General features: G+C 38.6%; 7 protein-coding genes across 16 annotated transcripts; 5 read left to right on the top strand and 2 right to left on the bottom strand.

Moving 5' to 3' along the window:
• Positions 1–6,393: 6,393 nt before the first annotated feature.
• On the top strand, positions 6,394–9,910 carry LOC129722166 (transcriptional repressor CTCFL-like). Of its 2 annotated transcripts, none has more exons than XM_055675436.1 (3): positions 6,394–6,461; positions 8,045–8,168; positions 8,231–9,910. In XM_055675436.1, the coding sequence occupies exons 2-3, from the start codon at positions 8,100–8,102 to the stop codon at positions 9,248–9,250; spliced, it is 1,089 nt and encodes a 362-aa protein (XP_055531411.1). In that variant the 5' UTR covers positions 6,394–6,461; positions 8,045–8,099; the 3' UTR covers positions 9,251–9,910. The 2 variants fall into 2 exon arrangements, with proteins under 2 accessions (XP_055531411.1, XP_055531410.1); XM_055675435.1 differs by having other exon boundaries at positions 6,415–6,565; positions 8,231–9,839.
• Positions 9,911–9,993: 83 nt separating this feature from the next.
• Positions 9,994–14,305, top strand: LOC129722165 (uncharacterized). Of its 2 annotated transcripts, XM_055675434.1 has the most exons (4): positions 9,994–10,417; positions 10,578–11,382; positions 11,441–11,746; positions 12,689–14,305. In XM_055675434.1, exons 2-4 carry the CDS (start codon positions 10,785–10,787, stop codon positions 13,576–13,578), a joined length of 1,794 nt encoding a protein of 597 aa, XP_055531409.1. In that variant the 5' UTR covers positions 9,994–10,417; positions 10,578–10,784; the 3' UTR covers positions 13,579–14,305. The 2 variants fall into 2 exon arrangements, with proteins under 2 accessions (XP_055531409.1, XP_055531407.1); XM_055675432.1 differs by lacking the exon at positions 9,994–10,417 and having other exon boundaries at positions 10,469–11,382.
• A 3,592-nt stretch (positions 14,306–17,897) lies between these two features.
• Positions 17,898–97,235, top strand: LOC129722164 (growth factor receptor-bound protein 2). Of its 3 annotated transcripts, none has more exons than XM_055675430.1 (5): positions 17,898–17,995; positions 23,396–23,998; positions 93,906–94,003; positions 94,139–94,424; positions 95,231–97,235. In XM_055675430.1, exons 2-5 carry the CDS (start codon positions 23,921–23,923, stop codon positions 95,402–95,404), a joined length of 636 nt encoding a protein of 211 aa, XP_055531405.1. In that variant the 5' UTR covers positions 17,898–17,995; positions 23,396–23,920; the 3' UTR covers positions 95,405–97,235. The 3 variants fall into 3 exon arrangements, with proteins under 3 accessions (XP_055531405.1, XP_055531404.1, XP_055531406.1); XM_055675429.1 differs by having other exon boundaries at positions 17,928–18,086; XM_055675431.1 differs by lacking the exon at positions 17,898–17,995 and adding an exon at positions 18,280–18,461.
• A 5,962-nt stretch (positions 97,236–103,197) lies between these two features.
• On the bottom strand, positions 103,198–105,144 carry LOC129725395 (protein farnesyltransferase/geranylgeranyltransferase type-1 subunit alpha). Its single transcript, XM_055681182.1, has 5 exons — positions 105,029–105,144; positions 104,803–104,970; positions 104,390–104,744; positions 103,457–104,304; positions 103,198–103,393 (listed from the first exon to the last, which is right to left on the bottom strand). Exons 2-4 carry the CDS (start codon positions 104,942–104,944, stop codon positions 103,803–103,805), a joined length of 999 nt encoding a protein of 332 aa, XP_055537157.1. The 5' UTR covers positions 104,945–104,970; positions 105,029–105,144; the 3' UTR covers positions 103,198–103,393; positions 103,457–103,802.
• Positions 105,145–106,790: 1,646 nt separating this feature from the next.
• Positions 106,791–133,851, top strand: LOC129725394 (choline/ethanolaminephosphotransferase 1). 6 transcript variants are annotated; one of them, XM_055681176.1, is made up of 7 exons: positions 106,791–107,523; positions 118,425–118,824; positions 121,407–121,538; positions 129,739–129,897; positions 129,962–130,126; positions 130,189–130,312; positions 133,289–133,851. In XM_055681176.1, the coding sequence occupies exons 1-7, from the start codon at positions 107,312–107,314 to the stop codon at positions 133,483–133,485; spliced, it is 1,389 nt and encodes a 462-aa protein (XP_055537151.1). In that variant the 5' UTR covers positions 106,791–107,311; the 3' UTR covers positions 133,486–133,851. The 6 variants fall into 6 exon arrangements, with proteins under 6 accessions (XP_055537151.1, XP_055537152.1, XP_055537150.1 ...); XM_055681177.1 differs by lacking the exon at positions 121,407–121,538 and adding an exon at positions 120,332–120,460 and having other exon boundaries at positions 106,792–107,523; XM_055681175.1 differs by lacking the exon at positions 121,407–121,538 and adding an exon at positions 121,967–122,101 and having other exon boundaries at positions 106,793–107,523.
• Positions 133,852–145,291: 11,440 nt separating this feature from the next.
• Positions 145,292–147,511, bottom strand: LOC129725393 (SET and MYND domain-containing protein DDB_G0273589-like). The gene is made up of 3 exons (XM_055681174.1): positions 147,377–147,511; positions 146,959–147,319; positions 145,292–146,898 (listed from the first exon to the last, which is right to left on the bottom strand). Exons 2-3 carry the CDS (start codon positions 147,312–147,314, stop codon positions 145,509–145,511), a joined length of 1,746 nt encoding a protein of 581 aa, XP_055537149.1. The 5' UTR covers positions 147,315–147,319; positions 147,377–147,511; the 3' UTR covers positions 145,292–145,508.
• Positions 147,512–161,850: 14,339 nt separating this feature from the next.
• On the top strand, positions 161,851–210,009 carry LOC129725397 (autophagy protein 5). The gene is made up of 7 exons (XM_055681184.1): positions 161,851–162,276; positions 162,336–162,435; positions 162,503–162,608; positions 162,668–162,792; positions 162,864–162,961; positions 163,395–163,500; positions 209,395–210,009. The coding sequence occupies exons 1-7, from the start codon at positions 162,127–162,129 to the stop codon at positions 209,505–209,507; spliced, it is 798 nt and encodes a 265-aa protein (XP_055537159.1). The 5' UTR covers positions 161,851–162,126; the 3' UTR covers positions 209,508–210,009.
• The last annotated feature ends 16,688 nt before the right edge of the window (positions 210,010–226,697 follow it).

The raw sequence follows: 226,697 nt of genomic DNA, 5'->3' as shown, positions 1-226,697 counted from the left end.
TAAAACCTACTCTGCTCATGCAAGCCTGAAATTAATAAAATGGGTAGAAGTTACCCAGTTTGAGTAAAATGATAAAATTTTGTAAACCTGACCCAATAAATAAAACAATTTTAAAACAATCAAAAACTTATATTTATTTTACACTGAACCCTCATAAATGTTTTAAAATCACCCGTGTCTTCAGTCTTAATGCACACTTAAAATTTTTTGCCGGGTCTCGGTAACTTATTGCCGAGAACGGCACCACTGAGTGCTTGGTTAAAAAAAATAATTACAGCTGTCACATTTTATCGTAAATCTCGGTTTAACCTAACTGAAATTTCGGCACAAAATATTACTGCCGAGATTTCGGATATTTTGTGCCGAAATTTCAGTTGGGTGAACCGAGATTTACGAACAAAATGTGACAGCTGTCATTATTTTTTTCAACCGAGCACTCAGTGGTGCCGTTCTCGGCAATAAGTTACCGAGACCCGGCAAAAAATTTTAAATGTGTGGCTTCATTGAATGGAGCACATGGGGATTGCGACGAATTCTTCGCAAATAATACCACCAATAAGAGCTGATTCATACATTTCCAAACCCTCTGCGATTCTGACGTTTGGCTGAAATTATTGTGGAATATTGATATCTGTTGTTTGTAATATAATTTAATAAGAAATTGTTGTTTCGATGACAGATCAAATACTTACTGCTAGCCAATGAATAGGAGCGATGCCAACTGTTCTTCGGATGATTACTCAAAACTGAGTTAACATGGTCATTACTAAAATCTGAGTAAATGTTACCCATCTTGATTACTCACTTTTTGACATTTTGCATAAGATTATCAAACTGAGTAGATCTTAATCAGATCAGAGTAAAAACAATGGAGTATGTGAACCAGAGTCTATGTGTATATATAGTCGCGCAAAAAGAAAATCTATCGTTTCGGCAACACAGTTTTTGTGCCGTTTGTTATATACAGTTCTGTTTTTCAAGCATAAGCGAATATCATTTTTTGAAATTCTTCACAAGGTACACAGTTTTGAAAGATTATACCGGGCAAGCCTTGGTTAATTTACCTGAACCAGTGTTCAGTAGGGTGGGACAAAAATAAATGTTAGCTCCCATGCACTTCTCGTGTTCCTAATTTTCAGATCGATTGGTGAAACGTCCGATTTGCGCCCGGTTTTTAAAGTTTCCATACTATTTTTTTTAAATATAACAATACAAATTTGTAGGAAATTTTTCTGGGAAAAACTCTCCTGAATACCGTAAGACGCTACGATGCTTGTAGAAAAAGTTATTCACCCCAAACTGATTGAATGTCTGACGAACGGCTCACCAATGAAATTTTCCAGCAACACTGCTACAGCATGCTGCTAATGCAAACTTACTTAAGTATGAGAAATAATTTCGCGTGGAATTAATTTTCAAAGTGTGATTTTTGCTCATAGTATCTTCGGGGAAGCCTCCAAGATGAATTTAAGCGATATCATTTCTCATCACATGGTTGAATTTGCAACAGCAGCATGCTGTAGCAGTATTGCTAGTAAAATTCAATGGTGAGCCGTTCGTCAGATATTCAATCAGTCTGGGGTGAATCTCTTTTTTTCACAAGCAAGGTAGCACCTTGCGGTCTTCAGAAGAATTTTTCCTAGGAAAATTTCCTATAAATATCATGTATTGATAATATATTTTTAGGAGCCAACTGGACATCGTAGAAAAAGTTTTGAAAAAGTGGTTTTTCCCTTATAAAATCGTATGAAAGCTTTGAAAATCGGGCGCAAATCGGGCGTTTCACCGATCGATCTGAAAAGTTACACAGTTGTTATAGGACCCATAAGAAACACGAAAAGTGCCTGTGAGCGAAAAAATAGCACCATTGCTTTTTTCCCATATAACCGTGTCCCAGTCTAGTGTACAGGTTCACTGTTGGATTGAAATGTGTAGTTAAAACTTCGGAAAAACACATATTCTTTATCATGCTTAATTAGAACACTTTTCATCCACTCCTAACATTATCACCTTGTTTATTTACATTGCTCGATTGGTACCCTCGTTTAACACTGATTTGGTTCCTTTGGTTTCATCTTTGCGCGACTCTATATTATGAACATAGACTCTGATTCGCCGTACTATGCCAATGAGGTATACCAGAGTCTATGTTTATAATAAGAGTCCCGCAAAGATGAAACCAAAGGAACCAAATCAGTGTCAAACCAGGGTACCAATCGAGCAATGTAAAGAAACAAGGTGATAATGTTAGGAGTCGATGAAAAGTGTTGTAATTGAGCGCAATAAAGAATATGTGTTTTTCCGAAGTTTTACTTACACATTTTAATCCAACATTAAACCTGTACACTGGTTCACTTAAATTTAACAAAACATCACCGGTGTAATCTTACAAAAAATGATATTCGCTTATGCATGGTGAAAAACTGAACTGTACACGCTCATTATTTGTTACTCTAAAGTGAGTTAGATATGACCCATTTTTGAAAAAAGTGGAGGTACCCTAATTTGAGTACTTTTACGGTTACTCACTTCTGAGTAAGGGCGTCATACGTCGAAAACTGAGTAGAATCTACTCTGTTTATGCAAACTAGGAATTAACGAAAATGAGTACAAGTTACCCAGTTTGCCTAAATTTGGAAATTTGATGATTTCTGGTTTTTGTAAATCTGACTCAATAAATAAAATAAATTCAGAGCAATCAAAATCATAGATTTATTTTTCATCGAATCATTATAAAAGTTTTAAATCATTCACGTGCCTTTATATAATGCGGCAACCAACCGGTTCACAGTTGCCCGTGAACTGTGGCTCATGTTTTTGTACAGTACGCACACCAGAAAATCCGTCATCATCCGTCACCAAACACTGCGAAGGATTTAAATTGTATCGATTGCATGTATTGGGCACTGTACATCGATACAAATGTTTCCGTTCATTATCACGAATAAAAGCCCGACTTAAAACGGCATCGCAGGACACACAACATGCGGTTGTTCATTTTGAAGAGATGTTTTTTATGATTTCAAATCCTCTGCAATAATGATGTTGGGCTGAAATTGTTATGGAATATTGTTACATGTTGTTTGTAATGTAATTGATTAGGAAATTATTGATTTGCTGAAAGATCAAATACTTACTGCTAGCAAACGAATAAAAAGCGACACCAATTGTTCTTCGGAAACAGATAATATCGCTGTTGAAAACTTTTGACATATACATATATTCAGGGGTGAGTAAAGATCATGGATAATAACTCAAAACTGAGTAAACATGGTAATTATGAAAATTTGGGTAAATGTTACTCAATTATCCAGTACCCGATAACTCACTTCTTGACATTTTGCATAAGAATACCAAACTGAGTAGATCCTAATCAGATTAGAGTTAAAATAAAGCAGCGTGTATAGTTCTTGGCAACAAACGGCACAAAAACTGTGTTGCCGAAACGATAGATTTTCTCTTCGCGCGACTCTATACACACATAGACTCTGAGGTATACAAAGGTGAGGAAGCAGAAGACATTTGTCTGTATTAGTAACGAAAAAAGGTAAAAACAAACAGAAGCACGTGTTGGGGTTGTGATGTAGATCTCCAAAAACATGAAAATGCCCTTGGGAATTGTGTTCCGCATCGTTTAACGATGCAGGTAAGCATTTTCAGCCGTAAACTGTCATAACTTGTGAAAATTTCTTGAAAAAAATGTACCCAACATTGATTTTTGGGCATTGTTTTTTGACTTCTACGTCATTACTGTTAACAAAAAAGAAGCCCTTTAAACCCGAGACTCAAACCATCTCCGTACCTTTCTATATTCCATTGATGCTATGCTCCACGCTCATTTTTTGTTACTCTAAAGTGAGTTAGATATCACCCACTTTTTAAAAAAGTGGAGGTACCCTAATTAGGGTACTTTTACGGTTACTCACTTCTGAGTAAGGGCGTCATACGTCAAAAACTGAGTAGAATCTACTCTGTTCATGCAAACCAGAAATTAATTGCGGCACCCAACCGGTTGACAGTTGCCCGTGAACTGTGACTTACTTTTTTGTGCCAGGTAACCCGTCATCATTCGTCACCTAATACTGCGAAGGATTTAAATTGCATCGATTGTTGAGCACTGTACATCAATACAAATGTTTCCGTTTGTTATCACGAATAAAAGTCCGGCTTTAAACGGCATCGTAGAACATACAACATGCGGTTGTTCATTTTGAAGAGATCTTTTAGGTGTTTTCAAATCCTCTGCAATACTGATGTTGGGCTGAAATTATTAATTGATTAAGAAATTATTTATTTGATGACAGATCAGATACTTACTGCTAGCCAACGAATAAAAAGCGACACCAATTGTTCTTCGGAAACCGATAATATTGCTGTTGAAAACTTTTGACATATACATATACTCAGGGGTGAGTAAACATCATGGATAATAGCTCAAAACTGAGTAAACATGGTAGTTATGAAAATTTGGGTTAATGTTTCTCAATTGTCCAGTACTCGATTACTCACTTTTTGACATTTTGCATAAGAATACCAAACTGAGTAGATCCTAATCAGATTAGAGTTAAAATAAAGCAGCGTGTCCGCAACTCTAAAACCAAATGCCTTTCTTGGTTGCCGAATCGATTTTGTTTTCTTCGGGACACTGTAAGCAACAGTCATGACTAAATCTTCTTGTTTTGGCAACCCTTTCCAAAATAAAAATAAAAATTCAATTCTGGCAGCACACAGAAGGCAATGAGAATAAAAGAGAGGTGAGAAGGAGAGTGAAATTTTCTAGTATTAGTAAATGCTTCAAATGTAAACAACTAGATGAACTCAATGGGAAACCCAAATAACTACGTCACTATTTGGCATCAACTATGGGCAGAGGAGGATGAGCAGAGGGGCGCGTGCAAGTGTTAGTAAGTTTCCTCCTCACCTCTCTTTTATACTCATTGCACAGAAGGCAGCGTCAGGGGTTACAGATTAATCTAATAGCGAATTTCTTTATTCCACTGTGTGCGGGCAAAACTGCCGAGGAATAATGAAACGTCATCGCCATTTAAGGCGCAAGTAAGAAAGAGATGCCAGATAATTGTTTACGAACTTAGCACGTGCGGTGGTGGGTTGAAGCTGACAAATTTTACAGTGCGCTTCGGGCAGCACGCCAGGTCAAAACTGGGTCAAAAGCGAGCGAATAAAGAAGGGTTTTGACAGCAGTTAGTGCGCTTCCAGGTCATAACGAGGTGAGCTGGTGGAATAAAGAAATTCGCTATAATATAGATGGATATCATAATGCTCAAAACAAATACCACAAAGTGAGTATCCCGCATAATCAATAACCACAAAACGTGCCTAACAACTAGTTCGGGATATAGTCCCGACTGTATGGGGTATCGTTAAACCATATGAATTATCATCCGTTTATAGTTATTGATTATGCGGGATATGATCCGAGAGATTTTTATGTTCCTTTAGTGCTTAGTAATCCTTTTTAGCGTCCACCGTTGCCAGTAGAGATTTCTTCAAGGATATTTCCAATTTTCGTTAAATGAAGGTTGATGCAGATAAAAACAGCAGAGTCTATGTGTATATAGAGTCGCGCGAAGAGAAAATCTATCGTTTCGGCAACACAGTTTTTGTGCCGTTTGTTGCCAAGAACTATACAGTTCTGTTTTTCACCATGCATAAGCGAATATCATTTTTTGAAATTCTTCACAAGGTACACAGTTTTGTAAGATTACACCGGTGATGTTTTGTTAAATTTAAGTGAACCAGTGTACAGGTTTAATGTTGGATTAAAATGTGTAAGTAAAACTTCGGAAAAACACATATTCTTTATTGCGCTCAATTACAACACTTTTCATCGACTCCTAACATTATCACCTTGTTTCTTTACATTGCTCGATTGGTACCCTGGTTTGACACTGATTTGGTTCCTTTGGTTTCATCTTTGCGGGACTCTAATTATAAACATAGACTCTGAAAAACAGCATACATCTGGCAACTTAACGCGGCCTTTGATTCAAGCGCGGTGTTTGGATTAGACCGTGTTCAGTTTTGGGCAAATCTCTGAACAGCAATATGTATTAACTTCTGGCAGCTCTGCATATAAGGTATCAGGGAAACCAGATGGGTAGATTTGTCTGCAAAACGCAGATTTTTATGTCGTTTTCGTTTTCGCGGTGTATTGATTCGCAGATATTTGCAGACTTTCAAAAGTTTCCGCAGATTTTTGTCAGAATCTCAAAATATGAATTTACGCAGATTTTCTCAAAATGTGTGCAGACTGCGTGAGCCTGCGTGAGTGAAATTTTTTCGAATCACAAATAGTTATTTTTCAGATTTCAAGCAGATTTTTCCGGTTTTTCGAGCAGTTGCAGAAATTTTTCAAAAACATCTGGCATCTCTGGAAGCTACAAACAATGCAAAACTAAAAGCGTTGGTTTTTGGTAAATTAGGCACCGCATTTTCCAAAAGTGAGTTTTATACATTGTTTCAATAAATGTAGATCATTTCTCGCCAAAAAAATAGCAATTGTAGTTTCCAATACAATGAATTACGAGTACTACAGCGAACCTTTGTAAGTATTACGTTGCAATCGAGAGTCGAATCGTGGTTTGATCCGAGCTCCCGTGCATTTTTGAAAAATGTTCCCCATGATCCAGCCGTTCCCTCAGCTAATCTCGAGTTACGATGTTGGTCTAACAAGCCAGGCGTCTTATGTTCGAACCCCAGCTTGACTTGCCTAGCTCCGCAATTGTCCTGTACACTAACTAACAGTTGGCTGCAAAGTCCGTGTCAAATAAACAACAGCACGAGCCACTTTAGGTCTAATTCTGGATAAGAAGAAGATAACACTGGTCAACACAGGTGTAAAGCTCAAACTAGAAAAAAAAGAAAGATTATAGGTTTTCAACCATTCCTGTGAATTCTGGTGCCTCAGCCACCAATATTTTTTTATAGTTATAGGTGAGCAGTTACTATGTGACTGGCTCACGGAAGTTGGCTAGTGGCATCAAATGAGCCGTTGCGAACCAGAGTGGTCAATGTGCCATCGAGCAAATTGTTCAGGAGAAGCAATTTTCGAAAAATCTCTGAATAAAATTCTGTTCAACGGATTCTTTCAAACGAAATGTTCTAATATAAAGGTTATGAAGTGGTTTAACATTGGGATACATAAAATTAACAGTTTCTTTGCGAAATCGGTGATTTTATCTCACCAATGTACATAGACCACTCTGACTTCATATATATATTCACTGGAATCCTCGAATCGTTTCGGAACAGAGTGGTCTATGTACACGAACCCGGTAAATGACAAAGAAAATGACGGTAAATCGTATAAAATGGCTAGTGTCACATGTTATATGATACATATAGCATGTCACGTGTTATATTACGTGTAACATGTTACATATCACGTGTAACATGTACAAAACAAGTGGCATGTTCCTTATCACATGTAATATACTACATGTTACGTGTTACATGATAGTATTACATCGATTTATGTACATAGACCACTCTGTTCCGAAACAAAACGGCCATTCTGTTTCGGACGAATTTTCAACACGGAATAAATCAGCTTTCAAATTGGATTTTCCGAAATTTTCTTAATCTCCCAACTTCAGCTTCTTGAGTAGATGCGGTTTATGCAAAAAACTCATTTTCGAAAAAAATGATCTTTAGACCACTCTGTTCCGCAACGGCTCAAATGTCTCAGGAATGGTTAAGGTGAAACGGGATTGTGGTCTTTTCCTATACAATTTCGAGGTTAGAGTTTTTTTTTACTTTTGTAGTTTGAGCGTAAAAAAATCGGCTTCCACTAAATAAACAGCACTTACATTGCTACTTCAGGCATGCAACAGTTGTGAAAACAATTAATAAAAGTTTCATGTACGTAGTCTTCATAAATCAAGAGAAAATTAGATTGCAAAATTCGAGTTGATCGCGACCACGTCCCGTTTAACCTTAAAAGGTATAATCTTTTTAGGGCAGCATATTTTTCGCTTTTGTCTACCAGTGTAGACCATCAGTTTAATATTATTCAGTTTTTCAGGGATCTCTCCAGCTGCTCTACAGTTTGTCGATTATGTTTGCGCTCGAACATTCCTATGGAAAATCTGTTTGATAACGATGATAACCAGTTAATTAAAAAAATCGCTGAGTGCACAGCTGTTAGGGTAAACTTTTTTTTCACTAACTTATGGAGCAAGAAACATTCAAAACATGATTCCTTTTCCAGATAGCTCAAGCAAATGGTGTAGTTTCTTCTATTTGTCACCCATGTAAGACCAATCTATTGTCCTTTTATAAATTTCGAAAGAAGTGCATTCAAAGTGAAGTTGTTTTTCTAAATGAATTAAAAAACATACGGAAGCTGCCAGCTAAACAATGCAACAACACAAATAAGGCAGACATGAAAAATCAGAAAGACTTCTTGAATCCGTTCGCAACAATTGGACCAACAAGGCTAGATAAAGCTTGTTCAAGAAACAGTTCCGAAAACAAAGCTGACAGAGTGACAGCAAGATATGCCTTAGCTCCTGTCTCCATCTTTTTAAAACCCTTGATCGTCAAAGTGAAAAATAAAAAATATTGGAACTGTCCCAGTTGTGACAAAAAATTCAAAGAGTTACGCACCTTCAAAAATCATATTAACACTCATAAAGGAAATCGGAGTTTCATCTGCAACTTCTGCGAGCGTTCATTTTCGAAACAAGAGGAGCTAAATTTGCACATGAGAAAACTACACGATAACAAAATGTTCTTCACATCGAAAGATATAGAGGTTGCCCACCTAAAATATAAGTGTCGTCAAATTCCTGCCACTATACCTCTGAAGCCTTTATTGATCAACGTCAACAAGAAACAATTGTGGAAATGTCCTAAATGCGAAAAGCGTTTTCAAGATCTACACTGCTTATCCTCTCATATCAGCACTCACACCATGCCATACACTAACAATCGGCTAATTTCTCCGAATGACCAGAAAATAAATACCAACTTTGATTGGAATAAGTGCCTTCAGAGCTCCCCAACTCCTGTTTGCGTTATGCTAAACCCTTTGACCGTTAATATAGATAACAAAGAACTCTGGAAATGTCCTAAATGTGAGAAATGTTTCCAACATCTCGGAGACATGGAGGAACACGTCAACATCCATAGACTCCTCACAAGTGACTTCGGCAGGCGCCCTTGGACCAAGAAATGTCATGTAAAAGAGGAACCTAAAATGTGGCATTATCTGAATGTTCTACGCTAGTTTTAACGCTTTTTTTATTTGATGCCGTTACATAAATGCTTTTACATACTGTTTAACTCATCCGTTACTAGTGCTAGCAAAACCTTGAAACAAATTCATGCTACAGTAACAACCTTTAGATTATATTGTTAAAATTGAAAAAAAAAGATTTTTATATAATTTTCCTAAACATAAAACTCATTGTTCAGGATTTCCAGAAGTTCTAGCGAAAAGTTTGTTCTGATCCATTATACTTGTACAAGATGATTAAAAACAGAGAGAAGCGTAGAATCACATTTCAGTGGCAGTGTTCATAAGTTGAATTTATTTTTTAAAATGTAATTTCACAATAACAAAATAAAGTTTCAAATAATTACTCGATGTTAAAGCAACGCGTTGGATCACAAGCGAATTTTATTACATTTTCAAATTCCAGTTGTCGTAGGTGTCAGTGAAAGTGAAGAGAAGATTCGTGGTTGGAGCAGAGCAATAATGACATTAGCAGTCAGATATTCGAGCAAATATTGGGACGCTTAAAAACCACCTGCTTCGAAAACTCATATTTAGCTTAGCTTAGGTAGACTACCTGTATTTACTTCGAAAACTCATACTCAATTTCAAAAGTAATTTCGATCCAAATATAATAAAGTAGAAAAAAATAAAAAATTGAAACCCCCGCTCTAAAATCCTGCCCACAGCTATGCCTTTGCTTATGTCAGTCTGTAAAGCTCAATAAAAATATTGTGCATCCACACACAACAGTCTATCATTCTCCCTTGCAGCTGGTTTTCTGCGTGTGGGCTGCAAAACAAGAGAATTTTTGTTTTTTATGTGAAGTATTTCACAGGCAGGCCCTTCCCATTATACCGAGCATTGCATTGTTTTCCATTAGTGATAAGGATAATAATTACGCATTTGAAGCTGGTGTGGAATAATCGTCTTTGTTTCTCGGTGTTACAAGCGGATTTTCAGTTTGCTATGATACAGTATAAGCGGGATTAATTGCTGGATTATCAGTGTTACGTGCTAAACCCGGGCATTGCATGTCCCCCTGTGCTTTACATAACATACTTTTGTGCTATTTGCTTGGAGAACAGTAATTTTTCTACTATGTTGGAGCCTATTCAATTTTATTCTTTGTTCTTGAAAGCTTACAACTAGCAGTACGAATAGTGCCAAGGTCATGATGTAAGATTTCTCCAACATTGATTGTTTTTTATCGATTTTTTTCTCCGTTGAATAAAGTTTAGAACGGTGTGACAGCAGAACAAAAAAACTACTTTTCTTCTTGCCAAATACAGAATATGTTGACAAAAAATCGTTACATGTTAATAATTTGTGTTACTAGTTACAGCTTTTCTGTCGAACACGGACATGACTTCCACTATCGTTGGCGCTCCTAATTCACCCACCTCCGCCCACTGTTCCAACACTCCACAACAAGTTACCTATTACGCGTGGCAATTTGAATGAGTAAACACCATTCGTTATCAGCTATTGATTTCACCGAGAAGAGAGAGCAATCATAAATATCTTTGTCTTGCAAAGTTAAAACATGGAAGTTTCACGCGAAGAATGGATAGACCGGGCCCAGGAAAACATGAAGAAATTCCTGAACCGCGGTGGTGCTTGTCGAGGCGATGAGCCCCAGTTACTGCAGGGAATCAGTTTGCAGAATACGCTCGGGTATGCGCTCAGTCTCACCATGAAGGATCCGAACCAGTGGACCGACGAGGAACTGCAGCTCGAGTACATGGAACAGCTGTGCTTCTATGATGATGAATCATGTAAAACGATCAACCGAATAACGCAGCAAATGTACACCGGGATCCACCCGAATGTGACCTGCCGGCTGACGATTCTTCCGATCGAACTGTTTATGGAGGGAAAATTGTACGAAGTTCCACTGTTTCGGTACCACTTCCAGCAGGCCACCGACACGGAGCCGAAGTATATTGACTCCATCGGTAGAGTGTATCAAGATTTTGATGATTTTTTGAAAAATAACAAGTATCCCTCGGCGGAAATGATGTATCCGAAGGAGGGTAAACTGGTGCCCACCAATTTGAAGAATGTTGTGTACGACATCGGGAAGACCCCGGCGTGGAAGAATTATTATTTTAAAGCTTTGGATATTGCCACTGGGATTATAGGTTAGCTATTGGTTTGAACTTTGGCATAAGAGAGTGGAAATAATTAATTCTTTTGTAGGTATTGCCGGTGCCACTGGAGCGATTTTTCTTTCGGGTGGCATGGCTATCCCCTTTATAGCGGCTAGTGTAGGTTCCGGTATTTACGCGACTGGTCGATCGATCGATGTGCTACGGGATAAAAGTGCCCACCAAGAATCGTTAAATCCGCTAAGCGACTCAGAAGCCCGTACCGCTTGGCTTAGCCTGACGGCGCACGTGCTTACGTTCGGCACTATGCCCCACATCTCCGCCCTGTCAGGGGTGGCTTCTACCAGTCACAGCATTGCCACCGGTTTTAAGGTGTGCAATTTTATCAACGAAACAGGTGAGTAGTGAATTAGATGTTAGTCAAACAGGTGATGGTGGTTATAATCGATTGGCAGTGAAAGATATTCGTAGATATTACGATGACATTACTTCTATTCTGTCTGTCAGGTCACATAAAACGCAAAACTAATCCTATTGAATTTGGCTTTTACGTCTGTGTATACAACATCGTCCTGTTTTCCATTTTCACTATGAGAGAAGCAATCCTAAATCGCAAAATTCTTTCTTCCATTGTTAGTAGACACTGCTACAGAACAGTCTCAGGTTGGAGAACGAGATTTCCGGAAACATATATGGCAACGCACATGGCGAAGACTTCTTTTGAATGGCATTCTTAGGACAAATTGTTCAATAGAAACGATTCGCGCTCAACTGGCCATCGTATAGAAATCGAGCTCTTCGAGGAGGATGGGCATTCAGCCGTTGTGGTGGCACCAAATCGTGTGAACGAAGAACGGGAATGTGTCGATCCCCGCCTTGCTCAACGACGTGGAAGAGATCCTGATTACGAAGCTGTTGAAAGGAATAGGGGTGTAATGGAATATGGTGGAGAAGCTGTGGGTCCGCCCACTAAGGATACAGTTGAAAAACATTTAAAATTTCTGTCCGTATCCCGTTTAATAAGTTGAGCTGGGATGATCCCCAACGCGCCGAATGTTCTTTGATGCGTTCAGAGAAGTCAAGCTACGTTGCGCTTGCGAGTGATACCGCCATTGACGGTTTCACAGCAGGTTGATAACGATCTGTCGTCACAAAAGTATAGTAAAGCCTCGGAGTGTTTGCTTCTTACTTTTCGTTAACTACAAGTACTATCAGACAATGTGAAGTCAGCGAAATCGAAGCAATAAATTCGTCAATATTTTAAGCATGAATCTAATTATGTTTTACACCTATCCCCACTTTGTAATTGATGATTATATTTTTGCATTTTTTCCCACAGGAAACATCATCAGCGATTTGGTAATCTGCGACACACTGTCGGCAATGCATTCGAATTACTACAACGCCAGCATCGAAACGCGGCTCGCCCATGCGGCCTCAATTTGCTTCTGGACCAAAACGAACATCAGCATCCGGCAGGCTGAGCTGATGATGAAGAACAACGCGATCGTGGCGCTGAAATTGTTCGGCTTCGAGGACCACTTTTGTGAGTACTTCAACAACGATTCTCGGGCGCTCGATATCGGCTTGCGGCTCGTGAAGCACTCACTGCAGAGCAATGTGATTATTGCTTCGGACAGAAAGGACACGAAAGCTGTCACCATCGATCGGATGCGTTTCTGCATCGAGACGCTCTTGAAGCTGGAACCGGAAGAGGTGGAAAAGTTGTTCGAAATTTTACAGGCTGTATCGACCGACGAAAATCGAGAATTATTCAACGGGATCCGATTGCTCTGCAATAGTGATGTGGATCTGGTCCGGTTGATCGCAGCCGCAGCCGAACGGGAACAACTTCCCGGTACTGAAATTGCCGATATGTTGCTTCGTGTTTACGCTGCACTGAAAGATCGAGATCAATTTAAAATGAGCCTCAACCTGGAGGACGGTATTTGCATTGGCAATGGTTTCCGGCTTGGCATCAAACAGGCTTACATCTTGTTTGCTTCGAAAGAGGACGGACACCACCAAAGCGCCATTGCGGCGTTGATTGATGCCGTACTAGAGCTTCCCCGGGAGCAGTGCGAAGCACTGACCAAAATAATCAAAACTGAAATCATCGATTACATATCAATTTTTAAGCTGAAAGCTAGTGATGATAGTAGCAGTAAGGAGGACATCAGTAACCGAATTAGAGATGAAATTTCAAAGGCCTTATCAGAAGAGCATTAAATTTTCCGCTGAGACATAACTTATCCTAGTAGCAAGCAAGCCACAATGAGTGAAATCTAGCCAAATTTTTAGGGAAGCGTAGTGTAGCCGTAGAAAGCTACAACAAACTGCACCGCAAAAAACTCTTTAGAATGGAAGTCCGACTTCCAGGAAAGAAATCACGCACATACAAACTTTAAGTCAGTCAAATACGGTAGTGAAAGAGAAATTTAAATGAAAAGACGCTTTAAGATTTTTTATCACAGAATTTTTAGAACTAACATTAAGAGACTAACTTGCACCTGTTTAGATGAACTATTAGACTTATGAAGATGATCATAGTAATATGGAATATGACACCAAAAAAAAAGCGTATGCTATATAGAAACATAACTTAGCTTGTAGTGAAAACGCTCATCAGTGTAAATGTTAGTGGAATGTTGTGCAGGTGGACTGAGAACAGGCGTTAAAATTGTTCTCAGTTAGAAAGCTTTTCATTCTGTGTAAAAGTAGTTAAAACAAAGAGAAAAAAATACAGACAGAGAAAATGTGCAAACTTGTTACAAATTTATTTTACATATTGATAAGGACAACCAAAAAATCTTATTATGAATGATTTATTTTCGACAAATATATATATTATATCAGATGCTGGTGGCGATGACAACGGGGATGATAATCTGTACCGTTTAAAGTAGCACCAAGTTGTCGTGTGAATAAATAGAACAAATCTTGAAAGTAACAGAAACGATGTAGAAACTGTTCAATGAAAAGAAAATTTTTTCTTCCCTTCAATGCAGTCGAGTGTATTCCAATGGAAAGTGTCCCTGATAGGCCCTATCTTAGTTTTTTTTTTCCTGTCACCTATTTCGGTTCTATATTTGAGATTGGAGAGAATGCTATTCACATTGGCAACCTTAGATCTGCAGTGCTCCTTATTTAAAGAATATAGTAAAAATATCCCGTTTCTACTACCTAGAAAGGCTTTGAAACTAGTTAGAAAATATCAAAAATAATCAAATAATACAGCGGTTCTCAACCTTTTTTTGTTCGCGTACCCCTTGGCGATGTTTTTCATATCGATTGTACCCCCTGGCCAGTAATGTTTTCGCAGAGTGGGAGAGAGTAGTGGTAGATCATGTTGTGGTAGCCTTGTTTAGGTTTAAAATTGAACTATGGTTTGTTTGATTGCTACAGTAATGTTTTAAGAGCAAGATTGAAAAACAAATGAAGTATTTTAAGGGAAAATTGCTTTGTCCGCCATTACTGATTTCTCTTTTGCGTACCCCCTGAAGGCTTTCGAGTACCTCCACGGGTACGCGTACCCCAGGTTGAGAACCGCTGAAATAATATTTGGAATAACATTATTTTGGAATATCATTAAACATTTGCAGTAAACGTTCGAATTCCGCTTTTATCAGAAACATCAGAAATACTTTTGTATCTCACTTTGTTTGATTGTGTTTTAAAATGAAAGCGTGTTGAAGCCATAAATGGCCGACTTAAAGCCACCACGTGGTCGACTTCGAATTTTCAAATGCTTACCACTCGGTAATAGTTAATGCACAGAGTAACAGACATAACACTTCGTACAAATTTCCAATAAAATCATCGTTTGGATGATTCCAGTACTTTACGTTAGTAACACTAGCACCATCTGCTGCCATGTTCGCGCTGCGTCATGTATTTGGACATCAGCGCCAACGTTACTGCATGTGTCAAATGGGGAACCACAAAATATGTTTGAGACTGCATGACAGCGCCCCAGACGGCGTTATCGCGTGATGACTGTTATTCGATTGGAAATTTGAAATGATCGTTTTTTGTGGCGATGGAGCTAGGTTCCAGTGTTACGTCTGTTAGTCTGTGGTGTTTTCATAGATAACGCATTAACTATTCCCGAGTCTTGTGGCGCTAAAAATTCGTAGTCGATCACGTAGTGGCTTCTACACACTACCACCTTAAAATTTGTAAAAAATCGAGGACTTGAAGATTTATTACATAAACTAAAAAATGACTTCATTTCCTAGAAATTTATTGTTGTAATGAAATTTGCAGCTCATAAGTTATATCTTCAACAAAAAGTTTCTATTACCAACAAAAAAAAAATCAATGTTTCACAACAAAATGACCACTAAAGTCACTTTTTCAGTTTCAAATGAGGGAAAATAACTATTTCTGCATAGAAAATACATCGGAAAGAGTTTCTCATTTACCGAAATCTGGACAGTTCGGTTATTTCACAACAATGACCACTAAAGTCACTATTTAAGTTTTAAATGAGCAAAAATAACTATTTTTGTATAAAAATTACATCGGAAAGAGTGCTTCTCATTTACCGAATATTTGGACAGTTCGGTTGGATACTGAACAAGTAAACATTTAAGTTCTAACAATAAATAGGTTCTATGCACTTCATAATCCGTATATAATTACAACCATTTCAACGTGAAATAATGGTATATATGTATTACTCCGATTCATTTCTACCAGATCAATTCGTATTCTAAGTTCTAAACACATGTTTCAGAAGAAATATGATTCATTTACGGTTGGATAGTAAATTTTAAAACCCTATATTATTCACTTTTTGGTCACTATTTAAATGAAAAAAAAAAGTCACTTAAGTAACTTTTATTTCACTCGATGTCCGCTATTAGCCCTGACACGGTTAAGGTGAAACGCCGTGCTCGAGTTTAGTAAGATAATTTTCACTAAAAACAGTAAAGTTAAACGTGTATAACACTTAGATCAATTGTTTGCAACGCTGACGTCTTCATAGAGTAGCAATTCGAGCGCTATTTCTTAGGTGAAAGCTAAGATTTTTACGCACAAAATCGCCAAGTGAAAAACAACTTAACCTCAAAATTGCATGGAAAAAAGCGTCCATCCATTTTCCCTTTAATGAAAAATGCAACCTTCTAGTACTCTGTGAAACGTAGTCAAATCTCTTGTTGGTAAGATACTTTGGTTATTGTATTCCATAAAGTTTTATGAAAGTTTACCTTTCAAAATCTGCCTCTTTCAACATAACCTGAGAAACATGAACAAGGACGTTGTTTTACGTAAAAATACTACAAGGTATACAGCCCTAGGGTTGTATGAAATGGTGACGTGGGACTAAACACTGTAATTAGGGGATTTTTTGTTACAAAATATACAGAGTCTGCAGACAGAATTAATGTGTTTGCTCAGCGACTGTACGTATTTTTATTTTCAGCCTCCCCCTTGCAGTTTTTCCTCGATTGCACACGAATAGAAATGTACGAACAAAAGTGTAATACTGCAATACGAATAGTACCGCTGCAGTACGAATAGAAGTGTACCGCTGCAATCATAGACGACGAGAGATCTGCGGCTCTCTCCTCCACTGGTACTGTTGCTTCTACCGGCATGTTTTCTTCCAAGACATCAGTTTATATTAGGTTCTGAAAGCAGGTTTAGAAATTGTTCAAGGATGGGGATTGTTTCAAACTTTTAAGAAAACTTTTACCTTCGAGACATCATATTGGTCTAAGCTCATGGAAGCAAAAATAAATTGACCTATTGGGACGGGGAGAATTTTTATTTCGATATTGATACGGAGAATATCACAGGGAACGGATGGTGTCCATTCACGTCGTCTCTGCTAGGAATGCTCGCATTGGTTCATTATTCGCGTAAATTTGTCATTGAAACTTTTTATCAATTTTACCGCTTAACAATGAAATTAGAGTGATAACTATCATATTACAAAACTGTTACACATTTTATCTATCCAACAACATATTGGTTATTGTTATCCATCATGTGGTTAAAGTGTTATTAACGTTTGAAACCTGACGCAACATTTGCCAGTTCCATTTCCAATTTTACAGAATGCATCACAGTATAGTAAACAAAGACGTAGTCCCACGTCAAAAACGTTCAAGATTTTGCTATCGATTCTGAGTAAAAATTAGGACCTTAATCATTTTCACGGCGGCGTCACAATGAAATTTAACCTTTTATTTTCCCTCGACTTGTACTCAAATTTAAAACAGCGCATGTTAAAATTATTGTTCGTTTATTCAGTGCAAAATGTAGCACCGCATCGCGACGACCGAAAACGACGTTGGTATGCAAAGGGTCAAACAACAGACCGTTTTGTTGGAGCAGTAAATTTTCTCTCGCACACGCACACACCCATTGATAACAGCCAAAACGAGAGTACAGTACAGTCCCTCTCATGGGCGCTTTCCCTCCGGCTTTGCACTACGGCGACTTCACTCAAAATCCCGTTCTGAACTCTGTCTGTATATTTTTTTTTTTGTTCATCTATAACTCTGTCTGTATATAGTTAAATATACGCTTCACTTCGGTCAAGTTGCTCTGCTCGCAGTTCGTTCGTGTCTCACGCCGCGCTGCTGAGAAATTTCAGTCCGTGTCGGTGTGCATTCCAAGTACGACGTGTGATTAGGTTTGTTCCGCGTTCGTTGTGTGTCCTCTCGGTCGGTCGTTTCTGTACGCAGTGGTCCTTCCTATTGCTACTGTTCCGGTTCTTGATCTGCGTAAGCTAACTACCAACCAGCTCCAACGATTGATTAAAAGTCCCATCAAGCCGAGTTAAAAGTTTCGTTATGACAAAACCGGTGTTTTGTGTGCGCAAAAAGACCCCTTCAAACCGAACGGATTATCCAAAAACTAAAGTTCCAGCAAATTCGTCGGCCATTCGCTAGCACGCACACAGCCACAAACGCACACATTCGTACTCGGGTTTCTTCTCGGTGGTGATAATTGTGTTTTGTCTCTATCTCTCCCTCCCGTCTGCCAGTAGTGTAGTGTCCGATGCTGCGCCGATGATTAATCGGAACCGTTTAGAAGAAAATCGTGAATTTTTCTTTCGTTTTTTCTTATTTGTAAAACATTCTCCGTCGCCGTTTGGGGTACCCTTCTTCTTCTAGCCTAGCCTTGCAACAAATTAAAACTGTTTATTTATCGTGTGGTGGAATATGACGGGCGATTGTCGCGTGGGTGGTTGCCACGAAATGAAGGAAGTGGAAAGTTGAATTCGTGAAAATTTTGTGATAGGTTCTGCGGTTTTTTTTTTCGTGAGACGACGCAAACACAAGGGACGGGTAGAACGAAACAAGTTTCTATTGATGGATGCGATGCGAGGTTTTCCTTCTTTTATTATCGCTTGATGTGGGACAGTGTTGGTGCGCGCATCTTTTCATGTGTAGTGGTACCGCAATGAAATTGCGGGTGTACAGGATGTACGCGAAAATATGAACGGTGATTTCTGTGACTGGTCAGCAGACTTGGGTGTGGAGTTTATACGATTGTGGAATTTATACGATTGAAAAGTGTTTTATAATGGTTCGCTTAACAGCAATTAGCAAAAAGCAATTCGGATTTGTCCAATTTTTGTAGAGTCGTTTACCTTTGTAATTTTTCTCTTTTAGCGTGGGACTACGTCTTTGTTTTCTATATCTAGGATGTATTCTGTAAAATTGGAAATGAAACTGGTAAATGCTCCGTCAGATTTCAAACGATAATAACAGCATAACCACAAGATGGATAACAATAACCAATATGTTGTTTGATAAATTAAATGTTGGACAATTTTACTATACGCTAGTTATCATTATTATATTGCTAAGTTGTAAAAATTTATGAAGAGTTTCAAGGAAAAATTACCGCGAACAATGAACTCATCACATGCGAGCATTCCTAGCACAGATGACAGATAGACACCAGCCATTCCCTGCCATATTCTCTGTACCAATATATAAAATATGACAGGATATCTCCGAAACAAATTCATGCTTGCTTCCATGAACTTAGACAAATTTTATGTCTCGAAGGTAAAGGTTTTTCGAAAAGTTTGAAACAGCTCTCTTGAACAATTTTATAACCTGTCGTTAGAACCTAATAAAAACTGATGTCTTGAAAGAAAATGCTGGTTAAAGCAACAGTACCATACAGTACAGGTGAAGCAGAACGCCGCTGGTGTATTATTGCAGCGGTACACGATTGCTATTCATGTGCAATCAAGGAAAACCTGCAATGCTGCTGCTTATGGTGATTAACATTTTATCTGATGAATCACCATAAAAATCATGAATTACTCAACATGAATTGAGCAATTTTGCAATGACTATAAGTTATTTTTATTTCATTTTATCTTCGATGTTTACTAAATAATCGTGACCGACATAATTTCAAAAGAGTAAATTACTAGAAATACAAATTTTCGAAAGGATAGAGCTGGCGAATGCTTTCGAATTTTTTGTTGATTTACTAAGATTAATTCAGAATCTTTTTGGAATTTCAACATTGTTGAATGTTTTTTTTTTATTTTAACAAATAATATATACGTATATTAGCTATCTTCGTAATACAGTGGCAAATGAAAAAAAAACTTGTCAAGCAAAAAACAAAAATGAATATTTTTAAACTTTAACTTCGTTTTAATTGTTTATTGCTACGTTTTATTTTGCTGGAACTTGTTGATAGTTTTGTTTGACATATCTTCTAATGTTTCTCTAGTCTAGCAATTGCATAAGAAGAGGTTGATTTTAAAACTGGAAATCCGACTTGTAGCAAGCTCCTCATATCAGTAGACATTAGGGTTAGGGCAAAAGAACTCATTTGTTGATTGGTCGATAACAACAAAAGCTGATTCAAGCTGCGTAACTCATTTTTTATTAGTCAGCCTTGAAGCTACGAAAAAAATTACATGTTTTCAATCAAAATTCGTTGTTAGATCCACCAAATTCCATCATCGCCATCATTTGCATCTCTACAATATATGATTCTCTTTTGTTCCCCTTGAAATCCACCAGAACAGCTTGAATTCAAAACGACATAATATCAACCAAGGTGATTTATTGGTTTCATCGAAACAAGAAAAACCATCATCGTTCCGAAAACCCCAAACCGCCACTGGGGGTCGCGAATTCATAGAATCGCAAAAAGATTACAACAACAACAAAAACAAAAAACTTCTCCGCCTAGCTGGAGTCAGGTTCATTATAGAATAATTTTGGCCGATTTCCCTCAAACTGCAACTTCATGCCAGCAGAAAGGTGGTGGCCAAACCAAACCGGTCCGGTTTCTGCCGACGTAGAGGTACAGCACACGGCCAATCTGGTTTGGTGAAGCTCATTACTGGTGGTGCTATTATTACTGTACGTTTTCCTTCATATTTTGCACACATTTAATGGGGTGTTTCCCGAGGTGCACTTCGCTCCCTACATGTACAGTCATCCCGGCTGAGGTTGAATGTGAACGATGTGGGACTATCACCTTTTGAAACTTTTATTTATTATATCTTGTGCTGGATTTCGCATTTTCATGCATGTCCACTGGAGTGGTGGCGGCGGTAGTGTCGCAGGGTGGCGTTTTCTTTTCGCCGCACTCGTTTCGATATGTAGATTCGTTCTTCGTCCCATCGTCGTTCGGTATTTAGTCATAGTGGCTGGCAGCAGCAGGCCGCCTATACCAGAACCCGTAGGGTGGCTAAGCTCCGTGCAGTTCCGTATGTTGCTGCTGCCTGCCGTGGGGCGAGGGCAATCAGACTCGACCGAGAGTATGTGCTAGTGTGCTCCAGTGTTTCGGTTTGGTTGAGTTCGGGACTAAAACTCCCACACATACATTCTCTCTATTTTGGAGGTGTGTTGACGACGAGAAAGCGGTATTCTTATTAGAGGATTTCTAGCAAATTTTATGCTACGCGTAATGTTAATGTTGTCTATCAAAGTGATTTTTATAATTAGCTTGCGATTCGATGTGCTTTGAGTATGAGAAAAAGCTAAGTACATTTACTCTTTTGTAATTTGTTTTGATCGATTTATTATCAGTCGTAGGTGAGTTGCAAAAAGTAATTACCCGTACAAAGAAAGTATCGCTATAACAAGAGGTGTTATGATGCGCAATCACCGAAACTGCAAAACGAAAATTACACAACAGCACTTTGATCCACTTAACTTGTGACTAATCTTCAGTGTAACCCATGTTTTCAGTGAAAATCATGTCATTTGAGTTGATCCATTGCACGAAGTCGATGAAGTAGATAAGCATCTACATCCTTACCGCATTAACATCGCTAAAGCAACACAGCGTGTGCGAAATCACAGTAATATTGCCAGTCAACATTATCACTAAAGACTGATTGGAGCTGAGAGTAGTTGATTTTTAGCTCGTTCGTAAAATGAAAAAAACCCATTGCCAATAATGAAAATTGACTGCTCTGGTCACACTAAGGAATCAAGATGAATTGAAAAACCCATCGAACACAGTGGTCTGAAGAAACGATCCCATGCAGCAGCTGCATCATTTAGAGCCAATTCTAAGCAATGAGAAAAGCTAGGCACCACGCGAGTATATTCTTGCTGAGTTTCTGATGTCACAAAATTGATTAAAGTTCTCCACATGTGCAGATATTTGAGATTTCCATTTAAGATTAGACTAAAAAATAATACCAAGATTAAGTTGTTTGTCTACTTAGTTTATCCTTTTCTTATTTGTAAATAGATTGTGTGGGTTTGTCGTCTTGAAAATTATGGTAAATCGTTCAGAAACAGCGAAAGTTGAAATGGTCCCAAAACAGATCCTTGGGGTACTCCAGAAATGATATTTAGTGAACTAGACAGGTTTTACAATGACTCCCACGACCTGCGTTCGAAAATTCAAGTGAGACTTTATAGAAACAATACGTTTATAATACTTTTAGACGAGAGACTTCATCCAATATGTTAAAGAAATCAATTATAAACTGGAAATAACACCTTTTTGTTTGATTTGATGCAATTCATCGTGAACCTTGACTAGTAACCAGAGTAGTACCGTGCTCATATCTGAAACCGGACAGATAAGAACTGAAGAATAATGGTCGTAACCTTGCAGACACTATTTTCATTCCGAAGAATGGATTTTATTGTTAGCAAGCCTCCCATTGGAAGCACCGAAAACATTCCGCGAACGTCCCGATCGTTTATGACCGAGCGCTGACTGAATGAACACATTCGCCACCAAGAAGAAACAACACCCGGCCCGGCTCTCGCTCTCGGTTCGAATCGGCCGGTCTCTAGCTTTCATCACGCAGTGGCTTGCGGCTCTGGCTGTGCGGGAGTGTGTGAGACGACGCGACACACATGCGGCCGCTCGGTTCGAGAGCGAGCGAGAGGTATGTCAGGGACACACTACCATGCTCTCGCTGTCGTCGTCGTCGCCAGAGCCTATAGAAAAGTCGAATACGGTGATAATACAAAGCAGGTCCCAAAGAGGAGATAGTCTATAGACTAACGACTGACGAAGACGACGACGACGACTGCTAAACAGAGGTGAGGGTTTTCAGTGTGCAATCGCTTTAAAGGTGCGTTTTTTGAACCCTAGTCGCAACCGCAGCTAGGCAGCAAGCAACACGACGACGTCTGGTGATTTTTCGGGGGGAAGTTTGGAATGTCTACTGACTGTGAAACGTTGGGTCCTCTGTGCTCTGTCGTCGCCACCATTCAGGAGGATTCTTTCATCTCTTGCACTGCCTAGCAACGTTTCTCGAGGACGACTACATCAGCGGATGATGGAAGCTTGAAGGTGCAAGTTGTCAAAATTCGATGTGCGTTTGTGGCCGAGTGCGGCTATTTTTAAAATCTGATTAGAAATTACGACGGTCTAGCCTCAGTGTAATACCGTCTGTCTATTCGGATTGTGAAACCACCAGCGAGGCAAGAGTGCACGAAAAAAACAAAAAAAACAAGCGAAAGCAAGCTTAGCGGTGAGCAGAAAGGAAGAAATAGAAGTTAATATTATTCTTTTTTGTCGTTTTTTTTCCTTTCTACATTTGTGTGCATTGGTGTACGTGTGTACTTCCCAGTCTATGTGTACGAAAAAAGTGAATTGAACTGTGGAAAAAATAAATACCTACATACAAATAAGCGAAATCACATCGGATTTGTGCGATTATTAATAAGCTCCAGCAAACAGTGAATGTGATAAGAAGAGCAAAACCACGTGGGGAAAGAAAACTGGCAAAACGAGAAAAAAAGTGCATACATAAGAAGGAGAGAGCAAGCAGTACCCGTGCAGTCGTAGCAGAAATCCGATAAATTATCTGCGTGATTTAGGGAAGCTGCGGGAAAGCGAGTTGAAGTGTGTGTTGTTTTTTTTTCTGCTTACTCGTACCAACTAGTGTTCCAGTCGGAATACAGTTGCGGGTTTTAGGGCCCCCCTCTTGGTACAGGTTATTGTTGGTTTTGTTGTTAGTGTTGTTTGTTGCTGCACCGGTTAGTGGTCTGTGGTGGAATTCTTGACAAAAGGATTTCTGCCTGCCGGAGCCGCCGACGACGCTTGGTTTGGTAGCGGAAAGGAGGGTGCTGTCTGGAGAACAACATTCGACAACATGGAAGCAGTAGCCAAGCACGACTTTAATGCCACAGCCGACGATGAGCTGAGTTTCCGGAAGAACCAGGTTTTAAAGGTGAGTGTTTTCCTACTTTTATCGCTTTTCGTTCGAGTTGGTGACAATACAATAACAACGAAGGTCCTTCAAATTATAAATACCTACAGTGTTGTTGCAATTTTGTAAACCATTAAGCACGAGTTTCACTAATTTTAGATTTAGGAAGAGTGGAAGTTGAAAGGCTTTAATACAACTGTACTAGAGCGTCCTTCCCGGGATGGAGTTTCTCGAGAATTTTAAAAATCCCAGGATTTCCAGATCACAAAAAACAATTAGGTATTAAAATTCCGAGAATTATTTTCTGTAATGAAAATTATTGGAAAATCGATTTAAATGGACATACTATACGAATCAACGAGATATCGATGATTTGTTGAAAGGTCTTGGTCTCACTAAACTAAAGGCCGAGCTTTTAATTTAGCGACTCGAACAATTGAAGCTGCTCTTGCTAACACGTAGAGAACCCTAAGTAAAAATTTCCAGGATACCTTTAACTCGGTGAAAGGAATCGCAAACACGATCCGGAGGATTCCCACTCAGGATTCTTATTCAAGAATTCCTTTGCATTCCTGAGGATTCTTTTTTCAGGAATCCTTTTCAAGGACGCTCACGAATCCAATGTGAGGAATCTTGGAAAATCTATGCGAATCGTATGTGTTCGTCCGGGTGGTAAGGGATGAAGTTAAAATTTGCAATCAGAGAACGCGATATGTTGAGTTTTCCGCCAATCACACATATGAAAACGATATAATGAACGTGGGGTGTTCGAGGAGTTTTTTTTGCGAATTTTAGAAATTAATAGAAACTACACTGGAAGTGTGAATTCACTAAACGGTAGCTGGTCGCCGGATCGCTAGGCGTCAAATTCTTGTTCTGCAAAAATTGCATCAAGAATACCAACTCCTTGTTTCGTCGCGTGATGGTGAAAATTAAAATATATAGAGTCTGGTACGTTCCATTCCTCAAACAATGCGCAAATCGTATTATTATTACATCGGTTACTAGATTACGAATAAAAAATACGGTTATATTTTAGAACGGTTATTTTAGAAAAAATACGGTTATATTTTAGAACGGTTATTTCAGAAGGGTCTATATTTTTACCTGTGCTTTTTTCATCGGTATTTTTCGTGAACCTTTGACCGCTTTGAGGTACGCGTTACCGTACTGCGATTGTCCTGAAATTTTACATGGATACTCTTTCCGAGAAACCGACACTTCTGAGCCCTACTTCAAAGCGTAATTTGAAGATCAATTTTTTCATATATACCATTAGCGCCAAGCTCGGAAATTTTCAAAGTCTCTTTTTTTCGAGATAGCACCATATTTCAAAGTTTCCAATTTTCTAAGGAAAATTCGAAAATTCGATTTTCATTGCCACCCTATCACATATGTATAGCTTCGATTGAAAAAATCCTCTAAAGAGATGAGGAACCTTTTGATTCAAACAGTTGTCGATTAAATGCTTCCAGACGTTAGTAGTTTTAATAAATTGGGTGCATTTTCCATGTTTTTTTTTCATAAACATTGTTCTATTAGCTTGAGAAAAATGTTGACAGAACGATGATCAAAACAGCATTTCCAAACGATAATTTGCTGTAGAAAGGTCAAACTATTTCCATACTCAATAAATACTATTTGGAATTCTGGTTTTCAAGATTGTTTTATTGATTTTTTTTAATTTTTCGAAAAATTATATTTACATGCATACTAGGGTGGGGAATCGTTATATGGAAAAAACGAAACTTGATAGCGGAAAGCCAGAACCAAGTTTTTTTTGTTCTATTTGGGGCCCCAAACAGTCCTAAGTTTATTGGAAGTAGATTGGTTTTGTCTCCGCTTGGCGCATTGCATTTTAAATTTATATGGAGATTTGTATGGAAAAACCAACTTTTTCGCAGTTTCCATTCTAAAGAGCTCAAAATGACTCAAATCATAGGTTTCATGACTTCTAATGGTAGGTTTTTTGATGCCTAACAACTTGGCCGAAGACACTAAAGAGCTAGGGTGTGCCAAAAAAATACTAGAGCTGTTCAAAGTTGAATATGTCGAAATTTATGTTGCAAATAATTTTTTCTGCCAACACTGCCAGTGTACCGGCGTCAGTCAGATTTTCATCAAAAGTAACCTCTGAAACACGTTAGGTTACTTCTGATGGGAATCCTACTGACGCCGGTACAAACAAGATTTTCTGCATTTAAATCGACATACTCAACTTTGAACAACTATAACTCTTCATAGGGACATTATAGCTCCTCAGTGTCTTCTGCAAAGTTGTTAGGCATTGTGCACTATTAGAGCATTATTGAGCTCTCTAGAAAGGTAAATGCAAAAAAGTAGGTTTTCCCATATAAATTTTCATACAAATTTGAAATGCAATTCACCAAGCGGAGACAAAACCAATCGACTTCAGATAAGTTTGGGGTTGTTTGGGACCCCAAAAGGAACCAAAAAAACTTGGTTCTGGAAAATCGATCATTTTTCCCCACCCTAATGCATACATGCATAGCATCAATTTGAAACATGCATAGCATCAATTTAAAAATTAAGCTTCGATTCAAAATTAAAAATATTTTCCTCTGACAACAAACAAAAACCGTTTGATGCTATTAAATGTCGAATAAATGCTTCCATACCCAGTTTGCTTAAGTTTTAATAAGTTTTAATTTTTTTTTTAAATAATTTAAAAATATTGTTAGTTCAATGCTCATTGAATGCTCTCAAAAAAACTGGTTTTCATTATATTCTACTAGCTGACCCGGCAAACTTCGTCCCGCCTATTTAAGTGTTTGATTTGATATTTTTAAACATTTTAAATTCATTGATTCCTTGCGATTCGATTATATCGTTTAAAAATGATCGGTTTCATCGGAATGACAACATCCTCGACTTTTGGCTTTTGTACATGACCTCTATTCCGGATATATATTTGGGTGCATTTCAGTTATTTTCGTTGTTTTCCAGAAACTGAAAGTGGTCATCTTCTAATTCAATATGGTGTCCAGGGTCAATGCTTGGCTTCTCTACATCATTTCGATTACGGTCATAATCATATGTAGTAGTATTCGGTTATTTTCGGCTGTTTCCCAGAAGTTACCATTTTTTAATTCAAACTGTTGTCTAAAATCAATTTATAGCTCCTTGCATCATTATGGATCCGGTGATACTCATATTGGGTGGTATTTGGTCACTTTAGGCTGTTTTCCGGACACCGGAAGTCGCCATTTTACAATTCAAAATGTTGTCTGAGGTCGAATTGTGGCTTCAGTGCATCATAGCAATTCCGGAAATACCCATATTGGGTGGTATTTGGTCATTTGCCGCTGTTTTTCAGAAACCGGAAGTCGCCATCTTGGATTTCAAAATGGCATTTGTAAACAATTTCTGGCCTCTGAGCGTCAATCTGGTTAAAGAAACACCCATATTGGGTGGTATTTGGTCATTTTCGGGTGTTTTCCATACACCGGGAGTCGCCATCTTACAATTCAAATGTTGTCTGAGGTCGATTTGTGGCTTCAGCGCATCATAACAATTCCGGAAATACCCATATTAGGTGGTACACTAAAGTCGCATTTGACGCGGGGGATACGTGCCGCGTAAAAAAAACCGTCTAAATTCCGGAATCCGCGTAAAAAAACCGCGTAAATTCCGGAATCTGCGTAAAAAAACCGCGTAAATTCCGGAATCCGTGTGAAAAAAAACCAGCGTTAATTCTGCATTCCGAGTGAAGGGGGACCGAAATCCGGGCAAAAAAATACCGCGTAAATTCCGGAATCCGCGTAAAATAAACCGCGTAAAATCCGGAATCCGCGTAAATTCCAGAATCCGCGAAAAAAAGCCGCGTAAAAAAAACCGCGTTAAAAGCGAAGTCATGTACCGCTGTTTTTCGGAAACCGGAAGTCGCCATCTTGGATTTCAAAATGGCATTTGGGAACAATTTCTGGCCTCCGTGCGTCAATCTGATTAAAGAAACGCTTATATTGAGTGGTATTTGATCATTTTCGTCTGTTTTCCAGACACCGGAAGTGGCCATCTTACAATTCAAAATGCTGCCTGAAGTCAATTTGTGGCTACAGTGCGTCATAACAATTCCGAAAATACCCATATTAGGTGGTATTTGGTCATTTGCCGCTATTTTTCGGAAACCGGATGTCGCCATCTTACAATTCGAAATGTTGTCTGAGGTCGACTTGTGGCTTCAGTGCATCTTAACAATTCCGGAAATACCCATGTTGGGTGGTATTTGGTCATTTGCCGCTATTTTTTAGAAACGGGAAGTCGCCATCTTGGATTTCGAAATGGTATTTGGAGACATGCAAGAAGAAGGAAGGGTGTCGAAACATTATGGACATGTTTGTTACACCTAAAAACATTCGCCTGCTAAATTTGGTTCCATTTGGCTGGTTAGTTCTCCAGAAAAGCATAAATTTGTGTTTCATTTGTTATGAACCCCTCCCTCACAGAAGAGGGAGGAGAGTCGAACCACTATGGACATACTTGTTACCTCTAAAAACATTCACATACCAAATTTGGTTGTATTCGGTTGATTGGTTCTCGAGCTGTGCGAAATTCGTGTTTCATTTGTATGGGACCCCTCCCTTGCAGAAGAGGGAAGGGTCTCAAACTATCTTAGTCACCTTTCCCGGCCTTAGGCCTTAACCCCTATATACGAAATTTCACGCCGATCGGTTCGGTAGTTTCCAAGCCTATATGAATCAGACAGACAGACAGACAGACAGAGCTGCATTTTTATATGTTGAGATTGATTATTATACATTTTTCGAAAATATGATTATGCGTGTTGTTTTTGATCATTAACTTGTCAATTTTTTAAGCTAGCAGAACAATATTAAAAAAAAATAATTTTTGAAAAATGCACCTAGTATATTAAATTTTTTTATGCCAAATGTCTAAAAAGTGCATGAAACGTCGAAATTTATTGCTATTCATAGGAAAAAATTCGAATGAAATCGACTTCCTGGAATTTAGGAATTTTTGAGATAAAGAAGTTTTCCAGCTCAAAAAATCACAGGAAGGTTGTATGCAAAGCCACGACCGCAAGGTTGAAGTAGAATACTTTTACAAGAAAGATAACCCGGCTGCTTGCGTGTGTCATTTTTTCTAGTAAATAAACGTTTACCGTTCATTGGCAGTATTGTAATTTCTTTTTGTTTGATATTTTGAAGTTCATTGAATATTTTTCAATTTTGTGCAAATGAGAAGTTGAAGTGCTGCCGAATTGTAATATGCACATTTAATACGACATCATTGAACGGAAACGGAACAAAGGCTACGGTTATGCAGAACGCGAATACCGGCGCGATGCGATTCGCCTTACCGTGGTGAAATGTACAGCTCTTTTTAAGGCGAAGTAGAGCTATACATTTCAACACATTTCGTCTTGCCGAATCGCATCGCGCCGTTATTTTCGTTCTGCATGACCGTAGCCAAACACTAAGCGACGCAAACAAGTAATAATAGTCAGAGTATGTATGTAGAAGAAGATAATTAACTTTGGATTATAGCGCAAAACGAGAAAATATTAACTCTTCAAATATCCATTTGTGTTCTTCAAATTTCAGTTGTTCAATTTAATATCCGATGAAATGTCTGTTTATTATCTGATAAAGCTCTTATATAGGCCAAATGATGCATTCCCAATTTACTAGGTTCATAACTCTGCCGACCGTGCTTGGGAAAGCGCGGTATAACGACCAATCAGAGGTCTAATTTTGTGTTTTGACAAGGCTTAAGTATTTTCAATAGTACAATAGTTCGAATGATAAAATTGCAATTTCATGCATTTGGTAGGAATCTTAGAAGATTTTCTAATCGATTGCTGCAAAAACGAAGGAAATCCATCGAAAACTAACCGATTAATTAGCATTTGAAATTGGACATATTTCTCACTTTTTCCAGTTTTAGATTTTCATTTCACATCCCTATGTAGCCGAACTTCCTGAGAGAAGTATTCTACTTCAAAATATCTAAGCCCCAGAAAGTCGATAATACCGATCGAGATAATACCAGATCTCGACGTTTCATGCATTTCTGAGACAACAATTTTTTTTCCGATATCGACAATTTCAACCTGTGCTCACGGTGCCTCGCTGGACCGTTATTATAAAAAAAAATAGTCCTTTAAATCCGAGTATAGGGATCGATTCCTGAGATCATTCTACACCTCTGGGTGAATTTTTGAAAAAATCTACTGATCTCGATTTAAGGTTTTAGGTCATGATTCAAAATAATCTATATTCAATTCGCGCAATATCGCCGTAAAACGTCCAAAAATTTATCCAAGTCATTCTCAACCTGACTGTACTTGTTGGCGTTATTACAATCATGATTATTTACCACTGATTCAACTTTTAAAATTGACTTGAGTATGTTATTCGTATGGCTTAGTGGCTTAAGTTTAGTTTTAATGTTGCCTTCTTTGAAAGAAATGAATTAAAAAATTAAATGAATTTCAACTACTTGTGTTTTATTATAAACCTACGCACAAACATGCACTCACATACACACACAAATTACACAGCCATATACATATATACACACACGCGTTTGAATTTTGTAAATTATGTATTATATTTTCTCTTATAAGAAGAGCGATTGTAATAAGATTTACATTCCTTTCCAATGATGAAGATTTATATTTTTTTCCAATGATGATTTCATTGCACAGTGGTCCAGATCGTCGATTTAGCGGTATTTAATTTTTTGAGCATGAGCATGAGCATGATTGACCGCCCGCGGTTGCTACTCCGTTATTGCCAGATCAGCTGTAATTACACAGAGAACCAATGGATGATGCTTGGGATTAACATTCATCCTCAATGTGTAAAAACTGGTGACCTTAATCTTTATATTAGGCAATACCAGCGCCGGCCGCATCCGAATGCAGGTCAAAGAAGGAGTGTGTATAGGAATATGTTGACGTGATACTCGCTTTATTGGAAGCCGAGAACACCTCTGCACTTCCACGAGAAATCACTGGGATGTTGGAGAAAAGGGTAAGGGTTGCAGCAGATTTCGTTTTGGTAAACGATGCGCTGAGTTCTGATACCGGGTTCATAATACCAAATATCGCGCGTACGAGTTCATTATATCTTTTACGGAAATCATAACGCGATCCGAACTCATTCCGGTTGATGATGTAACACCGCAAAATATAACCTAATCAAGACAGACTCAAATATTCGAAAATCTGTTTATGAAGTCATTATGCAACTACCGAAACGTATCTCTCATTGATTTATCACAGCTGACTACACAATGTTACGAAGCAACCAGATATGCATTAAGCAAAAACAAGAAAAAGGTAAATATATAGGCCCTCAACATATACTGCAAGCGGTCAGCAAGAGAACTTCAAAAACGGCCTATTTGCTTGGCCATTGCCGTTTGAAACGAACGAAAAATAAAAGAAAAAGAAAAAAAGGATGTGTGCGTTGGCAGACGAGTCGCGTATAATCCTGATATTAATTGCAAATAATTGCGATATTTGGTGGCGATTAATTACGATGTTTTGTCGCGATTAATTATTTACGATATTTATCGAACGAACGGAACCTACTCCGAATCACTGCGTGCTGGAATAGAACCTACGGGTGAACAGTCTGCGAATAAATGGTTTGGTACACCTCGGAAGTCACAAAACACCGAAAATCCATACTTGAGCAAAGCTCACCTGGGCCGAAAACACGTTTACCCCGGAAAGTTATGCGCGACCGCTCTATTCCCTCTTACCGACGCATACGCGGAGACACGGTATTTCGCGTTGATTACCACTTACTTCTTGAATAACGAAGCGAAGATACCTACTGAGTATGAAAAACTGGCAAAGTTTCATGCATTCATAGCTAGAAATTTTTACAAAATGCAAATATGCATATCTAACAAGACCGAGTACTATTTAGATTCAACAAAATGCCAAAACAATCGCAATCAAAATTTATTTGCCCTGCTAATCGACAAGATTTCTGATTATTTAAATTAAAAACTGTCATCAAATCATAAAACTGTCATCAAAATCATAAAACAAGGGCATAAAACTGCTCAAAATGAAAACAGAGAAAAAAAAAACAAAAAAAAACATTGGTTCCCTTTTGCCATGCAAATCAAACAAAAAACACAGGCAAAACGTCACCAACACTAATACTTATCCTTTAATTCCCGCGTCCTCTCTGAACTATCATGCTAGTGCGAGAACGTGCCGCACGCAAGAGCAACGGTCATCCTGCACTCACACTTCTCTCGCTTTTCCTTGTTCACATTGCACTTACTCACACTCACTTATGACAAGGCAAGGGCTAGCGGGAAACGTGCTCCGCTACCGAAAACGAAATGCAGCTCTCACAAATTAGCCACAAAATTGCACGAATCTCTCACGGATTTCAACATTGACGTCACTCTCACCGATAATACGAAACCGCCACATTTCGTATTACCTTTTACTCCACCCTTTGCACTTAAAATATAACGATTACGCGACGGGAAGGCTAAATAAAATACGTCGACATTATTGCACTATCTCCAACCGTACTCGACAACCCTCGGAACACTTCATCGCGATTCAAATCAAACACTCGGAATTCACACCGAAACAACAGCGGCCTTCATTCAATAAACGTAGACACATCACTTTTCCAGATAGAAAATATATAACTTATAAAAACTTGAAAAAACGATGAAAAATTCCGACGAGAAACATTTTCAAGTCCGTTCTTCATTTAGCGGTATTTAATTTTTTGTGCAAAAACAGCTGTTGTTAGGTTAACAGTATATCTGAAAGATATTTTGTGTTTAAAAAAGCGCTTCTTTATAGAAAATAAAAATAAGGGTGGCTCCATTTTTATCAAAAATAGCAAAACTAACTTTTTTGCTGATAAAGATACGGTTCTTTTTAGTTCAGAGGAGTTGTAGATCCATTTATTCTAAACAACTTTGCCCAAGAAAGCTAGTCTCTATCTTGCATAGTTTTCACGGTATGATGAATTTAATATAGCAAGTTAGGGTGTCGCTGAAAAATCTAGTTTTTTCGATGTAACTTTTTTATTTTTGATTCTGTTAAAACTTGGTCTTCTAACAGTTTTTAGGTCTTTTTGAGTTGCATTTTTTCTCTGAATACTGGATAAGTATTTGGACGTTCTTCGGTGACATTACCCGAATCGAATATGGATTATTTAAAATCGAGATTGCTCGAGATATAATAGGGTGCCGAAAACCAGGAGAAACCAGGAAAATCAGAGAATTTTAGGGAATTCGTTTTTCGATCAGAGAAATCAGGGAAATCTAGAAAATATTCAGGGAAAATTTTTTAACCGATACGTGATTCTTTTTTCAATGGCTCTTTAGCGCAAAAACTGATTTTTTTCGCAACAAAAGCTAATTCGAGACCGCTACTGTTCGGTTTCATATTTGATCAAATACTATTTTCATTGGGATTTCAGAATTGCGTTTATCTACGTTGCTCTCTTTTGTGCCAAATGCTGAAAAATATCAGGGAAATTGAAGTTATTTTTCAGGGAAAATCAGAGAATTTGGTTTTGAAAACTTTTCTGCCACCTTGTTTTTTTTACAAATATTTATCCAGAGGTGCAGAATAACCTCAGGAATCGACGCCCAACATTTTTTTTATAATAACGGTCCAGCAGGGCACCGTGTGCTCTTCTTCATTAGTCGAAAAAGTGAATCTTTGATCGCTTTGAGGCACGTGTTACCGAAGTTCGATTGAGCAGAAATTTTTGAAGGGTACTCGTTTCGGGAAGACAGAACTTTTGAGCCCTACTTCTAAGTGAAATTCGGAGGTTAAATTTTTCTCATATATTGGCCATGACGCCAAGCTCGAAATTTTCAAGGTCTCAGGAAGTAGAATTTTTTGAAAAAAATTCTTGAGATAACACCAGATTTCGATGTTGCATGTATTTTTAAGCCATGTGGTATAAAAAAAATTTTTTTTAACCCTCCCAGCTGGTCTCGAGGTACGATACTGGCCTAACAAGCCAGCTGTCGTAGGTTCGAGTCTCGGCTCGGGAGAGACTGTTAGTGTCAGTAGGATCGTAGCGCTAGCCCCACAATTGTCCTGTACACTTAACAGTCGGCTGCGAAGTCTGTGTATAATAAACAGAAGGTCGAGTTCCGAATCGGAATGTAGCACCAAGGCTTTGTTTTTTTTTTTTGAATCAAAAAAAAATCAACATCGACAATTTTATGAACTACCTGTGGACCTGCGCTTTTTTTCATCGATATTTTCCGTGAAACTTTGACCGAAGGTCAAATTTCTTTCATTTAAGGGGTTATATACCTTTTTAGTCGAGAAAAATGAGGGAAGTTTGAATTTATTTTTAAGTGCATAGCACCATTTTCATTGCATCAGAGTGGTATTTTTCTGAAAGTACAGTTTACCAACAACAAAAAAATACGTTTGATTTTAAGATATATCAATTATTACTGGAGTAGTGGCCGTTTCCCCGAACCGCTATTTTTTCGCAGAGGCTTGCGGTGATCCTGATAGAGACTCAGCGGGTCAACCGAAATAAAAAAACTCATATTATTTCATTAGATTAGAAGTGTGCCGGGTCCTTGGACTATCGCTTTTATGAGTATTTTGTTTTCAGTGCAAACGGGAACGTTTTTCCCAAAAAATGCACGTTTTGAGCGCTAAAAATTGCATTAAATTTTTTTTTTGCGGCAAAATGTAACTGTATGTTTCAAAAAGCGATCGTTCAAGGACCGGCGAATTTTATAACGAAAATTAAAAAAAAAGATGAAGGAAATCGGTTCAGTACTTTTCCCGCAATCAGAATCACGGCAAAGTCATTTTTCGGAAAACACTATTTCGAGATAATCGTGTGTAAAGTTTCAAGTTTAGCTTATGCGGCTGTGGCGAGGCGCGCTGCAAATCGCTCTAACTTTCTGCCTTTTGCTCAGATCTATATAAAAATTTGTGAAAATGTTCTCAAGATATTGTATTTGAAGATAATGCAATAAAATTTTTTTCGGTTTTTTGAAAACTAAAAAGGTATATAACCCCTTAACTCATTGCTGCCCTAATGTGTAAGGGTCGTTCCATACAAAGTGTCCATCCAGAGTAACAAAACTAGTTTTATCAAAGTTTTATAGCGCTTTGTTTTGCTGTATTAAGCACTATAAAACTTTGATAAAACCAATATTGTTGCTAGGGATGGCACTTGGACATGATCATCACGGATTTGGATCAGAGTTGTGAGATTATTTATCTTGATCCACTTCGACGAAAAAAAAACATTTTTAATGTCGATTGGAATTCCCCTCGCTCGGTGTAACCTTCCTGTTCGTTGCCAAATAAGGTATTCAACATCTCTTTATTATTTTTCTTACAATTTAAAGACGTGAGATCTTTAAAAAATACTGATAGATGCTTTTTGAAGAAAATAAACCAAGAAATCCAGAAAAAAAATTTTTTTTGACCGGAAGTGTTGCCAGATAGATTATTTTTGCAATAAGAACAAAATTAACGTTTTTCGGCAAGTGCAGCAATTTTTATTTTGAATTTGATTACTTTATCGTATTCCTTGGAAAATTTCACGAAACGATTATCACCTCGAGATAGTATTAGTCAATCTCGATACACCATTTTTATGAAACCAGTTTTGATCCATATCTTATTCAATCATATTTATTGAAAAATGTCTCAACAATAAAACAAATGATTTCTAAGATTTTTCTAGTTATCAAGGAATCCAAAAATATATTTTTTGCAGCAGTGTGACCAGATTTTTTCCCACTTTTAAAAATTTCAACTAATGATTTTTAAGCCTTACTTAAATTTATAAACACGCGAAATTAAATAAAAAGTGAGCAAAGCAATTGATATTACGTTTTTTCATGTTATTTTTTTTAAATAAAATTGGAAAGCATTTGTTGAATTGTTCTTTGGGTCAGAAAGTTAACATACATTTTCCAAAAAATATAAATGTTTGATATAAAACCGAGAAATTTGTAGCTGGTTTCGTAAACAGTATCTTTCGGGGTGATAGTTGTTGCTTACGTAAAATTTTCCAAGGAACACGAAGAAATGATCAGATTTAAAATAAAGTTGGCTGCATTTGCCGAAAAATGTAAATTTAGTTTAAAATTACAAAAATAATATATCTAACCACACATCCGGTTTAAAAAAAAAGAGCGGGAGGTAATGCAATCGACACCAAAATTGGGATTTTTTCGAAGTGAACCTAGATTTCCCCAACTTTGAGCCAAATCCGTGAAGGTCGATGTCTAGTTTCTGCTTTTTCGTGGTTATTTCGTATGGAATGAGCGGTGTACGAAGTTGCTCAATGACATGTTGTCCTTTCACTTACAACGTTACGTTACATTTTGAGAGAGCTACCTATATTAATCGAGTTGGGGCGAGATCCACTTATAGCTGAGGCTCATGGTAACAAGGTACCCATTCCATACACGTGTTTTTGTGGAAACAAATTGAATAATGGGATAAATAAGCAACGTGCGATGGTTTGTTATTCAAAAACCAATAAAAATAATTGTCTTAGTATAAATCACCATTCGATTGCTAGGAGATTTATCAGAAGGCTTGGGTTTTTTTGCTAACATAAGCATGATAGCATTCTGGAAAACATTGCTGTATTCATGTTTAGCACAATGAAACTACTGTGTTTACTCAGCAAAGAGGCTCGCCTGTTTCTGACTGTGATGCACTCGTTTCCAGCAGAATACCTCCACCAGGCAAAGTAAACGAAAGTGCAAATGTAATCAGCCAAACAAGGCATCCGGAGCCCACTCGAGCACAGACGTTGAGATTTTAAAAGTAAAAGTTCAAGAAGCACCTACCTACTAACGTTCCACTGGCGCACATATTTCTGAAAGCACCCAGCCTAGAACGGAAAAGCGGAACCGAGAAGTCGAGTCGAGAGTCGAGTGCCGATGGTGTTAGTCTAGCTCTGGAACAAGCGACTCTCGTTAACAGCTCGGTTCTGCTAGCTAGGGGCATGCTTGACCCAGTTGAACCAAGCGAGGTTTGGCTGGTTTCTTATCGAAGCCATCGATGGTCTGAATGGTGAACAAACTGCTCGACTAACGAGTTCAGTCACGAGATAAGGGTTATGGCTTCCGGTTTCGGATTTCTGTGATCGCCCACTCGGTGCATGCGAACGTATTTGGGGTTTGCAGAATGAGATGGGATCAATGTGTGCTTTCTTAAACTGATAAAAATCCAATAAGTCAATTTATTTGTACAATGATAGTTTACTCGAAATGGAAGAACAAATCCTCTACAGCATGTTTTTGTAGCAACACGTGTACTCCTTCGAAATACATCTGGCACGGGATGAGCCGCGAGCGAAACTTGAATGAAAATAAAATAAGCACAAAATATGTTTTCGGAGTTGCTAGAAATTCACTGAAGTGCACTTTTGGACGCGTGGTAACGCCCCAGACAGAAAAACAATGTTGTTCTCCAGCATCTATTTACGCACTGCACACACTCACAGACAAGAGCTCGAACTTGAATGAACTGAGTGTATATTAGAATAATTTTTCATGTGCGCTCGTCTCTATGTGCTGAGTCGAATATACTGTTTGCAAGTATAATTTTTAACCTGAATCATCCAATCTGTATTCAATGTCACTAACAGGAAACCACTAAAGGTTATACGTCAAAATCAGTTACTCATACAACCGGCAGAATATTCAACCTAACGTTGGATGCGCATGTTGTAAAGCGCAATTTTGAACAATTGTTATAATTCGAGGCTGACGCATTCTTCAGTCAAAATTATCAAAGATCATTTCAAATTGACGCCTCTCTAATTTAACCTGAAGATCTGACATCTTCTCAGATTTCAATTTACAATTTTCAAACTTGAAAAAATGCATTAGCAAAATGGGCTCGAAAACTAAAATTGATTTTGCTCAAAAACTCGAAATTTAAATTCTGAAAACTAGCTGTGATTTTTTTTCAAAAATAGTAAGTTTTCATGCGTGCTAACATTTTTCCACATCTAATTTTTAGCATAAATTTGGCAGATTCTATAGTTTTTTACAGATAAATTTCGAAAAAAGTTCCATGACACACTTTACCGAGGTTGCATACTTGAAATTGCCTACAACAGAACAATTGGCTTGAAATCTTCCTTTTATAGTTTCAGGTATCATTATGTTTAACTGGAATTTGTCCATAATTACACGTGTGTTGCGAATGTCATTAACAATCACATGAAATATGCCCGTATTCAACTCTTACCTTTAAACATCACATTGCAGGCGCCATCAAAGTGCAATGTTTTGAAACCAAGTGTCCTCATTTATTTACAGCTCATCAGACTAATTTCGCAACCATTCACAAACGATTTCCACTTTATAGTCCTTCGTTGTTAGTGTACATTCCGCCATCATCACCGTAATCGGTGTATGCTCTGACGACGACGGCGGGGTGTAGGTAGTTAAGTGGCTATATTTTGCATCAGTGGTGAGTCATAACACACCCGTCGTCGTTGGCCACTTCCCTGACCAGCATATCAGCATCAACGACAACAGCCGCAACATTGATAAATCCTTGCCGCTCTATTTACCGCGACCGCTGCCTATGAGAGTAGCAAGTATGCTCAATGGGTTCACGGTAGTTGCAAATTTCCGCGTAATCGAATGATATTTTCCTTCCCGCATGGTTTGGACCTGGCTTAGTCGGTTAATATGTTACAAATTTAGATCTGTTCTCCGGATATCAGAGTATGATTTCACACAAAATTGCACATTTCCCCTGTGCTGATCGTGAACTTCTCGACTCTGTTATATACAGTTAGGTCCTTTTTTACACGGTTTTTTTACGCGGGTTGCTTTTCTTAATTACTCAAAAACGGTATAAGTTATCGACCTCATTTCAATCACGTTTTCCGTTTCTGGACAAAAGGGCATCATATATCCGTTTTCAAAAAAAAATCACAATTGTTGGTGTAAATACTGAAAATTTAAAATGTTGTTTTTTGGTCTCTATATTGACCACTATCATATTCAAGCGAAGTTTAAACATTTCAGAACGGTTTTCTTCGTTATATTTCCAACTCAAAAAAGTCTTTTTTTTACGCGATCCGATACAAATTTGAGACGCATCCTTCGTGTAAAAAAAGACCTTACTGTACTTTATTGCATTGGCATAATTAGTCATATCGTTGGGATTAGTATGAACGAATACGGCGAAACACCGCCACGAGACGGTAACAACAATCTTATTTTAATGCTGGAAATTCCGGCACACTGTAGCTCCGGTACAGAGTCAGCCCGTCGAGAAGACGTGATTCATCCTTCTGCTTCTTATCGTTGTTGTTGGCTGACGGTTGCTTGCTGATTGTGAGTGTGTCCTACGGGCCACAGACTGGCGTGTATTGGAGGCGATAAACCTGGTTTGCGTGTGAAGCTGGATGTTGATCGTGCATTGCCACACAGTTTTATCTTCTTTTGATAACATTTGAATAATATAATAAAATAAAAATATAAAGCGTTGCAGAGCTATTACCTACCTTCCTTCTATACGCATGAAATGAATTTTACGTTACTCGATTTGAATAGTTGCATTTTATTGTTTAGGTTATGCCGCTGTTGTGAGCAGCGTTGCAAGGTCACTATTTTAAAAATCTGGAAAAGGCAAAATAAAAATCTGGAAAAAATCTGGCAGTCATTTCGTGGGGTGAAAGGTTAATTTTTCGGATAAAAGTCTTGGGGTACGCAAAATTTGAGGTGACAAAATTGCAAAATTTCGCGCCAAAATTGAAGTGATGACCTTTTTGCGGAACAGAGAAAATAAAATCTGGATCATCTATGAAAAATCTGGATAATTGGACGTCAAAGCTGTCTACCTGGATACATATTCAAAAATCTGGATAATCCAGCTAAATCTGGATACCTGGCAACGCTGGTTGTGAGTGCATTGATTACAAATCAAAACTACATTTTTTTTTGTTTCTAGTGACTGCAGTTCAATATTTTATTTTCAAGTTACCCTGGGTAATCATTTCTGTAACGAGTATTCACTTCTCGCTACATCTGTCTTCATGTCTATCGCATTTTGGCGAGTGTGATTTTTTTATGAAACTGTGTATTTTACAATTTTCACACCTCGGTCATAAATGCTTTTTCGCACTTTTTATTGACGGACAAAAATTTTTGTTGCTATGCAAAAAAAATCGTTCAATTTATAGCTGGCAAGATGTTATAGAGTAAAAGCTGTGCAATTTCACGAAAAAAATGGGCAACCAATTTAAACGATCATTCTTGATTGGACCGAAACTTTGCAAAGTAATTTTTATGGGCAAAAGAGGTCATTTGTGCTATTGTTTTTTTTTGTAATCATCAATACCTTTCCGACATAGGATTTTGAAATAGGTTCTAAAAAATGAGTCGTGTTTAAGAAAAAACAGCAAAAAATAACATCTTTTACCCATAGAAAAGTATATGCAATGTTTCAGCCAAATCAAAAATGACAAAAAAGTAGTTAGAAATTGAAAAAAAATAAATAGGTTAAACATCAGAGATATTTGTCCTTCTTCCTTCGAAAAATATGTAATTGAATCAGTTCAACGGAGAAATCGGATGAATTTGCCTATATTATGCATTAACATTGAATTTGAATAATTGAATCATATTACAGGTCGGACTCGATTATCCGGAGACTCGATTATCCGAAAACTCGATTATCCGGAATTTTATGTTTTTGGTGTCCTTTTTCATTTTTTATTCCGAAATTTTGCCTTTACCATCCCTTCTGTCATATTTGTTACCATTTAAGTCACTTCCGGCATGTTTGGGACCTGTTCAAATTGAGTGAAAATAATCAATGTCCAATTTATTTTTTTTTTGCTTCTTAAGATTTTACCCATTTTCACCTCGCAAAATTCTTCGAAAATTACAGCCAATCATTTTCAATTTTCACTTCCAACGATCGCAGCACTCTTTCAGATACACAAGATTTTCGTCCTAGTAACGTGCTGTTATACTCAGATGAAATAGATCGGGCGCATCGTTCACGGTTACGGAATAAAATTTGACGACAAAACCAACCAAATGATCTTCACTTCAAAGCGAAAAAGAAAAACAAACAGTCCACTCAACCAAAATGAATCTCACCGAAACACTTTTTCACTGACACTGACCGATGCCTTGACAATCTTCGTTAACTGATAAACTTATTTTGTTGTCTTGCTTCCATCGCATGAAATACAATGAGGTGTTTTGACAGTTCACTTCCATGCAAAAAGCGGGAAGGGAGAACTTTGAAAGGGCTGTAAAAAAATGACGTTTATGGATGCTTTTTTTCACTTTTACTCAAGAGTGTCAACAAATATCAACCCTCGTACGACACTGCATCATACAAGTAAAATAAAGAAAAGAAATGTTGATTTTATGTTCGTTAATCGCAAAATTTCAGTATTTTTTGTGTGATTCGATTATCCGGAATGAAAAAAAAATATGTTCCGGATAATCGATTCCGACCTGTATTTTGTTTACTTATTTTGCAACCAAAAAACTTCTCTAGGATTCTAATTTGGCCATAGCACTTCTAAATTGGCCACATGGGGCTCCTATTTTAGCCAATTCGCAGAAAAAGTTTAAGTTACTCGAATTTTTCTTTATAATTTGACTCTGTCATCTAGAAATATTTTATCTGCAGAAAGTCCTTGTTATTGAACTAACTAAAAGGACAGTATATCAGTTAGTCAAACTAAATAATAATACATATTATCTTTACACATGAGTAGGATGTTAAATAACACTGACATCACATCATTCATTGATCTACATTAATTTTTCGTCTGTCATTGATCTATTTTAATAAGCTTCCGCTCGTTGCTTTTTTTCATATAAAAACTTATTCGTATTATTTGCTAACATTAACCTCGGTAACTCGAGTGCCACTTACTGTAGTCACTAGGTTTAGTGTACGAGGCGTTAGTTTTAAATACAACTGAAGTTACAGTTTTGTAAATAATCTGAGCAAATGGATAACAGATTATTTTTTTTCGAAAAGAGTTAGACAGAATACCATTCTCATCGTCTTATATAAAATAGTGGTGCTGTAGTATTGCAGTCTATCTTATCAAACCCAGTTTTTTTATTTCACATATCTGATGCGTTGGTTAAATCCTAGTCGACACCGGCAGATTTTTGAGACGAAAAAGACGGCGCCATTCCGTTAGTCAGTGGGTCGATAGTTAAGTAAAAGTAAAATCCCTGCTCGCTACTGATATGAAGTTTTAAATTGTGGAAATAGAATAAATAAGACTTGATGGGTTTTTCTAAAAAAATGTTTTATTATTCTACACTAATAGTACTTCACAAAACGCATGGTCACAATATACGGCGAAGAGGTAACATGACGAAAAAAATTCGTTTTTTTTTTTAAATAGTCCATTTTCAGGGTCCTCCTACTCTTCTAAACATCGCTAGAAAAAATCTGAATATAGCGATTTGTATACCACTCAAGAGCTTGAATTTTTTGTATAAATCAAATGCGCCAAAACATAAGATACCTTAAATATAAGACACTAGATATACTGGCCCCCTTTTTTCCCTGTAGGGCCGAAACACAACTGCGTCCATTAGTAAGGACTATTGTTGTATGACCCATGTTCGATTTGGTATTAGTCGATTATCCTATCACAACTAAGGTGTGATTGACATTGGTTGACATAATACCCAATCCCAGTTAGGGTCGACTCGTTTTATGAAGTCTAATACCTTACCAGGATCACAATGCCAAATTTCGTGGGGCTCTAGTAGCCCTTTTCCAAATATTGACATCCTTTGATTGAACAAGGCTCCACAGTTGCAGAGTATATGTTCAGCAGTTTCGGTTTCAAATTGGCAAAAACGACATTCTGTAGATCGAGTTTTTCCAATTTTGTTTAGGTGATACCTACTCGGGCAGTGACCGGTCAACAGACCCGTTAGTACCCGAAGATCTTTTTTATTCAGATTTAGTAAGATCCGAGCTTTCACAGCACTCGGTGTGATAAATCTTCTAGCTTGTCTGGATGTATCCGTGGCGTTCCAGCTTGATTCTACCGTGGACATTTCCCAAGTTCTAAATTCAGTCCTCAGAGCGCATTCTGGGACTCCACGAAATGGTTCCGGAGCAATAAAATATGATGCTGAGCCTTCTCTTGCTAGGCTGTCGGCTTTTTCATTTCCTTCATGCCGCAATGGCCAGGCACCCAGTATAGAGTAACTTCGTTCCTACTGGCCAATTGTCTTAAAGAAAGAAGGCATTCCCACACTAGCCTCGATTTACATGTGAAAGCTTTAAGTGCATTTAAAGCTGCTTGGCTCTCAGAAAATATTCAGATTTTCGCAAATCTGTAATTTCTTTTTAAACAGATATCCACACATTCAATAATAGCATGAATTTCTGCTTGAAATACCGTGGGACTGTGGCCCATTGGTATAGCTCTACTGATTCCAGGGCCAAACACCCCGGCTCCAGTATTTTCACCCATTTTTGATCCATCGGTGTAAACACAACAGTACCTCGACGCAGATTCGGCCCTCCTGACTCCCCTGACCTTGAAGAGTTTTTTTTTTGTCAAACATGCAATCAAAATCACTAAAACTGCAAGAACTTGGGCTAGAATTTACAGCACCCCGAAAACCGCCAAGTTTTTCCAAGAAAATTATTATGATTCGTAAATTTTTTTTTTGCTACTTTCGTCACCTTGCCTCTCAAGTTTTTACTTAGCTACAGTAATATTCGAAATTTTCAGCAAATCTATCAAGGGTTCTTGCAGTTTTAGTGGTTTTGACGACATTTTAGGAAAAAGAATTCTTCAAGGAATGTTTTACCCTGAATGGCGTATCTTCTGTTAGGGTAGATAATTTCTGTAAGGTAAAGTTGTTAAACGAATTTTCAGCAGAATCTGCAGAATCATCAAATCCAATTTGGCGCATTTGGTTTATACGTGAAATTTAAGCTCTTGAGCAGTTCTACAAAACGCGATATTCAGATTGGTTTTTCTAGCGATGTTGAGAAGAGTAGAAAGATCCTGAAAATGGTCAACTTTCAAAATGAAAATGCATATTTTTCGTCATGTTACCTCTTTGGGGTCCACACTCTACGTAGACACAAAATCCTCAATTAGACCTTCCCGTCTTCCCTCGTGGACAAGCGTTGACTAAACCCGCTTCCCCCATTCCCTTTTTGTCCATATCGAAATATTTTTTACAAAGAAAAGTTTCAAAATGTTGATTTCTGTGGTTCATTTAATGAATAACCAAAAAAATGTCAGAAAGAGAATAACAAAAATAATTTTAAAATCAGTCCAAAACCACCTAGACCAGAAAAGCCATAAATGACAAGAATCCCATCAAACTTTAGCTTAGGAGGGCTGAGAAACGCACCAAAAAAACAACAAATGGCAAAGCAAACGGCGAAGCAAAAATTGGACCCCGCCGTCTTCCTTTGTGGACAAGCGTTGACTAAACCCCCTTCCCCCATCCCTTTTTTGTCCACATGAAAATATTTTTCACAAAGAAAAGTTGCAAAATGTTTATTTCTGTGGTTCATTTAGTGAATTACCAAAAAAATGTCAGAAAAAGGATAACATAAATAATTTTAAAATCAGTCCAAAACCACCTAGACGATAAAACCATAAATGATAAGAATCCCATATAAATTTAGTCTAAGAGGACTGAGAAATGCACCAGAAGAACAGCAAATGGCAAAGCAACGCCTTTATAGTTCAGCAGAAACCGAAAGAAATATACTCACAAATTATGCTTTGCTTGATTGAAAACACTTTCAAATGCTAGAAAAATAACACAGTAGATTCAAAAATTCGTTCTACAAAGACTTTGCTTTCTAAAACAGCTATTAACCGCTCAAAAAAAAACCAAAAACGTGACCAAAAACAAAAAAGATTTAATATGACAGGAACCTTCTCTAGAAGCTGGAAAGATAAAAATGTTTTTATAAAGAAGAATAGGATATATAGAAGTGATTAAAAAAATTGCCAAGCTTAACACAGAATTCAAGAGAACACTTCGAGTAACAAACTGGCGGAAAACATTTTAAATAGACAGTAAAAAATAATTAATTTCAATTTCAGGAAAACAGAAAAATACAAAAAAAAAATTAAGCGTAAATCTACCTTACATCAGGAATAAGCGGAAAAAAACTTTATGTGAAAAAATCGGAAATAAAAGCAATTGTAAATTTTTAAATCTTACCCAAAAAAATTTTATGTATGTAAATCTAAATAGCATAGCATAGCATAAACAGCTGCACAACTTCGTAGGTGGTGTCAGCAACTATACTCTGTATACGAGAACAAATAACCCTCGTTTGTGAGCAGCAACATGAAATTTGGGATCTAATCAAATGTCGCTAAACAAAGGTCAGATGTCTCCAGAGAATTGTTACCGCCCTGGTCCCGTCCTTGCAACTGTTGGGGAACGAAAAAGGAATGTTAGTCCAACATTTACCTAAGAGAACCGCAGAGAACTCTGTGTGCCCTCATAAATGTTACGTGAGATGGGAAATTTTAGTGGGAAAGGGAGACCCTGCGATACATCTGTTAGATGTTGCGGGTCGATAATTGATTATATTATAGGTATGAATTTTGAGAGCTACGAAGAGCTGAAGCTATTGTGATTTATCGACTTTTTAGTTCAATTTATATTTTATCAGTTGAATTTTTAGAATTTATATAGCAATTTTACTGTTTTATGTTTTGTGGTTGTGGGTGAATGAATACGTAGAGTTTAGACTCTTAATAATTTAGTTATACGCTTATTTTTATCCACTGGTTTGACGTAACTTTATTCACTTATGTTCGAGCGTCTTGATAGAAAAATTTTCACTGCACTTTTCACTTTTTATTCACTTTCACTATTTAATTCTATCACTTTTCACTTTTCACTTGCAAATACTTATTTCGGCACTGACATAGTGCCTTCGTCAGTGCTTATTTGGACACACAGTCCAAATAAGCACTGACGAAGGCACTATGTCAGTGCCGAAATACGTATTTGCAAGTGAAAAGTGAAAAGTGATAGAATTAAATAGTGAAAGTGAATAAAAAGTGAAAAGTGCATTGACGTAACTTTCATTGATAGCAAATCAATCTTTAGTCAGTCAGCCTAAAGGGGCTTCACCTTTTAGTTGAACATTGTCAAATAAGACCTACGCGAACAAAGTCCAATTTTCTCCGAAAGACAAACCCGAAACTTTAAAAATATGTGCTAAGTGACGCATTCGTATGAACAAGACATCCTCTGTTTATTTACAAACATTTTAGTAAATAATTAGTTTGTTTTTCCTCTACCCTCAACCAAAAATACATACGAAACAGATCTGTATGAATCTACCTCTACACGTCGATGATTAAAGCAAAAAAATACAACGCCGCCTACATGTCAAAAAGCAATTGCAGTTGAGCATATAGTATGCCAACGCAAACAACTCGAACAAAAAAAATCTAAATAAATAATATCACTTATCTCACACGAAATCCTCCTAAGGCTGCATATTCCGATAGTTCTGTTATTTGGAACACCAACACTAGTAATTTTAGTTGATTTCACCATTTATTTTCGCGCAAAACACACTTTTAATGAAGAAATTACATGGAGAAAAAAACGCGCACAAACAATCGACCTTGTTGCCAGTTTCCTCCATGTATGTAAATCTAAATGTCCAATAAAAGAAAATTACTTTTGAAAACTGTTGAGACCAACAATTAAAATAATAAAGTAATGAAATTTACATTTAATTATTAAATAGAAGTCGATTATCATTTCCAAAATTATCATAAATACCATCGCACACATAGGAAAACAAAAGAAAACGTTACGAATGAGTAGATAAACGCCTTAAAAAGGCAAGAAAAACGGCTGAAAAATTTGTCTTGAATTAATATAATTACTTCAAACAGCAACTATAAACCAGGAAAAAACACCAAACTCAAGAAAAAAACTGTATCGCGTATTTTTTGGCAGATTTCTGATTTTTTTGTAAAGATATCGTGTCTACGTGTACATTATCATGAGCCCCCCCCCCTCCTCCTACCGTGGAAAAGTGTGGACATTTACGTTCCCTTACCTCGCTCTTAGTTGTCCACGTGGAATGTGGTCCTTTTGCCATATATTATTACCATACATTCTGGAGTACGTACTACATATAAGTGTAGAATAAAAAAAACAATTTTTCAGAAAAAAATCATCAAGTCTAGCAAACCCACATATCTCCAATGAAAAAATATAGATTTTTGCAGAAAAAAAATCACAGGAAGGTTGTATGCAAAGCCACGACCGCAAGGTTGAAGTAGAATACTTTTACAAGAAAGATAACCCGGCTGCTTGCGTGTGTCATTTTTTCTAGTAAATAAACGTTTACCGTTCATTGGCAGTATTGTAATTTCTTTTTGTTTGATATTTTGAAGTTCATTGAATATTTTTCAATTTTGTGCAAATGAGAAGTTGAAGTGCTGCCGAATTGTAATATGCACATTTAATACGACATCATTGAACGGGAACGGAACAAAGGCTACGGTTATGCAGAACGCGAATACCGGCGCGATGCGATTCGCCTTACCGTGGTGAAATGTACAGCTCTTTTTAAGGCGAAGTAGAGCTATACATTTCAACACATTTCGTCTTGCCGAATCGCATCGCGCCGTTATTTTCGTTCTGCATGACCGTAGCCAAACACTAAGCGACGCAAACAAGTAATAATAGTCAGAGTATGTATGTAGAAGAAGATAATTAACTTTGGATTATAGCGCAAAACGAGAAAATATTAACTCTTCAAATATTCATTTGTGTTCTTCAAATTTCAGTTGTTCAATTTAATATCCGATGAAATGTCTGTTTATTATCTGATAAAGCTCTTATATAGGCCAAATGATGCATTCCCAATTTACTAGGTTCATAACTCTGCCGACCGTGCTTGGGAAAGCGCGGTATAACGACCAATCAGAGGTCTAATTTTGTGTTTTGACAAGGCTTAAGTATTTTCAATAGTACAATAGTTCGAATGATAAAATTGCAATTTCATGCATTTGGTAGGAATCTTAGAAGATTTTCTAATCGATTGCTGCAAAAACGAAGGAAATCCATCGAAAACTAACCGATTAATTAGCATTTGAAATTGGACATATTTCTCACTTTTTCCAGTTTTAGATTTTCATTTCACATCCCTATGTAGCCGAACTTCCTGAGAGAAGTATTCTACTTCAAAATCTACATTCAATAGAAACGCTGAAAATTTTAATCCAATCGGAGAACATCAAAACAACGTCCTTCAGAAAGGTAGGTTGCATTTCTCGCGAACTGGCTCCTTAGATATTCCAAATTATTAAGAGTTTTTGTTTGCGAAAAAAAAAATTTATAATTTTATAGTTTATGATTTCATCCAATTTAAAGTTATTAAGCCACGTTCAGTTCGATAATATTTTTTTTCGTTCGATTTTTGTTTCGGTTTTCGTTTGCATCGAAGATGCCATTATTTTGTCTAAAATTGTCTAGTTTATTAAACTTGATCTTGTCTGAAAGTCCGTTTTGACACGAATTTTTTTTTTTCGGAATCGGTTAAAAAGAATAAATGATATTCTTTAAAGAGAAGTAAAATCGCCAATCAACACTTTTATTATTATTATTATTAATTTTTTTGCTTTTACTAGAATGACATCAACTAAAACTTGGTGTGTCAGTTACATTCTAAAGTCACCTTTCATGTTGATTTTTCAAGCGTCTTTTTAATGTATATTTTGGAATTTATACGTTTTCAACGGAATTCCGAGATTCATGCGAGAAATCCTCATGAAACGTTCACGATAAGTCGGTTTACGTGATTTGTTTCAATGATTTTGTTTTCAAAATTTTTATTCAGATTTTTCGCTTTATTTTTGTTTTTTAGTCGTTTTTTATCTCTATTTCTAAACTTCTGTTCTAGTAGTCGATTATAATAACACTTTTTCGGAAAAAAACTGGTGTTTTTTTTCAAAATAATTTGACTGATGTTACATTTGATAAAATAAAAATAGTAAAACTTATTCATACATACTTGAACTTCTTTTTCTGCCACTCAATCCATCGATAAATGTTTCCGCATTCTGTCTCATTGTACATTGTCTCTTTCATGGCGGATCCTCGCGTACGATGTCAAACATCATTCGGAGCAAAAACATACTGATAATGGCGTTAGTCTTACGTCAATTGTCAGTCACAAGCGGTGGAAACAACATAATGGTTTGTTATTTAAATCTCATAAAAACGGCGCATATCGCCGTGTTTTCGTCGCTATGCTAAAAATACTTCAAAGCTTTTAGGCAGGGTCAGTGCTGCTGTCCGCACTAGCGGGGGTCAAATTAAGATAGCTGCTTCACATCACGCAGGCATTTCGCTAGGGCTTTTTTTTATAGGGGGGGGGGGGGGGGGGAGTTTGTAATGATTTATTTATGTACTAAAATATCTATTCAGAATTAGTATTGTGTGTTCTGCCACAAATGGTGACATTTCAACACTATTATATATATTTGTACGCTTTTTAGTATTATTGAATGTTATTAGCTTTCGCAGTTAAGATAATGTAATTGTAGGATAATTATTAAACCTACTTGTCAAGAAAAAAAAGGAATAAAACGAAACTTAAAATAAACTTAAAATAAACTTAAAACTATCTTACTGACTAGAGGGAGCTGCGTAGCCGCAAGGTTACAGAGTCCGCTTTGTCAAGCGGATGGTCGTGGGTTCGAATCTTAGTAGAACCAGGCCATCCGATGTCAAAAAGGACTTAAGCATGGGTTTATTCTCAGGCTCCCCACCAGTTACCCTTCCTTTACGCTGAAATCTACAATACCTTTGCGTAACGTCCTCTTAACAAAATATAAGTCCCTCTTATCAATAAAACTGGCCAGAAGGACGCACGACGAAACTTCTCCAGGGAATTATAATTGGTGATATTTGGCAAGAGGAACGAGTATCGGTATAGTAGAACAGTAAGCGTGTAAGGAAGAGTATCACATTACACACAAGCACTGATGAACAATAATAACAAGCATGCCACTGCTCAATAGCGGTATTGCTATTAACAGAAGTGCGGGATACAGCAGACACCCGGGCATATCTCACAATAGATCTACGATTCTGGTCGCAGTGAGGAAGTCCATACAGGAAAAAAAAAAAAAAATCTTACTGACTATAAAGTGAGCTAATCGTTGCAATTGAGGATTGCAACGATTTTCGTCGGAATTTGTTGATAATTTGGCTTGACATATTTTCTAATGTTTCTACATTAGTGAGCCTATGTAGCTCGTTCGTGCTAAACCAGGGAGGACGCTTCAAAATCATTTTCAAAAGTTTATTCTGAATCCTTTGAAGTGTCTTCTTCCTGGTTGCACAACAGCTTGTCCAAATGGGAACTGCATATAACATTGCTGGTCTAAATATTTGTTTGTAAATTAACAGTTTATTCTTAAGACAAAGTCTAGAATTCCTATTGATAAGAGGATATAAACATTTGATATACTTATTGCACTTTGACTGGATATTTTCAATGTGCTCCTTGAAAGTAAGATTCTTATCATAAATTAGCCCTAAGTATTTAACTTGATCAGACCAATTTAAGACCACACCGTTCATCTTAATAACGTGGTTATGGGTGGGTTTGAGAAATGAAACTCTTGGCTTATGAGGAAAAATAATCAACTGTGTTTTTGAAGCATTAGGGGAAATCTTCCATTTTTGTAAGTATGAAGAAAATATATCTAAACTTTTTTGAAGCCGACTGCATATAACACGAAGGCTTTTTCCTTTTGCGGAAATGCTTGTATCGTCACAAAACAGAGATTTCTCACAACCTGGTGGTAAATCAGGAAGATCAGAAGTAAAAATGTTATATAAGATTGGGCCCAAGATACTCCCCTGAGGCACACCAGCTCTAACAGGCAATCTATTAGATTTACCATTTAGATAGTTAACCTGGAGAGTGCGGTCAGTTAAATAACTTTGTATCATTTTTGTGAGGTAAAGCGGAAAACTGAAATTTGACATTTTAGCTATTAAACCTTTATGCCAAACACTGTCGAATGCCTTTTCTATATCTAGAAGAGCAGCTCCAGTCGAATAGCCTTCAGATTTATTAGTTCGAATCATATTTGTTACTCTAAGTAACTGATGAGTAGTGGAATGCCCATGGTGAAAACCAAACTGCTCATTTGCAAAAATTGAGTTTTCATTAATATGTGTTAACATTCTATTAAGAATTATTCTTTCAAAAAGTTTGCTAATAGAGGAAAGTAAACTAATTGGTCGATAACTTGATGCCTCAGCTGGATTCTTTTCGGGTTTTAAAATTGGAGTGACTTTGGCATTTTTCCATTTCGTAGGAAAATGTGCTAGTGCAAAGCATCTGTTAAAAAATTTTACCAAGAAATTTAAAGAGTTTTCGGGAAGTCTTTTGATGAGGATATAGAAAATCCCATCATCTCCTGGTGCTTCCATGTTTTTGAATTTTTTGAGAGTGGTTCGCACCTCATTCAAGTTTGTCTCCAATACCTCTTCGGAAAGAAATTCTTGGGTGGTGATCTGAACATACTTTTGGTTTACTTCATTTTCAATAGGACTTACAACGTTCAAATTGGAGTTATGAACACTCTCAAACTGCTGAGCAAGTTTTTGAGATTTTTGTTCATTCGTTAGAAAAATGCAATCACCATCTTTAAGGACTGGAATGGGCTTCGAGGGTTTCTTAAGAACCTTCGAAAGCTTCCAGAAAGGTTTTGAATAAGGTTTTAGTTGTTCAACTTCTCTCATGAAATTCTCATTTCGCAAGAGAGTGAATCTATGTTTAATTTCCTTTTGTAATTCTTGAAAAATAATTTTCAAAGCAGGATCACGAGATCTTTGGTATTGACGTCTCCGTATGTTCTTCAAACGTATAAGAAGTTGAAGTTCACTGTCAATAATTGGTGCATTAAATTTCACTCTTGCCTTAGGAACTGATAAATTCCGGGCATTGAGTATTAAGCTGCTAAAATTTTCTAATGCTCTGTCAATGTCTATTTTGTAAAATAATATCATCATTCAAATTTTCCTCGATCGTAGAACGATATCTATCCCAATTAGTCTTGTGATAATTTAACACAGATCTAGTGGGATTTAAAATAGTTTCATGGGAAATAGAAAATGTTATGGGAAGATGATCAGAATCAAAGTCAGCATGAGTTAATAAATCACTGCATGAATGACTTTGATTTGTTAGTACCAAATCAATTGTAAATGGCTTCCAAATAGAAGAATAAAAGTAGGACCATTTGGAAATTAAACTGAATAAAATCCAGCCGAGCAATCATTAAACAATATTTTTCCATTGGAATTGCTTTGAGCATTATTCCAAGATCGATGTTTCGCATTAAAATCACCGATGATTAAAAATTTAGATTTATTTCTTGTGAGTTTTTGCAAATCTCCCTTGAAATAATTTTTTCGCTCACCAGTGCATTGAAAAGGCAAATACACTGCGGCTATAAATAAAATGCCAATACTTGTTTCAATTTCAATTCCCAAACTCTCGATAACTTTGGTTTCAAGATGGGTTTATTCGACGATGTTTTATTCGACGGTGGATAACTATTGCAACTCCACCACCGGCAACATCAATTCTATCAAACCTATGAACCGATAATCCTGCTTCTGTTTACGTCGCAGAATTAGCTGCAATTCAGTACACCCTAGGGATTATCGAAAAAATGCCCACGGACCATTATTTCATCTTTACGGACAGTCTCAGTTCCATTGAGGCTCTCCGATCGATGAAAGATGTTAAGCACTCTCCGTATTTCCTGGGGAAAATACGGGAACATCTGAGTGCTTTATCCGAAAAATCTACTCAGATTACCTTAGCGTGGGTCCCTTCTCACTGCTCGATACCGGGTAATGAGAAAGCGGACTCTTTGGCTAAGGTGGGCGCAACAAACGGTGATATTTATGAAAGACCAATTGCCTTTAATGAATTTTTCGCACTTGTACGTCAGAATACGATCATCAGTTGGCAAAATGCTTGGACCAGAGGGGAATTGGGAAGGTGGTTACATTCCATAATCCCCAAAGTATCGACGAACCCGTGGTTCAAGGGGTTGGATGTAGGTCGGGATTTCATTTGCGTGATGTCCCGGCTTATGTCCAATCACTATAGATTTGACGCGCTCCTCCGTCGTGTTGGGCTCGGGGAAAGTGGTATCTGTGCCTGTGGTGAAGGTTATCACGACATAGAGCATGTGGTTTGGTCATGCCCTGTACACCGTGACGCCAGGTCTAAATTAATAGCTTCCCTGCAGGCCGAGGGTAGACAGCCGGCTGTTCCTGTTCGTGATGTCTTGGCGAGCCGTGACCTATCCTACATGTCCCTTATATACGTTTTCCTGAAATCCATCCACGCCCCAGTCTAGTCCCGTTCCCCTCCGTCTACACCCAACAAAACGACAAGAACACGTTTGAACCTTAAGCACAAAACCAGCAACCAGACCCCGCACAACAGAACCAGGACCCAAGGACTACGAGCCTCTGTCCCAACTCACGACATCGTGGCTCAGCAGAACGAATCCATACATGCCATTCGACGATTATCAGACGACCATTGAACAACAAAACACTGATTGGAAATCCCATGCTAGTTTTAAGTTAGACTTAATTTCAGCTCGTAGTCGGCAGCGAGGATAAAAAATTTGCTTTAGTTTTTAAGTCATCAGATATAATTGGCGCCGTTAAACATTAAATTGTATTTGTGCCGTGTCAAATAAATGTTATGTGAAAAAAAAAAAAAAACCTATGAACCATATAATTTGGGTTCTTTTTTAGTTTAATATTTGGCTTTAAAAGCGTTTCAGTCACAACTGCAATATGCACATCGTGGACTGTTAAAAAATTGAAAAATTCATCCTCTTTCGCTTTTAAAGAGCGAGCATTCCAATTTAGAAAGTTTACAGCATTATTTAAAATCATTGCTGAATTTCAATTTCTTAACAATATTAGTTGTAAGTTTTATACCTTCTTGGACAGCCTCGTACATCGAGTTACAGTTCAACAAAACGGACATTAGCTGCAGCATGGATTGTTGTAGGTATTCAATCTTTTCGGGAGTTGGATTACCTAAATCAATACTGGCTGACTTTTCAGCACCAAACACGAATGGTTTGTTACTGTTTGAATTTGAAATATTACCTGAAAGGACACTGGCATACTAACAGCCTGGTGTTACCTGAACAGGATTGTTTTTCGGAAATTTGTTATCTGAATTTAAATTATTACCTACAGACACACCTGCTAATGAAAGTGCTGGTGATGCCTTAACAGTACTGAAAGTCTTTTGATTACCCACATTGACAACAGGTTTTTTAGAATTCCTACGTTGTCTAGAAGCAATAATTTTTGACCTTACAGGACAATTAAAGAAATTAGATTTGTGATTTCTCCCACAATTTACACATTTGAAACTATTAGTGATCTCTTTCACGGGGCAGATATCTTTCGTGTGACTAGTGTCACCACAAATCATACATTTTGCAGCCATATGGCAGTTTCGAGTTCCATGACCATAGGCTTGACAATTCCGACATTGCGTAAGATTATGGATTCCTCCATGTCTCTTGAAATTTTCCCACTTTATTCGCACGTTGAATAAAACACGTGCTTTTTCCAAACATTTTAAATTATGTACTTTGGTACGATCAAAATGTACTAAGTAATTTTCCTGGTGTATTCCATTTTGAGAAATTTTGGCATTTGCCTTTCGTTTCATCAAAATTACTTGGTTGGGGGCAAAACCAAGTGATTCTGACAAACAATCTTTGATTTCATCAATACTTTGATCATTTGAAAGACCTTTCAACACAGCCTTAAACGGTCTCTCGTTTTTGGCATCAAAAGAGTAAAATTTATACATCTTTTCAGTCAAATACTGTAAAAGATGTTTATGGCCATCAAAAGATTCGGCCAAAATACGAATTTCGCCTTGGCGACCAATTTGAAAATTAGCTTTTACATTCGATAGAAATGATGAAAGTTCTGATCGAAATGCTTTAAAGTTTGCTACAAATACCACAATAGGTGGAACTTTAACCTTCTTCATAACGGCTTTATGCTCAGTATGAGAAGTTTGGAATTCTAGATCCCCAACAGAAGAAAGAATATCATACCTGTTAGTCGAAATTTCAGTGTCACTTGGAGGAGATGCCTCACGTTTCCTTGATGCGCATCAAAGCGAGCTTTTTTATTTTTTCTAGGCATAACTGGACAACTTCACTACACTTTCACTTCACTATAGAATTTAAGTAGAAATATCTCAAACCAAATTAATTCACTAAACACTCGTTAACTTTAAAAACAAATTTATTACTTTGCCTTTCAACAGCGACCGTTCTGTAGGACAGTTCAAGTCGATCTGATTTCGCTAGGGCTTTTTTCTATTGACTTTCCGTTTGAAGGGACGATACTTTTCCATTTTCAAAGCAAACAGAAAATAAAACAATACAAGTATCCAATCAAAGACATTTTTCTCTTCTACTGCTTGTAGTGAACCTATCCTCAACCCGGGGCCTAAGAAAGAGAAATACTGCTTGTAGTGAGATTTTATCCATGTCCAACTAGCAGAGCGGTACTGTGCATTTTTCCGCCAAACTGCTCTCGGTGCGCACGTACAAAGAGAAAAATTTCATGAAAATTTAAATATCACTGTCGGCACAACGCGGAACTGTAAAGTGTCCGGCTCGACAGGATAGGATCATATAGGTGTACTTTTGCCGCAATAACGTCCCCGAGAGACGGACGAGGTATCCGGAAATAACTCCATTATTGGCGACTCGGCGGCAATTATGCTAATAATGTAAGAACGAGTGCCGCTTGTGCATGTCTACTCGGGGTACCATTTTAGATAGGAACAGAATGTCCTTTGTTCCGATATGTGACCATGGTGGCAGTAGGACTGATTGCGGTGAAAACTGGACTTTCAGTAGAATCGTGACAAGAAACTTAAAAACTGTCACCGGCATAAGGGCACTAACCAGGATAAGTGGATCTTATTTATGTGATTGACGGTGGGTTGTGACGTCAAGTGGCATTTTCGTCTGGTAAGTGGCAATCAATTCACTTACTATGTATTTTACCTGCTATCTGTCGAAAACTGATTAACAGGCGAGTTTTATTTTATAACTGATATTCAACGATTGGCAATGCCAATTCACTCAGCTGTTGGCTGCACTCTCTCAGCTTTCAGTGAAAGTTTTTTATTTAAAATTTGAGGATTGTCAAAACTTTGATCAAAGAATGAATTGTTAGACATTGTTCGAATTGTCACCAAACTCCAAACGTGCTCTGAGAGGGTTTTTGCGTGAAACTCCTCTATGTCATATCTAGTGTGGTAAATATCGAAAGGTAATTTTGATTCGCCGGTCACACTCATAAACTTCGTCTCAATGGTGCTCCATGCATCTTCACAGGAATTTCATTTGAATGGCCTGGTATTCAGCGCTTCAGTGGAAGAGTTTTCCTTCCGGAAGTACGAGCACTTGAAATACGATCCACCCTTTACCCATAACACCCACTACTAGTTGGCATTTGCTATGGGAATAGTGAAAAAATAGTCACTCCCTGCGGACGTCAGACAGACAATTCATCTTCCTCCTTCGTGTGTGCATCGTCAGGATTCGTGACAAAGTGTGATCGTTTCCCAATCGGAATGCGTCATTCCTACTGCTGCAAGCAGACATATTGCATTGCGTGAAACCCAACAGAGCTGGTGTCGGTGGAGAAATCGAGATTTATTTGTTTTGTCACATGCGACAGAATGTATGTTCCGGAAGCCATTCAGGCACCTAATTGACTGCACAGGATGGAAGAAATGTTTCATACATGCCTGCATATCGGTTGCCTGTCTAGTTTCAAGTGTATGCAAAACATGCAAGAAATGGTTTGTTTACTTGACTAGTATCAATGCAATGCACCGGTCTGTCTACTGCGCTCACGGATAGGGGGAATCTTAGTCTAAGCCAACAACCGCACATAAATGTTCTGTTTAATTGTGCTCGACCGAAACAAAAAAAAAACCTGTCTACAAAATTATGAACCTGTTGTTGTTTAATCGGAAAAATGGCATAGCTTGCACATTCTATCTGTTTCTATAGAAGTTTGATTTTTCTCTGAAGCGCTGTTGCTTCGAAAAAAAAGTTAGGATCAGTATCACAGTTTCTCAGCCCCTCAAAGAAACTTTGGCTGGCATTCTACCAACACCGGTGTGCACATGCATAGATGAAAACAAACAAATATAACACCTCGCTTGTATCTCCAAACATGTGCGCCATATCCGCCACGACGGAGATGTCGTCACCGGCTACATCGGAAGGAGGTGGTGGCGTTATTTGCCCAGCACATTTTCATCCATTTGCGTATCTTTGCAGAACTGTTGAAGCAACTTTGCTTTAACTTTTCGTGCGAGCTAGTGTTAATGATCTAGTCGGTGCTGTCCGTTCACGGATTGTTGCAATCACTCGTGTGGTTTTGAAACTAGCAGAGGAGCACGGTACGATGAGTTTTTAGAAGCCATAGCGTCCTTCCTAGAAAATTTGAGTGGGAAAATGAGATGTAGGTTGTGTCCGGAGCTATGTTTTTAAGCTTGCTTCGCCGCAAATGAGAAAACTTTTATAATTTTTTATTATTTCGATTGATTCGATTAGGTGGTCAGAGTCTACTTTTATCTTGAAACTATTTTTTTTGCTTTAGTTTTAACTAGTTGAACGTTCCCGGCGATGCTCGGGATCAAAAGTTTCAAAATTAGAAATCATTTTTTATAATTCATTGCAATATAAGCACAACTCATTTCAAAAATATTTCACATCTTATACGTCCAAAATCACTTTAAGTACTTTAAAATTCTGAGAACGCACAGAACGGAAATACCCATATTGGATTGCATTTTGTGATTTTAGATTATTTTCCTGAAACCAGAAGTCGTTATTGTGGAAAATGTTATGTGGGGTCATTCCAGTTCCGAATGATCCACACACGGGTGATAACCGGATATTCGTCAATCGTTCACAGGAAAACCTCTTTTTATGTAACTTTTAGAAGAAAGAAATCGGAGGAACTGGCAGCACGGCTAATTGACAACGCGTGTTCCGAAATCTCTTCGCTTAAATTATTGATTTATATGTGATTAAAGAGGCAAAACCTGTTTAAAGGTGTAAAGATGTGCTCTGTGATGCTTGGTTTATGTGAGAAAAGTGAAGGTTTAGTGAAAAACACAGTGTTATTTGGGGGAAGTGATTATTTATCCACGCTTGAAAATTGAAATTTGTAAGGCCGGCAAAGTGTCGAGTGTAATTGAGGTAGTGTCAGAATACATAAGTGTATGTGTAAGCCCAACGCCACTCTACTTCAACCAGCCAAGTCCAATAAAACCGAAGAATGAATGCTGTCTACAAGCCAAAAACGGGCCGGTAGTCTGTGGTGAACTTGGCAAAAGGTCAAAGCGCGGAGTAGGTTAAAGTGACATGGAACGGAATAGTGAGCCAAGCAGGGAGAAGTGAAAAGGATAAGTATCAGGCATCTCAAACTTAACGCATTTCCATAGGAAAAAAATCCGTATCATCATGGGTAGGGGAAAGTGGAGCAAGGGAGCCAAAATGCAAAGAGCGGTTCAATTATTTTTACTTTAATAGTCGATCTTTTGTTACTTCCTTATAAGTGTATGTGTATATCACTTCTTTTAAAATGGTGTGAAACATGAACATCGATTTCACCAATATTGACAGAACTGTATAATAGGTTATGAATAAAGAAATTTCCGCGAATCGTTAGGTATATGTCTTCTATTATCGAATTTGCAATTAACTCTTTCAACAATAATGATTGTCTACTAACATTGATTAATACTTTTACTTTTTATTTATTCTAAGAGTTGCTTATTTGGTAACCCACTTTGCCCCATCTTCCCCAGAATGTGTGGAGGGCTTTGAATGCGAGGTCTGCTCAAGATAGATTGAGTTGTTTATTGAATGTGTGACAGTGTGCGTGAGAGGTGATTCATGTTGATTTGCATTGTGTGGCGGTTTTGATTTGAGTAGCGTGGTTGGTAAGAATTCTAGCAGTAATTGCAAACAGCAGCCTCTTATCAGACGTGCGGGTTTGCCTGCAAGATGCAGGTTTGTATGCAGATTTCAGTTGAAATGCCTCATATATTTTCTGCGATGCATTGAACAGTCTCGTATAGACCTTTCTGTGGTAGTTTGCACTGACAAGAATTAAATTATTTTTATATATATTATTGTAGTGTGTGTAGTACAGTATAATTTTTTAGCGATGAATCTGTGCGCCATTCAACGGCGAATTCATCTTCCATGTGTAGCTACTACGGCGTAGCACTTTGGTACTGTAACCTCATTTTTGCACCACTTGAAAAGTGTACCACACGATTGCTGTTTATCTATTTTGCGATATTGTCTTCAAATTGCGAACTGAAATATATCTGATGACTCTGTTTTAATATGCATTGTCATTTCGTTTCTGTTCATGACTTCACTAGCTTTTGAATAATTATTTTACGCTATGGCAAACTTTTGTTAACTATGATAAATTTTCATAGACGCAGATCCGAAACGGTAAAAGGAATAATAATTGTTTTGACATTTTGTAAAAAGTTTAGGAATACTTTATTGTTGTGTCGAGTTCGTTTCTGCGGCCGTGCTGCACCGTCCCGGACTACATTTTACAGCTCGAGAACGAACACGCAGGCGACACCACACTTAGTTGTCATTTTTTTTTCGTACTGCCTTTGAGAGCACCTGTTTTTGTTGTTGGTGTTTTCGTGTTTTCGGCCTGCAACCTGTCTCTTCCGGGTGTAGTCCGGGATACAGGGGGTGTAGTCTATGGTCACTGTATACTTTACTGGTCTGGCGGACTGGATTTCGGGAACCAGTGTGAACTGTCACAACGGGAACCAGTCGATAGTGCGTCGATTTTCGCATTTGAAGTATTGTAATCGTGCCGTAAAAAGATACAGAATAAATTAGACTCAATAATTGGACTTTTTATGACAATTGCTATTTTTTTGAGAATAGTTATTGTAATGAATTAATGATATCACAATAATGTTAAATTTATAATGTGAGAAAATCACAAGGATTTTTTTTTTGTCGCATCAATAACGTCCTTTTTTTATAATTAATTGTTTATTGATAACATTATACTGACATAGATTTGCTGTCCTGTCGCTTTTCACGCTGTACTATTGTACGGGAAATGCTCAATCGAAACAAAATGATTTTTTTTTAATATTTTCTCTTTCAACGAATAAAGGAATTATCAGGTAACTCGCAAAATTTTAGCCATTTTCCTCTAATCTCCGCATTCTTTGGAAACCAGAGTAAACTTGTTTGTTTCTTTGTCCTTCGCCAATTGCTGTTACATTTGTTATAAACGCACTTCATTTTCACATCAAATGTTTACTTTCAAAGAAGTCATATGCAACATGTATTATATCCAGTGTTGTCAGGATTTTAATGTGAAAAAGTGGGTTGCCAGTTGCATGGTTCCCCACTCCGCCAGACTAGTAGGGTACAGTGACTATAGTGTAGTCGGATACAGAAAAAGTGTAGTCCGGAAAGAAAAAAAAAAAAACAAAAAAAAAACAACAGAAAAAACAGTACAGAACATAAGTGTAGTCCGGGTGTGGATGCGCCGAGGGGCGAGTTCGACATGATTCATGATTCTACGCATGTCGCGGTGTTCAACGAAACAGTACACATCGCTCAACTTAGTAATGAGCCAACATAACGCGTAACATTACTTTAACTCGTCGTGGCACGAGTGTGCGCGGTCATGCTCTAAGCAGGGTTTTATTAGAAAGAGATGTTTTCACCCAGATAGTACTGGTGTGGTTTGTGGAATTGGAGTATATGGTGCATTGATGCTAGTCGAAGTCGAGATCTTATGATTAAATTTTTTCGATTTTTTTAAGCTTTTTGTGTACTATGTCCCAATTTTGACTAGTTCGGCATTTTGTTAACAAACTTGAGATATATATTTTGGTCAATATGCATATCTGCATTTATGAAACTATTGAGGCTTTGTATGCATGAAACTTTGCCAATTTTTCTATTTGATAGGTAACACTTGCATCGACAACTAATAGAGAATCGGTGTGAAATATCGAATTTGTGAGCGTCTGCGTCGGTAGGCGTGAATTGAATGGTCGTGCATAATGTTTCGGTGTAAACGCGTTTTCGGCCCGGGAGAGTTTTGCTCATAAGAATGTTTTCGAAATGTATTGACCCAACTCTATAATATGTTAGTTCAAATCGTCCACATAGCGTAGTACATATAACATTTTGCGTTTCTCTAGGATATACCACACACACTTGTGCGTGGCCCTAAAAACACTCTTATGTTTATTTCTGCTTTAACCCGTCTCAAATCAGGAAACCGCTTATTGAGCACAGAAAAACAATATACAAGAAACGTCGTTAGTCGACCTGTTAAGCTCAAAGCCAGATATCCGGGTGACCAAATATCTAGAGACTTTGCGTCGATACCTTTCATGAGGTCGTATTTTCTACAGAATAGTTATAACCGTGTTATAATTTTCGGTATAAAGAGGGTCACTTCACAAAGAAGTGATTCGAGTGGCGAAGCGTTAACGTAGAATCAACTCTCGTAGCTTTCGTAACATTGTGTAGTCAGCTAAGATAAATTAATGGGAGATGCGTTTCGGTAGTTTCATAATGACTTCATAAACAGATGTCCGAATATTTGCGTCTGTCTGAATCAAGTCATAGGTCTGGTATCCTCGCGTGCGCTTTATTTTTGCGGTGTTACATCATCAAACAGAATGAGCTCGGATCGCGTAATGATTTCCGTAGAAGGTTTAATGAACTCGTACGCGCGATATTTGATATTCTAAACCCGGTACTCGAACTCAGCGCATCGTTTACCAAAACGAAACCTGCTGCAAACCCTACCCTTTTCTCCAAAATCCCAGTGATTTCTCGTGGAAGTGCAGAGGTGTTCTCGGCTTCCAATAAAGCGAGTATCACGTCAACATATTCCTATACACACTCCTTCTTTGACCTGCATTCGGATGCGGCCGGCGCTGGTATTGCCTAATATAAAGATTAAGGTCACCAGCTTTTACACATTGAGGATGAATGGTAATCCCAAGCATCATCTATTGGTTCTCTGTGTGATTACAGCTGATCTGGCAATAACGGAATAGCAACCGCGGGCGGTCAATCATGCTCATGCTCATGCTCAACTTTTAGAAGAAAGAAATCAATGTAAGAAGAATTTAGCGTGATCATTCATGCTTAGTTCTTCTCTATAATCATATCTAAAAAGATAACATGTGAATTTTTATAACGAAAATGTTTGTTGGTGTCCAAGGAACACGTCTGAGAAGAAGTTAACGTTTTAATCCACATAACTACGTAGAAATTAAAAAAAGATTAAACCAATGAAATGATCTAAATGATCTTTTTATAGTAAAAATCACAGATCACTGCTTCAAGTTTTGATTTAGAGGCAAATTCAGCATAAAAGTCATGATTTTGCATGTTTCACGTAGTTTTGATAATAATGTCTCGAGTTTTAGTAATCAGTTATTTTTTCTCAAATGTCTTTCTTGAACATCAACGAACATTTTAATGAAAAAAGAATCACATGTTATCGCTTTGAATTTTGATTTGGAGACGAATCAAGTATAAAAAGTCATAATTTTGCATGTTTTTCGTAGTTTTGTGAATAATATCTCAAGTTTTAGTGATCGGATACTAATTATTTTTCTCCAAATGTCATTCCTGAACTTTAACAAACATTTTAGTGAAAAAAGAATCATATGTCATCGCTTTGAATTATGATTTAGAGGCAAATTTAGCACAGAAAGTCATAATTTTGCATGTTTTACGTAGTTTCGTGAATAAAACCTCAAGTTTTAGTAATTAGATACCTATTATTTTTCTCAAATGTCTTTCTTAAACATCAACGAACATTTTAATGAAAAAAGAATCACATGTAATCGCTTTGAATTTTGGTTTAGTGGCAAATTTAGCACAGAAAGTCATAATTTTGCATGTTTTACGTAGTTTCGTGAATAATATCTCAAGTTTTAGTAATTAGATACCTATTATTTTTTCTCAAATGTCTTTCCTGAACATCAGCGAACATTTTCATGTTAAAACCTACATGTCACCGCTTATTATTTTTGATTTAGAACGACTCAAAATTATGATGATTATTGTACACCTCAGAGACTGAGGGAATAATATCAATAATATCAAGTGTTACGGAATTCCATTTTTATATAGTAGATTCATCGTTTTAAAACCGGTTTAATAACACGAACATCTGGAAATGAAATTTAGTAGAATAAACAGTTTATAGTGTGAAAATTTAGTCCTAATTCGAAAAATGTTTGATGTTAGTTCAACGTACCCGACGTTGTTTGAGATCAAAGGTTTCGAAATTTACAATCATTTTATATATTTATTATGAATTTTGAAATGGTGTCTTAACTCAAGTCGATTTCTGACCACTGGACTTCATCCTGGCCCCACAAAAACATTTGAGTCATATTTTGACTCAATTTTATGGACCCTGGGCTTCATCTCGGTTCTGGTAATACTCATGTTTAGTAATTTTAGGCTGTTTTTAGACACCAAAAGTCACTTCTGGATCTGGAGATCATTCTGGTGACAGACCGGGTTTTCGGCCATTATACACTGTTCTCCAAAAACCATCTTGCATTTCTAAATGACGTTTGAGGTCAGTATCCGTCTCTGGGTGTCAAAAAGACTCATATTGGATGGTAATTGGTCATTTAAGTTCATTTTACAGCAACCGAAACTCGCAATATTGGAATTCAGAATAGCGTCCGCAAGGTGCCGAAGGTCATAAATGCGGAAATGTTCTTTATTCTCTTTTGACGTAAAATTACAAAACCGAACAGCGTTCTACTAAAATTCGTTCACTTTCAAATGCCTCAAAATAATTTCACGCTAACTATTGTACTGTTGAAAAAGGTAGAGCCTCGTTAAACGCACATTTCGACCAATCAGAGCTGAAAACAAGGCTAAATATAAGGCAAAGGTCACACGGTCAGTGTTATCTCTTTTCCCCAGCACAGCCAAACTTAAGTATACAAACGATTTGACTTTATAAACGAATTTTTGTTGTTGTTGTTGTTGTTATTGTCCTGCGCCAAATGTCTAGTCCTCAATGACACGCCCATCGGAAGTACAACTCTCAGTAGATACGTACAAAAACTAGCATGCAGAAATTTAGTCTTAATTGTAAAATCGATCACTGCAGCAAGAGGATGATTTTCTGGAAACTGGATTTTCCAGCGATTTCAAATATCTCGCAGCCTTCCATAGTGGAAGGAACAGGTGAAACTGGCAGACCGCGCGTTGGTTGTAGAGAACAATTTCATGGAAAATGAATAAAAAAAACATTTTGAGCATGACATTTCCGATTTTGCTGCAACTTTTATACAGTTGAACATTTCCACAAAAAATGTCCCAGTTTTAATATTTTTTTTAATTGTCTTTTTTGATTTGGCTGAAACTTTGCATAAAAGATGTCATTTCGTGCAATTTGTTTAATTTTTTGGAACACGACTCATTTTTGAGAAGTTATTGAAAAATGCTATTTTGGGAAGGTATTGATGATTACAAATATTTTTAGGGTTAAAACTATTTGTTTGATCGGTATGACGTCCTCGGTAAAGTTTTAGTCTTTCCGACAAAAATATACACTCTAAAAAAAATATTTTTTTTTTGTGAGAAAAAGTTAACGATGTTTGGCTGTAATTTCGGCTGAGCAGTCTTGAATAAGTAAAACGATCTGGTCTTTATTGTCCGACGTTTCGTCACTTATCAGTGACATCTTCAGGGAAACTGTGGGTATTTATTAGCGATTGGTGGCTGTTTTGATTCTTGAACTTATTAACAATTGGTACGAGTCTAGCTAGTTGTCTGTGGTTGATGTGTCTGTGACTTACATAATTCTTGTTCGTTCCTTGTCTGGATACTATTTAGAGCTTATCGTCAACATTAATTGGGGCGACTCGGGGTACATTCTACAATATTAGTGTTCATAGAAGTCTGTGGTACAATTTTTAACTTATAAATATTTTAAATAAACTTACAAATCTATTCGCTGTGGACCTATTGCGATGGCGGGTGGGGGGATTCGGGGGGTAAGACATCTGTGTTACTCGTGGTGAGATTCAAAAGACAGAGAAGGAACTAATTGGTTAGTGCTTTGGTATTAGGTAGAGAACTAGACAGAACAGCTGCGTAAGCTGTGCTGAGTCCATCGAGATCAACTTGACATTCCCAACAGTCGAACTCTCATAAACAATCATGGCTTCATGAGAAAAAGTTAAAATAAAAATAAAAATTGAATTATCTAAAAAAGCTCATGTTCTAAAAATCTATTGTTTTATGAAAACTACAAAAGATTACCTAAACAATGAAACCGATTCGATCATGGAGAAATCAATGAAAAAAATTATAATATGATTATATGATTTTTTTACAGGATATATTTTTTATGGAAGGACAAAATTATTATTTGCCAAAGACACTATTCCAATCAAACAAACCGTTTTGACTGTAAAAATATTTTTAATTCCCCATAGAGTTCTCTATGGGAAATTAAACATCACGGTGCTCCCACAGACCGTTATTATAAAAAAAATGCACCAAAGTATCTCTTCCACAAAAACCTCTATTTTGTCGTGTCCAAAGTACAGATAGGACATCGCAGTGTTCAGCAATTGTTTTTCTTTTGAATTTTTTCACAACTTTGCTGAAGAAAGCAATCTGTTATATTGAATATAAAAAATATTTTTTTTGCTAACTGTTAGGTGTATTGATCGAAAGATTTTCCAGTCAAATCTAAACGATTACGATTTTTCGAGCTTAGACCGCTGTACACTGTGGAATTTTCGAATGAATCTTTCCACCAATTGTAAATGTCATAACACATAATACAGTGATCACCCGATTATATCACCCCCTGATGATTTTTGGCGTGTTAAAATAGGGAAAGTGATAAAATCGGGAAAATTTTTAAAAGTTTTTTTTTCATTGAAGATGTTAAATCAATAACTAAATACGTGAAATCAGTGATTTTAATTTTTTTTTTGGAAAAATTATCTGTACAAACATATGAAAAAAGCTGCAGTTGTTTTTTTATGAATCGATATATCTGAAAAATGACAAAAGATAGAGAAAAGTTGTCAAGGGATGAATTTGAGAAAACTATATATTTTTAATATTTTTTTAGATAGATAATTCAGTTGCCTAAAACTTTTCTGAACAAACTCAAAAAACCAGAAAAATCTTAAAATGTAAATAACGAATTTTAATGCCTTCTCATAGAAAACTTTATGTTACTTGCAATATGTAAGAGATAGAAACATGATGTCTTCTGTAAAGTTTCTTGTTTTGAGATCACCTAATACTTTGCCTAAGACACCAAGCGTCTATCTTTATCCAATGAAAAAGTAAATATTCTATCTCACTTTTAGGAGGATTGATCACCCAGCTTTCTACATCAAAAGATGCGTTTTCAAATATTTTGAAACTTCTCCGAACATATTATACGGTTATAATAAACATTTGTATCACTATCCAATTATGAAAAAAATTAAAACATTGAAGCGTAAAAGAAAATCAATTCACCCTGACATTTTTTAGATGAAATGTTTCGTGATGATAAAATCGGGTGAAAAATGTGATAAAATCGGGGGCAGATAAAATCGGGTACTGATATAATCGGGTGATTACTGTACTTAGAAACGTGAAGAAACTATTTTGGAAGTTATTTAATAAAATGGTGGTTGAAAAACGTGCTTTACAATAAGTATTTTGTTGTTTTATGTCACTTTTTTGTACTTTACGATCTTCAAGAGGGCATTACTCAAAAATGGTGTACATTTTTGAATAATCTCATTTTTTTACATAATTAAGACAACAAATCAATCTGTCACAATTTGGTAAACTAAAAAGTTGGGAATTTAAAATAAAATTACTTGGGCCATAATAAAAAGAAAAAAAATCTTCTTTAGAAAAAGTTGAAAAAATCACTAAAAATTGAACATCTACAAAAATCTACTTTTCATCTGAGTGCTTTATCCGAAAAATCTACTCAGATTACCTTAGCGTGGGTCCCTTCTCACTGCTCGATACCGGGTAATGAGAAAGCGGACTCTTTGGCTAAGGTGGGCGCAACAAACGGTGATATTTATGAAAGACCAATTGCCTTTAATGAATTTTTCGCACTTGTACGTCAGAATACGATCATCAGTTGGCAAAATGCTTGGACCAGAGGGGAATTGGGAAGGTGGTTACATTCCATAATCCCCAAAGTATCGACGAACCCGTGGTTCAAGGGGTTGGATGTAGGTCGGGATTTCATTTGCGTGATGTCCCGGCTTATGTCCAATCACTATAGATTTGACGCGCTCCTCCGTCGTGTTGGGCTCGGGGAAAGTGGTATCTGTGCCTGTGGTGAAGGTTATCACGACATAGAGCATGTGGTTTGGTCATGCCCTGTACACCGTGACGCCAGGTCTAAATTAATAGCTTCCCTGCAGGCCGAGGGTAGACAGCCGGCTGTTCCTGTTCGTGATGTCTTGGCGAGCCGTGACCTATCCTACATGTCCCTTATATACGTTTTCCTGAAATCCATCCACGCCCCAGTCTAGTCCCGTTCCCCTCCGTCTACACCCAACAAAACGACAAGAACACGTTTGAACCTTAAGCACAAAACCAGCAACCAGACCCCGCACAACAGAACCAGGACCCAAGGACTACGAGCCTCTGTCCCAACTCACGACATCGTGGCTCAGCAGAACGAATCCATACATGCCATTCGACGATTATCAGACGACCATTGAACAACAAAACACTGATTGGAAATCCCATGCTAGTTTTAAGTTAGACTTAATTTCAGCTCGTAGTCGGCAGCGAGGATAAAAAATTTGCTTTAGTTTTTAAGTCATCAGATATAATTGGCGCCGTTAAACATTAAATTGTATTTGTGCCGTGTCAAATAAATGTTATGTGAAGAAAAAAAAAAAAAAAATCTACTTTTCAAAGAACTGATTTTTTTTCACAAAATACACATTTTTGTCTTAACATTGACAGGATATGGTAAAATAAATATTAAAGAAGTTATGATATTTTGAAAAAAAAAAAAAAAAAAAACACAATATTTATTACTCATTTCTTTTGAAGTGTATATTTTTAGGAAGGATAAAATTACTATCTACTACTTTCCCGAAGACACTGTACCGATCAAACAAATCGTTTAAAAGCTAGAAATATTTTCAGCAATAATAGACACTTTAGGCGGGCGATTATCATAAATTGAAGTCCCGGGTTTTGTAATGACATAAATTGAACTCTGGAATAATCTCCTGCGCCGAGTGTCAATTATTGATAGTAAATATGTTTATCGTTTAAACGGTTCGTTTATTTAGTATAGTGTCTTCGCAATGTTGTAGATAATAATTTTATCCTTCCAAAAAATATACACAGATTCTCTTTTTGTACGTTTTTTTTTTTTACACGGCCTTTTTCACGCCTTTTTTGCACGCTTTCTCGAAATAATACAGTTTTTCTTAACATGCTTGTTTCTGCGCGGAATGCATCCGCAATTGTGCACCCGATTCTTTTTTTGCGCGGTTTTATTCTATACTAAATTTATTTTACAACGTTTTTTTGCACGGTTTCACGAAATGACACGGTTTTTTGGCACGGTTTTTCGAGATAACACGTTTTTTCAACACAGGACGCATCCCCCGTGCAAAAAAAGAATTGGGTGTACACTGTAAGAAAAATCAGAGAAAAATTATGTTTTTTTTGGAAAATCACAACTGTTTTAGTTTTTATTCCACCATATTCCAAAGAGCATCAATGTATAGACAACAATGCGTAGTTCCTCTGAAAAAATTCAGATTTTTCAAAAAGTAGACTTTTGTAAGTATTCAATTTATATTGATTCTATTAACATGTTCTCAAGAAGAAATTTTTTTCTCTCGGTATGTATCTTTTAGGAAACGACAAAAATGCTATCTACAACTTTGCTGCAGACATATCATAAATCAAACAAACCATTTTGGTTCAAATGAAAAAAAATATATTTTTTTAATTCCTTATTTTTTGTTTCTTATTTTACCATCATCAAAGACACCATTTGACAGATTGTAGCAAACATTGTTGCTTCAAATGTGTAAAAGAATGAGATCAAAAAAACTTTTTAAGTTATTTAATTTATTATGACAATTTGAGAAATTTGGCCAAGAAATTTTTTTTACGGTTCGTATATTTCTGCCAGAACCGCAATTCAATTACCTACAACTTTGCTGAAGACACCATTTCAATCAAACAAGCCGTTTTCTGATATAAAATATTTTATTCTTCATTCACATTTTTGGATAGGTGCTTTTGAAACGGTAGTCGTGAGTCTACATCAAGAACTGAAGTTATAGAAATTACCTTATATCAAAAAGGAACATCTGTGCAAAGTTTCAGCAAAAGCGGAAATGATCGATCGAGTTCGATTGGCGAAGTATCGTAGATTTGCTCTAGATCGCCTTCCACAGCGCTCGATTTTGGATCTATCGTCTGTGTGGGAAGTATCGTCATACAGGCTTGTCCTTCGCGGAAACCAAAATCAACCGTCCTTCTAAGGACCATCACATATTTTCAATTAAAGTAGTAAAAATGAGTTTCCCACATCATAGTACTCAGATAATCGTGTAATCGTGAGTGAAGAAACGGAGTGCTATTTACTGCTTGGAAATGTGAGCGTCATAATAAGAAAATACAGCACCCGTTATTGCTCTGCAGTAACATTACAAAACGAATAACTAAAAAACTGTCACAAAATTGTCATATCATCGTTTTCATTCAAAATTTGCACAATGCATAATTCATAGTTCCGAAAAAAAAACTTTCCATTCCCATTAAACATATTTGGGTCTAATGATATTGAAATTTTTTAAGACACGTAAAAGGTAAACCCAGAATCTTGCAATGAATAGAATAAAATCAAATTTCAATACATGCGAAGACATGATATCCTCTTGTTGTGTTGTGGTACCAGGCTCTGGAGAGAAACACTTAGATGAGGAGGGGTTACGTAGACGACAAAATGAGAAAGATAAAAGAAACGTTTGTTTGCCGTTTTCAATAGCTGTATAAAATAAATAACAAAAAGCAAAGCTAGAGTACAAGGCAAGTTTGGCTTTTGCTTCGATTCAGCGTGCTTAGCTTGCTCGTATGGAAGTCTGAACTTTAATGCTTTGCCGCTTGTTTAATTTACTTCACGCACAATGTTCGTGTACAGCGCAGTCCGTCACCTTTGTCAAATTCTTCCATTCTACCATCTACGCCGCGCTGCGCTGCCTAGTTGTTGCGTCAAATTACATGGGTTTTTTATCATCACATCGCTATTCCAGTCGTTCATCGTCACATCGCTATCCCGTTCAATCGAATTTGCAAGTTAAAATGTCTGGTCATGATAAAGTCAAGAGAAAGACAAAGTCTTGTTCATCTCGGGCTGGGTTTCAATTTTCGTTAGGTCGAGTTCATGTCAATGTCTGCTGCGTAATAGTCCCTATTACTCAGAAAGGTGTTCTGCCTAATATTAAAGATGTTCTGCTTCCAAAAAACGGGACAATTTTTTTTTAAATTTCCCGGCTTCCTAAAAAACTAGAACCACACATCCTTTTAAAAACGATCAAATGCTTTCAAATGAAGCCTTCGGTTTTTAAAAATGGATGGTGCCAGCAGTAAGTGCTAGTCGATTTTGACATATCTAAAACGTGATTTACCAAGCTGAGACATAAGGTAAACTAACTGATTTGACACGTTAGGGATTTTATCATGGCGGCATATACATTTGGTTGTGTGATAATATCGGATTTTGTGTCGAATAACCGTTTACGGGATCACGGGATCTTTTTTATCATTTCGTTCAAAGCAAACGGCGGCTAAAGCGCATTGAGAGTTAAAAAAAAGTATAGAAATGCTGATCTAAGTGGAACAACGTATTGTGATTGGTTCCATCCCTTCAAAGGCGGCAATTTCGATGTCGACGACTATTCGCGTGGAGAAAGGTCAAAAACCTTCAAAGATGCTGAATCGGAGGAATTGCTCGATGAGAATTCCAAACAATATACCTAATTGCTCACTAGCGGCAACGATATCAAAAATGTTTCAATTTGGTATCTACATTTTCGAATATCCACCACACTATTTTCTGATTCGCCCAACCAATAATCCGTCGCATCAAAGGTCAACATCGTAGCTGCCGTTATGCAGAAATGCAAAACAACCCTCCCCGAACGCTCGTTATGCAAAATTTTCCCTAACTGCCCACACTTCCGAAAAAAGGTGTCGCCCTTCGAAATATTATTACGCACCCATAGCTAGAGCATGTTGGCTGTCCCAGACCAGGGCTAATTCCTCCGGCTAAATGCACTTACACTTTCATAGGTCTTCTCACTCGGCTGGTCGGTCACGGCATAGGTAAGCTCTTTAGAAGTCAAGGCAGAGTGACTACGTGTTATGCGGTCATGCTCCCGAGGCGGCTTCCACCGTTCAGCGTTAAACACCGAGCGAACGCGGTCCGTTTGCCGTCTGTCGCCGGGTGGCGTCTTGGTCGTTGTCGTAACCGTTCACACTTATGATGACTCAGACATAAAATCAAGCCCGTAGGAAGTTCGCTTGCTGGTGCGAGCGGGGTTTACAGGCCGTACTTTATGATTATGGTTCTTTAAGTTTTAATAGCATCCCAGAATAATGCTTTTCAGCAGGGCAGCACTGTTTTAATTGCTTGTTTTAAAGTTCTAGGATGGACACGTAAAACCAGTGGAGCGGTATTTTCGATTAGTTTGGTAACCTTTCTGAGCAAGTACTAGGAATGCCGGTGTGTCACTATTATAGCTCGGAGCGTTGCGGTGTGAAAGTGTGGAATAATTTCTAGCAATTTGCATGTTTACTTTCGCTATGTCGTTCTTTTTTGAGGCCGCATGAATGAACGTCACAAGCATGCAATTCCCTCAAAGGTGGGTGTGGTGGATTTTTTTTTGCTGTGTTTGTTCCGGACAGACCGGGCGAGTTCTCGCAAAACTTGTACATTGAAGCGATGTTTGATTCATCAGTTTGTTTAGTTTTCCACCCAATCATTTCGTCAGGCGTAGGCGGAACGACATTGGGCGGATATCAAGCGCAAAGATTAGACACGGCGGCCGGCGAATTGCTTCGGAGAAGGATACGAATGACGTTACGGCATGCGCCACTTTCACTGCTTTGTACATCAAAAGGGCAATAAACTTGGTGCTAATGTGTTGTTTTTTTTTCCAGAAGATTTATTTCGTAGTTAACTGAAGTTTATTGTCCCAGGTTTTTGTTTCTAGACAAACTGACTGATTGGAAAATCAATATACAATACAATTCACAATCGGGAATATTGGGTAAATGACGTTTAACTTTTTCGACGATTTTATTATTACCGAACAACTAACGATTAATGCAAATAATTTCCAATGAACCGATTCGACAGAATCCTACTTAACGTTCCATTTTTCGAAGACATAATCAAATTAGCGTTTGAAATCACTATTCACACCCTCTCTCGAAATGCTTAGTGTTTAGTTCATGTACGCCAAACGATTGCACATGTCCAAATATTCAACCGAAAAAAATCGATAATTGAACTGCCTTCAGCTACAACGAATTGCGTTTCTCCTCTATAGCCACCACACGAGAGCCATGCGGAGGAAATTGATTTAATCAATTGTTCCTGCGGCAAGCAACTGTAACCGATCCGTAAAGTGGCGCTAATCAAAAGTTGTGGCTCCGTTCCGTTCAAATGATCGGCAGGCAATCTAAGGAAAAGCACCACCAGCACTGCTGTCGATAGGCGGAAGGTCCATATGTTTACTTTAACGGCTCCATATTAATTGACCATGCTGCTCTCTACTGTGCTGAGCAGCAGCGCAGTATGCTTGGGTCAGTTTGATTCGATTGAAGTGTGTGATGTCATCGCTCACGACATTTTTCTTCGAGTAAGTGAAGTTGATAAATATGTGCCTTATATTTGGCAGATGTTCTATAAACTGCAAATAAGGTGACTTAATTGCAAGTTTGATGAAAATTTCCTTTGCCCTCAGCACTCCGTATTGAATAAATTGATGGAGGATCCAAAATATTGGGTTGACTCTGCTTGTTGTCTTCATTTCGATATAGGTGAGGTTCAGATAACCTGGAACAAACTTATTTGCGAATATCAATTAGCAAATTATTTCTTTTGTTTCATTAGTTTTCATTCCAAAATTCCACTTATTCACATATAAATCACATCGTCCAAAAGCAATTATCGAAAAACGTCGAAATACACACGGGTATTGTCGTAAATCAGTGCGCAAGTAGAAAAACGTGTGATATCTTCAATCATGAGAGATTGTTTTCGTTTATGGACATCACACGATGGCATGCACGAGTGGAAGCAAGAGCACCGGGGGGAGAGAGAGACATGATATGCAAACCATAGCCCTGTAAATACACGCATAGTCGTGCGCACGGGGTGGGTTTCGGTGTTACCGATACAGATGATCGACGTTGAGGGGGGTTTCTACTTTGCATGGTCAAAAATTCTGTATTTTCGTAATTTTTTCCCGGATGTATGTCCCTTTAGGAAGTACGAAGTCAGCAGAACATATAGTTGATAGCATAAAAATTTAGTGCTCATTTGCTGGTCATTAACTGCCATAACGTCGAGTTTAATGCTTCGTCATTTCTATGAATTCTCTGTTCTGCTAGCTTAAGAAAATAGCTAGCAGAACAATATTCGAAAATAGCATTTTACGGTCAAAATAATTTAATACTCATTATATGCTCTTGAAAACAACTGACTTTCATGATAATTTAATTAATTTTCTAAAAAATAAACACGAATGATTCCACAAAGAGACCAAGCGTTTCTAATTCAAGCTTTATTATTTGTTGAAATAAATTTGCACAAAAACTTGAAATTTCAGACAAAAAATGTACCATTGTTGCTCTCAACGGCTCATATCTTATTTTATACCTCATTCGAATGCCATTTTTTTTCTTAATTTTCATGACGAAAATGACTGTGGGACTGTTTTGAAAAATCAATCTCTTCTATAGACGTTCCGGTGAGTCACGTGATGGCCATCTTGGACCATATTTTGTTAAAAGATAATTTTCCTTCTAGAAGTGGTTTAAAAAAAAAAAGTGAAGCTTTAAAAACACTTTTGAAAATTAACATTTCATGCTAGTTCCGGATCTTCCTAAGAACCATCTGGTGGCCACCCTGAACCACCTTTCGATCATTTCGTTTCTAGTCAATCCCGCAGAAGCAGTTTCGAAAAAAACTGGGAAGCTTTAGCTTTAGCTCACTTTAGACAATTACGGTATTTCTGGATCTTCCGGAAGCCTATCGGTGGCCAGCCTAAAGCCAAACCTGGGTCTAGTGTTTACACAGTGTTTACACGTGTATCTATATCAAAGACATCAGAGTGTTATCTCCTAAATTGGCCACAGCATACGAGTTGATACTGAAATTGGTAAAATGCTTTCTGTTACAAAATAGTCACGTGTACATTAGCGCCATGTAGTGAGAAAGTTTCAAAGCAGGCAGATCTTTATCTGAAAGTACTCAATCACTTGAGCAACTTTGCTGAAGACATGATTGTTCTATATCCCAAGATACTCGACTTACAATGCATCTAACATTTACAGACTGGACATTAGAGATGGTCGGGTTTGGCTGTTTTCAAACCCGTACCCGACCCGAACCCGAGAATTTTTTTTTGATCACACCCGAACCCGACCCGAACCCGAAAATTTTATTTTTGTGAAACCCGAACCCGACCCGAACCCGAAACTGTGAAACCCGACTCGATTCCGAGATTTTTTTTGGATGGTCGATTTTTTGTACCGATTTGAGGTTGCCCTGAAGCTTTGAGCCTCGAATGGTATTGAAATGTTAGTGATTTTTACAGTTGCATGAAATTAGACATCAATATCTTATAAAAATGCTTATTTGATATAGTCGGGTTTCGGGTTTTCAGACCTAAACCTGACATTTTGAAACCCGAACCCGAAAATTTTTTTTTCCACGAAACCCGAACCCGACCCGTACCCGACACCTTCAAAAAATTTTCAAACCCGAACCCGACGGGTACGGGTAGGGTTCGGGTTTCGGGTTTTCAAACCATCTCTACTGGACATGTACCACATTTGTTCTCAACGAAATGGTGATTATGTTAATTACCAAAAATTGTTTTGGCTATAACTTTGGTTTATTTGGTTAAAAATAATTTATCTGGCAACACTTCCGGTCAAAACTTATATATTTTTTGGATTCCTTGGTTTATTTTCTTCAAAAATCATCTATCAGTATTTTTCGGACATCTCACGTCTATGAATTGTAAGAAAAAGAAAAAAGAGATTTTGAACAAAAAATGCGTGACATTGCTATAAACAGGGAGGGTGGGTCCCACAGAGCGGGGGGTATTCCAATCGACACCAAATTTGGGATTTTTCTAAAGTGACAGTAGATGAATAATTCTCCCAACTTTGAGCAAAATCTGTGATGGTCGTGTCCAAGTTTGTGCTTTTTCGTGGTCACTTCGTATGAATTGACCCAGCTACATAATTATTGGAAATGGCAGGAAATTCTGTCAGAGATAATGAGAGAATTTGAAGTAATTTGAAGTTCTGAGTAATTTATAAAATAACAACTGTGATCCCCTGCAAATGCGCAGTATGCGCCCACCATTCATTGATACTATGCATGAGAAGCGGTATATACGCAAATAATCCGATTTTAAACAGAAAAGCTCGACATGTTCTGTTAACAATGCTGTATCTGTTTTAGAAAATTCGCAACACTTAATTAACAAGGATGTATATTAGACTGGGACACGGTTATATGGGAAAAAAGTGATGGTGCTATTTTTTCGCGCCCATACACTTTCCTATGGGTCCTACAACAACTGTGTTCAGAATTTTCAGATCGATCGGTGGAACAATATTTTTGCGCCCGATTTTAAAAGTTTCCATACAATTTATATGGGAAAATCCACTTTTTCAATACTTATTCCCTAGAGATGTCCGGTTGGCTACTAAAAATATATAGATACATGATATTTGTAGGAAATTTTCCTGCGAAGAACTCTTCTGAAGACCGTGTTGCTGAAAAATTTAATGGTAAGCCGTTCGTCAGACATTCAATCAGTTTGGGGTGAATATTTTTTTCTACAAGCTTCGTAGCGCCTTACGGTCTTTAAAAGAGTTTTTCCTAGGAACATTTGCTACAAACATTATGTATCGATATATTTTTAGGGGCCAACTGGACATCTCTAGAGAATAAGTTTTGAAAAGTGGATTTTCCCATATAAAATGGTATGGAAACTTTAAAAATCGGGCACAAAAATATAGTTCCACCGGTCGATCTGAAAAGTTACACAGTTGTTATAGGACCAATAAGGAACACGAAAAGCAAATGAGAGCTAACATTTATTTTTGGTCCCACCCTAAGGTATATCTTCAAAAAGACGGTTATATTTTGACATCACAGGAGAATTTCGACCTTCATACTCATACTGCATGTCTGCCATTCGCTATATACCACACGCTACATTTTCTCTCTTGGAGTCTGCTTTCATTCGACACGAGAACGAGAACATTGTCTTTATTCAAGCCGCAACACGACACGATACACGTTATATTGTTGCGTTTGTGAAGGTTGTATCTGTCCGACTCCGATAGATGCCAACAAGAAATCATTTTTCGTAAATTTGTATTGCGAAACTGGGACAAAACCTGGGAAATGAGATTTATTTTACGTACATTAGTTTTACTACAAACGAAAAAAATTTTTTACGCAGGTAAGAAAATGAAAGAACATGAAAAAAGGTGCGGCCTATTTTAACGGGTGACTACTAAAAATTTGGAATTTTGTTCAGGCTTTCTTGCTCCACAACAAACCCGCTCAGAGAGAAATGAGAGTATGTATATGTAAGTTATATCTCCTCTTTGTGCCAGTATTTTTTGTTTTGTTTTTGCATGTGCAGTGCATTTCAAACTGGCTTCGAAACAAGATGCACTTTGTATGCGCATCGTAGTTCGTTATGAACTGCACAACCATTTTGGCAAAAAGTTCACGGTAAATCATTTTGAAAGCGAAAATCTTCCGCTTTACACTGTGTAGGAAGGTAATGGAGGACCGGCCAGAGTAGTGGACAGAAAAGGACTTTTTCCTTTTTGTTTAAATCATGGTTCAAGCCTAGTGGCTTGGCTATCAATCAAAATGTATACCAGAACGAATGTTTGAAAAAAAAAATATGATTTCATTTCTTCCAAAACAGAATACTAATCAAAAGTATGTGTTTTGACCAGATAAAATATTATCACATTACGTCACATTACGTGCTTATGAGAAATTAAAATTAATAAGTATTTTAATAAGCCGATTCAGCTTCGTGATGAAATGGTAATTCATGCATTAATCAACTTACTCCGAAAATATAAAATTTCATGTGGATTACCTCCCCCCTCGAAACAAGATTCCTGCGCATGTCCATGAGTACAGGGCAAGACGATCCGGTACGGTTTCATGGTGCAATCTGAATACACGGCATCGCGTGTACATATGCCGATATGCCGTACTGTTTGGGTTAATAGCTAAATCCCAAAGTTTGATTCGAACAATACCTACCACCTGTCTGTCAGTCGACGATTCCCGATGCCGCACCATAGCCCTCAACCCAAACCCCACAAAAAGAGAGCGGTTGGGGTAATTCAGTTCGTCACGAGGAGGTTCTGTGTGTGGAAACGACATGATAAAGATAGATTTATTAAAGCGACTACCATTGTTGCTGAGAATGGGAAATCAACGGGGGATCCATGTTGACTGCTTTATTCGAGACTGCGAATGCGAACTGTTTCGGATCAATAACGGCCAATCGAACTACCCCTCGGCACCTGTTGTGTACTTAATTTGAACCGTTTGTCAGGGTGTCACGAATAGTCTCCGGTGTGTGGTTATCTAGCTTCCAATCAAGCCACACGAACTGAATGCAATAATTTGATAGTTTCAATCACCTAATTGCGATTCCACCCTCTGCATACTTCACCTGATACAAATTGGTCACCAATAGCTTTAAGCGCTAATTGTCGGCGGTACGCAATGATAATATTTTATCACTGCACTGCTTGTGCGATGGGAAATTATGCTAGCGATTCGGATGTTTGTTGAAGCACATTCCATCGCTTCACGTCAGCTGGTTGGAAAAAATAAATAAACGTAAAATCCCGATTTGATTCCGGTTTGTCCAAACATTGCGCACGTATTGAAGGAGAGCAATCACTGGTAACCTTCCGAATGTGCCCTTCCTCGCCCATATGTGCACGCCATTTGGCCGTCGTTTCGCATGATTTATTTGCCGGCAATCATTTGCGCGCTTTGGTTGTGAATAGAAAATATCGATTGATAAACGATGATCGCAAATAGTCGCGCGTTTCGGCAGATTTTTCTCTCATCAACGACGATGGGTGCAGCCACAGAAAGGGACCCGTTCCCTGCTGACAAAGTGGAACGAACCTCGAACGAAATTGATGAACATGGGCATGCGGTACTTTCGGGACCCACCGTGTGCTGCTTGCTGCCTCGCTCTAAATGGTTGAGGTCGTTAGCAAAAATGATGAATGATGAGTCACATCAATCCCAGAGTTGCGAGTTTTTTTCCATTCTTTATCGTCCGAAATAGTTGTTTCAGAGTTTTGCAATGTTCACTACACTTCCGACCGCAGCACGAAGGCGCATGGAAGCACATTTGTAGATAGCTTACAAACAGGAAATTTGAATGTTAAAGTATTGCACAGCAAAAGATATTTCAGATTTTCATTTAGAAGTTGCTTACGTGAAATACGAGAGTCCTCGGAACGTTGATATCGAATTCGATTACGTAAAGGACGTCGCTGAGTAATACAAGTCATTTTGATACTGACCGAGCGATGGGGAACGCTGTTAAAATCGAGAAACGAACGATGGTGAGACGACATAATAGAAAAATAATTAAATCCGTGTCCTTCATTGATAGAGCTTTCCGCTTCCTTTTTATCTCATCTTATCAATCATCACAGTCGCGCTGGGACGGTTTCTTTTTTTAGAGGTAATGTAAATTTTACCTAATTCCATCCATCATGGAAAGCTCTGAGATTTATCGTCACGGCTTACACTAATTCTGTTTGCGTTCGCGGTGTCCTCGACAAGGTCGATTCTGTGGTTCTGTAATAAATTATTCATAAGCTTTTGTCGGACATCTTGCGAGAATTTAGTTCCCATGGTTCTTGGGTCATTGAACTGATTGAAAAAGTGCGACAATATAAAGTACAATTCATTCTGATTTTTTTTAAAAATGTTCTGTATTGTGCTGATATGCCCAACAATAATTACTGAAGTCAATACAAAAATCGGAAAAAATCTTTAGTTACTAGCGACTCTAACCCTAATATTTCACACCAACCAATATTTCATCATTCGTCTATACTACTCTACACATAACAAACAAAACAGAATTTTACTATGCTACAACGAACAATACAAAAAAGCACTGTTATCCTTTTCGCAAAATCTAGAAATATATTGATAACACAACAACTAAAACCACTTCAAATATTCCATGCCTCGAATGGTTTCCAAAAACCAATATTGCGGCCACAATTATGTGTCAAAACCAATTTTCAATTGCACCGAGCACCCGTGTCAGATTCAATCCGGAATACAATTGCCAGCCGAACGAAGTGCCTTAAAAATTATTTTTGTGACCTAGATAATAATAGACTGCCATCAGTAGCTGCGGTTAAACATACGTACCTACATATTTATATAGACGGGGCCCGCACAGCGGAGCGACAAACACACGCAAACCAATTTTCATTGAGGCAGTTCCCGGCAGAATTGCCACCGCGCGCGCCTCTGCTGCTGGTGCCCCAGAAGCAGTGTCAACAGCAGAAGCAACAGCAGCAGCAGCGAATGTTTACATTCCTTCGCTCGCGGCGCGCGATGCTGCGGCCGCGAAAGTCTTGCGTGCAACTGGGCAGAGATGACGTACATGATGGTGGCCCTTATTTTGGTGTGCGCTATTGACTTTCATAATACAATTAATACTTTTTTGATTGGCTTGCCAATAAAGTGGAAAGTGTTCCAACACAATAGCCACCTTCTTGAACATAGCTATGAACCGGGCGGGACAACAGCCAAAAGTTTTCAAATTATGTACAGTCAACGATGGCGCAAAGAGAACGAGAGAAATACAAGTTCTATTTTTATCGGAATGGTCTTTTCAATGGTTCGAGTTAATCGAGCGACGATCACGACCGCTGAGCGCAGCAGCGCTGTTAGTTGCTGTAAGGGATGTTGGCTGTCACATGGGAAAGGCTGTCGGCTGCTAGGCATGGATAATAGGCCGATAGTATCAAATTTCTTGAAAATTTGAAGGAAGCGAAAAATCGGTGGGAGGATACACACTCCAAATAGATTAGTCGTTATATGCCTGTGTTATTGCATTGATGACAATTCGACGCCTCATGTAATTACCGCTCCGAAAACAAGAAACAGAGTGAATGTCCAGCCGTACCAGGAAAAAGTTCACTGACCATCTGTCTGAAGCAAACTAACAATCTGAAGAGGTGTCTAATTTCTTTCAGTCGAATCGAATAGAAACCAGCAGCCCACAGAATCTATCCCACTTTGGATTCCTTCACGTCTATTGGATATTATAAATTTTGACACGAGGCGCGTAGGTGTGTATTGTGAATTGTGTTTATCTACAGGCTGATAACTGATGAAATAATATCACATCGTAGTTCAGTTTTTCGTTGCGCCCTCATCATTAACGTGATTCTCAAGAGCAATACCAACGCATTTAACCCACCAGTTCTGCTAAATACCGAAAATTAGGCTTCAACAGATATGTGGGTTCTTTTTATATTGTTATGAAATTCTGCCGTGAACATGGAGCTTATTTCGATCGACAAACAATTGTTAAGTTTTCACGCACGTAGTATTTTTATTAACAATTATCTCATTCATTTTCAACTTTATTGATTATTATTGAAAGTGAAAGGAATGTGTAATCGCGTTATGCAGCATTACTAGTTGTTCTGTACTAATAAGTAAGCATCACATGGATTACAATCATGTGAAATTATAAAAAAATGGTATTAGGGAAAGAGAATTATTAATAGAATAATAGAAATAAGAATTATACTTTATATTTTAGAAACGTTCCTCGGAAGCATATTAAATTAGTGACAATTATTATATATTTCTATTCGATTTCATAACTCAAAACATATAAAAATTAATTGAAAGTCACATGAGGTCAAAATCTTTGAATCTCGAAAAATGCCTGCGTTTGAGGAAGCTTACATTCAAAAAATATAAATGCGCAATATTTTTTTTTGTAAAACCGCGAGACATATATAGAAGAAAAAAAATTGCAACGTATTTATGCAAAAACATTTATTCATGCAACATTCGAGGGCATATCACCAAGATGGCCAAAACCATACAAATGGCCAGTGAAAGTGATTTATTGTACTCAGAACCAATAATTGTTAAATTCTGTTCAAATATTCATGAAATTCCTCAGCTTTTTGGAAACTCCGGGAGTGGAAAACTTTTTCGGGCACTACTAATTTGAAAGTAGATAAGTAACTGTATCTTTTGGTGCTGAAACCATCGAAATCGGATGAAAATTGCAAAAGATACCATGCTCGGGTTCCTCGTCGAGCACAAAATGGTTGAGGTGGAAGGTTTTGTATCCTAAGAATTCTCATAACACGATTCTCACTCACTCGTGATCCTGCTTTGAAAGTTATTTTCAAAGATTTACAAACGAAAATCAAACATAGATTCACTTTCTTGCGAAATGAAAATTTCATGAGAGAAGTTGAACAACTAAAACCATATCCCAAACCTTTCTGGAAGCTTTCGAAGGTTCTTAAGAAACCTTCAAAGCCCATTCCAGTCTTCAAAGATGGTGACCACATATTTCTTACGAATGAACAAAAAGCTCAAAAACTTGCTCAGCAGTTCGAGAAGGTTCATAATTTCAATTTGAACGTCATGAGTTCCATTGAAATTGAAGTATCACAATAGTATGATCAGATCACCACTCAAGAATTTCTCCCTGAAGAGGTACTAGAAACAAACTTGAATGAAATACGAACTATTATCAAGAACTTTAGAAACATGAAAGCACCAGGAGATGATGGGATTTTTTATATCCTCCTCAAATCCCGAAAGCTTTTTAAATTTCTTGGTGAAAATTTTAACAGATGCAATTGAATTAGCATATTTCTCCTCAAAATGGAAAAATGCCAAAGCCACTCCAATTTTAAAACCTGGAAAAAAATCCAGCTGAAGCATCAAGTTATCGTCCAATCTCTCTCCTTCTAGCAAACTTTTTGAAAGAATGATTCTTAATAGAATTAAGACACACATAAATGAAAATTCAATTTTTGCAAATGAGCAGTTTGGATTTCGCCATGGGCATTCGACTACTCACCAGTTACTTAGAGTAACTAATATGTTTCGTACCAATAAATCTGAAAGTTATTCCACTGGAGCTGCTCTTCTAGACATAGAAAGTTCGACAGTGTTTGGCATAAAGGTTTGATAGCTAAAATGTCCAATTTCCGTTTTCCTTTTTACATCACAAAAATGATACAAAGTTACTTGACTGACCGCACTCTTCAGGTTAACTATTTGAATAGTAAATCTGATAGATTGCCTGTTGGAGCTGGTGTGCCGCAAGGAAGTATCTTGGGCCCAGTCTTATATAATATTTTTACTTCCGATCTTCCTGATTTACCACCAGTATGTGAGAAATCTCTGTTTTGTGACGATACAAGCATTTCCGTAAAAGGAAAAAGCCTTCGTGTCATATGGAAGAATTCTCCTAATACATCAAAAACACAATTGATTATTTTTCCCCATAAACCAAGAGTTTCTTTTCTCAAACCCACCAATAATCATGTTGTTAAGATGAACGGTGCAATCTCAAATTGGTCTGACCAAGTTAAATATTTAGGGCTAATTTATGATAAAAATCTTACTTGAAGGTAAGAGCACATTGAGAATATCCAAACAAAGTGCAATAAATATATAAAATATTTGTATCCTCTTATCAACAGAAATTGTAGACTTTGTCTCAAGAATAAACTGTTAATTTACAAACAAATATTTAGACCAGCAATGTTATTTGCAGTCCCCATCTGAACAAGTTGTTGTACAACCAGAAAGAAGATGCTTCAAAGGATTCAGAACAAACTACTGAAAATGCTATTGGAGCGTTCTCGCTGGTTTAACACGAATGAACTACACAGGCTTACTAATGTGGAAACATTAGAAAATATGTCAAACCAAATTATCAATAGGTTCCGACAAAAATCGTTGCAATCCTCAATTCCAACGATTAGCTCACTTTATAGTCAGTAAGATAGGTGTAAGATTTGATTAAGGTTTAATCTATTAAAATATTAAATTCCTTTTTTTTTCTTGACAAGTAGGTTAACAATTTTCCTACAATTATATTCACTTAACTGCGGAAGCAATTACAATCTTTTAATGAAATGAAGCTTAAAATATGTTGATATGTCACCTTTTATGGCAGAACACACAATAAAAGTTCTGAATAAATGCTAGTAAATAATTAATTCATCACAAAACATCCCCCCTTTAAAAAAAACGATTCTCATTCATAAATCCTAGTCCCATAGACAGGGCTGTCTTGAGGATTCTTCTTCAGGATTCCTTGTCGCGGAAGCCCACGATTCCAATGTAAGGAATCCTATGGATGCTACGAACACATACATGAGTTTCTTCTAACCGGGAATCATGTCTAGTCCGTTCTCGTTAGGGTCAGTTGTTGAAGTTTGTAATTCTGTTCGCATATACAGAAAAGTTTCGTACGTTAGACTCAAGGTCCATGTTCAGTCACAATGTGAGTTTACTTCGTTGCTAGAAATGTTTTTTTGTCTTTTTGACAGAGATTTCAGATCAGAGGAAGCCACATAAAATTTTTAGTGAATCTAGTTTGGCTGAAATATAATCTTTTTTATGAGAAATTTTCATCAGTTAACCATTAACTACACAATTGTTTGGTCAATATTACTTCCAGGCATAGGTTATGTATACTTCCAGAGCAGAATTAACAAGTTACAGGATTAAATTAAGAAGTAGAACACTGAGAAAAAGATAACTAAGTTGAAATCTTTATTTTATTCTTATATCTCTATTTTATTTGAATCAGATCCTCCGTCTACTCAGAAACGCTATTTGAAACACAAAGACAGCAAATTTATTATTCTATTCCTCGTAATGTGTATAATATTCGTTATGATATTACGCCGTAATTCAAATATTCACATAAAATAAAACTGCGTAATTTCGAGAATCCACCGCGAAAACCGCGGTAATTCAAAATTCCGCTTGAGAAACAAGGTTGGTTCGAAAATCTACGTAAGAAATACGCGATCTCTCAAAACACCGCGTGAAGAGATCCACGTAAAAACCGCGTGCGTTAGTTAGGGATACGTGTATGCGAATCCGAATGATTTCTCAAAATGAAACCCAAAGATTCCTACATTCGTGAGGAATCAATGAAAAGGTTCTCCACATACTATTCGAAAAGATTCTGTCAGTATCGCAGAAACCATTCCTCTCACAATTCCGCCACCGAGTTTTAGGTATCCTGTGAATTTTTACTCAGGATTCTTTGGTGTTAGTTAGGGACATCTTGAATCACAAAGAGGAGATTTTCGTATGTGGTGATTTTTACAGGGTAGCCATCCAACCGGGAAATTTATCATGTTTAATTCAAACACTAGTTTTGTTTACTGGATGCTTGCAATCAGTAGTATTGGTTCAACGCATTATACACTTTCTGCTATTCACTTTCACAAACACTTAAAACTTTCAGGCCATTTTGGTTTTTCATTTAATGTACTTGACAAAGAACACCCTGACGTGTCCGAAAAAACACGCTTACGTACCCACAAATTGGATTTCTTGTAACTTTTGAGGTTTTCACCCGATTTCGACCGTTTTAGCACCAAAGAATTCAGTAACTAATCTACTTTCAAATATGCGTCAGTGGTAGCCAGATTTTTTTTTCTTATTTCCGGACATTCGCTTTTCTGAGGATATGTTCCGCAACTGAAAAATTTTATGAATATTTAAAGAAAATCTTACACTTATTTGTTCATAGTTGATAAAATTACTTTCACGGGTCATTTTTATGGTTTATGGTTATGGTTATGGCCACCAAAATAGTCCTTCCGAAATAGATGGGTTCCAACGGGGACTCCTAGTGGTCATAGAAACAATTAAATGAAACATGGTCAAATACCACCTAACATGGGTATTTTCAAAACCGGGATGGTACCCAAAACCTGGAAAACGACACTAGACGCCATTTTGGATTCGAAAAGGGCGACTTCCGGTTTCTAGAAAAAAAAAAACCGAAAATGACCGTGTATTTTCCAATTTCTGGAATCAGGACGATGCTCAGAGACCGGAAATCAACTTCAGATGCCCGTTTTGGAATTCAAGATGGCGCCTTTTGGTGACCAAATTCCAGATAATATGAGTACTTTTGGAATTTTACGCTTATTTGAGAGTACATTACCGAATCTTTTGGTGCTGAAATTGTTAAGGGGTACAAAAGCAAGTCCTCCCCCGCAAGACTCTTCCTTGTTACTATATAAAAACTAATGTTATCGAAAGTTGCCTTTTAATGAGTTTGAGCTTAACGGTTAAGTGAATTGAATGAATTAGCGAAAATTTTGAAAAAATTACTACATTTTCTGCACGTTACATGGAACACTTTCCGTGATCTTGGCGAACCCAGAGACACATGAATAGATGAAGCTCTTTTATATTGGCACCTCCACTTCATACGTATTCGAATCACAAAAACTTTGTTCGCAGCTTGACTGCCAAGGCAAACATTTAATTTAGCAAGTGACAGAAAAATATATTAAATTCTTGAATTATGATTTAAAGCATTTCAAAATGCTTTGTTGTTTTACACAATAGAGGCAAGTTTATTTGATTTAACATTGTTTTGGATTGCCATTCACGGATGACACGGTTTCAGTTCTCTTGTTATTCTTCACACATACTGCAAGCATGCAAACAAGACAATAACGATCATACACACACCGTCACACGCACAGTTATTAGCAGTGGACAAATGGCTAAAAGCAAACGCAACGCGACAGATCCGGACAATATTACTAACATGTCCGGACACATTCAGCAATGCTGTGCAGTGCTACGGTGCCGCTTGGTCTGTCTGGTCTGGAACGTTGGGATCGAATGAATAGTCTGATCAGCTGCTTTGCTGTTTCCGGTAAGAATCAACCGTTCTCTCGCTGCAATAATCACTTATAAAATGAAGATTGAATTTCTTGTGCTAGAGCTTGTATACGTGACTACTGAGAGCTAAATTTTCAGAAGTTGTGGCGTGTGCACTAGAAGTGCGAGTAAAATAAAACAAATCGTTGTCAGAAGTGTATCTCAACCAATTGGTTGGTTTTTGTTACAATAACTCAACCATAAAAGCCTTTCGGTTGAAGTTGAAACCTCGACAATCTGATAAGAAATGACTGATGTATAAGCGCTCAAACCCTTACCATTTTTCCCATGGTTGAATTACTAGAGTTTTTCAAATTTAGGCGCCTAATTTCCAGATAGACGTTAATCCAGATAGACGTTGCTCTAAAGTTTTTGATTGACCTTCGAATTCCGTTAGCTTAAATGTTTCGTCTCCTCGAAAAAAGTCATTTTGCAAAATTTAAACTCAATCGAACTTCGGGAAGTGAGATCTTGAAGCGGTTAAAGTTTCACTTTTCGACCGAGTGCACAGTAGTTTAAAACGCGAAAAACATGATCGTCAGCCTTTTGAGTATAAAAATGCCATTTAAATGCTACAGTGTATTCGACAAAGTTTTTGTAGATCTTAAGGGGCATCTTTTGATGTAAATAAATTTTTGATTAATTCACCTAAAAGTGAGATAAAAATTTTATTTTTTTATTTACTAATCAAATCAAAACGAAGTCTTCAGCAAAGTTGTAGACAATCTTATGTAGAAAAACTTTGCTGAAGACACTTTGGTTCTATCTCTTGAAAATCGACCACATACAGGTAGTTTTATACACAGGCATCCTTAAAATTTCTAAAAATCGAAAAATACCAAATAATTTTTTCTGAAGTGATTTTAGAGGCCAACATAGTAGACATTTTTTTATATTTAAAAAATACATCATTCTGCCGAACATACCTTGGGAAAATTTTCAACTTTTTCATAGGGTTTAGGACATTTTAGATAAAAAAATGCCCTTTTTAAAATAAAATTTCTCGAAAAGCTGCAAAAAGCTGCAAAAACAACAGTCTTCACTCGGAAGACGGGAATTAGTACTAGCTTCCCCAGGTAATTTCACTTGTTTCTGGCAGTCTCTTAAAGACTTGGGCGTGGGTGAAAAAATTAGTTTTTTTTTGTTTTTCGGCGTTTTTTCATGTTTTTTCTTAAAAAATGTACAAAATCGAAACGATTTTTTATTTTTCATTTAAAAGTACGAACAGCATTTATTTTTACGGCACCGTGAATTATTTGGAAAACATACAATATAGAAAAAAATGATTTTTTCCGAAAATAATTGTTATGTCACTAGTGTATGCAAATGCCAAGGTTTTTTTAAACAAAATTAGCAACATTCTTTAACGTTTTTCCAATTGGCGAGCGGAGGTTTTTGGGAGCGAGAAATCTGTGGTAGTTTGACACCGTTCCCCCTTTGGAAGGGAGGGCTCTCATACAAATAGAACACTAATTTCACTTGAGAACTAATCAAACAAATGGAACCAAGTTTGGAGGTTTTTGGGAGCAAGAATATGATTAGAATATGGTCGGACTCGATTATCCGGAACATCAAAACATTTTTCATTCCGGATAATCGAGTTTTCCGGATAATCAAATCACACAAAAACTACTGAAATTTTGCGATTAACGAACATAAAATGAATATTTCTTTTCGTTACTTTACTTGTATGATGCAGTGGCGTAACCAGAAGTTATTTCTGAGGCGAAAAGGGGTAAAATCTTGAGAAGCAAAAAAAAAAATTGGGCATTGATTATATCCACTTAATTCGAACATGTCCCAAACATGCCGGAAGTGACTTAAAAGATAGCAAATATGCCAGAAGGGATGGTAAAAGCAAAATTTCGGAATAAAAATTGAAAACGGACATCAAAAAAATAAAATTCCGGATAATCGAGTCTAAAATTCCGGATAATCGAATTCCGAATAATCGAGTTTCCGGATAATCGAGTCCGACCTGTATGTGATAAATGTGCCCCCCTTCTACTCTGGAAGAGAGGGTGCCATACAAATGTGGTTCAACATCCGGAAAACAGTGTTAAATGGTCGGGATGATGTACAGCAGCCAAATATTGACTACAGACTTCACTAGTTACTTAGGCTGAAAATACTGAAAATACAATCCAAATAAGCACTGACGACGGCACTATGTAAGTGTTGAAATACGTATATGTAAGTGAAAAGTGAAAAGTGAGAGAATTGAATAGTGAAAGTGAATAAAAAGTGTAAAGTGTAGTGAAAATACCGGTTTTTTCTGGAATCAGAATAATACCCAGATGCCAGAAATGGACTCCACATGCCATTTTGAAATCCAAGATGACGACTCCTGGTGTCTGGAAAACAGCTGAAAATCTCCAAATATCATCCAATAAGGGGTTTTCCAGGAACATCGTGATGTATAGAAATCAAAAGGCGAGGAAGTTATCTTTCCGATTAAACCAATCATTGCAAATGATTTGTTTTTGAGTTTGATATCCAATAACTAATTCGTCATGCAACCCATGAAGAATCTTGAGGATCTATACAGAAGGAGAAAATAGTTATTTTTGCGCTGCGTAGTTAATGGACGTTCCAAAATTGATTGATAAAAAACAGAACAAGTTAACCAATACAATTCATATCATGTAAACAAACTTAAGTACATATTCATTAAGCTGGGGTGCATTCGCTGCCTCCCCTGGTTTCATCTGTTAGAATCTTAGCGAGATATTTTTTTACTGAATATTTTTTTTAGTTCTGAAAATTTGTTTTTTTTGTTGAGTTTTTATTCTTACATAAGATTTTCCCTTCGTAAGCATTCGTAAGAAGTTTGCATACTCCTCCTCTCCCCATGAGCCCTTACGTAACTTGTAGATTACCCCTTACGGAAAACACATATAGGCCTCTAGATAGGTTATCTTTGTCAGGGGCACAGGAATAGTTTAAAGGCTATTATCTTTCATTTTTCCCACTTTGAGCTCTAGGGCAAAACCTGTGTTTGTCAGCGTAATCGAGTCCGACCTGTACCTGTGCTCTTTTTTTTTATCGGTCAAATAACTGTTCGCTGAACGAATTAACCCATTCCCAGTGTGAAAAGTAAAATAAAAATAATAAAATTGAAAGTCTTACAAAAATGCATTTTATCATGTTGTTGAATTTTTTTTTCAGTTTCGCGTTTTCAAACCGGGTAAGGAAAAATTGTTAACCAGGAAAAACGGAAAGAGGAAATTTGAAATCCTCTGAGCGCCCTGTTTTTATGAGATTTAAAACTTGCCTTAACTCGTTCGACTTAACTGAATCGTACGCTGACTTGAAGTCCATATTTTTTATACTATATACAATGATTGCCTTTCGTTCCAGATCAATTTTAATAAATATTATTTTTGTTAGGGATCAATTGATTTTAGTACTTGTAATTCATTTTTTACTTCCGACATATTAGATTATAATATCCTACTCGACGTTAGTTATAATAGTCTCAGTTACACCGAGCCATTTCGTGACAGAGTGGTTAAACTGTCAGCAAAAAGTTTCTCCCCTTTTGTTGATCGTTTTCATTTCCAGGTCAAATAACAAAATATCCATAGAACGATAGTTACGATGACGACACCTGCTTGTTTGTAGCCAGCCGGTTGTTTTGTTTCACTTTGACCAGTGCGCCCGAAAGGATTCAATTATAGATTCAAATTGGTTTCGAAGCTCTTCTGCCTCTCCGCATCGCATAGCATCGGAATTAACTTTTCCACTATCGAGCAAGATCGCGCCAAATCACCGATGGTCGAATATCGACCATTTTTGATTTGAATGAAACTTTGCACACGTATTTGGCTCAGCAAACTGAGCATTTTCCACAGATGGAGCGATTTTTTACACCCATGAGTTACATTCTAAAAGGGCGTATGCCTTTTGGCATAGGTTTTATTCGAAGCATTGTAGCCCAGAAACCGTTGGTTGTATAGAAAGACTGTCTGAGAATGAGTTGCAGGGAATTAAAAATACATCATAGAAAAAAATATACACTGTACAAACAAAAATTTTTTTGACCAAAAAAAAATTAAAAATAAACATTAAATTTCAATTTAAAAAAAAAGAGTTGAATTTTTTTTTTATTTTTTTTTAAGAAACTTGACGTTAATACGCAACTTTAAAAAAAAGTCCAGGATGGAGAAATGAAAAATAATTTTTTTATGGTAGATTAATTTTTTTATGAAAATTCTAATTCAAACATTTTTCAAAATATTTGTATTCTGATGATTTTAAAAGATGCAGAGAGTCATTTTAAATCAAAAAGCTCTTGGTAGTTAACATTCTAAAGGCATTGGTTTTCGAGTTATTTCTAATTTAAGCTCGAACAATTATTAAAATTTAGGAAAATACACGTTTTTCTTAATTTGTCCATGGTTCTCCAGCACAAACCATACGTTCATTGGAATGCTTGATCAAAAATATACAATTCATTCTATGACAACAAAACGATTGGGCGAATGGTTCTCAATAAAAGAGTTTAATGTTCTAAGTGATATAAATATATAAAAGAATCAAATATTTATTTTCGAGTTTTATTATCTTAGGAACATATTTTTTTATGACATAGATACTTTACAGAACTAGTTTCACCTTATATTTCATATACATCATAAGTAAATGATTCGTCATCTTTTGAAAAACAGCTTCGTTTGGATCTTATTTTCTGAAATCGGAACAAACGAGTGATACTTTTGTGTGCCAGCTATTATTTGAGATTTTTTGAAAATATTGCTCCATTCGACTGAACAGTCGACTTACATGAGCGAGCAAAAAATAATTTGAAAGATGGTGAAGTTGTTATAGTGTGTGATTTCTCAGAAAACTATTCATTTGTTCTTCAAGATGCCGCTCAAAGTAGTTATTGGAATAATAGTCAAGCCACCATTCATCCCTTCGTTGTTTACTATTTAGAATCTGGAACACCTAAGAATATCAGCTTCATCATAATATCGGAAGTACTCCATCATGATACTGTTGCGGTTCAGGCAGGTGTTTATTGCCAAATTTATGAGTTTTTTGAAAACAACAATAGAGTTGAAAAAAGCGATATTAATGTCTGATGGAGCTGCCTTCACAATACAAAAATAGAAAAAACTTTGCAAGTCTTCGCAAGTTCAAAACAAGATATAACGTCGATGCAGAGTGGCATTTTTTTGCGACTTCTCATGGTAAAGGCCCATGCGATGCAATCGGTGGCACATTAAAACGAATGGCAAGAAATGCAAGTTTAGCTAAAGATCATGAACATCCCATTACAAGCGCAAAAGAATTGTATGATTGGGCTAATCAGGAATATAAAGAAAATTCATCAAAAATGTCATTTAGTTGGGTATCATATGAAGAATATGAACAAGGAGTAACAGAATGAAGCAATATTTAAAAAAAATCTAAACACACACAAAAGTATCACTCGTTTGTTTCGATTTCAGAAAATAAGATACAAACGAAGCTGTTTTCAAAAGATGACGAATCATTTACTTATGATGTATATAAAATATAAGGTGAAACTAGTTCTGTAAAGTATCTATGTCATAAAAAAATATGTTCCTAAGATAATAAAACTCGAAAATAAATATTTGATTCTTATATATATATATATATATATATATATATATATATATATATATATATATATATATATATATATATATATATATATATATATATATATATATATATATATATATATATATATATATATATATATATATATATATTTATATCACTTAGAACATTAAACTCTTTCCTTGAGAACCGTTCGCCTAATCGTTTTGTTGTCAAAGAATGAATTGTATATTTTTGATCAAGCATTCCAATGAACGTATGGTTTTTGCTGGAGAACCATGGACAAATTAAGAAAAACGTGTATTTTCCTAAATTTTAATAATTGTTCGAGCTTAAATTAGAAATAACTCGAAAACCAATGCCTTTAGAATGTTAACTACCAAGGGCTTTTTGATTTAAAAAGACTCTCTGCATCTTTTAAAATCATCAGAATACAAATATTTTTAAAAATGTTTGAATTAGAATTTACATAAAAAAATTAATCTACCATAAAAAAATTATTTTTCATTTCTCCATCCTGGACTTTTTTTTTAAAGTTGCGTATTAACGTCAAGTTTCTTAAAAAAAAATTAAAAAAAAAATTCAACTCTTTTTTTTTTAAACTGAAATTTAATGTGTATTTTTAATTTTTTTTGTCAAAAAAATTTTTGTTTGTGCAGTGTATATTTTTTTATGATGCTTTTCTAATTCCCTGCAACTCATTCTCAGACAGTTTTTACATACAACCAACGGTTTCTGGGCTACAATGCTTCGAATAAAACCTATGCCAAAAGGCATACGCCCTTTTAGAATGTAACTCATGGGTGTAAAAAATCACTCCATCTGTGGAAAATGCTCAGTTTGCTGAGCCAAATACGTGTGCAAAGTTTCATTCAAATCAAAAATGGTCAATTAAATTTTCGCGTATTTCCAGGCGATTTGAAATGATTTTGCTCTATCGCTTGTTTCGACGTGACCTATTTTCGAAAAAGGGAAATTTTATTTTCAAATTAGTTTAAACAAAAAACTACCGAAGGACTGACTGTCCTTTTTATCTGCTGCTTATATTTTACAACGAGTGCAGAGATTCCCACGGTAAATATGAATTATTAAAAGGAAAGGATAATGTACTTGGTGGTTTTCCGTGGTGGTTTTCCGTGTCGTCTGATGTTGTTTGATACACATTTTCTTCTCCGGACTGGATGCTCCTTTTTTCTGGATGTTAACTGGCCAAGAAACACCTGTCGCAGTTCGGCTGTTTGCCGTTCTGGCAGCGGATGCGACTATGAAGTTCACTTGTTATTTTTTACCACCACAACAAATCTGGTCAACAAGTGGAGAGTGTGTAGTAGCAAGCAGCAGCTACTAATTTGAAACGCCAGTCACGTATCGATGACGCGTTTCGCGAACGCTCAACCTGGGTTTGGAGGGTACTATTATGCAAGTCGAAACTGTGTCATGTTCAATTGGCATTCTAACTGAATGGGTTTTTTTTCGCGTTGGCTGCGGCTTGACGCATGCCGATGAGAATTTAAAGATATTTTTAGTCGATTCTGTTTTGTAGCTAAATAAACTAGCTTGGTGAATTTTGCTGCTTGTTACAACGAAAAACAAAACTTTCCACGGTGTGATTCAATTGGTTATGACTGTTGGAAACCTGAGAAGTTAAACTGTATCCTGGCAGATGTCAAGTACGTTTTGCTGCAGAAAGTGACAAGCGTCCGGAGGCGAAGGAACATTAAAAACTTTTCTTGTTATAGTTTTACCAACTCTTAAACTCCAGCTGTTTGCAATGGGTTTCTAACGCGTTTACTTTTTTTTCTCTTTTTCTTTCCAACGGCAGATTCTAAATATGGAAGACGATATGAACTGGTATCGAGCGGAGCTGGACGGGAAAGAAGGACTGATACCAAGCAATTACATAGAAATGAAAAATCACGAGTAAGTAAGCGCTGGCGGGGGTTCGCTGGGTTGTCGTAACCCGTCAGCGCCTTTCTCCAAGGCTAAATGAGATCAGAAAATGAATAAAATTCTAATTAAGCTTTTTTGTTTTTCATGTTTCATCGCTTGCGTCAGTTGGTACTACGGTCGCATCACCCGAGCGGACGCCGAGAAACTCCTATCCAACAAACACGAGGGTGCATTCCTGATACGTATCAGCGAGTCCAGTCCGGGCGATTTCAGCCTCTCGGTCAAGTGCTCCGATGGGGTGCAACACTTCAAAGTACTCCGCGATGCACAGGGCAAATTTTTCCTCTGGGTGGTCAAATTCAGCTCCCTGAACGAACTCGTCGACTACCATCGGACCGCCAGCGTATCCCGCTCGCAGGAGGTCAAACTGCGCGACATGGTGCCGGAGGAGGTGAGTTTTGATTAGCTATGCATAGAGCTGTCCTACATTGCGGGTTTTTAAATTAATTTCCCAGTAATTTGCAAGCTCAATTGCACACAGAGTTATACAATTCTGTTTTCAAAAGCTCTGGAATCATTTAACTTTTTGTTAGATCAGCATCAGCTTACTTCAAATTGGAAAGCTGATATTTCTTGATTCCGTTTATCAGGATATTTTATCAAGACCAAGATTCTAGTAATCTCAAAATAAGGAATTGTAAAATAAAAAAAAACTTTAGGAATCTAGGTTTAGAATTGGCAAATTAGGTTTTTTTTGAGTGATTGAGCTATTGAGCAAATGAGAATGAGAATGAAAAGAGATTCTTTGGAAACAAAATAATAAAGAACCTGTTAACTAAGAAAACACGAAATATTTTGTATATACAGAATCTTCGTTATTGGAGTCGCAGAGATTCTTTCTATCGGAGAAATCTAGGAAACGAAAACTTTTTGATGGTCAAGATATAGAAATACGACGTTTAAAACTAAATTTGGCGGAAGCAGAGAAATCTCAAATACAATTAGATGAATCTAAAATCCCAATTAAATAAATCTAAAATCTGAAAATTCAATCATCTTGGATTCTTGGATTCCGCAGATTTTTATTTGGAATATCTAGAAAAATAATAATAAAACCAGAAACTTTTCCAGGTTTCCGCAAATCTTAGACCAAAAAAAAATGAGAATGATATAAAGAATTTGGAATGACCTCTAAATTCTTTTATATTCTATAACAACGCTAGAACATTTAGTTATATTTTAATTTCCCCCTTGCAGATGCTGGTGCAGGCGTTGTACGATTTTGTCGCGCAGGAATCGGGCGAGCTGGACTTCCGACGAGGGGACGTCATCACCGTCACCGATCGCTCCGATGAGCACTGGTGGAACGGCGAGATCGGCAACAGGAAAGGTCTATTCCCAGCAATATACGTAGCGCCCTACCATTCATAAGATATAAGAATATTATTATTTTTTGCTATATAAATATTATATATTTTTAATGTTTAACTGAAACACAAAAACAAAAAGTGGCAAAAAACTAACACAAAAAAAATAAAAAGATCCAATCACGAGGCAGGGTGGGATAGAACCCGTGGAAGCCCTGCCAGAAGCCAATAAAACGCGATACGGCGAACAGAGTGGGCGCGCGTGCGAAAGCGAAGAAGGATGCGAAGCGTCTGGATGGGCGCAGTGTTTTGTAAGAATGATGTAAATTGTCGATATAAATATATGAGGAACAACTAAATTCCCCGGTCAGTACAGTGAGTACGGAAACAGAACAGACACACACGCAGTAACCAGCGACCGAGAGAGTGCGGGGACAAAATCTAAACTATACGTGGAATCAAAAGAAATCAAATTCAGGTGTTTATCGATTAGGTTGAATAACTTTTCACAGTTTTTTTAGACGATAGCGAAGAACACCCAAAAGAAAAAAAAGAAAGCAAGAATTGAATAACAACAACAAAGTAAAAACACCACTATAAAGTTTACCTAGTTGCAACCAAGCGTACCGAAGATAATCGAAAGATGTTTTGCGGATGCACAGTAACGAATAAAGTGAAACACTAATGTTTATAGTTTTTCTTGTTTTTATGTCGTAAAACTCATTTTTGGAGCGACTATGTTTCAACGTTCTCGTTTTATTTTTCTTTGTAATTATTTAATATAGACGCGTTTAGGTCTTTCTATTGAGCGTAACATAAACTATGTAGAAACAAATATTGTCTAATTTCTTCTTTCCCGCAAAAAATACGCCGTTTTTGTCATTATGTGTAATAGCTTGTAAGTGTAAACAGTCACACAAACAAACAAAAAAAAAAGAGATGTAGACCTTCGACCCATACACAATCTCCGTTTTCCATTTTTTTACATTACAACGGAAGTCGTTTTTACAATCCTTGCAGCAACTAAAGCAGTAGTATCTTAACACTTTATACGCTAGAAGAAAAACGGAAAAACACAGACACACGAATAGAAACGATTATTATTAAACGAAGCAAGAAAACAATAATTTGTAAACTGGACAGGTAAAACATCCCCCTATCTACTAGTGCATTTTAAGTGGACTAGAGAAGATTATGTAATATCCTCAAACAGAATAAACACAAGCCATTTTTAAGTGCAGTGCTGTAAAGTACCATTTTGCATGAAGAGAGAACCAACATAAAAGCACTAAAATGCTGTAACAACCGAGTAAGGCGGTATGAACCTCAAGCAGGTGCTTATCATTTTCTTTCTTGTTGGAAGAAGAAGCTCACTTCGCACACAAGGGTCCTTCCTGTGTTTAGCATTATCGTATAATATGTGGGTGTATGTGTTTTTTGCACATGAAAGAAACTATTCATTAGCTCATTTCACTCAACGCTGCTGCTTCCGGTGCAGAAAGCAGGAAGAAGAGAAGTAGGCACGAGAAAAAATAATTTTCCACCAATTGACGGTGGATGGAACATTACCCAGGTTACTCCCGCCAGAACAGTGGTGTATAAGGATGCAGCAAATATATTGCAACACGAATATGTTCTCTCTATCCAAGTAGGAAGAAATGTAAAAGTGAGATAATTAGAAACGTAGTAATAAAACATACAACCTGCAGACAACTATTACTATACATTGATAAGATTATTGAACAAAACAAAAAATAAGACAAAACACACACACAAACACTTTAAAACACCTTTACAATAGCAACAAGAAGCAGAAACATGAATGAATAAATGCTAGCAATTATTGAAATAAAAATAATATTACGAATAAAAACGAATGCGATTAATGGATATTAGCAAGGATTGCTGTGGATCGAAAAGAAATCAGAAACTACTAGCCATTTGAAGATTTATTATGTTTTTAGTTCTTATTTTTTTCTGAAATTTTAGGTTCTGCAGGATGTTGTTCTCCCGTGGATGAAGAAGGCAGCAACAACCCGTCATTTTTATCTTCCAAGAAGACGGTGCACTTACTCATGCGAAGAAAATGCAGAAATAGCTTGTTGAAAATGATCCGGAGTTTTGGTAGAGGGAAATATGGTTCCCTATATTTTGTGGCGTCGTCATGTGGGATTGGTAGAACGCAGCGAACAACACTTAGGTTGCTCAAAGATAAGACTAGTCAAATCTTCATCTCCTCGACTGCATTCCCAACCGAGAAGCCAGTGGGTGAGCACGGTACGGAGAATGTCATGTTCCCAGAATCTGCAGCGGCATTGATATCTTACAATACAGAAGACGACAGTATACAGCGGACACCAACGACCTTTCTTTTGTTTTTCCATTGCTGAACTAAACAACAGCAATAACAAACAACATTCAGCTACACCGGCAATGGGAACCAACCTACACATCAAGAACAAAGCCCAAAGCCCAAAAACCAAAAAAGAAACAACCTGCAGCCAAACTCAACTAAAAGTGGACAAGCGGGCTTTCGATTCAAGGTCTTCGAAAGAATGGTTAATAGGCTAACTACAGAATGGACGCCTTGACAGACGACAACATGCCTTCCGATCCTGCCATGGGACTGACACGCATTTCGCGAAGTTAGAACGGTACTTACCAGACAGAGGTAAACGCTGTTTGATCGCGTCGCTAGATAATTCCAAGGCGTGTGAAACGCTTCCTATCGAATCGTACGTTTCAAGTAGCGGTAGCAGGGCAACTATCACAGATGCACACACTGGAGAACGGAGTCCCACAAGGCTCTGTTCTATCGGTCTCTTAATTCTTCGTGGCAGTGCAACCGGTCTTTCAAGCTGTTACTAACGGAGTTCAGATTCATCTCTACGCCGATGACATCTTGCTGATTGTGACTGGCTCTAAAAATCAACGGTTCTAGGTCGGAAACTACGAACTGCAGTCAACGCGGTTGTCAAATTGGCAAAAACATCGGCTTCGCAATATCGCCGATCGAAGTCACTATCTTCTATACTGCCGTTCCAAGCATAGTTGTCCCATGTTCTACAGAAACCTTATGCACGCTGGGACAATTATGCTTGGAACGGCAGTATAGTAGTCCCAATCTTCGCCGACATCCAAAGAAAGGCAAATCTCTTGACCGCGTTCCTGTTCCAAAAACAAACCAACTAAAAAATCTTGGGAGTTACCCTAGACCAAACTTTCAGCTTTTAGCGCCCACTGTAGGCTGACCGTTAGATATTTCACCACCAGACTACATATTTTGATCATTGTTGGAGCGAGACTACCTCGAGATGCCCGTCGCTCATTTCTGTAAATAGGATCGGTGATTGTCACATCGAACTTAATGTATGGAATGGGGCTAATTAGCAGAGGAGACTCGACCGTGGAACTACAAGCACCAACCTACAACCGGATTCGCTAATATAATGGCCGAGCTAAGTGCTGCCTTTTGACAAACATACAGTTGAATTCCTCTCAAACGACATTTTTTATAATGACCAATCTCGCTAAAGCGACATTTTCGAAAGGCCCCTCAGTTGTATACTAAAATTCTTCGTTTTATTGCGACATTTCGCCATTACGACCTTCCTCTATAACGGCATTTCAAAACTCATATTTGTCATTCTTTATTGCGACAATAGTACAGTCGAATCTCTCTATGACGACATTGCCAAATCTATAAAGACATTCTCAACGGTAGCTTCTGTTCTACATATACAAAAATTCTTCGTACTATTGCGACATTTCGATAGTCTCTTGCTATGTCGCTATAAAGGGATTCGACTGTAACTGATTCTGTTCTCGAATACGGTAGATCTAGTTACCCTCAGATCCAAAGCATCAAGAAGATTATACGGAACAGAAACATCCAATTTTGCTGGCAGATCCAGAAATAACAACCCACAAGAGATCCTCACACCAGCCATGGATTCAGTACGGGTTCTAATACGACTCAGAATCGGGCATATTAGGCTTTTCTTTGGAAGGAAGTTTCCTGGACATGTAACATGTGTTTGTTCTGTTAGCTGGAAGCCAAAGCGCATCATGGTATCGAAGAGTACGAGATGGGACGTGTATAACACCTAAGTCCCGTATAGAATCTATCCGATCAAGAGGGATCGAACTGATCTTTTAATTAAATTCCACGGCAGTTTGGCGAAGCGTGAAGGAGATTGTTTTGCATTCCTTTTTGTTCACGTCCATCCCTTTTTCACCACGACAGGAGTAACGCCACCACAAGTACCCTAAGTGATGTTCAAGTCCTGATTGTGTTCGCAAGCCTGCACAAAAAACAACGAACGCTATAACAGAAAATTCGTACCAGAATAATCGGCAAAGCCCCAGGCGACGAAAATGGACTAACGATCGAATACTCGGAACATGGAACTGCCGATCTCTCAATTCCCAAGGAAGTACCCGTGTACTTTCCAAAGAATTGAAAAACCGCAAGTTCAACATCGTAGCTTTGCAGGAGGTCTGCTGGAAACGGACGATGGTGCATACTTATAGGAAAGGACACACCATCTACCAATGTGGTGACACACGTGAGCTGGGCACAGCTTCTGTAGTGATGGGTGAGAAGCAGAAGCGGATAATCTGGTGGTGGCCGGTTAACCCCAGAATGTGCAGGGTCGACCACGTTTTGGTAGATGGTCGGCACTTTTTAGACATTATCGACGTCAAAACACGTCGGGGCGCCAACATCGACACGGACCACTACCTAGGTATGGTGAAGGTATGCCAAAAACTATCCGTTGTAAACAACATACGATACCGTTGCCCGCCAAGGTATAATCTCGCGCGGATGAAGCAACCGGAAGTCGACGAAAACTACGCGCTTTCTCTCGAAGCTGCACTGCCAGAAGAGGACGAGCTGGAAAAAGCCCCTCAAAATGGGCTCGGGCAAGGGAATGCCTACACGAGGAGTGCAAGGATGGGAAAAATTATCCCAAATAATTTTTCAGCGACTGTCACCAGTAGCCAACAGATTTGTGACAAGTTTCCAGGCTGGCTCCATGGAGGATCGGTCCACGACGGACCAGATCTTTGCTATGCGGCAGATCCTCCAAAAATGCCGCGAATACAGAGTCCCTACGCATCATCTCCTCATCGACTTCAAAGCCGCTCATGCCACGATCAATCGCGCTATGGAGAAATCTCGACGAGAACGGCTTCCCCTGGAAGCTTACCAGAATGATAAAGGCTACGATGGATGATGTGCTGTGTTGTGTGAGGATTTCGGGTGGTCTATCCGACCCTTTTGGATCCCACAGGGGACTTCGACAAGCTGATAGTATTTTCTGCCTGCTGTTCAATATTGCGGTTGAAGGCGAGGCACGATTTTCGTTATATCGGCTGCTTTGCGGATGACGTGGACACTGTCGGCGGAATATTTGAGGCGGTGGCATATCAGTACAAAACTAAAATGTGGAGCATAGAATATTGGATTCAAGATAAATATGTTTAAAACAAAGTACATGCTGGAGGCTGGTGCTGAGCGTGAGGTAGTCGACGAGCTCGTGTACCTTGGCTCAATGGTGACTGAGAACAACACGAAGAGGACACGAATTATCTGCGGATGTCGGGCTCACTATGGGCTCCATAAAATATTGCGGTTAAAATGTCTAAGTCCCCGCGCAAAGTGCACCTTGTACAAAACTCTTATTAGAGCGGTTGTTCTGAGACGTGGACAATGGTTGGGAAGGACCTGCGAGCACTCGGAGTTTTCGAAGTGACTCTTGACTCGTCTTATGTAACAGGGCCCATAGATATCCCGGTTCACCAACTTCAGGCTCGTATCATACAAATCTAAGTAAGCTGCGGCCACGAACGGACGTGGAAAAAGTTTTCAGAATTTTCAGTCATTTTAATTCTTATTCATGTTACAGATTTTTACCAGAAGAAAGAAGAATTTTTCGTGACAATCAGTTTACCCTGACAACAGGAGGAGAGAGTGGAAATTATAGATGGCCTGTGAAAAATAGCATGGTGATGCGTGGGAGACAGCGTAACGACTGGTTTGACGCTGACTGCCAAAGAGTGACTGACGTGAATAGTCAGGCCTAGAAGTCGTATGCTCCCAGTTACTATTCGTCAAAACATGGAGATACATGGGAACGATAGAGCTACCGTAAAACGAGTTCACCATTAGAAGAAGCGCGAGCAAATGCTCGCCAGCGCAGACCTCCAGGCACTGCTAAATGGAGAGGAAGGAGAAGAGCGAAACAGGAACAGTATGAGAATCAGGACGAAACGGGAACAGTAATAGAATCAATAGTGGTGGAGCCACCAAAACATTAGGTTAGAAAGCTGAAAACGGCAAAGCTGGTGGGGAGCCGCACAGTGAGATCCATCGGATCATTTCACGAATCTGGACAGATGAACGAATACCCAAACAACTGTTTGGAAAGCCTCTTTTGTCCTATCCACGAGAAGGGCTATTGACTCGACTGTAGAAATTATAGAGGTATCACATTGCTAAACTTTGCGTACAAAATGATCTGCTCTTGAGATCAGGGATACCAGATGTGCAGATTTGTCTGCAAAATGCAGATTTTTAGAGTCCGTGTGCAGATTTTTATTGATTTGCAGATATTCACAAATTTTCCATAGTTTCTGCAGATTTTTGTCAGAGTCTCCTTATATTTGCGCAGTTTTTCTCGAAATGTGTGCAGATTTTTATAGACTTACCAGCGCGAGCGAAATTTTTTCGAATCACGAATAGATTTTTGTCAGATTTCAAGCAGATTTTTCCGGTTTTTCGAGCAGTTGCAGACATTTTTCAAAAACATCTGGCATCTCTGCTTGAGATTGAGACGGTTGGCGATCTTTTGACGATGAATACCTGCCTGATTTTGAGAGGAACGCTCCACGACGGGTCAAATCTTTACTCTGTGACAGATCCTAGATGAATTCCGGGAATACAATCTGCTGACTCGCCATCTGTTTGTGGTTTTCAAGGCGGCGTTCGACTCAGTCAAGTAGATTGAGTAGATAATGCTAGAAAAAGTTTTTTCAAGGAAACTGATTAAGCTGATCCAAATGACATGCGAATGGGAAGGCGCACTCAAACCTCTAGTTCAATATTACTTTGGAGGTGCAGTACGAAGCGTGATCGTGAAAAGAAACGGCACCATTGTTACAAAATATCACATGCTTCTTAGCTTGCTGATGACATCGACATAATCGGGATAAGCCCCTTGAGAGAAGCGGCGAGGTTAGGCTAAAACGAAGTTCATGGCAGCTGGCAGAGGACGTGGTGTTGGTGCTGCGGTGAAGCTAGATAAGGAAATTTTTGAAGTGGTTGAGAAATTTATATACCTTGGAGGGTACCAAGGTAGTCGAGACATGTAACAACCACATGAGCCGCGAAGTCGAACGACGAGTTGCAGATACAAATAAAACTTTCTATGGACTACGACCTAAAATCCAGTAGCCTGCAGACTCGCACATAAAATTATAGAACGCTGATCCGCCCGGTTCTTCTTTACGGTTATGAATCATGAATCATGGACGCTATAGAAAGCCGATTAACGAGTGCTCGGTGTTTTTGAGATTTAAGAGATGTAGTGCATTTTAAGAGATAGATGGAGCATAAATCACAAGCTGTACCAAGTTCACAAATATGCTGCCATAGTTAAGGTGATAAAACGAGGCTGTAGACTCTGGGGTAGGCCCCGCTCCAGGTTGTTGTGCGCTGTGGAGGCAGATGCACGAATTACTGGCTTTCGCGAAGACTGAAGAACGACTGCCCAAGACCGACAAATCTGGGCACCAACTATTTGTTAGACATTGGACCAATAGAAGGACTGTTGCTACAAAAGTGAAGGTAAGTAAAGAAAACAAGTAGTTTATTTTGAAATTGACTTCATGTGCTAGTGACAAGATGGTCCAGAAGTTTCATGGTGACCAGATATCGAGTTTATAACGTAGAGTCTAAGTCTAATATGTAAATGTGTTAGTCACTGTGTTGTAGAAATTAGGAATCGGTACAAACATCCTCTTAGGTCTGGAATTGGTAATGCCAGGCCTAGAAAAAAAAAAAACATGACACATGGTTATTGTAAAATAAACTAGATCTTACACACAATACCTTCTCAATATAAGTGATCTGATGGGCTCTCGCAAAAATGTCTTGATTCTTTCAAGTAGCAAATTCAAACAACTGTAGAACACAAAAAACTGCTTTTGGTACTAGCTGTGTGAAAATTGAGCTCACACAAAAACTTTTACAACATACATGAGATTGTTTTTGTGAAATCAGTTACAGCTTACCACTGCAAGACTAAAACATCTCTAAAGGCAACCACTATCTTGTCGAATATCTAAAATATAATCTGATGATTTCGGTGTGAATTTACGACAGCGTCAATCATGACTTCTTAATGTATTTTCTTCCAATCACTTTCAATAATTACTTCAACTATAAACCCGACAAACTACAATCCATTCTGGTCGGCCTCTTCTTCGATCTTCCTCCGAAAATTATCGGCTATATACCGCCAGTACTTGCAGCGAATTTGATCATACTGATTTGCCATCGATTCGCACAGATCCTGCACCTTAACCTGGTACTGCTCCGGATTCTGGCCTGCCTTTCTGGTTTCGAAATATTTCTCCTCGTAGAGATCAATCAAAAATGCCAATAGATACGGCGATCGTACCCCGGAGTTGTACAAATCCTCGCAAAATTCGACCACCTCTGGGAACTGGCCCATGGTGCCTTCCCCTTGCTGCAGCAACCCACGCAGGAAGTTCCATGGACTTTCGTTGTTTTTGATCAACCGAATACGATTCATCACATAGTTGATCTCGCGCTCCAGCACCTCCGTAGTGAATCCGGTGTGCTTAAGAACGAAGAAACGCTCGTTCCAGGCCGAATTGTTGCGCATATCCTCGGAGATAAGACGATCGACGTACTGCAGCTCGTCGTCAAACAAACTGAAAGGTAAATAAAAGATAACCAAAGGTTCGTTTATGGTCTCACGTTCAAAAGCGCTTGTTTGTCTATTGGACGGATACTAACTTGTAAGTTTTAATAGCCCACTGTCTATGCTGCCATGCGTGATAGTTTTTGGCATCCATGTTCAGAATATTCTCGGTGAGTTCAAGTTCCCACGAAGGATCATTCAGCCACTCTACGATTACCCGGCGGTGATGCCAAACTTGGTAGTTCTTAGGATTGTCCTCGATCACTCCTTCAATATAGACCAACTCGTCGTACAGATTGGAGTTGAGCGCTTTCAGTATGTCCCGGCGGTATTGCCAGACCGTGTAGTTAGCCGCGTTCAACTTGGCAGCATCATGTGTCAGTTGCAAGGCACGGACTGTCTTTTCCTTCTTGGAAATAATCGCTCGCAGATAGCTGTAAACGTCATTGACTGCGGAATAGAATAGCGTTAGAGTTACTATTTTACCTTATTTCCGTGGGTAACTAACATTTTTCACTATACTGAATCATGACTACCGGATTTTCGCCGTCGTCCTGCATCAGAGGTACTACGTCACTCCATTCCGGCCGATTAGCGTACAGGATCCAATCGTCGGGAAAATCTTCATCGGAACTGTTACCGTCAGCCATTGTCTTCGCTTTGACTGGATAATTTACTGTTGAGTAGAACAGTGTTTTTATATCTTGCGGATGTATTTTTATCTTTATGGCTACCTGATTAATAAAAGGCTGACTGTGTAGGACGATAAACGAAAGCAAACATGCAGTCGTAAAGAAGGAACGAAATTTATCACAACAAAAAACATGACGTTAGGAAATGTCAAACGTTGAGAAAGAAACGGCGAAAATAGGTCAACTTTTATACACGCTCGATAGCTTTCACCCAAACTAAGTAACTTTTACACACTCTAGCAGCATATTAAAAAGCAATAAAAAAATAATTAAGCCACTACCCAGAAAAAAAATTAAAAATTGTTATTAATATAATTTAACTCGCTTTTATTGTAAATACATCAATTTTACATCAAATATCATTGTCCAGAACGATAAAAACATTGTTTTGCCATTTTTACCAAGAAAGGGGGTAGTTATATATCTTAATAGTAATTTTTGAAGCATTTTTCTCATACATTTAAAAGTTACTTAGCCTGTTTATGAGAGGGGTGACATGGAGCTGACCGTTAAAAGCAATTGTCATCCAGAAATGAATAACGACCGAGCTTTGGATACTAGAATTTTACTTTATCTGGAATTTTGCTCCACCATGCACTGTTGCCCATGTAACCTGTGAGGTGAAATTATTTACGTTTGAATGCAATAATTTTCAAGTTTGGTTAACTTCCAACTAACAGTAAACAGTTCCTATTCCGAAATATTGTTAAAATAACTTCAATAAATTTTTGATGTAGCGGATTAAATTACGCAGGTTGACACTAGTTTTTGACGGCTTCTATAACGTTGCGAATTTCTGTAAATCTAAAATTTACCGAACGGCTATACAAATGACATAATGTGGTTTGTAATTGTGATTATCGTAAAAACTAAAAAACAACTTGTTGTTTGTGTGACTTTTTCGTTAAAATTTTGTTCCAGAGGTTATAGTGATTCAATGCTCAATGACTTTCTCCGAACTGGAATCAAATTTCCTTTTAACCAAATTTACCAATAGGGGTTTCAATTTGAAAAAATACCTGCTTTTTCTTATACAAATCGATAACCGACCTTCCAGTAGGCATTACGTAATTTGTCTTAGACCTCTACGAGTTTTCTTTGATTTTAAAATTGAAAAATTATATTTGTTTTAAATTTTCACTAACTGGCAAGTAGTGCACAGAGTGACATTGCTGTTGCTGGCTTTTGGGGAATATAACCCTGATAGTAAGCAAAGTGACATTTCTGCTGCTGGCTTGTGGAAAATATAACCCTGGTTTACGTGTTATTACAGGGATGCCAGTGTCTTAACATCTATTGAAATACATTTGAGCGCGTGTGAATAAGTGGAAGTCTAATAGTCGGTTGATTAACCGCACTCGATTTAATGTGTCACTGGAAGTTTGTAAACTTTCAACGGGGACCGTGTTCACAGATTTCCTATGTATAAAGACATTGTTTTGTGGAGTGTGAAGATATTTGAAAAATGACCCGGCCTTCCTGTATCATGATTTCTTGACGGTAGGGTATGTCTTAAAACCACTTACGGTTGTTAAAATTCGAAATCGATTTTTTCAATAGTTTTGCCGTTTAAATTAAAAAAAAGGCAGTAGAATATATATATTTCTTTTGACATTCCTTATCAAATGAAAATATAATATACATACCCCTAAAACACCCTATTCGCAGAACGCAGAACCAAATCCCATGTGTAACCAGTGGAACCTACCTAAGTTGAACCAACAGGCGAAACCCAATCGAGCTCGTTACACGCGTCACTTTCAGTTCAGAGGATGCGAGCAAGTAAACAAAAAATCGCCTGATGTTCTTCTGTGTGGCTGTCAAACTGGCTGTCGTTGTTGCCTTAACCGCGAGCTCTGCACACACAAACGAATAGAAAATTTGGCCGTGGATAAACGCACTACATTTCGTTCCGGATTAATTCCGCATAAAGTTGCTTGAAACCAGTGCAGCCGTTCCCAAACGTGATTGTTGAAAGTTAGTGAATTTTCGTGCTTTCGAAGCGAAGACCAGTGGTCGGAATTATTAGCTCTAACGGGAGTGGTGATTCATAAATTAAATTGTGTCCTGCACTCGTGGTTGTGACGTGAAGAAAAAAGCAGGAAGCGCATACATTTTTTGCGTTTTGGCTCTAAAGCTAGCCAGTTGATGTTATGAAAAGTCTCGTTCGATAAGCGTGTACTCAGTGCGTGACAAAGCACCAGCGCGTCGAAGTCTTGAAAGTGTGTAAATACAAGAAATAAGCCAATTTTAGTTTTAATCGCGCAATAACTAGGAAACCTTTGGTTGCGCAAAAAAAAATAAAGAAACGGGAAGCGGATCGTGATGTATTTTTACAAAAACAAATTGCTGTTGCCGGCGCAGCTGAAAAAGCTCGGTGACCACAAGTATTCATGTACCAACGTTAGCATGTTGGATCCGTTCCTGCAGCCCTGGTGGTGCTGGCTGGTTGGGAAGGTCCCGCTTTGGCTTGCCCCGAATCTAATCACAATCGTCGGTCTGATTGTCAACATCATCACCACCCTTATTCTAATCTAGTAAGTACATTCCGTCGTACTTTTAGCATGTAGCAAAACGTCTAGTCTTATTGCTATGCGGGAAAATAGTCCATCTTCAGCGATTCTGTAATACGTAATTGACCACCTGATGACCACTGAAACGTGGGTTACCGAGATGGAAAATTTTTGTCCGAGCGCACAGAGATGGATAATGATTGATGTGTATAATTACATAACTTGCGAAAGTACATAACTGAGAGTTTGCGTCTGGTGTGTGCACTTTTCTTGGGCTGCACTGGCTCGGGTGGGTGCTCGCGCTCGGTCGGAGCCAGAGTGGCTGCCGCTCTAGTTGTACTTTGTGTGCTGAACTTGCCGTACAGTTTCACGCACCACCAGAGTTTGCAAGGGTACAGACGCAGTACCCTCTACATTGTTGTCTCGTTAGCTTTCGTTGGTATCGCGTACAAGCTGGCTCCGGTTTGTGTTATCGAGACAACTGATGCTTCTCTATGTAAGAAGTAAATAGGAAAAAACGTCTGTTCACTGTAGGATTTATTTTTATGACCTGTTGTTAAATTGTAACGAAAGTGTGCACAGGCCAGGTCAATTTCGCATTAAAAAATGGATCGCACAAAATGTAATATTCTACTAAAATAAAATTTTCAGTACTTTAAAATTTTTATAATGTGTTGTGTTGCAAATAAAATAGGATGACAATGACTGTATGTAACAAATTTCATCATCGAAGCCGACCATGTACATTTTGTTTATTGGCCCAAAAAATGATCTGTGCTGAATTTTAGCTCAAATCCCAGAGGTTTAGGTCTGCCTCAAAACGCTCAAAGTTGTATTTTTTTTATCCTCGAAAATCCACAAAGGAAGAAGGACATGAAACTGGTAAAATCGAACTTTTTTTTAGTATTTCGAGAGTTGGCCGAAAATTATCTTTCTGGGAGTCGTTTTTCGGGCAACCAAAAGCCTATTACGGGTTATTTCAAAATTGACTTTTTAAGTGACTCAAAACTTGCTCCAAACCATATGTAAATTGATCCTATGTTTATCGGGCATCTTAAACTTGATTTGATTTGTTTTTTCGATCAATTTTCGATTTTCCCAATTTCATGGACTACACCCTTGCTGGATTCTCGAGGATCAAAAAATCACAACATTGAGCGCTTTGAGGCACCCTTAAACCATTAAGCATAGGTTATTTTTTTGTGCCAGTAAACAAAATGTGAATGGTCGGTTTTTGAAATTTGACATGACCTTTTGACGTTGGACTAACGTCTATATCGAAGTTAGGCACCTGAATTTGAAAATCTAGTAATTCAACCGGGGAAAACCAGGGAAAAGTGGTCAGGTTTTGAGCGCTTATATATCAGTCATTTCTTTTCAGAATTTCGAGGTTTTGGCATCAACCGATCAGGAATTCTTTTACGGTTGAATTTATGTAACAAAAATAACCTATTGTTCGAGATACACTATTGAAAAATTGATAAATCACATCGATTGTCTAAATCATACCGAGCAACCAATCACCACCTCTCTTCACAAGCACAGTCGACACTAACGGATACAACCGATCTGACTTTGTAAACAGTCTCGCAGCTTTCAACCAATAACGAGCTCGCTTTCGGTAGCTGCAACAGGTGTTTCAACACCGTTTTAAAATGCTTCTTTTATCATTACCACTGAACAGATTCTAAACACCAATGGCTTGATTGATAGGGGAAATATTGCGCAAGATTGTCATATAATAATTTAAATATGTTTTCGATACTAAACTAGTTAAAAGTTGTGTTAAAAGTCGTGCACATTCAACCAATCACAAGCTCGCTTCTTGTTTGCTCGCGGATGGATTTTTGCTTTGGGCTATATAATAGCCTGTGTCGTCTCATAGCAAGTGGAAGGCCTCATCAGTTAACAAGTGGAAGGCCACCAGGCCGGTCTTGTATAATCAGCAGCGGTGGCTGATTCCAGCGGCCAAACTGAGCTGCAGCAGAACCAGAGCGGTGGTATCAGGCAGCAGCGGCGGAGGTAGTGGGCAGCTGCATTTCTTCATTCAGTTCGGTTCTCCTTCGATCTGAGTTGGACCCCACCAGCGGTAATCCAATTCAGATATCGTTGGGTGAAAACTGCACGAAACTGCCAGAAACTGCACGAGCCAGCACCGCCACTAGGAAAGCTACCGCCATTTAGTGTGTGTGCAGTGTGCACATATAGCGCATGTGCATCTGTATTGCTATGACATTTGCGATGATAGGGATGGCGCTGTTGCGTGTGTATGGCTAGCTATAGCGTGTGTAAGACACAAGCATGTGTAGCATATTATGGCTATTGCGTGTATATCTTCAGCGTGTGTACGGATAGTTATAGCTTGTGTGTGGATAGCTGCTGCGTGTGTAATGATTAGTTATAGCGTATGTATGGATAGTAATAGCACATGGTTGGATAGCTTATGCGTGTGTATAGATAGTTGTATCGGATGTATGGAAAGGAATAGCGTGTGTATGGATAGCTTCGGCATGTGTGTATAAAAAACTATAGCTACAGCGTGTGTATGAATAGTTTTAACGCGTGTTTAGATAGTTATAGCATGTGTGTGAATAACTATAGCGGGTGTTTATCGAAGATTATTATTGTCATTGAAAATATTAAAATGTCTTAACGAACACAGTTGTGAATTTGATTTTACAGCAGCGTTTTAACTTCTTCAGCCAGTCTTAATTCATCGAGGAAAAATTACTACCTATGAATGATCAATACTTATTTACTAGAAATTTGATTTAGATCAAAACGGGTTCTTTTGAGTATCATAAATTATTGGTAAAAAGAGTTGCAAGTTTTCTCAATGAGCATTCATTAAATTTTCGTTTTTGTTTCTCGGTGCGCGGTTTTGATTTTGTTTCTCGCACACAGAGAAAGGAACAAACTTGTCGCTATCGTGAAAAATAACAAAACAATTAGAAATGCTCTAAATCACAACTGAAGAAGTTAAGATATTATCCTGTCACTCGCCCAAACCTTGATAACAACTAACGAAAAACGTGTGATTGAGCTCTTGCTATATTGAGTTATTGAACCAAACGTTTTTGTTTTTCAAATACATGAAGTTATATGCTGGGCTGGAACTAACCTAGCATGAGTTTTATCGATTAAATGTCAAACAATTTTCAAATTTAAAATTTTCGTTTGAATCGTTCTGGGCTCCTATTTCAGATAGTTTCGTAAAGTTTGCTTTTTGCTTAGATAGGAAAATTTTACCAATTCGCTCAATTAAATGATTGTCTTGGTAGTGCAGCAAACAAAGGGTTGATTCGAATATGTATGAAATGACAGCGATTAAATAAAAGATATCCATTCTTTTAGTATATATTATTATTTATAACGTTTTAACGTCTCAGCATTCAGAAATGCACTGTTAGATAAAATTGCAGCAAATACTAGAGTTGCAATTCTCTCTATTATTTGTTTTAATGGAATATAAGAATATCGTAGTCCAACGTCATGCGGTCGTGTCTTGAATACCACCCTCCTACTTTTTTCGCTGCCACCTGAGTGAATAACTGTAAAAATCTTCAAACCTTATTAGTAGTTGCTGAATCATTTTCAAACGTATCTGCTCTCTCACCCTCTAGCAATGATGATTTTTGATTGCTTTGAAAACCGAATCAGTGGGATCATTTTTCCACTCAAACTGCTGTTCCTGATTTTGTGAAGCCCTCAAATTTTTTTTTCGATATCACTGCGAATACGTACGAAATTCTTGCAGTAAGATGTACCTTCATGATTTTGGAAATTTCACAATTATACTTTGTCGAAATTAAACTTCTGTTCAATCCGAGATTTTGTACTCGTCGAAGCAAAGCAAAGCCTTGGTGCTACATTCCGTATCGGAATTCGACCTTCTGTTTTACTATACACAGTCTTCGCAGCCGACTGTTAAATGTACAGGACAATTGCGGGGGTAGCGCTACAATCCTACTGACACTAACAGTCTCTCCCGAGGCGGGACTCGAACATACGACGACTGGCTTGTTACGCCAGCATCGTACATCGAGACCAGCTGGGAGATACTCGCCGATAAAATGTATTTAGAAAGAGGAAGTGAACAAGAAAAGAGAAAAGGAGAGTGTGAGAGAGAAACAGAAAGGGATAAGAAGAAAAAAAGTGAGGAAGAGGATGAGAGAGTAAGATAACAAGTAAGAGAGAGAGAGAGAACGCGAAATAGGATAAGATAGAGAGAAAAAACAGAGTGGAAGAAAGCACAGAGAGAAAGGAATAAAATTAATAGAGAACGAAGAGAGAAAAGGAGGATAGAGAAAGCGATAGAGTTTAAGAGAGACTCAAAAGGAAAAAGGGAGCGATAGATATAAGGAGAGTGAGAGAAAAACAGGGAAGAAGAAAAAAACAGGAAAAAAGAAACAGAAAAAGAAGAAAGAAGAAAAAATAAGGAAAAGAAAGTGAAAGCAAGAGGCAATAAATTGGAGAGAAAAAGAGAGAAACGTGAAAGAGAAAAAAGAGAAAGGGAGGCAAGAGAGACAAGAGACAGAGAAGGGAGAGAGAGAAAAGAAAGTAGAGAGAAATAGAAACGAGGGAGATAAAAGAGAGAAAGAGAGAAAAGAAAAAGAGAGAAAAAGATAAAAGAGTAAGAGAGAGAAAAAGATAAAAGAGTAAGAGAGAGAAAAGGGAGAAGGAGAGAAAATATAGAGAAAGAGAGAAAAAGAGAAAAAGAGAAAAGATAGAGAGAAAAACAGGAGAGGAAAATAAGAAATAGAGAAAAAGAAGAACGAGAGAGGGAAAAATATGCAAAGAGAAGACAGATAAAAGAGAGAGAAAAAAATAAGAAAAGAAAGTGAGACATGAGACAAAGAGAGATAGAAGAGATAAAAGCAGAGAAGAGAGATTAAAGAGACAAAAGAGAGATAAAAGACAGAGAAGAGATAGAGAGAAAAAAGGAGAGAGGAAGAGAGATAGAAGAAATACAGAATGACAGAAAAGAGACAGAGAAGAAAGATACAAAACAGACAGAGAAGAGAGAAATAGAAAACAGAGAGGAGAGCGAGAGAGAAAAGAGACAGAAGAGAGGTAGAAAAGAGACAGAAAAAAAGAGAGAAAAAAGAGGCAAAAGAGACAAAGAAAAGAGAGACAAAAGAAAGAGAGTAAAACAGACAGTGAAACAGACAAAGAGAAAGAGAGAAAACAGACAGAGAAGGGAGAGAAAGGAAAGAGAGAGAGAGAGAGAGAGAGAGAACAACGAGAGAGAGAGAGAAGAGAAAAAAGATAGAGAAGAGACAGGGAAAAGTGACAGAAGAAAAAGGGAGAGAGAGAGATAGAAAAGAGTCAGAGAAGAGAGAGACAAAAGATGCAGAGAAGAGAGAGGCAAAAGATGCAGAGAAAAGAGAGAGAGAAACAGACAGAAGAGAGAAAGAAAACACAGAAGAGAGCGAAAACAGAGAAGAGAGCGAGAGAGAAAAGAAACAGAGTAGAGGGAGAAAAGAGACAGAGAAGAGAGTGAGAGAAAAGAGACAGAGAAAAGAAAGACTAAAGAAAAAGAGAAAAGAGAGACAAAAGAAACAGAAGAAAGAGAGAAAAAACATACAGAGAATAGAGAGAAGAAAGAGAGAGGGAGAGAGACGTGAGAGAAAGAGAGAAGAAAGAGAGAGGGAGACAAGAGACAGAGAAGAAACAGAAGGAAGGAAAAGAGAAAAAGGCAAGAGGGAGAGATAGTGGAGAGAGACAGAGGCGAGAGAGAAGAAACAAAGAAGATAGCGTGTAAGAAAAGAGACGAAAAAGAGAGAAAAGAGACGAAGATTAGAAAAATAGAAGTTAGAAAAAAGAGGAGAGAGAGGTGAGAAACAACAGAGAGGGAAAGCGAAAGCATAGAGACAGTGAAGAGAAAAAAGGAGAGAGAGAAGAGAGATATGAAAGAACAGAGAGAAAGGAGAGATAGAAGAGAGATATGAAAAGCAGAGAGATGGGAAAGAGCAAAAGAGAACAGAGAGTTATGAAAGAAAGAAAAGAGCGAAACATGATAGATAGAAATAAAAAAAGAAAAGAGAGCTTATGAAACTATTTTGGTTCATCTAATTTTATAAGAGTATTTTTGTTTTTACACAATTGCGTTGAGATTGTGCGTAAAATGCTGATGTCATCAGTTCCGCATTTTCCGATACATGAATTCTAGTTATGTCATTTATGCAGATGTGTGAGAAGCGCATCTATCCCCGTGCATCCTATTAATCTTAAATTCTTTTTAGGGATAACATATTTCAGCTTGTTATTTTTCTGGTTTGCTATGTGTGAACAAAAAAGAGATATTCTTGCACAAACAGTGCTTATCAATTGCAAAATTATTATGACCTTCTTAAAACTTAATTTTGGTTTAAAAATGAATATCAATTCATTTTTCAACCTGATACGGATTACTGGTGATAGGTTCCTTAGTGTCAAGTATTTCATATTTGACGAAAAAATTCCTCTACGCATATACCCTAATGTCACGGGGAGCTTCGTAGCAGCAAGGTTACAGAGTCCGCCTTGATAAGCGGGTGGTCGGGGGTTCGAATCTTAGTAGAATCAGGCTATTTGGTTGTCGAAGGACTCAAACATGGGTTTATTTCCAGGCTCTCCACTACATACCCTTCCTTCAAGCTGAATTCTATATTACCCCTGCTGTTTTTCATCCTAGCAAATATAAGCCCCTATTAAAATAAAACTGGTCCAAGTAACGTATAATATTTCTCCTTGGGGAATTATCATTTATCTTCTCCAGGGAATTATAATTTTTCGATATTGGCACGGGGATCGATGTTTCGATTCGACTCCTTCCTCTTGAAGTCATGACATAATAAGTCCCTCTTAGAATTAACCTGGCCAGAGAGGAACGCTAGGTGTAGTCTTACTCCAGGGAATTGTAATTTGACGATATTGGTAGGATAGAAAGAGGCTCGGTATATTAGAGCCGCAAGCTTGAAACGAAAGGGTAAACTCTCACACACAAGCACGGATATAAACGAAAACGCGTATCATTCACTTCAAAAGTGATACTGCCAATAATATGAAGTGCAGAGTACAGAAAACACCGTGGCAATATCACAATAGATCAAATGATTCTGGTCGCAGTGATGAGTCCACACAGAGAAAAATTTTGATACTCTTACATTATATGACTCTAACTTTAAGTGTATAGGTACTACTCAAAGCCATTGTTTTAGTTTAATTTGAAAGCTGAAAATTTTTTTTACCAGGAACAGTTACAAAATTCCTGAATAAATGTTTAAAAGTAGTACTGTTGTTTTGATGTTTTCTCACAAAAAACGTGGTTAACATTATTGTTTTTTTAACTCAAATTGAACGTTTTCGATCGCTCTACTGTTATTTCTTTGACGCCAACTTTCTATCTTTTTTAGTTTTGAGAAATTTAAATTTCAATGCAGCATATTTAATGGTTTGATTGCCAGCTTTATGTTCATGCAGGTTCTTCACCAAGCATGCCGCATTGAGTTTGTAACTTCTCAAAAACTAAAGCAAATAAAGATTCGTTGTTGGACGAACTATAGAGCGGTTCAATTTGAGTTTAAAAATACATCAATGTTAACCACGTTTTTGTGAGCAAACATCAAAATAGGTTTACAACAGTATTACTTTCAAACATTTTTGCTTACAGAACGTTATTTTTACATTCTTTCAGACATGTAAAAGCTGTATCTAGTAGCAAATTTTCTCAGCTTTCAAATGAAACCAATTGAATTGCTCTAAATGTTATACACTTGAAGTTAGAGTCAATTTATTTGAGAGTATCCAAGAAACTTTGAAGTTGTATGACTCCGAGTAGATCAACTCAGGGCTTATGCGTAGAGGTTCTCTAGCGGTTCCTGGAATACTCCCAATAAGAAACCAATCACTCTGTATTTCATTATTTTACGGGAGAAGAATATCATACACAGAGCCGTAGCAATTGATCTCGACTAATCGGCTGCACTATGCTTAGCGCGTATTGACTAACGAGTCGCTAAAAAAACACACATGTCACTGGTGCTTGATTGAGGACCTCATATGCACCGGGTCTAAACAATACATTTGGGGACTAATTTCACCAAACCGTTTCGATTTTGAATTTAATAATTTATTTTTATCCTCCGTATATAACATGGCTTCATCTATAACAACTGCTCTATTGCGAATACTATCAACACCAAAAAAAACATAACCACGACTACTACTATCACCACCACCACCACCATTGATAAAAGCTTCCGATACTGGGTGGAATCGACATTAGGATAGTGCCACTTTACTTTGCCGTTTTTGTGTTTGGGCTGCTCGCGTACGAGAACGCATCCGTGATCTTCACGGGAGGCGTCGGCAAGAATGGATCAACAGTGGCCGTAAGGATCACCGTGGCTAGGCATCGCAAGTCACGGTGTTGAGTGTTGTGTTACTTTTTACTTCTGTTTTGCGTCTAATGTGCTAACCTGTGTAATGATGTGAATGTGTGTGCTTGTTTGTATTTTTGTAGTGTTTTAGTGTAGTACTGTACAACAACAACAAAAAAAAAAAAACGTTGCTGTGAGCTAGAAAGACCCCTTCTACCCTTCATACATATTCAATTTATCATCATCTGTTGAAGTAGAATACTTCTCTCAGGAAGTTCGGCTACATAGGGATGTGAAATGAAAAACTAAAACCGAAAAAAGTGAAAAATATGTCCAATTTCAAATGCTAATAAATCGGTTAGTATTCGATGGATTTCCTTCGTTCTTGCAGCAATAGATTGGAAAATCTTTTAAGATTCTTCCCAAAAGAAGATAATTGTAATTTTATCATTCACACTATTGTAATATTGAAAATAGTCAAGCCTTGTCAAAACAAAAAATTCGACCTCTGATTGGTCGTTATATGATTGCTTCCCAAGCACGGTCGACAGAATCATATAGCTTGCAATTTTAAACATGCTATTTGGCCTATAAAAGAGCCTGTTTCAGTCGAAGCCGCTCATAATAGTTCTAGACTTACTCCAGGGAATTGTAATTTGACGATATTGGAAGGATAGAAAGAGGCTCGGTATATTAGAGCCGCAAGCTTGAAACGAAAGGGTAAACTCTCACACACAAGCACGGATATAAACGAAAACGCGTATCATTCACTTCAAAAGTGATACTGCCAATAATATGAAGTGCAGAGTACAGAAAACACCGTGGCAATATCACAATAGATCAAATGATTCTGGTCGCAGTGATGAGTCCCCACAGAGAAAAATTTTGATACTCTTACATTATATGACTCTAACTTTAAGTGTATAGGTACTACTCAAAGCCATTGTTTTAATTTAATTTGAAAGCTGAGAATTTTTTTTACCAGGAACAGTTACAAAATTCCTGAATAAATGTTTAAAAGTAGTACTGTTGTTTTGATGTTTTCTCACAAAAAACGTGGTTAACATTATTGTTTTTTTTTTTTAACTCAAATTGAACGTTTTCGATCGCTCTACTGTTATTTCTTTGACGCCAACTCTCTATCTTTTTTAGTTTTGAGAAATTTAAATTTTAATGCAGCATATTTAATGGTTTGCCAGCTTTATGTTCATGCAGGTTCTTCACCAAGCGTGCCGCATTGAGTTTGTAACTTCTCAAAAACTAAAGCAGATAAAGATTCGTTGTTGGACGAACTATAGAGCGGTTCAATTTGAGTTTAAAAATACATCAATGTTAACCACGTTTTTGTGAGCAAACATCAAAATAGGTTTACAGCAGTATTACTTTCAAACATTTTTGCTTACAGAACGTTATTTTTACATTCTTTCAGACATGTAAAAGCTGTATCTAGTAGCAAATTTTCTCAGCTTTCAAATGAAACCAATTTAATTGCTCTAAATGTTATACACTTGAAGTTAGAGTCAATTTATTTGAGAGTATCCAAGAAACTTTGAAGTTGTATAACTCCGAGTAGATCAACTCAGGGCTTATGCGTAGAGGTTCTCTAGCGGTTCCTGGAATACTCCCAATAAGAAACCAATCACTCTGTATACTTTATTTAAAAGCTATCAGAAATTAGTTATCAGAAGTTTTCAGCAAAACAGGATTCATGATATGACTGCAGTAGGGCTAGGAGCGAGTCACTTTTTAGTGATTTTGTCACTGTTTTGAGCCAAGTCACTAAAAAGTCTTTATTCACGCCAAAATGTCACTAAAGTCACTATTCTACAACAAAATGGTCATTAAATTCACTATTTTTGCTTTAACTCAAATCAAACCAATGATGCCATATGGCATCATTTGGCACATTGAACACTTGAAATGAAATTTATTTGACAACACCGATGGATGCCGTCTGACAGAGAAAATCATATCTACAGGGTGCGCCATAATTATTGCATCTGTTTGAAAAGTTGTAAAAAATGCGAAGACCGTATCACAGAAGCTTTCAATTCGAATTCTGTAATAGGGCTGTAAAAGACACGAAATTTCTTCACTATCTCTGTCACTTATCTATCAACTTCTTCGATAATCTCGTATGTTTGGGCAACGCTTAGTACATTAATTGTTTTGTTTCTCAATTTCCAAAAACAAATCGAGATTCACTTAACTTTCTCACGGGAGTTTCATCTTTGACGAACCTAACCCAGAAACCGAATTAGGAACCAAACTTAAGCATAGTTACCATGCGAGATCGACTTTTGTAGATTATAAGCTGAATTTTATAAATTCCAGGGTGTCAGCCGCAGGTTTTGACTATTAAATTGATCTTTCAAATGCTCTTGTCTAATCTTCATTAAGAAAAACTTCTGAACTTTTGTTCTTTAGACAATGTTCCACGTGCTTGTGAAGCTGCTGATATTCTGATCCTTCGCATAGAGAGCACATGAGATCACTTCGTAGTCATACTTAATCGAATACGTCAGTAACAATTTGTTTCTTTTTCCTTTCCCTCCTTTTCAGCTTTAGTCCGAACGGTCGGGAAGAGCCACCCCGGTGGGCGTGTGCGTTGTGCGCCCTTGGACTCTTCTTCTACCAAAGCCTAGATGCCATCGACGGGAAGCAAGCCCGCCGAACGAACTCATCGTCACCGTTGGGCGAACTGTTCGATCACGGGTGCGATTCGATATCGACCGTGTTCGTGGCCCTGGCGGCGTGCATATCCGTCCAGCTTGGCTACTACCCGCGGTGGATGTTTTTCCAGTGCTTCTGTGCAATGACACTGTTCTATTGTGCCCACTGGCAGACGTACGTTTCCGGGACGCTTCGGTTCGGCAAGATCGACGTGACGGAAGCGCAGTGCACCATCATCGGAATCCATCTGATATCGGCCGTTTTCGGTCCCTCGATTTGGATGACTAAAGTAAGTTGAGGTTTCGGTAGTGAAATTGGGGAAAATACCTTTCGAAAATGAAGCAAAAAAGGGATGTAGATAAAGTTGAAAACTCCCCCTCAACGAATCAGTTTGTTGCTCAACGGAGTGGAGGTTAATTGACCGAGTACAACTTCAAGCAGCATGACAATCCGCACTCGACTACAGTGTAGAAAATAACAGTACACGGTTAGTGACTCAGCATCTGCTAGGTCCATGTGTGCGGAAAAATGAATCAAACGTAACACACGTCGTTCGGTGAACAACTCGATTGATAATCGGCCGCGTTTCATCGCGCCATTCCATTATTTTCACAGTCAAGTGCGAACCTACGAGACGTAGTCCGTTCGCGTCTGTGTACTCTCTGACCGCCTATCAGAGTAAATAAAAATAAACAAAGCGATGTAAATTGACCGAGATGATACCGCTTCGGTGTGGTTGTGCTGCTGGTCATTTTTCGCTGTTCGAGCAAATATCGCGCTTGCATTCTCAACTGATAATAGAGCCATTTTTAAACTAAAGCACTTCAGTCATTGTCCCGTTCAAAAATTGTGTTCCAACGCAACGAAAGCATGAATACCGTTTCGCTGATATGATATTTAGACTGTACTTGACCTTACCCAATGCCACTAGCGAAGCTTGCATGGAGCGGAGAAGCGGAAATGCATTTGCTGCCCGAGAGCGATATTAGTAGTGGGCTGTATAATAACAGTCGACGCTAGTCTCGGTCTCAGTGAAGTTTATTGGTTTAACCTTGTCTATCTGGAATGACGATTCAGGATATGCTTTGATCGAGTGAAGAACGATTGTGGTAATCACTACACACACATACCTCTTGCGTCATGTTTCCACACGTCAAAACCGCCTCCATCGTTGTGTAATTGCTGAGTTCGTTAAAGAGCAGTTGATATTATCTACATCTCACCGAAGCACTTCCGGTATGTGTTTTATATCTAAGCTGAACCGCCCACGGATTGTGACGTATCAATGCTATCGTTATCATCTATATTTATAAGCAGCTTTGATACCGTTCTGCTGGCCATGGCCAGACCAGTGGCGTGATTCTCTCGAGCTATTTTTATTCACTATAATAATGTATACGTAGCAAGCCGTATGGCACAGTGATGGGTCAAGAGTCAATAGAATTTCGCTTTCGGTTGGTTGAATACTGTACTGCCGCTGCGGTCTTATCAGCAAATCGCGAATCACTAGAAATTAATTCACTAGGTTTAGTAACCGTTAAGCGTGGCGCTCGTTTTGTCTCGAATTGCACCCATCAGAACGTTTTTAGGTTCATGTTTCAACATTTGGTCAATAACATTGCTTGGCTTAGTTAGATTAGTTTCTGCTGCTTGGTACATTAATCGAATGGCTTCGGCACCGAGTTTCAGAAATCGACCATGCAACAGAATGCATTTTTACACCACCTTCTCCATCGAATGAATGCCCACATTTGTCAACACCTTTTGTCCCTCTCGTCATTTTTTTCCGCATCTAGATTGTGGGAAACTTTGAACTGTGGAACTCGATGTCCGTGATAACCGTTGTCTGCGGCACCTGGTCGCTGATGCACTTCTTCGCAGTGATACAGGCCGGTGGAGTCGGCAAAAACGGATCTACCGTAGCCGTAAGTGTTGTCCTGTCCATTACTTTGCCCTCCTACTAAGCCCTTCTCTTAATCAGCCAGTCCCCCGGAGTCCTTTCCCAACTCTCAGCGTCAAACGACGCCGACTTACGCAGACGCAGATGTTCCACAATAGTTACACTGAGCCGGAACGTTACCGGTAATTGTTGTTAACTTCAAACAGGGATTCCCTCGTGCTATCACCATTATCAACCTTAACGAGTTCAATGTGTTCCGGTTGGACTGTTCCCCTTGCAGCCTGGGCGATGCCTGATGGATCCGAGCCGAGAAAAAGTTTTATGTTTTTTCGTATTTATAATTTTTTTATTTTTCTAACTAATCCCAATCTAATTATTTTATCACTTCGACAAAACAGACAGTTTATTCTATCCGCGATCAGTTTCTCGGCTTGGATCCACCTTGCGCCGGTTAATCCCAATTGTTACTAAAAAAACTCGTCGCACCTACAACAACCACCAGCATGGGAATAACTATGATCGATGTTTTTTTGCTCTGACCCCTAAAACTATTTCTAACTGTGTGTTTTGTGTTGATATGATCTACCCAAATACCTACGTCTGGAATATTTGCATGATGATGTGGTAAAGCATGTTTGTGAAGTGGAAAAAAATGCTTATGCGAAGATAATCAAAACGCATCTATATAGATAATGTATGCACAAGCTCTGTTGAGTATATTTCAGCATTCAAATAAGTTATAAGATAGGAGAGGGGATGGTAACCAAAAGTTGTTCAATTCTGGACGCATTTGATTAGAGTAAAATAAGTACCGATACTAAATTTGAACTTGACTATGTTCTCTTCATCCATCTCTACGAATCGGCGGTACACTTTTACGTACATGAACTGATCTGCTGTGACTGAACCGAATCAAAATCGCTTGACGAATAAAAATCATGATGTTGATGATGGTGGCGACGACCTGACAGATACCCCTAATTGGCGGCACGTGGAACTATTCGGTGTGTGCGATATTCTCGCTCGGCTATCTGCAAGTGTTGATCACCTTCTGTCGGACGTTTCGGGAAGGTGGCGTCGGCAAAAACGGGTCAACCGTTGCTGTAAGAATTATTCGTATTGGTTTTTATACTTAGTTCCTAGTAACTTCCTGAAATCTACCACCTGTACAATTTTTGGTTTCGATTTTTCATTATTTTACGGGGGAAGAATATCATACACAGAGCCGTAGCAATTGATCTCGACTAATCGGCTGCACTATGCTTAGCGCGTATTGACTAACGAGTCTCTAAAAAAATACACATGTCACTGGTGCTTGATTGAGGACCTCATATGCACCGGGTCTAAACAATACATTTGGGGACTAATTTCACCAAACCGTTTCGATTTTGAATTTAATAATTTATTTTTATCCTCACGTATCTAACATGGCTTCATCTATAACAACTGCTCTATTGCGAATACTATCAACACCAAAAAAAAACATAACCACGACTACTACTATCACCACCACCACCACCATTGATAAAAGCTTCCGATACTGGGTGGAATCGACATTAGGATAGTGCCACTTTACTTTGCCGTTTTTGTGTTTGGGCTGCTCGCGTACGAGAACGCATCCGTGATCTTCACGGGAGGCGTCGGCAAGAATGGATCAACAGTGGCCGTAAGGATCACCGTGGCTAGGCATCGCAAGTCACGGTGTTGAGTGTTGTGTTACTTTTTACTTCTGTTTTGCGTCTAATGTGCTAACCTGTGTAATGATGTGAATGTGTGTGCTTGTTTGTATTTTTTTAGTGTTTTAGTGTAGTACTGTACAACAACAACAACAAAAAAACGTTGCTGTGAGCTAGAAAGACCCCTTCAACCCTTCATACATATTCAATTTATCATCATCTGTTTTTCATTTCAAAGCATCAGCAGCGACCATTTATCTAATAATTGACGCCCGGATTCTTTGATTGAATTACTCCTATTCTCAGCGGCACATGGTGCCAATTCTGCTGCAATTTTCTCTACATACGGTGTTGTACGTAGTAACGACCGTGCAAACGATTTTTACTGAATTGAAATGAACTTGACGAAACAATTGTCGAAAAGGCGAGACACGAAAGACCAAAAGGTTGTGGGAAAAGATAATTTACTAACACCGAATTCACATGAATTTCTCACGCCTAGTGAGCTACTATCAAAGTATTTTGTGATGCAAATCTTCCATACGATGTGACCAACATTTATTTGCTTCAAGTTTTTTTTACAATCGACTGAATATGACACGAAGAGGGGGTAATGTAAATGGCCAGATTCCACGTTATGTTATATACGAATGTTCCCTCCAGAATACTTGCGATGTGTCGTAATTTCCATCACAATATCTGCTTGATAAATTTTTAACATCAAAGTTTCTATAAGAATTCGTAACACAACAATATACGAACCAGCTCTGATATAATCTCAGTAATTCGGATAAAATCTGGAAAAAATCATGTTATTCAAAACTACATATTTTATTTTTTATGAGCGTGGATTTGGATTGGATAAATAATTCAAAAGTATTTTATCAAACACTTTAATCCTTCATAAGGCCGTATAAACTACGCAAGGAAACGACCCAAGCTTCAGTAGAACGTATTCCTTACAGGACTAAAAACACATATGTGCCTTTGTTTGAAAAAAAAAATTGAGTCAATTAAAAAAATTGGTGGCAATATAGTTGCCACTGCTCGTTATCTTTAAGAACGATGGCAGCAGTTGTTTTGCCCCTGCACCTTAAGCTTGTTTTATTTAAATTATAAAATAAGAAACATCATAGCAATCGAAAATCATAGCAGATCGAAGTGAAGAGTTACACAAGTGATACCTTGAAAAAATTTTAGGACGAAATTTGTTTTTTTTTTCAACACGACACATATTTTAGGGAAAAGTGGGTACCAATGATGTTAAAAGATTTTAGCAGTAATTTTCAATCAGAAAGTCGCTGGTGGTTAACTTTGTTAATGCATCTCCTTTTGAAAAATCAGGTGAGAGCATTGACAGTCGGCGAAAAAGATTACACCAGCGCACAGTGGGACGAAATCTAAAATAGTAGGACATTGGTGTTTGTGACGAAACGCATGGTTCTAGCGTTTCGATGTCTTCTAGAAAGTTTCTCAGTTTTATGAGTACTTTATGTTGACGGTAATTTTTTTTGATTAAGGGGGGTGTACACCAAAACAAAAAAATTAACTTTTTTTTTCTCGATGAACTTGGTAACTTGATTCCGACACATTTTAGAACTAGCTATTACGCGCAAGTTTGTAGAGCATTGAAAAATTCTATCTCTTAAACTGACAAATTTATAAGGTATTAAAGTTGTTAAATCATAAAACGTCCATGGCTTACTCATTTACGGGCACTGGTTGCCCGATTTAAAAAAAAGTTAATTAAAAAATAATCAAAATCCAAAAAAGTTGCAACTCAATTTCCGAAAAATTACTATAAATCCCCTTCGATTCCAGTACGATATCTATACACAATTGGAGGGAATAAGTATCCAAATTAAATGAAGCTGAAAGTAGCTGCCAACATCTGCCTTTCCGCAAGATATGTTCTCTTGAAAATTGTGTTATAAAAGTGCAAAAACAGACATAACTCCTCCAAACTAAGAGATAACGATACACTTTCTTCTTAAAATATGTGACAATTAACCTTCATTTTGAGTTTGTAGAATACTTGAACGATGGTAAAATTAAGATAAGAGCGTTATCACGCAAAAACATATTTTAAGGGGGTGGTTTACTTTAACACTTTATAAATTTGTCAGTTTAAGAGATAGAATTTTCCAATGCTCTACGAACTTGCTCGTAATAGCTAGTTCTACAATGTGTCAGAATCAAGTTACCAAGTTCATCGAGAAATGAAAAAGTTAATTTTTTGAAGTAGAATACTTCTCTCAGGAAGTTCGGCTACATAGGGATGTGAAATGAAAATCTAAAACCGAAAAAAGTGAAAAATATGTCCAATTTCAAATGCTAATAAATCGGTTAGTATTCGATGGATTTCCTTCGTTCTTGCAGCAATATATTGGAAAATCTTCTAAGATTCTTCCCAAAAGTAGATAATTGTAATTTTATTATTCACACTATTATACAATTGAAAATAGTCAAGCCTTGTCAAAACGAAAAATTCGACCTCTGATTGGTCGTTATATGATTGCTTCCCAAGCACGGTCGACAGAATCATATACCTTGCAATTTTGAACATGCTATTTGGCCTATATAAGAGCCTGTTTCAGTCGAAGCCGCTCATAATAGTTCTAGACAGCGACAACAGCAGTCGTCCTCCCTTAGCAGCAGCACTAGCAGTGCAGTGGATATCAGCGATGGCGGAAAGCGGCCACAGCTGTGGCATAGCAATGGATAACGCACTAAGTGCAGCGGATCTCAGCATCGATAGCGGCTGATGCAGTGAGGCACTTTAGTGAAATGCAGTCTCTGTGCGATAGTGGGCACTAGTAAATACATTCAATGAAAAGTTGACTCATTTTGACAACACGTGAGCCGTCTAGTTTTGAGTGTTATATCAGCATTTCACTGCTTACTGAATACTTTGTTCGCACTGTCAGTGATAACGCAAAGATGTAATCGGCATCTTATCCGACACTAAATTGACCAACAAATTGTCCTTTTCAGGATGAAATAAAAACCTGATGATTAAAGCGTTAATGTTTTCTCATGAGTTAATTTACATTTTTACTGAATCATCTTTTCCTTCAGTCATGAGCACGACATCCGAAAAAAATTTATCTCAAAGTTTAAAAATTGTAAAGCCTTAACCATGACAAGCAACTTACTATATTATTGAAAATAGTCAATCCTTGTTGAAGCGTAAAATTCGATTGATCTGATTAGTCAACGTTTATTTATTAGAAAACATGACTGACACGCAAGCAGCCGGGTTATCTTACTTGTAAAAGTATTCTACTTCAACCTTGCGGTCCTGGTTTTGCACACAACCCTCCTGTTTTTTATTTTGGTGTACACCCCCCTTAATCAAAAATATTTACCGTCAACATAAAGTACTCATAAAACTGAGAAATTTTGTAGAAGACATCGAAACGCTAAAACCATGCGTTTTATCACAAACACCAATGTCCTATTATTTTTGATTTCGTCCCACTGTGCAGCGGCTGAATTCCGAGAACACGTTTCTTTGAAGAGAAGAAAATTTCTTCATTGAAAGTATATGAAGAAATTTTCTTCTCTTCGAAGAAATGTGTGCTCGGAATTCGGCTGCAGGAACGTCCTATAGTAGGCAGAGGGAGGCAGTAATCAACAACTGCAAATCATCACATTAAATTCTGTCAATTTTAGATTGGCCGTTTTGTTTTGTTGTGTGAAAGTGTAGGAATTCAAACCGCCTAAGCGTAACTTGCACAAAACTTTCGCCTTAATGATTGTTGAAACTTGTGGTGTAGACTGCAGAAGTGAATGAAAGAAACTTTCGCAAATGTTTTCTTTAAGGCTACGCTAAATTCGTGGACGTAGAATTGGAAATAAAATCACTACAGAAGTAAACGTTAAAGGAAAAACGCTCACATTACAAGCAGAGACACAACAAACTGATTCTTTTGGTAGACAGCGTTTGACCACATATTGCTAACTTCGTCAAAACGTGTCTGAAAACGCTGAAATAGGACCTTCCCTGCTCGTTTAGCGATAGGCTTCAAAAGTTTTGTCTACTCCGGAAAGGTCCCCATATAAAATTCCAGCTCAATCGTGCCGTAGCGTGCCGTAGCCTTTTCCCAGAACTAAGTACAGTCCCAAAAGAAGGCGAACAAACATTCGATGCAACTTCCGTGGCGTAGTCTGAAATAGTACATTTTTCCGATATTTCTTCAGCGGAATTAAGTGCTAATACTGGACACCTTGTTTCCCGTGAGAGAAACAACGAGGTTTAATGGCAGCGAAAAGAGTAGGCATCAAAATGAAAAGTAGCGATGAAGTTTTTCATATCATGTTAACTATATTTGACAAGGAAAAGGCAAGCATTAAAAGGCTAAAAAACGACAGGGAGAAAAATCGGAAAAAATGTTTCTCTCTGCGGTTTCAGTAGGTTGAGTTCAGTTGAATTTGTTTAACCTGAAGCAACCAAATGATGCTAAATGGCATCATTTAACACATTGAACTTGAACATTGAATAACATTCCCATCATTTGGCAATACTTTTAAGAACACTGATAATGCCGCTTGACAGACAAAATCATATCCAGTTAGTTTAGTTTAGTAACGTTTCGGTAAAAAAATGGACAAAATTGTCGATTTTTCAAGGGTTCACCTTTAATCGCACTGACGAAACTACTCATGCATCATCAATCATAGTAACCAATGAGTTAGCAAAAAAAAAAAAAAAAATAGACAGCTCTATCAGTCAAACTCTAACTGTGATGGCGAAAAAAGTGAAGCTACTCCGTTCAGAAGTGTGCGCGTTCAAAAAACGGTATCCCGCCACGTCAAAAACGGACATCCTGCGGCACTTTGTGGACGCCGGGGTATGCCCGTGCCGACATCTACAACATGACACAACTTGACACTATTGGACAACTATCAGAGCATCGAAAGAAAGCCCGGTTCCGGACGGCCAAAGACCCTGAGCGACAAGAAGCTTCAAAGGATGCTGAAGAGGAAGACCGAGGGAAAAGTGGCTGAATCGCTGCGTGCACTTGGCCGGGAGGTTGGTGCATGCGGTTAAACAGTGAAAAGTATCTGAGAACATGGACATACATGTCAGGAAGCGGCAGTCCCGTCCACTGGTCTCGGAGCTGCAGACAATGATGCAGCGACAGCAGTTGAATAAGATGGTCAAGTCGGTTTTCCCGGCGAATCGCGACGTGGCAGTGGTGATGGCCTACGAGATCTATCGTTTTTCTTTCGCTCCAGGCTGGCCGTAAACGGGGAATTTTATAGTATGAGGTGCCTGCCAGAAGTCGCGTCGTTCATCAAAAAATACCATAAGGGCGAAGACACGGTGTTCTGGCCAGATTTGACATTGGCCCACTACTCGAAGCGATCGTTGGAGGAGATGGAGCGGCTGAATATCGATGTGGTACCGAAGTCGGCAAATCCGCCCAACGTCCCCCAGCTGAGTTCCATCGAAAATTTCTGAGCAAACTTGCGCAAGATCTATTCCAACAATTTTGTCGCGAAAATGGAGGAGAAATTAATGAAAAAACGAAGAAAGAGCTTAAAAACACGCCTACACGCATATTTTCGTCCGACATGGCGAATGTTCCGGTTAACTGCCGGAAGGCCGCTCGTAAGGGCGTAGAACTTTTTTGCAAATAAGATAATATAATTAGCATTAATGGGAAATTCATCCAACTCAATTATCTGTCTTAGTTTTTTTTCATCACCATCTGAAAAAAGTTCAAGTTTCTTACCGTTAAACGTTAGCTATCCAAAAAAAAAAAAACATTCACGGAGAATTTTAGGCTGATTCGGGATAATAAAATCAATCTAGCAACAGAGTTGACTCCGGAAGGTCGTTATCTTCTGCACACGTACTTATATATTAGAAGTCCCTGGGAAAGCTCTAGAGGATTAACTTAGTCTTTGCAATCGTACTTACGAATTTTTGAACCGTTGAGAAACACGAAATTTTCTATATATTTTTTTTTCGTTTAAAATGTCAAAAAGGATGAATGGTTGAGATCTGGTGTTGTCTCTTAACTTGTTTAAGACGAGTTTCTGGGAGTCAGAATGCTATCGAGCTGAATGACTCTTCCAGTTAGTCGTTTATTTTCCAAAAATATTTCATATTTCTTTTGTTCTTTCCGTTTTTTCATTTCTCTCATTTTTCGTTCAGTCGTTAGAAGATTTTTCTGTGATTTTAAACCTAATTTGGAATACTATTCCCTCTTTTCTGGTATGCCAAAAAGTATGTAAGCAAATTTAAAACTTATATGAGATCATTATTTGTCTTTCTTGTAAAGCTTGTTTTCTTGTGGAGCCTCCGGATAATAGTTTTTCACACTTGAACAGTTTTTCTGTGATTCTAGGCCTTAATCACAACATTTTGTCTTTTCTGGTCTTCAGGAGCGTTTGTTCAGACCAGGGGCGACTCGTGGCTTTTGAACCTACCTGTTCAACACCAAACTCTGAAAATCACAGTTTGGGGAAGTAATTACAATAATGTTCGCGAAAAAACGCAAGTCATTCTCTTTGTAACTATTTCGAAATAAAACTAAAAATAGTAAAATATAAATACAAATTTGGATTTGAAATTTATTTTTTGCCTGGCGCCTCCGTGTGCAATGCGCAGGTTGCACCTATGGATGAGTCGCCCTTAGTTTAGACGCAATATAGAAGCATTGTTTTTTAGATCTAGTTTTTTTTCAGATTCTAGCTTTTAGAAGCGTTCCTCACTTCTCTGTGACAGTTTTCGGGGTTTATTTACAGTATTGAAGCTCAGTTGATAGTACAAACTTAACGTTGCTGGTTTTAAATCTGATTTTAGGGAGCTGTTACCTTTTCTAATATTTCACTGTTTTTAGATAATGTGGGATGAGATCTTTTAAACGCTTTAAACAGAAAATGTTTGCCTAAAACAATAATAATTTGGTATGTAAAAGTATTTGTTTGTTTGCCTTTTGAATCAAGGTTTTGCGATCTAGATCAAGATGGCCAAAATTATGATTGTTTTAACATCAAGGGTATTTCGGGACGATGTCAATGTCATAACTTTCGATTTCAGATTCATTTATTTTTTCAAGAATTACAGAATGTTCTCTACTTAAAACTAACAAAAAACGAACAAATGCATCCGTCACAGTATCCTGCGTGCCATGATTACTAACTTAACACCCCTAGAATTGAAGTACAAATTGGTAAAACCTGTCGCGTATTTTCACTAAAACCTAATCGTAAGATGCTTGCTTGAGTGTTGTTTTGGTGTGTATGTTTATGCTGTTTTTAGCCTGTTTGATATTGCTTGCCAAGGTAGTAGTTTTTGAAGGACCCCTCTTAAGAACACTACTACTACTACACTACTACACTACTAAACCACACAACACTAATTGCCTAACCATTCTGTGTCCTCTCTACTGTCTCCTATAATCCGACCTGCCCACTAATTTCACCCAACCATTTTTTTCTCTTTGTCGTTTAGTTTCTCGGAAACGGATGCTTCATTTCTATTTTAAACGTACACTGAGCATCCTTTTCCGAACACTCAAGCGAATCGAAGCAAGATCAACCGTTATTAACATTAGTTTCTTTTTACCGACTTTTGGGCTAAAAATCTCATGACTTGGTGCCTAAACGACAGGGAACCAGCGTCCTATCGCCCATCATACCGTTCCTGTTCGTGGTGGTGCCCGCCTACGTTATCTCGCAGAAATCCACCGATCATATCTACGAGAATTACCCGTCGCTGTACATTATGGCCTTTGGGATGATAACGGCTAAGGTGACTAATCGATTAGTGGTAAGTAGGCAATTGGTAGCAAGTGTTTTGGTTCAGTTTATAACATGTGTCTTTTTTTTCTAAGGTTGCCCATATGACAAAGAGTGAGATGGAGTACTTGGACTGGGGTCTGATAGGGCCATTATGTCTGTTTTTGAACCAGTACTTCAACAGTTTCCTTCCAGAGTACTACATTCTGTGGTTCGCGATGCTCTGGTGTTCTGTTGATCTAATTCGGTACTGTGGTCAGGTAAGTTGTAGGAATGCGCTCTTTGTTGAGATCTATTTTTGCCTCATCGTTTCATCTTTAAGGTGTGCTTGGAGATCTGTGCCTACCTAAAGATCGAGTTGTTTCGCATCCCGTACCCACCGAAGCCGCTAATGACATCACAAGGTACGAATCCACCCCATCAACATCATCACGAAGGTAAAAATGGTACGCATAACACCCACATACAGCCGCCGCAGTCACAGCCGGCAAATAGAAAACATCCGACGCGCGCTAGCAGTAGGAAGCATAACTCCCACCAATAACCGGGGGAGGTTTTGCCGTTTGTTTGTTTTTTGGTTTATTACAAAAGCGTAGAATATCGTATACTTACTAGAACCATACGCCAGTTAGTTCTTCTCGGTGGTCCGTTGACGGAACTGTGAGATCGTGATTTGAATTTGGGGTAGGGAAATCGCCAATAAGAGGGAGAGAGGCTATGGACACGGACAGTCTTTTTACAGGGGGGCGTCATACGAGGTAGAATTAAAATATTGTATCGCTTGATCATTTGCTGGAGCATAACATTTTCTACGTTGCCAATAATGCATTGCTAACGCGACTGATATTACGTTTCCTTGTGCTAGTTGAAAGATATATAGGAAATCCTTCCAACCTTTTTAAGTGTTCTTTGCTTCGTACATTTTACATAAGTTCTTCAGCATTAATTATGTTTTGTTCTTATTTCAGGCGAACACTAACGTATGCAGGAGAAGGTTTCAGTTAATTAGTTAAAAAATATTGTGTTACCCATTCGTGAAATCTATTGTAAAAACTTTAAAAGTGGCTCCCAAACCCATTATTTGTGTTTTCAGAGATTTTGTTTAAAGCCTGCTTATTTATTAAAAAAAAAAATAAATAAAAAAAAAAGTAAAGGACAGGATCACAGTTTGGGCTCAAATACCATCAATACGTTTGAGGCTCTTAAAGAGGCGAAGGATTTTGGGTTCTGACTTACCTTCTTATCCATGAACTGCCGCAAACGCAAATAGCTCTCGCAAGTCATTTTAATTTATCTACTGCATATTATTAGAAAAGCAAAAATAAGTAAACCTTCCGTAGTTTCATGAAATGCCCATTGTGCTTTCTGCAAATGCTAAGCGATAGCATGACTGTCCTAATTTACTCGAAAGCTACAATTGCTTCCTAAGGACCGATCCCTGTGACCAGAATTTTTACTTATCGCGATATTACCTGTGTGCTGTATTACACATTTTATGTGACTTACATTATCAATATTGATAGTAAGTGACGTTTCATTAAATTAATAACATTGTGTTTAACACGAAAGTTATTTTCAACAAAAAAAAAAAAAAGAACATTTTCGGTATAATCGACTGTAGAGTTTCGTTGGGATTTTTTTGTTTAAATTGTTGTAACATTATGTGATTAACAAAATCAACTAGTTGGTAAGGCGAATGAGGGTTAAAAAATCACAAAAAAAAAACGCGTTTCCGATGTCCCTCCCTGTAAAAAGACTGTACCGTACCTTCGGACGAAGCGTAAAACACCGGGCACACACACCCGCTTGCAATGGCTTTCCCTTTACGTTTGCTAACTTTTTGTTATCCTTTCGTATCCAATCTAGTTATCATTTGCATTAAAGTCATTTGTTCTTTACTTCTACCTGTAAGTGGTGTCCGTGCAAGAAACTGAGCAGTGTAAAACACAAAAAATAGCAGGCAGTTTGATAAAGTTTTATTTATCAATTCTATTTCACATAAAGGTGGGCGTTACTAACAACCGCGCTAGATAGATGTGGTGCATTGTTAACCGGAAGAATGTTTTTCGAGTAGAAAATAAAAAGACAAATACAGCTAGCTAAATGCCAACTAATGTGCATTTACCGAATGCCTCGCGATTAAGGTTTTTTTCCCATAAAAATGCTTTGGTATCGGAAACTAACTAAAAAAAGAAAAGAAAAATGTAACACGAGGATAAGGCGAAAATGCAAACAGGAATTTCGGTTATAATCTAGAGTGCGTATTAGACTCATACCACTGTTGCCAGTATGTTAATTGTTTCGATAAATAGAGTGATGTTCAAAATGATGATGAGATTCGGTGTTTCATTCGTTGTATCTACGTGTGCTTGTTGCGTGCGCTTGCCTTATCAGGATCCAGCGGATCCGTAAGAGCAGTCCGATAACTCCTTTGTGACTAAATATGTTAAAAAAAAAAGAAAAAGAAAAGGGTGACAGGAATAGGCTTCAGCTTCGGTAGGTCAGCACAGCCTGCGTTTAGAAGGTTAGTAGTTTTCATTTGCTGCGTTTATTAAACATAAAAAAAACTCAAAGCGTTTGTATTTTGAGTTAAGCTTTACTTTGGGTAGCAGATAGGTTTCTGTTTACACATGTGGTTTTGTTCTGTGTTTTTTACCTTGTTTCTTTTCGTTCTCTTAAATGTGTTGTATTTGTGTCTGTAGCTTTGTTACTTTGATTTTTCATGCACAATAGGATGTTTCTGGATGGATGGATCATGAACTTTCTGATGTCAAATAACGAAATCTATAGAAAGCATTACTTGCCTCGAACAAACTCACTCATTTGAAATTTTTGCATAATCGATTTTTTATGTTTCGGATTTATTGAAAAAATCGAAGGACAACGGTATATTTAAAAAAAAATACGTTTTGCTCATAAAATTATACTGTTTAAGCTGATATATAAAATCAGGAAAGCGTGTATACTTAAACAACCCAGTTAATAGACCAGCTTTTTTTAATTTTTCATCTGTGTCCTTCGTTATTGTGTTTGTGCTTCATGAAAACAGCTTTTTTTATTAAATTATAGTTTTATACTATCGTACAAAACATATGTTTCTGTTTCTATTTGCTTTAGCCTTCTCACTATGAATCACAAACTATCTGCACTGTCTTTTAGCCCCTGCGATAATAAATAAAAGATTATTGTGCTACGTTAAAATAAGTCTAAACATCTACACAAACTGTTAAGATACTTTACTTCGTAGTTAAGCTCACCTATCTAATTTCATCAAATTATCACTGTAGTTTTTTTTTTTATTGTTTGGTTTTGTAAAACAGCTTTCCTGTGAAACTATCTTAACGAAAACTTAAAACCGAATTTTATTCTAATATATCTTCTTTATATTTCTTCGATCGGCAACCAATTTCACCGTTTGGCAGCGGGATCCTCTTCCTCTTCCTCGGAGGCGGACGACCAGCACCTGTTCGGATTGAACAACAATGACAGCCGCAGCGGCAACAAATCCCCACCGATCAGCCCGAGCCGTAATCTAACCGTTCCTGCCTTCCGGCGGACAATGTCCGAAAGCAGTAGTGGTTCACCACGGGTTACTCCCAGCTCATCCCCGAGGAAGTAATAATCCGTTAGTGCGTAACAATAATCGGAAACCTATCTAAGAGCTGTAGAATTTAGTCACTAGTTCATGATGGTTGGACTGTTCGAAGTATTTTTGCGATGCCTTGTGCTTGCCTTTTATAACGATTTTTTTTTAAATTTCCTTCATCGATCGAAAATGGGCTTTGATGCTTCGTCTTCGCGAATATCAATTCCAGAGGTCAATTACCAATCCCAAGGGTCTGTGTGCGTTACTCAAGAAAAGTGTTGTTCGATTTTAATTTTAGCACTGGATGCTGGAGATTGAAGCACACTGAAGGTGTGCAGAATTATGTAGGTAAAATAGGGTTATTTATTTATTAAATAATTATAAGGTATAAAATTGACAGATGCTAGCTATTGTTAGTTTGTCCGAAAGTCTAATTTTCGCTAAGGACACAGTTCTTACGAGATCTCGGGGCACCTGGTCGTCGTGAAACCAATCTAAATAATTAAAGATTTTTTATCACAGGGGAAAATTTTTCTATCCTAATCAATCGCAGTAACCTGGGATCCAGAGAAAAAATATTCATTTCAATTGTAACCGTCAAACAAGACTAAAGCTACCTTAATAAACTCTAAAGTTTTCCACTAAAAATATTTTTGGAATACCTTACATCGGCGACAAGGATTGTTCTGGAAGATTCAAGAGTTCCACAATCGAACCCGAAGTAGAATCCTGCAGAGCACACAGCTTCTACAACGGTTGGCCGTCCTGCAGGCAATCAACCCAAAGTAAGTGTTGGAGTCACTGTCGACCAACATCAGAGAGTTTTGCTTTGATCCAGAGAACGGCACCAGCTTCGAAAAGAGGTTCGCTCGGTACACGGATTTTCTCGAAAGCGACGCACATAATCTGGACGACGGATGCAGCCAAGGATCGACTCCTGCTTCGAGAGTTGAACACGTTAGTCGCTACGTAAATTACATCTTTCCAAAGCTGCCAAAGGAAGTCAGTTCTCCATAAGTGCTATTAATGCCTACAACCCGTGAACCTGGAAATGGATGACATCATCACAAAACTCTACGCGGACCTCCGAGCAAGACTTCTTTCTCGCATCTAAGGTGTGACAACAGAAGCCCCGGTGACTATTAAAACTCTGGTCGAAGAGTTCCAGCGGCTTGTCGATCTCCATTCGTACACTACAATGATCTAGTAAGCCTCAAATTTAAAGGTGTCAGTCTACAGCATCTCAGAGGAGAAACTCGGTAACCAACAACGTTTCTCGAAAACGGAAAGTAAGTACATCTCTTGTATTTCCTGTTGGCAATTCACTATGTTCGCGGCTGTCTATTCTCTGACCATCTTTGCAAAGTATGCAACCGAAAACTACTTCGGTTGTGACAACAGATCTTCAAGCAACTTTTTCACTCAATCTCGAGAGAAGAAGCAATTTAAGAAGAAAGAAGTTTCAGACGCGACACCAAAGGAATTTACGTGAGCTCTAGAAAACGAAAAGATGTGACAATCACCAGCAACAATCAGTCGCTGTTTCGCTACAATTGGATTCCGCAAGCGATTTCAGGGAAATTTTTAAAACAATGTGGCAGCAATTGGGACGCTCGAAGCTGACACCATCATCGATTGAAGCATTTAACTCATCTGGTAGACTCCACGCCCTTATCGGCGAATTCAATTGTGAAATCATCCACAACGGCATGGTCAAGCGTAACCAGTATTTCGTGCTGTCATAACCGGATCTCAACGTGCTCGGAATGGATTGGATCGATATGTTTAGACTGTGGCCAGTTCCATTCGATACGCTTTGCAGTAAAGTCGCAACAGTTTCCTAGGTCGTGTTTTAAGGAAATCACATCGCTGCTTCAAGCTAACCATCCGACAGTTTTCGAAAATTTACTGGGACACTGCACGAAGACAAAGATGAAGCTATTTCTCATGCCTAACGCCAAACCTGTATTTTGTTCGAAACGACCACTTTCGATTAACACCATTTCACTGGTCGATGACGAGTTGAAACGTGTTCAGTCGCTGGAAATCGTAGTTGGCCACACCGATCGTCGCAGTACGAAACTCGCTTAACTCTCTTGACTTGACTTGTGGACACAATGATGGGGTACGCTTGTTTCTCGGCGATGCTATTATCTATGGACCAACCTGGAAAGCACGAAAACGTCATTGGACATGCTTCTTCAACGTTTGGAGGAATATGGTTTTCATGTCAAACTAGAGAAATGCCACTTCCAAGCCGAAATCAAATATTCGGGGCACATCATCGACAGCAAAGGCATCCGTATCGTTCCAGAAAAGCTCGAAGTTTGCTGCTATCCCGGCGCTATCTCTACACGAAGGATACGAAGTGGCAGAGGAACACCGATTGCCAGCGGTCTTGTGAGCAGTTCAAACAAGTCCTGCAGTCCGAACTGTTGCTGACACATAACGATCTAATGTTACCAATCACCGCAGCGGCGGACGCTTCCAGCACGGGCACCGGTATCTTCCGCGAATTTCCCAATGGATATTTGAAGGCAATTCAGGTGAAGGTGAGAAGGAAATTTCTCGCCCACGCATGCAAGCTCATGGACAGCTCGAAAAAGAAGCCCTTAAGCTAACCTCTACTTACTTTACTATCCTGTTAAAACATCCCTCTGGATTTCACCTGCGTCACAATGTTACGCCAACGCACTCGGTCTACGGCAGCTTGCCTCCAGTTCCTTGAGCGTCTTACATTAACAAGACCTTCATCCACTTGGTCCAACTACCTAGCTCTTTGCGCGCCACGACGTCTTGTACTGGCCGGATTCGAGACGAACACCATTTTTGCGGGATTGTTATCCGGCATTCTTACAACATGTCCCGCCCATTGTACCCCTCTAGTTTTGGCGACCTTCTGGAATACTAGGCTTAGCATAGAGTTGCGCCAGCTTCTGGTTCTATCTTCGCCTCTATACGCCATCCTCACATAGTTCCATACTCCACTGTAGATGGGTTTAAGCACACGTCGTTCGAAAACGGCTAGTGCTTGCAAGTTCCCCTCGAGCATTGTCCATGTCTCGTTTCTATAGAGAACTACCGGTTTTATGAGCGTTTTGTACATTGTGCACTTGGTACTTGGACGAAGTTTGCTAGACCTCGACCTCAACGTTTTGTGGAGTTAGTAGTAGGCACGAATTCCAGCTACAATACGTCTACAGATTCCTTTGCCGCAGTTGTCTGACGTTTCAAATGATCCTAGATACACAAATTCGTCAACCATCTTGAACTCATCTCCGTCGATCATTACGCTACTGCCTATGCGAGCCTTATCGCGCTTGGTTTCCCCTGCTAGTAGATAATTGGTCTTCGACGTATTCACCTTCAATCCAACCTTTTCTGCTTCACGTTTCAGTTTGGTGTACAGTTTAGCAACCGCCTGGAACGTTCTTTCGACAAAGTCCACGTCGTCAGTGAAGCAGATGAACTAGCTGGTGCCTTGTCGAAGTCGCTTGCCTTATATCGCACCCGAAATCTTTACACAGTACTGTATCCATGATGGCCTTAACTCTCTAGTGCCTAAGTTAGTTTTTAGACGGACTACGAAAAAAACACTTGCCTTACCTTACCAATCAGACGAGAGCCGTAGTGGCTCGTGCTGTATCAAGAATTTGTCGCCATGTTGCTCGGTTTTGGGCTGTGTTTCGTCAGTTCCCCAAGCGTCTCATCACCCGCAAGTCTCCTTCGATCTGGTCGAGCCATCGTGCACGCTGCGCCCCTCTATTTCTGGTGCCGGCAGGGTTGCTGAAGAGAAGTGATTTCACAGGGTTGCCGTCCGGCATCCTTACGACATGACCGGCCCTCCGCAACCTATTAACTTTCGCCAGGTGTGCAATGGGATTCTCTCCAAGCAGCGCGTGCAGTTTGTGGTTCATGCGCCGTCGCCATTCTCCGTCGTCCGTCTGTACTCCACCGTAGATAGTCCGTAGCACCTTCCGTTCAAAAACTCCAAGAGCGTTAAGGTCCTCCGCGAGAAGCGTTGTTGTCTTGATCCCGTAGAGGACTACCGGTCTTATCAGGGTTTTGTACAGCGTCGTCGTCGCACTCGATTCGATCGAAGTGCCTTCCGAAGTGAAAAGTAGGCACGATTTCCTGCCTGGATGCGTCTCTGGATCTCTTTGCTGGTGTTATTGTCGGCGGTCACCAGTGACCCCAAATACACGAACTCATCACCGTCTACAGAGACTTGAGTTGTGAGGCTGATGTTGTTCTCCTTGGAGCCTCTCGCTCGCATGTATTTTGTTTCGACGCATTTATCCGCAGTCCGATCCGTCCGGATCGGCTTCCAGTCGGGTATAAGTTTCCTGCGCCGTCGCAAAGTTACGTGATATGATGTCGAAGTCATCCGCGAAGCCCAGAAGCAGAAAAGACCTTGTGAAAATTGTGCCCCTCGTGTCGATGCCCGCCCTCCGGATCACACCAGATCAGAGTATCCCCGAAGCTAGCACGTAGCACAACACTTGCGCCATGGTGGCTCTGATCAATCGAGTCAGTTTATCCGGAAATCTGTTGTCGTGCACGATCTGCGATCTGTTCTCGATCGACTGTATCATAGGGCGCCGTGAAGTCAATGAAGATGTGATGTGTGGGCACGTTGTACTCGCGACATTTCTGTAAGATCTGTCGGATTGAGAAAATCTGGTCCGTGGTGGCACGGGCTCCCATGAAACCCGCTTGGTACTGACCCACGAACCTCCTGGTTAAAGGTGATAGACGACGGAACAGGATCTGTGAGAGTATTTTGCAGGCGACATTTATTTTTTATTTGTTTTTATTTTATTTTTTTTTAAGAGGGGGATTTGTTAGTAGCTTAAGTATCTATACCTATAAAAATGCAGTCCGGTCTGTCTGTCTGTCGGTCTGTCTGTCTGTCTGTCTGATCCATATAGGCTCGGAAACTACTGTACCGATCGACGTGAAAATTTGTATGTAGGGGTTTTAGGGGCCGAGAAAGGTTTTCATGATATTTTGAGACCCCTCCCTCTACTGGAAGGGAGGGCCCCCATACAAATGAAACACAAATTTCTGCACATCTCAAAAACTAACCAAGCAAATGAAACCAAATTTGGCATGTGGATGTTTTTAGGAGTGACAAATATGTCCATATTAGTTCGACACCCCTCCTTCTTCTGGAAGGGAGTAGTTCCATACAAATGAAACTCAAATTTCTGCTTATCTAGAGAACTAACCAAGTAAATAGAACCAAATTGGGTAGGTGGATGTTTTTAGGGGTAACAAATATATCGATAATGATTTGACACCCCTCCCTTTCAACAAGGGAGGGGTCCCACACAAATGAAGCTGTTCAAACACAGCTCGAGAACCAATCAACCAAATACAATCAAATTTGGTATGTGGATGTTTTTAGGAGTAACAAATATGTCCATATTGGTTCGAAATCCCTCCCTCTTCTGGAAGGGATACAAATGAATACAAATACAAATGAATACAAATGAAACACAAATTTCTGCACATCTAGAGAACTAACCAAGTAAATAGAACCAAATTTGGTAGGTGAATGTTTTCAAGGGTAACAAATATCCATAATGGTTTGACACCCCTCCCTCTTTCATAAGGGAGGGGTCTCATACAAATGATACTCAAAATTCGCACAGCTCGAGAACCAATCAAGCAAATATAACCAAATTTGGCAAGTGAATGTTTGTAGATGTAACAAACATGTCCATAATGTTTCGACACCATTCCTTCTTATGGCATGTCTCCAAATGCCTTTTTAAATTCAAGATGGCGACTTCCGGTTTCTGAAAAACAGCGGCAATTGATCTAATACCACCCAATATGGGTATTTACGGAATTGTTATGACGCACTGAAGCCACAATCGACTTGAATTGTAAGATGGCGACTTCCGGTGTCCGGAAAACAGCCGAAAATGACCAAATTTCACCCAATATGAGTGTTTCTTCAACCAGAATGACGCTCAGAGTCCAAAAACTGTCCCCTAATGCCATTTTGAAATCCAAGATGGCGACTTCCGGTTTCTGAAAACCAGCGGCAAATGACCAAATACCACCCAATATGGGTATTTCCGGGATTTTTATGATGCACTGAAGCCACAAATTGACCTCAGACAACATTTTGAATTGTAAGATGGCGACTTCCGGTGTCTGGAAAACAGCCGAAAATGACCAAATTTCACCCAATATGAGTGTTTCTTCAACCAGCATGACGCTCAGAGGCCAAAAATTGTCTCCAAATGCCATTTTTAAATCCAAGATGGAGACTTCCGGTTTCTGAAAAACAGCGGCAAATGACCAGATACCATCCAATATGGGTATTTCCGGAATTGTTATGACGCACTGAAGCCTCAAATCGACCTCAGACAACATTTTGAATTGTAAGATAGCGACTTCCGGTGTCTGGAAAACAGCCAAAAATGACCAAATATCACCCAATGTGAGTGTTCCTTTAACCAGAATGACGCTCAGAGGCCAAAAACTGTCCCCTAATGCCATTTTGAAATCCAAGATGGCGACTTCCGGTTTCTGAAAACTAGCGGCAAATGACCAAATGCCACCCAATATGGGTATTTCCGGGATTTTTATGATGCACTGAAGCCACAAATCGACCTCAGACAACATTTTGAATTGTAAGATAGCGACTTCCGGTGTCTAGAAAATAGCCGAAAATGACAAAATACCACCCAATATGAGTGTTTCTTCAACCAGATTGACGCTCAGAGTCCAAAAATTGTCTCCTAATGCCATTTTGAAATCCAATATGGCAACCTCCGGTTTCTGAGAAACAGCGGCAAATGACCAAAGACCACCCAATATGGGTATTTCCAGGATTGTTATGATGGACTGTAGCCACAAATCGACCTCAGACAACATTTTGAATTATAAGATGGCGACTTCCGGTGTCTGGAAAACAACCGAAATCGACCAAATTCCACCCAATATGAGTGTTTCTTCAACCAGATTGACGCTCAGAGGCCAGAAATTGTCTCCTAACGCCATTTTAAAATCCAAGATAGCGACTTAAGGTTTCTGAAAAATAGCCTGAAGTGACCAAATACCACCCAATATGTGTATCAACGGATCCAGAATGATTCCAGTAGCTAAAAATTGACCTCAGACACCAGTTTGAATTGTTAAATGGCAACTTCTGGGAAACAACCGGAAATAACCGAATACTACTACATATGGATATTTCCATAATCGAAATGATGTATAGGAGCCAAGCATTGACCCTGGACACCATTTTGAATTCGAAGATGACCACTTTCAGTTTCTAAAAAAAAACGAAAATAACTGAAATGCATTCAATATATTTCCGGAATGGAGGTGATGTACAAAAGCCAAAAGTCGAGGATGTTGTCATTCCGATAAAACCAATCATTTCAAATGATATAAACAAATCGCAAGGAATCAATGAATTTGAAATGTTTAAAATTATTAAATTGAACACTAAAATAGGCGAGACGAAGTTTGCCGGGTCAGCTAGTTTATGATAAATATTAGTAAATAATGAGTATGTGTGTCCAATCACAAATGGTGACTTCTCAACACTGTTAGTAATTTGTAATTTTAATTGTTAGGATTTGTTTGCTTTCGCAATTAGGACTTATCATTCGTAGGGATTTAAACCTACTTGTCAAGAAAGGAAAGTAAACTTACAACTAACTTAAATGCTAACTTATTGGCTATAAAGAGAGCTCATCGTAGCAATTGAGGATTGCAACGATTTTTGTCGAAAATTGTTAATCATTTTATTTGACATAGCTTCTAATGGTTCAACACCAGTAAGTCTATGTAATTCGAGTGTACCAAACCAAGGAGGACGCTTCAAAATCATTTTCAGAATTTTATTCTGAATCCTTTGGAGCGTTTTCTTCCTTGTTGAACAGCAACTTGACCAGATCGGTACAGCATAAAGCATAAAAGCTGGTCTAAAAATTTGTTTGTAAATCAAAAGTTTGTTCTTTAAACAAAGTTTAGAATTCCTGTTAATGAGAGGATATAAACATCTCGTATATTTGATGCACTTGGCTTGTATACTCTCAATGTGCTCTTTGAAAATAAGTTTTTTATCGTAAATTAGTCCCAAGTACTTAACCTTGTTAGACCTACTTAAAATAACCCTATTCATCTTGACAACGTGTTTATTGTTTGGCTTGAGGAAAGAAGCCCTAGGCTTATGAGGAAAAATTATCATTTGAGTTTTAGAAGCATTGGGAGAGATTTTCCACTTTTGCAAGTAGGAAGAAAAAATATCTAAACTTTTCTGCAATCGACTGCATATGACACGAAGGCTTTTTCCTTTTACGGAAATGCTTGTGTCATCGCAGAACAATGACTTTGTGCATCCTGGAGGCAAATCAGGAAGATCTGAAGTGAATATGTTATACAGGACTGGGCCCAAGACAGAACCTTGAGGCACACCTGCTCTGACAGGAAATCTATCAGATTTTGAATTCTGATAGACATCCTGCAGAGTTCGATCAGTAAGACAATTTTTCAAATTTTGATTAGGAAAATTGGAAATTAAAAGTTTGCAATTTTGCAATCAAACCTTGATGCCAAACACTGTTGAATGCTTTTTCTATGTCTAAAAGAGCAGCTCCAGTGGAATAACCTTCAGATTTGTTAGCTCGTATCATATTAGTAACTCTGAGCAATTTATGAGTTGTGGAAGGCCCATGGCGAAATTCAAACTGTTCATTTGCAAGAATTGAATTTTCGTTGATGTGTGAGATCATTCGGTTAAGAATAACTCTCTCAAACAGTTTACTCATTGAAGAAAGCAAACTGATTGGTCGGTAACTTGAAATTTCAGCTGGATTCTTATCCGGCTTTAAAATTGGAGTATTTTTTGCATTTTTCCATAATTTGGGAAAATATGCAATTTTGAAGCAGCAATTGAAAATTTTCACTAAAAATTCCATTGTGCTCTCAGGAAGATGTTTGTAGGCGACATTGATAAGCGAGATACCGCGGTAGTTGCGGCACTCCAGCTTGTACCCCTTTTTGTAGATGGTTTACCTGTAGTTGGTTTACCTTCTCATAGAACTACCGCGTTTCACTGGCACGGTACAGCTGCTCCAGCTCCTCATGCTCACGATCCTCTTGCTGGCGCTTCTTTCGTCTGAGAATCGTGGTCATGTCGTTCCGTGCCCGTTTGTAACTGGCCTTGTTCTCTCTCGTTGACCTGCCCAGGTATATCGCCCAGGTCCGGTTCTTCTCATTCACCGCTGTCTCGACTCCCCGTCATACCAGTCTTTTCTGCCACTCGGCGCTTCCACTCCTAGTGTCGCCGTTGCGGTTTCCACGATAGCTGTGCGAATGCTGCACCAGCCGTCTTCGAGAGGCAATGCGCCCAGCCCCTCCGCCGTGGGTAGCACCGCTTCAAGCTGTTGCGCGTATTCCTCCGCAGCCTAGGAGTTCCGGAGCTGCTCAATGTTGAGCCGCGGGGTTCGGCGATATCGCGCGTGGTATACGGTCGACAGTTTTGAGCGTAGGTACGTACGTTTGTAATGTCTGAAAAGAACCGGCCGTCGATGAGAACATGGTCAATTTGATTTGCTATACGTTGGTCTGATCTCCAGGTGGTTTTGTGGATGTCCTTACGGGGAAAGAAGGTACTTCGGACTGGGCACTAGAGGGTTAATCAGTTTTTTTAAGTTTCGCGAGGAAGCCATTTTCGTTCATAACTTTCCATAGTTCTACACGGTCGATAGTGCCGTAAGCGGCCTTAAAATCGATGAATAGGTGCTTGAGGACTTGATAATCGGGATACTTTTGGAGGATCTGGCGCAGGTAAAGATTCGGCCCGTTGTCAATCGCCCATCCACAAAACCGGCGCAATAACTTCCCACAAACCTTCTTGCTAGCAGCGAGAATCGGCAAAAGATGATCAGAGAGAGCGCTTTGTAGGCTACGCTTAAAAATTGTGATCGCTTGGAAGTTCCCACATTCAAACTTCTCGGCCTTTTGTATATTAGGCATATTACTCCTTCTTTCCACTCCTCCGGTAGCTCACTTGTATCTTAGATCCTGACAATCAGCTGTTGCAGACAGGAAACCAACCTATCCGGGCAAAGCTTGATGAGCTCCGCTACGAAGCCAGCCTTTGCAGCTGATTTGTTGATGGCATTCATTTCACTTATCGTAGGGGGCGATATGTCTCTCTCATCTGCTGTGCTAACGAAGTCGTTCTTTCTACCATTTTAGTCCTCTGCCTATGTGTTCATGGTAGTGCTGCTTCCTCTTGTCGATCACCTCACGGTCATCCGTCAAGATTCTTCCGTCTTTATCCAGATACATTTCAGCTCGTGACACAAAGCCTGCGCGTTGCGAAAGCGTTCAGCTTCTTGTAGAATCTTCGTGTGTCTTGAGATTGATACAGATGCTCCAGCCTTTCTAGGCGGCACTTTTTGTCCCGGAAAAGATTGGTTTGATGTCTTTTGTCTTCCAGGAGCGGGTACTTCGGGAAGTTTAAGTCGCTACAGATACCGTGGCGGACAACGGTAGCGGATGTTGTTGACAACTGAAAGTCCTTGGCGAATTTTGACCATCAGGAGAAAGTAATCGGAATCGACGTTTACGCCACCATTCGGACATCGATAATATCCGAGAAGTGCCTTCCGTCAATTGAAACGTGATCGATTTGTGTTTCAGTCTGTTGTGGTGATCTCTAGGTGTACTGATATGGGAGGTTATGCTGGAAGTAGGTACTACGTATGGCCATGTTCTTGGAGGCGGCGAAGTCAATGAGTCGAAGGCCGTTTTCGTTCGTGAACCAGTGTGCACTGAACTTTCCAATAAACGGTCTGAATTCCTTCTGCTGGCCAACCGATGTGTACCGATACTCCCTTCCAGCATACCTGCGTTGTAGCAGGTCTATGCCGATAGTTCCGGTTTGTATTGACATTATGGTTTTTATTGCTGGCTTGTAAGGCCTGTACAACATCGGGACATCACTGTTTAGAGTCTCACTCTGACACTAGGACGTTGATCAGCCGCCCCTAACATGGAGAACAGATGCTGTTTTGAGTTGCACCATCTTGGTGAACAGACGCTCGGGTTAGCGAAGCATTTCCTCTACCGCCGAAGTATTTACGCGCCAATAATTTACGTGCCAATAATCGCGTCGCACCTTATTCCCACTTAGCTATTGTTGAAAGACAACATTGCCCAGGATACACCAACCAGTTGTGTCCATTTTTCAGCTGGTAGTCTATTGTGATCGTATGACTCGTGGAGGTGTGAGATAGGAACTGGAGCTAAGTTTGATGCTCCTTCCAGGTTGTCAGCCAACGATTTGAATCCAAACTTTTGGCATAACCAAATTCCACAAGTACTCGGGTCGACGATTCACTCTTCTCGTTGGCCACAAGCCATTGCTGTCAATATTTGGGTCGTAAAAAGGCATTCCATTGCATACCGGACCGCAAATCGACTTCAGTGGTGGGACAAAATGGTGACTTCGTGCATGCTCAAGTCCATCAAGGCAACTCTTGGCATTAGGAAGCTGCCACGAACGAAATATTTGTACGCCAGCTGGCTTAGCGGGGAGATCTTCTATTCCAAACTATCGCCACTAACTGTGGTCGAGAGAAAAATTATTCATTCCAATTGTAACCGTCAACCTAGGCTAAAGCAAACTTAAAGATACATTAAAATGATAGCCAAATCATTTAAATCCAATCGAACTATTCGACCTTTAAATTTATTAATTTTTACCACTAAGCAATAAAGCTCTGATAAACCGCGCCGGTATTTGGTCTATTGTGACTTTCTTATACGTTGGTTTGCGTCTCTAGTAAACACACAGTTTTCACGGTTAAGAATATTTTTGGAAAATGAATGATAGTGTTCAGGATTTCCTGTCTAGAACTAAAAAATCATTTTTATTGGATTAAACAGTGCGTTGGCTTAGTTAAACAACTTAAGACTAGTAACCTGTATGGCTGTGAACAAAGTGTTCAGGAATCTCCCAACGGCAGTAATAACAACAAAATAAGTTTAATACAGAATGAATGTAAGTGAGCGATTCAAACGACTCGCAGGTTAGCGCGCAATAGTGCTCGCACTTCCATCATGTGGGTCACGGTAAGCATCTGCTGATACAACGTGAGCGCCTTATCGAATGCCTCTCCCGGGTGATGCGCAGCATAGCGCCGAACGAATTGCTGAACCGCGTTCAGTTTGGATGCCGAGTGACAATCGTCGTTATCCAAGACTCTCATCAGAACGCTACCGCTCTTCCTCGGGATCGGTTGGAGTTTTCTGGTTGAAGCTAACCACGCTTTGAGCTGGCCGTTATTGGAGCGATCACAGACGATACACTTGCACTCGAAATGCATGCCGGCAACCATTTGCTGTCGTTCGAAATCACTGTGTGTCCCGTAGAGGGGGCCGTAGGAGATGAGAATCTGATCACCTTTCGCAATCGGAAGTATCACTATGAACTTAAGCTGGCCGTTATTGTAGACGGCCCAGGTATTTGGATCGCACGAATGATTGCACACCGAGGCAATCAAGTGCACTTGATTAGTAAAATTCTCATAAGCTCCAATAGTCAAAAAACCAATCATTCTCATGTAATGTAAAATATATCGCAACATGAAGTCTTTTTTTGATTGATTTATAACGATCGATTTCACCAGGGGATGTTTCATATACACAGAATAGTAGACCGCTGCGTAAAACCGAAAAGATTCCTCGTACATAAATTTCTCAGTGGGCAATTTGAAGTGATGGAAAACTTTAAACGCTTCCAGTGGGTTCAATTTTGTGTAGTCTAAAAGCAGCGGATTGGTACTGGCGGAATTGCCTGCTTCCGAAGCATATGTCATCATTTCATCCAAACTGTGATTATACAGTGATAAACCGTAGAAAAACATTCTCGGCCCTAGGTAGATCCGGTTACTACCGTAGGAAATATGCTGCAGCTTCTCCGTGATACCACACTCGTAACGGTGACCTGCCTCTCTCCCCTTTTGCATGCACTGTTCATTGCAGTACATCACGGACGCACAGTCCGGGCAAGGAATCAGACTCTGGAAATTTGCGCCTGAACAGTAGTGACAGTTCATGAATTTTAACTCCGGACTGATGGCCGCCATCGTCGGCTGTTCGTGAAGAATAACATCCCCAGCTTTAAAACTACGTTCAGTCACAAGGCTTCTCCCGTAACCCGATACTTCTTTCATCCGAATGCCTTTCGCTAGATGAGGAATCTTGGGATTGACTTCAACATTGAGCGTAATGCGAACCTCCGGGACGCTCCGTGGTGCTTCTGGATTTTTAATGTTCTTTCTGCAGTTCGTTTCGCGGGCCAGCAGTTTTGGCATTGACCGTGCAGGATAATTATTCGCTTTGGCCATGGCTATATTTGCTAGGGCATAATGATATTCTTTTTGTTCATAGTAAACGGCCGATCTGTGGGATTTTTCATAGGATATAGAGAATGAAACAAATAAAAAAAAATAGTATATATACCGATTAGCGTAACCGAAACCCAGTTCCTCGGAACCATTCTCAGCCCAGCAAATGCTTTCGTTGTACTTCTCGATTGCTCCCTCATAGTCCCTGTTCTGATACAGTTCGTTACCTAATTGGCGTACGTTCGCAGCCTTTTCGTTGCTTTTAGGCAGATCCGGAGTATTGATGAAGGGCCCTTTAGCCATAACGTAATCTCGGTAGGCTGTGACATCGGCTGTCCCCAGATGTACAGCATCTGCGAAAAACTTTGTCGTGTAGGCCGACATAGGTTTCTGATAAACTCTGTGCATATGTTTTTGGTAGTCACTGGGACCGGCGGAAATGTTGGAGAACAAACTCTGGAGAATCTCCATATTTGCTGCAAAGGAAAGCGCTTAAACTAAACTCTGTTGTGGTGAATTAACTAATGATTTACCTGTTTATTTTAAAATTTCTATCTTCGCGAATTAACGGTTGTTTTTCGTCAACAGAACAAGCCTCGTGTGGTTAGTTTTGATTTACAAAATATCAATGCTCGCGCCTTGCAGTAACTAGGGGTACGTAAATGCTTCGATTACACAGCCCAATGCAATGTGAAGTATGTTACTTTTAAATTGGAAAAAATACGGTGGTAACCTCTATCACCAAAATTGTAGATTGTCTATGACAATCACTGTCATTGTAGCGATTTGGAGTGATTTTTATTTTTCATTTAAAAATCGAAGGTTAATAATATAAAGTTTTGAAAAATCACGTTTTGCTCAGAAAATTACACTCTTTCAGATGATAAATAAAAATCGGAAATCCGTGAATAGCTACCCGCATAATCAATAACCATAAAACGTGCCTAAAAACTAGTTCGGGGTATAGTCACAACCATGTGGGTTATCGTAAAACCATCTGGACTATAATCCGTTTATGGTTTTTGTTTATGCGGGTGAACAACCCAATTGATTGGAAAATTAACTGCGCATCCGCATAAATACAGAAAAGTGTAATTTGATTTCGCAAACTCGCGCCTTATTGAAACGCAGATTTCTTCCGATTAGAGCTAAGTTGCATGCATGCATGCGGTTCATTGATGCTTTCCTTAGCACAGTGGACAGAATACAGTAACTGTTCGCTAACTGGGTGCTGTTTAACTGGGCTGCTTTTTAACTGGGCTTTCGCTAACTGGGCTATAGCCCAGTTAAAAAGCAGATGAACGTCAAAAATCAGCGTTTGGCATGTTGCTGTCAAAACGAGATAGGGGCACATGGATAGTAAATTGAGATTGATTTTTTCAGTTCAATGGATTCCGGTTGTCATCACACATGCGATCCACTAGATATTCATCTATTTGTTTCTAGATCAAATAAATGATCTATGAAAAGAACATGTTTCCAGGCAACGGGTAGTGCAAGTAAAGCAAACGCAAGGAAAGCAATTTATTTTTTCTCATTATCTGTTCATCAATCAGGATTTTTAGTGTATTTGTTTAAAACATTTTCCAATTTTCGCTGAGAGTTTTGCCTAGCGCCATTACATCGAAATCCCCCTCGCTATTTGACGATATTTGAAATGTCAGCCCAGTTAGCGAGCGACATTCATTAACTGGGCTGGGCTCTCAGCCCAGTTAGCGAACGAACAGTGTAATATGAATAAATAAATAAATTTCTTATTGAGCGTCTAAGTAGTCTCAGGTTTTGATGCAAGATGTCTTTCGAAATATTTACCAATGCTACTCAAAAAGCATAAATATATTTTCACACAATATACTGATTGTTCAAGAATATATTTATATATTTTTGGAAGCATTGGTAAATATTTTGAAAGGTTTTTTGCATCCAAACTTGTGGTGCTCTACTTTATTCCAGTGATTTGTAACCGGGAATTCACGAACCTTTCTAGGGTTCACGAAATAGTCATCAAATATTGTGGTGAAAATGTATAAAATTAAACATAAACCAAGATTTTTACAAAGTTTTGCGATGCATTCCGTCATTTCTCTGGCCTTTATTGTCACCACCGATTAAAACAAGATGAATGAAAAAGTTAGTCAACATCGCATTTTGAAGAAGAAACCTCTGAAATATGAAATCCAGCTCCCAAATTCACGGTTTTTTCTCGCTCAATAAAATAATTAGCTGGCATTGCTGATTCTGTTTCACATAGAATTAATTTTGGTATGTTCCAATAAAATAGTTTGGATTGTTTTCTGACCAACAAAATGGGCAGGTTATTTAAAAAAAGCATCTTATTAATTCAATAAAATCGTTTTCTTGAAACAGTAGAACAGATTTTATTGAAACAATACAACATTTTATTGAATCCAATAAAAACTTTTATTAAATTAAACAGGGACGTCTGTTTAATCAAATCATTTAAGCATGTTTTGTTCTACGAGTAAGGAAAGGTGACTATCCGTTATTTTCAAAACAGTCAATGGAGAGACAGCTCACCCTACTCGAAACGCAGAATAAAGCTTCTTGTACACTGTTTGCAAATATTTATCGTTGGCAGATAGATGAATTCGATACTTGGAATCGATGTACGGTGAATTCTGGCTTTACGCGATTTTTTTACACGATTTATTTTACGCAATTTTCTCGAAATTACGCGATAATTTTTTAAGCGATTTTCTTTAAATTACGCGATTTGTGACATGGGAAACATTTGTATGTTAACCAAGATATAACAAACGTACACACACATACACACAGATGCACTCATGCACACACATACGCATGCACACATACACGCATACATACATACATAGATTTACTTACTGCATAGCGAAAGATATCGTCAAAACGACGTCACACGCCGTGTCAGAAACGGAATATTATGCAACTTCATTGCACCTCGGATTTTTCTTCACCAACAGTTAGTTTAGGGTCTAAGCTTTCAAATGAAAGCGGTTTTAAAATATTCTATCGGGGAAAACTTTAATAAAATGAGTTTAAATTTTTTTCTATTTTCATGACCATTTTGTGTCTATTTATGAAGACGCTACATACATTGTAGTGTGTGGTATACAAACAATGTGTGTGTTAGAGACATAGAGAGAGAGAGAGGTGGAGGGGAGGGGGTGGTAAGGGAGGAGAGATACTGTATAGTGTATTGTGTATTGATTATTGTGTATAGTGTATAATGTATAGTGTATAGTATGTTTATATTGAGTACGACTCTGGACCAACTTTATTCGTTACTACTGTGATGTTTCCTTAGAAACCTAATTTGAAAGTTATTCAGAATAAAGAGAAAATTCGTCATTCTTTATCAGTTCCTTGATGATACAACACGTATGCGAAAATGAAGAATACCCACGAGCACAACCGTATGAAAGTCTGCATTCTCTGTTTCAACAGAGTGAAATCAGCAAAAACTATAAACAATCCTTTGAAGAAAATTATCAGAGAGTGCTTTCTTCCGGATTATGAGGAACAAAATGAAATATATCCCAAGGTTATGTGTGGCGGCTGCTACCGTGCGATGTACAGATATAGAAAAGGTGAACAATTTACCAAGATTCCGGTTCACGAGTATCCCAACCGCAAAATAACGAGGGAAGTGACCAAACACCTGGATTGCGAAATATGTCACGTGACTAGGCAAACGTTGCAAATAAAAGTTGCTAAGAAAGCTCGACAAAATAGACACTCGCTTGCCAAAACCTGTAACGATTGTTTGACTCAAGTAGGACCTGGAAAAGCGCATAAATGCAACGCAAGCACAAAGTTATGAAACCTTTCGATGCTGGCTGGAAATTCTCAAGAGCATTTAGTTTCGAAGGCTATTCGAGAGAAGTCAGCGAACGATCAATCAATGGTAAGCTTTGCTGATTCGAAGGGGAAACCTGTCCGTATTCAGGTTATAACCGCGAAAGGAAAAGAGAACACGAAACCGATTTCACATGAGGAAATTTTCAGTTTAAAAACATACCTGGATCTCAGCACACGTAAGGTATGTTGGACCTTGAATCAAACTAGAATGTTTCCAATATTCGTTTTTCTCCTTGACAAACTTTTTTCTATAGACCTAAAACTGGCACAAAATATGCATCTCAGAACCTGCAAGGCGGTACAACCGGGACTTAAATTAGCACTCCGAAATCGTTTGAGGGAGCTCGAGGATTTTTTTGGTGTAACCAGTCTTAATGTGTCTTACACCAAAGGAAAAACTCACCAAGTTGAAAATCGTCCGATCGTTTTGTGTGGAAGTGTTAAAGGTCTTGTGGAGTATGTCAAGGGTAGGAGAAATGCGGGAGAATGTATCTTGAAAATTGGAATAGATGGAGGACAAGGATCAATAAAGATAATATTATGTATAGAAGAAAAACAGCGGTTTCCGAGCAAACTAGGTTTCAAGGACTCAGGAGTTCGCCAAGCTTTGATCCTTGCTCTAGCTCCCGGAATGCAAGAGAATTACGAAAACATGTCCAAATTGTGGAACTACCTAAGTTTAAGTTCGTTGGAATGTTTTGTCGCAGGTAAATCGTATTTCAAGACTGAAATATGTTCAGTAGACTGGGACACGGTTATACGGGAAAAAAAGCGATGGTGTTATTTTTTCGCTCTCATGAACTTTTCGTGTTCCTTATGGGTCCTATAACAACTGTGTAACTTTTCAGATCGATCGGTGAAACGCCCGATTTGTGCCCGATTTTTAAAGTTTCCATACGATTTTTTATGGGAAAATCCACTTTTTCAAAACTTGTTCTCTAGAAATTCCCAGTTGGCCGAATCATGGGCCAAGGCATCAAACTCTACCCGGCATGCCCAATTTAGCTTTGCAGGAAGGCACTGCCGAAAATTATTATCAAAACGTAACATCCTTCACGAAGCTGGGTTGAAAGAGTACGCCACGATGCTTCAACATCTTGATTCGGTGGTACAAAAATGCTTTGGATTGGAACTTTTTAATGGATATCGCGAATCCATCCATGATTTTTGCGAAAGCTGGTCAGCTTGTGGACTTTCAATAACTCCGAAATTTCATATTTTGAAATTCCATGTGGCTGAGTTTTGCTTTAAGGCAAACGAAGGACTTGGACGGTATTCCGAACAAACTACTGAAGCATTTCACCATGATTTTGCTAATACATAGATGAACCATAAAGTTCCTGAGACGCATGAAAAAGAACAGTAGAATATGTTGAAGGCAGTCGTCGCTTATAATAGTAGCCACATATGAAAGCATAATAAAAAACATTCTCATTATCGTAAACATTTTGTGTTTCTTTTTTCTATCAATAAAAATCATATTGTAAAATTATTTCATTTTATTGTTATGTACAATACACTATAGAGCTTCTATTTCCCACACACACAGATAAACACGCATACACATACGCATACACAGACACACACATACCTACACACTTACATACATACATACATACATACATACATCGAAGAGGCAATGAGAAGGGAGCGCGAGGGGGGCAGTTGGCTCCGCCCGACTGCTGACCAACTAGTTGCTATGCTATCGCGGGCGTACGACGCCACCATGCCTAGGACTCGCCAACCTAGGAATGGAAAGCCACCGGTTTACTGGTGGACGGACGCGATAGCCGACCTTCGCAGTGCGTGCCTCCGTGCAAGACGGAGGATGCAGCGTGCGCGAAACGAAGAAGAGAGGACAGAGCGCCGCGCAGCATTCAGTTCGGCAAGATCGATGCTAAAAAGTGCGATAAAGGCCAGCAAGAGGGCCTGCTTCGATAGGCTATGTGCGAGTGCCAATACGAATCCGTGGGGTGACGCCTACAGGATCGTAATGGCCAAGACTAAAGGCGCGCTGGCGCCTGCAGAGCGATCACCAGCGATGCTGGAGCGTATCATCGAGGGACTCTTTCCACGCCACGAGCCAAGTCCTTGGCCTCCGGCGGTCGAGTCTCACGTCCGACGTTCCAGTATCTCAGACATAGACCAGAGATGGTCGGCCAACCTGCCGAGCATCCAATCCGTGAGCGACGACAGCCGTGTCGAGGCAGGGGAGGAGGCAAGGGTTACGAATGAGGAACTCATCGTGATCGCCAAATCCCTCAAGGTGAGCAAGGCACCGGGACCGGATGGTATCCCTAACCTGGCGATCAGGCTGGCGATAAAAACGGCCCCCGGGCTGTTCAGGGCAGTCATGCAGAGGTGTCTGGATGACTGTCTCTTTCCGGACAGGTGGAAGCGGCAGAGACTGGTCTTATTGCCGAAGGCTGGGAAACCGCCAGGGGACCCATCGGCATATAGGCCTATCTGCCTGCTGGACACCGCGGGCAAGGTGCTTGAGAGGATCATCCTCAACAGACTGGTGAGGTACACGGAGGGTGTACACGGTCTGGCAAGTAACCAGTTCGGCTTCCGGAAGGGCAGGTCCACGCTGGACGCAATCTCTTCCGTCATCAAGACGGCGGAGGTAGCAATCCAGCGCAAGAGAAGGGAAATACGCTACTGCGCAATCGTCACGCTCGACGTGAAGAATGCGTTCAATAGTGCCAGTCGGGACTCCATAGCGCTCGCGCTCAGGAGCATCCATGTACCGGTGTCGCTGTACAAGATTCTGGAAAATTATTTCCAGAATCGTATACTTGTTTACGACACGGAGGAGGGTCAGAAGTGCGTCCCAATTACCGCAGGAGTTCCACAAGGTTCTATCCTGGGCCCGGTGTTGTGGAATGTCATGTATGACGGAGTGTTGAAACTCAAGTTCCCTGTAGGGGTTGTGATCGTCGGCTTTGCAGACGACATAACGCTGGAGGTTTACGGCGACTCTATCGAGGAGGTCGAGTTGACGGCCGCGCACTGTATACGCAAGGTCGAGGACTGGATGCGCTCCAGGAAACTGGAGCTCGCGCATCATAAGACGGAGGTCACGGTTGTGAACAACCGTAAATCGAAGCAACATGCGGTGGTCAGAGTCGGAGACTGCACCATCACCTCGAAGCGATTCCTGAATCTCTTGGGGGTTATGGTGGACGACAAGCTCACGTTCGGGAGTCACGTCGACTATGCCTGTAAGAGGGCCTCATCGGCTATTGCAGCACTATCTCGTATGATGTCCAATAGCTCAGCGGTTTATGGTAGCAAGCGAAGACTTCTTGCCAGCGTGGTTTCGTCCATACTTAGGTATGGTGGGCCAGTGTGGTCCAGAGCGCTAGGGACTAACAGTTACCGTGGTAAACTGGAAAGTACCTACAGGCTCATGTGCCTGAGAGTTGCGAGTGCGTATCGTACGGTGTCATACGATGCAATCTGTGTCTTGTCCGGCATGATGCCTATCAGCATCGCCATCAAGGAGGACAGAGAGTGTTTCGACCAACGTGACACAAGGGGCATACGAGGTACCAGAAGGTCATTCTCGATGCTCCGCTGGCAGCGGGAATGGTCCAACTCCACAAAGGGCAGATGGACGCACCGACTCATACCGGAGATATCCGGCTGGGTCGGGAGACGACATGGTGAAGTGAACTTCCACCTGACACAAATCCTGTCAGGCCATGGTTGTTTCAGGCAATATCTGCACAGGTTCGGACACGCGGTGTCCGCCATGTGTCCCGAGTGCGTGGAGGAGGAGGAGACTGCTGAGCATGTCTTCTTCGTATGCCCCCGTTTCGTAAGAGCGAGGAGCAACATGATGGCTGTGAGCGGGCCTGGCACTACTCCGGACAATCTAGTCCGGAGGATGTGCGACGACCCGGACATCTGGAACGCGGTCTGCGCGGCCGCCTCTCAGATTGTTCTGGAGCTGCAACGTGTGTGGCGGGTCAACCACCAACACGCCAGTGGTAGCTAATTACCAGTCTCAGGTAGTTAGCTAGGAGGTTATAAGAGTAAAGAGGGTGCATCACGCACAAAAGCCACTCCCCGACGTAATACTTAACCGTCGTTCCGGGAAGACCAGGGCTTGAGACTGGAGGGGTTTTAGTGGGTCGGGACAGGGATCAGTAGGTGCCTGGGCGAGTGTAACTACCCCAGCATCTCTCCCCTAGTCTCATCCCCACACCCTGAGTTCTCTTCTCAGGTGTCTGTTTGCAGATTTCCCCGCCACCTTAAAAAAAAAAAAATACATACATACATACACACCCATTGCTTATATACCATATGTTACAATGTACCTAGCTTCTCCGTAAATAGGCAAAGTTAGTCATCAAAATAAAAAAAATATTTAAACTCATTTAATTCAAGTTTTCCCCGATAGAATATTTCAAAACCGCTTTCATTTGAAAGCTTAGACTCTAAACTAACTGTTGGTGAAGAAAAATCCGAGGTGCAATGAAGTTGCATAATATTCCGTTTCTGACACGGCGTGCGTCATCTTTATTTTACATGATTCGTTCCAAATTACGCGATTCTTTTTTCGCGCGGACGCATCAATCGCGTAAAAAGAGAATCCAGAGTACTTATTCAAGGTTATGTTTACCAGATACTAGCAGCCGAGCAATCGCCAAAAAGAATCAAAATAGGCACTGACATTTAAAGAACTGGATCAATTGAGCAATTCTCGCTGAAACTAGGCCACTAGATGGTCTCTCAAAGGGTCTTTCAGATCAAAAATCCGTAGTTGGGAACATGGTCAGAATTGCATTTTTCTAATATAATCCAAGATGGCGGTCCAAATTCTGATTACTTCAAATGAAAGCCCTATCATTCCTCTTCACATAAAAGTGCTACTTGTAGTACATTAAACAACGAATTTTAGAGATATACAGTCTGCAAGTCTTTTAACTGCAACGCTTTTTAACTGCAAGACCGATAACTGTAACAACTTTGCAGTTATCGGACCGCAATCCGTCAAATCTGAAGTCAAAGTCATATTTGAGATTGAAGTGACAAATCTGGCGGGGGGATTCTAAATGCATTCGAAAATGAAAATTGTTGAATCTCTAGAAATATTTCAAAAGGACTTTTTTATTTTTTTCGATTTTGTTTACTTGTTGTCTCTTCATTCTAGATGGGAGATTATAGATCTCCACTATTTATCAATGAAGCAAAATCACCATGTTATGTGGTTCACTTTCCGTAATTATTATAAGAGAAAAAAAAATCCTTGTGCATTGTTCGGCTAGCTTTCACTACTTAGTGAGGCAGTGCATAGTAGATCACAAACAATATTTTGTGACCTAGCCATTTAAGGAACTGGCAGGTGTCACGGATCCTGCTGACATTGATGTTGCTTCCTGTCAAAATTTCATTCATGAATTGAGTTCAGGATAGTGATGGGAAACTTATCGATACTTATCGATAATATCGATAAATGCTGGTCATCGATATTATCGTTAATTTTTTGACGTTAACGATAATTATCGATATTATAAGGGTGAGCACAAGTCAGTGCGGCTGGTTACTGGAGGAGACCCAAAAGAAGGAGACCTCACCTACCCTACCCCAGGAGTTGCTTTTGCCGCTAGGTATTTGTTGGGTGCTGCTATTCGACAAGATTTAGCATTGTTGGGGGTGGTGCAACGGTTCGCCCCGGGTGTCACTGAGTTTCTGAGAAATATAGGTAACTAAAAAGGTATTGATAGTTTTTAGTTTCCTAAGAACAGATGAATTCGACAACTTAGTACTGGAGAACTTTGAAAAAATATCCAAACTTTTTGCACTCTCATAAAAAGCAATGATACGAAATTGTAATAAAATGCATTTTCTTTGGCTCGCCAACTCTTATAATATGATGGACATGCATAGCGGCAGTCTATTGGTAATTGTTTAGTTTAACTTGGAACTGTTTAAGTTTAAAGTATCTGTTACCCAACAAACAGTTTTTAGTTCCACTAAAAATCCAACCAACGAAATTGTTGCGCCAAAAAAGTATCCTGATGTATACAGGAGGTAGACAAAATAATTGAGATAAATAGAATTCTCTCGGATTTTAAATGGCCAGAACTTTACGAAAAATGAATCAATTTTGATAACTGGTTTCATTTCACTGGAAAACAGTATTATATTAGTATTACTTGGGAACTTGGTGTGACCTACCTACACCGAAAATGTTTCGAATTTCAAGAGTGTGTGTCAAAGTGTACATTTTTGCAACGCATAGAGCGTTTTAGGCAACTAAATTGTCTCTAAAATACTTCATTCAAAAAAATCTGAGATCATCGATATTTTTTAAAATCCTTTTTTGTTCTTAAAATTATATTTTTTTCAGAGTAGGATCTTAAACTCATTTTTTTATATTTTCGAAGGAAAGTTCAGATAATTTTTACTAAGATATATTGATTCATAAGAAAAAGGTTCAAATACAGTTCGGTTTTCTTACGCGGGGGATACATGCCTCGTGAAAAAAACCATGTTAGTTCAAAAATCCGCTTGATAAACCGCTTTAATTCAAAAATTCGCGTAAAAACCACGTTAATTTGAAAATCTGCATAAATAACCTTTTAGAGAAAATCCGTGTGAAAATAATCTGATCTATTTAAATGTTAATCCAGATAAATTGCTCTATGACCTACACACCCACAATGTTCGATTGAATTCTGCTAGAGTGCTGCAAGCTCAAAGAAAATTAGTACCCAACAGGGAAAAACCGTCAGAATCAACACCCATACTTGATAAATTCATACCTCGATGATTCCTTGGCGAATTTCCAATCTTTGGCTACCAATGAACCCGAAATAAATTCTTATTTATTGACAACATATAAACCTAAGTGAAACAGAATATCATAAAAAGTTCTACGCGTTGCAAAAATGTACACTATGGCACACACTCCGGAAATCCGAAACATTTCCAGTGAACCTTGGTCACGTCCAGTTCTCAAGTAACACTAGGAAACTAGGACAGTTTTCCAGTAAAATGAAACCTTTTTTGTCAGAATTGATTCATTTTTCGTGTAGTTCGTGTAGGCCATTTAAAAATTGACAGAATTTTGCCTGCTTCAATTATTTCTCTTATTATACAACCTTCAAAATAAACTTCGGCTTGAAACTACTCCGTAGAAAGCACTCTCGGCGTAAAACCCGAAGACTTTCCAAAACAAACTGTTTAACTCGTCCGGTTGTTTGAATTTTCATTTGCAGTATCGTAAGATTTGTCATTCAAGGCCTTAACACAATGGATACGTTGCGGCTGCGTTTGCGGCAATTTGACAGTTAGCCCATACATTTACTGTCACATTGACGTCAACGCAACGCAACGTATCCATTCTGTTTGGGCCATCACTGTCTCTGTTTTTAACAAATTTATATAGCAAAATTGCATTTGTCGAATAACGTTTGCGGTAAAAAAAAAATCAATCATAGTAACCCATGAGTTAGCAAAAAAAAATTGACAGCCCTATCAGTCAAACTCTAACTGTGATGGCGAAAAAAGTGAAGCTACTCCGTTCAAAAGTGTGCGCGTTCAAAGAACGGTACCCCGCCGCGTCAAAAACGGACATCGTGCGGCACTTTGTGGACCCCGGGTATGTCGGTTTTGGCATCTACAACATCTTGACACTATTGGACAACGATCAGAGCATCGAAAGAAAGCCCGATTCCGGACGGCCAACGACCCTGAGCGACAAGAAGCTTCCAAGGATGCTGAAGAGGAAGACCGAGGGAAAAGTGGCTAAATCGCTGCGTGCACTTGGCAGAGAGATTGGTGCGTGCTCTAAAACAGTGAAAAAGCATCTGGAGAACATGGACATACATGTAGGAAGCGGCAGTCCCGTCCACTGGTCTTGGAGCTGCAGGCAATGACGCAGCGACAGCGGTTGAAGATGGTCAAGTAAATTTTCCCGGCGAATCGCGACGCGGCAGTGGTATTGGACGACTAGACCTATCTCACCCTGGATGGCAACGACTAGCAGGGCTCTCCGTATTTTACCTCCCCCACGAAGGAAGTGAGCATCGAGGTAAGGTTTATTTCACAGACCAAGTTCCCCAAGAAGGTGCGGCTGTTGCTGTCAATCAGCGAGAAAGGGATGTCAAAATTGCTCTTCTTTCGCTCCGGGCTGGCCGTGAACGGGGAAATTTATAGTACGAACAGGGTTGCCACACTTAAATCTGTGTTTTCCCTTGAAAAAATCTGAACATCTGTATCTGGAACAAAAATATCTGTAAAAAAAATCTGTGTTGTTTAAACACAAAGAACTTTGTATTTTTTGAGTTTTTATGGTACATAAACGAAATTTTTAGCTTAAAACGTTTGAGGAGTTGAAAATATGTTCAATTTGCTCAGTATTTAATGAAATAAAATTTGGATTGTTTTTTTAAATTAATTTCAATTTCGAAAAATCTGTAAATCTGTACTTTTCGACGAAAATCTGTATATCTGTATGTACAGATACTGTACCGTTACTTCGGCCAAAAATCTGTAAAATACAGATTAATCTGTACATGTGGCATCCCTGAGTACGAAGTGCCTGACAGAAGTTGCGTCGTTCATCAAGAAATACCATAAGCGCGAAGACACGGTGTTCTGGCCAGATTTGACGTCGGCCAACTATTCGTAGCGATCGTTGGAGAAGATGGAGCGGCTGAATATTGATGTGGTACCGAAGTCGGCGAATCCGCTCAATGTCCCCCAGCTGCTTCCCATCGAGAATTTCTGGGCAAATTTGAAGCGCAAGATCTATTCCAACAATTTTGTCTCGAAAACGGAGGAGGAATTAAAACAAACGAAGAAAGAGCTTAAAAACATGGCTACACGCATGTTTTCGTCCGCCATGGCGAATGTTCCGGTTAACTGTCGAAAGGCTGCACGCAAGGACGTAATATTTTTTGTGAGGAAGCTAACATGACAACCTTCCATGGGAAATTTATCCAACTCAATTATCTGTCATAGTTTGTTTTTCATCGCCATCTGAAATAGTTTTTTTTCATCATCTGAAAAAATTTTTTTCACGCAAACGTTAGCTGTCAAATTATCGATACTTATCGATAAAAGTCCCGGAATTATCGATTGTTATCGATGTCCGTTCTGGGCGATATTTCCCATCACTAGTTCAGGAACGTCTGGTAATATGGTCTTCTGTCACTGGCGTAGCGTGGTGGGGGCGGCGGGGGCGGTCCGCCTCTAGGACTCTAGGTCTAGGAGGTGACACCCATAGGAAATTTTTTAATACGTGTCACCTTCAAAAGGGTGACATCCGTAAGATTAATTATCAATTAGGTAGAGGGACCCTCGAAAATTATATAAATTTGCTCCTAAGAGTATAATCTTATCCAAAAATGGGTAGATTGAGTGCAATTGAAAACAAACGTGCGAACCCTTACAGTTCTAGATAACAAAATGATTTCACTGCAACCTGGTGGGGGTGACACCCTAGGGAAAGGGGGAACACCCAAATTTTCCGCCCCGGGTATCACCCGGTAACGCTACGCCACTGTCTTCTGTAGTGATGAACTTTATCTTCGCCTTCATATTGGTTATGTAAAGTAGTTACTAAAACGCAATAAATTATGATGCGGAAATATGACTATCAAATTGATTAATCAAAAAGCTTGGCTATTTTAGTTTTCTGCTATTTTTTGCCACTATTCCATTAAAAAATACATTTCGACATCATTGAAAACAAAAATGGTAGTGACGGACCCCCCTCTAAATTTTGGTATGTGTCAAGCGTTGCAGTCAGTCTTGGCATACTCATCGTGTGTAACAAAGAGGCTCATATAATTTGCACAGAACACAGAAGCATGTTGAAAAAAACGGATGAGTTGATTATTTTTTCGTGCGCTGGAAGCAAATGCACACTGTGTAAAGAAAGCCAAACACGCAACATCAGAAAGCTTGCATTGTGAAGAGCAAGCGCATAACGCTTTCGCAGAGAGACTTTCTCGATTACAACTGATAAAATATAGATAGCGCACATGTATTGCTCATTGATAAGGGCACTATGATGAAAACTTTAGCTGGTTGAAAACTTTCCTGGCTGTTTCCTTAATAACCTGGTCTGTAGCGTCTACGTAAGGCTCTGCGCTATGCTCACTGTTGTATGCTCACTGAGTTTTTTTACTATCACGGTGCAGGTCTATGATAAATTTAGCCCAGACACAGTTAATTTTCTCAACAGCACGCAGCTTTGGCTCGCCTACTCATATGTGTAGTTATATTTCACACTCTCTACGCGCAAAGGCACCGCTCAAGAACGTTGTGCTTTTTTATTTGCTCATCACAATGCCTACTAACAAACTGATGTGAAGCAATTTATGTGTTGAAAAATGCACAAAGATGAGTAAGTGGACAAGACTGATTGCAATTATCGAACGGCATTCGATAACTGCAATGTAAACATGTTGCAGTTAGCAAACGACGACTGTAGCTCAAATAATACATCAAGAAGCGCTAAAATTTCAACTTTTCTGAAAACTGTTTCGCCCCTTGGTTACCAAGGGGTCAACAAATTCGATCAAACAAAAATGGCATTATTATTTTTTTCTATTTCTAATAACTATGTGCATTTATATCAAATTTGAAAGACCTTGTGCACCTAGTGGCCTAGTTTCAGCGAGAATTGCTAGTAAATAATAAATTATAATTATATGCGAACTTAAATGCATGAACGGCATCAATTAAACACCAAGTAAAATACCACTATCTGGATTTTTACTTTGAGATGATGGATGTAGGTTGACAGGACAGAACTGATTAGATAGTGCCCGCTAAAGAATGATTAGCAGAAACAATAAAGCACGATGGAAACTAACCAACCATTTTGATTAAAACGAATGTAGCGTTTTGGAATTGTTTCAAACTATGTCGTTGTTTTGTTTTAAAAAATATTCATATTGAAATAATCGTTCCTTTGATTAAAACAAACAATAATCGTTGAATTGATTAACAATAAAACATTTTATTGATTCAAATTCAACACAGAGTTTTTGCGATGTAATACCTGTGATTACTCGCTGTAATTTTCCTTCTCAACATTTGCAATATTTTCGTTCAGTGCAGTGTGTTGTTTCCTCGTCGATCGTTTTGACGTTTCGTGTGCGCACGCAATCTCATCATCGGGCGGCTGTCTCTCGCCTTCCAGACGGACCAAACCACAAAACAAAAACAAATGTTTGACTGATACAGCGAGGAAAGCAAATCAGGAAAAATTAACAAGTGTTTTCTTCGTTCGATAACGAAATACCATTCAAAACTAGTGACAAACGAATTGTGTTTAGTGTCTGGTACGAGCCGGTTGTTTTGAAATAGCGTATTTTGGTGATCTTGCTTCTAAAACCCCGGGGGCTTACATTTGCTACTCGGTGGAGCACCGCAGGCTGAATAATTGGACACAATGGCTAACGATAGGGAAATTTTGCGAGAAATCTGGGAGGGCAAAATACCAATCCACCTTCAATTGTCACCAGATGAGACGGATGTCGCGCCCGATGAGTTTTTTCTGCTTATTCCCAGACTTAGCTATTTTCCGCTGGTGACCGATAAGGTGGGTATGCTTCCGTTAGGCAGGTTGGTGGAGAATTAATACTGGCATGGTAATTGCAGGTGCGGAAACATTTTTTGAAATTTGTATCCAATGAGTTACAGGACGGGGAGATGTGGCTCGATAGCAACGGAACTCCACTTAAGTGGCACTACCCGATAGGTGGTTATTTTTAAAAGAGTGAAAACTTTTCTTCATTGTTAACTTGTTTGTTTTTATGGTGTTACAGGAGTGCTCTTTGATCTTCTAGTCGGTAGTGAAGCCATTTTACCCTGGCACATCACAGTTCATTTTTCCAAGTTTCCAGAGGATGTTCTATTTCGGTGTCCAAATAAGTAGGATGTTTTTATCAACGTAACATACGGTTAAATGACTGTCAGAATTAACGTTTCAGGGATATCGTGGAGGCACATTTCATGTCTAGTCTAAAAGAAGCGGATGTGCTGAAGCACCGCGGCCAGGTTGTCTCAGCGATGCAGAAAAAAGATCACAATCAGCTTTGGCTGGGATTGGTCAACGGTTCGTAGAATTGAGTCATCTTTCGGTCGTTTGTATTTGTCACTTGTTTCTGCTTTCCTTTTTATTCGTAGATAAGTTTGATCAATTTTGGGCCGTTAACCGCAGACTGATGGAACCTATCCCGGACCAGGATGGTTTCAAGCACATTCCAGTTCGATGTTATGCCGAGGTAAGTGGAATTTTGGTTCGCTTTAGAATTTCATTGTGGGTTCAAATTGGACCAAGAAAAGTTTCCGTGAGATTCAGTTCGACATAAACCGGGTGGTTGCCTACTGTTAGGCGTCACAACTGAGAAAACCGTTTCATTCGGTTTCTCAGTAGGGATGTCTAATATGGTATAATGAATAAATAATTCTTTAATAAATAAAATGGGTTTAAAATAACATCATTTTAAAACTTAATTTGCGATCGCTTATAAAAAGGTATGCAATGTGATCTGGAATATTTATTACCCAAAATCTTCTTTAATTTTTATTCTGGGGTCTTATTTACGTAAATCATATTTATCAGAACATTTCTGTTAATGTTAAACCCTGAAAGTATTTTTTTCTGCGCTCGTAGTAAAAAAATGGTCTAATTCGCAATTTTTTTTCTGCCCACAGGATGGCTCCTATCAGCAAAAGCTAGTCGCACCCAGTACCGAAACGGGTCAGAAACGCACCCTGCAGGATCTTCTGGAGGACTTCTCGACACCTGTCCGGAAAGCAGGTAGGCCGAGTTTGCTCATATGGTTGCAAATATTTATTTCCTTGACACCTCAACCTGACTGGGCCGAAGTCGGCCAAGCTCGGTGCATGTTTGCCTGCGATCATTCGATTGCATTTCACCGACGACCGGCTGTTTGCGAAGGCCTGTCCTGCTCCTCTACCTGTGCACACAGATGGGTATGAAAATTTGCCTTTTTCGAAACAAAAGGACCTCGCCGGGAACAAACAAGTGTACTGTGCATTATTCCCATCCCCGGTATATGGTAAGGTTGACCTCCAGCGGAAAGGCACAATTGGTCCCTGTTTGCTCGCTTGCTTGCTATTCGCTAGAATGGCACTAACGAGACACAAAAATTTGACACCTCTTGTTATGTAGGCTCACAGCCAGGAGCCTTCCAAGGTGTTTAGTTATCGACGGAAAATGTTCGTAAATAGGAAAGGTGAGATTCCGGGAAGCAGCTCAAAGTCAGAGTTTTTGTTTTAAGTTGAATTATGTAGTTCAAAGCACAGAAGTTTGTTCATCTTGTTTGTACTCCGGGTTAATCAAATTGCTGGTCCTGTGATTTACCCTGAGGATATTTGATTCAACTTTCAAACTTTATTTTTGTCTTTTGAACTTCGAATTCTGCTCTTCAAGTATTGGGCGATGATTTACCAACGCGAAACTGAATGCCAGTTTTAGAGGTCTAAATGTTACTCTTGGACTTCAAACAAAATATTTTGAAACAACATCGCGAAGGATGTACCAAAAGAATGAATTTTAGTTTTTTAGAAATAAAATTTATTGGAAATGTTATCTATAGGTATACTTAATTGCCCACTCTTTTGCTGGATCAAATTTTATTGTTAAAAAAAATATTTCAAACTTTCGAATATTTCGAACTTTAAATTATTATACATTCAGGGCCGGATTTAGGTGCTGAGGGGCCCGGGGTAGATTTTTTTGTTGGGCCTTCTTAGCTTAAAGAAATTTGAGATAAGAAATTTTTTTAATTAAGGTGACTTAACGCTTCGCTGGAAGGTGACGAGGTGTATACATTACAAATTGAATTCGTTAGACGGATGTCGAGCCTCTGTTTTAAAACATTGTGTGTATTTTGCTGCCGCCATCCATTTAAACATCCATTCAAACTTTGGTTCTTGAACAAAAATGTTGAAGAGGTTGTGTATGAGACATGACGGCAAGTTTGACGTAGAATTATGACAGCCTGTCTTATTTTATTTAATTTTTTGATTTTTTTATACCTGCGATATTTCAGGAAATACACTTGGTTAGAGTTAATCAATTAGATGCACTGAAGTGCTAAAGTTTAGTATTTTTTTCCACTCTCTCTTTCTTTGTTAAATGATTGGTAACCCTAAAGAAGAGAGTTGTTTAACTGGCTTGGGTAACTCGAATAAACTGAAGAAAAATCACGTGAATTTCGTAAAAAACCGCGTAAATTCAGAAAGCCGCCTGAAAACTGCGTAAGTTCAGCAATTCGTATCAATACCGCGTAAAAAGTGACTTTAGTGTTTTTAAGGTTAAGCATTTTTGATACTTGGCACTCAGCTTGTGCCCTCAGCTGCAGCTTTCTGATTCAAATGGCCGGATTTGAGACACCTTAATATTTGGACGTTGGAATTTTCACCTGCGGATTTTGAACGCCGAATGTTGTCCTTCAGCTTCAGAACTCTTGACTCCAGATTTCGGAGCTCATACTACAGCTGCCGACTGATGCATTGGACCAAGAATTCTAACTTGAGGTTCCGGAGTTCGCAGTTTGAAATTTTATACTTCATCAATTTCTGTACTCAGAACATCGAACGCTAAAGTGTCTAGTACTTGGATGAAACTCGAAATAGTGGAGTTTTCAGGCAGTTCATTGAGGAAAAAAAAATCCTTGGTTTCCGTGGCTCTGTGGTTAACGGTATCGTTGTACTTATCCTGTAATGCAAAATGTGCCGAAAAAAAAGATGAGTCAAGAAATCTTTAGAATAATCAGGGAATTTTTACTGTAGTAAAAATTTACATTTGAAGAATTTAATGCTTGTTTATGTAAAATTGTGGAATCGCAAGATTCACCAGCATAATTGACATCATTTACAACTGATTACAATCGGCGACTCATTGACAACAGTATCGTCATCATTATCTGCAGATTCGTCCCCTGATTCTTCATCTCCTTAAACTATTCTCACGAATTCGCTATCCGTCAATCCCTTATTGCAGAGCATTTCTTATTCGCATCCTACAGGAATATCTTTTGTACCACAGTCTGATATTGCAAACCATTTAATCAAAGGAAGGTCATCTTTGTCAATGGATCGCTCGTCTTCAATGACATCAAGTTTCTTACAAGATCCTCTAATACATTTATCATTCACAGCTTCCCAAGATTCACATTCTCACTGAAAATTTTCTGATTGCAAATATGATGCAATCCTAAAACCACAGACAAACAGACGTGCCACTCGATGACGATTTCATCGACCAGAAAAATAACGATAATTTTGAAATTTTGCTTAATAGGCAATAATGCCGCTAGTGTCGCTATAAGTAAGTGTGAACATTCATTATCAAAAACAAAAACCATCAGTAATGCCGCTTGTGTTGATCTAAGCAAGCGTGCACACCCATTAGTAAGACAAAAACCGTTCTTCGAAAATAAGTTAGTAGGCAATAAGCTCACATGGTGGCGCATGAGTGTAACGTTTCGAATAGGGACGAAGATTTTTCAGGATTTTTGTTCGAAGAGGCACGTTTGTTCGTCTGTGCTAAAACCATTCACTAAATAATGAACGATCCATCCAAGCTTCACGCGATAGTAAACATCTGGAAGTTGAACATTCTTGAAACATCTTGGTTAATGTGATTTTCCAAAAATCATCATCAGTAAAAGCTTGTTAGTGCCCGATATGTTGACACACGGCATAAATGTGTCTTGATCTCTCATAATTTTTTCATCTGCGAAACTTCTTTCACCTAGAAAGAAATGTGCTGTTTTTTTTTCATCAAACGTCTAATAATAATTTACCTGAACGAACGAAGCTATCCCGTGACAACATCTACATCCATCACAGTTGTAAACTTGATGGGTTGTTAGCTGGTTTTCTTCTGTTTTTGAAATCAAATCTTCTTTAAATTTGTCAATTAAACTCACGTCTGCTGCAAGCTTTTCGCCACAAATTTAAAACCCTCGAACTCTAAACTTTCCTTGAAATTTGAAGCTCCATGTATCGCTGTATTTAACGTGAAAGGGGATGGAATCCAAGCATGGGAGGACCGATGGCTTCCTCCTGCATATTGCGCATTTCGAAAATGCCTCATAAAATATTATTTTTTTAACTAACTGGCAATTATTCATTGTGAAATTGCTGAAGCAGCACCAGAGCATCTAATTCAATCAATTTGGACATTTGGTTTTACCGCAAAACCATCAAAACATTCTAATCTTGCAATTTTTCACATCACTATTTTTTCTCTTCCGGTGATGTTTTTATTTGCGCGCCGGTACCCTCAAAAATATTTTCCACAAATACTGGCACGTAAGAGTCGCGTAACCACTGGAACTAAATAATCCTTTCTTTTTACACTAAGAAACATCGCGATCGTAACTAATTTTCGGGTAAATCGGCCGAAATGGACTGAAACTTGCCTCTAACTAAGCCTCTACATGCATCGATTATACTTCAAAAGATGCATCAAAACGTAAAAATTCAAAGCTTGCTATGTTTTTCTCAACAAAAATCCGCTATTGATCAACATGACATAAATAAACTTACGTTGAAGTTGTTTTGTTCCATGATTTTACAAGTTTCTGCAAAAAATTTTAACTGCCGTGCATGCAGAGCACATGGACAGTTCAATTGGTGGTAATCTTGCCGTGGGATGTGTTGGGAAACGGCAGAAAATCGAAAATTACTTGTCAAAAGTAAATGTTTTGGCAGAAAATATTGATAGAAACCTAAATATCATAAATTAAAGTCTGCTGTAACATATAAAAAATAAAGATCTGATGTTGTTTTAAAAGTTTAGTGAGAATATCAGAGGTATAGTAGGTTAAAATATGAATTTTAACGGCAAAAACATTATTTTTAAAACATCATTGAACATAATCAGATAGCTCAGTAAGATTGAGAAATAGCTACCTAGTGTCTTCAGCAAAGTTTTTTGTTATATTATTTTGGAAAACTTTGCCAAAGACGACGATAAAAAATATTGATTTTTAGAGAAAATACTTTTTTTATCTCACCTGAGGGGGATTAATCACGGATCTGTTAATGTCCAAAGAAGGATCTTTTTTTACTCGAAAACTTTCCCGAAGACAGTATTGCTCTAAAATGTAACGTTTACGAGAAAATGACTTTTGACCACCCTTTTCCATTTCTGGACCACAGTGCAGCGCCTCGATAAAATCCCGGTTTTTGCTTTTTTCTAGTTTCAAGTCAACTTCGTGTGTCAAGTTTTGCGCCCGTGTTGTCAGCACTGCCAGTAGTAGGCTGCGCTAGCATTCGGAGCAATTAGTTTGAAATTGATTACGTGAATTCCACATTATGAAGTAGATGGTTTTTCATTTCTGAATGATATGCTTTCAGTGGTTTTAGCTGATCATCAAGCCCGTTTCAAGTGCAAGTGATATTAAAAATATAAAAAACAAGCTGAATGTACACGGCCTTGCTCGTTTGAAAATTTCTGCTTTTTCTATAATTTTCTATATTTTTATATATTTTTTCCAACCCATCATTTCAAATAATATTTCTATTTTAGTTACAAACTTGCTTTTATACCACCTTTTTCGTTTCTCCATTAGGAGCTTAAGTGAATTATTTGCAGTTGGACCAACCCTCGAGTAAGCGATATGTAATGGACGGCGGGAAAACACGGCGATCTTAATTCTACTTCACCTTGTTTAATGGATCGTCCCTGTGACGCCTTGTTTCGTTCCAAAGTTTCGGGGGTCGATATTCTTTGCAATATGATTGAAGATCCTTTTCTGATTAACAATCGATGCGAAGGCATTCCAGCTGGGTCGAGTGAGTTCCTAAATTCCGTTGGAAAATAGATAGACACTGTAATTACATAATCAATAGCCTAAGCTCACCACTTATGGTGAAAATTATTGCTTGCTTTGTCTTCTCGCTTCACTTTTATGTGTAAACAATATCAATATCATTCCTATATTTGAACATCAGTCTTCATGAATTAATTAACAATTTGGAGATAAGGGCCTATCTCCACATTTTCCTCAAGTTTTAAATCACTTCCAAAGCAGAAAAACAACCCTCACTATTCCAAACATTCGGACATCAATTCTCGGTTTTGGGGAGTCAGCTCTGACCTATAAATATTTTTCTTCTTGAATTTGCAATAGCGTTGGACACCCGTTGTCATTTTCTGAACTTAGTTCTCTTTCTAGAGATATCGACATGATTTCACCAATTTACTCAGTTTCACAGTTTGACAGAAAGCAGAAATCGCGAAATTGATTTCAAAACAACGTTCCAATATAACGTCCAAGCATTCTTCTGTATTTTAGTAACCTTTCCAGAAAATGTAATCCGCTATGTACGATTTAAAAATTTGCGCCGGACACGAATATTTGGATTCTGAACGTCATCTTGACATCGAAAACATACATATTGCAGAGTATATATTCAAGGAGGGCATGGAAGTTATCGTACTTTTTCAAAAAGTTCCCATAGGGCACTAAAGACCTGAGTTTCTTATAAATTAAGGCCCCCTTTCTCTCTGATAGTTGCTCCTCCCTCTTTTCGACATCATGTTCCGGTCCCTGGACATCAACCTCTGGCCATGACCGGCTGAGAGCATGAAAGTTATCGTACTCTTTCAAAAAGGTTCCATAATGCACTAAAGGACCTGACTTTTTTATTAATTAAGACCCCCTCCCTCTTTGAAAGTTGCCCCTTTTTTCGACATCATGTCCCGGTCTCTGGTAATCAATTTCCGGTCTCCAGACATGATCAAAGGCCTAAAAACTGTCGTATTTATTCAGAAAGTTCCCATAATGCATGAAAATTGATTTTTCGATCAATTAAGACCCCCTCCTCCTTTGGGGGTTGCCAATATTTCTATGACCACTTCCTCTGTACAATTAACACGTATGCCAAGTTTGGTTGAAATCGGTACAGTCATTCGAGAGTTATGCTGGGACATACATACAAAACTTTTTTTTAAATAAATAGCTGGATTTTAGTTTGATTGATACTCTTAACAAAATTTTTATTCGGTAGTAGTTGAGCTTCGGCAACTTTTCCAAGCATATTTTTTATCTAAAACGCTAGATTGGATTCTCCGTTATCAAATCATGCAAGAAATATGTCGAGAAATCGGTCCAAAAACGGATCAAAGCAGGTTGGATGTTTGGAAACACTTCTCTAGAACCATTTGCAAGAAGGCGATTGTCGGCTGCAAACAAACGTCACTACGTTTCAAAAAAGGCCAACATTTGGAAATATATGATCGATTTTCCTATGACGACTTCATTCCGATTCCGAAAATATCCGTATTGCCAAGTATATAATTCAATTAATATCTTTCGCAGATTTCCAGAAACCGGAAGTCGGCAACCCAAGTTTCAAAGTATCGTCAGACACCGATAACCGGTTCTTAAGAGTCATTTTTGCTCCGAAAATACCAACAATGGGGGGTTTGCGAGCGTTTTCCACAGTTTTAAATGGCTTCCCGGAAACCGGAAGTCGCCATCTTGGATTAAAAATTGCATCGAACATCACGTTTTGGTCTCTGGACATCAACTTCCGGCCTCCAAATTTGACCAAGAACCCGAAAATCATCAAATTTCAATGAAAGGTTTCCATTATGTATGAAAATTTATTACTTTTGACTCCCTCCTTCTTTAAGGGTGACCCCTTCTCCTATACAATATTTCGATGACCACTTCCTTTGTACAAAGAACACGTATGCCAAGTTTGGTTGAAAACGGTTGAGGCCTTCGAGAGGGGGACGGGACACGAGACATATGGACGCTAGGCATATGGATGTTAGGCATAGTATGCTAGGCATACAGACGCGAAGCATAATGGATGTGAGGCATAATGGATACGAGGCATACTGCCAAAAGCCATAACGGACGCGAGGCCGAATGGACGCGAGGCCGAATGGACGCGAGGCCGAATGGACGCGAGGCCGAATAGATGCAAGGCCGAATGGACGCGAGGCCGAATGGACGCGGGGCCGAATGAACGCGAGGCCGAATGGACGCGAAGCCGAATGCGATGTTGTACGATCGCATGAGATCCAATAATGTAGTTCAGGTGTTATTATATTCCTAAAGAGTTTAAGTTGGGTAGAATACCTTTTTTGGAATCATGCGGCGAAGACGCATAATCGAGGGCAAGGAAACGAGGCGGCACTAAGCCGCCGTGGTTTCCGCAGTCCGAGCCGGCCGCCGACCCGCCGTCGGAAGCGGCGGCCTCTCGCACCCAAACGACTGATCTACTGGTTTGCTAGGTCTGCTCAAACGGAGTTTTCTTCCCTTAGTTAAGTCCGAACGAGCGGTAGCGAGTAAGGACAGTATTCGCTCGAACAGCGAGTCGGCCGAAGGCCGCGAGTGTATTGCTTTCCAAATGACACTTTGAAGCGAAATACATGTTATCGAATGCTGTGATGATGATGGCGATAACACATTCCACATCACTTCCCCTTGGCCTTGTGTCCCTTCGGCCTTGTATCCATTCGGCCTCGCTACCATTCGGCCTCGCGTCCATTCGGCCTCGCGTCCATTCGGCCTCGCGTCCATTCGGCCTCGCGTCCATTCGGCCTCGCGTCCATTCGGCCTCGCATCCATTCGGCCTCGCGTCCATTCGGCCTCGCGTCCATTCGGCCTCGTGTCCATTCGGCCTCGCGTTCATTTGGCCTCGCGTCCATATGCCTCGTGTCCGTATGCCTGCCGTCTATTATGCCTAGCGTACTATGCCTCGCGTCCGTATGCCTCGCGTCTGTATGCTTAACGGGGTGTCATCCTTCGAGAGTTATGCTGGAACATACATACATACATACGTACAAAACTTCTCTTTTATATAAATAGATAAATGGATAGATAGATGTTCATGTTGATATAAATATATACAATATTTCTATGATCACTTCCTTTGTACAAAGAACACGTATGCCAAGTTTGGTTGAAAACGGTTGAGGCCTTCGAGAGTTATGCTGGAACATACATACATACATATATACAAAACTTCTCTTTTATATAAATAGATGTTCATGTTGATATAAACATATACAAATGCTCAAATTGATTATTCTGTTGAATCTTTTGGCGTCAAACAAAATCTAAAAATCTAATAACCATGTACTGTTAACAATGATAAACTAGCAATACTCAGAGGGAGAGATATGCGGAGAGAATGTTGTGAGCCAAACGAACATGTCAAAATCTGAGCCAAACGAACAAGAAAGATAACACATTGAGAGGCATTGCAGTCAGGTACAATAAAGAATATATATTTATTTTCACACGTTTTTCGTGTTCTATTGCCAAACAATGAATTGAAAATGCTCCAAAATTGCTTTTCCACAGTGATTTTTAACTGGTGGTTCACAAACTTTTTGTATGGTCAACAAAATAATGATCAATTTTATTTATTTATTTATTTATTTCTTCTGGAATATATATAGGCTTTAAGCCCGTTATCCACACTCAATATTAAAATACAATAAATTAAAGACAAAAATACAGTCAACACTCATGAAGTTGTCCTCCTAAATATAAACATAGTCTGTTTTCTAAGATTGCAGGCGACATGTCGATGTTAACAGTAATATATCATTAAATGATCCCATGAATCGGCATGTAGGCTCACGTTGTGAATAATTCCGAGCTCGTTGCGGAGGGTTAAATATCCTTGAATTCCTTAACGAAACCGTATTGCTATTACGATGTATTCGAGCTGAAAGGGTTCGACTATCAGTTCTTCCTGCTAATACATTGGTAAAAAATACTATGTTAGCAATCCTATGTCGGCATGAACTGTGTCAATATTAACTAATGCACACAAGTCTTGATAGGCAAGTAGTTGATCACCATTGCATCTAAGGTTCTGTAAGGCAAAACGCACGAACTTTTTTTGAATTCCTTCAATTCGTTGAATATGTGTTACATTTTGGGGGCGCCAAACAATGCTCGCTAAGTCCAGCTTGCTCCGCACTAAATGGCTAATATAGAATAAGGGTTTGTGAGATCCCGTCCGTACCGTCTCACAGCAGAAAACAATTGCAAGCTGTCTGTAACTACATAGTCAATATGATTTGTAAACGAAAGTTGTCGGTCAAATGTAACGCCTAGGTCGCGAACTTTTTCTTTACGTGGTAACTCAGTTCCATTGAAATGATATTTAAACTTGATAGGAGATATTTTACGAGAAAATGTCATAACTGAACGTTTTTCAGCGTTAACGTTTAGATCACTTTCCGAACAGAATTGTCCAAAACTTTGCAAGTCCAGTTGTAATTTGAGACAATCGCCATTTGTTTTTGTGGGCAAGAAAATTTTCACATCATCAGCATAAATCAGAATCATGGCATTAGTCAATTTGCCTGGAAGCTTGTTCATCACGAGTACGAATAACAGTGGTCCTAAGTTGCTTCCTTGAGGTACTCCCGAATTCACAGTGAATGAAGCAGAGACGTGTCCCTTTATTTTAACATACTGAACTCTTTCCACCAAATATGTCTGCAACCAATTGTAGAGTGGACCGCCAATGCCGAAGTCACTAATCGATCGAAGAATGCTGTCCGTGTTAACTGCATCAAATGCCTTGCTCATATCTGTGTAAATACAGTCGACTTGAAATCCTTTGCATATATAATCGGTTACTAGAAAAGTAAACTCGCAAAGATTCGAGGTAACGGATTTCTTCCGTGTTGCACAGAAGAAATGCGTTCAGCGACTACCTCGTAAAAAGAATCGTACACTAGCCATTCGAAGAGCTTGGGGGTAGCAGATTGGATTGTTATACCACGATAAATCTCTACATCTGAGTGAGATCCTTTTTTATGAACAGGTGTGATGTGAGAAACTTTCCAAATTGAAGGAAAGTAATCGGAAGCCAGTGACGCGTTGAACAAACTGGTAAGGTAAGGGACCAAAAGTTCAGTTTGGAACTGTTTTAGGAGGCTGTTAGACAGAGTGTCAGGGCCAGGTGATGAGTTTGTGTCAAGTTTGTGGATTCCATTTTTGACATCAGTTTCAGATACTTGAAATACTTCCAAGCCACTGTCGGAAGAAGGTATACGCACAGTTGAAGGCTGCTCTGCAAAGACACTACGGAAATGTTCGGCGTAAAGGCCAGTCGACGATTGAGATCAATTATGGTAAAAGTATATAAAACTATACATAAACATAAAATTTACCACCTTCACGAGTTCTGGGATGCAATTTATTATTCCAAAAGACTTCCACCGTCACCAACAGTTATACGAGTCGAACGAAAAAGTTAGCCAACATCGCGCTTAGAGAAGAGATGTGGCACCTCTCACATGTGAAACCTAGTTGCCAAATTGGCGGTTTTTCCATCGCTTATCTCTCTCTCTGAGTATCTCTATGATAAACTAATGCTTGGATTCCGTCTCGTTTCGCCTTAAAGGAGTTTGGGATATTGAAATCAATTGCAAATGTTTTGCATAATGAGCATTTTAAATGAAACTCTTACAGAGTTCACGGTGCTTCAAAAGCCACAAAAATAAAGCCATTTACATGTTTGCGTACTTATCTGCGGGATGAAAACCAGTTCAAATATATAAAATTGCCCAAGCTTCATTGAAAAGTATTACTTGATGCTACATGTTTAAAAGTTTTTTGCGACTCCGCAGATCTGCATGGCGATGCTTTCTTCTGGACAACATCTTTTTGTCTTATTATTTTTAAAACATACGTTCTATGAATACCAAGCTGTCCGGAAATTTGAGCTTTCGATTGATCTCTTTACTCATCTGTTCGAATAATACGTGCTCCAAGATCATTGAAATACGCTTTTCAGGCAGTAAATGTAGGGATGAATGAGGAAAAATGAAATAACTGGCAAATAGGATATTGGAAACTTCGAAAAATTTGGTTCAGCAGGTGGGGCTCGAAATCCACAATTTCTAACCTTCGGTCAGATGCGTTCCCATAACATCACCCACCGCTGACATCTCAGTCTAGATTTCTAATAGCCGATTTTGTTTTGCTCTCCCAGTTTCCGCACTTCTTGCGTTCACTCAGTAGAGAATATTGTTTGGTAACTGACTTCTGTTTCATCACTCTCACTCTACAGTGTGCGTCACATGTTTAGAATATATGATTCGATTTTCCCAAAAATAGCAGCGGAAAATTTTTCTCACAATACAATCTCTTAGCGTGGGCATAATAATTTATTCAGGGCAAAAGAAAAAATAAAGAGAAAAGTAACACGAATTTGTTCGGGAGAAGCAAAATCACTTCTTTAAGAAAAATGGACTCAACAACAGTGTAAAGGTGTGAAACTCTTTCCAAATATTATTGAAATCGAAGTAAAACTCCATGCATGAATAATCGTATCAATTTTCATTATTTGTTGTTCCCAAATCGTCCGTATTCCATTCATTTGACATTCGGGTCCCTTCTGAAATATCTAAAAATATTGTAATTAAATAAAGCGCTTTTTTTCTCTGTGATATTACTCCATAGAACTACAGAACACGGCATCACATGTACTTTTAAATTTGGGTGGGAAGAAAATAAAAATATCCTTTTGGAAAAAAATAGGGAGTTTAATTTTTAACCCCCTGCGTATGTTGCAATATTTATGCGTTCTTACTTCTTCGGATTCCGTATTGAGGGTTTAAGTCATCAGTTACCAAACTTCGTAAATTAAATCCTCAAAAAAATGTTGGATTGTTTAGATTGCTGTTTTGGAATTCTAATTCTAAGCTCTGATGGATTTCGGCTATGAATATCAAACTAAGGATTGTGTAATTCATGCTTTCAATATGATGCTATAAAGCAAATGATATAAAATGGCAGATTTTTGCTTCTATATTGTATTTTTTTATATTACAATGATGTACCATTCAGGTTTGGACTGTTTGGGCTCTAAGTTTCGTACTTTCATTCTTGAACTCGAAACTTCTTGCCTCGGAATTCGTATTTTGTGTCTTGAATGAACTTTGTTTCATTTATGAAAGTCATTCGTGATTGTAACCACGATTTCAAACTGAAACTGTGCATTGCTTTTAGAGATAAATTTACTCTTAGTGAGTAGATCCGATCCGATTTGGTTCCGAGCATAAGAACGCCGCTAATTACAGACGGAACATTTTTTCCTCTCACCATTCACCAGATAAGACGCAAGCCGGTAGATATGGGCAGGATTCCGTTCACAACGGCATCCATATCACACACATCTAATTTTCCCTAGGCCGGAGTAACAAAAGGCGGAACACTGCATCGCTTTTGTAAGCAAATAAAAGCGAAAATTACCAACTTCTACAGAGCATTATTCGAGGGAGAAAAAAAAACAAGACAAGGACCTCAAAAGCGGTATTCATTTGTCCGCTTCCTTTCCCAACAGCAGCCCCTTTCACTACACGCATTTTGCCGATGTGTTTTCTTTCAAAAGGTGTGAATATTTTATTGCCTTCACAAATGAATAAATTACCGAACCGTCGCCGGTGAGGTTGTGGAAGACGCACGGGAGAAAAAGGAAGAACAAGATTGGGCAGCTTCTTTTGTAAGATCCTCGCCGTAGGGGTGTAGTAGAACTTCGCTGCGCCCCAGGCTAGCAGCAGGCAAGGAGCCGAGCAGGGTAGGGCAGTGCAATTGAAGCGTTCAATTGTTAGGAAAAAGATCGGTGCACTGCAATAACAACAGTAATAATAATAGTGTCCCGGAATCATTGCTAAAGCGGATTTGAGCTGAGCTTTCCGACCGACACTGACTTGCGTTCTGCAGGCGGGTATAATTTTTAGTACCCGAAGGGGGAGTTGCCAAGTCGTAATTGTTATTTGGGATCGTCGCTGCAGGTCCTACCGGGACGGGGTGCAGGTTATCTGGGAAAAAACGATGCACCTTATGGATGGGACACACTGCAAGTGCCTGGTGTGGATTAATATTTGGAAAAAATATGCTAATTTTCGGTATCCTTCCGAACCTCTCTAGCTAGGCTAAGAGATACTCACGCGGGGGTACCTGCGAGCAGCAACTGCTGCTACTCCGGTGCACTTTTCACGTTTTTCTTCGGTTGAGAAGATAATAAAAAATTTACATATATTATGATTTTCAAAACATGTGCTTCGATTTGCTTGATGGCTGGTGGGAGTGTGGGAAAGATTCGGTGCGGCAGCTGGAGAGGTCTTTAAATTCGTCACAGGTACGGAATTAGTGCACACATTCATCGAGTGAATCCGTTGTCGAAGGGCCGCTGCACCACTGCGGGTTAACATCGCATTTTACAATCGAATTATTCATTTCACACCCTTAGTTTTGGTGGCGATAGTGCTAAGAATTTACCTGTTGGATGCTGTAATTGACGATGCCTTCACCGACAGCCAGGTAGAGGATGGTATTTAGGTTCAAATTGTTGCAATCAATCGTCTCTATGGTAAGTCGCAGATCTTTCGCTAAACCATATTTTCACTAATATATATTTCACAGATTTTTTCAAATTTTGGATAAAATAATAAAATTTCCGACTGTTGTTGTTTTACTATTTTAGAATTTTGCTATCCAGATTGATTTTCCGTTTCGGAGTAATTTAAAAGATTTTAAGTAAATTCTGTTCAGCGTTTAACTATTATTCTTATAGATTCTAATTGCGTTTCTTCGATACTTTATTCTAATCACTAAAATAAACACCTCGTATATTTGAAACTGTTCATTATTTTTTATACTATTACCAAAAAAAGGAAACGGTTTTCTGCACACAATAAATATTTGCATTCAAACACAATACATTTGTAAGTGCTGTTCAAATCATTAAAGGATACGTTCGGATTCAACCAAATTATCTCATCATCTTGCTTTTGGAGTAGGACACATTCATCATCCATAATTCATAATTCGCACATTGACTTCGACGATTGATTTGTTTTTATGCTGATTGGCGAAACGTGCTTCGGTTTGGCAACACGCAACAGCAACAACAACACACACGAAAAAACGTGTTTGTTCTTTGGTACACGCATCTCCAAAACAGTAGTAAATAGCGACTTAAGTAGCGGCGAATTTCGCGCAGTAGGCGTAAGATATTAATTTGGTGTGTGCATGCGTGTGTGTTTTTTTTGTTTGCTTTTCCTAATCGCGCCACGCCCAATTACTGCCCCATGTGGTGTTATATGCTTATTTGCATTTGACGGTTTCTGTCCGCCACTACTGTTCCGCCAATTGCAAATTTGATGAGCCGTTTTCATTCCCTTCCAAAATTGCTGCGCGGGGTGTGTGTGTTTGTGTTTGCTACTGTTTTGCTATTTTGCCGAGCTGATTGAGGTTGGGTATGAGGTTGTTATTTTTTACCATGGGATGATCATAAATTCGCGGGAAAAATCCCCCGCACTCTGCTTCCTTTAAGTGGGAGATCCGCGTTCGGTATCATATAATATCAACAAATCATGGAAATCATGGATATTATGCAAATCATAATATTCATGGGAATTATGGAATATTTGGGTTTCAAGGTTTTGAGCGATTTGAATACCACCAGAAATCAATTTTAAAGTTAAAATTTGCACGTGCACGTCCTGTGACATAACACTTTCACTATCTGGGAAAAATTCGTGCACTTTTACACATCTAAACCGTAGCTATTTTCGCGTCCGATAGTTTCAGATGTTCACCCACAACGGAACCTTCGAGAAAGGGCTACCGTCGGCAGCGATCGCCCACTATTGACTTCATCACACCCGAAATCCTAACATGGTCCGCCTTGATTCGGTTTCGGTCATGTGACGCCCCGCCAGCAAACTAATTGACGTGATCCAATTGGCTTACCTAAGCTGATCTATTTTAGTGATTAATCATGCTAGTCTCCCCAGCGGGGAAGAATCACGAGCGCAGTATTAGCTAGAGGCTCGGCCCCGAATTAGCTTGACCGAGGCGAACCAAAAAATGTAAAAAAAATCCACCCTTCGCCCGTCATTGGACGGTAGCTCGACGAGCCTCTTGACGGCGTGCAGTGTTGCTTGGTTTGGTTATTTATTTTTTTGCAAAATGATTGAAAGTGCAAGGTGACACATAATGGCAGGGCTTCTAGTTTGCTGGAAACTTGAGCTGTCAATTCATATTAACAACCATTAACAATTCGTTCCGCCGGATGGTGGTGACAAGGTGTGAGAAATATCCAACTCTAGCGAGTCTACGGCAAAAACTTACAGCAAAACTTACGAGAAAATTGCTACACTTTGTTCCGATCAATCACTTTAAAACCATTTAGTCGAAATCAATCATTGCCGTTCACTCGTAACGACCAGGCGCGACGCGTAGGTCATACACACAATCTTTCCTCGTGGGTCCGCCGAGGTCGTTAACTTATCCGATTTTAGGTGTCTTTCTCTGTGCCCGATGACGAACAAGTGACGATAACGACGACGGCTGTGCGACACTCGGTGGACCACTTTTCGAACCGGCACAGACTGCGTGGCAACAGTTTTGCAGCCGGGTTCCGATGCCTCGAATGACCACCTCCCTGCTGTGTTCGCTCTAGAAGCGATCCACCGCACCTGTCTCTAGACTTCGCCGCACGCCATTCGCCCGGGACGGCTAGAGCTGACGGAGAGATAATTATTCATAATTTTATGTCTGAAATTCGGCCCATAAAAACGACAGTCCGACAGATCTTTTTTGATGTTTGATGCTCGACGGTCGTAGTCGTCTTCTTCGCAGCAACACGTTTCGCAGAATCCGTGAAATGATGATTGAGTTTTGGCTCCCCGGTTGCCAGGGGCGTCCAGGGGAGTTTGAATGCTACGGGTAGAACTTTAAGACGTTTGGAAATGATCATAAATTTTGTGTGAATCATATCTACATTCAACTATATTCACAATTTAATTGTGCCATCTTATAGACTTACCTACAGATTTTCTACAAATGTTTAGTTTTTTGTTGTAAGCGAAAGTTTATTTATTGTGTCCGTAAAAACAAAACTCTATAATTTCGTAGTCACTTCTTTCACATGGTAATTTTTTCAGACCAATGTTTACGCATAGAAATCTATTGCTCAGATATGAACGAAGCCAGTTGGACATCCTATTAAAAACTGCTAGTCAAGACAGTTTTTCCAGAAGTATATGAAGTAGACAGCATCAATCTGTGTACACAGCATCAATCTGTGCACCAACATCCATAGCTCGCATAAATTACTTCCAACTGATCGCTTCGCGAAGAATCTGAGCTGGGCTGGACTGATGCAATTTCTGCTCGAACTGAACAACACATTTTTAACAATGGTTTCCAGACACTTTGAAACCTGCTGACAACGATGGTATTCCTCGGTAGGTAAATACGATAGTTTTATTGCCTTTCTTAAACACCGGAACCATGCAGGAAGATTTCCAAACAGAAGGGAACTGTTGCAGTTGATTATCCGGGCCAAGTTTGAATAATGGCTTGAGTTTTTGTATTACAGACTCAAGCATTACATCTGATATTTCAAAAACGTCAGAAAAGCGTCCCTGGGAACTTCGTTGGCAGCAGCAGCATAATTTATTCCAGTGACAGTAGTGTAGAAACCGACAATCCTCTTTCGTACACACTCCAATGTTTAAAGCCGTCAGCATACACTAGCTTAAAACTACACTTGAAAGTTGAAGCTGTACCATTAAAAAAAATAATGTAGCGCTACAAGTCCTTGCCAAACGAGATTGCTTCCTTGGGGCGCACAGTAGTACGGGACTCAAAACCGTGAACTTCTTCAATTTACTCTCCAAGTACTGGTTCTATTGACATACTATGTTCAGATGATAATAAGTATCCGTGAAATGATGATTGAGTTTAGGCTCCCCGGTTGCCAGGGGCGTCCAGGGACGTTTGAATACCATGGGTAGAACTTTAAACCTTTAATCTACATTCAACTAGATTCACAATTTACTTATGCCATTTTATGGACTCTCCTACAGAGTTTCTACAAATGTTTACTTTTTTGTTGCAAGCGAAAGTTTGTTTATTGGGTCCGTAAAAAACGACACTCTATTTTATGGTAGCCGCTTCTTCCACATGTGAATCAGGATAAAAATCAGTAGAAAAAGGGCCGATAAAATCAATGAACATCAAAAACCTACTTTACTGGGAAATCTGTGTGAAAACGACGTAAACGAGCAAACTTAGCGAAGTTATACATATTCACTTCAGATTTTCCTGGTTTACTTTCGCACAAATTCGTTGTTCTGTGATGACAGTTGCATTTCCGTAAAAGCAAAAAGCCTTCTTGTTATATCTAGAAAATCTATAACGAGCGTCTTAGCAGAGTGATTGAGATCAATCAAAGAAATAGTTATCGGTTTACGTTATACTCTACTAAATTTTTTGGAAATAAATATTGAAATTCAGTCCGCAAATATATATTTCGACTGTGACGTACAGTCTTCCTCAGTGCTTTTTGTGGACCAGTCCACAAAAGCACTGAGGAAGACTGTACGTCACAGTCGAAATATATATTTGCGGACTGAATTTCAATATTTATTTCCAAAAAATTTAGTAGAGTATAACGTAAACCGATAACTATTTCTTTGATTGATCCCTTCTTGTTATGTTTTTTTCCACTTACTTGTAACAGTTGAACATTGCTGTCCCCAAATGCTTCTAAAATTGAATTGATCATTTTTCTTCATAGGCCTAGAGCTTCATTTCTCAAACCAAATAATAATCACGTTATCGACATGAATGGGATTATTTTGAGTAGGTCTGAGAAGGTTAAGTGTTTAAGACTAAAGTGCTTATTACGGGAGTCACTTCACGGTGAAATATTTTTCACTCTCACGCTCACTTCTCTTTTTGAGACCTATTCCCGATTCTACCTAGAGTGAGGTGACAAAAATTAGCTCCGTGAATTGAAATTGCCAGTGAAGTGAAGTAGAATAGGGGAATAGGACAAGTGAAATGAGAATGTTTCCCGGCTCAAAAATTCCGGATAAGTTGTTTTTTTTCTCGAGATAATGAGAGTTGAAATTTTGTATGATAACATTTTTCGAAAAGACGAAACTTTTGAGCCCCATTGTTAAATGAAACTCAAAGGTCGATCTTTTTATACGTTCCACTGGCTCAAAAATTTAAGTCCCAGAGAGTCAGTTTTTTTCAAAAGTTTTTTTTGACGTTGGACTAACGTCTATATCGAAGTTAGGCACCTGAATTTGAAAATCTAGTAATTCAACCAGGGAAAACCTAAGAAAAGTGGTCAGGTTTTGAGCGCTTATATATCAGTCATTTCTTCTCAGAATTTTGAGGTTTTGGCATCAACCGATCAGAAATTCTTTTACGGTTGAATTTATGTAACAAAAATAACCTATTGTTCGAGATACACTATTGAAAAATTGATAAATCACATCGATTGTCGGATACAACCGATCTGAGCTTGTAAACAGTCTCGCAGTTTTCAACCAATAACGAGCTCGCTTTCGGTAGCTGCAACAGGTGTTTCAACACCGTTTTAAAATGCTTCTTTTATCATCACCACTAAACAGATTCTGAACACCAATGGCTTGATTGATAGGGGAAATATTGCGCAAGATTGTCATATAATAATTTAAATATGTTTTTGATACTAAACTAGTTAAAAGTTGTGTTAAAAGTCGTGCACATTCAACCAATCACAAGCTCGCTTCTCCTTTGCTCGCGGATGGATTTTTGCTTTGGGCTATATAATAGCCTGCGTCGTCTCATAGCAGTCATCAGTTAACAAGTGGAAGGCCACTAGAACGGTCCTGAATAATCAGCAACGGTGGCTGATTCCAGTGGCGAAACTGAGCTGCAGCAGAACCAGAGCGGTGGTATCAGGCAGCAGCGGCGGAGGTAGTAGGCAGCTGCATTTCGGCATTCAGTTCGGTCTGAGTTGGACCCCACCAGGGGTAATCCAATTCAGATGTCGTTGGGTGAAAACAGCCAGAAACTGCACGAGCCAGCACCGCCACTAGGAAAGCTACCGCCATTTAGTGTGTGTGCAGTGTGCACATATAGCGTATGTGCATCTGCATTGATGACATTTGCGATGATAGGGATGGCGCTGTTGCGTGTGTATGGCTAGCTATAGCGTGTGTAAGACATTAGCATGTGTAGCATATTATGGCTATTGCGTGTATACCTTCAGCGTGTGTACGGATAGTTATAGCGTGTATGTGGATAGCTGCTGCGTGTGTAATGATTAGTTAAAGCGTATGTTTGGATAGTAATAGCACATGGTTGGCCGATGCGTGTGTATAGATAGTTGTATCGGATGTATGGATAGGAATAGCTACTGCGTGTGTATCAATAGTTTTAACGTGCGTATAGATAGTTATAGCATGTGTGTGGATAACTATAACGGGTGTTTATCGAAGATTATTATTGTCATTAAAAATATTAAAACGTCTTAGCGAACACAGTTGTGAATTTGAATTTACAGCAGCGATTTTAACTTCTTCAGCCAGTCTTTATTCATCGAGGAAAAATTACTGCCTATGAATGATTAACACTTATTCACTATAAATTTCATTTAGATCAAAACAGGTTCTTTTGAGTATCATAAATTATTGGTAAAAAAAGTTTTCATTCATTAAATTTTCGTTTTTGTTTCTCGGTGCGCGGTTTTGATTTTGTTTCTCGCACACAGAGAAAGAAACAAACTTGTCGATATCGTGAAAAATAACAAAACAATTAGAAATGCTCTAAATCACAATTGAAGAAGTTAAGATATTTTCCTGTCACTCGCCAAAACCTTGATAACAACTACCGAAAATTGAGCTCTTGCTATATTAAGTTATTGATATAACGTTTTTTAGTACATGAAGTTATATGCTAGGCAGGAGCTAACCTAGCATGAGTTTTATCGATTTAATGTCAAACAATTTTTAAATTTTAAATTTTCGTTTGAATCGTTCTGGGATCCAATTTCAGATAGTTTCGTCAAGTTTGCTTTTTGCTTAGATAGGAAAATTTTACCAATTCGCTCAATTAAATTGTCTTGGTAGTGCAGCTACGAACAAAGGTGTGATTCGAATATGTATGAAATGACAGCGATTAAATAAAAGATATCCATTCTCTCAGTATATTATTATTTATAACGTTTTAACGTCTCAGCATTCAGAAATGCACTGTTAGATAAAATTGCAGCAAATACTAAAGTTGCAATTCTCTCTATTATTTGTTTTAATGGAATATAAGACTACCGTAGTCCAACGTCATGCGGTCGTGTCTTGAATACCACCATCCTACTTTTTGATAAAACCAGATCTCGACGTTTCATGCATTTCTACGACATTTGGCATAAAAAAATAGATATCGACAATTTCACAAACCTGTAACTTGTGTATTGTTTTCATCGGTAAAAAAGTTGAAACTTTAAACGCTTAAGGCACCGTTAAACGAAATTAGAAAAATCGATTTTTATTGGCTCCTCACTGTATATAATCAGAAGTTTTATCGTCAAAATTTCCTGCAATAGTGTGGGTATTAGGGTGCGACAAAAAATAATTGTTAGCTCCCATGCACTTTTCGTGTTCCTTATGGGTCCCATAACAACTGTGTAACTTTTCCGATCGATCGGTGAAACGCCCGATTTGCGCCCGATTATTAAAGTTTCCATACGATTTTATATGGGAAAATCCACATTTTCAATACTTATTCTCTAGAGGTGTCAAGTTGGCTCTTAAAAAAATATCAATACATGATATTTGTAGGAAATTTTCCTGGGAAAAACTTTTCTGAAGTCCGTAAGGCGCTACGATGCTTGTAGAAACAGCTATTCACCCCAAACTGATTGAATGTCTGACGGACGGCTCACCATTGAAATTTTCCAGCAACACTGCTACAGCATGCTGCTATTGTAAACTTGCTTAAGTATGAGAAATAATTTCGCGTGGAATTAATTTTCAAAGTGTGATTTTTGCTCATAGTATCTTCGGGGAAGCCTCCAAGATAAATTTAAGCGATATCATTTCTCATCACATGGTTGAATCACATGGTTGAGCAGTATTGCTAGAAAATTCAACGGTGAGCAGTTCGTCAGATATTCAATCAGTCTGGGGTGAATATCTTTTTTCACAAGCAAGGTAGCGCCTTGCGGTCTTCAGAAAAGTTTTTCCGGGAAATTTTCTATAAATATCATGTATTGATATATTTTTAGGAGTTTTGAAAAAGTGGTTTTTCCCATATAAAATCGTATGGAAGCTTTAAAAATCGGGCGCAAATCGGGCGTTTCAATGATTAATCTGAAAAGTTACACAGTTGGACATAAGGAACACGAAAAGTGCATGGGAGCGAAAAAATAACACCATCGCACAGTGGTCCAATAAGGCAAAAAGTGGAACTTTATTCCATAGCGCCTTTTACCTTCATCCTAGCTTAAAAGTGTCTTCGTAACAATTGTTTGTATGAATGACCCGCATAATTGCAAATTGTCACAAAGTATGAAAAGTTTACTATACTAAAAATAAAAAAATTAACTCTTTTGTGTTAAAAGATAGAAGAATGGTTTGTTCAGCAAAGTTGTAGAAGATTCCAGAATATGAAACTTTGTTGAACAAATGAAAATCCTATCTTCTTTCGGTACAAAGTTATAAAGTATATTACATGGAACTTACTTAAAAGTTAGTTTTTTGTACTTAACTTTTGTTAATTGCATTTTACACGAAAGGATTGTTTAAAGGAATTGTAAGGGCATACAAAACACACATTTTTGCCAAAGGTCATATATATCTAGGACTTTTCGTTACAAAGTTATATTATATTTTAGCTTATTTTTTCGATAACTTCAAAAACGTATACGTTAAAAAGGGGCAAGTGGAATCATGATGTCAATATTTTTCCTTGAAGTTAAATTGAAGTACTATAAACTCCTTTAGGTTCCATTTGTCCCAATCCACCCATATTAGAGTACGGCGAGCATATGTTACAGTAGGTTTTCATATATCGAATATACTAACTTTTTTGTGTTAAGAGATAGATGAATGGTTGATTCGGCAAAGTTTTAGAACGTACAAAAATATGAATCTTTGCTGAACAAACAAAGTTCCAATCTTCATTGGGTACAAAGTTACAGAGTATTTTCTGTAAAAGTTACTTAAAAGTTAATTTTTTGCACTTAACTTTCGTTTGCTACATTTTACAAGAAAATGTTGTTCTAAAGAAACATTTGGACATACAAAACACACGTTTTTGTTGAAGACCACACTTCTCCAGGACTTTTTCTTAAGTAAGTTCCATGTAATATACTTTATAACTTTGTACTGCAAGAAGATAGGATTTTTATTTGTTCAACATAGTTTCATATTTTGGAAACTTCTACAACTTTGCTGAACAAACTATTCTTCTATCTCTTAACACAAAAAAGTTATTTTTTTTATTTTTAATATAGTAAACTTTTCATACTTTTTGACAATTTGCAATTATGCGGGTCATTCATACAAACAATTGTTCTCAAGACTTTTTTAAGCTACGATGAAGGTAAAAGGCGCTATGGAATTAAGTTCCACTTTTTGCCTTATTGGACCACTGTGCATCGCTTTTTTCCCATATAAGCGTGTCCCAGTCTAGTGGGTATCAGTGGAAACCTCTTTAACAGCCATATTATGTTTTCTCTTACTTCGTGCAATATAATTTCGGGAGGGATTAGAAAATGGTTGTAAGATAGTTCTAATATGTCACTTTTTTCGTTTTCACTTCAATGATAAGACACTCATGATAACCCAGATTTCACGGTAGATGTCACTTCGTGACGTTTTCTCACTTATGTGAGTCCTTCAGGAGGGCTGTATTTAATTCACGCTGATTTCACTGAAGTGATAAGCTTTAAGAATACGTAACAAACATTTGTAAATTACACATTAAAAGTTTAGAGGCAAAGATCTGTTAGATATATGGGATGTTTATGTCCTCTTAATATACATGTCCTATTATTATCTTCCCTTCGAAAAATATATAATTCAACGCGGAAGTCGGATGATTTCGCCTATATTCTGCACTAACATTGATTTTAAATATATAAATTATGTTATTTTGTTTACATATTTTCCAACCAAAAAACTCCATTGGGGTCTATTTTGTCCTAATCATTCTTAAATTGGCCTCTTGGGGCTTCTGTATTGGCTAATTCGCGAAGAAGTTGAAGTCACACGAATTCATCTTGTGTTTAAACTATACCATACTTACCTTACCAGTCAGCTCCAATCCGAAGTGTCCTTTGCTGTTCGAAGAAGTCGTCTTCATTCAATTCGGTCCATGGCTGCAGCTCGCCAGTCATGTCGTCTGCGGAGGCCCCGCAGGTCGTCTTCCACTTGATCGAGCCACCTTGTTCGCTGCGCGCCCCGTCGCCTCGTTCCAGTCGGGTCGTTATCAAGAACCATTTTCACCGGGTTGTCATCCGACATCCTAACGACATGCCCAGTAGGGTGGGACAAAAAATAAATGTTGGCTCAGAAGAGTTTTCCTCAGGAAAATTTCTTACAAATACCATGTTTCGATATATTTTTAGGAGCCAACTGGGAATTTCTAGAGAACAAGTTTTGAAAAAGTGGATTTTCCTATATAAAATCGTATGGAAACTTCAAAAATCGGGCGCAAATCGGGCGTTTCACTGATCGATCTGAAAAGTTACACAGTTGTTATGGGATCCATAAGGAACACGAAAAGTGCATGGGAGCGAAAAAATAACACCATCGCTTTTTTCCCATATAACCGTGTCCCAGTCTAATGCCCAGCCCACCGTAGTCTCCCGATTTTCGCCGTTTGTACGATGAGTGGTTCTCCCAGCAGCTGATGCAACTCGTGGTTCATCCGTCTCCGCCATGATTCATCTTCCATCTGCACTCCACCACAGATGGTACGCAGCACCTTCCGTTCGAAAACCCCGAGGGCGCGTTGGTCCTCCACGAGCATGGTCCAGGTTTCGTGGCCGTAGAGGACCGGTTTGATCAGTGTTTTGTAGATGAGCAATTCTCGTTGAAACTAGGCCACTAGGTGCACAAGGTATTTCAAATTTGATATGAATGCACATAGTTATTAAAAATAGAGAAAAAATGATAATGCCATTTTTGTTTGATCGAATTTGTTAAACCCTTGGTCACCAAGGGGCGGAACAGTTTTTAGAAAAGTTTGCAATTCTTGATGTATTAGTTGAGCTGTAACTCTAAAATTCGTTATGTAAAGTACTACAAGTAGCACCATTCTGTAAAGAGGAATGATAGAGCTTTCATTTGAAGTAATCGGAATTTGGGCTGCCATCTTGAATTTGGCCGCCATCTTAGATTATATCAGAAAAATGCAATTTTGACCAGGTTCGCAACTACCGAATTTCGATCTGAGACCAGCATTGGAAAGCTGAGAAAAAATGCTATAAGATGCAAGAAAAAAATTAGGTGAGCATCAGTGTTAACCCATCGATTGAACCTATTTTCCAAGCTGAGTATTAAAATATTCAACGTATACCGCGCGACCAACGTAGTAACCTGGCTACTGAGACCAAGTGGATGCACAACCCTACTAGCTCCATGAATCATAATCGATTGATACTACAACTAGTACGCAACTGCTGTTTTTTTGAGTTTAGTGAGAATAATGAATACAACACTAGCATGTTTGATACTAACAAAGCGAAAGGTTTTCTATTACTTAGCAGTTTCACACAAAATGTCCCAGTTTTCATATTCCATTTGTATCGTTATTTTTAATTTGACTGAAACTTTGCATAAACGTTTCTATAGTCATTTTATGCAATTGGTTCAATTTTTTGGAACACGACTCATTTTCGAGAAGCTATTGAAAATACTATTTTGAGAAGGTATTTATGATTATAAATATTTTTAGGGCCAAAACGGTTTGTTTGATCGGTTTGACGTCTACGATAAAGTTGTAGTTGTAGATAATAATTTTGTCTTTCCGAAAAAAATATACACTCTATAACTTTTTCTTTGGCTGCATTGTTTAGGTAATCTTTTGTAGTTTTCATAAAAAATATATTTTTAAAAAAATGAGCCTTTTTAGATAGATATCGGCTCTATTATCGTCAGGTTTTACCTATTATCGTCCAGGGGGTAAATGATGTCCTAGGGCGTTAAATTTTTGCATGATGGTTCATCATAATGCAGAGCATCTTTCTGCAAAAGATTGGTTATCTATGTCTTCATTAACCCCCGAGCAATAATAGGTGAAACCTGACAATAATTTTACATTTTTCTGTTACTTTTTTTTAAAAATAAAATCGTTTTAAAGTGTATATTTTTTCGGAGAGACAAAAACACTAACTACAGCTTTATAGAAGATGTCATACCGATCAAACAAACCGTTCTGGCCCTGAAAATATTTGTAATCATCAATACCTTCCCAAAATAGCATTTTTCAATAGCTTCTCAAAAATGAGTCGTGTTGCAAAAAAATAAACCAGTAGCACAGAATGGCATTTTTTGCCTATCGAAGTTTCAGCCAAATTAAAAATGACAATATAAATAAAACATTAAATCTGGGACATTTTTTGTGGAACTGCTTAGTAATAAAAAACCTATCGCTTTGTTAGTATCAAACATGTTAGTGTTGTATTCATTATTTTCACTAAACTCACAAAAAAAACAGTAGTGGCGTATTAGTTGTAGCACCAATCGATTATGATAAGGTCGGCGTGCGTCCGTTAGTTTTGTTTTGTCATCAATAGATAGGGCCAACATATGGAGCAGTTGCCCGAAAATTCTTCCCTTTAGAGTAAACTGCCCATTTTCCGGGTACCGCTAGTGTCAGCGGACCATTGAGATGTTGGGTACACTGCAAATATATGAGATTTGACAGCGATAGCATAGTCCTGTTGTCAGCAGTCACCAGTGAGTCCAAATACACGAACCCGTCTACCACCTCGATTTCATCACCGCTAATATGAATTCGAGGCGGGAGGTTTACACTGTCTTCTTTGGAACCTCTTCCTCTCATGTACTTGGTCTTCGATGCGTTTATGGCCAGTCCAATTCTTCCGACTTCAGCCTTCAGTCTGATGTGCGTCTCCGTCATCTTCTCAAGAGTTCGTGCAACAATATCAATGTCATCGGCGAAGCCAAAGAGCTGAACAGACCTTCTAAATATCGTGCCACTCGTGTCGATACCAGCCCTACGTATCACACCTTCCAAAGCGATGTTGAATAGCAAGCACGATAATCCATCACCTTGCCGTAACCCTCTTCGAGATTCGAAGGGACTCGAGAGTGTCCCCGAAACTCGAACTACGCACATCACCCGATCCATCGTCGACTTGACCAACCGTGTCAGTTTATCCGGAAAGCCGTAATCGTGCATAATCTGCTAGAGCTGATCTCGAACGATTGTGTCGTATGCCGATTTAAAATCGATGAACAAATGATGTGTGGGCATGTTATACTCACTACACTTCTGTAGGTCCTGCCGTATCGCAAATATTTGGTCCGTGGTGGCGCGGGCACCCATAAATCCCGCTTGGTAGTGCCCCACGAACTCCCTTGCAAACGGTGATAGTCGACGGCACGGAATTTGAGAGAGTACCTTGTAGGCCGCGGCGTTGAGCAACGTGATTGCGCGGTAGTTGCAGCAATCCAACTTGTCGCCTTTTTTGTAGATGGAACTTCTGTACTCTCCGGTGTATTCCTCCGGTACTACCTCCTCCTCCCAAATCTTGGTAACTCAGTGTAGCGCATGAGCCAGTGATTCACCACCGTGTTTCAACAGCTCGCTGGGGAGTTGGTCAGCTCCAGCGGCTTTATTGTTTCTCCTCTCTAACCTCCTGGAGGTCAGGGGCTGGAATTCTGTCGTCATCTGCGCGTACACGGAGATTTACTACCACTCTGTCGTCGTCCTCTGCTACATCGCCCTTAAGGTGCTCATCGTAGTACTGCTTCCACCTGTCAATCACCTCATACTTTGTTCGTGAGAAGGTTGCCGTCCAGGTCCATGCACATGTCGGCTTGTGGCACATAGCCTTTGCGGGAACTGTTCAGATTCTCGTAGAATTTTTGTATGTCATTCGCACGGTAGAGTTCCTCCATCGTATCGCGATCTCGATCTTCCTGCTGGCGCTTCTTCTTCCGTAAGACCGAGTTTTTTCCTGTTCCGTGTGCGTCGGTAGCGCTCCACGTTCGCCCTCGTTTGGTGTTGCAGCATTCTCGCTCGTGCTGCATTCTTCTCTTCCACTAACTGTTTGCACTCGTCGTCAAACCAGTCGTTACTCCTGTTCGGAGCTATAGTACCAAGCGCCGCTACAGCAGTACTACCTATGGCTGATCGAATGTCCCTCCAGCCATCTTCAAGAGTAGCTGCGCCAAGCAACTATACCATTTAGATATATTTTATCAGCAGAAAATCCTTGTTATTGGAATAACTAAAAGGCCAGTATATCTGTAAATCAAACTAAATAAAAATATTATATTCACACAAAGCTAGCAGTGCAAAGTACTTGAGTACAATTGAGTAGGAAGTTTTATAACTCTGACATCACATGATTTTTTCGTTTGTAATTGATCTATATTAATAAGCCATCAGGATAATTATGTCTAATATGTGGCCAAGAATATGCTGTAGTAAGTTGTGCCTCACCTCTGACACCTCTGACACCGAGTCTACTAAGATTCGAACTCTGTACCTTGAGGCTACGAGCTCCTCTCTTATTTGTTATACCAAAGTTTAAACTTTTAAATAGTTTGGGGGCACCAGCTACATCGTGGTACATTCTGATTACGAACAACGTTTGTTGTAGTTTCCTTCGTCGTTTCAGTGTACCAAGGGCCAGTAGCTGGCATCTTTCGTGGTACGGCGCTAAACATCATAGTGATTTATCCAAGGTTGATTTCTCCAAGGTAGATTTTCCAGTGCTTGATCGATAACCCGTTTTTGAACACGTTCGATTTTGAGACTTCACGAAACCTGATTCGGCTGTCACACGATTGACGCATTCTCTACAATTGGTCGTACGAGGGCACAATACAATGATTCAACATTGAGAATCCGAGAAATCCTCAGCAATCTGCAATCGGAGATGATTGCAGCTCGGTGTGAGTCAAAAGTCATTTAGAAATTTTAATCGCCCAAATCGGACACGTCTGTGATTTTTCTTCCAACACTATAGTTAAACAAAGTAGTAGTAGTAGTAGTAGGCTGAGATTACTTCCTTGGGGCGCTACTGATTTATTTTTAAAAACGGTCTTGATAAAAAACCACAAACACAAAATTCATGATCCACTCAGAATTCTCCGCGTGTTAGTTAAGGTGGGGTCCTTCAAAATCTCCGGGGACGACGATCGATTTCAATTCTGCGAATTCTTCAGAGTGAAGGGTTCAAAATCCGTAAATTCTTATTAGACATGGTAGCCTTGAGGATTCCTTATCGAGGACGCTACGATTCCAGTGTGATAAACCTAGAGAATCTATGCGATACTCAAGTGTTTGTCCGGGAAGTTGCGAAGAAACGCCTAGATGAGACAACAGGGCTGATATATTTCACTGTCAGCAATAGTTTTTTAGTGAAATTAAAAACTAAAGAATTTAATTTTTAACGAACGAATTATTTTGTTTCATACGGTGGCTCGCTGTCTAAATACATTCTTGAGCAAACATGTCAACAGACTTATCATTTCTCCTTAGAGAATCACTAGGATGTTGGGGAATATCTTTCACTGTGAAAACAACTGTTCTCACACTGGTGGGCAAGGTGACGCACTTGCTTGAAGGGAGCAGCGAATTGTGTGTATCTGAGTAGCTCGTAAAAAAACACCGCGATGGAATTTGAAATATCTTCAGAGAGGTAATAAACTGTTGTAGATTTTCTCACAGGAAAGAATACATCAAATGAGGGGAGAATCTAGGTAGGAAAGTAGACGGCGTTGTTTGCTGTGCATCTCGAAACTAAAAAAAAAAAAAAAATAAATCCAGTTGCTCGTCACGCATGTTTGCTCTTCGAATACTATCGAATTTATCCCAGCAGTGCGCACCGCGTCGTACTTCTGTGTATTCTCACTAGAGTGATTTACCACTCTTGTTTTACTCAGCTGTGGTGAAAGCCCGGTTAGTCAAAAATATCAGGATTATAGCAAAATGTATGTACAAAATTTTGACAAATTCAGATATATTTGTGTTACCCGTTTGTTATAATCGTTTGATCGGTTTGATTAATTTTTCTGCGAGCGGCAGAAACTCAACACAAAGCCGAATAGAAAAGTTTGGTGTAAAAAAATTGTTACACGCAGCGCATGGTATACACGCAGTTACATGTTGGGCAAAAAGTGAGCGGTGAATATTCACTTGGGCCTTTCCACATATTGAGGAGAACAGCAAGCCCGCTTGAAAAACGAGTAATCATCACCACGACATTTTATTCCCAAAAGAGAATTACTCACGTTAAGTGCGGGATGTTGGAAATTACTTATATCTTTGATCTAGTTATAATATTTCTCAACAGAAATAGAATGAAGTAGACAGAAATAAACCTAAATAACATCACTAAACGAATGACAGTGTGTCTCTCTTCGATGCGTGATTGTCATTCGACTATTTTTCCTGAGAGCCGACGTTCGTTCTACATTTACAAGCCTTCTACATTCCAGACGAGACCCGGAAATTAAATTGATTTTGGAAAAGATTTGGTATGGATTCAGATGGGATTGGATTGGGTTGGATTTGAATTTGATTTGGATTTGTATTGAATTTATATTGGATTTAGAATGGATTTAGCCTATATTTGTATGAGATTTGGACTGGATCAAGAATAAATATTGATTGGATATAAATTTGGCTTGAATGGTATTTGCATTCAATTTATATTCAATTATCTGTTTGATTCTGGGATTATTTATTCTGTGAAACTCCTCACACCGATCCTGCTCAACCGCTTGCGGCATGCAGTGCTCTTGTTTTTTTCCTTTCTTTGTTGGTCGGATATTTTCAGACATTGAGTCACCAGCGTTAGCGCAAATCGAGTAAAGACGTACGGGATTTCAACTGTCAAGTCAACTAGCGCACACAAATTCCGCGGCTCGCGCGATGTGGTGTCGATTGCCAAAACTTTCTGTTGCCAAGAAGCAGACCAACCGGTTCGGTCCGATCCGACCAGGCAGCAAGCAGTAGGACACTATTTTGCTACTTTCTGCTGTGTTTACTCTGACGTTGCGATGCGCGATTCATTCGTGCGTAGCAGCATTTTTTTTTGGAGCTGTCATTCTATTATACTATGGATTAGGGTTGTTAGTTTAAGAAATAAGACTTCCGAAAGTCTTTCTAATCGAACTTACTTTAATTCTCATCGTCTATTCGGTAGCAAAAAAAATGCTGCTCTGTCTCAGCTCATTAGCTGGCGTACGATCGATCTATCACTAAAATACGGCCTACTTAGCGCCTCAACAAATCCGATCCGAAGCGCACACAACCTCCTTCCTCGACCCTGACTTCGTCATCTTCCACCCTAAAAAACGCAATCCAATTCGTAGAACAACAAATAACACACTCGCCTGAGTGAAGTCGACAATCGTTGAATCGTCGTCGTTGTCTTTGTCGCTTGGTTGCTGCTACAAGCATTCAACCAGGCAGGGCGGAGAAGATGACAACGCACGGGGAGAAACGTCGTAAAGTTTATCGCTTAGCTCACATGTGTCAAGTGCGGGCGATGATTGATATTGGGGCGCCATTGCTCTCGCGCGAGTTTCTGTCGTTGGTGCTGCTGTTGCTGCTGCTAAGCCGTCGTGCGTCACTCGCTAGCTATGCTCCAAGTATGATGACAGTTCTACAAGGTATGCTATTCACGTCGATGCATTAGTATTAGTGATCGTTATGAACTTTTTCCAATTTTGTATGAAATTTGAAATGATTTTGCATTTTAAACTAAACTTATAAAACATACTTTCCTGAAAAGCTATAGAAATGATGTTGAAACATGTTTTATTTGTGGGGAATACATAAACATGCTGCGGTTTAGGTAAAATATGCTATTTTTCATCAATTTGCCGGTAACCTTTTTGCACTTTTCGTTTTTTTATTGTAGTCTAATAGCGCTTCTAAATTGAGTCGCTTATGTTTCATACAGTAACAAAAGTCATGAGCTATGACAATGACTAAGATTATGCTCCAACTATTAGAAATATAGCATTTTTATATATTTTATTTCGACATATTGTCGCAATTTTTCACACTAAATCTAAATTAATATCAATTTCTAGTGTGTTTCAACTGGAGATTCACTCTCCAATTAAAAAAATCAAATATAAAACAACATAAAACGATAAATTTCCGAAAATGTTCCGAATTCCATACAAAAAACGAAAATTTTCATAACGAGATTTGTTTGTGTGCGTGGATAGATAAAAATGTGGCATACCTTGTAGAACTGTCATCATACTTGGAGCTATGCTCACGAACTGGTACATGGATGGATTGGTATTTTCTGGTTCTTTTTTTCTTTCGCTCGTACTCAACATCACAGCCAAGAAGAAATAGCGCCTTTCTTCGCGCTCGCGGACGATAATTTTAAGCCTTGAAACACGATTCACCGTGTCAAAATCTAGGTTCGAGCTGTTCGTTGTGGATTTTAGTGATAAGTGATTGAGGTGCGTCTATTGCCATTAGTCCTGATGACCTAGCGGTCATCTTGAATTAAGAAGCTTCATGGATTACTTACTGAGTGTGTTTTTGATTTTTGTTTTTTTTTTTCGTCGGGTCGTCAAGATGTGATCTAATGTGACTGATGTTTACCCGCTTCGAATCGACTGACGGCCGATGTTGTGCTGTCGTAATGTGGAGACTGCGCCAAATTCGCTTTTATTTTTGTACCGTTCACATACCTCCGGGGCTGCTTGCTTGTGTTACGTAGTTGGCTTGAGGTTAGCGCTTAATGAAACTTTCTGGCGACAGGAATGATTGAGTGGCTAAGATTGTTTTAATTGAATTTACCTTAATTTCTAGCTGATAAACGACCTTGCTGAAGTGCCTTCTCGAAGTCACGTTCGTTGCTATGCTTTCGTTTCGGTAAATACCCCGAAGAAGTTACAATCATGCTGATTTGAACATTTAGATCAGGATATCAAAAATGGGTACGTCCATGCAACGTGCAGATAAAAGATTATCTCAGGAAGAATGATAATTTCATACCTGCCCAAAACGATAATTTCTAATTCAAATTCACAATTTTCAACTGTTTGTTTCTTGTTCAGCATGAATTTGAGACTCCATCGAACGTTCAATTTCACCAGAAATCTACACCTCACCTTATCAACCGCCTTTTGAACTTCACTGCCCCTGGTGACAATTGCCGGCACGAGTTGCTTACGGGGCCGTTCCTAAACCACGTGGTCATTTTTTGATCACTTTTTACACCCCCCGTACCCCCCCCGTGGTCTTTCGTGGTCTTTCGTGGTCTTTAAGCCAACCCCCCCCCCCCCCTTGCGACTTTAACGACGTGGTCTTTTCACTTGTCAAGTGTCAGAAATTCACTTAAATTTTAAACTTGAATTTATTAAACTTTCAGTACATTCTATATTTCTATATATATATGCAAAAGCTCCATTCTTGACTTAGTGGCAACAATAAATTATAAGTCAGGAAAAAAGACCACGTGGGCATTTCGTTAACCCCCCCACCCCCGTGCGTAGTCTTTCGTGGTCTTTGGACAACCCCCCCCCCCCCCGTCCCCCTCTTTATGACCACGTGGTTTAGGAACGGCCTCTTACCAGGTCGGATTTGGGTGCTATGTGAACTCGCTAAAAATAAACTATTTTCCGAGTAAAACTGGCACCTCACCTAGCAGCAGCGGGTCACATTGTCTGATGATGGTAGCGCGAGTGACAAGTCATTGTGTACTTACAGTACAGTATTGTGAGCTTATTTCTTTCGTTCCCTTATGTCTATGTATGTGCTAAAGGGTGGTGGCCACTCCATTCAAAAGATACTTGACGTCAAACGAACGGGTTTTCCGCGATCGTACGTGGTTGGGGGCACGTCTTTGGATGGATGAAAATAGAACTATATTGCAGGCGCCTGCAACGACGTCAGTTGCTTAGTTGCAGCTTAGCAATGATTCAAATAATTTTTGTTTTTAAGATTTACGTTTGATTTACATCCTCGGGGAATCTTTAGCAGTTTCGGTTTCACATCAAAATGAGCAAATTTTACGTGAATATCGTAAATTCTAAATAAACAATTAGAGGTTTCCTAGAACTCACCCTACTGATTGCATCTCGTCTCAGTTTGGTTCAGCTTGAAAGTGGATTCACAAAGAATTTTATGTCGATCCCCTTATGCCTTGCAGAAAGAAAAAAACGACGGGATAACGCCACACTCGAGAACACGTTGAAGGTTTTGATCGGTTCTGACGGTTACTGTGCGCGCTAGTCGTTTCCAGGAAATTCCATTCTCAGCCACATTCTTGACTTCGGAGATGGCACAACCTTTTATGTTTCCTCTGTGTTTTTAATTCGCCAAAGGAATTTGGATATATTTTGAATACATAAGATAAAAGCGCCGGTTTTGGCCGTACTATATTATGTATGTAAGATGCCGATTGTTTTACTCTCGCGAAATGTATAACAGAATGAGTTAAACGTTGGAATTGGAAAACTTCTAATTTTTGGTCATATTCTTCCCAAAAACCTCCCCAGCTGGTCTCGAGGTACGATGCTGGCCTAACAAGCCATTCGTCGTAGGTTCGAGTCTTGACTCGGGAGAGACTGTTAGTGTCAGTAGTATCGTAGCGCTAGCCCCGCAATTGTCCTGTACACTTAACGGTTGGCTGCGAATTCTGTGTATTGTAAACAAGGGGTCAAGTTCCTAATCGGAATGCAGCACCAAGGCTTTGCTTTTGCTTCCCAAAAACCAGAGCTGCTATTTCAACCATTTTAAAGACCTTGTCAGGTACAAATGTTTTCAAGGAATCACATAAATCGATTATGTAATTTGACTACAGATAGTTGTGCAACCATCCAGTTGATTTTGAGGTCGAACAAGCCGCATGTATGTAGTAAGAATTGTGGCTGGGAGGAAACGTTAGAGTTTTTCTTTTCCATCCGTACAATGTTTGAACATATAGGGCGAACAAATGCCAGAAAAATGTTTTCATTGCGGTCAAGTTTTATAACATATTTCTGAATTTCAGGTTTCTTCAAGAATAAACGTATAACGATGATGTATTATGACGCTAGTGATCATTCCAAATTATAAAACCTAAAAGCATCTATTTTATAGACAATTCAAATTTTAGTTAGCAATTTCCAACAAACAAATTGTTTGTGAATTGTGTCCCGTTGTCCGAAACTAATGATTTCGGGTTATCAAAACGAGCAAACGTCTCACGAAACGTTTCCATGGTTGCAGTGATGCAAGCCTGTTGCTGGATAATCGCGTATTTTTAAATTATTAACTAAAGGGTCGTATCTGAGACATGCCAGGAGGATAATTGGCTTAACAGCCGCACACACAAAAATAATTCCCAAAATTCATGTTTTTATCCGATTGTCATTATATTTTAAGGGCTGGTGCTTCGGTGTGTTTGGGGTGCATTCGCACTAAATCGACATTACACTAAGGTCTTTTTTACGAGGGAGATACGTTCCAAATTGTATGGACCCACGTAAAATAAGGCTTTTTGAATTGCAAATATCACGAAGAAAATCCTCTTAAAATGTTAGAAGCTCGTTTGAATATGATAATGGTCAAACTAGAGACCAAAATCCAATATTTTAAATTTTGAGTATTTACACAAAAAATTGTGAATATTTTCGAAAACTGATATATGAACATTCGCAGCCTAAAACGAAAAACGGGATGGATCCTAAACATACAGTATTGAAAACACGAAGATGATTTTCAAACGAAAATATAAAATTATTAGTTTGACCAGCGCAGAATCCTAATTTAAATCCTTTAAAAATTCTATGGAAGATTGGGAAAGTCTAGGTAGCGAAGCATCATCCAAAAAATAAAACAGACTTATGGAACGTCGTACAGGCAGCGTGAAATGCTAGTCCAGCTTCTATTCGTGAAAACCTGGTGGTAAACATACCACGAAGATTAAATATGGTTTTACAAAACACAGGACAAGCCACAAAATATTGAAAGTGAGTTTTGTAGCGTAAAATATCACTTTGCTAACGATATGTTTTGTATGTATACAGGTCGGACTCGATTATCCGGAACATCAAAAAAATTTTCATTCCGGATAATCGAGTTTTCCGGATAATCGAATCACACAAAAAATACTGAAATTTTGCAAATCACGAACATAAAATAAATATTTCTTTTCTTTATTTTACTTGTATTATGCAGTGGCGTAACCAGAAGTTACTTCTGAGACGAAAGGGGGTAAAATCTTAAGAAGCAAAAAAAAAAAATTAATTGGACATTGATTATTTTCACTTAATTCGAACATGTCCAACACATGCCGGAAGTGACAAATTTGCCAGAAGCGATGGTCAAGACAAAATTTCGGAATAAAAATTGTAAACGGACACCAAAAAATGAAATTCCGGATAATCGAGTCTAAAATTCCGGATAATCGAGTTTCCGGATAATCGAGTCTCCGGATTATCGGGTCCAACCTGTATTTCAATAGTGTATTTATTTTTTTCGCCAATTTAAAAACAATAACTCACGCAAAAAAAAAATCGGAATCACCGACAAAGAAATTTCTCCAGTTATTTCATCGTTCCTCTTTTAAAAAGAGTGTCTGCAGGTCGCAATGACGTAACATAACATCATACAACAATTAAAATTACTGCGCAAATATGAAAAATTATCCAACACTGCAAGTGAATTTATTATTTTCTTCATGACTGTATCTCCACTCATAAATTGAAATGATTGCATCCAACGGAACAGAGTCACCAACTTTTTGGTTCTGATAAGGACAGTGTGTCAGTACCAGAACATGACAAAGTCATTTTCAATTGACAATTATAAAATCATGGTGACACTATGACCCGGCGCTTTCAATTAAAAATCATTTCTTACATTTTCAAACACTTTGTGTATCGAATGAAAACTACTCGGATGCTCTTGCATTGATTTTGACAGCCGAAGGGCTTGAAAAGAGAAGATATGATTTTTAATTGAAAGTGAAGATTAACAGTGTCATTATCATCTGAAGATCGTCAATTGAAAATGACAATGAGCGTTGACGGAGACAGAGGAATTCCATAAAGTACTTCATGCATATAGAAGGAACCAGTTTCACAACCCGAAGTGGTTACCAGGGTGGCAATGCTTGTATGAAAAAAAAAATTTATTATCGAATTTCAAAAACCGACCATGTACATTTTGTTCATTGGCTCAAAGAATGATCTGTGCAAAATTTCAGCTCAATCGGACATGATTCAGGTGTACCTCGAAGCGCTCAAAGTTGTGATGTTTCGACCTTCGAAAAACTACTAAGGGGGGGAGTACAGGAAATAGGAAAAATCGAAATTTTTTTTTCGATGCCAAATGTCTTAGAAATGCATAAAACGTCGAGATCCCCCCCTCTTAGTAGTTTTTTGAAGGTGGAAAAAACACAACTTTGAGCGCTTTGAGGCACCCCTAGATTATGTCCGATTGAGCTGAAATTTCGCACAGATTACACTGTGCTACAGTGATTTAGAACTTCTAATGGGACTGGGTGTAGGTTGTAGGTCTTATTGAGTGTAACATTCGGTCATACTAGAAATTTTCCAAACACCCCTAAAATCTGAAGTTATGGTCAAAATAGGGTTTTTAGACTTCACTGCATAATTTTTTTTTAACTTAGTTGTTATTTGACCGGTTTTAAATTTTTTTGAGAAAGATAGTACATATACACTGAAACTTTGAAAGTATATTCAATGACGAATCAAACAAAAGTGGTTTTGTCGGATTCGGTGAATATTTGGTTTAGTTGTATATTTTCCAGGAAAACCAGAATTTTGGCCTCTATCGCACAATTATTTCACGGTGCTACAAATGGTAAAAAAGCAAGAACTTTTAATGTGACCTAGTGTAAGTTATAGCTCTAGTCAAATATAACTTGTGCGCATACTTGAAGTTTTTCCAATACCCTTAAAATTAAGTTATGGTCAAAACCCAGTTCTTAAACCTTAGCTCACATTTTTGTATTTAACTCGGTTATTTTTCAACTGAATTTTTATATTTTGGCCGTTTTAAAAAAGCGAAAAATATGACTTTCAATACAAGTAAATATGTCTATAGAGTTTACCCATATGTGATGAATAGTCTTAAATTAAATATTATATATATTTATGTATTTTGAAAGTCATATTTTTCGCCTTTCCGGAACGGCGAAAATATAGAAAATCAGTTGAAAAATAACTGAGTTAAAAATAAAAAATGTGAGCTAGAATCTAAGAACTGGGTTTTAACCATAACTTAAAATTTTAGGGGTATATTTTTTACATATTGGTTGTCTTAAAAAATATGTAACTAAGCCAAATATCCACCCATTTTCACAAAACCATTTTTGTTTGATTCGTCATTGAATATAATTTTAAAGCTTTAGTGTATTTGTAGTATCTTTCTCATGAAAATCGGTGGCAAATTTTAAGTTAAGTTGAAAAATTGCGCGAAAAAATCTAAAAAATAAGATTCAAACTGAAATAACTCTACATGTTCTAGTGATAATAGTACAAACTTGTATATATTTTGAAAGCTCTGTTTATCCCCTTTCCAAAACTGCTAAAATATAGAAAATCGGCCTAGAAATGACTGAGTTGAAAAATACTGTCTGCGCTGAAGGCCAAAAAACCGCATTTATTTCAGATTTCAGGGGTGTTTGAAAATTTCTAGTATGAGCGAATGTTACACTCAACAAGACCTACAACCTACACTGGGTCATTTCAGAAGTTCTTGCATTTTTTTATTTGTAGTACAGTGTTATTTTTTTGGCCCAATGCACAGTGGTTCGAATTGTATGGCAAGGGCGGTCATAAATCATTTTTTTACAGTATTGCTCTTGAAAACTACTGAAATCGACAGAATTAGGAGTTTTTAGACTATAACAAACTTTTCTGGGACTGCCATCATCCAACTTGTTTAAATTTTCTGCCAATTGCCATTATTATGCATGCATAATATGGTGTTGATCGAAAATAGGGAAATGTTTGACCATTGAATTTCAAAATACGGCAGCTTTCAAATGTTTTGCTTTCTCGAAAAAAATCCCTATGCAAAATTCAAGCACAATCTGGTTTCGTTAGGTGAACCCTCAAAGCGATTAAAGTTCGATTTTTCGTCTTTTACGTTATTCTTCTGGAATAACTTAAAAAAATTATATTTCCTCAGGAAACTCCCGTATTCCAACACAAAATATCAAAATTCGAATATAGACAAATGTTTAAGAACAAACTTGTAACTTTGAGCTGAATGTACCACAACTCTTCTAAGAAACTATGTAAAAAGTATGAAATTCTAACCAAAAAGTAACCATCTTTAGCCGCCTGTCATCGACTAAGATGCAAATATCTGCAGCTGGAACCTTTAACAAATCTTTTTTATGTCCCAAATCTTTCGTTTGGTGGTAATTTGGTGATAGTATCTCGCGCGGAACACATTTAAAAGTTTACATGAATTTAAGTATTAGTGGTGCTCTTTGACTTTATGACCACGTTCCCTCTTGCGACTAATTAGGATTACAGTTTAGTACATACCTATCCAAACAACACCGCAATAGCAAAACAAACCTGTTTTCTGAAGGCTCATGATGAAAATAAACATATGAAGCAATTGAATTTGTTCTACAGCGGATATGTACACAACGTAAAAAAACACGTCTGTTTAAGTTGATTTTGCAAGTGTCAAACACTTCCCCTTATCTCGTGCTCAAAGGTAAACTGTTCATAAAATAGGCCAACAAAAACAGCTATTCTGCATTCTCAGGTCTATAACCGACCCATTTAATCAATAATAGCCAGGAAACAAAAAATTTTTTTTTCTATTTTTGGCCTATGGGCGAACCACTGTGCAATGTCACCCTATTGCTTACGCAGCGCCAGTGATCAGCGAAAAAAAAATCCGATGTATTGATCGGCACTTGCGTGACGTATTTTTTGGATGCTATCACCGTTCTAACTGCATTGCTAATTTTTCAACCGATAGCTGTGAGCATGAAGGAAATCCGTTCTAAACTGACTGAGATTAACGCACTTGAAAGTGGACAAATTTCATGATGTTCTCGATGTTTTTGGATTTTCTAATTGTATTTTACCGTGAGACGTAATTCTACGTCAAAACAAAATCTTTTTTCGTTTAAATGTTTAAAAGTTCGATATTGAAGCCCCTCTCCTACTACTTTTCGACGCTTCTTTTGCCTTCAGCTGTCACCATACGCCATTTCTGTTTCCACTGTACGTTTGTAGTTTCGCTTTTAGGTAATTGGTGCAATCTAAAAAGCAAAGCCTTGGTGCTACATTCCGATTCGGAACTCGACCGCTGCTCTGGCATCCTCGTCAACAGCACACATCCAGCGCGTGCGAGGTCTGCCTCGAAGTCGTCGGCCTTTATCCGGTTTCCTGCTAAATATTATCGCTAATCCGCCATCCGTGCTACATGGCCAGCCCACTGTAACCTGCCGTGTTTCATCAGCTTGACATTATCAGCGCCTGCGCCACACCCCATTCTCTAGTTTGCCTCTGAGTATTGATCGCAGGATTCTACATTCGAAGACCCCAAGCACTCGTCGATATCAGGGCGGGGCGAAGTTTTTTGGGTCAGCTAATGAAAATCTAAAATCGGAACAGGGTATGAAACCTTGTTTGATTTCAAAGGCTTAATAATTAAATTTAGCTTCAAAACCTTGTTGAAATGCAAATGTCGACTAATTTTGTTTAGCTGAGCTTAATGCTTTCCTTAGCACGGTAGACAGAATATTATACCAAATATGAGAATCTCTTTTCGGTTAAAAAAATCGTTTTGCTAGCGGACAGCGCGACGGACGGTCACATCTTAATGCCAGCGGTAGCAGTATTCCAATCCTGTCAGTGTCGGCAAGTACTTGGTGGGCTATATAACAGTGTGCTTTCTGCTCAATCATAATTTTACTAGCAGACGGTGCTACGAACGGTCACATTTAGCTGCAATTCCCGATTCACGTATCCGATTTCTGTCTGTCCTTCGCAGAACAACCGAATGAATGATTGAAGATTAATTATTTTTCTCTGCAGCTGGCCCCCTTCCCTCTATATATCATATCCGTAGAGCGCCACCGGGAAGATCAAAGTCCTATAGAGCGCAAAATTTGTACGGATCTGTAGGCTACGGGACCTAAGCTGGCTACGCAATCCGTAATAAGCCCTATTCGCCGCCGCAATCCGCCTCTTCACCTCGCGGCTCATCTCGTTGTCACATGTCACGAGAGTACCAAGATAAACAAATTCGTCGACCGCTTCGAATGTATCCCCATCAGGGTTGATATTTGTTGACACTCTTGAGTGAAAGTGAAAAAAAGCATTCGTAAACGTTATTTTTTTACAATCCTTTCAGAGTTCTCCCTTCCCGCTTTTTGCATGGAAGTGAACTGTCAAAACACCTCATTATATTTCATGCGATGAAAGCAAGACAACAAAATCAGTTTATCAGTTAACGAAGATTGTCAAGGCATCGGTCAGTGTCAGTGGAAAAGTGCTTCGGTGAGGTTCATTTTGGTTGAGTGGACTGTTTGTTTTTCTTTTTCGCTTTGAAGTGAAGATCATTTGGTTGGATTCGTCGTCGAATTTTATTCCGTAACCGTGAACGATGCGCGCGATCTATTTCATCTGAGTATAACAGCACGTTACTAGGACGAAAATCTAGTGTATCTGAAAGAGTGCTGCGATCATTGGAAGTGAAAATTGAAAATGATTGGCTGTTATTTTCGAAGAATTTTGCTGGGGAAAATGACTTTCATCAGCACTGATCCCCATCCATCTCCACCGCAGTACCAACACCCGCAGAACTACCACGCTCTCTGCCAGCCACCATGCACTTCGTTTTGGCAGTGTTAATGGTGAGTCCAATTCTCGCAGCTTCCCTTTTGAGAGCCGTAAAGGCCTTCTCAACTGCTCTACGGTTAACACCAATTATGTCGTCCGCGAAGCCCAGAAGCATGTAAGACTTAGTGATGATGGTGCCGCTCCTCTGCACACCTGCCCTTCGTATTGCACCTTCCAAAGCTATGTTGAACAGCAAGTTCGAGAGCCCGTCACTTTGCTTCTGACCATCTAACGTCACAAACGCGTCCGAAAATTCGCCCACTGTTCTGACGCATGATGTGAAACCGTCAAGCGTCGCATGTAACAGTTTAACTAGTTTTGTTGGGAAACCATGTTCCAGCATTATTTGCTAAAGCTCGTTGCGTTTCACTGTGTCATACGCCGCCTTGAAGTTAACAAACAGATGATATGTCTGCAAGTTGTGTTCTCGAAACTTGTCGAGAATCTGTCTCAAGGTAAACATCTGGTCCGTTGTAGATCGCCCCATTCGAAAACCGCATTGGTATGTTCCAACAAAGGCTTCCTGCAACGGCCTCAGTCGCTGGAACAGGATACGGGAGAGAATTTTGTAAGCGGGAAGTCTTATACGAACGAAACACAAATGGAACAATATTTGGCATGTGAATGTTTTTAGGGGTAACAAATATGTCCATCATAGTTTGGCACCTATCCCACTTCTGGAAGGGAGGGCTCTTATACAAATCGAACACACATTTCTATGGTGGTTTGACATTCCTCCGTACTTGGGAAGGGGAGGGAGGTCTTCCATGCAAATTAAACAGATATTTCAACCAGGTTTTCCGAAAAACAGCCAAAAATGATCGGGTCGTTATACAAAAACCAAAACTCGACTCCAGACGCCATTTTTAAATTTGAGATGGAAACTTCCGGTTTCTAATGTGGGTGTTTCCGAAATCAGAATGTCGCCCAGAGACCAGAAAATGTCTCCAAATGCCATTTTGAAATCAGAGATGGCGATTTCCGGTTTCTGGAATCAGCGAGAGTTGCCCAAATACCGTGAATTCTAAGATGGCAACTTCCGGTGTCTGGCAAACAGCCGCAAAAAAAAAAACAAATACCATTCAATATGAATATTTCTGGAACCAGAATGACGCCCAGAGGTCAGGAACTGATTTCACGTGCCTTTTTGAAGTCCAAGATGCCGACTTCCGGTTTCTGAGAAACAGCCTAAAGTGAATAAATACCACCCAATATGAGTATCTCCGGAACCAGAATGATTCAAGGAGCTAAAAATTGACCTCTGACACCATTTTGAATTGTAAGATGGCAACTTCTGGGAAACAGCCGAAAATGACCGAACAACTTCTTAATATGGATATTTCCGTAATCGAGATGATGCATAGAAGCCAAGCTTTGACCCTGGACATCATTTTGAATTTAAAGATGATCACTTTGAGCTTCTGGAAAATAATCAAAATAACTGAATACCACCCCTGAATACAGATTGATGCCAGAAAAACAGCGGAAAATGACCGTATAGCACCCAATATGGATATTTTCAGAACCCATTGTCATTTCGATTTAATCATATCCTATGGCCGATTCGTCGTGCATTTCCGGACTATAAACAAATCGCAAGAAATCAATGAATTTGGAATGTTTAAAAATTTTTATTTAAACACAAAAATGGGCGGGGCGAAGTTTGCCGGGTCAGCTAGTAGCCAATAACGTAGTAGCGCACTAGGGTGATATGTTTTACAGGCTTGTGCTTCAACGTTCAAATCAAACAATCCAACGAGTTAATGTCCGGATTGCGAGGGGTCACAAATATTTCGGCAAAAACTTCATGTTTTCCATCAGTCGTCGCACAGAGGAGTACCTAGAACAAAAAGCTGGCCAAAATAATGAAAAAGTTTGTTTTTGAGCTTTTTGGTGCCGCTATATTTTTTTCTGCAGCTTAAACAAATGATCCACAAAAGGCCATCATTCGATTAAGGTTTAACGGTATTTACATATGCTGTGAGCGCTGCAAACATTGACAAATTTTCAAGCATTTTTTTGAGTATAGAACCATTTATAGTTTATAACTTGTGTCAGGCGTCAAAAAATGACAGTTGATCAATATTTTGCAGCAAATGAGCTCTTCATGTTCAATGCTTATAAACCAGTCGGTAGAAATTCCACAATTTTTTAGGTATAACTGCTCTTAAGAAGTTTTCGAAATCAGTGATTTCTAGGTATTTTCGAGTGTTTTCAATATTAAAATAGTTATCAAATCTCGCGGAATCCGATCATATAATCTTCGAGGGGTTGGAAGTTCAGATCATCGCGAACACATTCTTGCTATTATCTTATCCGGAAACGTCCGGATTAACATTTGCGGCCCGTTTAAAAAACGTTGTTTTTGACAAATTTTCACGTAAAAATGTTCACGAGTACACGGGAAATGAAGAAAATAAAATACCTGTTGGATCCCTGTCTCATCCTCCAAACAAAGTTTCAGCTCAACAATGATTGAATGAGATTAGTTTCGTGAATGAGTTTTAATCAAACATTTGGTTGAGTGTGTGTTGTTTGGAGTTACTCGAGCCAGCCATAACAGGTCAATGTGTTTTCACAATTATAGAAAGCAAGCGTTTGACTGTGCTTTGAGTTAGTTTCATACAGTTTATAAACAATCAGCGATATTGAAGTTGAATAGCCGGCGCTGGTATTGCCTAATATAAAGATTAAGGTCACCAGTTTTTACACATTGAGGATAAATGTTAATCCCAAGCATCATCCATTCGTTCTCTGTGTAATTACTGCTGATCTGGCAATAACGGAGTAGCAACCGCGGGCGGTCAATCATCCTCATGCTCATGCTCGTGCTCAATCAGCGATAATGAAGTTGAATATTCAAAATAAAATGCAGAATTACTAGTTCATTTTACTTATTTTACATCTGATTATTCTGAAATCATTAATTTTCCCTTCTCACTCAAATATTACTCAAAATATTGCTAAATAGCAACGAGAATAATTTTGGCCAGGTTTTCACTCGAGTTACTCCTCTGTGCGTCGTTGGGTCTAATTTGACGTATGACATGGCACTCTATCCTGTTGTAGAACAACGTATTGATAACACTGGTCGACAAAATGAAATAAGTGCATTCTAAAAGCTCAAAACAAAATAAAACGAAAGATCGTAGCTATTCAACCATTCCATTCCTATGAATTTTGGTGCCCCTAGCCATTACCGTTTTTTCAGAGACTGCAGTGCTGTGTTGGTGGAAAAAATCAATGTTGAGCCGTTCGTCAGACATTCAATCAGTTTGGGGTGAATAACTTTTTCTACAAATATTGTACTGCCGCTCATAGCAAGTCCGTCCCATTTGCGTTTTGGTGCTGACGAGAAAACAGCAATTGAAAATCGTAACGCTTTGGGTGAAATTTGGCACTCAAATGCTTTTTTAATCAAGACCATCAACAGAATTAAGTACTGCAATGACAATCTAACACTTTTACATCATAAAACTTGTATAAACACCGAAATTTGACTAAAATTTGTTGAAAATCATAAGCTGGGACTCACATGCGATTACTTTTACGGTACGTAGCCAGAATGATAGCAAGTCAGTCCCATAGCCGGCTACGACCGGTGATGAAAAACAAACTACTGCAAATCAATGGCGGTGCTATAGCTTGCGTTTGGAATGAATCCATCGCTGGTCAATTCATAAATGACCTTCTCTCGTGCCTTATTAAACAAGTTTTTTGTGAGAAGCATAACATAATGTACCAACTGCGCCGCTCAGAATAAAATTAGATTTTGTTTTTACATTTGATACTACTGATAAATTCGAAATCAGTGTAGGTAACTTATTCTAAATTTTCCTGAGAGCGGTCACACGTTCGTGACGGCGGACAGCTTCGACGTAGCAGTGGAAGCAAATATGAAAGAACAAATATAGCTTAGGAAAATGTTTGCTCCGTTAAAAAACAGTAAGTAGCGTACCGAAGTATTTGATATGACTGACAAATTCTTCAAAACGAAATTCACGACAATAATCTTACAATTCTGGCCCACGTCTTTACATAAAATACGGATAAAATACGAAAAGTAGTATTTACTCAAGAATTCTTTAACTAACAATACAGTGACACACCTGAAGCGTTCATTGTCAACAACCAACAGCTGAAAAAAGCTACTGGTGGAAACTTTGTCTTGAAGAAAACATTGTACTATCAGCTAGAGCCACACGATGTAGAACGTGTAAAATTCAATCAAACCTCCTATCGAATATCACTTGGTACATCCAATTCTAAACCTGAAGACCATAAGTTGTGGTAAATATCACATTTTTCATAATCATAATTGGCTGTGGGGTTATATTGGGAAGATTTTTGCAATGGGACCGACTTGCGATCACTTTTGCTATGGGACAAACCGACTTGCTATTTTTTTCATAGTTCCTCAGAACGAAGTATTCAAAAATATTTGTTCTATCGAAAGTAGACATAAAAAGACAAAGACATAAAATTAATTCCATAAATAAACTCAAAATTGACAAAAATGCAATTGGGACGGACTTGCCATGAGCGGCAGTGTAGCGCCTTACGATCTTCAGGAAACTTTTCCCAGGAAAATTTCCTACAAATATCATGTATCGATATATTTTTAGGAGCCAACTGGACATCTCTGGAGAATAATTTTCGAAAAAGTAGATTTTCCCATATAAAATCGTATGGAATTACCTAAATTTGGGCGCGAAAATTGAACTAAAAAGTTACACAACATTTATTTTTTGTCCCACCCTCATGTCCAGTGACGGTAGATACTAGATACTAACTTTTTTCTTTGGTTTGTTTTCATTCCAGTGGAAGCACGGACCCACGGTGTCACCGTTCCGGAAAATACTCCCCTGCAGTGGCTTTCGGAACATCTCAGCTATCCGGATAATTTTCTGCATCTCTGCCTCATCATCGCTTAGTCCAGTCGCTCGCTTTTCCTTGACGGTGCCAGAACTGTGACTGCGACACGGAGCGGGTAAGTCTCAGGAATCGAACACTCGACAACGAGAAGGAACTTTGTTTTTCGGAGTTCTTCAAAAAATTGACAACCATTTCGAGAGCAGGCAGTCGCTTCACACCGTTCTCGGCTACGAATCGTTCTTGTACCGAGGGCGAACATTTCTACAGCACAGCATAGACTTTTCCTGTTGGACATTGCATCATGTATTTGTATATGTATTTGTAGTCATAGTTGGGACTCGCAGTGGACATTTAATCTGTAAGCATAAAATAAAATACTATAAAAGTCATCTAAATTATGGCTTGCTTGCTCGGTGCTGATCGCATACTCTCGCCTCTCGCCGCGTTATGTTTTTTTCTGTTGTGATAGACTACGAAACAAAAAGAAAGATAAAGAAGCAACCGAAATGAGTAATAAAGCGGAGACCATCACATGGCATCAAAAACTGACCATCTGTGAAAGCTTCTGATTGTCGCTTGGAACGAATGAAAAAGAAACCAGTCCTGGAGATTACAATCTTGAGATTCGGGCCCACCTACGAGCAGCGAAACGGAAGCGGACGGCTGGGATTATATGAGGTTTAATTGATTTTAATCTTAATACACAAAATCTGTAGCCTCAGAAGACGTTTCCAGTCTCTGCTCGGTAAGGCCCCGTTTTGAACTTTTGCTATCTAGATCGATTTTAATGATCTATTTATGGGCCAACAAAAGTGGATTTTCTGATTAATAATGGAGCGTGATATAAACATAGAAAAGTTCAATTTTTATACAGATGGTTTATGGTTTATTTAGATATTAAAAACAACAATTTGAATTTGAATTTGAAAATTAACGCGTCAATTACCGAGTCCTTTCATTTCACACCTGCAAAACGATCAGGACGTCCGCCAAAGACTAGTTGCCAGGGTTTCCAGATTGACAAGATTAACATGAGAACAAGGTGGAACAAAATCGTAGTAGTCTATGATGTCCAAAAATGATTTTGGAGTGAGTTTGAAGGTGAATTAGAAAAAAAAAAATTTTTTTTCAACTAACTTGCTTTTATCACTTCCTATGCAGGTACTATACAATAATGCCTTGGAACTCAATAGCTTTGTCCGGCGTTGGAGAACCTAAATCAATTGACGAAATAATGGCAAAAGAGATATATTAAAAGAGTGTCATGAGAAAGAGGGTATATATTTTGCATTATTTTTTATTGTTTTCACCAATATTTCATCCGAATCACTGAAAAGCCTTAGGTTTACTGGGGGAAATAAACTTTTTCCACATGAATAACGCGCCACACCCAAAACCAGGCCTTTCCGGTGATTCTCCGAATTTTGCGTGTATCAATTGCTCAGTTCAATCCTTTCGGTGTGTGGCATAATGAAACAACCGCTGAACAACATGTGATTTATAGGAATTTCAGCCCGCTAATAAATTGTCTATGATAAGACTGTTAAAAATGTTTACGATCGGTCGTAAATAACGCGACAGGTATCTTTCTGGTATTTGCGGGTTCCGATGATGGCGGGGCAGCGCTAATTAGCATAACTTTCGAATGACGCTGGGCTTATTTCTGAAGTGCTCTTACGAAAGCTCTGCGCGTCTCTGCAAGCCATTAGATAAAAACATCGTGTACGATCATCATTTGTACAGCTTAGCGCCAACCTGCTGAAAAGTGGCGAAGAAGTGGAAAAAATCGAATCAACCCATGTCCCGCTCGGACGTCGAGCGAGCGAGCGAGCGTGTCAACAGCAGCGGGAGTCATTAAATATTGGTCTTTATTGCCAATCGCCGCGTTTCGGACGGATTAGTATCCCTACCGAGAGGCCAAACCGTGTGCGGCGACGACAATGGAGGGGTTTCACGGTTCCACGCAAAATTCTCCATAGATGAGGCTACACTCTCTCAGATTTCATTGGAACAAATTGATTATTTCAAAGCAGCACTCTCAACTTAGGTTCAGTTCTCCTCCATTCTTATTGGGATCACTTTATCGCATAACAAACAACTATAGTTTTTTTTTTCACTAACCAGGGAAGGAAACATGATAGAAAAAAAATCTTTAGGTGGACTAAGCGGTTTAGCAGAAGTGATCTATTTGCAATAATCCGATCATTAGTTCAGGCGGTGTTCCGGAGCAGCACCCGATGTCGTAATGTCAAATATTGAATTTTGTATCCAACACGTATGAGAGCATTCTGGTTTCACTGTGTCTAGTGGTCTTTGTTGTACAGAACCCCTAACCATTAATACCACTAATTGCTAGTAGTGCTAAGAAGCATTCTGACCCTACTGTTGAGCACTAGTGCAGGTGTGCTACTCGCGGCCCTACCACGGCGTCCCTGATCTGGAATCCTCCATTTATCTCCGTATCGCTTAATAAACTACCGTGGCGGTGGTTGCGACGATGGCGGTGGCGGCAAGCGTTTAGCAGCTTTTAAATCAACGCCTAATGACAACGTGCTGGTTGTGCCGTTTGTCAACCGGGGCGAATTTACGACCCATAATCACGACACTACGACGGGACGCGCCGGTCAACGTCAAATGGTTCGCCGAAGTTAACGATCTATTTTCATGCTTATATGTTCGAAATAAAAAGTCGGTGGAAAAAAAGCTGAAGCGGTTTGACCACGCGGGAAGGTGAGTTGATACATCGTAGGGTTGTGTATCATGATCAGACCAGTCCGAAGAAGTGTAATGGACCATTTTTTACAGGCAAGATTCACAATAAATGCAATACGATATTAACAAGCATCATTTAACAGTTTTTCTCAGTTACGTCAAAAGTTCATTTTTAATAACTTTGAATGTCTGATTTTTGAGATATTACAAAAGAACTGTTTTTGTGAACAAGCAAAATCCAAAATCTGCTTGTTCTGCCGCGCTTTAGCTCTATGTGAAATTTTAGTAAAAAGTAAAGCCTTGATGCTACATTCCGATTCGGAACTCGACCTTCTGTTTTGTTATACATAATCTTCGCCGTCCATCGTTTAGTGTACAGGATGATTCCAGGGCTAAGCACTACGATCCTGCTGACACTAACAGTCCTCTCGAGCCAAGAAAGTTCAAATCAGCAGACTGAAGTTAGCCCAAATAACATAAAAAAGATCGCAGCAGTAATTGAGAAAAAAAAACTAGTGACTTTTCGTTGGCAAAAAAAAAACAAAGTAGTCGAGTTCGTGAAAATTAACTTCAAAAGATCTCCGATTAAACCCGGCTCCTTCGTGGGCTTGGTCGCGGCTGCAAATGCACATATGCTGTGTTGCCTTTTCCGGTGGTGGTGGTGCGGTGATTCAGTCGATCGTCGGGTTTCATGTCGGCGGTCGGTCGGTCGTTCCGAGTCAGGCCAGACTTCTTGACGCTGCTGGCGGGGTCTACTTCTTACCCATATGCGGCAGTTTTCCTCTTCTTCGGTTTCCCTTCACTACTGTTTACATGTTATGCTTTCGATGCACTGCTCGTTCTTATTAAAACTCGGTATGTCGTTCTGTTTTATCATCGTGTGTCGTTTCGTTTACTCGTTTTTTTCCGCCTTCTGCCCAGTGACTCTTTCTCATATTTATTTACACTCCAGCTCGGTGTATGTTTGTATGTTGTCCCGCGCTGCACTACTGCACTGCATCCAGCGCGCACAGCGCACCGTGCTGTAATAAATGCGAAAGAAGCTTAACCTCTGCGCCGTTTAATCCCTTCATCCATCGCCCCCCACGTACCCAGTGTAAACCTTTCCCAAATATGGCTTGTTTGTGCTTCCCCGGAGTTGCCCGCTGGGTCCTCCAAATTACACGGCTGAGATATTATTAGAATTTTCTGGTTAACATTTCTTCTTACTGCTGGAGCTGCTTCTTTTTTCGTCACATATTTAGCTCGCAAGTTGTTTTGATCAGTCTTCCTCAACGACGACGACGACGACGATGATGACGACAACGATGTCGACGATGGTAACACGCAGTCTGGGTCGGTCAGGAAAATCTTACCGTGGACCACCAGTGATTTTGATTTGATGCCCGCAATACCTTCGCACCTTCTTCTCCACCTTCTGGTTGAAAATCGTCCTCCCCAAGCTAGACAGGGCGGCGGTTTGAATTCAGCCCACTCGCGAACAGTCATCTCTCGGTTGATTCGAATGATTAAGCGGAGGATGCTGCCGATGGTGAAGGAAGTGTAGGGTGATGGCTCATGATTGGCACATGTCGCGTTTTCATCGTTGATATCACATGTGGACAAAAGAATTATAGGTGAATCTATCGCAATGATGTATTGTTTGGGTTTACGAAATGTTCGAAGTCAATTTATTTTAATAAATTATTTTCTTCGAATCTAAAAATTTGTACGATTACACCTGTTCACTGTTGAGACAGTACGCTTGACTCATAACCACTGAAGACAATCTATTGTATTTACTTTACAAATCTAACAGTCGATGTACAATGTTTTACTTGCCTTAATCCATTAAGATTTTCGCTCGCATAAATAAAACATTCGGGTGGAATTATTTCAAAATGATGTTCTTCTGGAGATTTTTCCCTTTCTTGGCGATTTTAGATAAAATATATAATAATATTATCTCTCTATCAATACTTTCAATCATTTTTAGTTGATAACTACCAGGCGATAGAGAAGCTGTGATGCTTCGCTTTCAGTTAAAAATCATTTGTTCCATTATCGAGCAGCTTGTGAGTCCTATGAAAACTACTCGAATGTTGATGCATTGATTTTGACAGCTGAGGGGCTCGGAAAGGAAAGAAAAACACTGGGGTCGCTTTTTATGCGGGTTGTTTTTATGCATTTTTTCAAACGGAATATTTTTTATAATAACGCGGATTATTTTTACTCGATTCGAAAGATCATTTGTACGCGGTATCAAATATGTTCAGTATAAGTATATCTAATCTAATCTTTTAAATGCGGTACAACCAACCGCGTAAAAAGCGACCCCAGTGTAATTTTCAATTGAAAGTGAATTTAAAGTCTCTGTCGTGGCGATTTTCAATTGAAAATTACTTGAGAATTTGAAAAACTGTTTAGTTTATTTTTTATTCATTACTATTTTTATTTAGCACTTTTCTGCCGAAGAGATTTTTCTATTGTCAATCAGGGATACCAGATGTGAAGATTTGTCTGAAAACCACAGATGTTTAGAGTCCGTGCGAGAATTTTTATTGATTCGCAGATTTTATAGTTTCTGTAGATTGTTATCAGAGTTTCCTTATATTTGCGCAGATTTTCTCATAGTGTGTGCACATTTTTGTGCACAAGTGCGAAATTCTTTCGAATCACGGAGATATTTTTTTTTCAGATTTTGAGCAGATTTTTACGGTTTCTCGAACAGCTGCAGACGTTTTCCAAAAACATCTGGCATCTTTGTCGCCAACACCATTTTATTCACCTGGAGAACTACTTTATCTTCCGCATGTTCATTGCGGTTCCAACTGCGGCTTGCAGTGGATTGAAGATCAAGTGCATCTCCCTCCCGCTCTGTGCATAATATAATTTGATTGATTTCGACTTAACACTGTTTATGCTTTCGAAAAGTATCATCGCAGGTAAACGTCCAAGCAGAGTCTCAAACATGTGTAAAGTCTTTTAGTACTAATCACACTCGTTTGAAAGCAAAAATGTTTTTCTGGATTGGATGACAGAAGCCGAATGAAACGAAATGAAAATTAAACTGCCCTGAAATGACTGCGTGAAATGTTTAGATGCATTTTTATGCTTCGAAAATGTGTAGCCCTGATTTTAAGCGCAACTGGGATCATTTTCTTTTTTGGCCTTTGTCGATATTTCTAGTACAATTTGGAATAATTTTCTAAACTAAACTGGATTTGAGATCATAATCTTTTAGTGCTAGGGTTTCTTGCATTGATAACCTTGGTTATGTTATAAGATCAGTTTGTGATAGTTTTTTAATTGTTTTTTGAGGTATTTAATGCTATTCTTAATCTGAAATCAATATTTGTGGGCTGTTTTCTGGCATTTGAAAGCGTTTTCGTCCCATTCTTAATTTGATCTGGGATTATACTTGTTTGTTTTTTTTTTTTCATTTTCAAAATGATATTTCCGTAACTGTCAAATTAGTTTAGGATCATTTCATGCTTTGGACTTTTCTGGGTTCCTGAGCCCAAAATGCGGAAAACACTGTTGAAAAATGTAGACTTTTTGATCGCATATTTCGACCAATCAGAGCTAAAAGAGCCTTTTTCTCCAGAACTGCTGACACTAAAGTATACAAACCTTTTGACTTTATAACCGATTCGTTGTTGTTGTTATTGTTTTACTCGCTCTGATCCAATTAATAGAAGGTCGATTTCCGAATCAAAATGTAGCACCAAGACCTTGCCTTTTTTGGAATAAATATAACGACACGCCGTACCCTTGTGCTGAGTCGAGAAATTTTTTTAGCTCGAAAAGATCCTCGACCTCACAACCGTGTGAGAGAGCTAGCCGACACACACACACACACACCACATCACCTCTTAGTCTTCATTATAAAACAGATTACTGCAGCAGAAGGACGGTTGACGCCTACTAGATCCTTGCTTGACCGCATCCGGCAGCAGATTTTAGCGCAGCAAGGCTGAGCAGGCGACTCATTCGATCACAGCGCTCCTCAGCAGACGGGCCAACCGGTGGAACGTAGCACTGCACCGCATTGCTGAACTTGTCCGGACATGATAGTTATTTTGTTCGGGTCTGTGAGTGTGCCGGTAGCATGTGTGTGTACGATCGCCTTCTTACAGTGTGTGCGGAACTGAGAATAACAAAAGACCTAGAATACTCCCGTGTCATCGGTAAATTGCAATCCAAAATCAACGCTTTTCTTCAAGGTTGCCGAATACCGCTTCTCTTTAAGGTTACAAATAATTTACTGAAAAAGATAGTTGAAAGAGAACAATTACTAAAATTCGCCGCTTTTTTGCTAGAAAAATAAAATTACGTTGTCCAACGATGTGAACTTTTGCAGTATATCTCTGTTGATTTACCGCTTCACACCATTAAATTGATAAATTTTAAACGAATATGTTACCTAACCTATTACAAAAAATACATTGACATAAGACAGGCTGGCGTTATTTTACGTTAACAGTGCGGTCGTGTCTTGTAAATAACCTCTTCAACTATTTTTCACCATTTTGAATTGAACTTGGGTTCATTTTTAATCTTTTCTACACGCAAAAGTTGGATGGTGCGAAACCAGTACAAAATTGTGCGTTTCAAGCACAATTGTTGATGTAATTCGGAACCAGTACAATGATTGCGTGTTGGGCATAACGCAATTAATGCTCTAGCGTTTCTCCAATGTATTTGGCAGCTCCAAACTACTACACCTAAACAGTTTCAACTGGTATCAAGCAGCATTGCAAAGCGAGCGAGAAGCAAAACCATTCTCCTCCTTTCTGCTTCAGGACGAGACATATGCTACGCTTTTCAAGTCTTTTGCACACACGCTTTCGAGATACTTTTTCTTCTTCATGCATTCCTCTGAATAGCAGCAAGCACGCACCGACAGTATGAGTGAGACTAACAACACTGGTATCAAGTATGTACAGTAGGGTGGAACAAAAAATAAATGTTAGCTCCCATGCACTTTTTGTGTTCCTTATGGGTCCCATAACAACTGTGTAACTTTTCAGATCGATCGGTGAAACGCCCGATTTTTAAAGTTTCCATACGATTTTATATGGGAAAATCCACTTTTTCAATACTTATTCTCTAGAGATGTCAATTTAGCTTTCAAAAAAATATCAATACATGATATTTGTGGGAAATTTTCCTGGGAAAAACTTCTCTGAAGACCGTAAGGCGCTACGATGCATGTAGAAACAGCTATTCACCCCAAACTGATTGAATGTCTGACGGACGGCTCACCATTGAAATTTTCCAGCAACACTGCTACAGCATGCTGCTATTGCAAACTTGCTTAAGTATGAGAAATAATTTCGCGTGGAATTAATTTTCAAAGTGTGATTTTTGCTCATAGTATCTTCGGGGAAGCCTCCAAGATAAGTTTAAGTGATATCATTCCTCATCACATGGTTAAATTTGCAACAGCAGTATTGCTAGTAAAATTCAATGGTGAGCCGTTCGTCAGATATTCAATCAGTCTGGGGTGAATATTTTTTTTTCGCAAGCAAGGTAGCGCCTTGCGGTCTTCAGAAGAGTTTTTCCCAGGAAAATTTTCTACAAATATCATGTGTCGATATATTTTTAGGAGCCAACTGGGAATTTCTAGAAAACAAGTTTTGAAAAAGTGGATTTTCCCATATAAAATCGTATGGAAACTTTAAAAATCGGGCGCGAATCGAGCGTTTCACCGATCGATCTGAAAAGTTACACAGTTGTTATAGGACCCATAAGGAACACAAAAAGTGCATGGGAGCGAAAAAATAACACCAGTCTAATGTACAGCACGGGTGTCTCGCTCATTTCGTGAAGCAACGAGATATCGCCTTGCGCGTCGCAATCCGAACCGAAAGAGAAGTGAAAGAGCAACCTGCAAATTGTATGTGACGTGTCTGGTCTTGTCGCACATACATGGAAATTCTACGAGCGAGAGAGAAATTTCTCTCGTCGCTTGAGAAAAAAGCGCGTGCACAGAATGACAAATAATTTATTATTCACATTTACACGTGTTGCCATTAAAAATCAGCAACGCTTTTGTGGCTTTGTGGAATGGAGGGTTTTCGGTAAAGCTAGCGTTGATTACAAAATGTTGTTAACATAATTTTGTTTCGTTATTTCTTGCAAATCATTCAATGGTTCTTTTTAATGACCAAATCCGTCGAGATAAATCGATCGAGTATTATGGCTATATAAATCTAGTGAGTTCACAAGTTGTTGTTTGCTGCTTGCCCTGCTCCATGCGTAGCAGTCACTAATACACTCGACGTGAGAAATAAAGTGTCGATATATGATACATATTCTGATTTCATTCTATGTCAATGTATTCGCAGTACAACTGTTGCGTTATCCTTTTCACACATTTATTGTGCGATTTTAGTGCAAAATTTGTGCGAATCGGGAAGTACAATGATTGTACAGGACTTGAACTTTTGCGTGTATAATTGATAAATTTTAATAAAATTACGTTGTCCAACGAGGTGAACTTTTGCAGTATGTCTCTGTTGATTTAGCGCTTCACATAATTAAATTGATAATTTTTAAACGAATGTTTTACCTAACCTATTACAAAAAATACATTGACATAAGACAGGCTGACGTTATTTTACGTTAACCGTGCGGTCGTGTCTTGTAAACCACCTCTTCAACTATTTTTCGCCATTTTGAATTGAACCTGGGTTCATTTTTTAAACTTTTCTAGCTTTTTGGAGCGTTTTTCATTACTCAACTCAATGCAGATTTTTTTCTGGGATCTTTCGGTATATAGGAACTTTTTTCGCTACCTTGAGTTGTGTTTTTTTCTGTTTACATTTTTGTAGCCACGAAAAAGCAGTTTGCTGTCGTTCTGAGCTCAATTTTCGGTTTTTTGCATATTTTCTGATGATTAATTTTTTTTCGCCAGTCTGAGCGCAAATTAGAGTTGTGTTGGTTTTTTTTTCTTTAAAAGCATTTTTCAACTCAATTTGCTATCATTTTCTTCTCTGGTTTTATCTATCAGTTTAAAGCGTTTTTTAGATATACTAAACCTAATATAAATCATTTTATTTTTTGTCCTTTCTGGTTTTTCCACTGTCCTGAGCTTTAAAAGTGTTGTAATTTTTTTTTAGTTTGGATTCTTCAAAGCCTTTCTCGATATTCAGGCGTGTTTTTGCGGGACGCTGACTTCAGTTATATTTTTTTCTAATTTGCCATTTTTGGTCTTCAGGAGAGATCAGTTTCCTATTCTATGTTCAATTTGGAACTAGGTATCTTCGTTTGTTGGTCTTTGCTGCTTCTAAAAGGGTTTTTCTTATTTTGCTCAATTTTGAAATCAATTGTATTAACCTCTTTTAGCTTCGGAGAAGTGTTATTCGTTAATTTCAGTTAAATTTCGGATTACTTGGGCTTTCTAAGTGATTTTTAGTTATACTGAGAACAATTGGGTAACTTTTTTTGGGTCTTCAGAAACGAATTTTCGAAAATTCTCAGCTCAGACTGAAATAATTTTCTGAGTGATTCAAGAAATCTCAATTATTATATTTTCTTTCTTGAATCTTAGAAATTTGTACTATCCCAAGCTTGATTACACCGGTATAAAGAAATCGAATATTTGGTCAGCACAACTTCGTATTTCATTTTCTATCAGTAGCGTCCTCATGTTTTTCAACAATTCGAAATCTAATAATAAAATTATTTCTATCTTTAGCAATAGTAACCCTGCACTTCACGCTATTAATCGTGAAATATATTTTCGAATATTTTATGTGACGAATGTACTCTAGTTTAAAACCACCATAAATCATACAAATTGTCAACCATATCAAAAATTTCCCCCCCCCTGACTTTTCAAAGATCAATTGAAATTCGACTCCAAAGTTGTTTGCACCAGCGCATCACTCGCCGCCAAAACCAAAACCTGTTCTCATTCATTCCGAGATTGGTATTTTGTTTGCAAACGATGCTGCCAAACTTTGAAAGTCAAAAGTCTCACCAACGAAGTTCAAAGTGGCATCGTTTTTCGTTTTCTTCGCTTTCTTCATCATGGTGGCGTTTCTTTTTTTATTGTTGTTTGCACGAGAAGAGAAGAAGAAATCACACCGAAACGGACGCCGAGGAGTCAGTTTGACTGGTTGAGTTTTCTTCTGATGGCTTGATGCTTCGAGCCAGAAATGAATACTCGGAACGAATGCTGCTATGCTCCGAGACGGGGTGACCCGTACGGAACGACAGAGGTGAGGTTTTGGTTCGGGGAAATCAGACAAAATAATCTGATTAAGAAGAAGGATAAGTTGTTCTGCTGAAAAGAATGACCGAATAAGCGAGGCACGGTGAGTAGGATTCGAAAGAACCTTCAATACCTCGATCGGTCGAAAGGCGGCGACAGGGAAAGAAAATACGAAGAAGTTGGAAACGAACGAGAAAAGTTCAAGTTGATGGCGCGCAGAACGAGCAACAAAAATAAAAACTCCCGAGATCTGCTATGTAGTTACCACCGTCAAAACATGATTTAGGAGAAACCTTCTGAAGGAGGCTCGCGTTTTCAAAGTAAGGAATCCTCTTGGTTTCGGTTTGCTGATCGTGATCGTCTCCGACTCCAGAGAGGCAAGCAAGGGACGCCTATTCTTCGGGGATATGGAGCAAACACAAGATCAAAAGATGTTTTGGCGGATTCGGTTTCAAAGAAGGTTGGATTATATGATGATTCATTTTTTATGATACTTTAATTCATTAGACGTGGAATTCGAAGTGGGCTGAACAGAGAGAAAAAATGAGCCCTCTAAACGTAGGTCAAAAATGTCATTTCGTAATGTGCCTTCTTCCGTTGCGAATAGCTATCTCTCAACCTCCGTGATATTTTTAGGTGGAAATTTTCGTGCTGTAGAAAGCTATTTTAGTATAAATATTACATCGCCATCGTGCGAAAGCATTACTGTTTCCAATCATCGAACAGTTTTGATCACCTCCACAACCATGATCGGCTCGAGCAAATCTCGCAGCTTCGAAAGCCGCCTTTCCTGGCTGGCGACTGGTTGTCTGGCGTGGTCTGTGTTTATAACACTCGGCTCGCAACATAGAAGCGCCGCTCCGCTCTTCCCTGCCCCCTCTGTAAGCCATGATCCTCTCGATCGTACACTCCACACATGTAGGATGTATGTACATGGAGTGAATGCACGGCCGTTTGTTGCCTTCCTTTTCCAACCGGTTGACGTCGATCCGGGTCGAAGTTTTCTGGTTCCTGCCACCCCCGGAGGCAACCACACAGGTTACCCCTACGGCGCAAAAGGAAACATTTCAAGCTAACCGGTGGAAAAGGCTGGAAGGCAAAATGTATGTTAGAGCGTGCGAAAGAGCGAGAGAGAGAGGTACTATGAAAAAGCAAAAAAAAAAACTACTGCGAAGATTATGAAGAACAAATGGCACAAGTCGAAAGTGGATGTGATATAATGATTTTTCTTGAACTCTCCTCACCGGTACCTCGTATTTTGGCGTAACTTGACGGCAAAGATGTCCTTTGTTTGGTTTGTTTTCTGTTGGAGATATTTCCGTGATTTTTTTTTGGTGAGTTTTCGTGGCGTTTAAACTGCGCAGTTTGACTTTGAACTTTTTTAAACATTTTATCCTGAAAAATTTCATTTGATCAATGACAAGTCCGTTTAGTCTGATTTGTGTAGAAATAATTGAAGAAAACGACTATCGGCGTCCCAAGGTTGTAAAATATTGAAAAGAAAATACTTTAATTTCTAATTCGCCAGATTATCGATATTGTTGTTACCTAACGCAACTTGTTCTGGGATGTTTGTAAAAGTGTGGGCAAAAGTTGTCCAAAATAAAAACACAATTTGAGATTTGCACGTGACAAACTAAACACTTGTTTTTTGTTTGTGAATTTTTATATTCAATGTTACGAATCGTTTTTATAAAAATCTGTTATTAGTAGTTATTGTTGCTAAATGTCAACGAAAAATTCACCAGTAGTTTGTTTCTCGTTTTAAGCGGAGTTTTTCTCCTTCATTTCTATCACCTTAACACTCCAAATTACACAGTATCAAAAAATGAAATTAACAACTAATACAAATGAAAGCACATAATGGTTTCTAGCACATAAGGTGAAATTCTTATATAATATAACAGTGTTAATAATGCACAATACAGAATCGTTTTAAGCCATGTATAATGTAAATGTAAGTGATATAAACTTAAAGCTTTGTATATAAATATGCATGCAAATTAACAATGTATTCATTTACATTGCATGTGAATATAATGCCACACAGAATATAACATGGTTCCCAATGCTCCATTTATGTGCATTTAAAGAAATGTTTTTTTTATTTTTTACTGTGTAGGATATCATCTATCGTTCTCATAATGAATTCATGTTGTATAACCAAATTATAATACGTGGAGAGCCTTTACCTCTGGTTTTTGAATTTCTGAATTTTTCCCGTTGAAATTACTACGTGTTCTTTTGCTTTTACAAAACCAAATTTAATTTTGAGTAGGTGTAATCTTAGTGATTTACCTGATTCTCCTTAGGAGCCATCCACATATACCACGTGGACAGCTTGGAGGAAGGGGGGGGGGTTTGTGTGAAGTCCACGGTCCTTACAAAAAAAAAAAAAAAAGAATTTATATGGCATTTGTCCACGGAGGGGGGGGGGGGTTCAGAATCGTTAAAAATCTGTCCACGTGGTATGTGGATGGCCCCTTAGATGAAATTTGTAAAATTTCGTGAGACAGGACCGCCCTAAAAGAAAGAAACAAAAATTATACTTTCGAGAATCTAATTGACTAAGCAGTCTGCGTTAACACAACTTCAACAAAGGACACACGAAGTCTATGTTTTTTCGCAAATTATTTTATGATTTCAATGCTTTCGTGAATTTTCAATGATTGAACAATAAAATATTCTTTTATTTTACTTCATTGAGGCACTTTACAGAAATGTACAATAGATTTGATAAATAATGTATTTTTAGAAGTTACAAAAATAGTCTGGTTTGCTACTATCTGCAACCTTCGGGGAAATATCGATTCAAAATATAGCTATTTTCAGCAAAAAATTAAAAATATCTTTGCAAAAAATATCAAACCAATACAGGTCGGACTCGATTATCCGGAACATCGAAAAAAAATTCATTCCGGGTAATCGAATTTTCTGGATAATCGAATCGCAGAAAAAATATTCAAATTGGCTATTAACGAACATAAAACGAATATTTTCTTTTGTTATTTTACTTGTATGATGCAGTGGCGTAATCAGAAATTATTTCTGAGGCGAAAAGGGGTGACATTTTGAGAAGCCAAAAAAAATATTGGACATTGATTACTTAAATCGAACATATCCCAAACATGCCGTAAGTGGTAACAAATATGCCAGAAGGGATGGTAAAGATAAAATTAGGAAAATAATATTGAAAAGAACACCAAAAAAAATAAAATTCCGGATAATCGAGTCTAAAATTGTGGTCCCCGTGGTTCTGCCAGAGACGTTCGATACCCTATATAGATTTTATAGATTTATTAAACTTTTACTTAACTTTTAAAGATTTTGTAGATTTTTGAATTTTACAGATTTCATAGCTTTTATATATAGATTTATAGATTTGAAAGATTGTTGCGATAGAACGTAGTTTGTGACAGTTCCCTGGGAGAGGGACCAAATCCCATTATTTGTTATCTATTAACACGATCGTAGGCGACAGATGAATGAAAAGTTTCTAATCAGTTTGCTTCAAGCCACCGCTGCTGGCGGCTGTTCGTGCACATAATATAGCGTCTATTGTTTAGTTGATATCAATATTATCTTTGTAACGTTTGCTGTCATTTGTAACACAACAGGTTATATCGTGCACAATCGTGGATTATATATATCATGTGATTTTATAAATATCTTAGATTTGTTACATATTTCAAATTATATGTTTTGCTTTGGTTTTGCAGATTTGATATATTTTAAAAAATTTATGTATTGGGAATCGACCGTGCATTGATATTGGGGGTTTTTTCTTCGGCGCAGCGGTCTTGCAATTCAAAAACAGCTATTTAATTTTGTCCTACGTTTCGGACGCGAAACAAAGCTAGAACTTTTTCCCCGAGGAAGATACCAATCGGAAAAAACCCCCGTGGTTAAAAATTTTATGCTTTTTAAAAAATTTATTCTATTCAACTATTTCATCGTAACATTCTATTTTACCGATTTTATATGTTTTAAAGTTAGATTTTAGACTTTCTAATGGTTTTGACATATACAGGGGACCAGTTTCATTACAGGGATCCAATTTCAAAAACCAAAAACATCGGCAGCGTCACAAAAATTGTCCATTTTCAACCGTTTTAAGCTCAGTCAGTTTTCAACCGATTCTCGTCATTTTTGCAGTAATCGATTGGAAAATCAACCAAGCACCCGTCCAAATGCAGAAAGTTGTAATCTGATTGTTCGAACGATTGTACTATTGAAAATTGTCAAGCCTTATCGAAACGCAAATGTTGACCTCTGATTGGTCGCACAATGCTTCTTTCCCCAACACGGTCGACAGAATATACCTAGTTGACTAAGAATGTGCGCTTTGTGTTTTATGTATAATTCATTCCATGATTGTGCCGATACCACACGGACGTTGGTTGCTGATCGTGAAGAAGAAAGAAAAGCCGGGTTTCAATCTTTGTCAGGGCGGATATCGCGCGCTATCTGGACCATGAAGCATTTATGCGATAATTCAATGAAATTTGCAACTGCAGCAACCAGTCTTTTTCAAGGCTACTAAATATATTTTGAAGAGCATAATGAATTGTTATTACTAAATTGCAACTTTGATTGCAGTTTGATGCTGCTGCAATTGCGCAGCAGTGTGATGTATATTACGATTCATTAACACTGTGCATCACAAGCGGTATATGCGAAACAAATCCGATTCCAAACAGAAAAGTTCAGCAAGTTCTGCTCACAGCGCTGAGTCCGTTTTAGAAAATTCATAACACTTCATTAACAAATATGTAACGTCTTTAAGAAGACGGTTGTTGCTTGACATCACAGCATAGTTACGACCCTTATTTCCGATACGAGAACGGGAACATCTTCCTTCAAGCCGTGCAACACACGATACATGTGTCAACCTATTGTTGCCTTTATAAGGCAACAATAGGTTGACAAGAGGAATGTACCAATTTACTTGGAGCAGCAAACGTACGGTGGTCTGAACCTTGCGGCAAGTGCAATAGTAGAACGTTTGTTTTAATCCGCCAACCGGGAAGCAACCGAAAATGTTTCTCCTTACAACGAAGTACGACCTGTTGTGACAAATTTCCTGGCTCCTTTGTCGCTTGCCTCTGGTGCCATCTCAATGATGATACATTTGTTGCCAGGTTGACGATAAAATAATGCGCTTTCACGCTCAAATTTCGCTTATATACCGACAAACTGTGAGCAGCGTAGCTCATCCTCTTTTTTACGAACGTAGTAGAATGATGTAACTGGAAATAATTTTTCCAGTTATCTCATTCCACAACGTGCGTAAAAAATCTTTGTCAGAGCGGATATCGCGCACTATCTGGACCATGAAGCGTTTATGCGATATTTGAATGAAATTTGCAACTGCAGCAACCAGTCTTTTTCAAGGCTGCTAAATATATTTGGAAGAGCATAATGAATGGTTATTACTAAATTGCAACTTTGATTGCAGTTTAATGCTGCTGCAATTGCGCAGCAGTGTGATGTATATTACGATTCATTAACACTGTGCATCACAAGCGGTATATGCGAAACAAATCCGTAAATGTCAATTTACTAAGTTTTCATCATTACAAACCAGTCACTTCTTACAGCATCTCGATCATACTCATGGTTCATAACAATTTACAGAAGGGGCATCTTTGCCGATTGAGGATTCCGGCCTTTCTCTGGTTAAACTCCGTCTTCTTACAGCATCATGAAATACAAACAATCTTCATATTCATATACTTGACCATGGATTCCGACGATACCTTCGGAAAATTAAAGTTCTTTCTGCTTTGTTTATTTTAAACAACTTAAACATTTAACATTATTAACATTTTAAACATTTAACATTATTAACTGTTACTGCACGGTTCAATTGTCTGGTAAATACAACTAATATCAAACATTTATGAATTGATTATACGATTTTTTAATGTTTCTTTCAACAGAGTCGACTTGAGCACATCGATTAGTGCGTTTTCGACGTAGAATTATGTCTTACGGCAACATGTATAGGGGTACAAACTGTAAAACCGAAAGCATCGAGAGCGTCACGAATATTGCCCACTTTCAAAAGTTCTGAACTCAGCTAGTTTCCAACGGATTCCGTTTATTTTTGAAGCAAAAATAATATACGAAACAAATACGGAAAAATATATCGCTTCACACCATTAAAATGATTTACCCTAATCGAGTGTATTTCCAAAGCTATTGCAAAAAATTATTGACATAAGACAGGCTGTCGTAATTCTACGTTAACCTTGCGGTCGTTTCGTATAAACAACCTCTTCCACTATTTTTCATTATTTTAGTATCCAATTTGAATTTGATGACCAAATCT

Source organism: Wyeomyia smithii, chromosome 2 (assembly GCF_029784165.1).
Source record: "Wyeomyia smithii strain HCP4-BCI-WySm-NY-G18 chromosome 2, ASM2978416v1, whole genome shotgun sequence".
In the NCBI taxonomy this organism is placed as follows: domain Eukaryota; kingdom Metazoa; phylum Arthropoda; class Insecta; order Diptera; family Culicidae; genus Wyeomyia; species Wyeomyia smithii.
This window is presented reverse-complemented; position numbering and strand designations above follow the sequence as displayed.

Bases quoted from the DNA above. Each gene is read 5' to 3' on its own strand.
- LOC129725393 (XM_055681174.1), bottom strand. From the start codon at position 147,314: ATGGAGATTCTCCAGAGTTTGTTCTCCAACATTTCCGCCGGTCCCAGT. The intron at 146,899-146,958 runs GTATATATACTA...AAAATCCCACAG, and splicing joins GGTTTCGGTTACGCTAATCG to ATCGGCCGTTTACTATGAAC.
- LOC129722165 (XM_055675434.1), top strand. From the start codon at position 10,785: ATGGAAGTTTCACGCGAAGAATGGATAGACCGGGCCCAGGAAAACATG. The intron at 11,383-11,440 runs GTTAGCTATTGG...ATTCTTTTGTAG, and splicing joins TATTGCCACTGGGATTATAG to GTATTGCCGGTGCCACTGGA. The intron at 11,747-12,688 runs GTGAGTAGTGAA...TTTTTCCCACAG, and splicing joins CAATTTTATCAACGAAACAG to GAAACATCATCAGCGATTTG.
- LOC129725394 (XM_055681175.1), top strand. From the start codon at position 107,312: ATGTATTTTTACAAAAACAAATTGCTGTTGCCGGCGCAGCTGAAAAAG. The intron at 118,825-121,966 runs GTAAGTTGAGGT...CATTGATAAAAG, and splicing joins CCTCGATTTGGATGACTAAA to CTTCCGATACTGGGTGGAAT. The intron at 130,313-133,288 runs GTACGCATAACA...ACCGTTTGGCAG, and splicing joins TCATCACGAAGGTAAAAATG to CGGGATCCTCTTCCTCTTCC.
- LOC129722166 (XM_055675435.1), top strand. From the start codon at position 6,537: ATGAATTACGAGTACTACAGCGAACCTTT. The intron at 6,566-8,044 runs GTAAGTATTACG...TCAGTTTTTCAG, and splicing joins GAGTACTACAGCGAACCTTT to GGATCTCTCCAGCTGCTCTA. The intron at 8,169-8,230 runs GTAAACTTTTTT...TTCCTTTTCCAG, and splicing joins CTGAGTGCACAGCTGTTAGG to ATAGCTCAAGCAAATGGTGT.
- LOC129722164 (XM_055675430.1), top strand. From the start codon at position 23,921: ATGGAAGCAGTAGCCAAGCACGACTTTAATGCCACAGCCGACGATGAG. The intron at 23,999-93,905 runs GTGAGTGTTTTC...TTCCAACGGCAG, and splicing joins GGAAGAACCAGGTTTTAAAG to ATTCTAAATATGGAAGACGA. The intron at 94,004-94,138 runs GTAAGTAAGCGC...CGCTTGCGTCAG, and splicing joins ATAGAAATGAAAAATCACGA to TTGGTACTACGGTCGCATCA.
- LOC129725395 (XM_055681182.1), bottom strand. From the start codon at position 104,944: ATGGCTGACGGTAACAGTTCCGATGAAGATTTTCCCGACGATTGGATC. The intron at 104,745-104,802 runs GTTAGTTACCCA...TCTATTCCGCAG, and splicing joins GATTCAGTATAGTGAAAAAT to TCAATGACGTTTACAGCTAT. The intron at 104,305-104,389 runs GTTAGTATCCGT...TTTACCTTTCAG, and splicing joins TGGGCTATTAAAACTTACAA to TTTGTTTGACGACGAGCTGC.
- LOC129725397 (XM_055681184.1), top strand. From the start codon at position 162,127: ATGGCTAACGATAGGGAAATTTTGCGAGAAATCTGGGAGGGCAAAATA. The intron at 162,277-162,335 runs GTGGGTATGCTT...TGGTAATTGCAG, and splicing joins TTCCGCTGGTGACCGATAAG to GTGCGGAAACATTTTTTGAA. The intron at 163,501-209,394 runs GTAGGCCGAGTT...TTTTCATTCCAG, and splicing joins GACACCTGTCCGGAAAGCAG to TGGAAGCACGGACCCACGGT.